The 277,775-nt window shown below is 47.8% G+C and overlaps 13 protein-coding genes across 53 annotated transcripts in view; 6 read left to right on the top strand and 7 right to left on the bottom strand.

Annotated features, from left to right (window-relative positions):
* The window catches only part of MVK (mevalonate kinase), a 14,287-nt gene extending 10,381 nt beyond the window's left edge, over positions 1-3,906 (bottom strand). Inside the window, exons 1-4 of one of the 3 annotated variants that reach the window (XM_037382402.1) lie at positions 3,763-3,906; positions 3,515-3,662; positions 2,364-2,511; positions 933-1,088 (exon numbers count right to left, since the gene is read on the bottom strand). In XM_037382402.1, coding sequence (XP_037238299.1) covers positions 933-1,088; positions 2,364-2,511; positions 3,515-3,662; positions 3,763-3,840 — 530 coding nt within the window. In that variant the 5' untranslated portion in view covers positions 3,841-3,906. The remainder of the gene's footprint in view (positions 1-932; positions 1,089-2,363; positions 2,512-3,514; positions 3,663-3,762) is intronic. The other 2 variants (XM_037381572.1, XM_037383211.1) reach the window with 2 other exon arrangements.
* On the top strand, positions 3,900-8,828 carry MMAB (metabolism of cobalamin associated B). Of its 2 annotated transcripts, none has more exons than XM_037389165.1 (9): positions 3,900-4,021; positions 4,279-4,355; positions 4,468-4,561; positions 4,915-4,972; positions 5,844-5,916; positions 6,296-6,393; positions 6,721-6,785; positions 7,803-7,862; positions 8,255-8,828. In XM_037389165.1, exons 1-9 carry the CDS (start codon positions 3,915-3,917, stop codon positions 8,340-8,342), a joined length of 720 nt encoding a protein of 239 aa, XP_037245062.1. In that variant the 5' UTR covers positions 3,900-3,914; the 3' UTR covers positions 8,343-8,828. The 2 variants fall into 2 exon arrangements, with proteins under 2 accessions (XP_037245062.1, XP_037245902.1); XM_037390005.1 differs by lacking the exon at positions 3,900-4,021 and adding an exon at positions 4,105-4,200.
* Positions 8,829-13,959: 5,131 nt separating this feature from the next.
* UBE3B (ubiquitin protein ligase E3B) lies at positions 13,960-38,804 on the bottom strand. Of its 12 annotated transcripts, none has more exons than XM_037377843.1 (29): positions 38,691-38,804; positions 37,695-37,778; positions 36,987-37,156; positions 36,774-36,894; positions 35,382-35,441; positions 34,889-34,993; positions 34,692-34,788; positions 34,092-34,177; positions 33,345-33,427; positions 32,311-32,416; positions 31,534-31,654; positions 30,723-30,900; positions 30,147-30,316; positions 28,392-28,559; positions 27,398-27,569; positions 26,514-26,632; positions 25,758-25,872; positions 25,255-25,354; positions 24,540-24,659; positions 24,024-24,200; positions 23,821-23,931; positions 23,086-23,223; positions 22,591-22,656; positions 20,140-20,198; positions 18,345-18,527; positions 17,812-17,923; positions 17,354-17,446; positions 16,806-16,869; positions 13,960-14,770 (listed from the first exon to the last, which is right to left on the bottom strand). In XM_037377843.1, the coding sequence occupies exons 3-29, from the start codon at positions 37,145-37,147 to the stop codon at positions 14,706-14,708; spliced, it is 3,150 nt and encodes a 1,049-aa protein (XP_037233740.1). In that variant the 5' UTR covers positions 37,148-37,156; positions 37,695-37,778; positions 38,691-38,804; the 3' UTR covers positions 13,960-14,705. The 12 variants fall into 12 exon arrangements, with proteins under 12 accessions (XP_037233740.1, XP_037259792.1, XP_037231230.1 ...); XM_037403895.1 differs by adding an exon at positions 37,864-38,019 and having other exon boundaries at positions 13,960-16,869; positions 38,691-38,795; XM_037375333.1 differs by adding an exon at positions 37,864-37,966 and having other exon boundaries at positions 13,960-16,869; positions 38,691-38,777.
* An 89-nt stretch (positions 38,805-38,893) lies between these two features.
* KCTD10 (potassium channel tetramerization domain containing 10) lies at positions 38,894-52,529 on the top strand. Of its 5 annotated transcripts, none has more exons than XM_037386220.1 (7): positions 38,894-38,986; positions 40,606-40,819; positions 45,316-45,485; positions 46,314-46,403; positions 47,096-47,148; positions 47,870-48,065; positions 48,657-52,529. In XM_037386220.1, exons 1-7 carry the CDS (start codon positions 38,984-38,986, stop codon positions 48,873-48,875), a joined length of 945 nt encoding a protein of 314 aa, XP_037242117.1. In that variant the 5' UTR covers positions 38,894-38,983; the 3' UTR covers positions 48,876-52,529. The 5 variants fall into 5 exon arrangements, with proteins under 5 accessions (XP_037242117.1, XP_037242960.1, XP_037243756.1 ...); XM_037387063.1 differs by having other exon boundaries at positions 38,906-38,986; positions 46,317-46,403; XM_037387859.1 differs by lacking the exon at positions 38,894-38,986 and adding an exon at positions 39,943-40,060.
* Positions 49,637-76,749, bottom strand: MYO1H (myosin IH). Its single transcript, XM_037391215.1, has 31 exons — positions 76,597-76,749; positions 75,490-75,605; positions 74,326-74,524; positions 73,731-73,811; positions 73,102-73,281; positions 71,962-72,060; positions 71,519-71,632; positions 70,826-70,897; positions 70,135-70,254; positions 69,716-69,783; positions 69,269-69,374; positions 68,641-68,721; positions 66,715-66,806; positions 65,102-65,196; positions 64,820-64,866; positions 64,508-64,588; positions 63,945-64,050; positions 63,565-63,682; positions 63,159-63,272; positions 62,164-62,240; positions 61,536-61,604; positions 60,804-60,888; positions 60,080-60,239; positions 59,130-59,213; positions 58,598-58,691; positions 57,733-57,788; positions 57,104-57,239; positions 56,291-56,358; positions 55,771-55,868; positions 54,688-54,787; positions 49,637-53,749 (listed from the first exon to the last, which is right to left on the bottom strand). Exons 1-31 carry the CDS (start codon positions 76,720-76,722, stop codon positions 53,726-53,728), a joined length of 3,066 nt encoding a protein of 1,021 aa, XP_037247112.1. The 5' UTR covers positions 76,723-76,749; the 3' UTR covers positions 49,637-53,725.
* A 36,015-nt stretch (positions 76,750-112,764) lies between these two features.
* FOXN4 (forkhead box N4) lies at positions 112,765-129,583 on the top strand. Its single transcript, XM_037375693.1, has 9 exons — positions 112,765-112,918; positions 123,300-123,463; positions 124,356-124,471; positions 124,569-124,682; positions 124,835-124,962; positions 125,353-125,449; positions 125,537-125,744; positions 126,767-127,150; positions 127,753-129,583. The coding sequence occupies exons 1-9, from the start codon at positions 112,836-112,838 to the stop codon at positions 128,001-128,003; spliced, it is 1,545 nt and encodes a 514-aa protein (XP_037231590.1). The 5' UTR covers positions 112,765-112,835; the 3' UTR covers positions 128,004-129,583.
* A 790-nt stretch (positions 129,584-130,373) lies between these two features.
* Positions 130,374-152,895, bottom strand: ACACB (acetyl-CoA carboxylase beta). The gene is given in 51 exon segments (XM_037375683.1): positions 130,374-131,719; positions 131,849-131,985; positions 132,648-132,818; positions 133,071-133,225; positions 133,902-134,014; positions 134,471-134,648; positions 134,971-135,106; positions 135,345-135,441; positions 135,633-135,729; positions 135,890-136,010; positions 136,094-136,237; positions 136,762-136,872; positions 137,089-137,209; positions 137,377-137,474; positions 137,818-138,087; positions 138,282-138,404; positions 138,779-138,934; positions 139,441-139,644; positions 140,214-140,369; positions 140,470-140,685; positions 140,763-140,842; positions 141,225-141,285; positions 141,464-141,571; positions 141,663-141,762; positions 142,214-142,296; positions 142,523-142,732; positions 142,842-142,931; positions 143,306-143,419; positions 143,508-143,621; positions 144,018-144,142; positions 144,223-144,311; positions 144,398-144,498; positions 144,878-145,066; positions 145,170-145,316; positions 145,879-146,013; positions 146,166-146,316; positions 146,394-146,539; positions 147,066-147,147; positions 147,759-147,862; positions 147,946-148,096; positions 148,554-148,717; positions 148,939-149,100; positions 149,355-149,525; positions 149,783-149,992; positions 150,178-150,288; positions 150,561-150,670; positions 150,975-151,073; positions 151,547-151,628; positions 151,807-151,916; positions 152,168-152,306; positions 152,770-152,895. Coding segments are annotated over 51 exon segments (6,795 nt in total). The 3' UTR covers positions 130,374-131,592.
* A 5,647-nt stretch (positions 152,896-158,542) lies between these two features.
* On the bottom strand, positions 158,543-162,664 carry UNG (uracil DNA glycosylase). Of its 2 annotated transcripts, XM_037375688.1 has the most exons (7): positions 162,506-162,664; positions 161,730-161,930; positions 161,553-161,648; positions 160,286-160,383; positions 159,780-159,868; positions 159,351-159,529; positions 158,543-158,838 (listed from the first exon to the last, which is right to left on the bottom strand). In XM_037375688.1, exons 1-7 carry the CDS (start codon positions 162,593-162,595, stop codon positions 158,698-158,700), a joined length of 894 nt encoding a protein of 297 aa, XP_037231585.1. In that variant the 5' UTR covers positions 162,596-162,664; the 3' UTR covers positions 158,543-158,697. The 2 variants fall into 2 exon arrangements, with proteins under 2 accessions (XP_037231585.1, XP_037231584.1); XM_037375687.1 differs by lacking the exon at positions 162,506-162,664 and having other exon boundaries at positions 161,730-162,320.
* A 109-nt stretch (positions 162,665-162,773) lies between these two features.
* ALKBH2 (alkB homolog 2, alpha-ketoglutarate dependent dioxygenase) lies at positions 162,774-164,463 on the top strand. 4 transcript variants are annotated; one of them, XM_037375689.1, is made up of 3 exons: positions 162,774-163,066; positions 163,627-163,825; positions 163,969-164,463. In XM_037375689.1, exons 1-3 carry the CDS (start codon positions 162,859-162,861, stop codon positions 164,276-164,278), a joined length of 717 nt encoding a protein of 238 aa, XP_037231586.1. In that variant the 5' UTR covers positions 162,774-162,858; the 3' UTR covers positions 164,279-164,463. The 4 variants fall into 4 exon arrangements, with proteins under 4 accessions (XP_037231586.1, XP_037231587.1, XP_037231589.1 ...); XM_037375690.1 differs by having other exon boundaries at positions 163,627-163,682; positions 163,969-164,081; XM_037375692.1 differs by lacking the exon at positions 163,969-164,463 and having other exon boundaries at positions 163,627-163,653; positions 163,743-163,807.
* A 1,183-nt stretch (positions 164,464-165,646) lies between these two features.
* On the bottom strand, positions 165,647-179,226 carry USP30 (ubiquitin specific peptidase 30). Of its 3 annotated transcripts, none has more exons than XM_037375684.1 (13): positions 179,103-179,226; positions 178,723-178,832; positions 177,657-177,839; positions 176,330-176,433; positions 175,408-175,506; positions 174,673-174,715; positions 174,334-174,428; positions 173,564-173,623; positions 172,352-172,438; positions 171,657-171,737; positions 170,457-170,676; positions 169,664-169,772; positions 165,647-168,564 (listed from the first exon to the last, which is right to left on the bottom strand). In XM_037375684.1, exons 1-13 carry the CDS (start codon positions 179,171-179,173, stop codon positions 168,300-168,302), a joined length of 1,527 nt encoding a protein of 508 aa, XP_037231581.1. In that variant the 5' UTR covers positions 179,174-179,226; the 3' UTR covers positions 165,647-168,299. The 3 variants fall into 3 exon arrangements, with proteins under 3 accessions (XP_037231581.1, XP_037231582.1, XP_037231583.1); XM_037375685.1 differs by lacking the exon at positions 179,103-179,226 and adding an exon at positions 178,916-179,092; XM_037375686.1 differs by lacking the exon at positions 171,657-171,737.
* A 107-nt stretch (positions 179,227-179,333) lies between these two features.
* Positions 179,334-208,299, top strand: LOC119142548 (SV2 related protein). Of its 6 annotated transcripts, none has more exons than XM_037375676.1 (17): positions 179,335-179,789; positions 181,518-181,639; positions 186,490-186,650; positions 188,234-188,319; positions 189,364-189,462; positions 191,535-191,606; positions 191,829-191,953; positions 194,632-194,695; positions 195,934-196,059; positions 197,108-197,236; positions 198,598-198,671; positions 199,000-199,076; positions 200,192-200,299; positions 201,883-201,994; positions 203,261-203,342; positions 203,574-203,663; positions 204,342-208,299. In XM_037375676.1, exons 4-17 carry the CDS (start codon positions 188,242-188,244, stop codon positions 204,546-204,548), a joined length of 1,443 nt encoding a protein of 480 aa, XP_037231573.1. In that variant the 5' UTR covers positions 179,335-179,789; positions 181,518-181,639; positions 186,490-186,650; positions 188,234-188,241; the 3' UTR covers positions 204,549-208,299. The 6 variants fall into 6 exon arrangements, with proteins under 6 accessions (XP_037231572.1, XP_037231573.1, XP_037231571.1 ...); XM_037375674.1 differs by having other exon boundaries at positions 181,518-182,366; XM_037375675.1 differs by lacking the exon at positions 181,518-181,639 and having other exon boundaries at positions 179,334-179,789.
* A 1,472-nt stretch (positions 208,300-209,771) lies between these two features.
* On the bottom strand, positions 209,772-223,919 carry DAO (D-amino acid oxidase). Of its 4 annotated transcripts, none has more exons than XM_037375679.1 (12): positions 223,676-223,918; positions 221,919-222,165; positions 220,285-220,490; positions 220,028-220,142; positions 219,586-219,662; positions 219,058-219,123; positions 218,222-218,276; positions 217,624-217,728; positions 216,981-217,063; positions 214,967-215,084; positions 214,149-214,247; positions 209,772-212,622 (listed from the first exon to the last, which is right to left on the bottom strand). In XM_037375679.1, the coding sequence occupies exons 3-12, from the start codon at positions 220,476-220,478 to the stop codon at positions 212,491-212,493; spliced, it is 1,044 nt and encodes a 347-aa protein (XP_037231576.1). In that variant the 5' UTR covers positions 220,479-220,490; positions 221,919-222,165; positions 223,676-223,918; the 3' UTR covers positions 209,772-212,490. The 4 variants fall into 4 exon arrangements, with proteins under 4 accessions (XP_037231576.1, XP_037231575.1, XP_037231579.1 ...); XM_037375678.1 differs by having other exon boundaries at positions 223,685-223,918; XM_037375680.1 differs by lacking the exon at positions 209,772-212,622 and adding an exon at positions 212,630-213,408 and having other exon boundaries at positions 223,685-223,919.
* Positions 223,920-224,021: 102 nt separating this feature from the next.
* SSH1 (slingshot protein phosphatase 1) lies at positions 224,022-261,489 on the top strand. Of its 9 annotated transcripts, none has more exons than XR_005102315.1 (16): positions 224,022-224,149; positions 229,145-229,185; positions 245,216-245,319; positions 247,219-247,283; positions 248,070-248,191; positions 250,257-250,325; positions 250,700-250,765; positions 252,070-252,264; positions 252,493-252,586; positions 254,011-254,139; positions 255,504-255,550; positions 256,912-257,058; positions 257,749-257,949; positions 258,896-259,526; positions 259,614-259,793; positions 259,999-260,115. XR_005102315.1 is itself a non-coding variant. In XM_037375664.1 (15 exons), the coding sequence occupies exons 1-15, from the start codon at positions 224,084-224,086 to the stop codon at positions 261,271-261,273; spliced, it is 3,252 nt and encodes a 1,083-aa protein (XP_037231561.1). In that variant the 5' UTR covers positions 224,024-224,083; the 3' UTR covers positions 261,274-261,489. The 9 variants fall into 9 exon arrangements, 7 of the variants coding, with proteins under 7 accessions (XP_037231561.1, XP_037231566.1, XP_037231562.1 ...); XR_005102316.1 differs by having other exon boundaries at positions 259,609-259,793; XM_037375664.1 differs by lacking the exon at positions 259,614-259,793 and having other exon boundaries at positions 224,024-224,149; positions 259,999-261,489.
* The last annotated feature ends 16,286 nt before the right edge of the window (positions 261,490-277,775 follow it).

The following is a 277,775-nucleotide window of genomic DNA, read 5'->3' as shown; positions in this document are numbered from 1 at the left end:
TTTATTTCTCGTGCTGTGTGACTATTTGGGAGATTTGCCTGAGCAGGGTGTACAAACTGCTCCACTCCAAGAACGTGTTTCTGGGTCAGGCTGCAAAACTGGGTTTTGCAGCAGAACAGAGCTACTCCCTCTTGCTGTCTCACTTTTAGACCCCCACAAAAACCACAGAAGCCAACCATAAAAGGTTGCACCTGGCACGAAGCACACAATAGAGGGTTCTGCTGCTCCAGCTGTGATACGCATCTTTAAGCAGAGCCTACTTAGACACAGCAGAGCAAACCAGTTTTTCAAGACTGAACTCCACGGGAAAGCAACCCAATGGCAGGAGGAAAGAAACTCCCTTTCACCAGCCACTGATAAAGGGGAAGCTCAGGCAGGAGATCAGCAGGAAATGTACCACACGCAGAAAAAAAAATCATCATGAAAATGCACAAACCCCAGAAAGGATCAACTCCTTGAGTACTCAAAGCAAAAACTGGAAGATGCTCAGGGACAGAGAGGAAATAGAGGTTAAAAAAAATGCCACATCAGAGTATGTGTGGGTTTTTTGCTTGGCAAAATAAAGCGCTTTTTTTTTTAAAAAAAAAGTATATCTGTCTTACACTAGACAAGTGAAAGGGTGGAAGTTTTATGAAGTCTCTGCATCCAGTTGCTTTTACCAGGAGAAGCAAATTGTAAACACATGATTCACAGGTCAGAGCCCTGCGACAGGGCACGTCTCTGCTGCTGGGAACACACGGCAGCGATAGGAGAGGAAAGGAAAGGAGCTGGGCTCAGAGGGCCGCTGCTGCGGCCACAGCCCAGGAGTCGGCTAGAGAGATCAAGAGAGGTGCCAGCACCAGAATTTCTGCAGCTAGAAGGAAAGACAGAGAGCACAGCAGAGCCGCCGCAGGCCATGCAATCAAAGCAGGAACACTTCCTCAGTGCATTACCTGGCTGTGGACTCTCCCTCCTTCAGAGGGCACGAGATGGCTCCGCACACTGTCAGCAGGGCCGCTGCCAAGCAAACAGCATAGGCGGCACTTGAACCCAGCCCAGCTCCCGTGGGCAGCTCAGACCACACCAGTATGTCCACGCTCGGAACATCTCTGAAACAAAAACATACAGGATCTAACACAACGACCTTGAATTCCGTCTTGAGACAACATTTCAAAGGCAAAAGATGCCAATTAGGACTGATCGCAGGAAAAGCTAGCCAAAAACTGGCAACATCAGCACATGCATACGCATCGCATCGGAGGCACACGGGCTTCACGAGTGCTCAGTTAGCACAGCTGAGTAGCCTTGCTAAGCTATTGTACTAGAACAAAGCCTTGCTGAATTGGATCTATGATTAGCACAGCTTGTCAAGCTGCTAGCAGGGGCACTTAGTAACCAAATACTTGAGCAGCACCATAAAGAGACCCTTCAAAGATTGTTGTAAACACGATTTTAAATGTATTTCTAAATGAAGCATAAATATCCCAAATCCATAATTGCAGTTACATCCCACTGGAGCGACAAGCTGATGGGGAAGATTAAAGACGCACATATCTGTGCCCACGTGCCCCTTTTCTCCACCGAATGCATCTGGGTTGTGTTACAGACCCCAGTATCAAACCCAGGACCTTTTCACTGGCTGGTGAGTGACACTGACTACGAACTGATGTTTTTGGAGCAGGTTGATGACAGCCCCAGTGCTATCACCAAGCAACTCAGAGACTGCAAAGCAAAACACAATGCAGCTACACATGGTAATTCTTTAACCTTTGATTTCTTTGCTATGAATATTGAAATCAGGTTCTACTTGGTTTTAAATAGCAAGCAGCGCTGTATCCGACATCGCCCCAAGCACCTGTCCAGTAACTTCCACTGGTATCATCAACAGTATTGGTCAAGTTTAGAAACTGGAACAGCTCTGAGCTGCGTTTACCCCAAGTTCTCCTATTTTTAGGGAGATTCAGCCCACAGGAGCAATCAGACTTAGCTCAGACAATGAATTCACAGCTCATTTCTGCAGCAGTTTTCCTAACCTGAGCCAGGATGAAATGAGCTGTCTGCTGGAGGGAGGGATGTCTGTGCCTGCTTCTGTTGACTGTGCAGGAACAACAGGATGAACTGCTTCAACTTAAGCACCTCAAAGCCAGATGCCTAAATGAGAGCAGATGATTCCCAGCCCGCCTCCTTGGGGCACCCCAGCCACCAAACAGCTCAGCTCTGAAGAGTGTCTTCTGAGGCACTCAGAACCTAAATAAAGTGAGATTCCTTGTAATTTCTTATTTTGCCTCAAAGATTTCATTTCTTCCTGTGACCTTGTAGAAGCAATTAATGGTGAACAACACTCGAGATAACATATTTATTTTGGGGCAGGAAGATAGCCTTACCCATACTTAGCCGAAATAGCCAGGCACATATAAAGAAAGGCAAGAGTAGCAAGGCTCTCGGGAGCTGAGGCTCCAGCAGCGATTCCAGCAAACTCTTTCAGTGTATCCAGCTGTTCTATGCTGGGGGACTTAGATTCATCAAAGTCAGCTATGGAAGCAAGCAGGGAAAAATTTAACACTTAGAAACCAGGAAACTGTTAAACTTGAAAGTAGTATATAGAAGAACAACATCTCCTGTTACAGTGGGCAGAAACAGACTGAGCCAATTTCAGATTTCACCTACAAACCTTCTACCTAAGGATTCATGATAAAATAAAAGCAAAATCTCCACCAGTCACTCCGAAAACCCAGTGTTTCTACGTTTCACACCTAAGTTGTATTATAGCAACTGCCTCCTTGCCTACACTTCCCAGTGCACCCATCCATCACCAGAAGGGATATTCTGCTGTGTTTCACACAAGTCTGGACTCCAAATGGCCAGGAGCAGGCAGAGCATAAGAGAACTTTTGGTCAGTGCCGAGAGAGGTTACCAATGCTCCGACTCAGCAGACTTTGTTCTGTCTTCTGCTAAGGAAACGGTGCTCATGAGGACCACGAGTTAATGCCAGCTGCTCTGGAGGGAAACAGCACAACCACCAGTCAGGGACCGCACCCAGCATAAGATGCTGCAAAAGTTCCAGTGAGGGCTGGCAAAGGGGCAGGAAAACAGGCCCTGTATCCCTGCCTTCCCCAAGAGCTCTCAACTCAGACCAGATTTGGTAATACACCTGGATGTGGTCCCCGGCTGGCTCCTGTATGTATTACAGCACTGCCTGAGCCACAGCAGTACTAGAACAAGCCCTTAGGAACCTGAACCAGGAGGACACAGCCAGGGCAAGGGCCACTCTCGGGTCCCAGAGCATCAGGCAGGTCACAAGAGGCACAGGGAGGGAGCGTGCGTGCCTGAGCCGGCAGCGTGCAGGGACTCAGTAGTGAAACACACACTGCGCGTGGTCAGAGAGAAGGCCCAGCGACGCTCTGCAGGGGCAACAACCAACGCTGCGGGGTTCCAGCGGGGCACCCATAGGGGCCCCAGCGCAGCCAGAGGGCACCGAGCAGGCCCGGGAGCCCCACAGACACAGGGGCAGCGGCTTCCTCCTCTCAGCGCTTGCCTGCAAACCCCCTCCGCAGGGCCTGCAGGCGGGGGGTCTCCCAGCTCCTCACGACGCCGACGCCGGGCAGGCGGACGCGGACCCGGCCCTCACCGCAGGGCCGCAGGCGGAGGAAGGTCCTCAGGTCCAGCGCCACGGCCAAGGCCACCTACGGACAAGGAGGAGCGGCGTCAGGGGAGCTGAGGGGAGCCGAGCCGGAGCCAGGGGAGCCGGGCCGGAGCCCCGGGAGCCGGCGGCAGGCTCCTTACCTTGCCGTGCACCACGGCGTGCTCCCCATGGAGGATCACCTTCCCCGGGGCCGACAGCAGCAGGCTCCGCTCCCACATCGCCCGCAAAGCCGCCGCCACCGCCGCCTCAGCCGCCTAACTCCAACCACGCGGACTGACAGCCCCGCTCGCCAATGGGAGCCGCGCTCTGCCCCACCCTCCTTACCCTCGAACCAATAGTCGGGATCCTTGCGAGGGCGGGACATCGGAAAGGCCAATGGCAAGGCGGCGGTGCGGAGTGGTGCGGCGCTGGGGTGACAGCGAGCGGGGGCGAAGGGAGGGACGGCGGCCGCCGAGGGTCAGGGGGCGGCGGCGGCGGCGGCTACGGCGGCCGGGAGGGATGTTGCGGCGGGCGGCAGGCGGGGGGCTGCGGGGGCTGCTGGCGGCGGGGCGGCGGTGGCAGCACAGCGGGGCGGGCAGGTAGGTGAGCGCCGGGATGGGCCGGGGGCCCGGCGGGGGAGGGCCCGGTGCTTCCTCTCACGACCTGTGCCCCCACAGCCCCGACGGCGACCCCCCCGCCCGCGGCCCCCGCAGCGACCGGGCCCCGAAGATCTACACGAGGACGGGAGACGCAGGTAGCGCCCGGGGGCGGCGAGGGGGGGACCTCGGGCAGAAGCCCGGCCCGACCCCAGTGGCTCCGCTGGCCGGTCCTGGCCTCTGAGCGCCGCCCCCGGGCCCTTCCCAAAGGCTTCTCCAGCACCTTCACCGGCGAGCGGAGGCCGAAGGGCGACCAGATCTTCGAGGCCCTGGGAGCCACGGATGAGCTGAGCTCGGCCATCGGGTAACCCCCTGTCCCCGCAGCCCGGCCCGCCGTGGAGGCCCAGCCGTGGCCTGCCGTGCTCTGCGGGAGCCCTGGCCCCGGGCAGGCCGCACCGCTCTCCCCCCTCCCCGTGCCCAAGGGCCTGGGGACACACCCCAGCCCCCTGCTGCGGGGGGTCTTGGGGCAGCACCTCTGTTCAGAACCGCGCTCCCAGCACCCATCAGGATACGCTGTGCCCGGGTTTCTCTGGAGGGTGGCACTGACAGCCAGGAGTGGCCAAATTTCCTTAGGAAAAACACATATACAGTCATGGTCATTTTTTTAATTTTCAGCTAACTCTTCTTTTCTTTTTTTTTTTTTTTTTTTTAACATAGGCTTGCTGGTGAATTTAGTAGTGAAAAGGGCCACACGTTTGTTGAGCAGCTTCACAAAGTGAGTATTAATGATAATCCTCACCCACTGTAGTCACATCTGTGCTATTGAAATGTATTCTTAAACTCTTTAACATTTAGACACAATGTTCCCGCTGACACGCAGGAATTTAATAAATTTAGTATTGAAAGAAATATTTAAGACTCTGACCCTTGATTGCACTCTTAAATAAATTTCTTTAACCAAGAAGTAAACTGGTAGAACAGGTAATTAGTTTGGGGCAGACAAACGTATCACTAGGTTTATTCAGACCTGTTACTATACATGGTTATGGACACAAGTCTTGTCCCATAGCCTCAGATTTGAAGTCGGGGCAAAGTAACCACGTGGGCACGAAGGCGGGTGATGTGTTCCACTGTGGCAGTCTGTGAATTTTGGTAATTAGCTGTGCTGTGCACAAGAAAGCAGAAGGAGCTATAATCAGAGATTTTAAAAAGCTTTACCAGACAGTCTCTTTAAGTATCCCAGACTATGGAGAGATGCCCATTTTGGAAGTGGATGTGACATCAAGCCAGTGCTGTCTGCAGCTGTTTGTCACTGCTTTTCTTCCAGAGGTTACTGGTTTGGTGTCCTACCAGCAAAGGGATTATGTGAGCACTCCCCAGCCTGCTTTCTGCAAAGTCAGCCAGGGTGGTTTAATGTGCCAGTGAAAACAAGTACATGTGCTAATCTGGCTTCTCATAAAGCAATTAGGGAGCACTTATCTGATCCCCCCTGCCAGCAGGCTGGGGGATGATGAACAACAAGGGTAGGATCTTCTTTAATCAGCACAACCAGCTGTCGCCTCCCAGATCTTACTGCAGTTCTACCGGAGCATCAAAGGCTGGTTAATGAAAGCGCTTCTTATTTTTGTCCTGATTGCCACATCTAGGTCCAGTGTATGCTGCAGGATGTGGGCTCCAACATCGCGACACCTCTCTCCTCAGCCAGAGGGGCTCATTTAAGTAAGCCCCACAGTATCTTTCCTGGGATAACGTTTCTTGAATCACAGCTATCTTTCTAGACTGGCAATGGGGAGGTTGTTCCAGTATGTGGTAGGTAGAGCTACCCGAGGGCTGCTCCGCAGTGCGTGTCTGGGTGCTGAATGAAGTCACGCACGGCCCCACAGGCTGCTGCGTTCCTGTGACTCAAGCGATACAAGCTGGTCTGAGGTGCTGCCCCAACACTGACACCCATCCTCAGCTGCTGAATGGGGAGCCAGCCCTGCTGTAGCAGGAGGATTTTTTGGGGATGCTTCCTTAGGGCTTACTGATCCAAGAAATATGACAGCAGACCAAATCACTTCTGCATTTCTTTTAGTTGATTCCTCTTTTCCCTCTGTAGAACGAACGTATTTTAGTGAGAAGCCGGTTCTGGAGCTGGAGCAGTGGATTGACAGTTACTCTGAGCAGCTTCCTCCACTCAGAGCTTTCATCTTGCCAGTAGGTACTGCTTATGCCTTTTGCTGACTAGGGAAGGCTCTCTTTGTTGGGGTGAATCTGCTCTACCACTTGCTGTGGGAAAACAGGTTCTGAGACCGTTATTTGCATGGACAAACAGCAAAAGAAAAACAGAGAGAAGGACCCGGTTGAGTTAAATTTCCCCATCCTACTGCATTCAGATACCTCTTCCCAGTTGCCTAGCCGTAAGACAGGGCTCAGTTGTACGCCTGTGTGAGATGTGATAAGCTTTGCTGCAGTTACACAATAAGGTGGATGGCTGTATCTGTTGTTAGCAGACATTGATGCGCTGTTTCATTGTTGTTTCAGTCAGGAGGTAAAAGCAGTGCTGCTCTCCATTTTTCCCGAGCTGTCTGCCGCAGAGCTGAAAGGTGGTGAGTGTTGGCTGTAGTGTAACAGAATAAAATTGATAAAAGGTGATCAGAATGCTGCAATGATAGCAAGTTGTTGCAGTCAGAGCAATCAACCGTAGCTGTATTGCACTCAGCTAGAGCTCGAGTTGAGCTTTGTATGTTTGTATTAGCCAAATTCCAGGAGTGCAGTCAGCAAAAAGCAAGTCTCTCTTCCCTCCCCTGAACTGGGTCATTCCAGCTAAGAACTTCAGAAAGAACAGACAGGTTTACACTGAGATGCATCTACGTGTTCAGCTCCTATCTGGTTTGCTAAATGTATTTTGTAGGCTGGCACACATGGAAGCTGGGGCACTGGCAGGGAAGCTTGTAGTGGCTTAAGATGTTACTGCCCACACCTACCTTGTCTCACTTCTCTGTTGGAGATGAAAACTCCCCTGGTAAGGTCCATAGAAGCCAACTCTTGCCTGCTCGTTATGTAAATCACTTCCACGGAAAGTCTCTTGTCTTAGCCTGAACCTGCTCATCAGCAGTTCTAAGTTGCTGGGGATTCTTTACTGCAGCTGCTGATGTGCAGGAAGATGTTTTTGTGGATGTGCTCTGCTGTGAGAATCGCTACTCTGACAAGATACACTGGAGCAGCATGATCTTAAAAAAAACTAATCACAGTCAGTGTTTTCTTGTCAAAAGAAAGCTAGAAAGAGCTGTATACCAGTCAGGAGGCAAGGAACAGCTCTGTGCCCTCAACAAAAGGGTCCCTGTTTACCTGCAGAAAAGGACCATTATCCTGCAAACTACTCCTATTGTTGAGTGATACCCACTAATGAGTATCCTTTAGAGGAGGGGAGCCATTACAAAAATTAGTTGCATCATTTAGCCACCGCACATTCCCCTTGGGGAAGTAAACAGCGTTCACACCTGCTGTGGAGAGTTAGAATGGGGACTTCAGGTGAGGTTGCGGTGTGAAGGTTGGTGCTCCAGTGCATCGCAGTCCTTTGTGCATTCAAGAACTACAAAGCTAAAATTTTTTTCTTTTTCTAGCGTGGTTCCTTTAGTACAAGCAGGAGAAGCAGATCCAAACGTGGCCAAATATTTAAACAGGTAAAAAAAAACCAACCCAAATCCCAAAGCCTTGCTCTATACTACTGAAGCGTGCCTCATGTTGTTCCCTTAGTCTTGGGATAAAGTGGTGGGGTTTTACTTCTCAAGAAGCTTCCCTTCTAGAGTAAGATGTTTGAAGTTTCAACAAGCAGCTTGTTGAGAAGTATTCTTGCAAGGCCTGTATGTTTGCAGGCACTGCTGCAGGGCTGAGGGAGTAGTCAGCTTTCTTAACGAGGGCCATTTTGGAAATCTTTTTTCGCGTGGTCTCTGCCTTCCTTCACCTGCAGTTCTTGTGCTGTACTCAGAGTGATTTGCTGTGTAGTTGTGCATTGCTGGATACGAACACACGTGGTGTGAGAAGCGGTTTCATTGCTTTTTCCCTTGGTTTCCAGACTGAGCGACTATCTCTTCGTTTTGGCGCGTTACGCTGCAATGAAGGAAGGGAAGGAAGAGAAAATATATATAAAGCCTGAACCGTAACTGGGAGCTGGGATGTTTCTTTCCTTGATCATGGGAAGCTAAATCCAGCAGTCTGCTTTCCCCCATCAAGGAAGGGAAAGAAGGCAAGCCTGGACTGGAAATGTGAGCTGCCAAGAACTTCCAGCTTAAATAACTAGGACCTTGTTCATAACTACTGTGAGGGACACAGCTCTTCTGTTCACTGGGCCTTGTCCTAATGCCTTTGTACGACACTGCAGTGATGGCATCAGAGTTAGCTTGCCCTGGGTTGGAGTTGAGGCAGGAGACTTCAAAGAACTACAGCTGATTTTCGAGCGATGTCTTCGTTTCCCTAGGCAGTGGCAGGTGCTGTGGAAAAGCTTTGACAGGACTCTGAGGAATGAAGAAGAGAAAACAATCGGCTTCTCTTTGTAAGTCATAATGCTCATATGGAACAGCAACTGGGTAGAGATTCAGGAACTCTGTCCACAAGCTTTGAAATAATAAATGTGATTTACTTGTACCAAAGGGCCCTTAACTGTCATACTTTAATACTGAGCCCAGCGTGCTTTTCTTTTTTAAGTTGCTTTCAATCCATCAGCTCTGGCTGAAGCTGAGCTGGGTAGATTTACAGGAATGCACTAGGAATTCTTTGGCTCTGGCTGCCTCTCTTTACACATGTGAAGAATGTCTGTGCTGACAATCCAGTGCGTCCTCTGCCAGGAACTGAGGCTCACACAGGATCGAGGGATTAAAGGAGGAAGGGCCAAATCATACAGGTCGTGTCAAGCTCAGTTTAGATAGCTGGGGCTAACTCCACACCCCTTTGAACGCACAGGTTTGGTCACAGCATCCCCCTCTGGATGCAGGTACCAGCTGATGGAGTAGAGCCCTCGTTTAGTTTGAGTATCTATCTACTAGGGGTGACTCAAGCCACTGAATTTGCAGATAAAGGGGCTGTGAGGAGTAGCAGGGGCTTGGTGCCTCCTCAGCTGACAGCTAGAGGTGGAAGAGAGAGGCTGGCACCCAAAGGGGCTCGTATCACACATGTTAGCAGCCACATTGACCTCGGGAGTGTCACTGTCACGGAGTCCTCAACAGGGTAGACTAGAGCACGTCCTAGAGCTTAGAGAATCTGGCTGCAATTGTCACGATGGCAGAATGCAGAGCTTCAGCAGAGCAGGCAGAAGACATCCTCTGTTCCAGCTTCCTGATGGACCGAAGAGTGCCAAAAAACCATATTCTCTATGTAAACAAGTGCGGTACAGCCAGCTGAATGAGTTAACACCTTGCTACCCACGCTGCCTAGAGAACACAGACATTTACAGTTTTACAGGCAGGTCCAAGCCACTTCCAGCTTGGAAATGTGCTTGGGAAGAATACGTATCAGACGGGGTCGTTTAAGTCTTCCCTGTGTATGGAGGAGCATCGTGGCAACCCGTGGGCTGTGAGGTGATCCACACGCATCAAGAGCGCTTGGCCTGCTCTGAGGGTGCCAATTTTAGTGGTGAGAGCTTTTAAGCCAGTCATGCAGCTTGCTCTGTTCAATTAGTTAAGTAGAAACAACCTGAAACTTGCTTCCCGAAAAAAGTCTCTGGCTTTTGTGTTAACTTTTTAATCAGATTGGGGTCAGAGTGAAGAATGCCCAGCACTAATAGATACCGCTGTCTCATTACTCACCCTTTTTTTTTTTTTTAAAAAACAGATATTTCATGCCTATTGTTAATGCACATTTTTCACAGAGTAATTTTCCAAGCCTTAGCCTGTAACACATCCCAATGACAAATGCTCTTGATTTGGACTGTACCGTCAGCTGCAATGTCACATCAGACATTTTCTCAATGCCTGCTCCAGACAGGCCATCCAGTTTTATGATAGCTCTGTCTCAGTGATCACTATTGAACCTTAGGAATCTAGAGGCTTTTCAAGTTTAATTGAATAAAATTCTTTGCAATATAAATTCTTCATGAATGCTATATAAATCAGCTCCGGGATGGATTTATAGTATTTTCTTCTTTTCCAGCTGGGGGGAAGAAATCTCACTACTGTTTTGGGACCAAAGCTAGTATTGTTTTGATTGCAAAGAGAAATAAATTTAGCTACTACACTTAAACATGATATAGAGATTAAATTTATTAGGGTGCACTCAGCTTCCAGCTCCCTCCTGTTCCGTTTCTACCCAAAGACATCTGTGCAATTGTTTTTGTGGGGCTGAAACGGAGGGAGGCTGGTGTCTGGGGTGACCCTGTTGTTTCAGTTAAGCAGGCACAGTGGGCCAGGGCTTGAATTTAGGAGCGAGCAGAGCTCAGGCTGAGCGTGGTCCCAGCCCCACGCGCTGCTGCAGCTCAGCAGAGCTCTGCAGGGGCCATGCTCAGCCCTTAGAGGGGTCACAGCGCGCAGTGTTTGTCCTCTGCTTCACCACCTTGTCGTACAGTGCTCGGCAGTGTAAAAGGGACCTTTCTGTCCTGAATCCTGTCCCCGCGGTACGCAGGGGAGCTGCTTGCCATTAAGCTGCAGCAAGGCTTGGATCCTCGGGCCCCAGCGCACCCTCTGCACTGGGCTGGGAGCAGAGGCCAGGGGTGTGGGGACACTGAGGCTGAAGCAGGGACCTTGTTCACCAGTTCAGTGAAGAAGTTCCAGCGTGGCCAAGCTGGCATCTCCTACCGATCACGGAGCAGCGTGCAGTAATGCGTGAGAGCCTGGTGAGACAGCAGGAGCGAAATGTCTCTGAAATGAAATACAGGCTTTAAAACAAATAAAGCTCCGTTGCTCTGGGTTTGTTTTTCCAAGTCCTTTGTCCCCACCCAGCAAATCTAGCCATACAGCATAGGGATTCCAGTGCCTGCACCTCATTAATATAATGGGAGGAAGGCAGATGCTTTGTCCATACTGACCGTATGCAGAGCCCAGATACATTCCTGCCTAGCAGGGTTCCTTATTTATGATTACGTTGGAGCTGCCAGCACAGACATATGTTGCTAAGGGTCGTTTATTCTTGTTTGTAAAATATATGGCTGCTCCTAGCTTACACACTGTCAAAACTGGAAGAACTGGCCCCAAAATCTCTTGCTGCATGATTGGATCAGACGCCTGTACATCTGTTAACGCTGTAGGAGCTGTAAAATGAAATAAGTTTCACTATAACTCAAGCACCTCTATTACCGCCACGATGTGTAAGCAGCAGAACTGGCTGCTGCTCTTGCAGAAATGACACAAACATACATTTTGCCAAGTCATATGTAAATTCATACGAGGCAGCATTTCCTCTGCTAATGCACAGAAGGAAGGACTCGCACGTGTGTGCCCCCACCTTGACAAGATGCGTTGGCCCCACAGCATGGGGCTTGGCGTGTTTTGGGGTGCACAGCCCCAGCAATGGGGAGCCAGCAGCAGCCCTGAGCTCCTCCCTTCAAGCTGGAGGACCAGAAGGGACTACATCTGCCATCAGGCCATGTCCTCTGCAGTCGCACACTCCTGAAATACCCATTTTGCCTGGAAGTGGTCAAAGGAAAAACCTCCCCACCCAAACAGCTTGTGCTACAGCAGGACCTGGCTAGAAGCGGGCACCTCAAGGTGCCCAGAGCTACTGTGCCTGCATCAGACAGAAGCAGGGCTTGTTTGCATTGAGAATCAGCCCGGTTGCATCAAGGAAAGGGCTGTCTCGGTCCCTCAGTTCCACCTCTGCTGCAGCCTGGCAGAAAGTGCCCACCTCTGTGCCCCGTCCGTGCAGGGCATGCACGGACAGGCAGTGTGCCATAGCTAGTGCTCAAACCATGCCAGGGTGAAGCTGCAGAGGGGTCAGTATCGAAGAATTTGACCTTAGAAACAGCCACAAAAGCGTGTTTCTGAACAACCAGTGAAGTACCACTAACGCAGGAGGCAGTGGTGCCAAGCCAGTGCCACACAGGTCTGACCACTCCATCACCTGCGCAGGTTGCTGACGTGCTGCAGGAGCTGCTGCATGCCTCAGTAAACGTGAGCAAACACAAAAATAAGCCACAGGAATACCTTATCTCCTCCTGCTCAGGGATGTGGAGACCAGAGCTCGGCACACCCTCCTCCCTCTCCACCTGAACCTGCAATCAGCTGTGGCATGAAGCGCCGGCCGAGAGGTTGTACAAACCCGTGTGATCCAACAGAAGGAATACCAGTCTGGCATGAGTTGGGGGCTTGGGACAGTCTGGAGGAGCAGAAGAGGAGCAGCATGAAGAGCTACATGCTCCCCAAACACACCTGTGCCTACCTGCATGGCAGCCCCAACGGCTGGGACCCCCCAGCATCACTCCCTGCCGGCATCGCCACTGAGGGAGCACCAGCCTCCAGCGATGCTTCCCAGCTCCGTGCCCAGTGTGTGTCTGGTCCCAGCACCACGGCCATGGTCACACTTCGCCTTCAGCCAGCCCCACAGTGTGTGCAGAGCCAGCCCTGGCAAGACGGTGTGGCGCTGGCCCGCCAGGCAGAAGCAGGCATTTTGCAGGCCTGGCTGTTTGCTGCCAGCTTTCTGCCTTGGCAGCATCTGCTGTGGGGTTTCTTTTTGCTGTTTCTGACGGCGCCATATGCCTCAGTGTCAAAACAATGGCGCTTGCACACTGACTGGGAGCCCTCTCCCTCGCTCTCCCCGAGCTCCCTCTCCCTAGCAAAGCCCGGGCACCCATGGGGTGGCCCTGAGCACCATGGTCCCAGGGCGAGCGCAGCACCATCAGCGCTGCCACACACCAAACCTGAACTTGGGGGGAAGCTGGAGCAGCTGGCACAGCTCCTCACTCCTCCAAGGATGCTTACAGAGCCCGGCAAGGGGAGGAACACCATGCCTACGTTGGTATTAACAACAAACCCCATGTTGGCTCCAGTGGCTGGTCCTTAGGGCAGCTTCTACAATACAGTATTATGAAAAATAATAATAAAAAAAATATTACAAAGCACAGCCTTGCCCCACAACCTCCCATCTCCCTAAGCCTCCCCAAGCCAAAAAGCTTAAGATTCCTCGGTGTGAAGATGCAGAGTTGGCCCCGCTGGCCACCCAAGCCCAGCTCCAGTGGTTGCAGCAGAGCCTGGGGGCAGCCAGCTTTGCCACCACCCCCCAGTTCTGCCTGCAGCAGAGCTCCTGGAGAAGAGCACTCACCACACAGAGCTTCTGTGCTGCACCCAGACACATGCTGCTCTGCTCTCCTTTGCTTGGCTTTCCAGCCTGCTTCCCTCTCCACTCTTCCCATCACTGGGGGTAGAGCACCACTACCCCCAGTGCCTGCCCTGAGCCAGGCTCACCACCCGCTGCGCCCAAGGAGCACCGATATTCTTGTGCATATACCAACAACCAAAGGCACAGCAACCTGGAAGTCCAAGTAGCAACTCCCCAAGCATATTCCAAGATGCAAGAAGAAAACCTTCGAAGAACTCTGCCAGGTCCCTTCAGGCTCAGAGACACTCACAGTGCCTGAAGGAGCTCGCCTCTCAGGGACAACCGGGCACAGGCACCAGGAACCAGCCTGGCCAAAGGGATTTCCCAAGGGACCAGCCCCCTCCATCCCCTGTGTTGCAGCCTCCTGGCAGAGGTACCGGTACCCCAAAGCTCTGCTTTTCCCTCTGCTGCACGCTCTGAGCAGAAGCATTACATCCAGCAATTTCCCTGCCCCTTGGGAAAGGAAGAAGAGACATCCAATCATCTTACTCATACCAGGTTTATTTTTTCCTTTTCCCTGCATTTCTAATACAAGGGATGTAACCAAGGTCTCCACAGCAGCAAGTCTTCTATAGAAAAAATAGTCATTAATCTCCCATGGCAAACCCATCCCTGCCCTACAAAGAACACCCGTGCAGAATACAGCAGTGCAGGCAGGGACCGATACACGTTCACAGCCTTCTGCTCAGGTAAAAATGTATTAAAGCCTCCCAGTCATACAGAAATCAGCTACTCAAGAGAAATTGCTGCACACACAGCCACCAGGGCGTTTATAGACAATCACGTTTTATACGCTAGCTACAAAATTGGATGTAGTGTCTCGTAGTGCAATATTTCCCGGTTTGGAGGGACCTAGCTAAGTCTGCATTAAGATCTTTTCTAGGAATTGTACTCCTGAGGAATGAAGGAAAAAAAGGGGAGCAAAGATTTTATTTTGCTGCGTTCAACAATTCGCTTCATAGAACAATCATTGTGCTCTATTTAGACACACTGTATTTCCCTAGAAGAAAAAATGAGATTGTGTGCGATATTTTAAACTATGACTGGTACAAGTCAGTGCCTAAACCTCTCCACTACACAGTCACCAACTGGTTAATGCTGAAATGTTCTAGGTAAAAAAAGAAATTAAAAAATTTAGTATCATTAATTTCTCTAGACTCATAGTCCAGCATCTTGGATCCTCTGAATGCAGATATTCCCATCCTCACTAACACTTCTGATCAGTATTACTGAGTTGACACAGAAAAAGGATCCTGACATTGCTTTCCAGATGCATTTCCAGGCTTTGGTTCTAAAAAAAAAAAAACAAGGGTTACTTCTCTGAAAACCAGCTGAAGCAAGACAGAAGAGAAAAAGGAAGCAAAGGCCATCTCTGTACTCTTGGCTGAATGGTGCCAAATATTTTCTGGTCTGTTTGAAATGTGCAATGTATCGTGGAGAGGGTCTAAGAGCCCAGGGAGCCTTCTCTCCATGGAGACCTGTGCTTGCTGAGCACACCTGGGGATGTGAATCCCCAGGAGACGGACTGAGGCAAGCCAGAGGATGAGGTAGGGTACGGCAGCCTTGCACTCGAGCAGCTGCTGCGAGCTGACTTGTGCAGCAAGGCTCTGCAGCCAACCTGCCCGTACGGCACAGAGGGGCCAGGGCGCAGGGTCGCCACTGCCATGTCACGTAAGGAAGGGAAGTCCAGGGGAGATACTAGCAGCCTCTGCGGGAGCTTGTTTTATTAGTGAGCAGCAACAGAGCAAGGGGAGGAGATGCCCGGTTTTTAATCCTCTCCCGAACAGGAGAACATGCATGGCTTTCCTCTGTGCCAGAAACCCAGCAGGGACAGGAGAGGACAGCAGGGTCTCCTCTCACCTGGGCTGAGGCAGGACCTGCAGCAGCACAAGGGAGCAAGGCTGGGAAGCTGCAGAGACACTTTGCAAATCATGCTCTGGACTTCGTTAGAAATAGCAGGAAGGGTCCACACCTTCCCAACACACACATGTGCACCTCCCCCGCCCTTGCCTTTCGGAACAACCTGAAAAAGCTGCCTGCTACAGGCAAACATCAGCTGTTAAAAATATAAGGCTGGAGACAAAGCGACCAAAATAAATAGTTTGGCAACAAAGCAAATGCGGCTGTTACACAGAGGCCAAGTCCTGGTTTGAAACAGCACATCTCCCTAACAAAAGGGCCTGCAAGCAAAGTGAAAATTCTATCCAAGTAAGAGGAATTTTGCCAGCAGAGGTTTCCAGAGGCTCTCAGCAGGTCGACACATTCCCCTTCCAGAGATCACAGGGGGCACCTGCCCCACTTGAGCACTGTGCTGGGGGGTGAGGGCTGCTTGAGCTCTGCGCCAGCTCCTGTCCTCTGAAAACTAAATAAAATTAAACCTTTTCCGCTCCTGAGAAAAATCAGTCAACCACCCCTTTCGTCCAAAGCACAGGCCCTGGCAAGAGCTTGGCAGAAGCACAGTTGGCTCAGCACACTGACCTCCATGCCTGCTGCTCGAGCTCTTAACCTACAGCACTCTGAAACCTTCCTGAGAATGGCGGGGTCCATCTGCTTCCATTTAACCTGCTGCTTCTCAAGACTGGGCAAGTGGTTTATTCTCTGAGACAAATGCCAAGGCCTTGCAGAGAGCAAGGGCATCAGGAAGCCCCTGCGTGGTACCTGTCCTGAGTGAACGGTGCCCATTTCATGGCACATCCAACACCGCAGCCTCGTGCTCGTCTCCTCGTGGGCTCCGTCATCTTTCTGCCTTTGTGCAGCTTTCCCACAGACTGACTTCTACCCAGTAATAAACTGAACCATCTCCTGGGAAAGGAAAAAAACCACTCCCACAGCAGCAGCTGCCCAGGCTGCACAGCCTGCTGGGGGGTATTACGGTCACTAATCTGACTGGCACTTTTAATGTTCCTTTTATGCTCCCCTGGGGTTTGCTTTTTAAAGACGATTTACGTGGGTGTCAAGTGAAGTGTATTGGGTCAGGCCCATCACCTCCTTCATCCTGGAGCAGTGCCCAAGAGCCAGCCCTGTCTAGCCCAGCAGCTCTTCCCTGTAAGCCTCTATTATCAGCTGCATCTCTCCAGCCCTCGAGTGAGCAGTCACCTCCCGTGGAGCCAATCCACCCTCTGTGCACGAAGGCTTCCACCTCCAGCAGCAGTCAGCAGCTCTGAGAGCCCCCCATTGCGGAGTCCAGGGCCATGGCAACTAGGACAGCTCGAAACCAGTGTTCATGCTGATGGCGTAGCGCAGCTTCTCCCGCAGGATGCTCTTCTTGCTGTAGTTGGGAAGCTTGAGGAGGTTGAAACACGTAGAGGAGGTTGGGAGACGCCCACCTGGCTCTTTCTTGCGGATTGTGAAGAAGCCCCGTAGCACACTGCCCAGCGTGTCACCGGTGTCCTGGAAAAGGGCAGAAACACATCAGTTCTGCACTTCTCTGCTGTGCTGCTTCCAAGCGGGGTGCCTACACACAGGGCAGAGGCGCTAACACAAAACCCGTCTGCTGGGAACAGGGAGAGTCCAAACCTCCAAGCCCTGTCCCCCACGACAGCTAGAAAGGAGCTCCTCTTGTAACTGCAACCACCATTACCCCGGCAGGGCCCCTTTCCAGGGTGCACAGGGAACAGGGTAGGGGGAACGGGATGCAGGGAGGTCCCCCAGAAAACCCCACAACCCTGGAGACGGGCAAAAAGAGCCCAAGTGCTGCTGTGTGTGGGCTTGTAGGTGTGGCCATATGCATTACGATAAGGTTGTTTTCACCTTGCCCTGTAAAGCATCTGTCTTTATGCCTTAAGAGGTTCCTGGTCAGACAGAGATGAGGAATCTGGCCAGGGAAGGAGGCCTGGCAGGGGATGCATAAGACATGAGCAAGCAGGGTGCCTACCTGATCGTCAGAGACCTCCACGCAGCGGATGGAAAAAGGAGGCTTGAGGTAGGCAAAGCCCAAAAGCGGAGGCCTGGAGCAGCTGGTAACAAACTGAAAGAGTGACGGACAGTGAAAGACAGCAGCAGTGAGAGCAGCCTGGCTATATGAGACATGCAACTAACACAGTCACAGCAGACAGCTGCTCGGACTGGCATTTGAGTACCCCCCAGTGCAATACTCCTGAGCTTTCGTGCACAGCTCTGCCAGCCTTTGAAAGCCGCCACCTATGCAAGCCTATTCACGGGGACACAAGAGCGTTTCTAGGAACTCTGCTTCCAGGGCTGCCCCTCCGCTGAGAAGCAGGGTGCAGACTTTGAGGTGCCAAGCATTCTGATACTCTGTTAGTGCAGAAAGCACTCAGCTAAGTGGCCCAACCCCCCCAGATCGTAAAGCTGGGCTGAAACGACTGCATTTACCTTGAGAAACATGGCTCTCTCCTCAGGGCTGAAGTCATTAGCTAGGATGTCCCACAGCCAGATGATGACCCGGTGACTCCCGTGGAAGCCCCCATAGTACACCGTGTGTTTTCTGGGGAGAGAAATGTTGCAGCAGGCTTGTGTCCCACTGCAGCAGGAGGGTCACAGCTGCCAGCTGCCCAGCGCTGGAAGGATCAATACCTGCCATGAGTCGGGGTTCACTGCTACAGCAGACACTGCCAGTACTGAGCCCCTGCCAGTACTTACTGGGCACTCGATTAAAGGGAAGGGCAGAGAGAAATTCTGCTCTTAGGAACCAGTGGAAGAAAGGGCCCTTCCCTTTCGTTAGTACTCTGTCCAAGTTAGCTTTAAGGAGCATGTTCTTCAGCTCCATTCGTCTGCTCCTCAGTTTTCAATTAGGAGGAGCAGAAAGTTGTGAAAAAGTCAGTCTCCTGCAAACCTTCAAATAGCTCTGCAATAAAACGGCTTGGTTTGCTGAGCGAGGAGACCAGCAGACCAAGTTGCTCACTTACTTTAAGTCCTCAAGGTCAATCTCAGCGTTGTCACCGGAGATCAGCCGCTGCAACTCTGGTGCAGAAAACATACGAATCCATTCAGGCTTAATGATCGACCTGAATCCACTGATAAGCGCTGCTGTCTGACTCTTGATCTGCGTGTGCATCCGGAAGTGAGCCATGAGATGGATGTAGCTGATCCTGCGCGTGACAGGGAAGACAAGACGGCAGTGAGGGAGCTGGAACAGCAGGGGATACCCACCTCATCGGTGCAGGAACAAGGTTGGTGACCTGTCTCTTCACCCCAAAATGGACTAGCACTGCCTGGAGATTCATTATACTTTCCCTTCCAGGGCCCTGTAAGAAGAGTTGTTCTGCGAGGCTGTGCCCCCACCCGCCACCCCTGGGACTGCCTGCTCATTTCTTAGAGTTGCTTCTCAACCCAGGGACTAGCTGGTTAATGATCACTTCATCAACCTTGCCCAGACAGCAACTCAGAGGGGCGCATGCATCCAACTCCTCTTTAAAGGATGACATCCCCATTCAAGGCACTCCTCTAGGTTTGAAAAAAACCCAACTGTCTGGGCTCTGACACCACCTGCACTGAAACCCGTGGCTGCAGAATCGATACACTGAATCAACATGCCAAAAAACACTTAGGAGATTTCCACCTTCCTCCCAGGAGTATGGAAGAGGTGCACTGTTTATCAGAGGGAGGCACCATCAGGCTTCCTCTTCGCACCAACAGTCAAAACAACCCAGCTTGCTGATTCTTTCTTCATCAGCTCCTAGGCAGACACCACCACGATCACACTGACTGGGTTTTCAGCTAGGTCACCTCGCTCCGCCATTAATAGACAGGACTCTTTCTAGACTGCTCCCTCCCAACTACCAATTTGTGTGCACATCTGCACAAAAGCTTCAAAGTTTCTGCTGTAAGCGAGTGGAGCAACATGCAGGACTTTCAACTTTCTCCCTGAGCTGCCTTCTGACAAGCCAGAGAAAGATCCTTTCAAATGCAAACTCCCTGGTCAGAGCTCAGGAAGGGAAAAGACTGGGAACATCAGATTGCAGAGCACGACTAACAAAGACAAATCCTCAGGTAGGATCCAGCTTTCACTTGCCATTAAAGAGAACAACCCCCAGATTATCAGTTCAAACACACATCTGCTTAATAGATAAGATATTTTATCCTGCTTTTATGATCACTGAAGGGTATAGAGAAGAAAAAAAAATATGAAGGGAACAAAAAGGTGGGTTTGGTTTTCAGGCTGTGGAGTTGACATTTACGATAACTATCTAAAAGCTGGTTATCTGTGAAAATAGCTACAGGGCTCAGTGTCTCCTCTGATTTCCTGCGTCTAAAGTACGACTGTCGACTACATTTGAATTCACCACTGTCTCTTCTGAAGAACAGTGCTTTATACAACTGCCACATGTTATCATTCTGAGAAGATCTGTCTGCTCCAAGGTGTCTTTGAGCATCTGTGCCCTCTATGTTCACGACTGTGTGCCTGAATTGCTTTGAATCCATCTGTCTGTATCTATCACCATCATTAAATCCTGCAGAATCTCACAGACTGTGTGCCTTTGACCTCAGAAGCGCTGTTTCAAGAAGTAAATTGTCAATTTTTATTTTGCAAATCAAATTTAATACAATTTCTGCCGATGAACTGTAACCAGTAAATTCTATTAAGATATTTATGTGCTCCTTCTACTCCAGTCTATCTCAATTCATTCCAGATGCAAGCCCAAGGAACTGGAATAAAGTATTTTGCAGTGGTGACCTTAAAAATCTAATTGCTATACTTACTTATTTTCATTGGTAACAGGAATGGTCTTCCCTCCAGGAACAAGTTCATGGCAAACAAGCTGAGGGAAGAAATGATTGTATTGCTAATTACTGCCTGGAACCACAATGGAAAGAAATGCCATGCTAAGCTGTTACCTCCCCATAAAACATTTATTTTTACAATAAAACAGTAGGATTTAAAATTTAAGTAATAATCCTGCTTCTGCCTTGAACCAGTTTCACTTAACTATTAACATAGTAATTGAACAGTAGGGAACTCTGACTCTCCCACCAGTGGAGCCAGCCCCTCTTCAAGGAAGCCTCCTCTCTAGTCTGATCCATCACTGCTGAACTGCACACAAATCAATTCGAAGAGCCTTGGGGGACTGTCACAATCCCAGGATCCAGAGGCTGAACAAGCTCAGAGCCTTCACGTAGCTCAGTGTAACAGTGCAATCCAAAGCTGTCTGCTCCACAGGTCTCATCGGGGGCCACCGGAGTGACAGAGCTCCCTGGAGTTCACTGTCCCTCAAGCTGGGCACTCAAGGCGTGAAGCAGAGAGCACTCAAAAAGTGAGACAGATGAGAAGTATCTCCTCCCTGCCCTGCCAAGGCCTGGTGCTGAGCTGACAGCGCTGCTCTGAGAGAGCGGCAGGCACCCTCTAGGTGTTTGCCACGGCAGAAGAGTCACGACTCCTCTTGCACCAATGCTACGAGGCAGAAAGTCATCACTTGTGAAGAGTGGGCTCTGCGCTCCAGTTTTCAGGTGACTTCCAAGGTCAGAAGGGAGCCCAGCACAGGGAATGAGCTCAGCTCCCCATGCCCAAACAGAGCTGTACCTTGCAGGGACACACAAGTTCATTCAGGAACCACAGGGTTACCCCACCTGGCCGCTTCGGCATGGCCAAAGCACAAGACAGACCTGGTTTGTTTGGAAGCTTTGCATGCTGCTGCCTTCAATGTCTTACTGCTGGGCTGCTTCCTACCTTTATTTTTCAGGTGGAAAAACCCCTCAAAGCTGAAATTTCAGCAACCTTGAGGCAGCAACGAGGTGTTCAGTTCAGCCCACTGTGCAGCAGATGCAGCCTCTCACTCATTCAAAGCAGGGCTGGATCAGTACTCAGCTGTCTTCCCATCCACCCTCGCAGCTTGGCGGGTGCATTTACACTGCTATCGCTGCTATCAGACATATGCAAGCTAGGCCCAAACTAGCCATTTTAGGAATAAGAAACTGCAGCATGCAAAGCTCTCAAGGACAAGCTGCCCCAGATAAACACTCTGTGACTTAGTGGTCTCGGAGCTCTGAGCCACTGGATCTACACTGCTAACAGTGCCCGGGCTTAGCACTAGCTGGAATCTCCCCACAGAATTTGCAGCAGCAACAGAGAGGGAAGGCATTTTTATCTTATCTATCCATATTTTCCAGCTATGCACACATAGCATCACAGAACCCAGGGCTCAAGTGCAACCAAGTACCTTCAAGCCTTCATAAGGGACTGACAAACAGCCTTTTCCTCTCAAGGCCAAGAGACCTCCTGACACACTTCAAGTTTCTCTGACAGAAACTGCTACGTTTGAAGAAAAGGAATTCCTCCCCACTCACACAGATTCTTCTTTTTAAAAAAAGAGGGAAACCAGTTATGCAGGGAAAGCAGAGAACAATGTTTCTCAACTAGAAAGGAAAAAAAACTGGCAATAGAAAAATTAAGGGTCAAGAAGGCAACCTTTTTCTGCGGAAAAAGCTGTTCTCTGCCCACAGCTAAATATTGAATGAAGTTAGAGAATCCTATGGCTGAGTTCAGAGAACCTCTGAAGCTGAGCCAGCCTTTCAGTGCGGGCTTTTTTTTTTTTTTGGTAAAATGAGAGCAGAGCTAAGTCCTGACCACAATCAAACACAAGGTCATTTACTATTCAGTCCCCTCAGGATTCTTGTTCAGATGGGCTACACAGAGCATCCACCTGACATACTCAGAAACACAAGTAACAGAGTCAAAAGCACTCCATGCAGCATGAGCTTGGACAGACTGCCTGACTTTCAGATGCAAAAGACCAGGTCTCAGAAAGCTCAGCAGAGAATAAATAGCTGTCTTCTGCTGGCAAGTCAGACTGCAGGTGTATTTCTCTGCTCAAAGGACGCTAATAAAAGCTACAGCACCTCTGCTCAGGAGTCAAATCTAGTTCTGCTGCCAATTGCTAATATTCACAGGCTGCCACTTCTGGCACCACAGCAGTGGGCAATGATCCTCAGGATCCCTCCCAGTGCTTCAAAGGCTCTTCCTGGTAGCATCAGCCCGACAAGCAAGGCAGATACTCCCATGGCAGAGCAGCTACGCTCTATCCAGGAGAAACAGGGACTGCCTGAGCCAGGGCTGTGGACTCTGTCAGTGCCCAGAATTCTGCTCGCCACCACCAAGCACGAAGAGGGTGTTTGGAACAAAGCAGATATAAGATCCAACACTGAATGAAAACCCACCTGACCCATCACATCTTCATCGTAGGACAACGTTAAGCCCAAGTCACTGATATCACCATCATACCGCTAGAGGAACAGAGAAAGGGAAAGAAGGTCAGTGTTCAGCAGCAGGAACAGCAGTTCTGTATTTCTGTATTACTCTAAGTAATTACTGTAAGTACACTAAGTGATCCTCAGCAGGCACCAGGCACCAAAGCATAACAAATACATGACTTGCTCTAGGTTAATGGGGAGCCTGCACAAGAACTGAGGCTAAAACTTGAGATTTCCCCGATTCCCAGTTCTCAGGTTTACACCTTCAGACTCCTTTCTCATCCCTGCTTGCCCCAGTAAAAACAGAGGATGGCCACCTCTCGACTTCCTTCAGAAAACCCAGTTACTTTCAAGGAGTTTTTAAAGATGATCGGTACCCCAAAGGCATTTGCAAATCTAGTATTTCTAGCAGCAACCAGTGATAAGGGAGTTGAACAACAATAAGAAAAGTAATGCTCAAACCTTAATTGAAGTGAGATTTTTATAGAACTCTGAGTCCAAGGAGGGAAGTTCATCTACGGAGCTGTAGAAGACACTGTGGTGGTGCCCAAGTAGCTGACTCAAAAAGAAGGAAGCAAACGGTACATCCACAACTATTCCCTACAGACAACAAAAATGCATAGGTCAGGTCCCACCGCATACTTGTTATGTGCAGCATCTTTAGTTACCTACGAGGCCTGCAGGCAGATTACATGTTGTGGAACAAGTGCAAAGATGCAAGACATCGAAATCAGCTAAGAAAACCACATCCTTTAAAAACTGATTAATTAGTGGAGCAGGTGCAAAAAGACACCAGGGGAAACTGCATGTTTCCTTTGAAAGAACTACCTTACATGGAGAGTGTCATTCCCTCCTCCATTTAGCCACATGTCCCTTCGTGTAAGGTATCAACAAATGGATACTTGTTAAGGGGGTGACACCAAAATAACTATCCCAGCTAGTGTCCCTAGCACTGAGAAAAATAATCACAGTATATGCCAAGTTTTACTGCCAAGATTATTTTTAATACATGCCAGAAGAAGTGCCAGGCTGCTCCACCATCAGTATCTTTATACAAATAATTTTTTGAAACTCACCTCTTCAGTAATACCTCTGCAAGCATCTGGCTCTCAAAGGCAAGGGGCACCATCACAGAACTGCATCTGAATAGTACTGTACCAACAGTGACAACTGCCTAATATGATGCTTTTGGCTCACCTCATATACAGCCTTCCCAAGCATCTTCCCTACAAACTCGAAGAGCTGTAGGTAGTTCTCATGAATGTAGGATGTTGGGGATGGATACAGCCTCTCATCACCACTGGTTGTCTGCACACAAAGAGAGATAACAGCACAGTGAGCCAGTCTGTTTCTGTCTGCAATGGGTCATCACGGTCAGCATCTGCAGCCCTGTGTCATACCTTGAACAAGTTGAGGGCAGGGTCAAACACTTTTTTAATTATCTCTTCCAGAAACTCTTTGAAAACACCATCTTGGTCAATACCAGCCTCATCAACTCCCAGATCATTCACAAACTTCACTCTGATCACTCCTTTCATGGCATTCTGGGAAAGCTGCCGTAGCTGTTCATATCCATCCTGCACAGACCAGAAGAGCCAGAGGACAATCACACAGAGAGACATATAGAACATCCATGCAGGCATGCAGCAGAGACAGGAGACTGAAATCTGCATTAGTCATTGAATTTTGTCTTCAAAAAGACCAGCATTTTCGTAGCCAAACCTCCAGGTTTGGAGCAGTCTGAACTGAACTAAGGTCCAGCATTTTCCTGTAACATGACTTCATACAAAAGCAGACAGAACTGACACTGGGTCCCTCAACACCCACAGAGAAGGTAGAAACGTATTCACACCCCATACTCTTATCAGGCCAAGTTACTGGCTTGCTGGTTGGCTTCTGCAAGCCAGGTCACTCACCTCCAGCATACGTGAGCGGCGGATAGTGATGTGTGTCACATGAGGTGATGCGGAGCTAGTTTCAACCAGCCCAAGCTTCTCCTTCTCCTTTGTAACCATGTTTCGGAAAAGCAGCACCCTCTTAAAAAAAAAAACCAAACAAATATAAAAGCCTTCACCTACAAGGATCCTTATCCTCCAGTGCAGCGGGGCTGCCAGATGCTCCTGACACACACCCAGAACTAGCTCCTGGCTGTCCTGTTCCCATGTAGCCCCAATAATGTCACGGCCACCTACTCATTAGAAATAGTGGGATCTACCACCTTGTTCACCAGTGGATTTGGGAAATCCTTGAAGCTCTGCTTTGGGAGGGACAGGGTATTGACCATACTGAAAACAAAAGCACCTTTCCTATCACCACATAAAAATCTGTCATTTCTGCAGATTTGCTACCTGCAAAAAGACACTCTTCTTTTTTCTCCAAAGCCATGTCACGCACTGCAGGATGACTCTATGCAGCTGCCCACACAAAATAAGCTCTTTCTCAGTGAGAGAAACCAAGACAGTTTAGAGGAAATATACTGGGGAGAGTGGAGGTGAAGGAGAGGACTTCTGTTCAACTGGCACTTCAATCACAAGCTCTGTCACAAAATGCTCAAGATGCATGTCCCTTCCATCCCATGCCACCCAGGTCACTGGCTTTTCAGCCCCCACCCTCTGCCCCTGTCCCACTCACGTTCTTGTGGGGAATGACGTGTGGGATGTACTGCAGGAGCAGCTGGGCTCGTTTCCTGTCCTTGTCCAGCTCCTGGAAGAGCACGCTGGGTTTGAGGTCCCTTTACAAAGAAAGGCACAGATTCAGAGATCCCTGAGAAATGCCCAAGTGTAGTAAATAGCTGGGGGTAGTAGAGAGAAGAAACTTGTAATGATTTCAAAAACAATTCAGGTGCTCAGGTGGATGCATCTAAGGCGGCCAGAAACACTCGAGCTGTTAGGTGCTGAGTCAATTTTCAAAGCACCACCCTCCATGAGCAGCAGCTAACCCTTACATCAGAGAAGAGAAGCACAATAGGAGAGGTATCCTTAAACGCAAACACAGGGATCTGTTCTCACCTTGATCTCAGGGGTAGGATAAGAGTCACGCAGTTTAAAGTAAGGTATCCCAAACCCTAAGGGGAGCTGGTGCACTGGGACAAGCACACAGCTACACACGATCCTTGCCTTGAGCTGGATACTTACTTGCGTAACCAGTGATCCTCGGGAGCAAAACGCCTGCGGCAGTCCCTTTCATACAAGACCATGAGCCAGCCATGGACAGAATGAAACAGCTCCAGGGTCTCCCCTCTGGCATTCTCTGAACAAAAGGAACAAAGCAGCAATGTCCAGGCACCCTAGGTAACAGGAGTGTCCAAGAGCAACACGTTGATCATCTGTCTCACACTAATAAGGCAGGTGTATTTCTCCTAATCTCCACTGCCTTCAGAGGGAAGGAAGAGATTTTGTGCCTCCCAGAAGACAGACAGCGTCGTCTTTGATCAAAGTGAAAAAAACCTCTTAGCCACATCAAAGCCATCACAACAGAAATGGACTATCTCATCTAATTATGAGAACTGAGTTGCACCCAAATTATACCAGCATACAGATCAACACTAGACGTCTAGAGACTCTAGCAAGTCTGCTCTGCTTTGTCAAAACACTATATTATTCTTATCCAATACATGGCCCAGTCATGCTAAACTTAAGTCTTTGGCAAAAAACAACATGCCCATCATGTCTGTTACACAAATTCTTACTGGAAATAGAAAAGTGTGCTGTATGCGGTGCCAAGCATGACAGTAGCATCTGGACACCAAAAGACTGGGACATATTCTCATGCCATACCACGTAATATGTTTTTTTGTGCAAAGTAATAATTAGCAGAAGCTTCACATTCCAAAATTAATGTAATTTGTTGTTCTGAGGTTAACATCAGCTCAAGCTACTAAAAGCACTTACCTACAATTCCATCCCAGATCATCTTAAATACAAAAGAATTCAGAAAAGATGAGATGGTAACAAGCTCTTCCAGTTTGAATGAAATCTGCTCTTCATAGACTTCTATGTCATCAAGAATCCTATCAGAGAAAACAAATGCAAATGTGCAAGTGTAAATTTAATTCCCTTTTGAAATTTTCATAAAGGCGCATCATCCTTTAGCAGTAGCTCTTATTTCTATGACAACTGACACCCATGAGGACCTGAAGTCATAAACAACTAAACCTTATTTATTGATTTTGATTGATATCTGATCCTAACAGAAGACAGTATGAAAGCTCCAAGACACAAGCACAGCCAGTATTTTGTAGTTAAAAGGAACTATGTACTCATCCCCAGGAAAACTTTATCATTCAAGCTAAGAAAACTGTCTCTACTGACCAGCAAGGGTAATTTTCCACCCCCTTCACATCCTTTGTGTTGTGTGAGTCTGAGCGAGACAGCAAAGGGCTTTTAAACAGAAGCACATAAGCTGGGGAGCTTTTTTGCAGCAGTATTATAACATTTTTCTTCAAAGCTTATCCGGACTCAAAGTGTTTACTTTGGACTGACACAATCGTTGCCCGTAGGCAGGAGAAGAAACGTTTCTTTCCTCTCCCTAGCCAGTGCTGTAACATTTTCTTACCAGTTCAGCCAGCTGTATATTCCTGAAGCAGCACATGATTGAAGGGGAAAGTCCTTTTGAAGTCTTTTATTTCTCAGGACTATCCAAAAAGCTTGCTGCTTTACTCTGCCTAGCTATCGTTGTGCAAAGGCAGCAATACCTTAACTATTCCTCTTGAAACTTAAGGAATGCAACAGCTTCACGGTACAAATCTAGACAGCACCCTCTGCTTGCTACCTACGTGATAAGGTGGCGGGAGCAGTCACAGAAGAGCATCAACATGGCCAGCAGCCTCTTGGATTCCTCTGTGTCATTATTCAAGCACTCCAAGAAGAGTTTTAACCCACCCTGTGGTCCCAGCTCACAGATAAAAGCCCATAATTTGGGCAACAGATCATCCAGGTAAGTGAGGCCTAGCAATGGAAAAATACAAAGCACACTCAGTAAAGCTTGCTCTGCCTGCTCATTCACGCAGGGTTAGAGAGACGAACATGACTTGGAGCCGAAAGATCCCTTTGCAAAGCAACACCTCACTTGAAGGGAAGTTAAGCGTCGCATTTGGCTCCCGAGCCTGTCTGCATTAAACAGGAGATGTATAATCACCAGGAAAGCAGAACAAAGCTTTTAACGAGACATTAACTGTTTGCACATCTGAAGCTCTTTCCCACTAATTATTTTGCAGCTTTAGAAAAGAATTAATTCCCACGATCCAATCACCATTACAGCCATCTTAAGAGATGAGAACACAAAGAACAGGGTTGTACCTGTGGTCACCATTATAGCCACAAACAAAACACCCGAGGCTCTGGACTCATTTCTCTGCTCTAGCCACCAGACCAAAACAGTGCTTATCTCCTCCTCCATCCATTCCTAAGACAGGTAATTTGTTCTTGAGACGTATGAAAGCACTCAGTGTTTCCACCACATAAAGATTAATATTGCTAGGCTTCTCAAAAACACTGACTCAGTCTTAAGTTTGATACAGAGTAAGCAAGGTTTCATTATAGGAAAACTTGCTTCAATTTGTATTCTGGAGAGTTAATGCTTGATAAAGAAGTGATGAATGTTATTGATCAGATGTACAATTCAGGATGGAACAAGCCTTCCACCCAGCTAGTCAATAAACTGTTGTCAGTAATAAAACTACCAACAAGTCAACAGAATTTAATAAGAAAAATCTATTTTTCCCCCCCTCCACATTTCAAGTGATTGGAAAAGTGCAGATGTGTCCTGACCTGTGAGTATCTGCAGGCGGATCTGCGTGAGCGTTGTGAGCGTGGTTTGGTACAGCACACAGATACTGCACACCTTCTGCACTTCTGCCGAGTCCACTCGCTTGCCTCCGACAGGCTTGAGAATGTTGCGGACAGATGCAGACTTCTGGAAAGCTCTCTTGAAAAGATCTGGTGACAGAGAAGCACAGAAGAAGTGCTATTCAAAACCATTTCTTATGCTCAGCCACTCAGCAGCCTTGCAATAAAGTGGATTTTAGCAGACTGGGTCACTCCACAGACAGGAGGTTTTGGTGGACTTTTCTCAGCACAGCGCACAGCTGCTACCAATGCAAAAGCATACTGCAGTGGGGGTCTTAGCCTAGAAACTTCACCAAAACTTGCCATCAAATTTGCCAATGACACCGACCTCTGTGGTGCAGTCAACACACCAGAGGGAAGGGGTGACATCCAGAGAAAGCTCAGCAGGCCTGAGAGCTGGGCCCATGCAAAACTCACGAAGTCCAACAAGGCCAAGTGCAAAGTCCTGCACGTGGCTCAGGGCAATCCCAAACACAAATCCAGGCTTGGCAGGGAATGGATTGACAGTATCCCTGAGGATAAGGACTTGGGGGGGGGGGGGGGGCTGGTTGACAAGAAGCTCAACACGACCTGGCACTGTGTGTCTGCAGCCCAGAAAGCCAACCAAATCCTGGGTTGCTGCAAAAGCATGGCCATAAGTTTGAGGGAGGGGATTGTCCCCCTCTGCTCCGCTCTCGTGAGACCCCACCTGCAGGACTGCATCTAGCTCTAGGGCCAACAACATAAGAAGGATGTGGACCTATTAGAGGCCAGAGGAGGCCATGAAGATGATCTGAGGGTTGGAGCACCTCTCCTACGAGGACAGGCTGAGAGAGTTGGGGTTGTTCAGCCTGGTGAAGAGAGGGCTCCGGGGAGACCTCAGAGCACCTTCCAGTACCTAAAGGGGCTGCCAAGAAAGCTAGAGAATGGCTTTTTACAGGGTGTGTAGCGACAGGACAAGGGGGAATGGCTTTATACTGGAAGAAGGCAGATTTAGATCAGATATAAGGAAGAAATTCTTTACTGTGAGGGTGGTGGGACACTGGTACAGGGTGCCCAGAGAAGCTGTGGGTGCCCCATCCCTGGCAGTGCTCAAGGCCACCCTGGATGGAGCTTGGAGCAACCTGGGCTGGTGGAAGGTGTCCCTGCCCATGGCAGGGCGTTGGAGTGAGATGGTCTTTAAGGTCCCTTCCAACCCAAACCATTCTAGGAATCTATGATTCTAACTGCAATAAGTAATGACCACAGGATCTAGTGCTACAAGCAGCAGCTAGAAAATAGCCAGATTACAACTATCTTATTCCAAATGCTCTTCTGCAGAATCACCATGCACCACAGGCCCAGGAGCCAGCTTCACCTTGCTTTTCACCTGTGAAGCTGGTCTCCCATCTTGCCTTGGGAAGTACTAAGTTATGCAGTAAGCACTTCAGCTACTTGAGAAACAATAAAAAGATCTGCTAAAATAAGCAAGTATTTTCAAAGCACAAAAGTAAGAGACTTGCCCCAGGTCACAGAGACATCCTGAGCAGGAATTACAAATAGGAGAGATCATATCCCCACCTAAGCAGCAGCAGCCGCTGCAAGTAATTACTCAAAGCTTTTAGCATAAGTGGAAAAGTCAAAGCCCTGTGACTCTCAGAGAGACAAAGACACACGTGCACGCACACACACAAAATAAAGCAACCCTCCAGAACTGACTCTTCATAGGAAGGCTGTTCTGTGGGGAAACTGGCTGTGTTGGCAGCTGAGCTATTTCCTGATTCTCCAGCAATTTCTTGCTGAGCACATCACTGAAGAGGATGCGGATCATATGGACTCCCCAGAGATGCTGCAGTTGCTTTGTCAGCAGAGGCATGGACTCATTCAATCTGAAAGACAAGTCAGAGAGACATGTTAGAAGGCAGGCTGGAATAAAACACCAGACAGTGATACTTCAGTGCATCTAGCTCACAGTCAAAAATGGGAGTATGCACCCATCATACAGCTGGTCCTCACAGAAGAGATGACACACAGGTTCTACATCAGGTGTAGCAGCATGGCCACTATTTACCAGTCTAATTATACTAAATTAATTTCCTCATGTAATAGTCTGTATATGAATGTAACAGTTTATGCTGTATAGATATAACCTGAAATACCCAAGAAGTTTTTCTGAATAGAATCATGCTGTTCATCTCAAAACCTAAGATACACTGCAGCATTTAAAAAAAAAAAAAAAGAAAAAGAAAAACAAGAGGCTTAATCATCTGTCACCATAAGGTCCTCCTCACTTACCCATAATCCACAGTCTGTGAAAACCAGCCCAGAACAGGATGCCAGTGGGTGAGGTTGGATTTCTTTTGTGAAACGTACTTCTGGCAGTAGGAGAGCATGTGAATGAGCACACCCACAAAATGAGCTGTCTCCTCCTCAAGAACTTTATCATTCAAGGAGCCCAAGTACACAAGATTACCTGGTAGAATGACCAGCACAGCAAGACTTAAAAGAGGAACAGATGCTGCAGGACAGTGGTTACAGACATAATAGATTAAATAACTCACACTCTTTTTCAAATCCAGGAGAGGATTTCTGTGAAGAATGACTATTAGAGCTACCCTGCAGCAGCCATTTCCAGCACACACCAACCACTAAAGTGGCATGTCATTCTGGCTGCCTTCTCATCTGTACCTCACCAACACCTTCTACAAAGTACTATAAGCTACAGATGATCCATGGTTATTCCAGTGTTCCAACTGTTCCTCTTGTTACTTTTACAGAAACGTGAACTTAATATTTTAGTAGCATGTCTATTTAGGGATGTTAGATTCAAGTCTGCTACGCTACGAGACTTTGAGTCCAAGTGAAAAGCTAGTGGAGATAATACTTCACAGTTTAGGCTTGATGACATGTATGCAAGAGCAAGTCTTTCCATTTGCAAGGGCCTTAAACCATGTATGCAATATCCCAAAATACATCTCAGTTATTATTTAGAAATACCTAAATAGGGATAAAAGAATTATGATATGGAGGCAGCTTGGACCCATGGAGAGAGATCTGACTTAAGACTCTCAAGCACAGCAAAAAAAAAAGTGTTACAGGCACTCACCTAACAAACAAAGAGTGTGACTTCCTTCTAAGCACACGCAGACATCTCGGCATTGTGCTTCACGACTTAGAAATAGGATGAACTTGCGGAAAAGATCATGAGATTCTATCACTGCCAGACGCTGAAAAACAGAATTTAACTGCCTGTGAGGCTGAGAAGCACCACACAGAACAACCACGCCTGATCTGCTTTCAGCAGTTTGGACTATCTTTTCTTCCTAAATAAAGCAGCAAGCTGAGACTGCTGCGCTGAAGAGAACAAGTGTTTGACATGAAGCTGTTCCAGGAAATAAAAAACCTTGCAGGTGAATAGGCCATGAGCTGCAGACAGACCTTTGCAATTGCCTGTCTGCAACAACACAGAACGTCCATTTGGCACAAAACTTGCCTGTCTGTATCAAGCTACACAGAGGAGCAGTCACATTAAATTGGATTAGTGGACAGCCTACTAATTAGCATCACAGATCCTCTGCCACACAACAGACCGATTTTTGCTTTTGTTCTGTCTATGGTTACAGAAATGAAAGAACAATAACATGCAAAAATATTTTATTTGTTTATTTTAGGGCAGTTCAGCCCATCATCCCACTGGTGTTAATAACTTCTGTGGTATTAGAAAGCCAGAGTATCTGGAGGATGTAAGGATCAAATGCTTCCACAACAGAGAGTTGAAACTGGCAGAGAGAGAAATGCCAACACTCCGTTCCAAGAGCTGATAAAATGGAATAACAAGGGGCCTTATGTGTGATATCCTGTGGACTTTTGGGTACTCACTTACCTCAGGTGTTAGAGTAGTAAGATGAGTCATTATAGCAGGCACAGACATAATGTGGATCAGAAACGACCTCAACAGATTGTCCGAAAACTGTGCGGCAATCACAGGGCTACAGAGAGACAGATACTTCAGTGCAAGTAATCTGACCTAGCAAAGTAAGATGCAGTCTTTAATCGAGCCGTTCAGAACTGGTTGCTGATTCTACCCTCATCAAGGGGCATCACTGGAAAAAGAACATTCACTTACGCTTCTGTTATCACAGCAAGTTCACAAAATTGCTTAGCACTCAAAGGAATACACAGCACATCCGTACCACCCAGAGCACTCTAAGGGTTACACAGTTCATCTAAGTTCCCCTTCTCCTTGCTGCTGTAAAATCAGTAATTAAATAGTTTTCCTTAAGAAATTAGGCAATGCATTCAAGGACATCCACTGCTACTCTACTGAATGTCACAACTTCACCATCCCAGCAGTGACACTACAGAAGAGAAGTGGCACACAATTAACCACTGAAGTCTTAACAGAATGCTCATTTGTGGCTGCAGATTTCCAAAGTGAAAGAGACATCAGCTCTGCAAAGATAAGGTCAGGACAATGGCATACTTCTCTTATTTTTAAGAGAACAGACTGAACCATCAGAAAGACCAGCAACCAGCTCTTGTTTCAGGGACCAACTTTGCCCCTGCAAACTGAGTAACAGGTCCAGCTGCATCAGCAGTTCATTGTGAAGAGGCACAACCATACTTACTTAGGGAACGCCAGTCCCTTCTGATGGCTCAACAGAAAGACATATCGATCTCGTACTCTGAACTGAATTGCACTCCAAAGTCTAGGCTCATACGAATACTAATTACTGACTTGAGAGCATTCTGATCTGAAAAAGGATGGCAGGAAAGCGAGCTATTTGCCTAAAGCAGCTTCTTTCACCAACGATACCCTTAATGGCACAAAGAGACTGGCAGAATGAGAAGCCTTCAAAAAACACAATAAATACAACTTTGGCTGCCTATCATCCCAAGCAGCTCTGGCTGCCTTACCGCAATGCAAGAGAGAAGATGGCAGTTAAAGAGCCTTTGGACAAGGAAGGTCTGGATCTTGCCAAGCCATTAGTTAGCAAAATCTGGAATAAAAAAAAAGAAAAAACAAGACCTCCTGCAGTACTCAAAGAATTACGATTACTCTTGAAAGACGTTAAGTTTATTTTCAGAGCAGAGAAAAAGAATGCCAAAGCAACCTAAAAACAAGTTACTACAAGTAATTTGGCAGAACCAGAAGGGCTTCAGGTTAATAATGGCATAACAGAGAAACTGCAATCAAATCAGACATTCTGCAATACTTACTTCTCTAGGACCTGTACCCAGAGGGTTCCCAGGCCTTTTAAAATTAACAGGCAAGGCTCATAGCTGCCAGTAATATAATTCTCATTTAAAAGAATAAGAAAAATTACATCAGTTCCTTTCCCCAACAGAACAGTAAACAAACCAAATCCATACAAATATGTCAGTAACAGAGTTTGGAAGAAATAGTCAAGACTCTTTCCTGCCCATCTCATTATGGGATGGTTAAGTAGGATTTAGATCCAGCAGTAGCGACAAAAAGGAGACTGTGTATTTGGTCTTAGGTGGGGAGACTCTGCTTTATTGCCTTGAAGAAAAGTATGACCATACACAAATCACCAGTGTTCCACAACCAGGTTCTACCTGACACACCACCACAGAGATCATAAAAGCTTCCTCAGAACAGGGACCACAGCACAGACATAACTGTATCGGCCTAAGACTGACCTGCAGCACAGAATAAAATCCCTTCTGATTTAGATGTCCCATGATGTTTGCACAGATGTGGTTCATGGCAGGCCTCAGGGTTTCACCTTCCGGGTTAAAACACTGATGTTACTAAAACAGCATCACAGCTTCACTCTTCGCTTCCTTACACACTATAAAACAGTTTATCAGTTCATAAGCCCTTCCTGCACAAAGTCCTCGCCCTTATATGCAAAACCACCATTTTAGCAGCATTTAACGTCAAGTCTTGTTTAAGGTACGAGTCTCATTTCCTTACGATGCTCGTCTACCTTCTCTATGTGTATTTCCTACAAAACCCCAGAGCTAAAAGCGTATTCCATTACCCTCTGAACACTTCTTGTGTGTGGGATTTTGAAGCATTAGAAGAATGTTGTAACAACTGTTGCTGTTCCAAGGGAAATAGCTCGTCTAATCTCAGCGGAATCCTTGTTGCCCATTCTATGCTTTGTGCAAGCACAGAAACATAGTGAACCTTTGTGGCAAGCGTGGGGAGAAGACAAGGTGCAGAAACAGCATTCCATGGATTTTAATAGCAAGTCCTGAATCAGTGGCTTAAAGTATTAAATTGGATGCACCAACCTTTTCCCCGAAGGATTTTCCACGTAGAAGTGTCTGTGAAGGTGACAAGCATTGTGAGGTGCAAATTGACCAGTCTGGAGTCTTGTAGGATGTCAGGCTGTGATATCAAACACCAGTGTTAATAAATAAATTAGCTTTGTGCCAAACTACAGAACTGTAAATGCAGGGAGACAAAAGACCAAGAAAACATTCCTTACCTTAAGCTGCTTGAGAAATTCACAGCAAAACCACAAAATGTCTTTGATCTGTTTGATCCATAAGAGCGTAAGATCCTTGGAGAGTGCCAGTGACACATACCACACCTGAGGAAGGCAGGATACAAACAGGAGCAGCATTAGCATTTGTGCTACAGATTGGCAGAACACATTACCGGAAGTTTTTGACAAAACAACCTCCCCAGTGTCCTACTGAACCCAGCAGTTATTTCTCTCCCCAGAATTATTCACTGGTCAAAGCATACCACCCACCACAGAAAGAAGTTGCCCTTTAACTCCTATAGCTGTACACAAAGTAAAAATATTAGAGGAATACTAAAGAACTTGTCCAAACTTCCACCGTGGAGTATCAGCAGTGTTCAGGGGCTTTTGAAAGCTAAAAATTCAAATATCGCCAACCTAAATCCCCGCACATAGAATTGAAAAAAATAAAATAACCCTCCCACCCCCAAACAAAAAAACACATCCTGCTGACCTTGGGCTCATTCTCAACATCCATACTATTAAGAATACAACGGCACAGCTTTTCAAATCTCTGGGAAAAATAAAGAAAAAAAGAAAAAAAGAAAAAAAAGGTGGCATTAGTTCTAACTCCAGGAAGGGCTATTCCGGAAAAGCACTAGGAACAGCTCAGCAGAGGGAGCAAAATATCTCAACAACAAATGCTCCAAACACATTCTCTACAGACAGTGCCGATGGCTCCTTCCCCGAGAGTGCACCTACACATCAGGCTACAGCTGTGCAGAAGAGTCTCCTTCTTGAACAGAGTTTTCATCAACAAGAAGAATTTCTGCCTTCCCTGCTGAACTGCCTCCCTCAATAGCATGGGCTGAAGCCAGGAAAAGCATCTTCCTGTTAGGGTTCAGCTCGAACAGCTTAAAGCTAATGAGTGCAGTGGTGTGCTTCAAATTCCTGACCATGACGGCTCTCAGCAGAACTCAGTGATCGCATCCACAACTCCTTAATTATTCTTTCAGTCCAGTTGTATTCGCCACATGCCTGCAAGTTATAAAGCCATTCTGAGCTACAGAATTGGCTTCTGTGGTTATGCTGAGAGCAGTGTCCAGAAATAGAGTGGAATCGAGCACAGTCTAGTCCTCTGCCCAGCAAAGGACTGACTCGCTGCGGGAAGGGGAAGAGGAAGTAGAACAGATGTATTTCAGCAATGCACCCAATTACTCTAATGCTTCGAACGGATGCCAGGCACTTGAGAAGTTTATATGTAATAATCACCTTTTTTTTTTTTTTTGATGCTGTACATACAGAATACTGCATTTGCAGCACTTGCACCATCATCAACAGGAGTTCAAGGAACAGAGATTAATAAAAACGAAAAAGTCACCCACCACTGCTGCAATTTTAAATACAGCCTTTCATTTTCTAATTGTTTTCCTTACAATTAGCCCCGAGTTTCCTGGGGCAAATATCATCATCCATAGACACTACAGCAAAGGGCTTCACTCTGAAACCACACATTCAGGGCACGGTCAGAAAAGCAGCTGCAATACAAACAGCCTGCATGCTACACTGTGCCAGAACAGCTCTTTGTGAGTCTGCCACAATGTACCTGCCTGGGGAACCGAGGCAGCTGACAAAATCTGCTCAGTTACTGAAGTTGGCACGGTCACCAGGAAAAGCATTCATTAAACTACACCCTGAATATGGAACTGCTACTAAAAAATTCAAGGGTTCTTCTATTTCATTCCTACAGGCAGATCTCTCCAAGGACTAGGAGACAGAGATCACATTTCTGAAGCCAAAATTTATCACAGGAACCTACATGATCACTAGATACCTAATTAAACATATTTAACATGCCTAAATATGTCCTCAGAAGAAGAAAAGCACGTCAGAGTAGCAACCTTACCTCTTTGTCCTCTTTATGATTAAATACAAACAGCAGTTTCCTAGCAATTCTGAAGATAGAAAGAGCACTTCTTTTACTTGAACCAGATTCATTTGCCCCAAAGAAATCCTCTACTTCTCTCCTACCAAAGTGGGAAAAACAAGTACTGGTAGTTAAAAATCAAGCACACCTCTCCAGATAAGAGCAAAGCACAGCAGGTAGCATTTCACACACCTTATCTCCCTCTGCAGGCGGCATCGACAGAGAAATCTCCTGATCAAAGCTTGGATCTGGACTGCAGCACGCTCCCTCTCCTTCAGCTCCCTCCGCTCCTCCCGAGCCTGCCGTGCTTTGTCAAGGAACTGGGCTTTGGAGGACTGGCTCGCACTGAACATTTTTATAACCTACCAAAAGACCAACTTAAGGAAACAAAGAATCGTTGCAGGAAACACCTGGAAAACTAGGAGCACAGTGGACAAAACACACAGGCAAGCGTAATTCTTTATATTACTTCTGAACCAACTACTGCATCCAAGATTTAAGTAGGGGAAGTGGAATACCCGAAAACATAGGAAGAAGCGTGTGTAAAATACAGCCTAGGCAAAGGCAAAGTTACTTGTCAATGGGACCACAATAAGAACACACAAATACCGATACCATTTCAGCAAAGCTCACAACCTAATATGGGCAGATTTTAAGAGAAAAAAATATCAAAAAAATCAGTGTGTTGTCATTGTGTTCCACTCCTTGTACTCCAACTCCCCTTTCCAGTCTTCATTATTTTCATTTTCTTGTTTACAGATAACATACGAGAACAATTCTATAGGCAAGGATACAAGGGAAAGGGCACAAGGGATGCTCGGAAGCTAATATATTGCCACTTAACAAGACAAAATGCAGAGAGTCAACAAAAGCTTTATAAATACTTGACAACGAACTTACCTGAGGGAGTTACTTCTTCAAAAGAAGCATATGATAATCATTTATACACAAACATGATCCTCATCCACTGGCTTTGGGCAGCTCCTGCACAGATAAGCACATTACCTACAGATGATTTGAGGATTTAGTCTTTACCTCTGCAGTTCTAAGCCGTTTTGGTAAGACTTACCTCTCACTATACCCTCAAGAAAATGTTAAATCAGAAAAGCTTCAGGCAAGGACAAGTGGTACCATCGCTCAGTTGTGATCACTGGCACAGGTAGCTCCTCACACTTCAGAGTGGAGAAGAAATAATTTGATAGGTGCCAAATACAGATATTAAGGCCTGTAGGCACAGGACAAGGGGTAATGGTTTTAAACTAAAAAAGAGGGCAGATTTAGATTAGATATTAGGAAGAAATACTTTACTGTGAGGGTGGTGGGACACTGACACAGGCTGCCCAGAGCAGCTGTGGGTGCCCCATCCCTGGAGGTGCTCAAGGCCAGGCTGCATGGGGCTGGGAGCAACCTGGGCTGGTGGAAGGTGTCCTTGCCCGTGGCAGGGGGGTGGAACTAGATGAGCTTTAAGGTCCCCTCCCACCCATTCTATGATTCTCTGGAAAGCAAAGGCCAGCCTCAAGCATGCCAGGGACCTCAACACCGCCAAGACCTGAGCAGCTGCCACCCCAGAGCGAGTGTTTCCCACCTCCCCAGAGAGCAGGACCCATGAGCCACCCCCACAGCGCCAGAACCGGCCTCCAACACTTCAGGACCTGTCGCAGCTGGTAGCAAAGCGGCCACCAGAGCCCCCCCTCGGCCCCACACGCCCACCCCACAGCCCTCGCAGGCCCAAAGCGCCTGCCGCGCAGCCCCCCCCGCCGGGCCCCAGGCGCCTGCCCCCTCTCCCCACAGCCCCCTCACCCTCGGACCGAGGCATGGCCGGGCCCGGCAGCCCCGGCGCAGCTCCGCCGCCCGCCAGCCCGAGGCCCGCAGCCCCGTTGCCCGGCAGCCTCGTACCCCGTGTCCGCGCTCAGGGTCCGGCCGGCAACCCGCGCTGCCGCTGCCGTTCCGCCCGACAGCTCCACTCGGCTCGGCACAGCCCGAACAGCCGCCTCAGGGCCCGCTGCTGCCTGGCCGGGCCGCGCTGCACTCCCCCTCCGCGCTGGGCCCGGCCCGGGGAGGCCGAGCGGGACAGCGGAAGGGTTTGGCAGCGCACCCGGGCGGGGGCGGAAGTGACGCCAGCGGGACGGAAGTTCCCCCCGCCCCGGCGCTCCCGCTCGCTTGGTCCGTGGGGCTGCGCGGCACCGTTCATGGTGAGGGGGGGCCGGGGCGCTGGGGGGGGCCTGGCCCGTGGGGCTGGGGGGTCTGAGGGAGGCTGTGGGTAGCGGGGGCCTCGGGTGGGGGCCTTCGCGGGGAGCGGCGCGGGAGGGGGCGCCGGCCTTGTGCGGGGTGAGGTGAGGGAGGAGGTGGGGATGCGGCCCTCGGCGCGGGGTGCACGGGGAGGGGGGCCGGGGCGGGCTTTGGGGGCGTTCGGTCCCCGGAGGCGAGGTACTGGGAAGGGGGCGGAGGTTGCGGGGTGTGGGGGTGGTCCAGCCCCCAGGGTGGGGTGCTGAGGGAGCGGGGGGCAGGCACAGGGCTCCTGGGAGGGATTAGGCTCCCAGAAGTCGGGGTGCCAACGGTCTGGTTCTGATGTGGGGATGGTCTGGTCCTTAGCCAGAGGCCGGCATGTTGTGGAGAGGGCAGGTCAGGGGGGCTCGGGGTGCAGCCCCGGGGGGTGCCTTGGGGGTGGCAGGGTGCGGCCTGGTGCGCCGGGTCATACTGCAGGGCAGGACCCTGCTCTGGGACCCCGGGCTGGGCTCCGGGCCTGGCGGTGGGGTGTTTGGCTGCTGGAGGGATCCAGAGTGTGGAGCTGAGGCTGAGACTGGTGCCTTTGCCCTCCGGAGAGCCCAGGGCCGGCTCCGTGGCAGAGGGCATGGTCCTCTGTGGCCATCTCTGCCTGATCCGCTGCCTCACCTTCTGAAACACAATGTGGACACGTAACTACAGCTCTGTTCAGATTTGCCATATGATAGTTCTGCTTTTCATGACAAGTGGAGCAAAAATCATTCAGTACAGGAGTCGGCCAGCGTTGTCTGGAAGTTGTAGGACTTGGGTCTGCCTGGATGGCAGAGCGATAATCATCCCGTCCTGTCACGTTTTGAGGCAAAACAGTTAACTGCAGAGATGCAGCTTGATTAAGGATTTGTTAGCTGCTCTCAGAGCATTTGCGGTGCTAAGCTTATATGTTCCTGTTACAGCGTGTGACCTTGTTAGCTGACTAATTAGGAGTTAGCTGACCAAATAGGAGTACGACTGGAGTCCACTTTGTCTGGGGACTGCGAGCAGAGGTAGTAGGGAATGTTAGACATTGGGGTTTGGTGTGCTGAGAAATGTGGGAGGGCAGGGAAGAGAGTGGGAAGTTTGTGTGTGCTCTCTGTAGAGCCTCATATGCTTTAAGGAAAAAAAAAAAAGCCTTAAGAAAATCTGTGGATAGTCTTCATTTTAACACGCAGGAATCATCTGCTCAAGCTCTGCGTATTGGGAATTGCCCAATTGCATACCAGATTACTGATGAAGTAAGAGCTTAAGCTTTAGAAGTTGTGAAAGAAATGAATGCAGTTTTGGTGGGAAAGTATTGGGTTTTGCAGTGTAAAAATACTGCTCAGCATTCACAGGGTTCTTTGCTGGTCTGGGTAGTTTATGTCACTGACAGAAAGAAGACACACTTAAACATCTAAAAGATTTGAGAACTTTACAAAGAGGCACAGAGGAGCCAAGGCTGGTAATGCCCAGCACATCTATGACTACTTCTGTGTAAAATAACCAATGGTAACACGAAGTGGGGTGTCATGCAGTGGAACTGCAAGTCTAACTGGTAATTCCTTGCTTTCAGGAAGAGATGTCGGGAGAAAGTGTGGTGAGCTCAGCAGTGCCGGCGGCTGCAACTCGCACAACCTCCTTCAAAGGGACGAGTCCGAGCTCCAAGTATGTCAAGCTGAACATCGGCGGTGCTCTCTACTACACCACCATGCAGACCCTGACCAAGCAGGACACCATGCTCAAGGCCATGTTCAGCGGCCGAATGGAAGTCCTCACGGATAGTGAAGGTAAGGGGCTGTTCCCCATGTCCCTTGCACTGGCTTCCTTTTCAGTGGAAATAGGGCAGAAGGGCTTGGAGAAAAATGTTAGAGAGCAGAGAGTGGCACCTGTATATATTTCTACATCTTATTAGTGTTAAAACTCATAGCTTGTACAGCTGAGAAAAGATGTGGAACAGAAGGCACATATGACTTCAACAGTTGAGTAAACAACAAAAAGGACAGTAAGGACTCCTAAGGCTTCCCATCCAGATAGCACGGGGGATCTTTTTCTTTTGAAATAGTAACACTAAAGCTCTAGAGCATATGGAAAATGGTCGGGCTAGTGATTGAGAAACTATGAGTCAGGACTTGCGTATTTACTTTGAAACTCAGAAGTCAGTTCCCTCATCTTGTTTTCTTACTTTAAGTATAAAATTTGCCCTGAACATAGGGGAAGGGTTTATGAGGTAAAAGCTGATATTTTGAAATGAAACTCTTTTCTTGTAAGAATGTTGATTGTTAGCTTCACTAAAACAGAACCAGTTGCAAAAATTTCAGAAAGTTTGCTATAGTATTACAATAAAAGGAGAGAATGAGTAAATAGGTCTCTCCACATTATTTAAAAATGTGTCTGGAAAGAAGGAATGTGCATTATGTCAAACTACAGTCTTCTAAAGGAGCAGCTCAAATACTTCCCTACCAGATACGTTGATTTTATCTTCTGCTGACATTCTATAAAACATTGTGATTAAATTAATAACATAGCTAAAAGGTGTTTGCGGTAACTACAGCTGGTAGCATAGTTTTGTATCGGCGCTCTCATTTGTGGGAGTGTCACTGAGTTTAATTGGAAGCACAGTTTTCTATATGCACTGACGTTTTGCCCATAACTGTTTTATGGACTTGGGTATCCTGTCTTTAACAAGAGCTATTGCATCGCTGAGCCTAGAGGTACAAAACACCTTTTTTGGGACTGGTTAATTATTTTAAAATTTCCTTTGAACTTGCTGAAAGCATAGGAAATGTTGTATGTGGTTAGATGACTTGGACTTAGTTTTGAGTGCTTTAGAATACTCCGTGTTTAGAGGTCATGTGGAACAAGTGATGAATTTAGTAGGGCTTTTGTGGTAAGCTTTCTTGAGATAGGAGGAGGTGGATCTGGAAGAAAAAAATGTAACAAACACAACTTAATGATCTGAATATTCCTCTTTTAGCTACAAGTCCTTATATTTAAGCTGGAAAAGAAAGAGCTGCATTGTTCCAGGTGTTATACCATGCCTTTTTAAAGTTTCAGCTGCTGGAAAGCAGTAACATTGGCACTTTGGTTTGTGGGCTCCCTCGCAGGGATCTCTGCAGGTTGCATAAAAAAGCCAGCCTGTGGGTAAAATTGCAAAAAACCCCAAAACCATCAAATGGGAATCGGCACCCTTACTGGGAAGACTGGAGGGGTGTTCTAGTGGAAAGGTTTTGAACCAGTTCATTGACCTCTCCCCTTAACTTCAGGCGACTCCAGAAGTATCCTTCTGTCTCGCCCTAAAGCTGCTGTGTGTTTCACAATTGGAAATTCCAGATTAATTTTGGAAGCCCACCCTGGTGTGGTCTCGGGGCTTCCTCTGGGCATCCTGGGCAGGTACCGCAGCAGGGCTGGTATATCGCGTTCCTAAGGCTGAATCCATGTCAGCGCAGGTACGTTTTGCTGGAGAGCAGCTGGCAATATTACAGCAAATACAAGGCTAACTGGAGTTTAATCTGCTAAAATATCATGCTTGAGACATAAAATCACTAGTTTATTTTGCTGTGAATCCCACAGTGTCTGTGTGGGATTGTTCCGTTTAGCTGGTTTGTGTTTTAATAGGAATTCGATACTTCCTGTATGTTGTAACTGAGACACTCCCATTGCAGTAGCTCTTGCTTTATCTCCCCTTGCCTGGTGTGATGCTGGAAACTAGGACAATAGCATTATAGCTGTTAAAGGAAACTCTTTTTATCTGAAATTCTTCAAAATACTGCTAACTGGTCACACCCAAAATCTGGCACAAAACAAAGTGTTTCTTAGGAAAAGCCGCCAGACTTGAAGAGAAATTGGAAGGAGTAAAGTTTTTAAACAGTCTGTGGAATGTGTCACATGGGGTCCTCCTCTTTGTTTAGATGCATTCTTCTGACCCCAGCACCGGTCTCCCCAGCTCTTTCTCAAAGCTTAACAATTACGACATGCTGCTAGTTGGGCCGCAGGAGAACAGACTGGATGGAGTTCTCTGGTGGTGGGTGGCAGATGATTATTTTCAGCTTAGAGATTGTTCATGAACTGTAGCAAATCAGCATGTTTTGAAAGTGTTATTTTTATGTTAATGAGGAGATAGAAGGATGTGAGTTTTCCAGGTGCATCTGTTTCCAATTTTCTTTTCTGCAGTCTTTTCTGATATTTTTTTTTTCACCCCCTCACTCCCCACTGCTGTTAACCAGTTGATGGGGATGCATGTTTTTCATTCAGCTGCTAGTAAGACTGTTGAGCATCAGGCACTCTTCAGTGTCAGGCTACTGTTTCATCTGTCAAAGCTTGGTCAGAAAATGTAGTCTGCTTTAGTTTTGAGTGTTTGCGTGCTGTCCCTGAGATTTCTTGTAAAACAAAAGATTAGTTTCCTAGAAGTCAGATGTGTGTACATGCAGTTCCTGGGTTAGGTATTCCTGTCTCAGTAAATGGACCACGGGACATCTTTGTAACACTGCAATTAAAAAATAGCTTGAAAAGTCTATAGCTGGAACTCACTTCATAGGCTCTGCGCAGCCGTGACTGAGTGGCAGCAGGGTCGCTTTCCTGTGAGTCATCTCACTTTGGCTGTACACTTGGCTGCTTGGTTAAAACAGGAGGTTTTTTGAAAGCTGTTTTAGCAGTCACTTGTATTTTGCAATGCTGCTTGAAATATTTTCTCATCCCTCCCTTCCATGTGAAAACGAGCAATTCTGCTTTGGTTTCGCCATCTGTAAACAGAAAGTTGCAGCAGATTTTTACAGCCTACAGAGGGAATCACAGCAGCCATAATAACAAAGAAGTTTGGGGATCATAATTCTGCTCTCAGCCTGCCCTTTACTGCCTTACATCTTGGTGTAGTCTAGTAAACTCTGTCAAAGGCTGCATTTGTGGAATATGGATGTCCTTGGTTATTACAGTGTCTTGTGCTCCCTCTTCTCTTGAAAATGGGAGATCTTGCTTTACATACCTCTGCATTGACAAATGGGCTGTTTTCCGCTCTGGGTGGATAGGTATGCTGTATTCATTAGCTTGGGTCAGGTCTTTCGTTCTTTGATTTCTCTGTCTCTAGTGCTCCTGCCTCCAGCTTTCTAGTTTGTTATTACACTCTGTAAAATTACAATTGCGAGCACATGTTGTGTTTCATGTAGACAGGAGGGTAATGAGAGAGATAGAAAGCCTGTAGTGAACTGCTGGAGAGTGTCTCAGTTTTCCACGGAACAGCATGAAAGGGCTGTGTTCACTTTCCAAATTAAACCAAATGTTCAGACTTTAGTAGTAATTCCATTCATGCAGAACATACAGGGTCTGCTTTAACCTACTTTCCTTATTTGTCCAAAATATGACTCCTTCCCCACAAGCGTTTCCTTGCTGCATTCCTGAGCTGCAGCCTGTAAGAGTGGCCATCTGTTCATTTATGGAAACTCAAACCTCAGCATCGCTAGCATTTCTCAGGGTCCAGCCTGATTTCAGGCAACAGACTGGCAGCAAGAGGTGAAGCGTGGATCCTTTCATCGCCAGCTAACTGGAAAGCATTTTGGTTTTAGCTCTGTTTTCTTTTCTTCACACCGTTGTCAGTACATAGTCGTTGCTGGTGAGCTCCAGGGCAGGGGGCTGTACATTACTTTCTGCTTACGCATGCTGTTGCTTCATGCCTTTCAGCAGTTTAAGACATTATGCGAGTAACCACTTTGTTCTACCACATTAATGCACTTTGGGAATATACGGACTGAAACGGTGTTTGCCATGACACTGCCAAGTCTGTGCTGCCTTTCTCTTGCTGTGACCTTTTTGCACAATTGCTGGATCACATTGGTCCCCACATTGTGTTCAAGTACAGCAACCTTGAGATGTTCAAGTCTGGTTGGCTTTAGTAAACTGGCTGTAAGAAACAGCTACAGGTGTATGTAACAGGGCCCTAAGACAGAAGGCAAGAAAATAACTTATCAGGACACAGAGTAGAGGGAGAACCGAGCTGGCTGGCTTGAGAATGACAAGTAGTCATTCCTCTGTTGCAGTTAATCATTTGTCAGTAACTGGGGAGCTGTGAGAAACAAGTGAGCTTCCTGCCGTACTCCCTTATACTCTGCGCTTGAAACATAGGAGGTGATAAATTCCCTGTGCTTTCTGCTGCTCTGCTCACCAGCTCAAGCAAGGAACTGGAGTTCGTCTCTCTTAGCAGGAACCTGCTTGGTACCACAGTCCCAGGGTGGTGTCAAGGCCTTTTCCACATTTGCCTCTGCTTCTTCTGTACTCTGGTCTTCCCTGTCCCTAGGTTGGATCCTGATTGACCGCTGTGGAAAACATTTTGGGACAATACTGAACTACCTGCGTGATGGGGCTGTGCCGCTCCCCGAGAGCCGCAGGGAGATAGAAGAGCTGTTGGCTGAAGCAAAGTACTACCTTGTCCAGGGGCTGGTGGACGAGTGCCAGGCAGCCTTGCAGGTAGGTCACAGTGCTAAGGAGCAGTCAGGTTAATTACTCTGGCTGCAATGACAGGTCAAGAAGAGGCGCGACTGTTGTGGGTGGGAAGCAGCATCTGGGCAGAGCAAGATTTTCTGATGGTCTCCACTTGGTGCCTTTTTGAGGCTGGGATGGAATTGAAATACTTGCTGTCATTGATCTGGAGTCTGGTCACAGCCAGGAAAACATGCTGAGTCGTTCTCAACATTTAGTGCTACCTTGTTACAGTGAGGGATAAACAGTTGCTTGGTTTCCCTCTGCTGACTCCTGGGAGTGCGCAAGGAGCTGCAACCTGGCTGCTCTGCACTTTCTTCACTTTCATCAGGGTCTTACGTGGTGAAATAGTATGTCATCAGTGTGAGCTCTGAGACAGAAGTTAGTTCTTCCCACATCAACCAAAATGGGGTAGGTCCTTTTGCCAGACCAGAGCAGCTTCTTGTATCCACAGGTTGCTGGGAGTCCAGTTTTGTTCTTCATTTTCCTCTGAGGTGCTCATCTTAGGTTTGAAGCCACTGTTACTGGTGTCCTGTCTGGAGTGAAGCCACATTCCAGATCCTGCCATTTAGATAGGTACCTAACATTCAGTCCCTGTGTTTGCAGAGTGGTAGAGAGCAGAAATGAACATCTCAGGTGGTCCCAGAGGAATGCTGCCTGGTACCTGGAGTGCCAGCCTGGTTCAGAGCATGGAGCAGTAATGGCCACTCAGTGCACACTGAACTCTTCAGCATAGATTACGCAGGATCTTCCCAGTTGCTGTGAGTGTGCCCTAAGGTCTACTTACATTCAGCTGCTGTTTGATTCTTGTTTCAGCAGAACAAAGATGCATATGAACCGTTCTGCAAGGTACCAGTCATCACATCTTCCAAAGAAGAGCAAAAACTTATAGCCACTTCTAACAAGGTAACAGAGGCCGGGCTGTGACGTGGCTTGGGCGGGTGCTGGCCTGCTGCCCAGGGCTTGCATGGGACCTTGACCAAGTATTAATGGTCTTTAGCTTTCAGCGATGGGCTTACCATGAAATACATGCCCTGCAACTGGTGAGCTACAAAGCAGTGTAAATCTACAGCAGACTAAACATTTCTTCCGAATTAAAAGCCAGTTGTTGCTCAGGCTGGGCCTGGCCGTGTATTTCTCCATGTAAGGTTTTCAAATAGAGGGTGTAGGCAGCAGCAGGCTGATAGAGCAGATCCTCAGGGCTGTTAGATCTTCCATGTATTTTGTTCACTCTGATTATTAATGACAGATGCTTTCTTTAGCTAATCAGTGAGTCCTGCTTCTGGAAGCTTGCTTGCTGTGACAGGTAGAGGGGAGAATGCTGGTAATAATGATTAGTCCTGGCAAAAAGGCAGGGGGTGGGTGAGAATAGATGATGATCTAGTCACAGGCAGGGTCAGAGGAGATTGCAGCCCCATTGCTAACCCATGCACCACAGTTTTGTAGCAACAACAGACAGAAACAACAAAATCCTGCTAGGCTTGGGCCTGGTGGTGTCGTGTCATGTTGCAGTTTCTCTGCTGTGGTGTCTTGGACTGAGCTGAGATTCCAGCCCTTACTATACTTCCTGTAACTGATACGCGGTTTGTTTTTTACAGCCAGCAGTGAAGCTGCTATATAACAGAAGCAACAACAAATATTCCTACACTAGGTAAGTGACTTCAGCTGGAGTTCTTTGAAGCTTTTTCATAGCCTAAAATCCATGGTAAGAATTTGCTTTTTCTTTGCTCAGAATCAGTGACAGATTGGTGTTGGCATGTACTCAGTTTTTTTCCCAATTAATTTCAAACTTTAGTCAGAAAGCCTACTGTCATCAATGGAGGGCTAAGCATGTGCTATTTCTGTGCCAGAGGAGTTCCTGTAATACTGAAGTGCAGCTGGCAGAGGCTCCTGGCCAACTGCTAGCTTTCATTCCCTATGGGCTAGGGCACATCAGTTGAAGATAGGAAGCCTTCCTTGGTGCAGTGTTCTCAATAAGTGGTCTGGGACCTTGTCCTCCCTTCCTTATGTCTATGTATATGTTTCATGACATAATGCTATTTCCATCCAGCTGGTGCTGAGCTTGACCTTAGGAATGGTTTTATTTGGGTGATAGCATTTTGTACACAAATGCAATGGCCTTGGACAGTATTATTCACAATACTGTTGATGTATTACTGCTTCTTCAGCAGCAGGTTTTCCTCCTTGTACTAGTCAAATGAATTATCCACTGCAGACCTGGATAACAACCGTAAACACTGCTTTGGTAGAGACACAGTAAGTCAAAGGAAGCTGCACGTATGGGTCTGTAAATACTCAGTGCCTGAACCCCCCTTCTGCTGTGTGTGCTGTCTTAATTACCCTAATGTGACTGCTGCCTCCATCTCTCACAGCAACTCTGACGACAACATGCTGAAGAACATTGAGCTATTTGATAAGCTTTCCTTGAGGTTTAATGGGAGAGTGCTCTTTATAAAAGATGTGATTGGAGATGAGATCTGCTGCTGGTCTTTTTACGGGCAGGGGCGGAAGATTGCCGAAGTCTGTTGCACTTCCATTGTTTACGCTACTGAGAAAAAACAGACAAAGGTAGGAGTAAACCCCTGAATGCTTCCAGCAACAGGCCCAGCTGCTGGCAGACCGGCATCCTGACATCTGTTCCGTTTTGAACACTTCTTTCATTGTTTAGCATCTCTGTGGAATAATCAATGCCATTCAAAGTGGGGCTCATCCTGTGGGTTCGTTAGGGCGGGGGCTGCTTGGCTGTGGCACTTAACATAGGGCAATTGTGGTATTTCATAATGCAAGTTCAGTCCAATTCTTTATCTTTAGACAAACTTGTGCCTTTAACAGCGTTTGGTTTACATCCCTGTGTAAAGACAGATCTTGGTGAGCAGTGGGGTGCCTTCCCTGTGCCACCTTTCCTTCTCCAGGAGAAATCTGAGCCTGCCCTGTGGGCAGGCCAGCTCAGAAAAAAAAAGCCACCCTGGTTGCTGGGTCTCAAAAGCGGAAAGCAAATAATAGAGCAGAAACGATTGTGCTATAAAGGATTTTTATGGCTAGAGTGCAATTAAAAAAATTTAAAAATTGGAAAGGTATCAAGAATTAAAAATGAGGTAACCTGGTGCCTGCAGTGACTGGCAGTAGGCAAGAGTGACCTTCTCTTTCTTGGGTGGGCAGGTGGAGTTCCCAGAAGCCCGCATTTACGAGGAGACACTGAACATTCTGCTGTACGAGTCCCAGGATGGGAGAGGACCTGACAACGCACTCTTGGAAGCCACAGGAGGGGCAGCTGGCCGCTCCCATCACTTAGATGAAGATGAGGAGCGAGAGCGCATCGAACGTGTGCGGAGAATTCATATTAAACGTCCAGATGACAGGGCCCATCTGCATCAGTGAGCCGAGCGACAGCCGCAGAGTCACAGCTCTGCTTGGAAGGTGCTGCCCTTCGTCTGACCCATTACCTGCAGCAGAGGACCAGGCGGTTTAACTTCTGTTCAGCAAAGTCTGTAAATTACGTTTTGTAACAAACTAGATTATTTGGGGTATTTAAATGCAGTAGTTCTAGGACAAGAATAAATAAGGTTACTGGGCATATGATAGATAATGTAAGGACCTATTGAGCATCTGGAGAAATGCCCTGAATTTTTAGCACTCTCGTTTTTGGTATTTTGTGGCTAGGGAGGAAGAGGGCTGGCTTCCTTTGGCTTTAGTAATTATCCTGCACTTTAAAAACAAAACAAAAAACAAACAAACAAAAAGGTCAGTCAGCCATATACCTTCCCTCCGGGCACTCCTTGACCCTGACTCCTCCTAGGCGTTCAGGCGTGGGAGAAATGCGTTGATCTAACCACACCAGCGCTATGCAGAGCTGCCTTTCTCCCAGGCCTGTAGGTGGTAGAGTTGGTAGCTCAGGGTTGCCTTGGTGTGACTCCTGGAAGGACAAATGACACATGCTGACTGGATTCCTGTAGTGCTGGGAGGCAGAGGGAGCCCTCTTGAAGCGGTGGGAGGGAGCTGGGGGAGCTGCGTGGGCTTGGCTGGCTGTGGCTCCCTGCAGCTTTTGGGACCTGCTCTGCAAAGAGTTCAGCGGAGCTTCTACAGCAGTGGACTGTGGAGACCCACCCCTGCTTTATCCATACAGTTCGAGGGTGGAAGACGTTAAAATTCCTCCAAAAGGAGGATCAGGAGTAAATTGTACGCGATTGCTTTTCCTTAGGGTGGTGTTGCTACCCGGTAGCTCTCAGAACTTCTGCCTGACCCTGGATCTCAGCTGGGGAGTTTATTTCCATCAGATCACAGGTCAGTAAGCTGTGTTTTCTTTACTACAGGTAAAGCAGTAGTCATAACGGGTTCAAACACTCTGTGCCAGCCTAGCCTAGGTAGGAGGCCAGCAGCCGTAGTTCAGTTCTGTAACTGATACAGGAGCATCGTCTTGCTTTGAGCAAGGGCAGTGTGAGTACCATGGGGAAGAGGAGTAGACAGTGGCCCAGAGGCAGTTATTCCTTGCTTGACTCTATCCTGAGTGTATTCCAAGTCTTTTCAGAAATGGCAGCTGTGTGTGAAAGGACAGAGCTAAAATGTTGTGTAGAGAAGACCTCTGTAGTCTAGTTTTGTAAGAGTAGTTTTCTATTATAAATGAATATTTTATCTACCTCCTCATCTCTTGTTGCCTGTTGTGGAGTCAAGTAACAATTATAGTGGAAGATGGTGTGTTATTCAATAGGACTGGATGCTAAAGGATAATGAGCAGAGCCACAGGTGTAATGGTTAATGTAACAAATACTGAGAGGGAGAGAAACCCGACGTAGGAAGTCTTAAACTTGCAGTCAGGCTGGCACCTTGGCAGACACCACAGAGTACTTTGGCCTATTCTAGCAGGTTTTTGACCTTTCATCCGGAATATCTGGCCTTAATGACTGGACATCTGACACAGAGCAGCTGCTCTGTGTTCCTGGTCCTCAGTGAGGTGGTTTTTTGCTTTTGCTCAACTTCCTGCTGCAAGGATTCCTTCTCCTGGCTCAGGGCTGCTAATGGCATGTTAACATTTTAAAAACCAAAGGTGTTGCCAGCATCACCAGCTTTGTGACTCCGATGCTTCTATTTCAAATAGCAGTTACATCCCAAACTACATTTAGCTTGTTTGTAAGGCTAAAATAAAGCATTGTTGGTTCAGTGTTGCAATTTTAGATCATCAAGTAAAGCTAAAAAGATTTCAAAGTTAGGCTGAGGTAATCTTTCTAGTAACCAAAGACTTATTCTAAGTTACAGACTGCTGCTGTCTGTGGCAGATTTGGTTGTTGTACCTGTCTCCTCCACTCATTCTTCTTCAGCTACTGATTTCTAAGAGCTCAACAGTGAACAGTTATGCTGTAGTTCAGCAGCCTCGGCTATGCCCTGACAGGTGTGGGCTTCTGTTTTAAGCTGTGCTTAAACATGTTTGTGAGAAGCCCGTAGTGCAGATTGTTGCGAAGGTCCCAGTGCCTCTCCCTTCTTACCTTCCTGATGCGATAAGCTGGGGAGTGTGGACAGAAAGCCCTCTGAATTGCTCTGCTGCTGCAGCACAGTGTACTTTGACACTTTTGGCACGTTACTGGGCTGTTTTATGGGTTTCTGAGCATCTGTAGCAGACCTGCTGCCCTTGAAAAGGGGTCTGGGCTCCGTGCTACAGCAAAGCCATTTGAGCTTCCATCTCTCAGCGGCCCTGCTGTGCTGCTGCCAGGCGTCAGGTGAAAGGAAACACCAGCCGATTGCTGTAGAACAGGTCAATAGTCCTGCAGCAAACCCTGCTCGCTTCGTTAACGCTAGAGAGCTGGCTCTGTCCTGTGAGAGAGGAGGGACAGGCCACCTCCGTCCTCAGCTGTGCTGAGCTCCCCGCTTTCCCCGTACAGTGCAGGGGAGACTCCAGCAACCCAGCACTGGCTGCTCAAAATCCAGTCACGTCCTGTGGTGCAGGTGCAGGAGCAGGTTCAGCTCCGGGAGGTGACACGTGTTGACACCAGTGCTAAGCACCTGACAGATCGCATCTATGTGATTAACTTCTCTGTAAATAGATTCTTAACTGGCTTCAGGATTTCCTCTTTCAGGTTTTGCAAACTAAGTTCTTAAAAACCAGGGGATGATTATTTTTAATCTTCGTACAGCGGTTTATATAGCTATTGATTTAGTAAGTCACTCCAGGAGAGTTTTGAGTAAGTTTCAGTTTTGTTACTGCATTTATAGGCAGACTCTGCCTTAACACACTCCTGACTTAACCCTCTGCGTGCTGTAGTTGTGTAGTAAAGTTGTACTGCTGTTGTATTAAATGTCCTTTACCTACTGGCCACTTGTCCTTGGTCTGTGGAGAGACTTTGTTAATGCCATTGCACAAATGCTCTCAGCTCTCGAGCCTTTTTATGGTAAGTGGTTTTGCCTCTACAGCTTCCAGGTGAAGGTGGGGTTACAGGGCAGCTGTCCTGGTCACAAGCAGCTCTTTAGATTATCTGGTACTGTCTTGCATTAACGGGGAGTGCAGACCTGTCCAGTTCCCTTCTCTGGCACCCCACGACAAACACTAACAGTGACAGTACAGCAGAGCAGAGCTGACTAAAAATCTTACTCGTGGAAGTGGTTTTGTCCATCAGCATAATGTACAAAAGCTGGACTAAAAATCTGCAGCTTGTAATACAGTTAGGGCTGTGTGGGGGAGGCAAGAGTGACCACCCACCCCTGGCGTAAAGGTGTTTTAACAGGTCAGGGTGTTTACTTCTGCCTGGATGAGTACAGTTGTGGCACCAAAGCAGCTACTCTTGTATTTACACAAGGCAGGCTTTGGATCCTACCCCAGGCTCCACCTTAGAGCAAAGGGTAGGTAGAACCTTTCAGTCTTAATGGAGTCGTTCCATTTCATGGACAATAGCAGCAAATTCATCTGTGTTCTGTACAATCATTCCCTCCCACTTTATAATCATGCACAAAAAAAAGCTTAAGCTGGATTTCAGTGTACGGTTGGTGTTTGCAATATGTACTTTTTTAAAAAAAATGTAACACAATAAATTAGATATTTCATATTTACATGCGAGCCATTTTATTACTTGTTTCGAAGCATGCTGTCCTCGTGGTCCATGGAGCTGGAAGGAACTTTTAGGAAGAAGTACCAGGCATCATCCCTTACCTCCCTGGGTGTTAAGTTTTACCTCCTGGCACTGCTCACGGCAGAGGCACCGGGGTCTGGCTCGGGGGCCTCTGTAGACCCCAGGATTTAAAGGCAGCAAGTCAAGGATCAAGTCTAGGATTCAGCCTAGCCCGAAGCAAGCTGCAGCAGGAGCTACAAACGTTTGCCTCAACATGAGGCAGCAGAGTAAGTGCTGTGAACAGTGTCCAGGCAGGAGGCAGCAGAGAATGCCGGCCTTCCCCCCCTGCCCTCCCAGCTGCAGGGGGAACAGCAGTGCCTACCACACTCCTGAGTGAGCAGCCTCAGCTCTGTGGACAGGGATGAAGGTTCAGCAGCAGGAAACCGGCTTCTTCTGAACCAGACTGCACCAAGCCAGCACATCCCTCTTTTTAAGAGGAGGCGGTTTGGTCCTCTTTTATGGTTTTGCTTCCACTGCATTGTAGCTGCTGCACAGGGATAACCAGGACAGTGTTACTCAAAAAGCAAAAAGATCTCTGCCCATGTCAGAGCAGACAAAGCAGCTTACTGAGATTTCCAGGTGAGCAGCTTCATATGCTGATACACCGACAAAAATACCAGCACCAGCTACGTTTAACCATCTCCACATGCTGAAGGACGAGCTGCTGGTTTTAAAGGCTTTGCCAGTCTGCCCGAGGGAAAAGGTGGGTTTAGACCAGAGTTAGCTTCATTGATCAGCACTTGATGCAGGTCTGGTGAGTTGTGACTCAAAGTACAGCTAGAGAAGCCTTTTTGCTTCTATCTTAATCCTTCCTGACTGGCCAGAGCTCTCAGCTTTTAATTTAAACCAGAGATGGACATTTTAAGTGTGGAACCAACTTCTGGTATAAGCATTTCCCTGTGACTGTGTAACAAGCATCTATGCTCACTGGAACGTTACAGCAACAAAGTGGAATTTATTTAGCTATAGTTGAATAGTTTTAAACTATTAAAAAAGAGCCTAAAAGATGCAAGCAAACTCTCAAATCACAGCAGCCCTATGGCATCAGATTCCAGGGGAGATGAGTACTGGTCTCATCCTGCAGGCTCCTTTCTGTTCCTAGCCAAGACACTGACCAGGAACAGGAACTGTTTCTCATCAAAACATTGCCTGGGTTGACACCTGGTATGAGAAAAGGAAGGAGTCGTTAAATCATTAAAACAATAAGTGTTACGTCCTTGAGGTGTCCTGTTTGTGAGAAAAGAGGTTGTGGTGTTTCTGTTTTAAAAATTGGCATTGGAAGACCACTCCCTCCATCTTGGGACTGCAAGGACAGCTAACCAGTGCCCTGAGGGTGTTACATCTTGGCGTGTAATTCTTCTTGGAGCTGTCAGCTAACTACCAAACGTGGTAAGGTAACTAGTGAAGCAGCAAGACCCACATCTTTCCTTGTTCCTCCAGCTACACTGGCTATTTGCTGCCTTGCAGCTGCAAGCTGGTGGAGGCAGGTTTAGCACACCTCCCTGCCTGACCACGAGCAAGGGCAGAAGCAGAGCTTCCCTCTTTCCCAGAGCTACGTATGGAGCCAGAATTCATTCCCCCTTCAGTGGCAGTTCTGCCCAGACTGCCACCGGCTGCGGTGGATCCTTCCTTCTCAGATAACCTGCTTGGGTGACAAGGAATGCTTTCCACCCTCCAACCCATTTCAGAAATAACTTGGTTGAGGGAGGCAACAAGAGGTGGCAAACTTCACCTGAGTCCTCATTTTGCGGGTGCACATGGAATTTGGGCTCAAGCTAGATCCTCTAAATGACCAAGCCAGGAGAAAGCCTTGCTCCCTCTCCCCATGCTAACTTGGGAGAGCAAGTAGCGGTAACAATTCACGTGCAGGGTACGGGAGCTGCAACTCCCAACACAGCGGTGACCATCTATTATGCATTCTTTTAGGTAGGTCGATATTGATGGGGTAGTTCTGTCACACACCTCTGCTCTGTAAGGGGAATCAAGTCCTCTGAACTCCTAAAGAGCCCTTGCTAGAACTTAGCTGTGCTCTCTGCGGGGGCTGAGCATCAAAAGGAGAAAGCACAAGTCGTATTCCCGGGGCTTAGATGAGGTCTTACCACAGTTAGTTGTCCATTTTTGGCTTTGAAGACCTGAGGCTCCTGCCCGACGGTAAACACCATTGTCCCTTCCTTCCCAGAGCCAATTCGGAACTGAAGACTGCAAATACAGAATGACTTGTTAGATGCTTTCCTCACAATAGGCTTTACTTTAAGCCCCCTTTATTTCTGTTCCCTTGGCAAATCTCGTTGGATTAGAAGATCAGAGCCCTCCAGCTTGGGTAAATTTCCTAAACAATTGCATTATACCACACAAAACCAGAAGGGTTTGATGAATGGAGCATGCCTGCATTTGAATTTTCCTGGCACAATTAAGCACTAGAAGATAAGCAGATCTGACCTGGAGAAAACCACTGAACATACAGAATCTAATTACAATTGAAATGCAAAGGCCAGAGAGAAAAGCTGGAGCAGAAGTCCAGCTTTCATATGCCAGTTTCAATTCACGCAGAGATTTGAAAGACAGCCTGCATCCACCTGCCATTAGCTCGGTGGCATGGCTGAGAAGGTTCCTGTGCTCAGCAATCACATTTCAGGACCTTCTCAGTCTTTTAGGGAGAGGAGCATTTATCCTGAAGTGACCCACAGGCTCAGCCCAGCAGGCTTTCCTCAGAGCTGGTGCTAATGAGATCGGTTGTGAAACCACTAAACCCACAACCTCACGCCTAGGTCACAACAGCAGAAGCCGGGGGGGGCGGGGGGGGGGGGGGGGAAGTGTTTTTAAAATACAGTCACCTATTAACAAGGCCAGGGTTTAGGCAGATGGATCATGAGCAGCACACCTAGCAAGGTGCAACTGCAGCCGTCACGGAAGCAAGCTTCATCAGCGCAGAAAAAAGGGTGTAATGATTTTTAATATATTTTCTTCTTCCAGCACATCTCCCATCTCACTTCCCTGTGCCTATGAAAGGGAGCCTTGAAAACACCCATGCTGTTGCAGTAGACCTGATCAGCTTAGGGCACTGCCTGTTGGGGTGATGTTAATAGTTTTGACCCAAGTAGTCCAGGCCTAACTGTTTTTGAAGCGGGTTCTTCCATGAAATCCAGCCCGCGCAGTTCCACCCATTCCACTTCCTTCCTTACCTTCCCTGCACAACTTTCACGAGGTTTTGCTTATTGGCCAGCATGCAGAGCTTAGTGACCGTCTCAAAGATATGCTCACACTGAAGTATCACATCTCCCTGAAAACAAAAACAAAAGAAAAAAAAAAAAAGGCATAAAGTGACATGGCATCACCCCAGCACGTAAAAGCCACGCAGCCATTGTGCAGAGAAACTCCTTTCTGATGCCAGAGCAGTGACTGCTGTGCAGAGGTGACTGCCAACAACACAGTGATGACTACCACAACGTACAAGTTTGGTTTGTTAAGCATCCTTTCTAGGGACTATTTAGGATTCATAGCAACTTCGACTCTTCTAAAAAAAAAAAAAAATTCGAAGCTTTCATGGTGAGAGACAGCAAGAACGTAAAATATTAATTCTGTAATCAGCTAGACAACACCATTAATTGTGTAATCCCAGCATTTCGTAGGGAGACAGAAACATCAGCTACAAGACCTGCCTGCTGACCACAAGCTTGCAGTAGCTACATTACAATTTTCTACCTTCTGCTTGTTGTCCTCAGGAACATGAATGACCACAATCCCATCGCTCAGGTTACTGGTGGAAATACCTTCAAAAGAAATCCAAGAATTAGAGGGAAAACTACCAAAGCCAGTTCCACACCACCACCATTGCCTTCCCAGCACGAGGGTGCTGTTCCTGCAGGAACAGCCTGCAGCCCTGACTTGTTTGTGGAAGGATGCCACGTCCCTGAAGGAGGGCTCTGTACCTTATTAAGTGTGAAAAAACCGGCAACCCACTAGCTTAGAGCCAAATGCAAAGCTGCTACTTTGAAGAACTGATCTAAAGTTGTCAAAATACCTTCTGAAATCCATTTTTCTGACATCCACTTGTCCATAACGCATTTGCAGCACTGGTTATTTAAACACAGTGCATCGGTTGTTCGCTCCATACCTTTCTGTGCTACCTTTGTTTTGGTAAGGGAGGAGGCAGAAAGCGTGTGTTCTATCCCTGGACAGTTCAGACAACGGCAGGATTAAAAAATACCTACAAAATGGGGTAGGCAAGGTGGGATGTTTTTTATTGTTTTGTTTTTTCCTCCCCTCTATTTCAGCATAAAGGGATGTCTTCCTGCATTTAAGCATTTGGAAGAGCTGTGTCCTCGTACTCATAATTTATACTTCAAGGAACCGCATGCTGGCACACAGACCTTCTATCCATCCCCCAGGAAAAAAAGCGTTCTCAGACAGATCATTGCTTCAAGTATCTTGGAAAAACCAAGTTCCAGAAGTTTGTCTTTCCACTTCCAGGGTCACTGGCAGGAAGGGAAATCCCACACCGACTTCCACCGTTACCTTTCAGAGTGGCGTAGTCAATTTTCTGCTTGATCTTGGCCATTTCTACCACGTAGGCTGAGGACTGGGTCAGAACAAGTAACCGGTCTCGCGCTTTGAACCCGTTCCTGTCGTATTTTATCACGGGGGTCACATACTGAAAACAACGAGTTGGTATCAGCATCTCCCACTCCCGCAGGATCCTGTGCTGGAAGCAGCTCAGCGGGGAGCAGACCGTACCACAGAGCTGTGGATCCCAGCTGCTGCCAACCTCTGCTTATAACCATCTGGTTTCTTTATATTTGGAAATTCAGATGGTATAATCCTGCTCTGAGAAAGACGGTTTACCTGTGCCCTCTATGCCATAACCCTGGGAAGTGCAGTGCACACACCCGCACTTCTGCCCGTTACAGCCCAAATAGGCTTAGCGATGCTTGCAAAGCTTTTGATACAAGCAATCTTCAATTATTTTTGTCCAGGTGCAATTTGAGACTTGTGTCCAATTTAAAAGCGAGGAAGTCCTCTATGCTGCTCTTCAGTCTGCCCTGCCCCGGCAGCACGGCTGCAGGACAGCCTCAGGCATCACGGATCGTGGGTGATCGAGCGAAGCTGGTTCCAGAGCGGCTGAGCTCCCCCTGTCCTTCCCTTACCTTTATCATCTCACCGTGGATGAGCTGCAGTACTTTGGGGTTTATCTCATTCTCTTCTGAAGAGCAAACCAGAAAGAGAAACTGAGTGCAGGTGACAGACAGCTGCCACCCCCACCAGCAAACCACCACAGCTGCGCGGTCTTCATCCCGTCAGTCCCCATGGTACACTCCCTTCTAAACAAGGGGTGTTCACTTCCAGCTCCTCCTAAACCCATTCCAACCATTTTTCCTGCCTATAATTCACACTGGCAGTTACTGGCTGATCTTGGTTCGGGCCCCGGCACAGAAGGATTTGTGCCGAGAACCAGGGAGAGCATTTTTCCTTCTGCGCCAGGCTCCAGCTGAAGCTCTCCAGGACCTTCCAACAACGACCCCAGCACCTCACCCACACACCACCGCACCCTGCCCAGTCACCCAGCTCCCTCGCCCTGCCAACACACTGCCAGGGCTCCCTTCTCACGTCTTTTATGTGCTTAACACCGACCACATGGATTCCTAAGATTCCCATCTCTCCAACCCTTAGGACTGGATCCTGTCACCCCCGCTCAGCCTCCCTGCTCCATCCAGCACAGCAAGGCTGGGTCCGGACCCATCCCACCCGTGCCTGGATTTATGGCTCTGTCCCAAGGGGAATGCCAGGCACCCCCAGTTTAGGAACAGTCTGGCAGACTGATGGCCACATTTAGCATCACTAGACACGACCCAGGAAGGGCACCCCAGTGGCAGGGCCCAGGCTGGGTCTGACAGAGGCGATGCTGCCTCGGTCAGATGGGAATTTCTCTTGGAAACTTGAGTCCATTTGTCAAACGGACTTTTCCTGAGCAAGGAGCATGTGGCCGAGTCCTTCAGGGCTTTGTGTACTTACTGAGCCGGGTCTCCATGAAAGGCTGGTTGATGCTCTGCTGGTAGCCCTCCTTCTTCCCTCTGAAAACGGCGCTTGCTACCACTTTTTGCTGCAACTGTTGCAAGAAGGAACAGCCTTTACACTCCTGGAGTTTCCCCACCAGTAACACCAGCTGCTGTAACACAGGCACCGTTACTGCCACCACCATCCCTTCGCCCGCACAGCATCTCCCTGGCTTCTTCCGACAGATTTAGGGTTATCGCTGTGTTACACCAACTAATGGGGTAGTAGAGACTGAGCAGCCCTACAGATTTTTCTTATTTCTAATTACACAAAACGCTGTTTTCATGCCATAAGGTTCAGACCCACGTGTCTGTAGGAGAGCTGCGTATTGCAAGCGCCGCTGGCTCTGGGCTGTGGAGTGTTTGCTCAGCGAGAGGAGCAGCGGTGTGTCAGAAGGTGCTGTCTGTGTTTTGGACAGTTCACAGACAGCAGATCTCACATGTGCACAGCGTGGTTTAACTCGAACATTTGCATTCCACGTGTGAGTTACCTGCACTTTCCTCTCGGCACTAACACCTCGGCAGTATTTCCTCACTAGGTTCCTCACGCAGATTTTCTGTAGCATCTCAGATGTCTACATTAAAAAAAATAAAAAAAAATAACAAAGTTGTGCCAACAGCTCCTGCTGCAGTCCTGACAAATACATGCCCAGTGCAAGCTGTTCTTAACATCTAGTTACAAGTCCATCCGAGCTCCCCCAGCCCCACCTTCCAAAGAGCTTTGCTACCAGGGGAGGATCAATGCCCAGCAGCAGCTGAAGGACACAGCACACAGAGCAGCTGCGTCATCGCTAGAGTTGCAAACCCCATCCGTCACCCCCAGACCAGACCGCTGGGCTGCACACACAGCACACCATCAGCATTGCTCTTCCCCTTACCTTCCCCCTGAGCTTCCCAATGTCCTGGGCCACCTCACCCACCGAGCACTGGCCACAGCCAGTGTGGGAGCGAGCTGCTCCAGTCCTGAGCCAGGCTATGGGCAGAATCAAAGGGGCTGTAACAAACGACAGCAGCTCTTCCTAAACGAGGGTTCTGCTGGCAGCAGTTTGAGTTTGGCCAATTCATGCACTGAAGCTACTTGCCCCACCAAAGAGGATGAAAGGCAGCAGGTCTGCCTGGGCTGCAAGCTTCAAACATCGGGGGATTAATTTGGGCTTTAATTGGGCTCATGAGTTCAATTTTCTGTCAGCGCATCATCTTTTCTATTGCTAAAAAGCACAGAGCTCCCTCCTTCCCCTTGGAAAAAAGCAGTGGGTTCCTCCCACCCCCATCCTCCCCCAAACACCGGGATCTCAGGATCTTCCAAAAGCTCTGCCATTGTGCCCGAACAGAGGACAAGCCAGCAGGGGATCACTTCTTTTTTCCAAGATGAAGCGTGCACGCAGGTGACCACAGAACAGAGGTCTTCTTCACCTCTCCTGAAGCCTGCAGCAGCACTCACCTCTTCCAGGATGGACGGAGGTTGGAGCCAGCTCTTGTCCAAGACATTTTTTGGAATGTGATCTCTGAGCTTCATCAAATACTTGTACTGCACAAGCCGCACAAATCTGATGTTTTCTGGGCAAAGGGGTTTCTTCCGATTGATGAAGCCGTTTATGAACCTACAAAAAAAAAAATAATATCCGGACCAGAACTTCCATGTTACCTTCAGAAATCAAGGCACAGAAGGCACTGGACAGGCTAAGGATCATTAACCTAGGTACACCCTCCCCTGGGTTACAGCAAGGGAAATCTCAAGCTTTAGAATATTATAAACATTAACACTTTTTTCCAGGTTCTGTTGGCCAAAATACAGAGTTGGAAAAGAAGTGCGCTGCTCTACATGTGATGCAGTATTCCAGAGCTGGGTTTAAGGGAGCAGAGAGTGAGGACCACCTATACGAGAAGGGACAGGCATGCAAAGATCGGTTTGGTGATCCTCTGTGCCAATCTAAATTAGCAGAGTGACAGAAATTTGTGCTGTTCAGAGAACTCACGATGAGGTGACAGGAATTTCTGATCAACCCCGTCTGACAGCTGCCCTCCTAACTGCAAGGAGGGCTTAGAAATGGGTGTGAAGAAGATGGTTTCGACTCACCGTACTGCCAGTACTCTGGACTCATTGTCCAGAGACCACCACTGCGCTGTGACCCACCACCCACAACCCTCCCCACAGTGATAATTACTGCCTGATTATCCGAACTGCCCACGTTCTCCTCTTGGCCTCCTTCCGTGCCAGCACTCCTCGCCAACAAGCCTCCAGCTTGATAGCTGCAAGAATTAATCAGGTCCTTGTATTAGCGCCAGAGGTCCCGTGCCATATGATCCTTTACATTCACGTAGCAGAAGTTGTAACTGGCTCTTCTGCAGAGCTTCCCATCAGCTGATCTTGACAGTAAGAAGTTTAGAACATTTTCTTTGCCGTCATAACAGGTTGATCCAGTACCACAAAGCTCAGCACCAAGGCAGCGCCAGACCTTGTTATCACTCAGCCTCCTGCTGTCCCCCACGCACAGCAAGCAGCCCATCGCAGAAAGCTGGCCCGGGAGCCTGGAGCAATTTATATCCACTGCAATAAGAGGGTCTGTTCCCCCAGCAGCCCACGAACAATTCCTGGGTGCCCCAGTCCGTGCCCAGATGCACAGCAGAGGGTGCTGCCGCTGCGCAGAGCTGCTCCCGCAGCCCACACCTGGGTGAGGCCAAGAGCAGCGCGTGGTATGAGGAGCTAAACAGCACTAGAGACCTCGGTGAATGCTCTTCATGCAACCCTCACCTGCACCTCACCCCAACACCCACAGCCCTGCCGGCAAGCTGCGAGCGCTACCTGCAGCAGCATGGATATGTGACCTTCCCAAGCTGCAACACCTACTGGAAAGTATAGCCCTAGGAAGAGAATTCCTCGATTCCAGAGCCCATACCTGCTCCTCTCTTCTTCACATACTCTCTTTTCCCAAGGCATCCTTTATATTTGGCTTGTAGTCTTGAAACTGGCAAAAAGAAAAGGAAAAAAAAAAAAAGAAAATAAAAAAGGCAGAGATATTGCTCACATCTGTAGGATGATGGCATTCAGGAGCTGTGTTCCCAGCCATCAGACACCACGTGCCAAGGCACAGGAGGGGCTGCATCACCACCGAGGAACAAAGGTGCCAGAACACCAACAGGACAAAATATCACCTGCGTAGGTACACGTGCCCTGAGGCAGCCCCCTGCATTTATGCATTTCAAGCAGGTACAAAAGGTAACAGAAGGGTGAGACAGGTGGTAGCCCGATCCCAAGGGAAAGGTACTTGGCGCATCTAGGCACAGACCAACAGCCACTATCAGGACCGAGGAGCTCTAAAGGAGGTATGTGTCCAGGGCTCAAGCAATAAAGCTAGGGATTTCTCCCCACCCTGGAAAAAGAGCTGTTTTCCTTGGGCTGCCCAGACCCCAGGACAGGGGTCTCTGCTCTCACCGCAGTGCATCTGCTACGTGACCCTGGAGCCCAGGAACACAGTTCGCCAGGCTCTGCTTCTTATATACAGATAAAGGGAACCGAAACCATACCCAACACGTGCTTTCTGAATTCAAATGCATCTTCAGTAGCAAACAGAGTCTTTGGGAAACGAATGAATATTTTGGTTCTGAAAAAGAGACCATGAACAGCTTATTTGCAGCAAGCCATCGTTCCAGCTGCCCTAACGCGGCTCAGAGTCCTCCAGCTAGCTGTGACGTTAACAAGCTACACCTCCTTCCACCGCCAGATCCTCCTTTGGCTGGCTGGCACATGCTGAAAGGGTGCAGAGGGCTTGGCAAAGGGTGGCAGGGAGAGGGAAGGAAGCAAACCACCAGTTACTGCACAAGGTCCCCAGTGCCCTGGAAGAACTCGAATTCTCCATGCTGGGATTCCTGCGCGTTTCCCCAGGAGCTGTGAAGCTCAGGATAAGCAGCCAAACCCCAGTGAAAATAAGTTTCCCTGTCTTAGCCATAGGTTGAAGGTGACATTAGGGAGCCCTGCCTTGCCCCATGCCTTAGCAGGGACATCAAGGTTGCAAGTCATTGCAAATATCAGTTAAAAAACCCCAACCACCACGCCTAAGACAGAGAAGGTGCCTTGGGTTGCCCAAGCAAACGGGAAGACCTGGAGCTGAAGCAAAGCAGCCCATCTCCCCGACTCCCCTAACCCGGAGGGGCTGAAGAAAATAGGTTGGATTCAAGCTTCCATGGAAATAAAAAGGTAAAAATAAAAAGGAAATTTACGCAGCTGGGCTTTTTTGTGTCTCCTTGCTCCTGTGTGTGGTATAGCTTTGGGGGGAGGTTACTTTGGCCTGTTTTAAGGAAGTCACTAATCCAAAGCCATCAGGTTGGCAGACCCAGGCAGGTCCACCCCCTTCCCATGGCCAAGCAAGAGCCGAGCTAAAGGCACCGGTTCACACCACTATGCCTTGCAGCTCTCCGAGAAGCACTGCATGGTGGCTTGCAGTCACAGACAGGACAGAAGATCAAATATAGCAAGCACCACGCAGCTGAGCAGAGATGACAGCCAGAAAAAGGAAGTTTACCTTCCTAATTTGTATTCCTCAGGCTTGTAGCCAATATGCTTGATGAGCCTCTCCACACCCTCAGCTGCTGGCCCATGCCAATGGGGCCAGGTAGCCGGACAGAGGGATTTATATCTGAAAGATGAGCAAGACATCAGCACAAATGACTGACTTTGAGGAACCCCTTCCTGAAACTCTCCCTGCCAGATTCCTGCTGCTTTATTCAAGGCAGGAGATGCCAAGCAGACCAAAAGGGATACAGACGAAAGACACACACAAAGGTCACCTTTGGTGCAGAAGAGTGTCTGCTGACACCTCCACATTCTCCTGCTGCTGGAACTTGACATTTAAACAAACCTTGCCCTGAAGCCAGCCCTCGTGGGAGGCCAGGTCTACCTGGCTAGAGGGGTAAAATAGTTCCACTTACCTTTGCAAGAAGAGTTCGTACTTCCGCCGGTACGCAAAGCCAGCTCGTCGCACCCGCAAGTGTTCCATCAGACCCAGGTATTTCACTTGATGTCGGATCAGATAATCATCAAACTTCCCTGTAGGGAAAACACATCCACCAGTAAATACTGTCTGTGGAAGCTCACTCACTTGCCTGTGTATTGGGACAAATAAGGAAGGAATCAAGTCCACAATTACCCAGGGTGATGACTTTGCTGCTAGCTTAAATAAGATTTTTAAAAAAATATATAAATATATATATATACACACACATACATACACACACATATATATGCTGTACCTAGCTACAAGCTAAAGTCTCCCTCGCTTCTCAACTGCATCCTCAGCCCAATGCCTTACCAGGCTCCTTGTTGTCGTTGGGTTTAATGCATCGGATGTAAGACGGCTCCTTGGACATCAGGATTTCTATAAGACTCATCAGACTGTTCTTGAACTGGGTTGCAACCTAGGACAACACCGAAAGAACTTTCTCAGCTTTGGAACCCATCACCGCAGTAATCGAAATCAATTCATTCCTTGCGCTCCCTCCAAACACTCTAAGAGAAAGGCTGACGTATGCATTAGTAGCACAAAGCTTTGGAAGCCTAGTTGATCATACGTTACCCAGAATACTTGAACCCCTGCCATGCAGCAGTACACGCAAGGCAGCCCGTCAGTAAGTACCTACTGCTGGATGCTCGGCACAGGGCTCCTTGGAGAAGGATGCATGAATAACAATGCGAAGGTATGGCACGTTGCTAGCTGCTGGCTCAGCAACATCACTGTTTAACTACCAGGAAGCCAGCAGGGGTGTAACACCAGCAAAAACAGCACTGAGTTCAGGACCAGGGAAGGATCACGGTTAAATCGAGACTTGGGAAGTTGAGTTTATGTTCAAAGTTAAGACTAAAGATGCAGCTCACGGTCTCTGGTCGCCTCCTGTTGTCTAGCTCCGAGAGCAAAAAGCAGTCTCTCATGATGGCATTTTTAGAGTTGCACAGCACCTGGAAAAGGAGAAATGAAAAGCTGCCGGATTTAGCAGCCACACGATCCCTACTGTGATGCTTCCAATTCTGAGCAGCACAGCTGTGAGGACGTGCACATGGGCGCCCAAAGAACCGCGCTAAGGAGAAACATACACTCTTGTTTGCTACAGAGATTAAAGAAGTCTTCTGCAAAACATTTCTGCTTCAAGCAAGGTAACTTGAGAGAACAGCAGCCTTTTCCATTCTTACCTCTTTCAGGTTTCTGTACAGTAGATCATTATTCTTCTCCAGAAATCCTGAAGAAAAAAAAAAAAAAGAAGAAGAAAAAAAAAGATTAATTCTTTTGGAGACTACACAAAACCGGGATGTTTATATCCTCAGAAGTCCCACTACATGCACGTTTATGAGTTCCAAGAAACGGTACCTTCAGAGGGCAGATATTTTGTAATTCATCTTCCCATCAGGTTATCACCTACCACATCGGCTTAAACGTCCAGGTAACTTCCCGGCTGGCGCTTCGCTTGCACTCACCCACAGCACAGTAAGTGACTTCTCCTGCGTAGTGAAGGAGGCGGAAATCCACCCAGTCAATGGATTTCCGTGTTTTCTGGTCTGCAAGCTTGCGACTGCAGGGGGGGAAAAACACACTAAGAAAAAGCAGCAAAAAGGCTTCCAAGGGGAAAAAGGGGAAAAAGGGCTTCCAAGGGGAAAAAGGGGAAAAAGGGCTTCCAAGGGGAAAAGGGGGAAAAAGGGCTTCCAAGGGGAAAAGGGGGAAAAAGGGCTTCCAAGGGGAAAAGGGGGAAAAGGAGAAAGAAAAAGACCTTCTAGAAAGTCACCTGCACAAAAAGCAGCTGGAAGCCTAATGTTTTCTCCTATTGATGCAGCTCTGACTGTACGGTTACAGCCCATAATCGAACCATCACCCATCTGTCCACTCTGAGCAGCCAGCAGCAGAGGATGGGAGTCAGCTACCCCAAACTGCAACCTATCCATTGCCATTTGGCAACCATCACCCTTTCCAGAAGTATTAAGAATTCTTCCCCTAACATTCATTTAAATACATTCTCATTGCCTACGTGAGGAAAAGATCACCAGCTTCCTAAATTTTGAAGGGAAACGGGGAGGGGAAGGATTTTTTGGAGATGTTTTGCCTTAGAGCAAGAACTCATGTGCAAAGGAGGAATCAAAATTTCCAAGAACAGTAGGAATATTTTAGAAAGCAAGGGCTCCTGGGGAAAAAGAAGGAAAAAAAGAAAGAGCAACTTAACAGTTTAAGTTTCAGCTTTGTAAGCAGTTGTAACACCAGAGTCGTGTGTCACAACAGCACATTAGTACATCAAAGTTCCCTTCCAAGAGCATCACCGAGTACAGATCCCCTTTAAGTAGCTCTCACACTTCTATTTAAAGCTTTTAATCAGGCAGCGCAGCATTAAGGCACATTGCGGTGACAAGGAACTTGGCTACAAATTTCCTACTTGGCTGTGATGAACTCGAGATGTAAAAACGGTGACAATCCGGCAGCGTGACTCTGAACTGATGGCTCGTCAAAGCCTTTCCTCAGGCTCCTGCTGGGACCTGCCAGCGTGTTCATATGCCACCAAACCAGGTCAGCAAATGCCACACGCTGAGTATTAACCAAAACGCTGCTCATCTGGGAGACTCCAGCAGGAGCATGTTTCCTTCCTCTTCGTAGTCAAAGCTCACACCTATCAAGATGGACTTAAATATTTATGTCCCCCTCACAGCTTAGGGCATTAGGCTCCTTTTCATGAGCTCTTCAGCTTTCCCTGGAGTCAATGGGGGACAAAGCCACCTATGGCCAAAGCCACCTAACATTCATGGGTTAAAATCACAGGCCCAAGTCATCTAATATTTAGTTCCTAATTTTAGTGTGGAGTGAAGCCAGACTCAAAGATCAGCATCACACTGCTAAAGAGACAGGAATCCCCTCCCCCCATCACCACCACCTCCCCAGTACCCCAGGTCCTACTCTACCAGCGTAGCGCATCACAGTGTTAGACAGCCGATGGGCTGCTGGGTTTTCTTTGGCAAAAAGCAACGGTTGTTCCCTCCCCAGTACTCTGTTACAGGTAAGAGGTGGGAAGAGTTTCCTCTGCGATAGGATACAGAGTGTAAATGCATACGTCACGAAGTGGGGATGATCTCCTACTTTCTCTTCCAGCTTTTCCAAGAAGCTCAAGTCGGTTGCTTCACCAGGTCGTAAGCATTCTTCATCCTGGAACAGCAGACGCTAGGTCAAACACTGCTCTGGACAGGCTGCTCCCTCCTCACTAACATTTGGTACAACTTTGTTACACAGAACCAAGGAGCTCGGTTACAATTTAAGACAAGTTCTATTTTTACACAAGCCATTTCCTAGGTAAATCTAGAGCGGTGTTTATCCGTTTTCAGTAGAACTGCCTGGACACATCAAGTTAAGTCAAATCTGGCTTTTTCTTTTAAAAATGGCAATGTCCTGCCTCATCCTTTATTATTTGTAGTTCATTTAAGCCAAACCAGTGAGAAAGATGACATCATTAGACACCAGAATCCAGAAGGACCCAAAGGACTCTCAGTCTGGATGAATTTGGATGTAATTGCAGAGTTGGAGGGGAAAGACAAGCTTACAGAATATTTTTTTCTGACCCAAGAAACACCACTCCTTCTGCTCGCCCGATTGTACTACGTGTAGAAAAGCCCTGCTTGAGAGAGCAGCCCATTGCAACGTGAAGCTAATGCTGAGCTTCAGCAGCACCTTTTCTGGATATTACTGATCCTTTGCCTCCTGTACCGAGGTGATAAAAATATTCAGCCTTGTGGACACGTCAGAGATGGTGGCAAGGGACAATTCAAGTTAACTACAAGTCTCTACAGGAAGATTATTTCTTAATTAGGGTTGGCATTCAAGGAAGCATCATCTCAGCAGCCAGCTCATGTCCTCAGCCCCATCCCCATGGAACCGCACACTTAACTGGAGCAAAAAGCTCAGCATTGCAGGACACGCTCCTGGTTAAAGGCTCTGGAGGGAGCTGCCTTCAGCCTCTCCCACATCTCCCACCATCCCTAAGAAGGCACAAAGAGGATCTCTTCTGACCAAGTGTTTTAGGAGCAGTAACAACCAAAGGGCAAGGAAGCAAGAGGAAGGCGTGCGGCTCCAGAGGAGATAGGTGGCTCCCAGGGTTCTTTCCTAGCTGGGCCCTTCTGCAGCGTCCGACATCCAGGCTAGTGAGTCATGGGAGCAGATAGACGGGATGAATTGTCCTCTTTCATCTTCACCAGCATGTGGACATCAAGGACATCAAGGCTACAGAGAAGCATCCCGGCGTTCCGCAGCCTCCCTAACGGTACTGGGAAGAAGCCTGGCTCCCATGGCTGGTGTTGGCCACAGCCAGCTAGGTGACTGCAGGTACCTTCTTGCCCTTCCATGCCTCAGAGGCTCCAGGCAGTAAGTGGAGACAACAGTCAAGCTCTGCCTTCCTGAGCACTCGGAGTCTCAGCGGAGGCAGCACACAGCCTTTAAAACCCACAGCTTGCCAGCAAACAGATCTTCTGCATTAATCTGGGTCTTTGTTTACTGTTGCGACGGAAGGAAGACACAGTCACTCAATATGAGTGATCAGCAGACTTCGTTTATTGTCTCTTACAGTCACCTTTTATGCCTTCTTATAATTAGCTCATACATATTACAAAAGTTAAGCTCATTATTGGTTAGTTGCCTAAATACCAAGCCCGCCCCTAGTTTCTCTTCTGTAGTTTTCTGTTCCCACCTGCAACACTCTTTTCCCACCGAAATCTTCCTGTTATTGTGTAACAAGAACAGCCAAAGACACTGTATTTTTGCTTTACTTCAGATAAGCTGAGAGCGATGTGCATTTTTGTCCAGCCAGCTGGACTATGTCTATGTGACCCTTTTCAGCTAGCCAGTTATCCACAGTTTACAAGGTCTGTTTGCTCACATTCTGAATAATGTGGACCCATCACGTAATTAGAGGTAAAAAATATGATTATGGACCATTACAGTAGGGCATAGGCAAGCGTTTTAATTTAACTAGCACAAACTCTGCTCTTACCAGAATGGAGATTATTCCTTTGTGTTTCTGCTCAACCAAGTCGCAGATGATCTTGTTGTTAAAATATGGAATGGGTTCCCACTGGAAAAGGGAAGAAAGGAAGAACAACTTTAGAGGAAGGTCTTTTCTTTGCAGTTTTTATGTTTTTATGTTCTTTGGAGCCAGGCTCCAATCCCACTAAAGATCAGCTTGGTGAATTGGGACCAGCTGAGCTGCTGGGGAAAACGTGACAGCACAGTGATCCATCCCACACTACAGCCTTCCCACTTCCAGCGGCACAGACCATCCTTTTATTCTCTACATGAACACACTCCATCTTCCAGTGCCCGACACTGTTGTACTTCTTCATTTCTACAGGGACACTGTCACTGGGGTCCTTCTGAGTGTTGGGGAAAGCTCTACTCCTTTCTTAAAAGATGAAAATTAAGTCCAGGCTAAATTAAACTGCAGAAGGGTTACACAACAAGACCCGTGGCTGTTCACATGGGAAGTATAAGACAATGCAAACCAAAAGCAAATAAAAAAAAAAAAAAAAAAAGCAAGCAGGACGCCTTCTTCATTGAAGACCAAAAGGATCCTGCGTAATGGTAGTTCAAAGAGAAAAGGGAAGGGGAAAATAGTAAGTTACCTCTATTCCTTCCACTTCATATTCCTCCTGCTCTGCTTTTAAGGTCATCTCAATCAACAGCTGCTGGAGCTTCTCATTGCAGTAATTAATGCAGAACTGCTCAAAGCTTCAGAGTGGTTAAACAAGCATTAGTTTTCATCTATTTCATGGACTGTTCTACTTCTCCCACCACTACCTGGTGTCTTGAAGCCAAACAACCCATTCCCAGACAGATCAAACCCATACATTCCCCCCACGCTGCTGTACCAACAGCTCAAATCCAGGCAAGAAGTCCAAGCTAAAGCTTTCCCCGAGGGCTCAGCTAAGCCGGCACACTTGGATTTTGCCGTCACCCGTAGCTTGCCTTGCTGGGATAAGAGTACACCCAAGAAGCCATGTAGAACTTCAGCACATGCCCCCGCCTAGCATGAGGGCAGGTCACCCCCAAGCCTCAGGGACAGCTGTTACCTGTTTGTGTCCAGCACTTCAAACCCATAGATATCCAGCAGGCCAATAACTGTTTTCCGAGTTGAATCCTGTTGAAGACACCATTGCTCTGTAACTGCTGCTTCAGCTGATGCTTCTGCCCTGCACATTTCATGTCATTTTCTTCACCTACATTCTCAACTTTCCCTTTGAGAGCTTCGTGTTGCATGCCAACGCAGTGGCCACTTTAAAGCTGGTAATGAACTGCTAAAACTAATTAACATACCACCTTCCACACCTAACTAAACAGTTTTCTAGCCCGGTGCTGCAGGGTGCCCCTCCGTAAATGATCAAGCACGCCAGATATTTGGTGAGGAGCGCTGTAGGACCTCGCTGGAGAAACTCAGCTCAGCCTGTTGGGAGCACTCTGCATCTAGGAGGACACTCAACAAGAGACCAACCTTGTTGGCTAGAGAGCCGTTAATTTTGTTGACTAGCCAAGTGAAAGTTCGTCCATAAATCGCTTTCGCTACAGCATCCCGAGCGTAGAATGCCAGATCCACGTTCAACGGGCTTAGGACCTAAAAATAAAGATACGCCAGAGATGATAAATGTTATAGATGATCAGAACAAACTTCTCCAAAGCCAGTTCACGTTTGTGGCTTGGAGAACCAGCCATATGGTCGTATGTCAGCGCTCAGCCTATGCGAACCGAAGCCACCTACAGCCTGACTCCCCATCAGAGTTGCTCCAGCCTGGTGTATCACTACACGCCAGCAGTGCTGGGGTACTATGTTTTGTAGACTACTAATTTAGACAAGAATTTAGAAAAGAACAGTTTTTACCAGGGCTTCCCGCTGTTTATCCAGCCCAGTTTCCCAGGAAGCACCCTAGGGTCCAAACAAAAGGAAATTGTTTGGCTCAAACAAATTTGACTCCCAAACTGTTTGGGAGTAAAACTCTTAATACTGGGAGTATGTTTAATGCCTCCGGCTAGAAGAGGAAGGCGATAACGGAGGGGGAGACAGACAGAGCAATCTGTTTTTACTGGAACACAGCTAAGAACAGAGCTCCTCATCTGGCACCATTGCTAGCTGGGGCGGGGCGGGGAAGGGTCCCAGCTTCCTGGGGTCACACAGGACTGCTCCGTACCTCTTCGGATCTGGCTTCAATCTTGCGATGGGTGAGAGCTTCCTGCAGAATGGACAAGTGCGCGCCCAGCAGCTATAGAAAAAAATAAATATTTGCACTCAAGAGCATGGCTGGGAGGAAACTGTTTAAATCAGCAGTGTTGCATGGTCAGTAGGGCATAACCCCCCAGTCCCTTCCCAGTTATACTCATCTTTGAGCAGCAATAAGGAAGTTTCAGGGAGATGTGCTACAGAGAAGAGGGGCCCTACAAGTCCGAACAATTTATAACACAAGCTGGGTATTTATATAGCAACCTTTCTGCTTTTGGGAACAGAAGTTTTTGTCCTTAAGAGAAAAACACAGTGCAGAGGAATGAAGCTGGGTTAATTAGAATTGATAAAATACAGCTGTGGGTTGGCTTCAGGGGCAGCGGGTTGGCTGATGTAGATAAGGTGCAGCTGTGGCTGGTTCTGTTAAGTGGTTGAGAGCCAGTGAAGAGAGAGCAGCCGAGGAAGAAGCAAGAGGAGAGAGAATGCATGCTCTGGATGAGGTGAGATGAGAAGGCAGCAGAGGGAGTGGCATGAAGAGTGTGGTGGTATGAGATGGTAAAAGACCTTGTTGCAGCTTGATAGTTTGGAGAGTGCTGTGACAACACAGAAAGATTAAGGTTCCTTCACAGAGCTTGTGGCGCTGCCGTTATCTCAGATAAGATACCTTTGAAATCCATTTGATCTGCGTGCCGTCACGAATGATGGCATGTCCATTGCTATCTTCTTCAAACTGAATGTTCCCAAGGTGCAAGACACTAGCAACAATTCCAAAGAGGTGCTAGTAATGAGAAATAGACCATTAGCAAGGGTTCCCACAGCTCTGGGGGGTGATACTAATCTTTCCTACGTGGGCTAATAAACAGAATATTGGCTAGGCTGAGGGAGGGGAGTCAGGCGACCTGCTGCAGAGACCTGCTGTCATCAACTGCCGTCGTGCTGGACCAAGCGGGAGAGATCATCACCCACCCCTCAATCCCCCCCAAATGATGTCCTATTCCATCCTTAATGGCTCTCCCAAGTAAGTCTGCTTCCATCACTTTGAAGGAAAGACAGCAGCGCACTCCTTAAATTCACTTTGGCAGGCTCAGTCCCTTTTCATGTGCATACCTCTATATCTTTTTCAGTGAAGTCAATGATAGAAAAAGCTTTGCGGACTATTTTCCAGTCATTCTTGTCATTAATAGAAAACACTTTGGCACATCGACCCTATACAGCAAAACAAAGATTAATTAGCACAATGGATTGGCAAAGCAATTTTATTATCAGCAAGAGATAGCATACTACTGGGCATACTGCTTTCATTTCCAGTTTCTTCATCCTGTATAGATGCAGCCTGCAAGTAGCTAGCAAGTTTATTTCACTGCTGCTCATCCTGAAAGTGGCTCATTTGATCAGATCTTTTGGCTTATATTTAAAACTTAAATGATTTAAAGCGCCGAGCTTGGATGGTGGTTACCATAAGTGCCTAAGTCCCGTGAAGAGCTTGAGCTTGCAGCCTTCTGCCCGAGAATTCTTCACTACCAAGGAAGAAAGGAAACAGCAGTACCATGAAGCGAGCTGTATACTGCACAACCATACCTATGGACCTCTATAGTATAGGGTCCATAAATGCCATGAAACTCATTTTATAGCAGGTTCTGACACAGGAGCCTTAGAAGAGATGCCTTTATCCACAGTGTAACTTGCAGAGAGTACTCTGCTGTTCAGTAGCTCAGACCACTCTTCTCAATGAATCAAAAAGTGTCTCGACCACACTAGGGGGACCCAGGGTCATCAAATGGTTTGGTGAAACCTGCCTAAGAGTGTTTACATTCTCACAGCAGCAGTACCTATGGCAGCAGTAAGCTCTTCTGCACACACAGAAGCTGGGGAATTCACCAGGATTCTTGCTCGTGGCGTAAGTGTCTTTTTAAAAATACCGATGGCTTTGCTGTCACTGGGTCGTGTTGCCCAAAAGCTTGTTTCTGCCCCCACAACTATTATCAGCTGATCCATTAAGTTATGTTATCCCTTATAAGCCACTTCTCACGTGCAACCTTAGGCCATCCCAGCTAGAACTGTTCCTGCTACAAAAGTGCGCAGGGTAGAACGGAGTATGACAGCCCCAGGGGAAATATCCTGTAAGTTTTGCTGTAACAAAGTTTGCTTAACAGCTCGGCAGCGCACTCAGCACATGAGGAAAGCTGCTTTTCACATCCCTACAATTCTAGATGTAAGATGCAGCGAGAGGGACAAACTGGCACTCACCTGGATGAGATACGCGTACTTCTGGGGGTTGCGCTCCAGCCCAAGCCAGCAAAGAAGATCCTTGTCTCCACCCTCTAATAACTGGTAGAAAATATGGAAATTCCTTTCTCCGTGGTTTTGGTGGACAACCCTGGATTTCTCAATTAGGTAACTGAGGATGTGCCCTCCTACTGGAGCTCCCTGCCAGAACAAAGCAGCCCGATATACCGACACCGCCAAAAGAGATAAACAACATCACTGTGATGGCTGATTCCTTACACCTAGGAACAAGCAGCAGCATCAGGAGAAACGTGTTTCCGCCGTTATTTACCAGCCATCTTTTGTTTAAGGGTTAGTATCCCATAACAGGACAAGCTGCACCTAAAGAGCTTGCTGTTGTCCTTCTGGTGCAGCTTGTGCTTTACAACAATCTACATTAGCTTTCCACAGAGCGCTGATAGCATTGCCAGTAATGTAGGAAGCTTTCAGGATGTATAACTAGTCACCTTACTTGCAAAATGCAAGGCCTGTAAAAATAGGGTCAGAAATCTGCAGTGTAAGTTTTAATAAATCCTGTGCTGCCTGGTAAGCGTCCAAGAGGTTCACTGATACAGCTTGTTTTAATAGCGGTCCATTAAGTTTGTTCTCACCTTAAAATCAAATTGGATATCCATGTATTTCCCAAATCGGCTTGAGTTGTCATTACGCAGAGTTTTTGCATTTCCAAAAGCCTACGGATAAACAGATAGATTAAGTCACATCTCATCTTACCCAGATCGTGGGTGGCCAGGCAGGACAAAATCCCAGTAACAAAGATTCACTGCGTCAGCTGAGTCCTACTCCTGAATTTAGTGGGATTAAAGAAACACAGAGCAATGTATTCCCCTACCTTTAACGTGGAATTCAGCTAAACAGATTATCGCCCTTTCTTATATGGCCTATAACTGAAGCCACGAGGAGCTGTTGTACGGTGTACAGTTTTCTTGTACTCCCAGGTTTCAGCTAGCCTCCACCCCAAACCCCAAGTTTACATTTCTAAATATTAAGTGTTATTAAGTCTCAAGCATTCTTTTGGAGGCTGGGCTGCCAAGAGGCCAAATGGATGTTATTTACATTACACATGCCCATGCAAACACATGGAAAACAGGATCACAGGTGTGGGTGTGTGGGCTTGCACGAAAGCCTTGTGCAGCGATGCCAGTGACGCCAACTCTTTTGCGTTTTTTACCTGTATTTAGGTTTTACCTCGAGAACAGGATTGGAGAGTAGCAGGCGATCACGGACGATCTGCAGCTGCTCCGTAGTTGGACAAGTTACTGCGTAGTACTGCAAGATCTTCTTGGATGCTTCGGTCTTCCCGGCTCCACTCTCCCCAGAGATGAGGATGAAATGGTTGTTGTACTCGCTGCACATCACCCGGTAGGCGTTGTCAGCTATGGCATAGCTGAGCAAGGATCACAAGGAGCGTTCAGAGGAGAAGCATCCGTTAGAAATGGCAACGGGAGGCAGAGTACCAAAGGTTTTTCAGAAGTACTTACTCCTCATCTAACATTACAAGCGTCAGACACGATGGGAAAGCAGAGCTCGAAGTGTCTGACTCAAGGTCTCACAGAAAAAAAAAACAGTCTGTGTTTGAGGGGCAAACGGGGCTTGTTCTTTTTCCCCCACTGTTGCTAAGGTCTTACACGGGCTGCATGTATGTATTCCTGGGGAATACGGTTTGTACACAGCAGGGATCTATACACACACTGGCTCCTCTTCCAAAGCAGAGGAGCTAGCTTTGCTTCCAGCAAAGAGAAGATCTCCACTTCTCCTGATGGAGACAGAAACAAAGACCACTGTTCTTTTATGCCGCTTCAGGAAGGGAACAAAAAAAAAAGAAATCAGAAAAAAACTATTTGGCAAACTAACCAGCAACTTCCCACCATCAAAAATAATTCCAGCTCAGAGTTGGGAAGTTCAAGTTTCTTTTCCTCCGGGGAAGTCCCAGTGGAGGCTGAGTACCAGCACGCTGCTGGTCCTTTGGTTGCCTGCACAGAAACGGGGCCTCAGAGGACAAGGCAAGATGACCAGAGTGTTTTGGACAACTGAAGGGAGAGATGCTGACCGACTGGCACATGGACACGGTCAGGCAGTGCCCCGACTAGACCATGTGCAATGAGGAGGACACCCTGAGCACTAGCCTGCATGGTTATCTTCAAGACAACTCTTCCCCTACCGTTTCCCCAACATCACTTCTGCAGTCCCTTTTATTCTCCCAGACAAACACATCCTTACCTGCAGGAAGAGAAGAATATCAACACTCACCCAACCCAGTGACTATGGGTACACAACCTCGCTGCTAGTACACAGCATTACAGAGAAAAGCCGATTTATTAACATCAACTGAATCCTATGGGTTCTACTTACAGATGTGGTGGCAGTTCAAAAAAGTTTACCCCTCGATAAAGCTGCATCTGCGTCACTGTGTAGATATCCAGCTCTTTGTAAGGGTTGACAGATACAAGGAGAGTACCAATGTATGTCTGCAGGGAGAAAGAATGCATACAGGTGGGAAATCTGCTCCATCAATGGCTCCCAAAAGAGGAGTCAAGCACTCGAAGCACTTTTTTTTTTTTTGCAAGAAAACTGAAAAGGATGGCGCAGAGTTTGTTATGAGAGAAGGAAAGGGGAAAAAACCCAAAAGCAAATAAAACCCACAAAAAAGCCCCTTCCACAGGCTTCGCTATTTCAAAACTGACACCAAACTTCTCCAAATATCTACCTAATTAAGAGTAGAGCAGAACAATGACAGCCAGCTTAAAGCCTGACATTTTATAGACAAGGTTTTGATAATCATGACGCTTATGGGATTTTTTTCCCCTGCTTAAATTAAAGTTAACATAATAACGCATTTACTATCGCAGCTCTGTGTCACCACATCTTTGGAAGTGACGGATAGGTAATGCTCTGAAGAAAAGCCAAACGGGGTGTCCCACAGACAGCAGCTCAGCACAGAAAACTCCTTGACCGTGAAAGATGAACAAATAACTTATTTTAGCACATGTTCCCTTTCCCCTGATTTGTACACATCTTCAGCACATCCAAATGCCCTGTTCACCTTCTTTTCAATTCTTTCCCCGAGTGCTATGTGAGGATCGGCCCTCATCTGGCAAAGCATGTATTTGGATACCACTTGCCGTAAGCCAACGTACAACCCCCAGGGCTGCTGAAAAAAAGGAGACACGACTACAAAGCCTCCTTCGTTTGCACCAGCGCTTCTCAGACCAGCCAGGTGTCACATCCAGTGCTGCCGTGCCTTCAAGGACAGCCTTTCACTTTCCCATTCCCTTACTCTTTACTGCAAGTCTGAAACTGCGTAAGGTAACTCAGAGCAAGCCCAGGCTGTTACTTTCATTAGCTAAAGCAGACAAACTACTGCTGGGTGACAGCTCTGCTGGGTCCTGCTAACACCTGGCAGGGTCTGTTGTTAGGTACAGACACATGTGCACAGCTCTTCTTTCCAGAAGAACTTACGTAGATGAGGTTCTCCTGGTACCGCTTGCGCAGGTTGCTGAGGAAAGCGGCCTCGCTGGTGTGGGAGTCCAGGAGCACAAAGTCCTGCACCCCGACCCTGTCCCGGGCTATCAGAGCCCCTTCCATGTTGGCGTCAGCGTTATCTTCCACTTCTTCTTTCTACAAGACAAAAGGTGTAGGATAGAATTAGGAGAGAGCAGGCAAGGACCCTAAGGGCCAGCCAAGTCCTTCCCCACATCACGATGACCCCAGGGCCACATCAACCTCACAGGGCTAACGCCAAGGGATTATTATCCAACTGTTCTTAACACCTTGCCCAAAGGTGGCCGTTCCGTACCACGCGAGCCTGCGCTCCTGCTCCGCCACCGTCGAGACATCTGAGGCTCACGACTGCGGTCCGAGAGGAAGAGCAAGGTTTGCAGGCAGCCCTCGCTAACAGGGCAGCTGTGGGAGGCAAACCTGGCAGCCAAGATGCCGTCGCAATCTGGGATGCTTCACCGACCCAGTCTCGATAAAGCACTCGCCAGCACAAAGTTGGAAGTTAACAGTGGAAGATACCAGACAAGCAGTTTCTACACCACCTGCACCTACTTTATACAGATAAAACTAGAAAAACGGAGACTCTCTGGAAAAGGCTGCATTGGACTTGACCTTTTCTTTTTTTTGGGGGGGGGGGGGGGGCGAAACTAAATAATTAATGCTACAATACTATTCTGCACAAGACTGCTTCATTATTCCTCCACTTCTGATTCTCTATCGTGGGAATTGACTTTATATTGAAAATATTCACTACTGAGGATCAAGCTCTTGTTTCCCAGGCTGTAAGAATACATTTTTTAATTCTTTTATATATATATATATAAGAAAATATATATAGATAAACTTTTTACTTGATGAAACCAAGCTGATAATTCCATGCTAGCAAACAAACAGGATATTCTATAGTAGTAAGTGTGCCATAGTGGTGTTTTCAGGGTTTCTTTGGTTTTTGGAAGACACCACAATCCCACAGTTCAGAGAAAAATTCCTACCCTAATGCATAAAACACTTCCCCTGTGACAGGAATGGAGGCAATACATTTTGAGCAGCTTACCTTGCAAGGTTCCCAGGCTTTGCAAGTTGGGGGAAGGCAGCTGGCGGCGCAGCTACTGGCCGAACACACACAGCGGCTCCCCGCTCAGACTCAGGGATGTGCACGGCAGCCCAGCACCTTTGTTATTCTCATACCGCCCTTCGTGACATTGGCTTTTTTAAATTTTGCTGCTCCACTGCTCAAGAAGATTGTGTGATTGTGTGTAAGATCTTGAACAAGCATTAAAAAGACAGTGATGGCCCATTTATGCAGTGCCACATCACTTCGCCCCCTCTATTTTTTTTTTTTAAATTTTATTTATTTATCTGTTTTAAAGCAGAAGCTTTACAAATAATAGGCTCAATGTAAAATGTTTCTGCTAAGCTTTGGCAAACCCTGACTCCGGAGGTAAGCTTTTGGGATGAGCCTGCACAGCCCTGGTGGAAAATAACAGCACTTTGGACACTAAGGCTTGGTGGATTTTGAAGCAGGGTTTCACTAAAACAAGGAGCAAAAGACCCGACTGCACAATATTCTTTAGGAACGAGGGAAGCTCAGGACAGTCAGATTTTAAACAGGAATTTTAATGTTAGTCTCATTTTTAGTCCTTATGTTCATCTGTTTACCACACTGGAACAGTGATTTGAGCTTGGAGATTTACATCCAGCAGTAACGTTACCACAACACTCCAGAGAGAAAGATATTCGGAAAGCACCTTATTTAAATCCTATCATAGCTTAAACATAGATAAATCATACCTGCAACTAACTTCACATGCGGGTAACTGCCTTTTTTTGCCTTTTACATCCACTGCCTCCAGCTGACGGCATTACCCACCCTGGGTTGGTGATATTCCTCCTTTCTCCTGAGCCGTGGCATAACACGAATGTGATCGCTTCTTTCTTCTGCCAGAAAGATAGCTGCTTTTTTTCCTTTAACATTAATAACACTTTTTTTTTCCCCCCCCCTCCTCTGCACATGGCTTATCTTATCCATTTGTTGTGTTTGTCCTTAGATCAGGTTCCATCAGTTTGGAGGACAGTATAAAGGATGCCTTAGCTTCTCAAACCAATACCTGTACTGCCCCTGATACCTATGTAGTGAGGAACATGGGGGGGAACGAAAAGAGTTAAAATAAAATATCTCCCTTTCATTGTCCTATTAAACATTTAATTTGATTCTACAGACTTCATGAACCTAACAGATTTCCAAACCACTAGTCATGCCCATTCCTACTTGCCTCTAAACCAAGTAGCCCGTGCAGTGCTTGCTAGTGCTGGTGTTCCCACATCACCAGTCACCCCAGCAGTCGTGACATCCCCCAGAAAGATTATTATAGCTTTGCAAATTCATGGGAAATCTTGACAGAACTGCTTTTCAGAGGGTAGCATGATGTGGGATAATAGTAATCATTTCAGTCTCCCTGTCCTAGACTCATACAGATGACAAAACATCCAGTCATACCTGGGTTTGGATGGAGCAGAGTTGCCATGGCAATATCTAAATCACAAATCTATTCTGCAAACGTTTTTAGCAATCTTGTAACTTCACTGTATTGCAAAGGAGACAAATGGGCAGCTATAGAGCAAATTGCCAGAGTAATCATTTTTATTAAGTGTCTATCCCATCCAAATAATATTCCATATTATTTGGCAGCCCAATTACAGATTTTTTGTTACCAAATGATAGGTGGTTTTTTCCTCTAAAACCACTTTATCTGCTCCGCATAAGTCGCGGCGAGGTTAATATTTTTATCTAACACAAACAAATATACATTTCATAAACAAAATGCCAGAGTTTAGAGGTAGAAATTTGTTATTTCTTTTGCCCTGATAGTTTCTTCACCATTTAGCACGGAAATTGTGTCTTAATCGTCTTGACTTTCTTGATCTGGCTACAAGGGCAGCTAAGCTTGGAGCCCAGTCAGGCGGACCCACTGGGCTGGGGGGGCACACAGCCTTCTTACAGCCTGACCAAGCTGGACAAACGTCTATCAGACTTAGTAGAGCGGGTGTTTGTTAGCTCCAGGTCAAGAAGAGAAGGAATTTACCCTCACCCGAGACCAGTAAAGCCATGCATCTCTCAAATCAAGCACTTTCAGGCTGCAATAAATCAGTATCCTGCAACAAAGAATTAAAAGCAATCCAATCTATGAAGCCAGGGCTGTTGAATGAGTTCTCAACCTCAAGCACATCTTACCAGGTAAGAAATATCTTTGAATTTCCTTGCAAAATCATTTTTAAAGCAGCAGCAGCAGCAGCAGCTTTGGCCTGGCTGCAGGAATATGAGCACCCATCAGACCCTCTGCCCCATGCATGGTCAGCGCTTCCCCCCAGCAAGCCAAGGCACCTAGTGCTTGGCGATAGCAGCCTTGGGTACCACACCACTATCAGCACACCGAAGCCATCACATCCTGAACTTGACCCGTCTAGACATCCCTGCAACACCATGTGCACACGTGTCCCACTGCCACGTGTTCACGTGCCGTACGGGAGGAGCAGCCTCCTCTGGAGCATCCCGGACCACTTCATTTAGAGCTTACAGCATACAAAGCCTCCTGTCTTTCTCGACTGTTGGGTTTTTTTCCAGCTGTCAGTTATTCCAAGTTATTTTTGACAGTCTGAGTAAGAAATCACTTGATTTTTCTCCCAGAGCAAAGCAGATTTTTGGCAGAATCATTATCGGCGAAGTGATTATGTGGGCAGCTTCACTTGCTAAATACACACGTAGTATTAACCAAAATAATAACATCCCACAGCCCACCTTGCTCTGGAAATCCTGGACCAGGCTAAAGAAAGAATTTAAACTGAAAACTTTAAATTGAGGTTGACCTAAGGCAGTACAGAACTGAAACCATATCACAGCCTGAACTATTCCCCCCAAAACACCCTCCCTGCCCCCCCCCCCCACCCCCCAACAGCTGATGGTCATTTCTCGCACTCTGGTTTGGTCATGGCATAGTGGCTGCCTGAGAGTAGAGTTTGTTATTTCACTAGAAAGGAAGTCTATAAACTTGAGGTGGATTTGTTCTCCCAAGAAACCACTCAGGATAAGCTGGACAGGAGACTCGTACCTTCTCTCCAAGCTGAGAAGCATGAAAGAAAAAGCCTGAAACCCCCGTGGCCACCTACCCCATCAGGTTCCCTTAACCCAGTTCTCTCACTCATATGTTAATGCGTAAGTGACACTGTCCCCCATCAGACAAAAATCCCGAACTCTTTTCTGGGCTACTTTGTGCTCAGATTTTTCTCCGTATTTTGCTGTTGCTGAAGTCAGGCAATTTTATTATCACAGCACCATTCCCCAACCTGTCCCCCACCCCTCTTCTGGAAGTTTACTGGAAGTTTTGTGCTTACCTGGCATCACCACCAGTAAGACACCTGCCCCAGGACTCATCAGTGCGCATTACCCCAGCAAGACACTGCTCTTTTTAAAGGATTATTTTCCTTTCCTCATCACTTAAGAGTCAGGAGATTCCTTTCTTGCCTACTGAGATGCAAGCGCTATCAGAAAATCTCCCCCTCGCTACAATGAGGGCTTTTTCTTTTCCCACAGGGATTTGTCTATCAACATGGAAACTACAAGGAGCTATGTCGGATCACAACACAAATTCATGAGATGTGCAGTTCTTGAAAAAGGGCTCAAATAAGGTCAGAAGCAACAGGCTCGCTTCTTTAACAAAGTCTGTACCAGCCTGTAACAAGCAAGATCTGGCAAGGAACAGTTAGAAAATAATAATAATAAAAAAAAAGACACTTTGCAAAATTACTTATCTTCACCAGAGGCTCAGGACTTCATTTTCCAACAGGCTGCAGAGTTTATTGTGATGTTTCGTGGGTTTAACACAATAGAACAGCAGAGATTAACGTACTGGGGAAGAGGAAGACCGGTTATGATGCCACTGCTATTTTGGAAGCACTGGAAAAACCCAACCCAACCCATGCTACACATGCGAACGTGAAGAGATGACAGCTTCAGGTGGGCACAACCTTTCCAGGAGCCCCTTCCCCACCCAGCCAGGGAAGCACCCTCACCTGCAGCGCAATGCCACACAAGCCACCAGATTTACTGGGGCCACCAATTCCCACCGTAACAGCAGCAAAAAAAAAAAAAAAAAAATCTTCTCAGGGATCCTCCACATCCCCCCTCAAACCATCCCAAGGTGTGCCAGAGATGCTGGATTTCCTCAGCACCCCCCTACAAACTCCGAAGTGGGTTTATTTCAGACATGTCCCCCCTGCTTTACCTGCTCCCCCCGCCGCAGCGTGCCATCTCCTGTCAGCTCCTCCAGCTCATGTTCCTTCCATGAAGAGTGAACAGGGCTGGAGTTAAGCCCCCCTGACACCCAGTAGCGTGTGTCTGGCCTCCCTCCTGGGGCAGGGATGTGGGATCCTGACATCCTCCTCCTTTAATGAATGATCGAACAGGCTGTCAGCGCTCAGGCTGTGACGAGGTTTGCGCTGATGGCACCGCTGGGTGGGATTTGAAGATCTCACCGCAAGGCTGGAGTTAGAAGATGAAGTGATGGACTCTAACCTTTCCCATTCGAGCAAATCCAGGCACAAAATATGTCACCCCCTTGCCACAGCTCCCGGCTGGGCTTCCCACTAGAGGTCACTGCAAAACCCATTTTAATGTGCAGTCGCCACGATTATCCCTGTTTTCATACGCAACAGGCAGTTTCTCCCTCCAAAGATGACTTCTCAGGCTGGACTCAGCTTGCTGCCAACATCCCCCTTTCTCCTCCTCTGCCCAGCTGTCACAGACAATAACAACAAATATTTTTGCCCATGGTTGCTTCTCTGCGTAAACAGTTGTCAACAGATGACACCCCCTCCGCCTGGGTAGCAGGTGAGCCACAGGCAAGTGACCTCTCTGTCCTGTTCAACCATCCTTCGGATGATGCTTTCCAGCATCCTTCAAATCTTTCCTGGAAGGAGCTCCCTCTTAAGAGGCTCTACACCCAAATCCAACCTCACTGAGTAATGAGGGTGTCCTAAAGGGACTCGTAGTGGGACCAAGGTCTACAGAAGTGGAAGAGCCCTTCCTGCACCACAAGATCTCCTCGCCTGGTCTTGCAGCAAGATTTAGAAATTAGATCCCTTACTTCATGGCTCAATGTCATCGATGAAGAAAGACAAACAGCAGGACCCAGGGAGCCAAGTTGGGCCAAGGCATCTCTGTCTTGTCCTCAGCTAATAAACACTGATTACGAACGAGAACATTCAAAGCTTAAAATAAACCCTGCTCAATAATGTATGTGTTTATAGAGAGGCAGAAAGAAAAGCCTGTTTAACAGACAGTTTATTTAGAACCGTCCATTTCCCAGCAGAATCAGGTTTTGGTAATGCAAAGGTAGTTCTTACCAACAGGAACACACTTGTTTTATGATCTCTGCCAAAAAAGCTTCCCATTTGCACCCCCTCCAAAACCCAGAGCCTTATCTAGCACTGGGCACTGCGACCCTAAAGCACAGTTCAGTCTATTTGTTCAGCTTTGTCCCCAGCTGGCATCCTTGGAAATCTGCTGCGATACCAAACTTTTACGACCTTTTTGCCTGTTCTTCTGTTGTTACTCCCCCGAGACGTAAGGAAATCGAGTTCGTGCCACGGGAATGTGGTGCAGTGAGCAGGCATCTCTGGAGCCACCCGATTTAAAATAGACACAAGAGTCTTGGGTTTGCCCAGGACAGACGAGCTTGGAGCAACGCTGCTGATACAGATTTCTTTCGAAACGTCAGAGCTCTGTTTTGGCAATAGTCCTTTGCTGCAAGAGGCAGCACTCCTTGACCCAGTCCTGCACCCCTTGTGCGCAACAGGAATTTGCTCATTAAGAGTCCTGCAAAGTGGATGGCAGCACTGCAAGGATTACAGCAAGGAAACCCCTTGGGCTCTGCCCCACCTTCCTGCACCTAAAGGTCTCCAGAGAAGCTGGCCAAAAGGGCAGCGACAGTGCTTGACCGTAAAAAAAGTGGCAGAGAGCGAGCGAGCTGTTCTGTAAGAGCCTGCTTGGCGAGGTCAGCAGGAGAGCACGGACAGGTCGCAGCACCCACGTCTCCGGCAGTGACCTCAAGGTCAAGATTACAGCATGCCGTAGGGCTGCTGGAAGGGGGCTACAGGCAGCTGCCTGCATGGTGTCTGCTCCAGGAGAAGCCAGGACCCCATCCCTTCATCCTCAAAGAGAATCCACACCATCCCACAGCTCTCTGCTTGGCAATAGGATGCGGAGCAATACATCACCACCCAAGAATAACAGTGAGCCCAGGGCGACAGGGAAACGCTGTCCTCCTCCTGTGGAAACTTTGGCGTGGCTCGTAAGAATTAATCTGTTCAGGGTAATTTGCAGATAAATGAGAACCGCACCATAAACCAGATTAAAGCAGACTAGATCTCCACCAAGTGGCCAAGTTACGGTCATCCCATTGCAGCAAAGCCAACAAAAAGATGAGATGATTTTTAGATATTTCAACGACCCCTATAACTCTGGAAACCTCTTTCCCATTCATAACAAAACTGCCACACTATACATCGTGCTTGCAAAGGCAGCGGCAGCACCGTAGGAAAGGGACATCTCGGGTCTGTAACAAGGAACTTGGTGGAGATCTAGTTCCACTTTCCAAGGCAAGAGAATTCATAAACACAGCTATACCGCGGAAAAATCTACACATTGTAACCTAATTTCTTTTCAAAAGAATACAGAATAAGAGGGTTTTAAGGTTAATCAAGAGCCTAGGGAAACGCCAACAGTTCTTAAGGCTTCTTGTCTGTCTCCAGGGCATAGTCTGCTATAGACTTGTTAAAGGGTGACTGTCTGTCTTTCTCAATAGAGGAGAGGTCGAGGTGAACCACTTCACTTTCATAAATCAAAAGAAAGAAAAAAAAAGTGAGAAAATCTCCCGAGTTCAAACATTTCTTTAAAACCCAAACTTTAAATACTAAATGGGCTTCATGGCTGCCATTTTGAAAAACATTAGTTTGCCAAAGGACCCTTTTGATTTCTATTTGAAATGCAAGCGCTCACAGATAATCCATTGAGAATCAAACCCCCACAAAAGGCTTCCTGAAACAATCACGGCGCTGGTGAAGGACAACATTTTTGTGCCCAAAATAAAACATTTTAATGCGCTACAATCCATTACACATATATTCCTCCATTTCCTTTCAGTAATTATTCATTAGAAAACATTTAACGTCACTGCAGATTTCACACTGGGCAGTCTGCACACAAAGGAGAAGAGTTGGCCCATTTATAAGGGGCTGAGGCCGCCTTTTCTCATCCGAGAAACTCCAAGGCGGTGGGGGCTGCCGGACACAACGGGCAGGCTAAATTGTGCGGTTAACGGTCAAAGCCCCCCTGCCTACTTTGACACTCATTTAAAGATGACGGGGAACAATAGAGATTTGTTCTTAGCAACTCTTTCTTGTTACGCGGGGTCTACATCGGCCGCGCCGGGTGGTTCAAGGCTTGAAACCGGTGCTGACGTTTGGTTCCACCTGCCATCGCTCACCCTGCTCGCTCCTCTCCCCCACTTCCCCTTTCCCCACTTTAACACAACGAGACAGGTAAAGAATTTAATTAAAAAGAGTCCCATTCAGCACGTCAGCTTTAATAAAACAATTGCCTGTCAGGTTAATGCGAGCAGCTCAAAATTTGGGGTTAGTGCCAGCAAGCCTGCTCTTCTGGACCAGGTTAGTGCAAACAGCCCTTCTCGCCCCAAAACACCGCGGTTCACCTCTGGGATTCCCGTTCGCACCAGCGCTGTCACCAGGCACCTGACCTAAAGGGTAAAACATTCCTCTATAACCTTTTAATTAACAACCGCTAGGCGAGATCCTTGGGTTTTATCAGCCCGCTTTGCAGGCGGCAGGGATGCTGCCCGAAACGCTGCTCTTGCCCTCGCGCCCCAGACGCGCTGGCTTGATGAGCAGGGAAAGCAACAGCAATCCCACCTCCCTCGGGAAATTTAAGACCATGGAAAAATCCAGCTACAAATCCTGTCAGGGCAGAACACAGACACTCAACTGCCCTCCCTCTCAGTCACTGCTTTTTAGGTATAAATGCCAGAGTTTTCTCCAGCACTGATGTGCTTAGATTTACTGCTGCTGCTGGACCAGAGGCAGCTCTTTAATAAATCCTGAATCTTTATTAATTGCAGAACAGGACACCTTATTAGAAAGCATAAATTGTAGATGAGCTCCTTTAAATGTATTCCCTAGCTAATAAGAGCACAGGATTTCCAGCTGGAAAGCTAACATCCAGAGTTAAAGCTTCTGGAAATAAGGGAGAGCTGATTTATTCAACTTTGAGGAAGGAGAAGGACAGTCCTGGAGTATCTGACAGCCCATACGTTACAGGGAGAGCAGCATCAAATGACACTAAGCTCATGCATTCAAAACTCTTGCAGATGAACAGGAAGAGCCACTTTGCCACAATGCCTTCTGCGTTGGCCGGAGCACGGCTCAGACCGGGATTTTTCTCCAATAACTACAGAGAACACACAACAGGACAAGGCCAGCCCTGAAAAATCCTCAAAGCAAGCCCTCCAACCAAGCTACAGAGAAGATGCAACAGGTATTTCCTCTGTCTGGATTAGGTCACAGTCCCTCTGTATTTACAGTTACTGCTTGTTTGGTCTCAGTCAGGACTTGGGCTGCTCAAAGCAAACAAATAATTATTCCCTTCTTGGCATAAGAACGGGAGACAGGGGAACCTCTCCAGCCGTGTGGCATTCCGAGCAGGAGGTCCAGCCCTCCAGCCAGGTTGCAGAGATGTCTCAAACCCTGGCCTTTGCCATTGGAACACAGGGGTTTTCACAATCACAAATCTTCATTCTTATGCTAGAATCCCAGATAGAAAAAAAAACCCCCAACAAAAAAAACCCAGCAAAAACTCATGACCCCTAGTGCACTGCTGAGTTTTACTGAAACACAACTGAGCATATAAGACAGTCAGTCAGAAGAAAGAACTAGAGGAAAATTGTACCCAAACACGCACTTCTGGACACAGCAAGAAGGGCACAGATAAAGTAAGTATTGCTATCACATCCCCTGTAGCAGTGTTCCAACACAAACCCCAATGAGAAAATCCTTTGGGTGTCAGAAAACAAAGAGAAGCTGGCCTGTGTCATCACTCCTCTCAAGGGAGGTGACAAGTCAGAGTCAAAACTGAAAGCAGACAAGATGAATGACGCCTGGGATGACAAATTGTTTTCCAAAACAAGATTACAACTCAAGTTCTCACAGCAAAAGCCCGTCCTTATCTTTGCACAAGAGCCCCCCTCCCCCCCAAAAAAAAATAATCAGGGGCTACTTTGATAACTAACAACTATGAAACTTGCAGAGGCTGCAAGGCAAGGTCTAATTCACATGAATTACAGCCAAGGTCACCCAAACGCTCACGTTAATTTAGAGCATGCACTTACTCTGGGCCTGGCTCGTCAGGCTTGAAGTAGCATCAGATGCCAAGACTGCAGTTTTGGATGCAGGTAGGAGGAACTCAGAGGGCACATCTCAAGAGGCTGCAAGCACTGACTCATTGCCTAGTTGCAAATTTACTGGCAAGTGTAATATTTCAACAAAGCCTGGAGAGGCAGGCACAAAGAGTGGGGAACATTCTTGGGAGCAAATAGCAAACCTCCCTCAGATCGATCCAGAAAACATCTTTATCAGACCTTGTCGACTTGTTACAGCAATGGGGACAGGGAAGATGGAAAAGGAAGGAGCACAAAGGAGTACAGTGATTCCTCTTACAGCGTCTAAGTTATTTTTCACGCCATAGCAAGTATAAAAGGTGGTGGTGGGGATCTCCAGCATCCTGCGTGCAGCAGGACCAACCCATCAGGGTCGCCCGATAAAAGTTCTTATAAACAGTAATTCTGTTCCTGTTTTTTAAATAAAGATCAAGGGTCCTCAAGCAGTCATATACAAGTTACCAGGCATTCTGGTGCACGTGTCGCAAACTCCTTTCTCCACTGATCATAAAATAAATTCCTTTCTTCTCTAAGCAGGTGAAAGCCAGCTCCTTCCCTCCTCCTTCAGTCACACCATTCCCTCCAGAACACCCCAGAAACTGTTCTACCTCTCTTCCTTTGAAAGGGAAGAAAACCACTGCTGCCTACACAGCGCAAGCCAGGTACCAGTTCACTAAGACAGTTATCCTCCCTCATTTAGCCAGAAATTCTCATTTTAAAGCACACACAAGCATAAAACCTTACAATAAGCTCTGAACTTATCCCTGCTTCCTCCACATCATTAAAAAAAAAAAAATAGCCTAAAACAAGCCAAGCAGGAAAGAGAAAAAACAAATTCCCTCCCCAAACACAAAACTACCCACCCTCAAAAAATATATGATCTTCAAAAAATATATGATATATTGCCACAGCAGAGCAGGCTGGAGGCAGAGGCGACTCAGCTGTTTGCCCTTATGGTTAAAAGGCTACGGAATGGCTGGCAGGGGGAAACACAATCATCTGAAACAGGGAACGCCTGTTCAAATAGGAAAAACAGGTGAGCAAAGAGGCATGTTTTAAAGAAGCAACAAAACACTAATCACTTTTGAGACTTCATCCTTAACAAAACAACCACTGTGGTACAATTGCTATAAAATCTTGTTATTTTTCCTCACCTAGGAAAGAAGAAAGGCAGTTTTGGTTTACTCTACTGGCAGTATTTATAAATGAAGCATGATGTTTTCTGTATGAAATTATTTTATTTGTGTTTAACAAGGATAAAAGAAAATATACAGAAATGTATATTCTGCTACAAGCACATTTTTGTGCACAATGCTTGAATTTTTAAACAATAATCCCTCTCCAAATAGTTTAGGTAACTGCTGTCAAAAGTTAGATGGTAACATAGCTGCAGGCTAACAAATATAAGACCGAATTTTCAGCAGATGCCTTTGTATTTTACTACAGCATATTAGGAGATGACACAAAATTCTTGAATTTAGGTGCACGTTTGAATCAGAAACCATTACTTGTTAAAGTACACGTTCTTCATCTCAAAAATTACACCTGTCTCAAATGAGCAACTTTTAAAGAGTTTCATACAAAGGCATAAGTAGCTTTATACATTATTTATCTTGTATTTTATACTGAGAGCTGCATGTTATTTGGGGAAGTAGAAATAACTACAGTGATTTAGAAGTAAATGCTTTACATCTAAAAAAATAAAACAGAGGGGGGCTTGGAGGAAAAAAATGTGTTGCCTTTATGAACCCGTGAGTCTTTCCTGTAAGAACTCTTCTCACAGAGGACTATTTACAGCGAATGAAAATTATCCTGGCAATCAACCCAGCTATTTCCTTGCTGCTAGGTGCTGAGCAAAGAGAGGAAAGGGAAGAAAAGCCACAGACGTGGGGAGAGAGGAGAAGCCAGGAGCCGTTCCTGCATTGCACCTGCAGCCATCGGTCTGTTCATGTTCAGGGCCCCGTGCAGCACAGAAAACGATGACGATTATCGCAGCAGCGAGCGCGCTCGGCCCCTTTGCTGTCCTTCTGTCTGGTGTCATTCATACAGTAAATAACTAGATAGGGAGTCCTGTCTAAGGGTACAAATAAAGGCCGTGCCAAACCCAAGCCATATGTAAGTTGCTGTTTGCTTCTCAGCAGCTCAAGTTGTAGAGAATGTTTTCTTTGTTTCGCCTTTCATTATGTTTGTAAAATCTCCGTTTCCATGGCAGGTGGCCATGTCCCGCCCCTGCTCCCCAAAAAGCCCCGCGGTGCCCCAGCCCAGCGCCCATTCATTCCCTCCAAAGAGGAAAGCAGGCTTGATTTCAAATTGGAGAAATTCCTCTACACCTTGCAGCTCCTTTGCAAATCCAGCATTCAATCCTTAGCAAACAGGAGGATGTTGCTCCTGTCCCCGGCAGATTACAGCCAGTTAATATCCTGTTCTGGGAACAAGGAGCCGGTGGCGTGCCAAGAGGGCTTGGGGACACCCGCGCACTGTCACAACACGAGGGCTCTGGAGCTGGTGAAACATGGGGTGGGGATAAACAATGGCTACTGCCCGAGGAATTACCCACGGATCCTGTTAGGATTACTGTGCTGATTTTATGGTCTTTAAAGCTGACCTTCCAAAGGATAAAATGAGAAGAAGGAGCAGGGTAATGCTGCTTTGGATTTTTTGAAATGAGAAATGCAGGTCCTGCCTGTTTTTTCCGGGAAGGATGAATAAAGAAGGAGCAGGTTTAACATCAGCAGGGCCAAAGAAGCTGCACGGTGTTACCTGACAAAAGCAAATGAGTTTTCCTTTGGACATTTTTTTTTTTTTCCTGATAACTGTAATTTATGTCAAATATCTATCACATAGTACAACAGTGGGATGGAAAACTTTCACAGCAAAGTTGCAAAAGCCCCCAGCTACCAAAAGCTGTTAATAAGTCTGGATCTGTCAAACAAATAGATATTAAAAGGGAAAGATAGGAATTAGGGTTTTTTTAAATAATTGAATAAAAAAAAATCTTTCTTTTTTCCCCAAGGAAGAAATCTTTCCAAGCTTCCTGCAACTATTATTAAAAAGAAATTCCTTCATTCCTATATCAGTTTAAAGCCTCAGCAGCAAGGTACCTAGCACATCCCATGGACTATCCTTAGATTTATGCTGAAGTTTGGATCACTGAACAGGGGGGCTCTGCTGTCTCTGATTCAGCTAGACCATGCACTATTGAGCAGCAGCACTGAAAAGCACATGCAAAGTAAAAAAACCTTTCAGTGTTGCAACAAGCAAAATTCCCCATAGATTTAAAGGGATCGTTGTGCAGCCAGACACCCACATCACCTCCGAGTTCAGCAGTCAGTACTTCAAGTCACTAAAATAGATCCCTTTGTCTCCCTCGCTGGTACTATGACACATTGAGGCAAACCCACTATTACTTCCTTTCACTCTGTGATATCACCAGACATAAGATGTGGAAGGAATTAATTATGGCTAATTAAAAATTAAATCCTCTCTTGCCTTTGGTCACTGTATTTCTCTCTCTAACGCAGCATATGCAGCTCAAACACTCTATTACATTCTGCATCTGTCACCTTCTGTTTGGGAATTCTTTGCTTACTTCTCTTTGGCTTCAGCATCAAGCTCTGTCATTTGGTCTTCACAGTGCCAGCTGCAGAGCTCCGGCCTGGCTCCTACCTCTGCTCCCTCTGCTCCGTGCCGCCGCCGCTGCCGCTGCTCACAGCTGACCACCTTTGCTTCGGCTCCTCTCCCCAGCAACTCAGTGTCACTCCTTACTTCAAGCCCCCCCCAGCCTGCAAGGGCCTCCCTCTCCTTCTATGCCAAGCTGACTCTCTCCAACGCAATCACTTGATGCAGCAGCTCCCTGCGAAGCTTTTCGACCATGGTTCCTCCGATGATACCACCTCTGCCGCACAGCTGACCTTCACACCATGCATCGTGCATGTGAACTCTCTTGTCCCTCCCAAACACCGACAACAATCTTCCGGGGGGAAGAGAAGAAAAGCAGGCACAAAGGAAGCTTTTTCCCTTTGAGCAGGTCTCGACACCCTGATGCTCAATAAATAAATGGAAGATTATCCAAGTTATTTTGCAGCAAGTGCAATGTTTGCCAAGCAGATCACAAGAATTTCACCATGTCATGCGTTGGCTTACGAGTCAGCTCTGGACCAAGAAATGCCAAGGTTACCTGGATGTCTGTCCTACAAAAACCATCACCAGGTTTCATAATGAGATTTGTCAGAGATTGCCGGAGGCAGAGTGCTGCACCAAGACTATGAGCGTGGTCCAAACAGGCCAGCTTCAGAACTTCCTAAGCATTTAGAAGGACTAAACAGGACTATTTAAGAGAACAGACTGTGTTAGTGATGCAGTACTGCTACAGAGGTCTTACAGAACTTTCCCTGGAAGTTTTGCTACAGTCTATGGCAAGAGAAAGTCATCATCAGACGTCAAGAAACCTGCACCTTAACTGCAAGAGCTGTTATAAAACTTTGCATTTTAGGATCTTGTTGGAAAAAAGTAGCTGGTTTCATCCTGGAGTTCCATCTGTCATCTCTTCTGTCAAGACTTCATTAGCATGCAAGTGAGATGTCACACCAGTCACAGCTTCCAAGAAATTTCTTTGTTGAAGTCCGCTAAATTAAAATAGCCAGCAGAGATGGAAAGTGAACATTTCTGAGTGGATAAAAGGATAAAAGTCGTTCTTACTGCTGAAGGCATATTGTCCAAGCTAAACACAACACACACTTTTGCACCATGAAGTTTTTGAAATGAGTCTAGATATTTGTGACTGAACTACATCAGTTGCGTACTTTATAAAAATATTATTATTTCAAAATCATTTTACCATCATCTAGCCTATGGAAATGCACTACTCAAATATTTACTAATGCAGTTAATAGAAATGTCATATGGAAGTACATCTCTACCTAGCTGCTAATACTTCTATCACTATAGCCACTAATAATTAAAGTTACCTGGGTATCCATCTTGAATGCTGTTAAAAGTCAGCTGTTAAAAATTATTCCAGCTAAACCATTCAAAAGGTGCTTTGAACTTGTTTAAGGTCCTTCGTAACACTGTGCAGCTAGCTAGGAAACTACATTCTCACCCGAATAAAGTAGCATAAATAATTTACTGTGTAAGTCAGGGACTTTGTCCTATGGTACTTGCATACACTTAGTGGCCACTTTTCCAAGATAAGAACTAGAAACTGTATCTTCCTTGAGATTACGTTGCAGGCACCAGTGATCTTTGATGAGTCGGTATAAGCATTATACGATAATTACAAACTACCGAACTAAGGGCGTGCATCCATCTGCTGTATTAAAACGACCCCTGGAGTCATCCCAACCCAGGACCATGCCAGTGTTGCAGACCGGGTGGTGGGTGCTCATCTGCTTGTTCGGAAACCAGAATGTTAGAGGCTGTAGGAGCTGACTTGAGCTGGAAGCTTTGAGGTTAATAATGTATATTCTCTTGGTTATAGTATCTCTCTTCCCAGGCTGAGGCTAAGACGTGCTTAAAAATTAAAAGTGCAGATATCCTACAAAGGAGGAACAGACGCTAAGACTACACATTAATCTTTAATGTGATTCCAACTCACATACTAAATTTTACCAACTTCCCTGCATCGCTGCAGCCTCCGCGATCTCTCCACCTCACTGTGCAATGTGGTGTTACTGTGCTAGGGCACAGGTGTGGGTGCAGACTAACCCTAACGAAAACAGAATCAAAACAGTGTTACAATGATTGAGTACTCAACTCTCACATTCACATATTGTATTCTCCCTTTTGCTCCTACAGGATCCTGACGTGTTGTAACCAGATCTGAGGAGAGGCAGTCCTGCCTCTGCCGGCATCCTCACACTCAGTCCCACGCACATTAGCTGATGAAAAATTAGACCTTGAGCTTCAAGCGATTTCTACAGCTGCTTAAATAAAGAGAAAGACAGAGAAAACATTTATGAAATTCTTTCAAGATTTATCTAGCAATGTGTTCCCCGTCACATATTGTGTGGCGCACATAAAATGCGTGTGCATATTTATGTAGGTGTCTCTGACCCACAAGAAAGCAGCAGAGTGCGTAGCTATGCAGAATGAAGAGCAATGAGTACTTACATCAGAGAAATGAGCAGCAGCAAAGGTGCAGGCTAACAGCCCCATAGACTAATTTCCGTCACTTCTGTGTATGCTTCGTAGAAAATGCTGATAAAACACGGCAAAGCCACTCAGTTTAGATCTTGGGCACCTTCCAGAAAAGGAGAGGAAAAAAAATAAATAATGACACATAATACATAGATGAAAAGCTAATAACTGTGTATTATTGACCTCAGGGCAGAAACGCTGAAGAAAATTTATTAGTTTATGTGGGGCTAGCCATCAGAGTGAAGCTGAGTGTATGACTGAGTGTTAGATGGAAAAACAAAGCATGCTCATGGTCAAACTCTCAGAAGCACTGTAGTGATCCCTCGCAATCGCTTGTTTCGCTGATAAAAGCTTTTATGCCCATCCTTATCTGAAAGTCACTGTCTTTACACTGACAAGGCACTATATTTTCAGTAAACTGGCCTGGCCTATTTGATGTACTATGGTGCCGTTACTTGGACCACCAACAAAAGCACTGGTGCTCTTTCAGGCAGCTACAACTTCGAAGTTGCCACCAGATAAAATACCGAACAGATCTTTTCATGCTATCCCTTCTCAGCAGGGAATGCTGAGGAATTGTTTCACACAGAGTAGAAAAAAACCAAGCATGGAATTGACAGAAGGAAACAATATTCTTCGCTGACAAGTGCAAACTGACAAATTTTGGTACTTGTAGTCAAGGTGCTATGATGGGCAGACATGAATGGAGCTCTTCAAACAGTCTTTGCAACTCAGGCTTGAGAATTTAACCCAGGATCCTGCTTTACTCCAGCACCCACGTTGCTAAAAACAGAGATGAGAATACTGCATTGCAGTCCCATCTGCACAACAAAGCGGTTAAGTTCATTTCACAGATACGTCTCACCCAGGAAATCATTTTAATGTGTCCTGCTCTTCCCTGGACATACTGCAAGTACAGCACTCGGCTACCTGGCCTAATTGCAGAAGGAATATTTTAGCAGTTGGAAGTGGCTTCATTCCGCAGTACCTTTGTGTAGACAGATCACCTTCAGCGATTATTTATTTCAGGAGTTCAGATTCCTGCCTTCCTGTGACATGATGAATGACTTTTAAGTAACATAATATCTGGTTTCCTCCTCTTTCACACACCCATTTCATTGCCAGTTGTCTTCAGTGACCAGATCTGAAAGGATTGTTTGCAGTCAAAAGGGAAAGAGATTCTTTACCACATGCCCAGCCTCCTCTTGTTCATATTTAATTGAATTCTTGTTTGTGTTAAAATGGTTATCAATTATTCACCCCTGTACTCACTAATTCCAAACATCATAAGTAATAAATAGGACTGCTCTGTTAAAAATTCCAGCATAATTTCTTTTCCTTTTTAATCTGTTCTCCATGTAACTGCAAGCTAGCCAGTGAATTATACGGGGGTTTCCTGTATATATTATTTAAAGAAGAAAGCAGCCTAGCAGGCAAGGTACAATAGTGGTGCTGTGTCAGGAGGTAGCATGGGGTAGATCCATCAGCTTACGACCTGAGTCTCTCCCATCACTGCTGGGGCTGGTGATGGCTAAACAGCACTGAGAAAAAAAGTTCTCTCCTTTCAAACCAGCAGCTCAGACCTCTCTTTCAGCCTCAGTTTTAACATTTGAAAAGAGTATTTTTTGACTAGCTAAATTAAATCCTTGACATCTTTTGTTTATAACCCGCATTCTTTCTCAAGCCAGTTGAGAGGAAACAAACAAAGCAGACAAAAAGGAAAAAAAAAAACCACACAAAAACCCAGAGGGAACAGGAGATAATTTGATCCTGGTAAAATACAGCAAACCCACAACCTGCTCTCTGTGAGGCTCTCCAAACCACACCGCACTTCTGTAAGAGTACAGTCACACAAGATCAAATATTTCAAGATGCAAAGACCCTTCCCCTGTCATCGGAAGGTCTGAGTACACTACTTGCACGATGCATCTAAAGCCCAAGCAGCAACCTCAGCACTGCTGAGCAGGAGATGTGCCATCTATACATGACTGCTCAACAGAGCCGGAGCAGTCCCTCCGACAGTCAGCATGTCTTAAGCTTTAAAACCCTGCTGAAAAGAGACTGTTACAAACAGAAGCTTTTTTTTTCTTACCATTCTTTAATATCAATCCAGCATAGCCATAAGAACCCCTGAACCTTATGTAGCAATAGGGTGGTGGTGTAGAAGCCACGGAATCGTGCACATATCCCATTAAAACGTTAATCTCCACAAGGCAAATGAGAAATCACACAAATGTGATACATTCTACTGAACGATTTACTGAATGCCTCAGTTTTCCCACCTGTAAAATGGGACTTGTTTTACATTTGGCTTTTTACTGGCATCACTCTGAATGGTATCTGGAACAGGAAAATCCGCCTTTCCATGGCCTCGGTCTCAACTGGTATTCCAGAAAAAAAATCACCCTGGAAAAAATAATGTCTGATACAATATTGTCTATACCTTTTTCATTGTGCCATGCAATACAATAAACCCTTGCTTTTCTCACTTACTTCTTTTTAAAAAGAACATAGCTTTCTGTTTGAACTTGAAATTGGGAGGAATCTCATAGGACAAGGATTTAAAGCTTCACCCTAAACTGGAAAGCATTCAGACAGAAACTTAGCGAGCAAGCAATGTTGTCACTTGACTGGAGTACTGGAACATACAGAAGTTAATCACTACAACAAATATGGAAGTAATATTTTTGTTAACTTTGTTCTTCTGCTAACAATAGACGGAGTGACACGTGAAGCATTTTAGCTCTGTAGCTGAACGGGGTCATTATGTTCCCAGAGAAGGTGTCTCTCATCCCTGGAAGCTTTCTGCCAGCTCCATGCATGTCAGCTCCGGAGCCAGCAGCTCCAGTGTGAACTGCTGTGTGCAACCTCCCCAGCCTGGCACCTGCAGAAGGGCTCAGCAGGCAAGACATAGCTTTGTCGTGACAGAACCAAAACTAGGTGGCTTAAACAGACCAGCAAGATTCAATTTTCAAATACGTTCTGATAATAACTGGGAATGATAAAGCCATTTATTGCGATTTAATAAATGAATCTGTAATTTGCCCATCTAGGGAGCTTAAGCCTGCACAGAAAGAGGACTGATAGGGTAGGTCAGGATTTGTGACACCTGGATGCAGCTCTCTGCTTGGCCATAAGCCTCTGGTGTGAATTTACCCAGAAAATGCTTACTGCACACAGGATAACACCGTGCAAAGTAAGTGTGTGTATAAGGAACCTAGGAACTAGCCTGCTTTTCAGGATCAAGCCACTACCTCATCTCAATCTTTCTATAGCATTGAACTTTATCACATAAATCCACCCTCAAAGCTCCACATCTGTAAAACATGGCTAACAATACTTCCTCTCCCTTGCACGGTTACTGTGAATATTCAGACACAAATGGTTCTGCGGTGCCCAAATGCTAACGTACAATGCCATTAAAAATCCCAAACATAGATACATGGTTTCTAGGAGCATGGAAAGCTGTAGTAAATCTATTTCAATCTCACTTCTCATGCAGGTCACTAAATCTGTGCCTATAATATTAGGAGTGTGCTGGCTAACTGGCCACAAGCTATACAAAAGCCTTTTCTCTCCAAGTTCAATCAAAAGGACAACAGCATATGACAGACCCCTTGTATCTTTTGGTATTTTAGCCTGTCACAGCAGGGACCTCCTGCAGTGCTAGGAAAAGAGGGGTTTTCTGCTGGCCAAGCTAAAGCTAACAAAAATACCTAATGAGTAGAAGAGCCGAGAAGCTCATGCATTTAGCTATGTCTAAAGTAGCATGTGCATACTGAATGTGGGCATGAAAAATTAATTCCAGAGGTGCTATCAGGTATACCTTCAAGTGACTAGTTGGACTAAAAAAAAATAAAATCCTGTTTTTGGTAACTATTTTTACTTCAATTAAAAATATTTGGGGGAGAAATTATACCATTCCCCCAAACCCTCTTTTTCTCTAGAACAAGGGAAAAGAAATTCTGCCCTACAATCACTGACTTGTGTCCTGCAAGCTTCTGGTCTAACTCTTCACTTCCTCTCTCTAGCAATGGTTTCTCTCCCTGATAGTCACCATCCCTCTCAGCCATACTGCAGTTTCCCACCTGTCTGAACTACTCCCCCACCAGCTCCCCATCACTGACCCCACTGAATTTGCCAGGGTGGAAGATGGGGTTGTTTCAGGAGCTCTGTGCACTGTGGCTGCACCTCTGGAGAAGGATGCAGTGAGTTAGAGAAGTTAGAGAACTGAACATGCTGGAAACGCATATGAGGGTGATGGGCATCACGACACACCATACGCTGGGGTTTGGGAATGCAGTGTGGGGCACTGGAGCAGAAGAGCCTTCCCTGGAGAGCTGCAGATGGGAGAAGTGTGTGACAGTATGTCACACCAAATTTACCCAAGATTCCTATTAGACTTTCAGGATGGAAAATATTCCCTAATGTTGCTCTAAAACACAGAGTGCATCCCTGCAAATTAATAACTTGGAAAATAATTTAAAATGTCAAATGGTATCTACCAGTTGAAAGTGATAGTCACTCCCCGTAGGAAGAATGAAGGTATGACAGACCTTTCATCTGTGATGGTACCTTTGTCCCAAAAAAAAGCAATGCAGAGGGAAAAAGCCAGAGATTCAGTCCAGTATAACAGACAAGAAAATACTCATCCAGACGTTACTTTATGCTGCAGGTGTAACATGCTTCAGAAGAACCTTTAGAGGTAGCTACGAGAAGTAAGGCATAACTGACTTTTAGTCTGGAAAGGATGTCTATACCCAGGCCAAGGAAAGCAGTTAGAAAGGTACAGTGACCATAGAAACATTGGGTAATCCTTGTTCTTTTCCTTCAGGACAGTCCTAGCCTATAGGCTTGATGACATATAATTTCCATGATTAAGTATCTGTTAATTAAACACACAATATGTAATTACTAAATGCAAGCCGTTTGAGCTCTTAAGGCATCTAGAGTTCCTGCTGTTCCAAACAGAAGGATACTCATCTTGGATTCCTAAACACACATTTGTGAAAAAATGTCCAGTCTGATTACGTGTGTCACATCTCACTGGAGATGTGGCGTAGTTTTATTTATTTGACCTTCAAGCAAAGCTGAAGAGGGAGCTGCAACGAATGCAAATATATTATAGGAAATGTCCTTGGAAAGAAGTATCTGTTAACCTTACCTGTGCAAAGGGAAACCTGCATCTGAAAATCCAATATTTAATCAAAGCCTTCTGTAATTAGGAAACTTGGTTCCATCATCTTTAATCCAAAGAGGAGTATCGTTGATGGATTACCTGCTTCGATAACTCTGGCAAAGCTAAAGATTCAATAAAAATTGGCTTTGCCTTGCAGCCCACTGCTGACTCACTATATGCTGCAAAGAAAGAACACAGAGAATGATTTTACAAATTCTTCTGTGGCTGAAGGCTACTAGAGTAAGGGTGGCAAGATCGGCTCCTCCATCAGCATGGATTGGTATGGTCTTTCCCAATGAAAATTCAGTGCATGGTCTTTTATACTACTTAGAGCAACACGCACCTGTGTAACAGGATGGTTCAATTCCTTCCATATTCAGGGGCATCATTACAGAAAGGCACCAGCTGACAGTGACAAAAATGTTCACTTCATGACAGAAAAAAGGCCAGATGCTTTGCTACAAAGCAGTGAAAATGCCCTTGTTGAGGGATCCACAGGTACCTTCATCTTTAAATTCTGAATAAAACCTCCACTCAGGAGTTTTGGGAAAACTTTCAGGAGTTTCTTTTATTTGCATGACTGCAAATCTGTTTAAAACTATCTTAACTAGTGCATGTGAATCCATCACAGACACGCTGAGCTTATTAGAGAATAAAGAATTGTTCGTCCCCACCTTATGCCTACATTACAATTTTCAGTATAAAAGTGTATGTAGTGAAAAGGTTCAACAGGTGCATGATCAGGTCAGATTCTAATTAATGTATGTGTCATCGCGCAATAGGCAAGTTCTAAATAATGCAGAGCTCAAAGCACTAAAACTATGTAAAAGCAAAGCCTGGAAACAAAAACTGTTGTTTCATTAAACTTAAAATACAATTTGACTCTGTCATACCAATGTATATGAGCTATCTGCATTAAATTGTGTTTAATTTAACTCTGGAACTATAGGGCCCAATTAAAAATAATGAGGCCTGTCTCCAACTGTCAGGCTCAATTAGAGATAATGGGAACTGATAGCTCCTGGAATAGATTCATTTTTGTCTGATAGACGAACTGGGGCAGGGGTCTTGGCAGGGGTCATTGGAATAGACCTGGCAACAAAACGTGGGTCATTCAAGCTTAAGGAGTCTTAAGGAACCTAGTTATTAAATAAGGAAGTAGGAAGTAAATCAAATCCAAAAGCACATGAATAACCCCAACAGATTCTTTTTTCTGTTACATCCCCATATATTGGAATTCATCTAACGATTAAACTGCCCATTCTAAACCAACAAAATATATAAAACGCATAAAGGTTAAACCTATCTGACAAGACAAAAGAAAAACTAGAAATATATGTGCCCAACTTCATATTCCAGTACCAATTTTCAGGAGTTTAGCAGGATCAGTATTTTTCTCTAGGTAATGCCCCAATGACTGTAGCAAAATTGCTGTGCTTTTATTTTACATAAGCGTTATAAAAAACAAATCCAGGAAAGATAATGTGAATGTATTAAGAAAACCTTGCTGTCTCGATAGGAGTTCCATCAGATGAGCAGATTACTTCCTATTCAGCCTCAGCAATAAAAATAGGAAAAATCTGTCAGCTTTTGCTAAGCGCTTTCAAAAATGTAATCACACAGTCAAATTCAGAAACGCACCCGAGACCAATGAAACCGTTTGTCCTTGAAGAAACATGAATGGGCAATACAGCGCTTGACAACTTTTAGGTGCTAGACAGTAGCTGTCATTTTAGATGAGCAATTAATCTTGAACCGAGAGGGAGATGGGGAGGCCCTGTTGACTGTTTATTCAGCTAGAATGACAGTCAGTGTCTGTTAGCACCACTTGGACACTGCCTGGAATCGGGAACCTCTCCCAGGCAAAGCTTGCCTGTGCATCTATTGTCAACAGCAATGACTCTGAAGTTCGTGTTGGGCAATCCTGACGCGCCGTGCCTTGGCTCGCCTTTTGTTTCTCTGCGAAGACACTTTTTTAATCTAATGATATCTTTCTCAATGTCTAACGATGCTCGTGCAACGTGCCGCCAATGGCATTTTATCCTCCGCTCCCCTCCCCCCTTACATGTACAGGCCTGCAAAGCCATGCTTTGCATTTTAAATCGGTTCTCTGCGACTTCTGAGGCAAGAAAGAACAGTTGAGCATGTGAGCTTCTCCCCAGCGTGTCTTACTCTGAAAGAATGTGCAGGTTTATAATTCGACCTGTCGTTTTTCCTCATACTTCCCTTCTTGTACACAAAGAACCTCACAAGAGGACTCTCTCTGGCCACAGCAGAACAACACAAACATGTCATTGATAAAATACAACGTAGGGTTACTGGCAATACAAAGGACTAATGTTATTCCCTTCCTCCAGTGTCTTCCCTTGGCTGAAAGCACTAAGAGCTGGTCACCCCAGGCTCAGGGTGACAACCTGCTTGACTCGACCCTACCTCTGTTCACTACTCAATGGCTGTACTTAGACGGGAATCCACACAGGCAGGAACATCTTTGGAGCCTGAGCCACGACTATCTCTGTATCTGCGTAACACCCAGAACAGGGCACACATTTCAATTTCAGTCCTTAGAAATGATACAGTTTTAAGAAAACGAATAGAAAAAGTGTCTATTTCCTCTAGTCTGAAGTATATCCGGCTCACGGCATGCACCACTTGGGAAAAGAGAAGCACTGAGGTTTTGGAGAATTTTTGTTACTTGTAGCAGGTGTTACTTGTGCTCAGTAGAAAACCTGCTCTTAGGAAGCACAGCTGTGTGTCTCTGACGGGACTTCAGGAATGAGGACAAGTGTAAGGATATGTGTACAAATCCATATTTTACGTGAACTGTCAACTGTGGAAGATACCTAAGAACTTACAGAAGGATCTCTGTGGCCTTGTGCTCATACACCTGTATACAAACATATATACATCTGTGTGTATATATATATACACAGACGCATAAATATGTGTACTTTAACCCCCCAAAAGCATTACTGAATATATTAATTGTTGCACCCTTCAGCTGGAAGAATCAAATGTTTTGCTGACTTCATTCTCACTTGACCCTTATGACTTTGGTCGATGCCAAGAGGTATATTCTGTGAAATTTTCATAACCCTCTGTCTTGATCTCATCCTGTGAGTCTTGTAGGCATGTAGCACCTTTGAAAGACAAATGTAAGCATGATGAAAAACTCTACAATGCAATTAACTTCCTTATGTCAGAAATGTGAAGTGGATTCGCATATTAAGACATGGTTGAATTAAATTCACAACTTTGAAGGGATTTCAAGACATTCATAACACAAAGATGCTGCATTTCCTAGACAACTGATCCGCAAAAGGCTGCTTACAGTTCCATTTTTGCAACTTCCCGAAGCCAGAGCCTATTTTTCTGAACTGTGACCGTCAGGATTTGTGGAACTGGGCCAACTTGAATTAATATAATTACATCTTTTTCTGTGAGGAAATGTAAATGTTTTCCTTCATTGCAACAGAAAATGGTGATACTTTTGCATTTCTACAGCCTCTTCCATCAAAGTATCTGAAAGTTGTATAAAAACTGATGAATGAAGCCCTAGCACAGTAATAGAAAGGGTCATTATTTGTTTTACAGAAGAATTACCCAAGGCACAGATAACCCCATCTGTTTAGCAGAACTAACATAATTATTCATTTCAGCAGTTAATTACAAATAGTAAATTTTTGAGGAATTGAAGTTTACTTGTTCAGTGTCACGCAGTAAATTCTGTTGTTTCTAGTGTTGCTGTTTCTAATTTGTGTGTCTAGCTCAATTCAGAGCTTGGTATTCAGCAGTACTTGCAACATTCTGAAAAAAATGAGTTACTAACTTACATCCAGTATTCAGAACTATATATATACTTCAGAAAACATGGAAATCTGTACTATGCAAGGCCATACACATGGTCTATGGTAGCGCTAGCAAAAGAGAGATTATTTTCCAACCACCGTTTTAGACCCACAACAAGTATTCCATACGCTTTGCGATGTTACTTGCAACCGTTTAAATAAGAATTTTACAACTGTTTCCAGCTATATTTTTGCTCTTTATCCAACAGCTCCTTTCCTTTCCCACTAGCCAGCTTCCTGCAGCTCTGCAGAGCTCCCTGCGCAGCAGGATCCGGCAGGAGGCGTGCAGCACGGTAGCCTGAAGCCAGCAACAGGGGATGGATGTTGCGGGATGGGAGCAGGCAGCGCAGGCTGAGGAGAGCCTGCTCCCCTGAGCTGCTGTACCCCGGAGACCAGGGCATGACTGTAGTGCAAATTCTTCAAAATTGCTTTTTCTATACAGAAGATAAAAACCGTGAGAAAGAATGAATTATCCAATTCCCTCTGCTGCTCAAAAATGACCCTCTGCTATACATACTCGGAGGGAATAAGAAGCAGCCTTGGCATCAGTTCTCACTATTCAAGGGAAACAGTGAAAAAATGAAAAAGATGATGAGAAAAGGCACTTGGACTAGATTTCTTTTTTTTTAAATCATAGCTTGAAAGGAAGATAATGAAACCCTACTATTACACACTAAAAGACACACTGTAAACACTGTGAAATTGATTAGTTTTTAGGGAACACTGAAATGTAAATATCTTTCAGCTTAAAGAAGTCATTCTTTTTGCTACATTCCTACGTTAATGGGTAAAATATGACACTATATATTCTAATCAGAGCCCCATGTAATGAACTGAACTACTTCAGACAATAGTGCACACTATGATGAATAAATGCTTAACCAAAGATATAGATGTGCATTCAAAACAATGCTTCAGCATACCCTCCTGATTACTTCCTATGCTAAAATTTTAAGTTTGGAGCATTACATAGCATCAACTGAAGTGTTTCAAACTGTACTATAGACAGTTACAATCAGGGAGCAACAACCTTGGCAACACTTGTGAAAGTGCCAATGCTGTGACAAAATGACAAAAACCAGGAAAATCAGATGTAATGTAGGAACTCCATGTTCACACGACACTGAACTGTTTTCATCTCACCTGAGGGCACAGTGCCATAATGCAGAATTGTCTGGAATTTTAAATCAGATAACTTAGCTTCACAGAAGGATACATGGCATTCAGAGTCATGCGTAGGGAAGCACTGAAATAATCCGCACAACTGGCAACCAGTAAAGATGAGAACGAATACATCAAACTCTGACTCGCCAAGTCAGCCAGGGATAACATTCTGATGCTAAGAAAAAAACGCCACGCTTCTCCATGCAGCTTGCAAAATGGTGCTACAATCCTGTGTTTATAAAGCACTGAAGTAAAAGCAAAGCCAAATGCCAAGTGCTAGATTTCAGTTTCCACGTATCAAAGCCTACATAGAAGGTAATTTTACTTATGGCTAGTTCTGCCTCTCTCATGAAACCAGAGATTCTTTTGACTTCAATGGCCAGGACTAGACCTTTGGTTTCTTTTCAGTTTCACAATAAAATCAGCTCACTGTAGCTTGACGGTGTAATCTTTCTTAAAGGGCTCAGAATGGGTACGCCTGACTTTCTTCAGCAAGTGCATCCCCTGAATCAATTTCTATTGCTCCAAAGAATGCCCTTAATTTGGAATAAAAAGTGAGATGTTGCTATCACTTAAATCTGAAGACTGTCACCGCTAGAATAATCAGGCGTTTATCTTACACTGCCATTTGAAGAGAATTCGAAATACAAAGAAACTCAGCAGGCAGTTGATTAATTCCCCCTGGCCCCATCTCAAAAAAAGAAAAAAAAAAGAAAAAAAAAAAGAAGAAACTTATGGAAGGAAGAGAAAGAGACACATAATCCATCTTGAAGATACCAGAGATTTTCTTTTTTTTCCTGTTGAGCAGTTCTGGTTTTGAACAGGCTATACTGGAGCGTATCGTAGCACTGGGGCACTTCCCATCATTCAGTTGGTCACCTATGTACTGTAGCAGAAACTGCCAAACAATCGGTTTATTCTCTTGTGATAGTAACCCAGGAAACAAATCTATGATGACACTGTTACATGCATTCGTGAACTTAGTGGCCTTGTAGGTCACTGGACAAATCTCTCTAAACTGAACTGTTGACAGTTCTTTGCAGGGTTCCCCACAGGAAACTGAAGGTTAATTGACCATTCTTTCAAACCATGAAATGCTTTTGAAAATGTTAGTTTTAAGTCCCGTAGCCTAAAATCTGATGAAACAGCGTGTCTGTACTGTGGTGTCTTCTAATTACTGAAATGAAGAATTTTGGTCAGGGAAGGTGCAGAAATGGTTTAATTAAGATTTCTGTGTCATGTAAACATGAAACAACACTCATCTAAACTGTGATTATTGTTTAGAACAGAGATGCTGAGGTAGCAGGATACCTGCTAGAAAAGCTGTTCATAAAAGAACAGACTACTTGATTATGTTAATTTGATGATGGCCTTATTAAGAGAAGGGATCTTAATTTTTTGGTCTTAGATCCTTAGAAAAATATGTACATGCTTATCTTCACTCCTGAGGATAGTCTCACTGATTTCAAAGGAATTACTACAGCATTGGTTGCTGCAGCACACTTCCACCTGTAAAGTTACAGTTGGGCAAACACTTGCATACTTCAAACCAGAGATCCCAGAAAACACACAAAGTTCTTGAATGACTGGCAGGAAAGTAGATTTGCTTTTATGAGGTACGATACATAAGTAAAAGCAGTTACATATACACCTAGGATTTACAGAAGCTAGGAAGGAAATGGAAATCGACCGTTCCGTCACAGATCATCAAAGTCCTTTATCATATGGCATTTGGGCTTTACACATTTAGAGTACTACCCTGATATCCTAAGGGTGTTATTTTTATATTTGAGATAAAATGCATCGGTGCATATGCTGAAAATATTGCAGAAATAGAAACCAAGAAAAAAATTGTGTATTTGTTATTAACGTTTTTCTTCAGAATCCTTGAAGAATACTCTACTTGAGTTTTTCTAGTCATGGTTAATAAGCCTAATGTGATCAAGGAGATTTGAGTTCTGCAAAATTCTGAACTAGACTTTGGCCTTTCTCTAGCTGTTGCCTTGTCACTGCATTTCTATGTAAGAAAGGGCAGTTAAAACATGGCCAGATTGTGATCTTCAGAGGATGCCTGTCTCTCTGTACGGCTCAGCATATAACATATGGGGCAAACTTAATTCTACTCTGCCAAGGTTAGACACTACAGCAGCCTTGCTGGGAAGCAAGGTGGACAAGACTGGGATCTCTCTGATGCTAATCAGTTATGCTGCAGGTGTCCATCACTGCGTGAAGCAACTGATTTAGTCTTTCAAAGGCTGAAGATTCAACTGTGCCTCCCAATTGTGGCAACGAATAGCCCCTCAGAGACAAATTTTCCAAAGTACTTATGCAGTCAATGTTCATTGCTTCTAGCACAAAAAGTTTTATATTTACTCAATGCTGGAAGCAGGTAGCTGTAAAATTTTCCTTTTTTCTTCTTTCCTAACTTTTCATCTACAAAGGGGAAAAGTTTATGTGAACATAGGTATAGGTAAAAGCATTCATTGTCATTATCTGTACAACACAATCCATGGAGATTAGCTGAAAACAATCAGGAATATTATTTTCAGAAAAGCTCTTTACTATGGTGAACAAATAGGTGAGACCTACACACAATTCCCTGCAGTGTTCTTCAGCTGTAAATAAACTGCAGTCTACAAAAGAGCAATAAAGAGATCAAAACTAACAATTTTGTCTGCAGTGAGCTCAGTTGCTGAATTAGTCTCTTTCAATGACAAACCAGATTGTAAATGGTAGCAATAGTCAGCAGCATATTGATTTCCTTCTATATTTGAAAAAAAAAATTAAATTTAAACTATACATTTTATCCCCAAAATGCAAAATAAAAGTGTTAATACTATGTTTACATAATACAAGGATTTGTTCTAACTTTACTGTCTAAATTTAGGACATAAAAAATACAAGATGACAATAAGTTTTTATTCCAACATTTTACACCTACATATTCCAAGAAGGGAATATTACCGTCTGCACATGCTGATACTAATTGTTGTACATGGCACAATACCTACAGACAACAGAGTGGGTCACAGAAGCAGTTTTAGCTTCAGTCCCAATTTTTCTTGTTTCTACACGCCTGTGTTAGGCACTGTACTTCTGAAAGTAACTATTTTGCTGGAGGCTAAGTGAAAATACACTAAAACTACATTTCTCAGAAATCACTTTCTTGTTAATGAAATTTTGAGGGTTAAAATCTGCTAACAGCCTGTGATAAGAGCAATTATGTTGGACATTTGAAGTGGTGGAAAACATGCCAGCCAACCAGAATACCTCGTCAGAACACTTGCTTCATAATATTGTATATAATAACCATTGCACTGCACAATTACACTATCTATAAACTACATTTTGCCCCAAAATAGACATGTATCAAGGCAAAATATTCTTGCAATCCACTCACAAAGATAAAACTGTGCTACGCTTAGGTTTAAGTGGCTAAATTATAAACAGATTGTCAGGCTTTGTGTGTCCTAGTGATTCTGCCAGCTCTTAAAGTGCATATAATAATGGCTCTGCATTATTTCTGTTACAGGGGCATTTAGAAGCCCCAGACACATTTTTACGGGCACTCTACAAATGTACAGTGGTGAGGTGGTTTCAGGCTCAGAGGAAATTATATATCAAATGCATAGTTTGCTTTTTTTGAGTTATCTTAAGGCACATATAAGTATAATGAGAACAGTTGAGGTAAACAGAGTGACTACCCCCAACTAATTTTTTTTTCTAAACTTCAGGATTATTCAGTAACACCGCATTCTAAAAACTACATCTTAACCCAAAGAAAAATTAAGCTGGGATACCAGAAAAGCAGCTTCTCCTTCTGACAACCCACCTTACCCTGATGAACCCAGACACACTGTGACGGACTACACAGCATGATGGATTTTGTTCCAAAGTATTAACAATTTTACCTTAAAATCAGTGAGTAGGTCAGATGGTAGTTTTAACTACATGGCTATACAGGGCAGCAATATCAACTTCCTGAAGTTAAAATTCTCACAGGCCAGACTACCAGCACTTCACACAGATTTTCACTGCTGAACAGAGAACAACAGGCATTAGTTTTAGTAACAAGGGCAGTGACAGAAGCTGCCAAACTCCTTCAAAAGGAATCACCATTTGTTTGTTGCCTAAAGATGCAACAAAACAAAACAACAACAAAGAGATTAAGAAGAGCAGTAATTGCCTTAAAAAGTAAAAATGAGATCCTAAAGGGAGTAAAAAGCAGCTTTCCCTTTGTTTGTGACACATATGAAACTTTTTAACAGTAAAGGCATTTTAAATTGTAGCTTTTTCTGAACAAGCCAGGCACTAGGACCTCCAGTGTATTTTCCTTACCTTAGCTGTGAGGAAGGCCTTTTTTGTCCGTTACATCCATGCATGTAATCAGTGATTGTGCCTTTTGTAAAACTCAGATTCACCATCTGTATGCTCCCAAGTGGCTAGACGAGTGCTAAAACCCCATCCCTATGGGATTAATCTGCAATTTCACACTAAATGATTTTTAAGTATAACTTGTTACGATACAGTATGCTAAAATAAAAAAACGGTCAGCGTTTTTGCATTGTAATAAAAGAAGAAAGCTTGTAAAGTTTCCTGTATTTAAAATGGGCTGTACAGAATCCACTTGCACATTAGTTTCATTCAGATATGAATGCACACATCTCAGGAAAAGAACCTTTGGGTAATTGAAATAGCTGCTTTTTCTCTCTGAGGGAAAGAATACAAACACAAACTTAGAATCTGTGCACTAGTAGAGGAGTGAAGTATAACATACTTCCTACCTTGTTCAGGGACCGAGAATCTGCATGATGAAGTTGCAGTTTAAAGTGTACATCGAATATTTCACTTTTGTACTGAGGGGAATGGAGGGATGAATTGTAAAGGCACGGGGTAAATAAAGGAGGAGCTAAAGAATCCACTCTTTCACATAAAACAAAGCTGGCTTGAAGTGTGCAAGGAAATTATTCCTTTTTATGAAGCACTAACCGCTTTTAGAAGCATCCCATTTCACTAAACAGAGGGCACTGATCTTAATTCACATCTATATTTTCTCCACACATCTTAGATGCTCAGCCGAAGAAGGATGAAAACTCACCAGAAAACATGGCAAGTGAGGAGTAAGAAGATCGAGGGTGAGGACATGTTAATGTCCTTTTACAATAAAGTTCATGAGTAAACATGCAGCTGCTTTTCAGCCATGCTGGGTTCAACATGGAAACCATGAGTCCCAGTCCAAATTGGTCTGAGGTGGGAGAAACACTTTGATTTTACAGCCTGACTAGATGGAACATAGAAGTCATCAAAGTCTTCACAGAGTTCTCATAAATCCCTGCTTTTGTGGGTTTCTCAACTCTTCTTGACTTCTTTTTTTTCTTTCTTTTCTCCTAAAGCACACTTGGAAGCATGGAAAATAAAACAAACTTGCTTTATGATGACCTCAGCTGGTAGCAAAATGAATTCAGTTCACCATCCAAAGGAATCTACTACAGTTTAAATGATAGCCTACAGACATTCAAGATAATTTCAGGAGAAATTCACATGCAAGAAAATACATACAAAGCAAATCTCTCTTTTGCCTCTGTTTTATTGCATTATTTATTTGCTACAAACTACTTACTCCAAAGAAAGGAAGAATTTAATTGCTGAACATTACAATACTTTAAAGGCTACATGTGATTTTACATGCCACCAAAATAAATTAGACAGAAATTGAATAAATAGAAATACCTAATACACTTTTCTCTGCTAATATTCTCTGCGAAAATAACTTCAGTTGTGCCAGGTGAACTTGCCCTACTCCTTAACTTAGTCTAGACTGTAAATGAAGGCAGCAATTGTCCATGTCCAGCTCTCTCATTTTAAATCACATAAAGGAACACAGCTGACATATTTAAGAAAACAATACACGCCGATATTCTTTTTCATGCTACTCTCTTGGACAGCTTAATGTCTCCAGTGTAACATTAACAGGTGAGAAAACACCCAAAACAAAGAAAAAATGGCTACAATCTCTCTAAATCAAATCATCAATTTACTATTTACCTGCATTCAAACTTCCAGCTGATATAACACAGAACAGTCAAAGAATTTCTGAAAAAAATATATATGGAAGTAACAGCAAAACCATGCACAGTAATGTCTAAGGCCAGCTGCTTATTGAGGAAACTCTGTTTTTAATACTGATAATGTTCAGTGGTTTAGCTGGTAACTGGCAGACTCCACCACCTGCTCTGCTTAACAGTCACAAAAATCCCAGCCTGCAAATATTCATGTGCATGTTTTCCAAGGAGTAACATGTGCCACCGCTACAGAGTCATGGAGTAATTTAGGTTGCAAGGGACCTCCAGAGGTCTCTGCTCAAAGCAAGGCCAAAGCAGGTGGATTTGCACAGAGCTTTGTCCAGTCAAATTCTGAGTATCTCCAAGGGCAGATACTCGCCATCCCTCTGTGCCCGGTGCAACGCTGGAATTCCCTCATTGTGAAAACTTTCTTTGTAATATTTAACCAGAACTTTCCTTGTTGCAACTTGCTATGTACACTTCTCAGTGTTTGGAGAATTAAGCTCTTTATCCCTTCACATTTCAGTTTAAGCTCCCCTAGTGAGCAAGACGGGTATAAGCCACCCTTCTACTCCTTACCTGTTATAATCTGGCCCTTCCAAGCAGGAGGTATGCAAATCACCTGAAGGAGAGAAACAAATCTGTGCACTGAATGTATTGCTACAAGGAAACCAGTCAAGCGAAAAGTTCAACACAATGGCTTTAGCAGATTCCAAGAAAGCCTCAAAGGAATGGCATGTTTTATCTTTACCCCTCCTGCAAATATTAAGCTACAGGAATGCATTTAAAAAGGAGGGTGTTTTTAAGTTACAAATAGATAACGACTATAAGATGACCTTGTAGTAAGTTACAAAAATGGTACAACTATCACTGTAATTAAGGGAACACTTGCAACTGCGCAAACTCCGTGCCTTAGGCTTTAGCAGTACTGTGACTTTTTCTTTTATTGTGCTTTTTGGTTCTACAGATGTGCCTGGTATAGGCCTTGATGCTGAGAAGCATTGATTACTCTCCATTTCTATTAGCAGTAATCAACAGAGAGAGATGTGATGCTCGTCAAAGTGAACAGATTCTCATTAAGAGCAGAAGAAAAGATCTCCTGCGTCCTCACATTTTGTTCCCTCTACACCATGTGGTAAAACACCAAGCACCAGGAAATAAATTTCTCAGGAGTCTTTTGGGTTTTCATTCTGCAAGTGTATTTAAAGCATTTCCAGATTTATGCTTTGCTATGGAGAGCCCAAACGACCCAGTTTCATGGCTGATTTCAGACGGCTTTCATGTGAAGGCCACCCTTCATGACAAGTAAGGCTGGTACCTGGTTTGATGATGGGTAAAATCCGTCCTCAGGAAAAATCCGGCCTCAAAGAGCCGGCAAGTCCAGGCTGATAGTTTCTGGGACAGATGCTGGCTGACACGGGGCCTGACCGCGGTTCCATCCCCATCTCTCTGGCACTCTGAGGTAATGCCACCTGAACCTTTACCGTCTGACCTCACTACGCGGAGGAGTGCACCGCACTGAAAAAGCCTCTGGAGAAAGAGGACATGAAAGTATGGCTGTCAGAACGACTTCTTCTGTTTCCTGTTTATTTTTCGTGTGTTAACTCGGGTAAATAAAGGCACCCACGTCTGCCAGGCTCCCTGCACCCCCAGCGCCCCGGGAGCCCCATGGCTGCCCCGCCAGGCAGGGAGCCCGCTGCCCTCCGCCCCGCGGCGGGGCAGGCCCCTCTCGCCCCCGGGTGCAGGCGAGCTCCGCCATGGGGACGGGGCCCCGCTCCCCGCCCGCCAAGCCGTTGCTCCCCGCCGGAGGCCAGCGCCCCGCGCCGCGGCCCCTCAGCGCCCAGGAGGCGGCGGGGCGGGCGGGACGGCGCCTTCCCGCCTCGGCCGAAAGCGGCCCCGACTCCCAGCCCGCCGCCGGGCCCGCCTGAGGGAGGGCGGCCGGCCGCTCCCGGGCACCTTCCCGCGGAGAGGCGGGGAGCGGGAGGCCGGGGCCCGGCGGCGGGGAAGGCGGGCGGGGAGAGGCGGCCCCAGCGCTGCCTCCACACCCCTTCCCGCCGCGGCCCGGCGGACACCGGCGCAGGCTCCCTCCGAGGCGCGGCCCCAGCTCCGGCGGGGCCGCCCCGCTCCCCTCACACATCTACTCCCCCCTCCCGCTCAAACCGCCGGTGCCTGTGGTGGGTGGGTCCCCCTTCCTCCTCCCTCTGGAAAGTTGCAAGAAGTTGTGGTGTTGTGTTTTTTTTTTTAATTTGATTTTTTTTTTTTGGCCTTTTTCTTCTCCACCCCCCTGGCCAGCCGGCTCGCCCTCCTCACAGCCCGGTCCCGCGGGGCGGCCCTGGGGGGGCGCGGGGGGCGCGCAGCGCTGCGGCGGCTGCCGGGAAACGCGGCGCTCCGCGGCCCTGCCCCGGCCCTGACCCTGCGGGCGGCCCCCGGCCGCGCATGCTCCAGGCTGGACAGCTCCTGAGAGGGAAATTTAAAAACGGGCTGGAGCCCGGCCCCGCCGCCGACTCGCCGCGGCTCCCAGCCGCCGCCGCCGCCGGCTCCGTCCCCCCCTCAGGGCCAGCGCCGGTCCCGTGTCCGTCCCCATCCCCCCCCCGCCCCCCGCTCATCCCGTCCCCCAGGCCCTCAGAGGGAGACCCCGCAGCCGCGGAGCTCCGGCCGGGCCCCCCGGCGCCGCCAGGTTTGTGGAAGGAGCCGGGAGGTGCGGGCAGGCCGGGGTGCGGGGCGGCGGGATCCTCCTGCGTTACCGGGCGGCCGGCGCCAAGGGCCCGGCAGCGCCTGAGGAGGCTGGGCGGGCGGCGGGGCTCGGCTCCCCGGGCTCGCCGCTCCCCCGGGCCGCGGCCGCACAGCCGCTCCAACGCCCCGGCGCTCCGCGGGGCTCCGGGGGCAGCTTACGGGCAGCCCCGGGACGGGAGCGCTGCCGGGGGCTGGGAGCCTCCGGGCACCCACCGCCCCCTGACCCCCCGCCGTGCTCGCAGCCGGGGGATGCACCCTCTATCAGGCGCAAGGTTCCCATCCCGAGCCTGAGATTTTGGGGTTTGGGGTGGGTTGGTTTGTTGGGGGGTTTTGGTTTTTTTTTTAGTTGTTTTGTTGTTTGGGGTTTTTTGCGGCCCCTGAAATATTTCACTGCATTGCCTCGCCCAAATAAAACCAGCGCGGCTGGAGGTAAAGGTAATGTAAACCGGGCTTTACTTCCCTCTAATCCTGGGTTTCAGATGGGATTTCGGTGCCTCCCGCCCGCTGCTGAAGTGCTGGATAGCTACTGCTGCCTGAACTGCTGCTCTCTGTTCTCTTCTCTTTTGCCAAGGAGATGATAGAAAGTGATATCCCGTCCATAATGTCAGGAATCATTAGGAATTCAGGGCAAAATCACCACCCTTCACAGGAGTACAGGTGAGGCATTTATCCGTTTCAAAAATACGCGCTGCACTGTCACAGCCTGCTAACTGATGTTGTTTTCTCATTGCTTCACAAAAAAACCCCAACCCTTAGCATATAGAAATCAAGTTTGTTTGTTTGTTAAAGTTAGATGCATTATTTCTCCACTCTAAATTAGATTTCCAAGCTGGTGAACAGTTACAATGCATTACTTATCCAGAAGCATTCCCATTTAAAGTATTTTGGTACTAAACTGCGTTTGATAAATGCACCTTCAAAGCCTTGGGCTGACCTTCCAGTAAACTCTCTCTACTGTACAAGCGTTGCCAGAGAAGGATGTTCCTATTAAATAACAATTATTTAAAAGTTCCCTTTCAGGTCACATTTTGCATTGTTATGAAGCAGTCATGGAGAGACTGAATCAAGTGCAATAGACACTAGAAGAGCTTTTCATTAAAATGAGTACTTATGTAGTACTCCAAAGCACTGGCATGTCAAAGGGCTTCTAATAGCAGTGGGAACAAACCTGGGTTTGTCAACAGCCTTTGATAATTTACCTATGTACCACTGCGCATCCCTTTATCGTTTCAAAGAATTGTTAGAAGTCACGGGATAGCTCTGCATGAATTACAGTGCACTGGGTTAAGTTAGGTTACATCTTGTCACATGATGCAAAGTTCCAAGAAATACAGAATAGCAGAACACGATCCAGTTCTCACAGTAAAAAACAAATCAATAAATAATTACTTTTGTGTTTTAAAATGAGGAGTGAGAGACGATCGCCTTCCTCCCAGCCTGAGGGTGTTCTCACCCATTTCTATGGGTAAACATGGTCTGCCGCAGGTATTCTTCTATCAGCCTCTCTCTATTCAAAATGCAAACACTGCGCTGCAGCCTCTTGCAGCTCAACAAGTGATTTGTTATACTCTCTGAAGGCACTGTGGAAAAAGGTTTGTGGAGCTCTATTTTGCTGTTTACTGAAGCACTGTTTGCTCTAGGCTTTTTTTGTTGGCTATGTAAATATTTGTAAATAAATTAATGAAGGGTGTGTATGAGAGAGACATCTGGGTACTTATATTTCAGCCTGTATCTTCAGTACTCTGAAGAACATACCACCTTAACAAAGACCCTTTTTATGGAGGGAACTATTCTTTAACTCATAGCTGCAGAAAAAAACCCCACTCCTTTTGGGGGGAGAAAGGTAGGATTTATCTTACTGCCAGTAAAGGAATTGTAAAAGATTCTTCTTTTATTCAGGAGTCAGCTGCTTTTAAAAACTACTTTCAGTTCCCTACTAAACATTTTGAACTCAAAGAACCCAGTTCTCTAAAGTTTTTAACCCACTTGCAATTTCTTTAATGCAGCTTTAAAATGAATTATTTGACCTCATTTAATAGTGGAAAATTCTGATAAAAATGCATAAAATCTGAACTGCACCATAAATGCAGAGCAGTATTTGTCCTACTTCATGAGAAAACACTTTGGATTATGTAAAAGAAAATCTTTTAGACTGAATGATTTTAAGAAAAGAATAGACCTGTCAAATTCTATCAGCTCTGTTTACTCTCCTGCTGTCACCACAGTCCGAGACTGGAACCCACAGTCCCGAGTTCTCCATGGGGGAGCATCAAGGCTCCACAAAATGGGGAATGGCCTCCAATTAGTGAGTGGGAGGCCGGGGCTGCGCTGAGAATACTCTTCTGTCTCACTTGGAATCTTTCAATGGGACAGTTGGACTTGGAGGAGACCAGGCTTTCCTGTGAGTGTGCAGGAGGAAACATTGAAAAGGGAGGGGAGTGTGTGGGCGTGTAAGCAGGGGATCAAATCAGCAAATACCGATAAGTTTTCATGCAGCTTATGCTTACAGTGTGTAACTATGGGATTTTTATTTTTTTTTTAAATGGACGAGGGGAAAAAATCCCTGATTTTTAGCAGATCTTTGAATTCTGTGGATCTGAAGCATCTATAGTACATTTTATGTAGCACATAAAGCAGTGATAAGGACAAGACTGCTATGCAAAGTCCAGGGACTATTTGCGCCATAGTAAAATGATTTTAGAAATATATCTCTTCCACCAATGCGGCTGTGGGATATAAACCACCATGCTGTCCAGGAATGATTAAGGGCCATCCTATCTCCTCCGATGCCTGTGTTTTTTATGGTGCTGCCACTGCCTGGCTACCAATACAAAGTAATACTTCATATTAGCAGATGCCTGTCTTAGCTTCCCAGACAAAATACTTTTACCTTCAATATTTTCATAATTGTAGTAGAAAAATATTTCTAATGATTTGATTTTAGGTTTCAGTGAATAAAAGTAGGGAGTTGTAACACACTGGGATTTTTCAACCTTTAACGCTTTATTCTTGTTAATTGTAATTAATAATCTAAAATTATGTTTTACTGTAAATATTTTGACATTTAAATCAAAGCAATAGGCAGACTACAAGTTTATTATGCAGTGGCCTGCTTATGGTAATTTCAGCACAAAGCTATGTAAATTATAGGAACCAATGCAAAGGCTACTAAATTAGCGGAGAGCTCCCATGGTCTTCAGTGGACTTGGAGCTGGTCTCAGAGTAAAAAGGTTCTTCAGCTCATGAATGCTGTGATCTTCAAGCGATATTTTTAGCTGAAGCCTGCAATCTATCCTTTTGCCGTCTAGTTTGAGCCAGTGCAAGAGAAGTAAAAGATTTACTGTGATGTACATGTAAGTGTAGAATGAGATTTAATATGCAGAGCTTGAGCAACAGAAACCCCAGGGGCGCAATGCAAGGCCAAGGTGGGCCTGGGCTAAGACTGCAAAAACATTTATAGACCTTTAAGTTCTCTCCCAAAGAAGGCTCAATATTGTCTTAATTCAACATTCTTGGTTTTCAGATGTACCAGCATGCTGATTTTTCTCAGGGACTATCCCATTCCCAAACTAGGTACAGTTATGTGTGGTTTGTTACATATTATATAATAGATCATGACATAAACCCCAGGCCATTATAAGGGAGACAAGGAGTAACTTGCTGTGGATTATTTGGCATATGTGAGAATCCAAATTTAAGGAAGCACCTAATCAGTTTAGGTAACAATGTGGCATCTATATTCTAAAAGAAATAACTAAAATCTATAATTCTATTTGAAGAAATAACATTACTTAAGATGTAAAGCTAACCCTGATCAACATGATACATTAACTTCATGTTTTGCAGCTCATTAGTTTCTGTAAGGACCATGTTTCTGCTTCTTTATATTACTATGCTTTTCCAGTTGACAGAAGCCTTATGTAGTATTTTGAAGACCTTGCAATGAATTTCCTATACATGTTAATCAGGAATTAAGTTTTAAATAGATATCTTTTTGATCAAAAGGTGTTACTCAGTCGTTAATTGTTCAACATATTAGTAGACTATATCCTCCTCCACCCCATTTTAATTGTCCCTTTGGTTCTTTAAAAAATGGGTCTATATTCATTAGCTCATTAGATAGTCTGATTAATTTTTTTCTGTAATAATTGCTTTATGTTAGCATAAAATCATATTGAGACACATAGACACGCAACTGCTGTATTCCATGCATTCTGGACATGACTGCATTATAGTGGTGAAAAAGGTGGAAAGTCTCTATCTTTATGATACACGGTACATTTTAGCTCCCTAAGTGGTACTCTCATATCTGGTTTTGCACTTTGGTTTCTGGAGAGCAAGCTACATCTCACAACTCCTGGCTGTCACCACTGGGGATGGATGGAGTCTGGGAGTTTGCATGAAGGACATTTCTGCAGACAAAAGGTTACAAATGCATAACTAACGAAACCGTAATTGTTCCTGAAGAAAATGTCAGTGTCCATTCCCTTGACACCATGTGTGTCTGACAGGGAGTGAGATAATGACTCAATGTGTCGGAGGAATTTCATCACAGTAGTTGCTTCATTCTTTCAAAAAAATGTGAGAAACCTCCTAGGAATCAGTCAAACTCAGGCCACTGTGGATTGATTTAAGTGGATTAGCTCAACTCTTTCCTATGCAGTTCCTGAAATGTGCTAATCGGAATTAATAAAAAATTGTGGCCCTTGCTCCTCAAATTGTCTTGCAGTTGCAGGCAGAGATGGGAAGGGCTGGTTTGTTCCCAGGCAATATCTTGCAGGCTTCCCAGGCTCGGCTGCCTCCAGAGAAACCAGAACGGAGTTCGTATCTTACCTCATGAATGGTGCTTGACACACACACACACACACCCCCTTCAAAACAAGGAAACAGAAAAGGAGTTTGTACTTTCTCAGTATCCCTGTGAGATCTCAGTGGCTCATGGCACACCACTCTTACTTTTTAAAGCACCTGTTCTAAAAATCTCTTACGTGTGGAAAGCAGAATTGCTGCATGACTGCAGCAGCAAGTAATGCAATTGAGACAGGTTCTTACAACAGTGCAAAACCAAGAGTAGTATATTTTATAATCCCTTTACACTGGAGTAAATAACTACACAACATCCCAGGCAGGTAGATCAGTTCAGTGCTAACAAACAGCAGCTGAAGCAATGTTAAAGGGAAAAAACAGCTTTCCAGGTAGACAATGCTCCTGGCATTAATATAAAACATTCCTGTAGTGCCTGGTAGCTCAACACATTTTTTGTATTGAGGAGAAGTTATTTTGACATTAGTCACAGGTTTTGGTTTTGGTTGGTGGGTTGATTTTTTGAACAAAACAGATTGCAGAGGCAGATACTGGCTGTGTTTGGCAAATCCACACCTAGGGATGGTTATGTGGGTAAAGCACAGCAGGAAGCAAGTGGCTGGGGGTAGAGTGCTGACATCGCTGCTAACTTCCTCTTAGGCTTAAGCAAATCATGTAGGTCACTTGTAATTCAGTTTCCCTTCATCCCGTACCAAAATGATGTAATGAAGGGTTGTGAAACTCAGAGCTGAAATGTATAAAAGTCTCCAGGAGCACATCTATAGCCTGTTCTATTAGTGCTAAGTACCTTTACAGAAGGTTTTTGGAGAATCATCTTCATTCTGAGCCATGGTGTAAGAAAAGGAGAACAGCAACACCTGACAGGGTAATCATATTATTTGCTTTTTCCTCACTGGTTTTTGTTCCTATAATCCAAAGTTTCTTGAGCTGTAGCTGAGGAGGGACTCTCTGGTTGTACCTGGAAAGCTGCCTAATTGCTGTTCTTATTTCCAGAAATTACTTGAAGAATTTGAAGGCAGGGAGGAGAAAGGCAGGCTGGTGGCTTGGGACCGGGTGGGTGGTTTGCCTTCAAGAGGCAGAGAGGAATTGCAGACCAAAAGCAGCAGTGAGAGCTGCTGGCTGAAGCAGGAGAGGAGCAGAAACAGGGAGGAGAGAGGCAAGTGGTTGTGATTGTGGAAACCAGAACCTAGTGCAGGGAAAAGCACCTGCAAGGGTGGAAGATGGGAAGCGAAGTGTATAGAGGGAAGGAACAGAGCAGAGGGAGTGAGGAGCAATAGGAGGTGGTGAAGCTGACTCCTTCAATAAAACAGAGAATCCTTCTCACCATGGAGACAGCTAAAGAATCACAAAACATAAATATTTTCCTTGTGTTGTTTTACATATGAGAAACCACTGCATTTTTTTCTGAGGACATCACGTAACCTCAGACAAAAGAAAACAGTTTCTCATCACCACTTCAAGAAGAGGTTTTCTTACCACTCCTCCTGTTCAATTGTCACTCATGCCAGATAAACCATTGCAAACAACCAAGAATCTGCCACCCCTGATTGCTCCTACTTGTTGAACAGTTGTATTACCTAAGCATAGGCAAAAAGCTCAGATGTCAGTGGTGGCAATGATAATAAAAACTGTCCCTTGGGTGAGAGACGTCTTAGAACTGGTTGCAGTTTAATATGCCAAACGCAACCGCAGTGTTTTGGACAGAGGCAATGATGAGTTGCCACCACATGCTAAGCCCTTCGAGAGAACCTGTAGCATTAGATTCACCCTACAGCATCAACCAGTTTGGGTGCTTTGTGTCTTTTAGGGATGGACTCCAGAGAAAACAAACAGAGTTCTCTGAAGTGTGAGTGGTGCAATACGGAGAGAAATCTGTAATTCTACACACTGTATCCTAAACCGAAACACCCAGTTATTGGCTAATCTATTTGCAGATAAAATATCTTCAGGTATGCCTGTCGTTGGTGAGCTCTCCTTTAATCTTAACAGACTTATCTGGAGGACTATTCTATGATGCCGTTGAGGAGATGGTCCCTGTAGTCTCCAGACAAGTTTACCATACCACGGCATTTGCCAATGTAGAAGTGGATAGTTCACCTTGACAGCGGTTTCTGCACTGCCTTAGATCCAGCTCATTAGAACAGCTCAGTGTGAGGAAAGATGGTAAAGTTTGATCTGTGAATATAGATTCAAATTCAACTCTAATGTTCGTTGCAGATTCCCACAAGGTTATGCCAAGAATGAATTTAATTCCGTCTAGCTAGCTGTCGTGCCAGCAGGATGTACTTGATGGGGGGGAAAAAACCAGAGCTCTCTTTAGGTCCATCTGACTGATGATTTTACACTGCTGACAAGCTCTGGTGAGCTTTGTCAGATGCGCAACCTGCATTGGAGTCCAGTTTCTCCTCCAGTGGCTGCAGGAAGGTCTGGAGCTCAGTATCAGGAGATCTGGAAAAGAATTTCATTCCAAGGAGCATTTTTTCTGAATCTGGAAAAGTAATCTTTGTGCAGGTGGGCTGGTGGCAAAAATCTATTGCCCTGATGAGATAGGTGTTTCGGGCAGTGCATGATAGATCAGATAGCAAAGACTAACGCTACCACTGAGCATTTCTGTATCATACTTATCATAGCTCTCAGGGCATTTTCCACAGGAGGCCAGCATCCTCTGATACCTAAAGGAGAGCTGGGACTTAAATCCTCAACATGATGTGGATTCTTGCTAAGGCAGGTGCCTTTCTAGGATAGAAACACATGGAAACAGAAGGGTGTTTTCCTGCAGAGATTTAGAAGGAGAGGGGTAAGACCAGAGTTCCATAATTTCACCACACCTTTAAAAAATGATACCATGTTTGCAACGCATTTGGTTGGTGTGACTGTAACCTTTTCTTCATAGGGGTTTAGTAGTTCAGCGTATATACCAGACAGCCCTGGGGAATGTGCAGCTGGGGACAGTTTCAGTAGTGTGCATTAATTACAGCATACCACTATTTATCTCATTTACATGCATTGAAAGGAAATGGCTGCTTTTACTACAGTGCCCCATTGTGCCAGGGGCTGTGAACACCCATCTAAAGACAGGATCTCTGACTCCTGAAGTTTACCCTCAAACGTGAGGCCAAAAGGGTGGTGGAGGGGAACAGAATCAAAGTACACATAACATTACAATATGTACTTATATATTTGTAGTTGTCTTGGCACAGGCAATTTTTCAGGTCAGAAAGATTGAACTCTATGAGATTAAAACATTAGGTATTACTGTGCGCATAGCTCTCTTTTCAGAGGCAGTTAGATTAGCATTTTTTCACTAAAAGCAGGACACACATTGAGCCTGTGTATTGTGAGATAAGCTGGTTTTATGCTGCAGAAGACATCTGGGCATTTCAAACACCTCAGTCAGACAGCGATGGGCATACTTTAAGCAGTTTCACCTTTTTTAAGACACATGAAATTTTAACATTAGTTTTAAAGGCAACCTGCAGAATAATTCTTAAATGTGAAATACTGTATTCTGATGAAATATACTTTTTTCCCCCATTATTAATGAAAGCAGTTATTCTGACAACTAACAAATCCATTTAAAAAAATGTGTAAGGGAACAGCCAGAGGGGATTTTAAGAGCTGTAAACTGAAATTCAAACAGCCATGCCATGCTAGGATGGGGAAGGGAAGGAAGCATCTTTGCCTTGGAAACAGAGCTGGCCCCCACACTGGTCTAGTTATTATGTATTATTGCATCTTTGTACCTGTTTAAAATAGAGCCTAATGACTCTTAGACCAACTTAAGAGTTCAGTCACCTTCCGTGCCCCCATTTGGATCTGCAGCATTTGTGTGAGAGGGACCACATCACGAGGCTGCGGAGAGGGGTACGCTGCCTGATGCTAACTGGCAAGGAGCAGAGTTGTAGTGCAAGCTTCTGACGGCATCTGAGTGTGCCCAGGGCATCGCCAGGCATCCCCACACCTAGGAGAAGCACCAGGATGCATGCATCTAGAGTGAGTGCGAAGCAGAGACCTTGGTTTCCCCAAAAAGCTAAAGCTGGGAAGTCTGCTGAGCACCACCACGACTGCCGCGGTCCTCCAGTGCGGAGATGCTCGTCCCACGCGGAGCAGCGGCGAGGGCATGTGGCGGATTCATTGCCTGACAGGAGGCGTGTGCAGTGGGTGCTGACCCTCACCGCCCATCTGACCCCGTTATTTGTTGAAGGAGCTGACTTGTCTGGAAGGACTGGCAGGGACCTGGGGTGCCAGATGGCATGTGGATGTGTGTTGTGTGTCGGCTGTCATTCAGCCAGATTAATGTGAAGTTTGTAAAAAGGAGGAGGGGGGGAAAAACAATTAAGCAAGAATCCCAAAAACAATCGGGGCCACGTGCCACCGGGCAGCAGTCGTTGGCGGCACAATGGGTTATCGGCTTCCCATGAATGGGCCCAACTGTTGCAAACGACATGAGCCTGCCCAGTTTTCAAATCATTTAATGCCCTTGTTTACTTCCAATCCAGCCAATCTGCAGGCCGGGAGAGCCGTCACCTGATAGTCTTTTTATGTATTTAAGTCCCAGGCCTCACAAAATAACTGAACAGCGGTAACCATGGCAATGCTAATTATTGCACTATAACTACAGTAGGAGAAAGAAAACAGGGTAGGCTGGGGGAGAGATTTGAAGATGTTTTTTTGGCCAGGATTTGAGCTTTTGGCTTCTGGTCATGAGTAGGGGTTTTTTGCTTCCTTTTCTTCTTTTCAAAATCTTTTTACAAACAAATAAATTACATTCTGCTTTAACGATCTCCCACAAAATAGTTTAGGGAACTTTGATACGGGTTTCTGGTAATCATGAATAGAAGAGCTGAAAGCTCCTAGGCAGCCAGGCCCTAGAGTTCTGCCTTGTTCTTTTAAGCTGATTTAGAATCGTGTTAAACATAAAAGATGCTTCAGCAAGAGACCAGATTTATTTAAGGCTTCTGCGTTGTCATTTGGCAACAAACGTACGTTAGTACCACACAGCTGGCTTTAAGACATCTATAAGAGAGCTCTTTAAAGCCTTTGTTTTGAGAGCAAAATCAACTACATCCAACTAAACTGTGTTCTTCTGAAAGAGAAATATGTTTTCCTGGATCTGAATCCCTTTGGGTTTACCCCAGGTATCTAACAATAACTTCCTGATGTGTTCTCATTATTGTTTACTCCTCAAGATACCCATGACTTCTGTAATACTGTTTAACATAAGCAAAAGCAGTTAAACCCTTCATTTGCAATAGCTCTTTTACTGACTTTAACGGGAGTTTTGACCACACAGGGATTTTTGAGTACTGTAAATATATGCCAATATTTCAGTTTTGTACCACGCACTTTATCAGAAGCAAAACAAAACAGGTGGGATGAAGCATGTGTCAAAAATGGAGCTTTAAACCAAAAGCAGCCTGTCATCGTTACACCTCGGGTTTGTTGCTGAAGGCAGGCTGGGTGTTCTTGTGCATTCAGTCACTAGGTTTTCATTCTGATCCTTTCGTATGTCAAAAACCACCCAAAAAATTGTTTTGTATGCTTCATGGTTCCTTGTTAAGTATCAATAACTTCATGTATCTGAATGGAAGAGATCACCAGGTCATTCTGTAAAGTTTTGCTCATGCAGCAGCTCGCCGCTGATCTGTCCCCACCGACAGGACACAGTGGCTGGGAAAAACCCTCTCCGCAGGTGCTCAATCCAGCAGCATACATGGGTCCTTGAACAGCTAGGCACAGAAACTCCTTCTGAGGCTGGCTGGTCACTGAATTTCAAGGTTAATGCAAAATTAGGTTAAATTCAGCTTAAATGAGGTTAGAATCAGGTTAAAAGTCCTGATGGGTTTCTTCTACATCAAGGCCAAACACGCGCATGTTTCTGACACATGTGAAAATAATGTATCAGCTTTGCGTTTTTTCCTAGGCAGTTTCTCTTCTGGGTTCTCATGCCTTCTTCCCCTACAAATACTGCACAATAAGTTTTCTTAACCAAAATGTTTCAAACTGTAGGAAGGAACATGTGGTTAGGTAAAGGGCAACAGCAACCGGCCAGCTGTGAAACCAAAGGTCGCATCTGAATTCTGCAAACGGAATCCCAGCCTGGTGCATTTTCCCCGCTGATCTACGTGAGCTTTGGCATCCCAGTCATCTCCCCTTACTGGGGACAGTGTAGCAGCATCTCCGCTCTCTGCTAACCTTTCATGCTATTTTGCAGACTCTTAGCTTCTGACCCCTCCCAGCTGAGTGAAGATGACCTCCCCAGTGACTTACAGTCCTTGTCGTGGCTGACATCTGTTGATGTGCCTCGGTTACAACAGATGGCCAGTGGAAGAATGGATTTTAGCCTTGGTGCCCAGAATGCAATGCTACAACAGACAGGTAAACTGTCAGGATGTTAAATAACAGCTCTTTAAGCGGCAGCACAACATTATGCCTCCTTTCTTCCCCACCCCCACCCCCCCTCTCCCGCAGGCTAGCTTTCCTAATAGTAGATTCTTTTTAAGTGCATTACATTTTGCTTCCTGTCAGAAGACCTGGAGCCTGTTGTCTTCTGATAAGGACATTACTGATACATTTCCTTCATTTCAAGAGGCAGAGAGCCCTAGCAGCGACAACAGAGATCTTAGGAGCCGATTGGCATTTCTGCTCAGTGTAGTTGCTGGTGCCTTGTTGCATGAACTTGGGCCAAGGTATTTAAGACTTGCACTTCAGAGGTTTTCAACAGCTTTGAAATTAGGTAATTAGTCTTTCTTGTTTGTTTCAACATTGATAAAAGTAAGAGTACCTTATTTACCCCATAGCTGTTTGCTTCATACAGACTTACAGCATATGTTCGTTGAACGCCTTTCCTTTGTGTGAACATCCTTTAAGTAAACACACGTGTTCCCTAAGGCATTCTGCTGAGCGAGCTCAGCATATCATCTTGCTTGCTTTAGAGCAGAAATCTTTCTGGAGTACAGATAGTGCTGAATATGTTTTCTTTCTTTTTTTTTTTCTTTTGTAAGATACTGTGTCTGTAACACCACTGTGGACTGTTAAACAGCTGACATCTTTCATTCCCTACATAACAAGTTTTAGAAGCAGCTGATGTCATCTTTGCAGTTTGTGAAATACTCTTGGTTCTTTTGGGATGGAAAGCCACGGAGAGGTGTGATTATCCACTCCAGAGCTTAGCTGTGTTCAACTGCATCTATTAAAAATAAATGCCAGCTCTCTCTTCTGAAGTGTGCTTTCATGCAAACATTCATTGCCTTTGCTTTCTCCGAAATAGGTCCTGTGGCAAGCAATATGCGCTCGACAGGAGCACCTGGAGCGATGATTCATGTCCAGGCCAGCCTGCCACAGGGAATCCTGGGTCTGAATTCTATTTCAACACACGGAGCAAATGTAAGAGCAGGCCTTGATGGCTTATTATTGCAACACTTCTTAGGAAAAGATGTTGGTAATTTCAAGGCTGACACATCTGTTGTCTTTATCTCAGCAGATGAGCCAGTATGCTGTGGGTGGGCAGCCGTCCCCCAGTTTACAAACACAGCAACAACTCTTTCCTCCTCCTCATTCACAGCAAGTGTTTGCCCTAGCACAGAACACACAACAGGTACTGTTACTTGCTTGTTGTCTGTGTCTTGAAGTACCTGCTAAGATCACATCTAGAACTCTTTTAAAAGGAAAACAGTAAAATATCCCTAAACCTACATACCCATGGAAATTCTGCATCCAACATTTTCCTTCTTTTCCATCTGCATACAGTGTAACCCGGCAGCAATTTACAACACACCCTATGGGACTCAGCCACCCTATTCTCAGCCACGCCTGGCTCCTCACTCTGCCCAAGAACTGCATCCAAAGCATTACCCCAAGCCGATCTATTCCTATAGGTGAGTAGAGACCAGAAGAACGTGTTGCCTACAGCCTGTGTTGGGATGACTGCAACACCGTAGGTGTGGTAGCACGAGAGTGTGTGATCCTTTCAAAGAGAACAAAAATCCCATCATCAGTCCAGGAGTTCTGTGGAAGCTGTTTCTGAGGGGTAGCAGGAATGAACAAGCAAACTGGTTCCTGGACAGCAGCATAAAGGTAGAGTAATAGCACAGAGGAGTAAAATCTGCAGGATCACAAGGGTGACTTCTGAGCACCTGAGAACATTAATCCCATGATCAGCCAGCTGTTTGTATGTTAAGAGGTGGGTCAGAGGTTGCTAGAGCAGAACAAGGCATGATGGCTAAGTATATGCAATCTGTTATTTCCTGTATTTCTCTGTCCTGTAGTTGTTTGATTGCAATGGCGCTGAAGAACAGCAGAACAGGCAGTCTCCCAGTGAGTGAGATCTACAGCTTCATGAAGGAGCACTTCCCCTACTTCAAGGTAGGCACACACCTGAAGGGTGGAAGTAGAACATCACAAATACTTTGTTCATGGCTTATTTCACTGACATCCTCCTGCATCTTTCAGACAGCTCCTGATGGCTGGAAGAACTCTGTGCGCCACAACCTGTCTCTGAATAAGTGTTTTGAGAAGGTGGAGAACAAGATGAGTGGCACTTCTCGCAAAGGGTGCCTGTGGGCTCTCAATCCTGCCAAGATTGACAAGATGGAAGAGGAGATGCAGAAGTGGAAGCGGAAGGATTTAGCTGCTATTCACAGGAGCATGGCTAACCCAGGTAGGGCTTATGTTACACTTTTGCTATGCGTGTGAGAAGCAAGGCGGGGGGAAAGGCTTTTTGACCAGGAATGCATGAATCTTAAGAAATAAGGTATATGTTGGAACAGAGCTGGCCGGTGCACAGCTCTCGCGCCTTGCAACAGCTGCCTCCTCTGAGCTGCTCGGCTGAAATACCCCATGCTCTGCACTGAATGAGGTCATTGCTGCTGGCTCCGAGGTTGTGTGACAGGGTGATACACGGCAGCAGGAGGAGGTCACTGAACTGACAGCTGGTTTTGGAGACCCTTAGTGCAAATCGGTCCCCAGCTTCAACATGTTTGGGTTTTTTTCTCCCATGATAACCTATCTAGCATATCTGAGCCCTTCTGAGGAGTTATGCTGCCTCTGGTGTTAGTATTCATAGAGTCACATTTTAGCAATTTTTTGCCTGTTTTTCTGCAAAACTCTCCCTTTACTAAGGCTTTGTCATTCCTATTTATGAAGACACATGGGTTTTTTTCAGGAGCTTAATACTGGAAAAACCAAGTAGACTTTTTAGCTGCAAAGTCTGTAACATACAATCAACAACAAATTACGTTCTCCTTTGCTTAAAAACAAAAGTGCAGTTGCAACTGTCAGCAGTCTCTTGTGCGCATCTTATTTGAGATACAAGCAGAAGTCAGAGTATCCCTATGAGCAGGAGACCTACTGAGGATGCTTAGTCCTGCATCTGTGGGTCAGCTGCCATCAGCAGTGACTTAATTGCTCTGTGAAGTCTCATGCAATTGTTTCTTTAGCTCTAAGGGAGTCGAGAAGGGTACAAGCTAAGGGTAGGGAAGTAGGTGGCATTTCCTTGCTCTCTGCACAGTCAAAACCTGCCTTCTGCGCTGCATCTCGTCACAGTGACAGACACTACCTGTTCAGTTTTATTGCAAAAGTGTGTGGCTGTGCTCACTTGTGAAATGCTTTGGCCAGGCCCTGCTTGAACAAATGGGTTAAACTGTCTCTTTTCTTCCTTGGGAATGGGTATCACTTGTGCAGAGGAGCTAGACAAGCTGATCACTGACAGACCTGAGAACTGCAGGCGGCCCAGCAAACAGGCAGAGTCGGAGATCTCCACCCTGAACCACATGGCAGCAGCCCAAGGCCGAATCTCCATCTCCCAGCTGCAGCCTCAGCCGATCATGACGCTCTCGCTGCAGTCCATCCCCCTGCATCACCAGATTCAGACCCAGGCTCGCATCGCCCCAGACTCACCAGCACCTGCACAAACACCTCCTCTCCACACTCTGCCTGACATGAGCCACAGCCCTCTTCCCCACCATCCCATGGGACGCGCGCCTCCGGACTTCCTGAACATGACAACAGACATGAACACAGAGGTGGATGCCCTTGACCCAAGCATTATGGATTTTGCATTGCAAGGTATGGGAGAAGGAAGCTCGGGTAGGGGAGGGCTTGATTTATGTGGTTACGTAGTCACTGAATATATAACCAGGGTCTTCAGCACGATGCTCTGGGCTGTAACCGAGCTAAAAACTTGTACTGGGTGCTGGCCTCTGCAGCGTGACTTCCCTGGCCTGCCCCGTGCTAGATGGGAGAGCAAACTGCCTTCGTGGCTCAAGCACAGGCACTGCAGTAAATGTAAGATGTAAGGGAAGTCTAGCTAGCTGGATTTGGGACACCACATCCCTCTGCCGTGGGAAACCACAGCTCTACTCGTGCTTTAGTTTTCCCCTTCTGTGAAAGGAAAACTTCCCCGGCTTACAGCAATGCCAAGCGTGGCCCCTGGGTTTCTGGTTAACACATGGTAGGTAGATGCTGCCTGAAAAGGTCTGGAGTCCTGCTGGGACCAGAGGATTCGGGGGAGCGGACACACTGACTGCCTTTGCACTAGAAATGGTACCACCTGCAAGCAGCGCTTGTCCTAAGCAGTGGGTAAAGCCCTTTAGTTACTGACTGACCCCTACAGACGGTGCCCGGGTGGGTTGGATGTGTTGCTGTGACCAGAATTTAATCTTTTAAAGGTAATTTATGGGAGGAAATGAAAGACGACAGCTTCAGCCTTGATACCCTGGGTGCCTTCAGCAACTCTCCGCTCCACCTCTCAGACTGTGACCTGGGCACCCCCGGCCTCACCCCTGTCTCCAGTGGCAGTGATCACTCCTTCTCAGACTTGCAGGTCACCGGCCTTTATACCACCTACACGACACTGGACAACGTAGCGGCAGCTCAGTACATGAACTCCCAGGGCAACAAACCCATCGCTCTGCTCTGAGTTTTGCACCGTTCCATGGACCTCTGACTCAGGGGCCAGTTTCTCCCAGCCATTAAAATCCAACCTGAAAGCAATACCAGAGCTCCTCCTGCAGATGCTTGGAACGTGTTGGCTCTACTGGGACAGAGCATGTGATGCCAAAAGAAATCGAACTGTTACCAGCAGAATCACTTTCACCTGTGGCAAGACCGAGGAAGGGGCACGGACATTTGTGTTGCAGGACTCGTGAGCTCTCAAGAAGGACCTGGAAGGTATCAGTCAGCAAGAACTTTCCTAGAATGTAACTAAGCTAAAAAATAGTCCATTTAATCAACACTGTGATCTGGACACCTACACAGAAGGCAACGCAAATCAATAGGCTGGTCAGCACCAAGTTGGAGTCCAAAATGGTTGATCATGTACCATGTATATCCTTTTTTCTTAAATTACCAAATAACTATTGCCATTGAACAAAGACCACACACAGTTTCTAGAGACACTTGCACCACTAACAGTTTTCCAACGTAACCCTTGTTAATTTATTGTTATGAGGTAGGAAAAAAGGAGGAAAAATACTAAAAGTGAAAATATCAAACCCATAGCAGACAACTGTTCTATCTAGGTTTAAAAAACAAAGTCCTTACCCCATGAAGGAAGTGGTACTACTGAATTATTAAACTGATTGCTGGCTAGAAGATTTTAGGAATTATGCCGATCTTTAGGTTTTTTTAAAAAAAATATTAGATTTGTTTATAGTCTTGTGTATTGTGCTTCTGTCTATTCTTGTGCTAGGCAGTATTACTATTTGTAAATTTATTTATATTTATTGTTATGAAGATAAAAGAAATTATGTAAGCTGAGCACTGTTCAATTTTTTGAAATGCTGCAGTAACCTGTTTTACATCCACTAAATTATTCATAATCAAAAATGCAACAATGTTAATCACTGTTGTTACACTACATTTCTTTTAAATAAGCACTTTTGATACTGTGAAACTCATGTTTTTTTAAAAAAAATTCAGAGACCAAATATTGTAACTGTACCATACCAAGTCAGAGTAGTCTTTCTTACCTAATTAACCAAGTAATATTGATTCTAATGTAGTTTTTTTACATTTTCATACCCTGCTTTAGACTTGGTAACATATGTTGCAAAAAACGTGATGAAACATCTGAAGAGATCAAAAGCAAACTGGATGTCGGAACTTAGTATTTAGTCTACTTCCACCTCTGTGACCACGTGGTAATATTTATATCTCATGTTTTGTCTGTTCCTGTGCATTAAGAGCATTTCCCAGTCTCAGTTCCCAGTACTGTATCCAGGTGCTCGCGGGCTCCTCTCTCCCACACTGCTCCTTGTACTAAAAGCCCAGAGGGGGCAGGATGCTGGAGCCACCTCAGCACGGCACCTTCTTGCTTGAAAATTGCTGTTGTGAACATCAGGAGCTAGAAAATACCTGTGCCTGCATCTTCCCCAGCGCATACGTCCACAGCAACCTCTTCCAAAAGGGCACAATGCTCCACGTCATAATTTATTGTTCAAGAACAAATGTGATTAATGATCATTTGCTGTGACTGGCATAATCTACTGTGTCCTCATTTTTTTAAATAAATATTTCTTAGCACTAAGCCTGGGTCATTCTAGATGTGCTGCGTTATAACCACCCTGGCCTCAGGTGAGCCCCTGCCGCACGGCACGCTGCAGCTCAGCCTTAAACAGTAATTCCAAGGCATCTGCTGCCGAAAACCCAACCCAGCGAGGAAATAGTCTCACACGACTTACGGACGGTGACAAACGGACAAAGCTCCGACACGTCTGACTCCAGCTGTGGTGGCCGAGGTGCTGAGGAGCAGGTTCTTCTCCTGAATCTAAGACTTGTGTGTTTACCCGCCACCACTAACAGAAAAGCATCTCATCCACACACAAACCATTTGTAGTGCCCATCTGCAGATGGAAACCAGGGCTGATGTCTAAAAGAGCAGCTTCCCCCAGGCATCACTGCCTTTAACAGTCATAACACTATGTCCAAGACCAGGGTTTGTCCCTGGCTCAAATCCTCCAGGAGAGTCAGAGTTTGCAGATATTTACAGTACAAACTCTTTCTCTCTGCGGTCACCCTGCTCCTGAAAATCTTTGCAGCTCAACGCGTGAAGGAGCCCTGCGTTAGGGCAGGCATGGGCAGGAGGGATGCTAGGAGCTGCCCTGCACCAAGGCACTCGCGGTGCTGCAGGGAGGGGGCTGCATGGCAGCAGAGGCACCGTCCCCTTCTCGGACCCGCTGCGTTATACAAAGATAAAAGGCAAGAGAGGTCAGGAGAACTTCCTTCGGAACGGTGCTCACTTTATTGGTGGTGGTTTGGCTCCTGTACGGCAAGCATCAGCACCCCCTTCCCTCACAACGTGCAGTGACACCTTGCAAACCAGAAAGCATCTCCTAACACCCTTTCCACCCCCATCCCCAGGACAGGGAGACATCCCCCACGGACCCTGGTGAGACCCCCCAGCCCAGGCATAACCAAGGAGGTGTCCAACACCTCCACACCGCGGCAATACCAGCACTGCACTTGCACCAGGTGTCCCACCTTCCATCGCCAGCCTGCCTCCCCCTTTGCCAGCCAAAGCCAAGCCTGTGCCGGTGAAATGATGCACTGGCACGGCCAGAGGCACTGGAAAACACATAAATTGTCCCTCCATGACCCAAGCTGATTAAAGACCACCTGAGAAGCAAGGTACAGGTCTGAGCAGACAGTTCACCCTGGCTCCTGTGCTTCAGCAGAGGAGCCAGGTTGCTGGGGCAGGAGCACCTAGAGCCGTGTTCCCCTCCTTTCTGTTCTCTGCAGGCTGAAAGCACCCAGAGGAGTGGTGGCAGAAGCCAGAAAGGACATGAGACAGGCAAGAGGAACAGTTGGGTCAGTCAAACCATGGTGGGTCCATTGATGTTCTTGCTTCAACAGCTCCCAGCACGGTCACTGATGTCTTTTCTGGACCACCAGCTACTCATAGTGACATCTACAGATTGTTCCCCAACAAGGGGAAGGATGAGGCAAATTGCTTCTCACAGTTCCTGAGTTTCTTATAAAACATCGCTTTGGGACTGCTTCTGAAGAAGGGTTTACATTTCCTTGTGCCAGTGCCTGCTCAGCCTCAACACGGCCATAGGGACACCTCCTCCCTCATCCTGCTCGCCTGTGGTGCCTCGGCCAGTTCGTACTTCCAGCTCCGTCCCGTCTCATGAGATACATCTGACACTGGTGCCTGCTTTAAAGGCTAAGACCAGGGCTTGTGATTAAAACACATCAAAAGATTTTAGATTCTGTTTAAAACCAACTTCTGCACCACGTCCAGACTCCAGACTTGGGTCAGGACAAGTTTTTCTGCCAAGCTGCCCCTCTGACAAACAGCCCCAGTGCCAGAGGGAACTTTGCACGGATGGCAACACCATCTTCACAGCTTAAAATACAAACACCGGCACTCTTATTTAGGCACACGGGTAAGAGTTGAAGGCATCAGTTCAATGGCTGAGGAACCAGGTGGGGAGATGAGGTCTGGCCTGTGAGTAGAAGCATGTCCTGCTCCACGGCGATTGCCCTGCACGCCGCTGGCCACCAGCTCAAGGAGGGCTGTCATTATCCACTGTCGACAGGAGATGGGCAACCTGGGCCTTCTGCGCACGGGTGATGTGCTGGGCTGTCTGGATGACGCAGTCCATGGCCACCTCGGGGTTGGCTTGGATCAAACTGCAAGGCAGACAGGATAACGTGGCTACCTTGGAGGCTGAAGCAAGAGCCGCCTCACCTCCACCATCTGCTGTCCCCAACCTGGGGGACCGCATCACCACGCGCATCCCAGCTCCCACAGACGCTCACCTCCGGATGTGCTTGAGCACGTAGTCCCGCTTCAGGTACTTGATGTTCTCCCAGATGGCCGACCGGGTGCCATCATTCTCTTGCATGTGCTTCTCCAGCCACTCCACCACCACCTGGTTGTTGTCCCAGAGGTAGCCCTAGGGAGAGCAGCACCGTGGGCAGGGGGTCCTGCTGCTTGCACGGCCTGAGCCCCCCCCACTTTCTGCTGTAATATCAGGCTTTTTCCTCCCATGACAGAACCAGGCAATGGGATATTTCTTCTCAGTCCTGCATATATGGCACAGCACGGCATGGCCCGCTCCCCCACTCCCATGTCACAGCCACTGGGTAAAAAATTCAGTCTAGTAATTGAAACGCAGGAAACCTTCATGGACTGTTTAAAATGCAAAAAGTTAAGGCAAAACATGTTTCCTTTGCATGCCCTCGCTTCCCAGCTCAGCAAGCACAGGACTGACATGGCAATGTGTGTGTCACGGCAACTGCATTTGAGAGTAGCGCCGATGCAAAGGCCCCAAGTCTCTCTTCTGCCCTGGAAAGCCCTACCTGATGGTAGAAAATGTTTATTTGGGAGCCACCTTGCTACCACTGAGCACCAGCACCCGACTGAAGTCACCCGATTTGAAGAGACAGCCCCAGCCTCAGGGCTGCTTGGCCACCCAGCCTGGCATGGGCTGCAGAATGGCAATTCCCATTGCACGTTTAGACCCTCCAGGGGGGCACAGCCAACGGGAGAGCAAGGTGACAGCCCTCGAGACCCCCTGGCTGCAGGGATGCCTCAGGAAGCTGGGATTGGGGGTACCTTGGTGGCTCCTTCTGTCTCCATGAACCAGCGCCGTAGCATGGACTGAATGTGGATGTGGCTCAGCTCGCTGTTTGCCTTCAAGACCTCCGCCCTCACCACCTCCTCCAGCAGCAGCCGTCGCAGCCGCCAGTAGAGGAAGGTGCGGGCGTTCTTCCACTCCAGGATATCCTGCAGAAATGGGGGCAGAGCCTGGGCTCGTCTTTACAGAAAGAAGACAACCTGATGTGCAGTGACTGCTCCCCCACCACTCACACTGGTGGGTTTGAAGGCAGCTCTGCTGGGCTGAGAGCAGCACCCAGGGCAGGAACGGCACACGGAGCTGCAGCCCAGACCCCCAGGAAGGGACTTTGCCTCCCACCTTCATGCTGCCACTGCAGAACTCCCTGTGCCAAGCCCCTTCCCACCGACGCCCTGGCTCACCGTGATGACACCTTTCTCCTGCATGCGGCCCGGGGTGTCGTGCAGGTCAGCGAAGTGCACAGCCACCTGGTAGTAGATGGGTAGGAGGAGCTCCTCCCGGGCCTTGAGCTGCTGCTCCAGCTCCCTGCGCTGCGCCTCGGACAGCTCGGGGGTCCCTGTGGGACATGCCATGCTGAGCAGCTCACCCACCACCCCTGTGTTGGGACCCGCAGGCCACCATGGGGTCAGGGCTCCTTTCTGTGCTCCTACCTCTGCCACCTGCACCAGGGGACGGGGCACCCAGCGTCATGTCCCTTTGCTGTGGCACATTTACACCCCTCCCCAGAGCCCAGCCACAGAAGGCCATGGCCACGGAGGGGCTGCGCCATGCTGGGTGTCTGCCGCCAGAGAGGTGGGAGGTGGCATTTGCAAGGACTTTGTGGGACCGTGCTTTAGCAGGGTGGAGGGGCATGGGGGCAAGGACCTCTCAACACAGCCCCATCACTCGCTGCAGGCAGGAGCTGAGAGACCAGCGCATTAAAGGCAGCCTCTGAGCACTCTGTAGTGACGGTGTGCTGTCTCACTAGGTACTGATTCAGCACGGCCATCACCATCCTTCACCTCAAAACTCCATGGGAGGACTGTCCAGCACCATTTATGGAGCTCCCAGGAGATACAGGTGTTTGAAAGTACCACCACATCCTCTTGGCAGGCTCCACCATCAGAAAAGGCATAAAGAATTTCCACAGAGGACCGTTAAAGGATTTCCCGATGGTTGCCACCATGGTGTCTGAGCCTCACATTTTAACTTATTTCTACCAGTGCCCACAAGCCAGAACATCATTCCCTTACCCAGCTGTTCAACGAGCTTGCCATAGACCGTATCAATCCTTCTCATGGTCTTTACCAAATCTTTCTTTCTGAACTTGATCTCCACTGTTCCTCCAGGCTCCAAAATTCCTCCCCTGGAAGGAAAGTTTGCTAAAGCAGGGACTGGTCTGCAGGTGAGAATAAATCCTGCGACAAGAGGCCCAGGCAACTCTTTCTTCTAAGACTTAGGGAGACCTAAAAGGGTTTCGTTTCCAGTCTGGAATTCTTGTCTATCTTCTCACTCCTTACAGCTTGCTCCAATGTGCATTAGTTCAGGTTAGAGAAAAGACCTCCTGGCCCCCAGAACCATGGTTTACTCTTCTTTGCTGGACACAGGAGGATTATCCCCAAGGAGATACCGGCCATACTGCTCTCTAAGAGCCCTTGGAACTTTTAGCTGATGTCTTTGACTAACTAAAGGGTAAAAAATACACATCTCGAGCAACCAGGAGGTCCCCGCCAGCAGGACTATGACTCTGCAGACCCATGCACTGGCTCACATTTCTCCGCACACGGGCTGTGGAGGATGCACACGTGTTTTGGGTGCTGACCTGCTCTCCTTGTCTGCGTAGAGCTCCACATACAGGGGGTTGATGGTGGAGTCGATGACCACCCAGGAGCCTCCCCGCAGCTCCGCATGCGGTGGGATGTAGACCAGGACAGGTTGCTTAAAATCCCGGAGGCTATCGACAATGAAGGCGCCGAACTTCAGCATTTGGTTGTACATGTCTGAAAGCCAAAGGGACTCAGCGGCTGGGTGCCCTGCCTGCCATGGGCCAGGTTATTGCCCCTTGCCTCCTCCTAGCTGCCCGAAGCCACCTCCTCCATTGGAGAGTCCAAAAAAGCATCCCAAAACCAGCCCAGCAGGAAGGCACCGAGCCCTGGGACCTGGGTCCTGGCCATGCCCCATCACCTCCCCAGCCTGATCCCACATCCTGGAGTGGTGTGGGCAGGACCCTGGTGGGCTGGGTCATCCCAGGACCCTGTGGGGTGGCAGGAGTGCTGGCAGTATGTCACAGCACGGCGATCTGGGCATTCCAAGCAGAGGTACCTTTCATGCCGCTGGAGAAGCCTCGCCAGTTGGCGAAGATCATCAGCGGGAGATGCTCCCGGTTGAAGTCCCGAATGGCCTGGGCTGTTTTAAAAGCAGAATCTGGAAACCAGACCTGCCCTGCCTGCTGGACTATCTGGAAAAACAAGTGAGCAGCAGCGCTGAAACGCGCACCGGTGATTCCCGGCACACTGTGCTGGCAGGTTGGCAGCACACAGTGTGAAAGAGCTGAAAGAGAACAAACCGACTGAGCACCCTTCACCCCACCAGTCTTTCAGGAAAACCAAGACACGTCAGAGGATTACGCTAAGCTTTCTCCCTGCTCTGCCCTCCTCCTGGCTGCCGCTTGGCCACACTAGGGTCTCCCCACGCACCTTTGCCTCTGACTCTGGGTTGGCGGGGTCCGCAGGTATCGTCACCTCCACGGTGCGGGTCTCAACGGCGATGACACCCACAGGGAGACCTCCCAGCCTGCAGCAAGGCAGGGTGGTCTCAGGAGAGGCCAGATCCCCTCCATGCTGCACCCCAGCCCCACCAGAAAGGTGTTCCCCCTCCACCATCCCAAAAGCAGTGCCACAGCCAGGGCTCGAGTGGAGTGCGTGTGGCCAGGCTCCCCGTGTCACCCTCTGCCCTGGGGCTCCATCCCCTGCTCCTGGCAGTACCTTGCTCTGCCGACCACAACTGTCTGAGCCCACGGCCTCATGATCTCCAGAAAGCTGCCCTGGTCGAAGAAGCCACTCTGCCAGGTCCCCTTGAGAGCTGCACAGCACAGGAAAAAGCAGAGCGGCACAACAGTGAGCACCGGAGGGCTCCCTCTGCACCAACCCACAACAAAAAGCACCTTCTGCACCAGGATCACGGGGGTTTGCACCCACATTTGGGAGCATTGCTGCAGAGGTCTTGGGTTGCCCTCGCTTACTTGGATGGGGTCTCCCTGCCAGCATCCACCTGGGATCGTAGGGGACTTTAGAAGGGAAAAAATCAATTTCTCTGTCAATGGGGTCACTTATGGCAGTGATGGGCACCGGGCTCTGGTTATCCTGCAAGGCAGAGCCCCGAAGGGGAGGTCACCAGCCAGGTATGGGCTAACACCCCACACAGCAAACCTGCAGCATCCTCCTACCTTGGGCATGTACGAAAGCCACTGCAGGATGGTGTAGACCCCCTCAAAGTCATCTGGGACAGTGACATGGGAAACACCGTTATTGTGCATGATCTGCACACCTCCCAGCTGGTTATTGGATGTATAAACTTCACGTCCCAACACCTAGGCAGAATTGTTAACAGAAACGCAGATCAGTCTCTGCTAACACAGGAGCTGCTCCTTGCTCTGTTAGGTCAAACCTCTGTACAGGCACGTTCTCTCTGGTTTGAGGCTGAATTTCCACCTCTGTCTACCAGGCAGAGGCATCCTGCTTTAGATAAGTGCATCGGTTTAGCTAAGTAGGTTTCAGATCAGCTCAACCCAGTGTGATTTTGCCCAGAGATGGGTCCTGCCCCAGGGACCAGAGCCAAACAGTCCCCATGGCAGCTCTGCCATGCCACCCCCACCCCAGGAGCAATGCGCCTTGAACTAGCCCCTAAAGCAATACCAAACAGCTGCGGGGTGGCATTCTGCCACTTCTCGGTGAGACAAGCACAGTTGCAGCTCCCCTGCAGCTCCTCCAGACAGGTCCCATGAGGTGATGCGCAGGGAACTGCCACCTCTTCCCATGGAACCAGGAAGGAGCCCACGCAGGCGGTGGCGTGAGGGACAGTGCCGCGGGAGGACACGCAGCCGAAGCACGGTACCTTATTGAGGGCTGTGACACCAGTGAGGATGATGTGGGAGTTCTCCACCTGGATGACACGCTGGCCCAGCCTCACCAGGTACGCGCCAATCCCGATGGCACGACAGGTCACCTGGGCACACACACAAGGAGACATGGGGTTAGCAGAGGGGGAAAGGGCTGCAGCAGAGCCCACGAGCACCAGGAGAATGATGCTCTGCAGGGGTTTGCACACTCAGATTGCACCAAGTCACTTGTTGCATCCTGTTATTTATTCCCCCCAGGGCGACCTTAAAAGCAAGTAGGAGAGAGGGGAGGAGCGGAGCAAGGGAAAGGCCCGCAGCTGTACCATGCTGATGGTCACTATTTCGTCGTAAGCGCGAGAGGACTCCCCAGCGATGGTACCGGCCGCTCTCAGGTTTTCCACCCCAAATCCATTGTCCTTCCCAATGATGTCCAGGAGGACATACCTGTGGGGAAAGCAGAGCCATGGTGGTGTGGGCAGGACAGAGGGAAGCACTGACTTGCATAATGAGTCCAGCAGGATGCTGAGCCAGGATGTGAGAGCTGCATCCTGGTGGGATGAAGGGCAGGGCTTGAGGTGGCTCTGCGTGCCCCCCGGGATAGTGGAGCTCACCTGGACTCGCCTCCTTCCTCCACATGCTCACAGTGCACCGAGTTCGTGGTGCTGATCCTCGTGTAGTCCTGGGGAGTCAGGTACAGGTACTTGAATCCCTGAAAATAAAGAGGAGGAGGATGAGTTGCAGAACACCCGCCCCACCGTGCACACACTCGGTGGGACATGGCCCCTCTCCAAACCCCACCCAAACCCACCCCAGGCATCAACAGCAGCTCAGGGGCCAGGGCTGGACACAACAGCCACACCAGCACTGGCACCTTTATCTCCACCCTGCTGGGAAGAGCCGAGGGAACCATCCCTGTGGCACAGGGGGCAGGTCTGGGCTCACGCCCCCGCACTGATCCCACAGTTTTATGCCCAAGTTCAGCTCTGGTCCTTCCTTGCCCAGATAAGTCCTTGTTGTTTTCTGTGACAGCAGGAGGAGAGGTGCCCACACACCTTGTAGGGGTCCTCAGGGTCCACCCAGGCCACCTGGAACATGTGTTTTATCTCGTCGGCAAAGCCGATGCGGGCGCCGCTGTTGGCGGCAATGTAGATGCGGGGGATGCCTTCGGACCGTGCCAGCTCGGAGGCCCGCAGGAAGACCAGGTCCTCCTCCGGCCCGAAGGAGCCGATCTTGTGCGTGATGTCGTTGCAGATAAGCACGATGTCCCGGCCTTTCGGATACTCAGGGGTCTTCAGCTTCATTTTGAAAGCAACCATCCCCACCTACCCCAAAACAGCACAAAGTCACAGGGCAGGCTCTTCCAGAGCAATGGGGTCTGGGCTTCAGGCTGTATTTACCAACAGACAAAACGCTTGCTTGAGGAGCATCTCCCAGGCTTTAAACACAACCGCTCCCGCCTGCCGCAGCACAGCTTTCCCCCCCCGCTTCTCCCCATTCCCAAATCATCCCCCGATACCTCGTTCCCTCCAGGGACCCTGTTCATCTGCACAAGCTGCCCCTGCGAGTCCAGCACCAGCTCAGTGTACGTCAGGATGTCCTTGGGGTACAGCTCCGAGGAGCCCCACAGCTTGAAAAGAGCCTGCAGAGACATCGTGCACAGGACGAGCTGAAAGCACGAGGCTATCACCGGGCACAGACACACACTCCTGCAGCAGGCTGGGGCTTGGGGGGAACAAAACGTGGTGTCAGAGCCCCCACCCTGCTGCAGATCTCCTTGCATGGGGCTTTCTGGTCACGTTATCCATGAGCGCAACTACAGCAGTTTGCAAGAGCTAGGAATCAGTTTAGAAATACTTCATCTAACCAAAAATGTTGGGGCTTGAGCTCTTTTCTTTTTCTCATTTGCCAGCTCAGGGGAGAGGAGCCTTTTCCCCAGATGGGAATACCTGGGGAGGGTGAGGAAGGAAAGCAAATTCAATAATTTGGAGCCTCTTTCTGCTCAGCCAGACTCACCTGCCTGATCATCTCTGGGAAGTCATACACGTAGGTGGTGCCCAAGGACTGCGCCTGGAACCGTTTGGCCTGCAGCAGGTCCTTGGTGACGTACGGGGTGTTGATGAGCATCCCGTGCTGCAGCCCTTGCTTGTCCCCATACGACTGGAACATGATCTGGAGAGAAGGGCAGAGTGTTGGCTGCCTTCCCTGGCGGGGAGGGAATGCTGTGCTGTGGTGCAAGAGCCCCACAGGGCTGGAGCGCTGCTGAGCTTTCCCTGGCCAAGTTGCTCACGGCTGTGGTTCTACTTGATCCAACATGATTTTCCACCCCACTCTTTGCTGTTGAGGGGACAGAGTGCAACACTGCTGTGCTGCAAGTACCAGTAGTACCCTAACGCTGACCCTCACCTCCCAGCACTAGAACTGCACACCAGCAACACCTCGAGGAGCCCACCTGGATGGAGCTCAGCACCATTTTGGAGCAAAGCATCACTCCAAGGAGCCCAGCTAGCTGCAGCACGAAGGGGAGTGAAAAAGGGACAGTCCTGGGAATGCTGCTGCACAGTTCTGGGGGCTCTGGGACAGGTCAGCAGTAGGAGTTTTGCAGAAGCCACCCCACAGTTTCTGGTGGGTGGTGGTGGTTGGGTTCGTGCTTGCAGCCACTGCCTGTGGTTACTCACACTGCCAGTGCTGGAGTCCCTCACTTCCTTGTAGAGGCTGATGTCCAGGTAGTAGCCGGACTCGTTGGTCAGGAAGAGGCGGATGGGGATGGCGGTGGCAGTGGGCGTCAGGCGGATGTTGATCTTCACCTCAGCCTGCAGGACACGCAGCTTCCAGAGGCGGCTGCCGTAGCGCATCACCATGGACCGCACCGACTCCTCGATCTGAGCATGGGACGGCAAAGAGATGGGTCTGTAGCCCAGGGGACAACCCTGTCCTTGAGACGCAACGCCAAGGCTGGAGCAGCCCCATTGCATCTCAGCCTCAAACAGCCATTTCAGATTTGCTTTGGGCAAGCCCCTTCCCTCTCTCCATCTCTCCATCCATGGAGGCTCGTGCTGCTATCCAGCCTCTCCACTGGTGGAAGGGAAAGACAGCGCCCCATATCCTCCTGAACGGACACAGCCCCACTCCTTCAGACTTCCTGCTGCCCAGGGAAGAGCCTGTGTCTCACCCATGTGCCCTCCAGTGACCTGCCTGCTTGTCCCAGTCTGTACAAAGAGCCCTGAACATTGCGAAGTGTGACATCTCAGCACCTCCCTGGCAAACAGCCTGCAGCTGCAGGAGCCTCTGGGGCTGCTGAATCCATCCCCCATCCAGGATCAGGTGAGCAGTGGATAGGACCAGGTCTGACAGCGAGCATGGGGGGTGACCGCCCATCCATACAGTGGTACTGAGCACAAGGGATGATGCAGCCTCCATCCCCAGATCAGCAACACACTGACAAACACACCTTGGAGGGGTCCATGATGACTGTCGGGACAAAGTTGAGGAAGATGTGGTTGCAGTCGGTGCGGACAGCGGTTTTGTTGAAGGCCACCTCCAGCTCATCCATCGCTTCCAGGAGCAGCCGCTCACCCTCATTCTGCAGGTACTCGAAGGACGCCTCCTGCAGCACACCGGGCAGCTCAGAGGCAGCCAGAGCACCCCCTGCCCCCGACACGCACCCACCGCTGCCCGCACAGCCGGGGGACCCGCCACTGCCTTGCCTTGGTGATGAGGTCCGAGTGGCGCACGATGGCGCGGATGAAGAAGCGGTAGTCGGTGGTCTCGGCGCCTGCCTGCACTTTGGCAGCCCCCAGGTAGAGATGCATCTTGTGGTTGGCGCAGGGAATGGCCGTCAGGTCAAAGTTGCGCATGCGGCTCAGCTCCAGCTGGAAGGCGAGTGCCGGCTCCAGGTGCCGGTAGATACGGTCCTCTGCAAACTGGGGTGGCACGGAGGGGTGAGCCAGGCATCCCTCAGCCAGCACCGGCCAGGCTCCACGCTCACTGCAGCTCTTACCTCGTCCCTGGCTCGGAATGTGAAAAACTTCGGGAATTCTCTCTAGAGCAAAGCAGAGGGAGAACACAAAGCGAATAATCCTGGCATGCAGAAGATTATTCCAATTTTCACTGAACTCGTTACAAAAAATTTAAAAAAAAAAAAAAAAAAAAAGCCTTGCAGGCTTCCTCCTCCCCCAAAGGGAAAAGAGCTGGGAACAATCGATGCTTTTTAAAGGCAGGTTAAAGCTGTGGTGCAGCCATGCAAGAACCACATGTTACCGGAGGCATTAGCAGCATAAAGGCTAATACAGAAGATAAATCACTCATTGAATCCCTCATTAATTAATTCCCAGCTCCTGATGCACAGTAGGTACATCCATCACTCAGTGCTATGTCTATAAGGTACTTATAGATATTTCTAGGTGTTTTAGGGAAGCACAACGTGTCTAAAGTCACTGCCTGGCGGCAGCTCAGTCTGCACTTACCTGCTGGGCAATGAGAAACGTGATTCTCCGGAGACCACAGTCAACAAGGACATTTTTCTATGTGGAAACAGAAGACTCCACCAGTCATGAAGGTTTAAACATCTCCACTAAGGGAGCAAACAAAACCCAAGCCGGTGCCACAGGGTGCAGCGTTTTGGGGAGCACTGCGGGGGATGAGGCAGTGGTTTGGGGTTGGCAGGATCTGCCAAAAGGGGTTCTGGCCCCAGTGACAGACCTTGGACTGGGCAAAGGCTCTGAAGATGGGCACCAGCTTCTCATCTTCCATGCAGTCAGCCCAACGGAGCGCAATGTTGAGGATGTGGATTGGCTCCTCACGGACGTTCTGGCAACAAAACCCTCTAGTCAACCCTGACCACTAGCATCACTGCCATCCTGGCACCACCTGGGGGGGTCAGCAACGGCATCATGCCCACCTTGGTGTCCTCCTCTTCATAGATGGTGGCTCGCGCCTCACTGAAGAGCACGCTCTCTGAAGGCGGGTCGGCGAAGCAAGAGATCACTTCATTGAAGTTCCTGCCCAAACGGTGGGGATGAGGTGACAAGTCAGAGCATCATGCCCACCCCCTGCCCGAGGGCGACAACACCAGGGACCTGCTGAGGCAGAGACGCAGGAACCAGTGCAGTGGGCTGGGGGCATGCACCGGCTCAGCTGGGCTCCACCAGCCCATGGCAAAGCCACAGCCCATGAAACGCAGCTCTGAGTGCTGTTAATAAGCAGAGATACTTAACCTGTGCCAGGCAAGCTTCCCCCAGGCTCCACATGTCCCCAGAGCACATGTTGTGTTCCCACCAGGTGCCTGTCATACTGAAAATACCCAGTCCCAACCTCTGGCTGTGGGAGGAACGGGAGCTGCCCCCAGCACCGGCCAGCTGCGGCTCTTCCCCACGGTTTTGCTCTCTAACGACTGCAGCAGCCCCCAAAAGGCACACGCACGACCAGCCAGGTGTGTTCCTACACCCCCACCTTGTGAAATCCTCAAATCTGTCGAAGGCCACCATAGCTCCCATCCGCTGGCTCGGGGGACAAAAGCCACTGTCCATGAAGAGCTCGGTGCTGTGCCGGTCCAGGTCAGGGTTAGAGATGCTGATGGGGATGGACATCCTGCGCAGGGGAGCAAGGCAGCCATCACCCTCCACCAAGGGGTGGAGGCAGCGCTCTTGAGTCCGACAGGGACCACCCAGGTCCCACATGGGACCCTAACGAGGAGAGGGCTCATCCTGCTCCACCGGCAAAGGGAGAGCACGGCAGGCAGTTCCCACTGAGGGTCCCCACGTTTTGCATGGGGGAGATGATACAAACCAAATAGCTTTGCAAAAAGGACCGTGTCCAAGGGAGCGGGCCAGGCGTGCAGGGGCCCCCGTACCTGTTTGGGTGGGAGGAGGGCAGCATGAACTGGAACTCCACCAGGCAGGTGCCATCCGAGAGCTGCCGGTGCTGCAGGCTGTTCAGCTCGTAGGCGATGTACCCACGCCGCACGTACACCTGGGAGGGGGGTGGCAGGAGGTACCGCCGTGCCCCCGTTCCCACTGCACGCATCCAGGCCCCCCCACAGAGCTTGTGTGCCCCCCATGGGCCCCCCCAAAGCCCTCACCTCCAGCGCTGCCATGCGCACCACCTGGTTGCTGTGGTAGAAGAAGGCAGGAAGAACATCGAAGATGGTGGTTTCTGAAAGGATCAGTTTCTGGGGGAAGAAAGCAAAATTTAGGGCAAGGATGAAGTGGGACCCCTTTGCCCCATGGCAGGATTGGGGAGGCATGTTCCAGAGAGGTCCCTCCATGTGGGGCTGTACAGGAGCGCAGTGCCATGGAACACCCAGCCCACCACAGGGACACTGCCAGAACCAGACATGGACCCACATGTCAGTCCCCCACCAAATGGGGTGAAAAGCAGGGAATGGGGGCTGGCTGCAATAGGGTGCACACGCTCTTCTGCCTCACACAGGCACCGACACTGCAGCAGGGCTTTGATTGCTTTTTTGGCTATTTTTAAGGCCGAGCTGCTTGCAGCTAGACCTGACCAAAGCCACCCTTCATGGAAAAACACGCAATTCCCAACCTTCAGGTTCTCAGGGCAGTACTCGTGTCCGTACATGTTGATAGCAGAAAGGAAAATGGACTCTACTTGGTTGTGCCGCAGCTCGTAGGAGGGCAGGTGAGAGGCGATGAGCACCTGCATGAGAAGAGACAGCTGGGAGCATGGGGGACAGGGACAAGGATGGGGACAGGGATGGGGACGACACAGCGCAGCACTTGCTGACCTGCCGGGCTCTCAGTGCCACTTTGGAGTGCTCGGTCTTGCTGAGCTGTGTCAGCTCGTGGAGGATGGCCATCAGCTCATCCGTCAGCGTGGAGTCATGGCCACACAGCTGGTCCTGCAATGCACACACCACCACAGCTCGGCTCGGGCCCCTTGCTGCGGGATGGCTTCATTCTGCACCCCCAGCCCCGCACGGGCAGCAGGGACAAGAGCCAAGGCACTAAAATAGGCAAAATGTTGCTCTTTGAATCAGGCACAGCAATGCAGCACTACAGAGGGGAGATAAAGTCCTGCTAACAAGGCAGGAATGGACACTTGAATGCAAAACCCAATCCCTGGGGATGCTTTAAACAGAGGAGCAGAAAAGTGGTTTCTCAGGTGTCTGCCCCCTTTCAAGGGGAAAGCACAGATGTGACAGCCACCCACAGCCATGTCCCATCCCACAGCGAGGCAGAAGTTGCGTTTCCCCCACCATCAGCCCTTACTTCTGGTGTCTCAGGGCTGTACTCACAATTAACATGGTCACCAACAGGTTCTTCTTTGCCACCTGGGCATGAGAGAAGATGCTTTCCAGCACGGGGGTCATGTCAGGTTTGCACTGCTCCCGCAGGCTGATGACACACTTGTCATAGTGAGCTGTAGGGCAGAGCATGGTGAGCCCTGCAGACTCCCCCAAGAGCCTCACAGACCCCAGTGGGGAGCCCCCGAGCCCTCACCATGCTGGAACTGTGTCTCCACTTGCAGGTAGCGCCGTAGCAAGTCCAGCACCACTGCCTTCATGTAGCCACGGATGCCGCTGCGGTACCTGGGGAGCAGCAAGCCCAGCGTGCCACAAGGATGTGGTGGCAAGAGGGGGACCGGGGGGGGGTCACAGGCGGTGCGGGGGCTCACCTCTGCACCAGCTGCACCAAGCTCTGCGTGTTCATGAAGAAGACCTCCCGCTCAGCCTTCCTCTGCAGCGTAGCCGCATGGGTGTCCAGCACGTTGGCGATCTGCAGGGAGAGGGCACAGGGCGCAGAGCAGCTCGGGGCTAGCATGGCCACAGGGCTGCCAGCTCCCTGGCGTGTGTGGGGACAGGGCTGCTGCATTTTGTTTGGGGTTCCCCCCCGCAAGAGAAAAATGCGAAGCAACCAATAAATATGGAAACAGAAATATGAAACGCAAATATAAAACCCAGGTATATAAAAATATTTAAAAAAGCATAAAAATGCAAGCGTAAAAACGCAAGCATAAACCCACAAATGTTTCCCTCACTCATTTAATTTTTTATATATCTCTTGGTAGGACAAACACAGGCAGACACTCCTAACTAGCCCCAGCCAAAAAAGAACTGAAGGCCGAGCCGGGGCGCGCATCCCCCGTGCCGCTTACCTGCTGGCTGGGGAAGCGGCAGAGCACGGAGGTGATGTTGCTGGCGTACTGCGCCATCACCTTCCGGATCGACTTCTCCACCGAGAGGGGGATTCTTCCCGAGATGCTTGTCATGATCTCCTGCAGCTCCAAGAGGGGCAGGGAGGGATCCCGCAGGGTATTCATCAGCTGTGTCACCCACTCCTTCACCTGCCGGGAGCAGAAGCTGGTGCTGCCCGTGCCCACCGGTGCACTGCCCGTCTCGCCACCGTGGCAAACACGAGCCAAGGGAGCCGGACACCCAGGCACCCACCTTGGTGCTGAAGTAGGGCTCGGGCAGGCAGTACCCGTTCATGATGTTGGTGAGATTGTCTAACACATTGCGGAGAACCTGGTGCTGCTTCTCACCTGTGATGGGGAGGGTCTGCTGGGCCGGGAGCCCCCCCATGAATGGCTGTGCCTGGAGAGAGCATGAGAGGTGGGTTGGCCCAGGTCCTTGCCAATGTGGGACAGAGCCCCCCCAAGAGCTGTGGCTGTCCCAGAGAAACCTGCACAACCCCTCCAGCGTCTGCTTTGGGTTAGATATAGGGGAAGCACCTAACGTACAGCTTCATGTCCCTGCCAGTGCCCCATAATGAAAACAATGTAGAAAAATTGGAGATGCCGAGTGTTACAGACACACTGCAGACACGTGCGAGCCTCTGCGCGCTGAGTAAGCACTCACGGGCTGCTCACGCAGAGCAATGCTGCGGCACACGGAGCAGCCACTCCAGCACAGCTGGCTGGGGGACTGTCCTGGTTTGGCTGGGATGGAGCTAATTTTCTTCTTAAACCATGACAGGGATGCGGCATGGCCATGTAGGTGCCACCCTGTGCCAGCACGGGGACACAGCCCTGCTGATGCCCCAGTGGGGGCAGCTCCTCTGTTTTGTCCCCCAGCGAGCATCCTCGGTGTCCTGTGGGATGCTCCTCGGGAGGGGACAGGAGGGAACAACAGGCTGGCTGGCCCCCAGCGGACTCACAGTCTTTACTTTGGTGGGATCGTCCAGCTCGAGCCGGGCTATGACGCAACCCACTTCCAGCTGCGCACCTGGCCGCTTGACATAGTGCACCCGCCCGGCCTCCTCCACCATCAGCGTCATGATGATTTTCATCACCTGGGTGAGGATGAGTGAAACTGTCACCAAGACAGGAGCTCCCACCTGCTGCAGAGCACCTTGAGCATCACGGTAGCATTGGTGGGTTTCATCTTTGCTGTCCACCAGGATCGCGGGAACCGAGCTCCTGCAGGCTCTTCTGCAAAACTCACCTCAATCTCCGCAAAAACATTCCCCTCGGCCACGTGGCCACCATCTTCCACTGTGTACTGCAGCAGCTTCCCCGCAGAGGGTGAGCGCAGCACTGTTGGGTCCTTCTCCTTCTCGAAGTCACACGTTTTGTTGCCGATGGTGATCCGATATCTTAAGGAGAGGGAAAGGTCTCGCCAGCCAGCTGTCGGGCAGTGGGGAGAGCCGGTTGGGACCCAGCAAGGAGGTACCTGTCAATCTCCTCCTTCATGTAGGTGGTGTAGCTGTTGCTGTCGTAGGAGAGCAGCAGCCCGCCGTCGTTCAGCCGGTGCACATCTATCTCTATGTGGGTGCTGTTCATGATGATCACGTATGTCGTCAGGGACTGGCGAGCAACCTGCGGGGGGCAGCCGGGGAGAACTCGCAGTGCAACCCCCAAACACATGTGCCACGGCTTTTCTGGGGGCTGGGAGGAATGGTGGGGGGGTGAGGAGCATCTCTGCACGTTTGGTGCACGGGCCAGTGCAGGAGCAGCATGCTGCCATGGGATGGAGTTGTGCCGGGGAGGGCAGGAGGCAGCAACCTCAGGCTGCACCGAAGAGCTGGTTCAACTCGCAGCCCGGAGGCGGCTTAACTCACGGCTCACCTGCTGCTTTCATTATGAGTAGGGAGTTTTTGCAGGAAGGTCAGCTAACTGGGTTTAAACGCAAGAATAAAGGTCCTTTTTGAAATTCAAGGCAGCAGGGTGTAAGAAATTGTCTGCCTAGTTAAAATGAGGTTATTAACCTCATGTTTTATGTTGCACATTTTTAAAGGACAACCTCATATTTATGGCACCTTTCTCCTTCAGGACAAGAGCACACATCCCTGTCCCCGTGAGAAGCACTGCAACTGGTTTGGAAGGAGCGTGGCCCAGCCCTCACCTGGAGAATGTACTTCACACCTTCATAGATGAGCTCCACATCGACGATGTTCAGCAAGGAGGCTGCCGGCAGCACCTGCCCCCTGAAACACAGCAGACGGCTCAGGGCACCCCAAGTCCTGCTGGTCTGGCGCGCCGGCGAGGAGCCAAATGTGCCAGATGTCAGCGGTGCTGCTGGCATCGCGCCGCGTGGGCTCTGAGCTGACCGTCGGAGGACGCGAAGGTGACCGAAGGGGAAAAAGCATCTGCTTTAAATGACCCACGTGAGCACCTTATAAAAATGCATCTGGAAGCAGGCCAGCCACTGGCAAAGCATGCTCCGATAAGGGTGCAGGAGAGAGCCCCAGGTGTCCTCCAAGGCTGGAGGAATAACCTTGACATTCAAGTGCAAAAACAAAAGCAAGCTGCGTTCAGCCAAGCCGCTTTCCCTTGAAAGCTGTTTTCCCAACCACGTAAAACTTTTTCCCTCCTCCCGATAAAGCAATAGCTGAGAAGCCGGAGCTGTGAGTCACGGCAGATATTCCTGTATTTCGGCTGCCACAGCCCTACAGCCTCCACATTTGCAAAGATTTTGCAGGAAAAGCGGCAAGGACGATGGCCCAGGGAGAGCAACACTCTGCTCTCCATGCTTGCTGTCTTTTAGGACGTGCACTGCCTGTGCCCCCCATGCTCCCCGCACGGCCAAGCCCCGCACCTCTCCAGCGAGTGCAAGAAGTCAGTCATGCACGTCCTGAAGGCAGCATCCGCCACGTTCAGGGCGCCGCAGACGACACCCAGCATCGTGTCTGGCTTCTCTGCCTGGGCGGGGGGGGAAAATAACAGGGTTTGGGTCTTACACCAAGGAAAGGAGCAGTGACCTCGGAGGGGCCCGTCTGCCCTACCTGCACTTTCTCGGCGATCAGATGGTCCAGCCAGCTGGTGTCTATCTCGTTGTTCTGGAAGCTCTCTGTCTCCAGCAGCTTAATCAGATACTCCACTGTGGTGCGGAAATCCCCACGGATAGACAGCTCTTTCAGGGCGACCACCATGTTCCTTTGGGGGAGCAAAACCCTCCGCTAACAACCAACGAGGATACGCTTGGCTTTCAGCAGAGGAACCCGGGGAGCCACAGGGACCAGGGTGGTGAGCACCCAAGCCCTGGGCATCCGCATGCCTGGATGAAACAGCCCTACAGTCAGTGCTGACTTAATAAAACACTTAAATACCCCAAACAGACTCGTTACACGTTGCTCAATTACTGAATGAACATTGCTGCTCACTGGCGCTAAGCACCTGCTCAGCAGATCACTACAATGTGTCCTTCAGGATGAGGTGGATGAACTGGGTGGTAACACCACCGCAGCATGGAAACTGGCTTTGGCCAGTGTCCGCAGCACAACCAAGGGCACTGTTCTGGTCCTGTCCGATAAAAGCCACTTCTCCCAGCTCATGCACCAACTGCCAGCCTTCCCAGGGACACCTGCTCTCCACCCCATCCCACCACACTCACGAGATGGCCTCCTCCCGGTTCTCTCCCCACGAGAAGCAGTGCCCAAACTGGGAATCAGCAAATTCGTGGAGCCCTCCGGCCGCTGCCACACTGAAGTACCCCCAGACGTTCTTACTGCTGCGAAAGTTCAGCTCCTGCACCGTCCCCGAGCTGGGCTTGAAACCCTGGGTGAAGACAGAGCAGAAGACGTGGAGCAACCAGGCTTGAGACTCACGCAGCGTAAACAGGGGACCCCGTGCTGGCTGTGCACATGGATCTCATCGATCCAGTGGGTTCAATACCCACAATGTCCGACTGTAGAGAGGACCGTGCCCAGTGCAACGCCACAAGTCGCAGGGTCCCCACGTGCGGGGCCGGTGCACAAGAGCCTGTCCTGCTGGCTCACCTCCTCAGGGTTCTCGCTGGTGATCCGGGCGGCGATGACGTGACCCCTGGGCACGGGGGCGTTGGTGGGGCTGCAGAAGCAGATGGGCGTTTCACCCCAGGGGCTCTCCCCGTACAGCACCCGGATGTCTTTTATCCTGTGCAAGGGGATGCCCATTGCAATCTGCATGAGAAACGAGGAGGGCTTTAGCTGCCGGAGCAAGACTTGAGCATCGAAATTACGGGAGAAATCACTAGATGGTCTGAAGGTAGAGTGAGGGGAAGAAGCACCATGCTGCAGGCAGCTGCTCCCAGGCAAGGTAGGGATGCTGTACTGCTTCCACCTGCACCCCACAGCCTCCTGCCCAGCACCTCTCCCTAAATTACAAAACTGCTTCATCTAATACAGCTCAAAGCCACCCATGTGCACTCAGGTACCTGCAGCTGGGCAGCAGGAAGGTTCACATCTGCGATCATCTCTGTGCAAGGGTGCTCCACTTGCAGGCGTGGGTTCAGCTCGAGGAAGTAGAAGATCCCGTCCTCACCGTAGAGGTACTCAACGGTGCCCGTGCTCACGTAGCCCACCATCTGGGCCAGGCGGATCGCACACTGCAGGACAGGGTGGAACCGCCGCGGGGAGTAACGACCCCCTGTTCACCACAGCAGGGTCGGGGTGTCCCGAGCAAAGCATCCTTGCATGGACCCAAGGGAACAAGCAGGGCTGGGGCTCCCTGCTCAGCTCGGGGGGTCCCTCCTTTCCTTAGCAGCTTCAGGTGCCAAAACCCACAACAAACCCAACAAAGACCAGAGGACCAGACCATGTTCTGACTAAAACCTCGTGCTGCCCTAAGACCAGGGCCACCCACCTGCTCCATCACCTCGATGACGGAGGGTGCCGCGATGGTGACGGGTGCCTCCTCGATGATCTTCTGGTGCCTGCGCTGGATGGAGCAGTCACGGCCGAAGAGGGAGATGGCGTTGCCATACCCATCTGCCAGCACCTGCACCTCCAGGTGCCGTGCGCGCTCTGCCAGCTTCATCAGGAAGATGGCAGATCCAGGCGCCTCTGCCTGCACCTGTAGCGAGGAAAAGGGTCGTGTTCTGGTATCACCCCCCCAAAATTCACTCCAGGATGGAGGCAGGACCTGTGGTGAGCCCAGGTGGGGAGCACGAGATGCCCGCAGTGGGAGCAGGACCCTGCTGTGTGCCCCTAGAGGGGACAGGGCTGGGGAGGGGGCTGGGGGGTCCCGGCACCTCTCACCTGCCGAAAGCAGGTGCCAAACTCCTCCACTGCCTCCACTTTTCGGATGCCTTTGCCCCCGCCACCTTCTGCTGCCTTGATCATCAGAGGGTAGCCGATCCTCTTGGCCACCTGAGGCGGGTCAAGGACTGCAGTGACCAAAGTGCTTTGGACCCCAACCCATCACCCTGACAGTCCACCCTGCCCCATCCCCATGCGCTGCTGAGCAGGATTGCCCTGGATTGCCCCGGGCCACACATCCATGCAGAGGGACAAACTGCTACTGAAACTGCCTTGCATCACTGTCATGTGTGCTGGGAAGCCAAAAGGACCATGGCACGCAGGTTCTGAGGAGAAATGATGGTGGACAAGAGACAACCAGCTGCCCACGGACTCAGCTTTACCTCCAAACCTTCCTCCACATCCTTCACACAGCCCTGTCTGTACGTCTCGAGGGGGATGCTGATCATCTGCTGATGCTTCTGGTCCTCCTCGGACCACTGGGCCACCAGACCTGCAGGCGCGGTCAGGGCTATGGTCACTGCTGGGGTGGCATGGCTGGTGTGGCACGCTGGCTGTGCCCAGGGAGTGGGGACCCCAAGATGGCACATGCCATTTCCCCCGTTTCCATGCACCACACCCCCAAAAAACCCTCTGCCTGAGCCAGAGCTGGTCGGCTGCTGTGGGCTCCCCAGTAACTGCAGCCAGCTGGGCTGGGGACCCCAGCCCTGGTGCTTGCTTTGGAGGAGAAGGAGAGGCAGGGAGGAGAGAAACGGGGGAACAGGAGGGGTGTGCGGGGCTGGGGAGGAGGCACTTACCACTCCCGCTCCACGGCAGTGTGGGGATCTGGACCGTCTGAGCCACAATGGTGGAGGCGACTTTGTCCCCCAGTGCCGACATGGCATGGCTGGGGGGTCCTTCAGACAGAGAGGGAGGGGATGAGCTGAGCCAGCCTGACCAGCCAGCCCAGCCCCATTGCACAGATGCTGCAGAAAGCTGCTCCCCACCAAGCCAGCACCATCAGCCCTTCTGCAAAGAGTGGGAGCATGGGAAACCTCCCGAAATTCACTGCCCATTTCAGGATGGAGCTCGACCCTTCTCCAAGGGGAGCCCAGGCTGTCCCCTGGCTGGGAAGCCCACAAGGTCTGTTCCCACCCAACGTTCCTCCATGAATGCTGCATCAGCATTAGAGGGAAACCCCAGAAAATAGCAGGATTCCCGGGACAGCTCCAGGAAACCAGCATGGGCACTGTCACACCGCAGGGTGGACGTGCCAGACCCATGAAACGGGCATTGCCCAGTGCAGCATCCCTGCGGAGTGAGCACGCGTGCACACACTAGCCCGATGCCCACTGCTCCCTCCGGCAGAGGGAAGGCGGCGAGACCTTACCTAGGAAAGCTATCCCATTTTTCTGCAGCAGCTCCGGCAGCTTGGGGTTTTCCGAGGCATGTCCCCAGCCAGCCCACACCGCCTGGCACAGGAGAAGGAGCAGTGCGAGCCGTTACCTCCCTGCACGGGCATCCTCCTGCTGGCGGCAGCGTCATGCCCAGCTCCTCCGCACGGAGGGACGTCACCCCATTTCTGCGCGCCCCTCTGCCCTAGCAGCTTCCCCCAGCAAAGAGGCAGGAAGCCCTGGGAGTGGCTGCTACCTGGACTGGGATCCGTTTGGAAATGTCCACAATCAGCTCGACATTGGCGTAGTTGTTGTTGTTGGCTCCCCCGGGGACGGGCACATAGTGATCTGCCATCTTGATGTACTCTGCAAGACAGCACATGCTGGTGGTGGGAGCAAGCCCCCCAACCTGCACCCCACTTGCATCCCATCCCCAAATCCGCTGTCCAAGGGTAGCTGGAGAGGGGGGATCATTTTACTCCTGGATCTGGCTGCACAGGAGGAAAGCGTGTGACCCCACGCTGTGCAGAGCCCCCTACATCCCAGGTGGCATCCACGCTGCCCCAGCTCAGCCCCAGGGTGCAGAACTTCCCTCGTTGGGATTTTTTAGGAATTACCTGCATTAGCCTTGAGGTCTTCGGGGGTGACCATGACCACGAACCGAATCGCACGCTCATTTCGGAACATCTCGTAGGCCCACCGGCGGATGGAGCGCATGCACTTGACGGCAGCGATGCCATTGTTGGCGATGAGGACCTGGGGGGATGGGGGTGCAGGGTGTCAGGATGAAACCTCTCCTTGCTGCTGGGATGCCAGGCTGGGCATATGGCCCCAAGGGATGGCAGCGGATGGTGCAGGCAGCGAGCAGAGCAGGGCAGCTGTGTTAACTTGGGTGCTTCGCAACAGTCGGTCGTACGTGCCGATGGAGCAGGAGGCTCCTTAAGAGCAGCTTTGATGCCTGGCACTGGGGCTAACGAAGGACAGAACTTCAGCCTTCATTTTCATCTGCCATGCAAAGCTGCTGCAAGCAGCTGCCGTGCCAGGGCAGTGTTGGGGGGTTTCCCTCTCCCAGCCCATCAGGGTGGGTGAAGCTGGGGGACAAACAGCTCTGGGTTGCCATTGGTCCAAGCCTGGTGGGCATGGGAGACTTCGGCCACGCTTGAGGATGCTGCTGTGAAAAGGGATGACCCACCCCCCCAGCGAAGGCAAGGGGAAAGACCTTCTCAATGACGCAGTTGCCCCCGAAGCGGGTGACGAACTCTGCCGGCGAGGCGACGGTGAAGTCCCGTTGCAGGTCCATCTTCCTGTGCTCGCGGCCCCTCTTCGCCAGGTGCAGCCCCGACATGCTAGGCCTGCAGCGGGGTGCAACAGCCATCAGCGAGCCCATGGCCACACCACCAAACCTTCGCCAGGTGCCACGGGTGCTGCTGCTGGCTCAGGCTTCCCTGGGGGGGTCAGATCGGCAGGGAGCCCTGCAGCAGTGGGCACTGGCGACCAGACTGCGCCCCCTCCATCCGCCCTTTCTTCCAAGGAAAGCAATAAACCCCCTCCCCCTGGTGGCATGTAGGGAATGTTGGGGTTCACCTCGCTACCGGCTCCCTGTCACGCACGGGGATCTCTCCAGGGACATTTAACACTCACTGCAACGCCGCAGAGGAAAACTAGCTTTGGCTGACTTATACAGGGCAAGCAATTTGGGGTGAACAGAGCGTAGTTTGCAATTAAAACACACACACACACCAGGGGCTGTGAGTCCATGTGGATTCAAACACCATGACAAGCAGATTAGCAGCCACGAGGGCTGGACTGAGACCCCACCGCACCGGGCAAAACCCCCAGGGTTTGCATTTGAGGGAGCAGAGAGCTGCTAAGGGTTTTTTGGAAGTATGTTTGTGTACAGAATGCTGCTACCACCGCAGCACAACCATGCCTGCTTCTGCACTGCTCCCAGCCTGGCTGTGGCTGGAAACGTGCCACGCTTTGCTCCGTGGCGTGAGGAACGGGGAAGCTCTCCCAGGGGGCTGAAACACAGCACAGAGCACAGACCCTCCCTCCCACTGCCAGGGATGTTATATGCACAAATGCCCCTCTGCAGCAGCCAAGGTCTGCTGCAAAGCCCCCCCAGCTCCCAGTTCGCACCCCATTGCAGCGCTCTATCTATCCCCCACATTCCCGGCCGGCGGACGCCCGGAGCAGCCCAGCTGGGTGGGGTGTGTGGCAGGAAAAACAACGGGTACCCGGGATGGCACGGAGCATCCTCCCCTGGTGTCCACGCAAGGCAAGCGGAATCGCTGCCTCCAAACCCCACACCAGGTCTCCGAGGGGTGCAGCTGGAGGTGCCGCTACACGACCAGACCACCCTGGCTGTGTGAGGGTCACCGAAGGGGGAGTGAAGAGCAGGCAGCGCTCTACCAGAAACCTTGCAAAGAGCCTGAGAAACCTTGCAAAGACCCTGACGCACCGCTCCCGGCAGCTGCCTTGGGAATTGGCTCTCGCACAGCCTGCAGCCACAGCAGCCGCAGCTCCTCGCCGGATCAGACCCCATCCTGCCCATGCTGCCTGCTCCACACCCCCAAACCGCCTCCCCACACCGCTGGCCGCACTCACCCCTACCATGGTTTTCCACTGAAGGTATTTCCATGCTCTCCAGAGTCTATTCCTTGTTTCACAGCCCATCGTGCATCCCCAGCTGGCCGGGCCAGCCCCTCTGCAGGGCTCCAGCCCCGGCAGCTCTATAAGGCAGCCCCCGCGCCTCCCACCCCCTGGCACGCCAACCTGGCGCAGGAGGCTCTGGCACCGCCAGCACCGCGTCGCGGGCAGGATGGGACCTCCCCAGCAGTCAGACACGTGCCTTCCTGCGGCTCTGAAGCAACTTTCTATTTTAATCAGCGGGTTCACATGCCCCCTCGTAACTCAGCCAGACTTTGAATTGTTGATTGTTATTCCATGGGTAGGCTATAAACACGCAAAGAAGGACCAGCCCCCCTGCCCCAGAACGAGCAGATATCGCACGAGTAGCACTTGGCACATTTATTTTAAGGGAAAATGTGTTGAACACCCCTGGGATGTTGGGAAATGTCCCTATCTCTCCATGCACTCAGGGTATTTTCCAAGTGGCTGGAGCACTGCGGTGCTTGGTTTATCGCGCTGCGGCTCATACCTCTGCCGCTCGGCAGCTCTGCTGGGGCCGGCTGTGCTTCCCACCCGGAGCCCCAGATCCCACCACAAACCTGGTGCCAGCACACCCATCCCATCCGGCAAACCACATCGGACACATCTCCAGCAGGACTCAGGCAGTGACACTGGGAATCTGCCGTGTCAAAGCACTGACGAGCAGCAGCGATACCCCATGGGCAGCGCTGTGCGTGGGACCACGCAAAACCCCAGCGAGGCAAGGAGACACCGGCGGGCTGCCAAGTTTTACAACACGTCCCCACAGCCAAAGGTCTGTTATTTTTAACGGGGAGCAGAGCAGCCAGGAGGAGCTGGGCAGCAGCGCTTTGTTTCCAGTTATTTATCATGGCCGTCAGCTGTGCTGGAGTGGGAAGCTGGGTAAAAGTCAGTGCAAAGCTGCCCACGGAACAAAGCTCATCCACGTTTCACCAACTCCTCGCAAAACCACCAAAGAGCTGCTTTTCCGCCTTGAATAATTTAGCTGCAGTAGTTGCAAGGGCAGAGGAAGGGCAGGAATGGCACAGGAGCACCCCACATACCCCAGTCCTGGGATGCTGTGCTTCCCCATATGCAATACTGGGAGCATGTTAGCATCCCTCCCTAGCAGCAGGACCCGATCCTTATGGGATCCAGGACAACATTTGCACACACAACTGCACATACACGCGCGAGTGCACCTGGAGGTGCCCTGTCAAAAGGCTCAGCCCAGCCTGCAGGTTTACATACACCCCGTGCAATGCCCCCAGCAATGCTCACGCACAGAACAGACAGCTGGAAGGACAGTGGGTGCAGGGAAAACACCAGCAACACCCGCCGCTGTCCGTCCATGCGCTCACCACCTCAGCTGACCCCAACATTGTCTCGCCACGCAAGAAAATCCCTGCTTCCCGCTGCACCCTTGCCCATCAACCACAGCTGTGGCCTTTCCCAGCACCAGGAGATGGTGCAGGGACAGAGAAAAGCAGCAAAAGAAGAGAGGAAGCTGTGAGAAAATGGGAGCGATTGGGCAATTTGGCCACAGCACTGGGGATTGTGTTTGAAGCAATGCCACGCACAGTAAAAGCACTTTCCACTCCGTTCTCGGACATCCGAAATTGCTGGAAGAGGGCAACCTCTGGACCTTGCTGCGCTCGTGCACGTGGCATTGCTGTCATGCAGAAAGCTCGGGGTGTCTGCTCTTCCCGGGGTGCTGCCATTAACCTTCGCATAAGGGCTTTCCATGCAGCACCAAGTCAAAGAGGGCAGGATGCGGGCATCATTTGGAGCTCCGAGGAGCACCCACACATGCACATGCACCCCAATTTTAGCAACGGGGTCCCTAAAGAAATGCACCCACAAAAAGCATCTGCCCACCCCAAACAGGGCATCTTCACACCACCCAAACCTACGCATCGTACCTCATGCCAGCAGCGGGCTCTGGCAGCGTGGTCGTGGCGGGGGGCTCAGTGTTAGTGCCCCCTGCCCCAGTCAAGCTGCTGCGCCGTTTGCCCGCCCTGAAGGTTGTGGCTACCAGCTCATCTTCCGAGGAGTTGTCATCAAAGGAGCCCAGCACGAATTTGGCCAGGGCCGGCCGGCGGAGCGCAGCAGGGTTGTACACAGCGATCCGCTCCTGCTCGCCCACCGCAGCCTTGCTGGCCCGCGGCGGCGGGTTGGGGGCCAGGGGGCTCGGCCGCGTCGGCGGCTTGGCTGTGGTAGAAGCCACCGGCTGCTCCATCAGGGTCTTCTCCAGCTTCTCCTCCTCACCAAGCTGAAGGTTGGACATTTTGGCCCAGACGAGCAGCACCGACAGCAGCAGGAGCAGGGCAGCCGGCAGCAGTCACCTGCCCTGCGGGGAGGCATGGAGACCCTCTGTCACAGAGGACCCAGGGCTTTCCAACAGCCAGAGTTATAGCAGCAGCCCCCCAAAACACCAACACCCCCTTCCCCATTGCTCCCCACACTGCAGCCCCCCCCCCGCCCCCGATGCCAAGCCAGACCCTCCCGGTTCAGCTCGCTCAGAGCTATTTTTACTCCCCATAACAGGCACAGCTATGGCAAGAGGAATGCCGGGGGGGGCGGCACAGCAATGCTCCACCTTCACCTGGCATAGAGAGGGGGCTGAAATGCCCCCCCACTCACTCACAGCATCCTAAGGATGGTTGTGAAGCTGCCCCACCAACCCACCCCCTCGCAGAGAGGGGTGGTCCTTAAACCCCAAATCTCTACCAGCTGTCAAAGGTAGGGATGGTCCTGAGCCCCTCCATGCCCCCCTCAACCCCTTCCTGGGGGGCAACGGGCCACTCACCATGGGTGCTGAGCCCCGCGGGCCCCGCTCCGTGCCGGCAGGGACACACAGCCGTGCTGTGACTCCGGGTCACACCGTCCACGCTGTGCCAAAAGCCCAGGAGCAAGGGCTGTGCTGTGGGGCGAACGTGTGTCACGGCCCCCGGCGCCCCCCAAGTCCCCTGGTCACATTACAGTTGCGTTCTCACACGTGATGGTAACGTCAAGCAGAAATATTTCCCTGTTAATGAGCCTGGAACAACCTCTGCTGGAGGGGAGGGGGGGCCGGGGCACAGCCAGCTGGGACACCCGATCCTTGGGGGACAAAGGTGCCCTGGCCCCGTGCCTGGCCACAGGGGGACAAGGAAAAGGACAAGCTGCAGCAGCTTTGCCTCCCCAGGGAGGACACCCCCCCCCAGCCAGCCCCTGCCTCTCCAGGGAGGACAGCCCCCCCAGCCAGCCCCCACCTCCCCACTTTGCTCCTACCAAGGTAAGATCACACCACTACATAAAGTAATTTTTATTTTTTTTAAAAAAAAAACAAACAAACCGGGGAGAAAAAAAAACACAAACCAACCAACCAAACCTAAACAAACAAATACAAGCAGCCACAGAAAGTGTAAGTTTCACTTGTACTAGTGTTACCTATCAGAGGAAAATACCAATAAAAGGTTTACAAGTTATAAAAACTGACGTAATTTCCAAGCAAGCAAGGCACTTCACTTCCATTAAAGGAATTACAGAAGTCAAAGATAAGACTGTAAACCCAGAAGCACAAAGTCCAACCTCACCTTCATCCTGGAAGTCCCAACAACTATTTTCAACAGTGGCTGGAAACCTCAATTCTCTCCTATGAAGGCAAAGCACAAAACTCTAAGATCTTAAAAGATCTTAAATAATTTGCAACCCTCAGCCCATCAATTGGCAGATTTTGACAAACGCACCTTCCCTGCTGCCATCAGCAGGTTTGTGGTCATCAAAGCTCACCTGTCATCTAAGCAATTAACACACCCAGTAAGAACCTATAAAACTTCCGGTTTTCCTCTCTAAATACCAACAAAAAGCTCAGAGCACGACCAGCGCCTCAGTCACGGTCTCCTCTCTGATGCTGGGGGTGGGAGGATTTACCTTGAACCCTTGAGAGTATAGTCTTTGCAGTCCCAAGAGGTCGTATTTCTAATAAATCTCAATCTGTAGCAAAAAGCTAAAACCAAAAGCATCTCAAAAGCATCTGCCTTTTCTCTCATGCAGCCAGCTCCACAGCCCCCAAATATGAAACCTGGATTGGCACAGTAGGAGGTGAAGAAGGGGGAGGAGGCACAGCAGGGTATTTACAAAAGCTGAACAGCTTCACCTGTAAGAACCGACATCCCTTCAAGAGCCTGAAAAGATATTCTCATTACAACAACTAACACAAATTAATATAAAACAACTCTGGCAAGTTGCTGGTGTTTTGGGGTGGTTTTTTTGGGTTTTTTTTTTTTTTTTTGCTTTCCTTCAAACTAGGCAGAGACATTGTCCATCTAACAGTCCGATATGCTCTTCAAAAAACATTCAAAAAAACCCAGCAACTATGAAAGTTTGGCCATTTGTCCCTTAATCAACATCCAAAGAGTAATCCTCAGGTCAGCAGAAGTCATTCAGAAACAAGACAACCCCTGAAACGGGGGCTGTTTCCAACCAGTAGACCCCAGCAGGTCCCACGCGCTGCTCAGAGCGCTCTCCAGTCGATGGGCTTCTTGCCAGATTTCTTGAGCAATTCATTTGTCTTTGAGAAATGCCGACAGCCAAAAAACCCTCTGTTGACCGAGAGGGGCGAGGGATGAACCGTCTGCAGGATGTGGTGGCGTTTCTGTAAGGCATTAGAGGAAACTGCTCGTTAGATTTGCATGCTCTTATCTCCCCCGACAAGGCTGGCTGCTTCTGCCCTGTCCAAGCAGGTGTGATTTCCTCCCTACACCTCCTCAGCTACCAGCCTGAGGACCCAGAGAACTGGCCTTGAGGACCGAGACTTTTGTCCCACCGAGCAGAGGAGGATGGACTACGTAAAGCAGCAGTAACACCCTGGCCATTTTTCAACTGCTGTAATCCTAACAGCAAGTTTTATACTTATTCACGAGCCTTTTCCTGGAAAAACAGTTCTGTCCTCAGCTGGATGCTTTTCTGACGACAGAAGGTTACACTTGCTCCACTTTTGTTGCTTAAGTCTGGCAAAGGCTAAGCTGGAACAGAAGGGCAACTAAATTTGACAGCAGAGTTCAAGCAGGAAGAAAACCCCAATTCTGTAAGGGAAGTGCCCTCTAGTGTCGACCCAATTGGAGAAAAAAAATAATTAGCAAGAGGGAAGAGAGAGATAACCCGTACCCTGTCAATGGAGCTGCCTTTCTTCTGGGCGTAGGCTCCCCACAGCATGAAGACAACCCCATGCAAGTTCTTGTTGAGCCAGGACACCACCACATCCGTGAACTGCTCCCAGCCTCGCTCCTTGTGGGAGGTGGCCTGATGAGCTCGCACCGTGAGGACAGCGTTGAGTAGGAGCACCCCTGGCAAACAAAGCAGATACACCAAGGATGAAACAAAATCAAAAAGAAAAGTATTAACTGGCTTTTTTTTTTCCTGCCTCCCATGAAAAATGATTAATTACATTTTCATTCTAAGGCACCCCTAGGCAACGGGCACTCAGAATTGATTTTCTCTGTCACAGGTGGACTGTTTCCAACCACTGGCTTGTTTTCTAGATCGGCTTTCTTACCACCTACACCAGCCACATCACTAGAGCATGTATTAACTCACCTTGCTTGGCCCAGCCAGTTAGATCACCGTGACCAGGATGAGTGAAGTCCTCAATATCCGTAGATAGTTCTTTGTAAATATTTTCTAAACTGCAACCAAAAACCATCAGGAGATTTTTTAACATGCACATTTAAAGATAAAAGCAAACAGCATCACTTACTGCTCTTACACTAGGCAAGCAGAGTATTGATTTTAATCTTAAATAATTTTAAGATAATAAAGCCATCTGTAGAAGCAGGGCAGCTTTGTGTGTCCGGCTAGAAGCTTAATGAGAAGGTCTCAGCACACCTGAAAATGCAAATTTACATCCAGCATGCTCTTCAGAAGATCAACAAACTACACAAAACTATCTATGCTTTTACAGAGATGTTTTTTCTAGGTAATGCACAACTCTAAAATAGTTGTGACACATGTTGTATCAATTATCTGGCTCACAGGCATGACTGACACAGAACTGCAAATGATTTGCAGACAGGAGGGATTTTGCAAATAGTGTGCTGTCATACCTGGGGGGAGGTGGAACGGGCTTCTGGACACTGAAACAGAGCCCATGAGCTTGCTTCGGTCCATGATATGGATCTTGTCCCAAAATGACCACCTTTACCTGAAGAGCAGACCTTTGTTAGCACTGAATTATAATCGATGTAATTCCCAAGAAAGGGGGGGGGGGGGGGGGGAAGGAAGTCTTGTAGAGTGAGCTTCATCCTAAATCAAACACACAGACGAAAAAATCCCAGAACCCCAGAAATTGAAGCAAAGTCACTGACATCCCATCATAAACAAGTTAAAGAACATAGTCCCAACCGAACACTAAGGATTCACATCACCACAGCTTTGCTGCTATGATTATGAAGCTGTTTTGAGTGCAGAAGACCAACATTTTCCATGAGCCACAATAAAACACCTTGTTAAGGCATTTTCCAAGTCTATTTCCTCATGGTTTAGTTTTATTACGCCACACTTGCTGCGGTACTTTTGACATAGCTTATTAGCATTAGGGTTATTTTAAACACTGTAAATATTTTTTTAATTACAGATCAATTAAAAAAACCAAAAGATGCAAGAGATCTGAAAGCACTACGTTAACTTGGCAACACTGAAAATAAGGTCAAAAGTCCAACTAACATTTTAAAGGCAATTTGGTGGTGAGCAAGGGCAATAAACCAATGAAACCTTGTTTCAGCATCAGAGATGAAAGAGGAGCCAGGATTTACAAGTTACATGAAAGAAACAACAGCTTTCACATGTGGGAGAGGAGGATAGAGAATGTCTCAAGAGATGTATGAGAGGAGTACGGAGAATGTCTGACCATTACTGATGGGAGATAAGAGAGGAGGACAGAGAATGCCTGAAGAGAGATACATGAGAGGAGAATGGAGAATGTCTGACCTGGCAGGAGATGAGAGAACTGATGGGTATTGTGAACGAAATTAAGATAAACATGGTTATCTAATATCAAAAAGGTGTCTGCATGCTTGTAGTGATATATAGCTATGTAACTGCATGAATGGTTTCTGCCCTGAGCCTGGTGGTACATACAGCTGGAATTTGTATCTGGGCTCAGAGGCATAAATATGAGCTTCTCTGTACAACAGAGTGTCTCTGGTTGCACCACAACCGGAGTTCGTGCTTTCATACACCACATCCCATGGGATTGAAGCTTTAAGAGACCAAACACTGAAGGAATGTGTCTGTGCACCCAGCCTGGCACGCTCCCCCCCTTCGCAGCAGGGGGACCCACCCAGCTCCGCTAGAACCTGCAGCTCTACTCACATCCCTGATGTCACACATCTGCGTCCAGGTGAAGACTTGCTCAGGGGGCGGGTAGACCGTGTAGCGTTTTCTCTCTTCTGCTACAAACGCCATCAGCTGTGGAGGAAGAGCAAGGGGTCAGCCCAGGCACGGCAGGGCATGGTGGCCGCACAGCCCCCCCTCTCCCCGCCTTCTCACCTCCACGAAGTAGGGCTTGGAGAACTCCCCGGCCAGCTGCCTCCGCCAGCTCTCCCCGAAGCCCGGGGGCACGTTCCGCTCGGCCAGCCGCTGCAATGCCGCCTCCTTGTTCTTGCGGATGCGCTCCTGCTGCTCCGGGCTCAGCGGCGAGGCCCCGCCCGCCCCATCCCCCGCCGCCTTCGCCTTCTTCGCGGCGCTCACCTGGTAATGGCGAAAGAGGAGGCGGCTGCCGAGCGGGAGCGGGGCAGAGCGGAGCGGGCACAGGCACGGCCGCAGGCCCAGCAGCAGGAGCTGAGCGGCCACCATGCTGCCGCCACGCACCGCCCTCCGCAGGGCGGCTCCAGCACGACCGCGCCGCACGCGGCTATTTCGCGGCAAAACAGCGCTACGCCCGTCCCCATTGGCCGCCAATCTCCGCGGGTCCCGCCCACAAGCCAAACTCCGGCTCTCAATTGGCCAAGGCGAAGGAGCCCGCTCCTCCCTATTGACTTGCCGCCGCTAGCGAGGAAGAGCTCTACCTAGCAACCGTGACGACGCGGCGGTTCTCAGCGCCCATTGGGCAGGCCAGTCAGGCGTGCCAGCAGCGCGGGGTTTTTGGAAGCGGCCGCACGGTACGCGCCCCCCCCCCCGCTAAAGCCCGCCGGCCCTCCCCAGCCCCTCAGCCCCAGCCGCCACCAGCCTCCCCCCTCACAGCCGCCACCAGGCTCCAGGCCACGCTCCTCGCCTCCCGCTCCCTGCCCCAGGGCCGCCGGCGACCCCAGCTCCCCGCCCGCTACCTCAGCGTCGCCGGCCGGCTCCGGAGAGCGGCCGCGCTTCTTGGCCGGCGCGGCGCTGAAGAAGCAGTGCAGCGTCTTCTGCCCGATCATGGCAGCGGCGCGGGCGAGGGGCAGCGGCAAGTCCCGCGCGGGTGGGATGAGGCGATTTGGCGCCAAAAGCGCGCGCTTGCGTGAGGGGCGGGGCCTGCCGGAGGGCGGAGCGGCGCGGCACTCCGCATGCGCGTTCGCCTCACGGCGCGCCCCCACCCCCCCCATTTTATTTTTTCCCGCGGCCTCTGAGGCGTCGCTGGCTCTTTCAGGGTCGGCAGGCCTTGCTGTCGGGGGAGGGGGTGACGCCGCTCTCGTGGCCTCCGATGGACCGATACGTGGTCAAACGCCCTCCCGGGGAGGTGGGGGACGGTGGCGGGAAGAGGCCCCGGGCAGAGCGGCCCGCCGCGGGGCAGCCCCCCTGGCAGGAGATCCGCGCCGAGGGCCTGAGCTGTGATTACCGGCTCCTCTTCGGCAAGGCCGAGGCTGATGCGCTTTTCCAACAGCTGGAGGAGGAGGTGGAGTACTTCCAAGGTAAAGGCCGTCGGGGGAGCCGATCCCCAGTGTGTCCCCCCTCCAGGCCAAGCCCCCCAGCCATTGCCCTGGGCTGGGTGGAGCTGCCTGGTGACTGGGAGGGTGCTGCGGGCTGCTGGTGTTTGCAGAATGTGGCCCTAAGAAGGGAGGAAAAAGCCCAGGTCTGAGCCTGCAGGGTTGCTCTGGCTTAGCTTGAAGCATTTGTCAAGTGGTTTCGTTCACGTTTTAAGAGAAGACCCCAGGGTAATCCTGGAGCGGTGACGGGACTTGGTTGGTGGATGTCATGTATGAGATCTGCCCAGTCAAATTAAATCAAGAAGAGAATATGAAGGTGCTAGTCCTGTTCGTCCCATTCGAGGGAATTCAGTGTCAAACTTGAGTGTCAAAGGCTTTGCTGGGACAGAAACACCTGAAGACCAATGGCAGCTTTTGGGTTGCCATAAGCATCATTTTTCTTGTCCCACTGGAGATTCACAGAAGCTCCAAATCAGGGGGAATGTTGGAATGTGCAGAGGTAATACAGAGTTGGGTTTGATCCTTCTCCTTTCTTGTTTAAACAGGTGAAATGACAAAATTGCATGTGTTTGGTAAATGGCACAACATTCCAAGGAAGCAGGTAACCTATGGAGACCCTGACTTAACATACACTTACTCAGGCGTTACCTTCTCTCCTAAGCCGTGGATCCCAGTTCTCAACCGTATCAGAGACCGCATCACTTCGAACACAGGACATACTTTTAATTTTGTTCTTATTAACAGGTACGTCTCATTTCCAATGGCATCAAGCAACTTAGTGTTCAAATGAAAGAGTCGCTTTTGCAGCACTGTTGGCAGGTCACTGAGAGGTCGGTTGACATTTAATTGGGTTGGTAGAAGAACTAACTAATTTGTTCTGTGCACAGATATAAAGATGGTGGAGACCACATAGGCGAACATCGAGATGATGAGAGAGAACTGGTTCCACGCAGTCCTATTGCATCCGTGTCTTTTGGAGCTTGCAGAGACTTTGTTTTCAGGCACTGTGATTCCCGAGGGAAAAATGCAACGCGCCACATTAAGCCCATCAAACTGCAGCTGGCCCATGGTAGCCTGCTGATGATGAAGTACCCCACCAATGTGTACTGGTACCACAGCCTGCCCACCCGCAAGAGCGTGCTTGCCCCAAGAATCAACCTCACATTTCGGAAAGTGATGACTACAGGCAAGAAGTGAATATTCAGCAATCAAGCGCCAGATCTTTTGGCTCTGAAAATCAAAGATGTAACTGTCAATTTCTCTTTCAAACAGTCGTTGGTGATCCAAGGTACCAGATGAGCAAATTAAACCAAGGGAGGCAATAGTGTACTCAGTAACTTGCTAATAAAGACTGCGACTACTGATCGTAACTGCCAAAAATACTTTCTCTCTGAAATGTTGCTGTAGTCCTGCTGTTAAGTATTTTTGATGAGTAACAGCCTTGCTTTGTTCAGGAGCAAGTTCTCAACTGATCTTAATCTAGCCAGTTCTCAAAAAAGATCAAAATACTCTATATCCTTGAGATACCAGCAAAACAGTTGATAAATACTATAAAGCTTATGATGTAATCATTTAAAGCCTGTACTGGTCGACAGGTGACACTTTCTTGTACACTCTGTCAGTGAGCTACAGTTTGCTTGTTTTTTAAAAGTAAAATACAAATGAAAATGAGGAGTGCCCGGATATGAATATAGTCAGTGCAGCATGGCTGGCTGCATGTTTTACAGTCACAATGACTTTTCTCTGCATATGTTCCTCTGCTTATGTGCGAGACTGGGTTCTTCCAGTCAGTAGCATGGTGGTGCAAGAGGAAGCAAGGTGCTACTGCACAGGGAGAGGTCTTCACATCCTTTGTACAGAAACCAGGCAGCATAAAACGACCTTTTGGGGAAAGACTGGGTTGCACCATTTAGATGGAAAACACAGTGTGAAAGGCTGTAATTTCTGAGACCATCCGTTTTTCTAAATAATTATCCCTAGGGATTCCATTCTGACTACCTGAAAGCCATCACCTTTCATGCTTACAGTGAATTCTGCTGAAATGAGGAAAGACTGTCCAAAGTCACCAACAGGTCTTGCAGAATCAAGGAAAGGTAAGTACAGAGAATGTGAACTGATCTCTGTGTAGCCAGGCTACAAGCATCTGAATTAGTGATAGGCTCTATCCTTCAGTGGTAGGTCTGTTAGGGCTATGGAATTAAGGTTTGTTTAGACAATGTGGAGTTGGTACTTCCCTCCCCTCTGCCACTACTAGAAAATGCTGTTATGTAGCACAAAGAGCTCCTGCATGAATGCTTCTTATGCAGATAATGTAACATGCTGCTTCTGTCTCATATACCAAATGCAGTTTGGCTTATAGCTTGGTCTTTGTTTCAAGACATTACCACACGTGAGCAGCTACCTTTTTCTAGTAAGTTTGTTCATTTATTGCTACTGTACAGTTACAAAAATACCCTGAAGTGAAAATGCAACTTCAAACAGCAGTGCAGTGGTTTGACTAGAATTTCATACCTTTTTAAATAATGCACAAAAGACGAGAATAATCCAAACACAGAGATGTCATCCTGGCGGTCTTATGGTTTTTAACCCTTCACATTTTATTGATACTTTCTCCACCATGGAAGCCTATGAGTAACAAGTGACAGTGTTTGATGAGCCTCACATGCCTGCACAGAGCCAAATGACTTTGAAAGGTGAGGGCTGGGTGGCAAACATCTGCAGAGGTCTTGGATGCTCACAGGAGGCTGGGAGGATCTAGCACAGCTCAGGACCAGGACAGAAGTGCTGATACTTGCTCCCTTCCTCACACTGAGGGCTAAGCCAAGACAATCTACTCCTTCCTAACAGTGAAGGCTAGAACAAATGCTGACTACACCCCCCCTCATTTTTACAGCCCTTGAGGAAGCTTTCAGTGTAAATCTGCAGCTGAGTGAAACTGAGCAATTTATCAGTGTCGTACAGCGACTGCACTTCCCTTCTCATCAAACCAGCCCCTACTGGAAAACAGCTCAACACAAAAGAAAAATACATCGAACGTGCAAGCTTGCAGTAATATGCGGCTTTATGTCCCTGTTACAAGCTGATAAATTTAAGACTTGGTCCACCATGTGTGTATGTTCTGACCCAGCTCCAGCATTACTGCTTTCTAAAGTGACCTGTTCAGATGAACACCTCAAAAATTCAGTTAAAAACTCTAAACAGATCCTGTTGAGAACAGGTATTGCAGAATATACACTGTTGGCAGTGGAAATGGTTTGGAGTTCTGAGGTACAAATGGTAGATTTGCTGGAACAAGTACTTTGCACGATATTGGGTTGTCTTTTTCTTAGATGACACCCAGCAGTGCTTTACAGAGCTCCTGCTGCACACCTGTGCTGCCCAGAATGGAGGGCTTTCATCTTCGGCAAGGCCATTAGGTCTTAGTTCAACGGCCAGGGCATCTTTTGCATTTTGAATCTTTCTAGGTTTTTTTGTTTGTTTGTTTTTCTTGTTGTTTTTCCATAACTTAAAATAGAAAGGTTAAAACCATGCTACTGCTAGCCTAGCAGAGAGGGGGAGACTTCTCAGGAGCTAGTAGGTTAGTGGATTTATAAAGACTATTTTACATACTACGAGTATTACTTGGAGCAGGAACTGTGATCCATACTCTGGACTGAGGAGTTGTGTAATTTTGCATATATATCCATCACCGCTCCTATTTTGGCTGGTTTTGAGCCTCCCATTAAGGAACTCTGAACACCTATGAGCTTTGGGCAGCAATATAAATACATGAGGTACAAAGTTGCCCTAAAAACCCCTATTAATACGGCTGTTATCATTTGAAAACTCCGTTGCTGTTTTACACAGAAAAAGCTTGTCTGATGAATTACACTCTACTCCTCCAAGCTTACAAGGATAGAAAAGAGCTAAAAATAGCCTACATACTTTATTCCTGGTAATTTAAAAGCAGTCAAAAGAATGATTTTTGCTGCTTCTCCCACCAGCACTTTGTTTGGAATTTATTATTTTTTTTTTACACAAACAATCTAGAGCAGCAAAGTACACCTTACTTCTATTTATGTGGCAATCAGTATCTAATGCACTGACACCAGCCTTTCCAGACTGCTGTACTATTTTGCAAGGCAGGTGCCCACCAGTCCCGATCACGTATACTGTTCACTTAATGAGGATGCTTGGGGTTGCTACATCTCAGCTCACGATCACCACCGGTACAAGCTCTAAAGCTCAACTGCAAGCCAGACAGCATGTATCTGAATGGTTGGTGAGAAATGGCAGTTTTCAGCATTAAAACAGGACGGGCAAGTCGAGAACACCAATTACAGTAGCCTTGAAATCACAGCATTAAAAGTTGTAGTCGATACTACAAGCAACCATATTCAACAGTTTCATAGTGACTAAGGAAATTATAATACTGATTGCTAGCAAATGTCTTTTGATTTCAGTTATATTCCAAAGATACCGAGCAATAAATCAGGGCCTCAGCTCTTCATAGATTAAAAAAAAAAAAATTACCTTTTCTCCTGGAAAAAAGAAACTGCACTTTGAATCAGAAGAAATACTTCTATGATGTATAAGGAACTAAAATATTAGGAAAATTATGTGAATAGGGAAGTCTTTTTTTGGATCGTGCATGTTATGCAGAGATGCCTTACTTCATTTATTAGCTGGGATACCAAGAGAAATCTGATTCCATTTTGTAGTTCATCCCGTTATCTTGAGACATTTACCAGAATGCAACAAACACGCAGTGGACTCAGACAATGGTAATGTAGGTATTCAAATAAGCTCAAGGCACTTTGTTTCTTAAATTCATTGCCTTTGATAACAGTAGCTTCCCATCAACTGCTTCTGGGGCTCTCCTGTTCAGAAACATCTGCAGTGAAAGGTACAGGATTAAGCATCTCTCTGAAAATTCACATAGGTGTCAGAATATGGAATACAGCCTTGGGAAGTCTGTTTCAGAGCTGTGATGTTGACAAAACTATCACCTAACAGAATAAATGCTCCTCTAATACAGATAGACTTTGGACTGCACGATGTTAGCAGGCCAACTTTGGGTAGCGTAATGTTGGTACGAAACACCACTCCCAGCAGGAGCCAGCCATTGCCATAGAGGGGAAGGTTAAAGGGCTCATGGTGGGTTATTTGCATAACAGACAGGAGGTGCAGCGTAGATCTCATTAAAGGAATTTTGTCAGTTTTTGTCCTTCTCTCTGAATCACTCTTCAGCCCTCAACTCCACGCTTTGGTGCTGTACCCTCGAGTGAACACGCTCATAAAAAAGCAAGTAAGCGCTAGAAGAAAGGACTTCCTGCAAACTAGCTTTGCGAACGGTGTCATCTGAAATCCATAGCCACTGACTGCTGACAGAGAGTGGGTTCTTAGGAGAAGGTGGAGAGCGGCGATAAGTCACAAAGTGTCCAGAATGCATGTCTCCGTGATGAACTACAACTGCCATCAGACGGTAAAGGTACACGGGGGAACTGAAGGACAAAGGAGAAAAAGGAAAGGGTCAGCAGCCCTCATGGATTGCACACATACCAGAAGCAGCCCCAGTTGCTTTGTCTTCAGTTGCAATTTCTTTTTCGAGCAAATAGATGGCTCCATAAGACAGTCACTGTCTCACAATTACTTTTCTGTATACCAGGTCTTTGCTGCAGTGCTGCCTTAATCTATTATTGAGAAAACCAAACCATTTATTTTAAAAGTTTATGCTGCAGAGAGCTACTACATTTTGTACAGCTTAACCACCTTTAGTTTTGCAATAGCGTTTTCCATCAAACCTACCAATGTGTCGGTATGTAGTTCTTAAAGCACTGTTACTGGAACGAAAAGCTATTCTAAAATAATATGCTTTTAACTGGAAAGAGGTGAAATGGCAGCAGGTAACCCACAGGTAACAACAGATGCACTTTCAAGGACTTGCTCTACAACTGTCTTTGTAACAAACATCTGGCACAAACCGCTTCCAGGCTTCGTATTTCACACAGTGACTGTGGGAATTGTCTTCCCCACTGGGAAAATACGCAGTGGCAGGTAGAAGTGGTACAGAACTAACTATATGTTGGTCACCAGCACAAAAGTAAGTGGATGTTCTCAAAGGCCAAGAAAAGAGATTATCAGGAGAAGCATCAAGGCTGATTTATGAAGTAGAATTGTGGCAGCTGCAACTTATATCAAACTTGTTAAATGTAACGTTTGAAAAACAATCTGTCAGAGATCTATGGATTTCTTTCAATAGTTTTCACTTCAAAATAAGAGGAAAAAAATCAAATGAAGGAGTAGAGCAAAACATCAAGAATAAGATTATGGCTATTCAGAAGGATTATTTACTGCACCATGAACCAGGGAAAGGAGATTTTGAGTTTTGCTTGTAATATGCTCTACTCCCTTTTCTAGGAGAGAAATGCAGCCGAAGATAACCACTAAAAATCATCCAAGAAAAAAAGCAAAAAAATTCTGCACAGGAGCTAGGATGGATGTTGAATTCTGTGACTGTGCAGCCTCATAATGCAGACAGAATAAAGAAAGACATAATCTGAAGGGATGGAAATTAAGATGGGGTACAAATTTCTAACTTACCTGCATTCAGGGAATGCAGCAAGTGGAAAAGTTCCCAAGGACATTAAAAATGAGGAGGAGGAGGCACCATTCATAAAGAGCGTTTTAGTACTAGGTGGCTGTTCTGCATCTGTAAGAGAAAGTAGACATTCAGTATTTTAACTTAAATGTGACTATTAGTATTGTTAATAACGGTGCTTCTGTTCCTGTAGTACCTTTCATCACAGAATAAGAAGGTCTTTTCCTTATTTTAATTCATTACGTATCACAGTCCTTTAAGAGATGCAGAGCATAATAGCCAAAGCCAGCGGAAATTGCTTTTACATGACACAAATATGAAAATGATCATGTTCACAAAATCCCAACTAAACAGTATATTCAGCTGCCTAAATGACAGACCTACTACAGCTAGATTTTCTAATTGTTTTTTAAGAAGTCACCATTCCCAGCACTCTTTCTATGCTTGTCCGGAAGCCTTAAGAGATCACTAACAAGATAATCACTAGGACTTACAGAGTTCATCCCTTCATCCCCTTTGGACATAAAACATGAGTATTCTATGCTGTCTGGGATTTTTTTTTGTTTGTTTGTAAGTCTGTTTTGGGTATTTTGTAATATTTAGTAGGATCAAATTATCAAAACTGAACTATGAACTTGGAACAGGGTATCTTAATGCTTGCTGGGAAAGGGATTTCTACCTGTCCTCTTTGCACAGATTCAAATCAAAACTCCTTTTGCGTTCATTTTGCAGATTAGAATGTTTTATTACTGAAATGTTGTAATATCAGATAGATTTTATTTTCAAAATAAATACCTGAAGGTTTTACTGCTATCCCATCCTTTGTTCCTGGCGCTGTCTCTTCAGAGCTTTTCTGATTCAGCTCATTCTGTCTTGATTTATGAACAGGAATGCGGTATTTGTAGATGTCCATGATCAGGAACTCATTGAACTGTACATGTTCGTGACGTTTCAGAGGAGTGCCTTGGTTTGACCAGCTCAGTCTTTGCAGGTGGATACACAAACACTGAGGGAGCTTCAGCAATATTCCATAGAAAAGGAAAATCAAAATACATTTTCAGCGAGAAAAAACAGCTGTTCAAGTTGAAAGCATACTAATGGCACTGGTAAGTCTACTTACATGCTACTATAGCTGCGTGTAAGTTTACTGGCAGTAGTATCCCTAAGACATGACACTAACAACTCTCTCGAGATTTCTGATAACACCACTACTGTTCACTCATGGGGCAGTAGGGTAGATAGCTAATGTTTTCTCCAAATGGAAGAAAAGTCAATAAAAATACAGGTGAGCTTTTTAGGAACACACATGTCAACCTCATCTAGCTTGTTGATCTGAGAGGTAGAAATGGAGATTGGAATTTGTTGGACTGTGTTGTTGTAAGATATTTGCTAATACTTGGTAAGTAATGGCTTTGCACAGTGAGAGTGCCCGGGGAAAAAAGGTCAAGTAGTTATAAACACCTGGTATTCAAAGTCATGCCAGGGTTAACCTCTATCAATAAGTACATAGTATTATTATTAATGGCACCTGAGGCTCTTAATTACTGACCAGTGCCCTGCTGTGCTCTGCATTATATGATTACAGAGCAAAAAATAAGAAGAGCTTCTCACATAAATCACACCTGATGTTTAACACCATATCCACTTGTTTAAACTAGCTGTATTTAGAACGTTTTAAATTTCTTTGAAATGTGCAGTTGCTAAAGATGCTACAAACACTGTATATGCCAGACCTATGAACTTCCACTGAGCCAAACTCAGGTTTAAGTGTTTTGCTGAGTATCAGTAGAATACTCGTTCTTTAAGCTATAGTTTGATGTTTTGCTGAATTTGAGGCCTCAATGCCTACAAATATTTGACAAACAAGCTTACTCTTTAAAGTAAAACACTGAAGTAGTTTAATAGCAAGAAGTGGACATCAAGCAAAGAGATCAAAGAAAGAAATTACTGTATAATAGGATTTAAAAATAGATTTGGAGGGGCAGCTTGCCTCACCTTTCCTAACTTTAATTGCTTAACAAATGTTGTTCTCTGGTTTTCTATGCTCTGTCCATTCAGAGTCCCTTCTGCCTGAATCTGAAATCAGAGGGAAAAAAATAAAGCCATTTGGTTACCTGGTGTATCAGATTAGACAAAATAGTGCAGCTCTGCACACTGCAGACAAAAGCAACTGTCTTACCTGGAACTATGCTCAGTACATTAATTACACCTACAGTTTTCTAGGAACTTTCCTAAAAATTGTTGCCCTATCCTAATGAATCAGAATGCTAAAGCAAAAATCATGCAGAAACAAGCATTTACAGAACAAGCCCAGTCTCCAGGTTTATGTGTAGTCACATACCATTTCTGTTGGTTTTCAAACAAGCTACTTTGGCTCTGTGCCATCATCAAATTACAGGTAACTTAAATGCTGTTTAAAATACCAGAGCAAAAAAAAATATCCCAGATGTTATCTAAATAATACATTTTATTCTGTAATTACCGGGTATTTAAGTTTTGTAATAGTAGTGATAAATAAAGGTTCAAAATATTCTCTTAAGAACTCCCATTTTAAATGTAAGAAATCCCAGGCAGGCTAGAGGCTTTCCTGCAGTCACAATGAAAGGAGCAGAAAACTGTCTGTAGACAGTAGAATTCTGTCAGCAAGCTTAAAACTGACCTAGAAGGTTATATACATTAAAATTACATACTTTAGTGCAGTTGTCACACACAACATCCTTTACAGATTCAGAGGAGATGAAATGATGGAGGCAGTGGTCCAGCGTCATAGGACGACCCTTAGTACGAAAAACCAGAATTATTTACACTAATTTTAGGGTGTACACCACTTAATTTTGTGAAAGGATTTTTCATAGTTTCTGCCATAGAAACTACAGAATTGCAGACTTATTTTTTGATAAAACTGACTAAATGGCTTTGAGTATAGAACACTGATAATGTAATTAACTATGGGGATTCTTCTTTAGCCTGGATTAAACACAGAAAACATTGCAGCCTGTAGGTAAGAATAATAGCTGACTCCCTGTGTCATTCCTTTAGTGGAGTTTTAAACTACAGATTCCTGACCCTGTTACTATTTTTCTCTGAAGTTCCAGCACTTCATGAGTCATTTTATGCATGCTGACCCTCTACATAGGCGAAATACTGCATTTAATTGAATGTAGGCACTCCTTCCTATTCTTCTTTGCAGACTGTACTACATACTGCCAAGTATGAAGGGCATAATCTTCAATGATGGTACAAAATAAAACACAAAAGAGTAGAAGATGTGTCCAAATCCCAATCCTAAATGTTCAGGAGCATATTCTGTTGTTAGGAGACAGAGTTTCCCTGAGTGCAAGTCTTGCTAGCTGTCTGGAAAGGCAAATCACTAGCAGACATTAAGTGACAAACCATTTAGTTGAAAAATGTCCTGCACGTTTTGCCCCCAAAACTGACAGTATTTTGTCATTTGAAGTTTTTCAGAGAGCCAAAAAGAAATTGAGACAATTCCCAGTTGAAATAACTTGATCCAAAAGCCTGTATTGGGTAACTTGTGTACTGTCACCACAGAGACAAGAGCTCCTGGAGGTCACCTTCCCAGACTGCCAGAAACAGCCCTCAGGATATGATGTGGTCTGTTCAAATTACACAGAAAGGACCAAATACTACACCAGGAGAAACAGGAAGTTCTATGAGTGTCAGCAAAGTCATGCTTGTTTTACTAATTGGTAATTTGCACCAACATATTAGTGATAAGGTACTGTATTAGCACTGCAGGACCATTTATAAAAAGGCAAAAAAAAATGAGCTATAGCTACTCATTTACACTTAGGCTGTAGCATCTTCAAAAGGGACTAATGAAGAGAAAGCCACGATGATAAGGCAACACGCAGACTGGCTGGATCACGCATCATACATACCCACACAGCTGCTGGGATGCTCAGGGAGAGACTGTCAAAGGTATCATACCTCACAGGACTCTGCAAGAGAATATTTCATGTCTCCAGCAAGCTAAAATTTGTAACAGTCCCAAACACGCCCCCCAGCCTCACACAAGATGAGCATATGCTCTCTGCTGTCCACAATTATCTGGTGGAATAAGGTCAAAACCACCTGCTCTCCCCAACCCTAGGTACAAGGTGCTACTTAGCCTCTTTCTGCTGAAGCTGCCCCTGCCCACTTAAATTTGTCTGCAAGGTTTGGGAAAATAAAAGTACTAAACATACTCTTATGGTTTGATCTACAAATGAGATTGACTTTCTGTATTTTTTTCTTTATCCAGGTTATCTTCACCTCCTTACTCCAGATAACTAGACCACAACTTAATTTGGCTGCACATGTGCAATCTCAGTACTGCGTGCTGAATGAATAGCTAGTCCTAAAAAGCTACCCACGTGAGTGGATTTTCAGTATATGATAGCTGTGGTACTGAATACTAAATATAGTAAGACAGCTATTATTCTGTCTGGTTAGACAGCTGTTATCCCCACAAAGTGGATCATGCATCAGTGTATTTAGCGATACATTCTTGTTCGTCACAAACGCCATAAAAAGTACCTGAAAAAGTAACAGTCTAAGCTGTCAGTCAGTCCTGCAGACCTTTGGAGCTTAAACCATGTCAAAAACAAGGGATGATATTTTCAGATTGTGCTCTGAGTGTCAGACATTCTTTTTCTTGTCTATGTGTTACCTGGTGTTCACAGTGTTTGCAAACCATGTTGCTGGTCAGCCTTCCGTGAAAAGGATGCTGAGATTTCCAGTGACTTGACACAGGGGGAAGAGACCCTGAAACACAAAAGTTTCAACTTTTATTTTCAATACATCTGTGTATTGATTATAATTCCACATTTTTGGCCCACAGTAACAAAAGTAACTGCTCTAAGGCACGTTCTGTCCCAATAACAAATAATCAATGGGGTTTTTTTTACAGCTGAAGAGATGCACTTCAGTCCAATACAGACAAAGATCAATTAATAAACAAAGCGACTACACTATGAATATCCATATTTCAGAATGGAAAAAAGCATACCTCTTGTTCTGCAGCTTATTTGCTTTTGGGTTATTTCTGGCTGCTACAGAGGAAGATAAAAGGTTTCATTAACTCTACCTTAGAAACCATGAAGTATTAAATATGTTCTTATTTCATCTCTACTATGCTTTTCCGATATTAGAAAAACTGTGGGAGTTTTAGCGTCTCTTTATATTTGAGGAAGGCCAAAAAACCTGGTATGCAACAGATTTATAATTGACAAAAAGAACACTTCTAATGAAATGAATCATTAATCTCTAGAATTCTCTGCCTCAGACTACTAAAGTAAAAGCCTAAGAGATTTTATAAACCTTTTGTATATATTTTAGACAAAAAAAGATGAGAAACTTTCCATCTACATTAAGTGTGGCACTAAACCGGAGGATAAGATAAATTTCATCTCCATGTGGACTATTCTATTAATGTCTATTTTGCAGTTTTCAAACCTCTTTCATGTGTCAGCTCTCACAGATAAGAGTAACTGCTTAGATGGACTAATGCAAAAGCCCTCATAAAGGTGGGATCACTGTAAGGTCAAATACATTCACTCATGAAAAACATTTTTTAACCTTTAGACTGCCTGACCTATTAATTTATATCAGAGTACTAAAGAACAGCTTCATAAACATAATGAAAACATCTCCAGGTTTTAAACACTTTATACTTGACACACTTAGGAATCTAGGCAGGCTATGGAAACCTCTGATAATGAAGTAACATCGGTAAAGAAGTTACCTCCAGAGAATGCACATCAAACAGGTGTGTCACACGTGGCTGACGATCCCGTTCGTCTTCTAATGAAGAAGTAAGGACATGAAATAGTTCATGAGCATCCTGTCAAATAGAGGCATAAGACTTAGAGGAAGCAAAAGCAAATAACGTCCAAATATACACCGGTACACATATGACTATGTCGTTGTAATAGGAAATGAAAGGAAACATTATTGCTTAGAGCTCACCTTATGTATTAATAGTAATAATTTGTGCATCTGCTGCAGTTTTCCCAAAAAGCTTTCTCTACGAAGCTGAACTTTGCAACAGCACACATTATTGAAAATATTCTGGGCCATATAAACTCACAAGAAACTAAAATACTTGGAGAAGAAAAGAATATTGATTTCAGTAAAAGCCTAATTGAAATCTACGCTGTTTGCTTTGGCCTTGAAATATAAAAGATAGAGTCATATCTTCCGAGTGAGATAACAGAGTTCATTGACCAGCCACACTTAGGGGCTGAAAATACTAAAAACAAGAATTAGAAATCTTGTATGTTACATGTAACTGAATTTGGAAACGTTAGCAGAGTCCACCCCTCCAAGCAGAGCGGCACGTTAGCACAGACCCATTATCTACAGCAAAGTTCGGGCTGTATCTGTGCTGGTTTAATACTACTGGCTCCACTGTACCAAATCTGAAGGTAATTAAGTATGAGGTTTTGAAGCAGCCAGGGTTTCCATGACAAATATCTAAGCAAACTGAAAACACCATTCATCAGTCACATGGTTCTTTTCCTTCACATTTGAAAGCAAACTTTTTGCTACAGCGAAGATTCAGTTTTGACCCTCAGGGCTATTAGTACCACAGCTTCACTTTTCTGTTATTCCGTATCTAAGCACTACGTATGTATCAGGCAGTCTAACTTGAATTCTGTAATCACCTGTTCTTCAAATGATGAGATCTGCCACCTGTACATTCTTAAAACTTCTAGCAGGCAGCTTGCATCCAGGACATCATCTTCTGTTACCTCTTGACAGGATAAAGCTAAAGACATTGCATTTAAAAATGTCAGAAAGAGAAAGAGCCACAATGAACAGTTAGAACACAAATCTGTTTATTTTAGACTGGATGTTACTTAAGCATCATATAATCGATTACAGTGGAGTTATTCTTGATTAAGATACCATCAAGCTAGTATGTATTAATTATGGTTCTTGTCTGACTCAGGCTGACTGCATATATTCTCCTCATCTCATACATAAAGTGAAAGGTTTCTCAACTGATACAAAGAGAATAAATAATATAAACACTGTCTGGAAAGATGACTTTTTACTGGTGCATTGGGTAAAAGTTGGTACTTTGCATGTCACAGAAACCCCAGTATTAATGCCCCATCATCCTTACACCAGCTAAATGTACATGCTTAAGGGGCACAATTTTAAAATGAACAACATCCTGAGACAGGAGAACTTCCAGTGGATTCCCTTTAAAACAAAGCCCTGTGAGAGCCAACAGATTGCTTAAACATTTTGAGTGCCTAAATAGGATGTAACAGATACATGAATTTAGCACAGAGGCAAATCTGAAACCAGTTACCAAGTCGGGCTTAGAGGCTTTAACATTTTTATCCAAGAGCACAGAAGATAATCTCATTCAATAGTCCATATTTTTGGTAAAATAGTAAGCTTGGGAAAAAAGACGTTATTTTATAATGCATTCTTCTTTTATACAGAATTCTGACTGCCCATTTAATTATAATATTTTCCTTTTTCTTCAATTATACTGAGTCTGTATTCATACTGTTTTAACCATTAATACTCTGTGATGAGCAAATACATTAAAGCCTGTGGCAATGGCTTCTGTAACCACATTTTCAGCACCTCTGTTGCCAGATCTGTTCAACCTGCTGGCAAACAGCTTCTTTGGAGCAATGTGTGCAATGCCGGGGGGCGGCTTCTTGCTCACCAGGCGAGTCAAACAAAACCTGAAACCTTTCAGCTGTTGGCCAAGAAACAAACGGCTCTGGGAACACATGCAGTTGGGCCCTGCGTTGCTCAGGCTCGGTACAGTAACTTACTATCTTTTGGATCTCTACCCCTCTGTGAAAGTCGGTTGAACTTGGCCAATGAGTTCAAAGTTAGTAGAGGGAATTTTTTTCATACAAGACCACATGAGCTTCCTTGCTTCAGGAAAGGAGGCTAGAAACGATAACATTTATACTAAATATTTTCTTCTTAGTTTAGCGCAACACAAAAACATTGAAGTACCTCTGAGGAGACGCAGCAAAGTGACCGATAAGTATTGATGCTCAGTGGCCTGGTTCTGGTCCGTCTTGTATTGTGCTGTAAATTCCTCCAGCCACTTGATGAAAGACGGACAGGAAGATAAGCCTTGCAGCAAAGAGTTCATGAAACAGGTGTTTCCTAAGTTAAGAAGGCCAGGTACAAGCCCTAGAAATAGACGAGTAAGAGTTTACACCATGAAGTCTAGGAAAACCTTACTATTTTTCAGTAGCAAGCGTTATGTTAGGTATTAAGATTGAATTATCTCAGTTTACTTGGTACTTGCACCCAATGAAAACTAGAAGACCCTGGTACGTACAACAGCATACTATAAAGTGTTTATATACACGGTGGCCTTCAAGACTTATACCGCTGTAAAATCTTTTTTACATTTTCATTGGAAAATAATCTTTTTTTTTTCCTGACAGGGATGGATTTCTGTCAATACTTCGGTTCCGGATTATCTGCAAGTTAACGTATCAAACTGCAAAACTCTTAGTGATGATATTAAGCGTTGGAGCCCCTTATTGTGCAAGTTTACCGGAGCCCCTGCGGTCACTGCAGCACAGCTGCACGCCTCGGCTCGCTTGGGTGAAGCCTCCTGGGTTGCCCAGGATTAAGCAGCAGGATTTCTGTATGGCTCTGCTTGGCAAGAGCCCTTCACTCCTCTCGTGCGAAATAAGAACATGTTTATTTCTGCATTCCAAAGTGCAAAATAAAGCGCATTACCTGCAGCAGTTCAGCAATGAAGTTATGCCAAGCTACAAAAATATGTCTGTTTTTGTCACAATTTTAGAAAAACGTCGATGGATACAATTAATACATTATGCAAGTCACAAAAATCCTTTGTTCAAGACACGTTTTTCTAAAACTTTGTTAGATTTCTAAGCAGGACAGCGACCAAAATTTTATCTTCAGTAAGAGGAAAATAGCGTACAGAAGCTAATCATGAAAAATAATTAACAGGCGGGTTTCTGACATGCAGGAGAGGCAGGAAAGGCCCAGAAAAATTAACTTTAAGGGGTGTTTTGCCGGGCTGGGGCCCCCCTACCTCTCCTGCGCCGCTTCCTCTCGGTGATGGGACCCCACAGCACGTACATCCCCGCCGCCACCGCGGCCGCCAACCCCCCGAGCACGCCCCAGTTCTTCATCACTTTGTACCTGAAACGGGAAAAAAAAAGAAAAGAAAAAACCAAAAAATCCCCACCAAACCAACCGCTCCCCTCCCCGCGGGGAGTCGCTACCTCAGGTTGCGGGGAGGCGGGTCAGGGGCACGGGGGTGGGGCGGGGGCGGCCGGCGGTAACGTGTGTGTCCGTCCCTGTGTGTCCCCCCCCCCCGGTATCGCTCCCGGTGCCCGGGCTGGGGAAGGGCCAGGCCTCGGCCGCTGGCCGCCCCCCGCCCCCGTGCCCCCGGCCCCCCGCCCCGCTGACCTGGCAGCCGCGCCGGCCCGCAGCAAGCGCCGCACCGCCCCGTCCGGCTCCGCAGCGCGGCCGGGCAGCATGGCCCCGCCGGAACCGGGGCCGCGCCGGAACCCGCGCCCCGCCGGAACCGGGGCTCCCACGGGCGGGCGGCCCGGCGGGCGCCGGAAGTGGCGCGGGGCCGCCCCTAGCGACGGGCAGCGGCGGGGCCTGCGCCGGGGGAGCTCGGAGCTGGGGAGGGGGGGACACGTAGATCCCTCAGGGAGGTCAGGTTGGGGGGCGGGTTTGCCCCCATCCCCAGGGGCTGGCCCGGAGGAGCGCTGGGCTCGCCGAGCGTTTAAAAGACAGGGCGGCCGGGGGTGGGCCCGGCAGTGCGGGCCGGCAGGCGGGCTCGGGGGTCTTAAAGGCCTTTTCCAACCAAAACGACCCCGTGAAACCATCCACACCACCCCCCGCAAAAAAGGGCAGCCCTCCCCGCCGCGGCTGCCCCGGCCTGCCGGGCTGCCCCTGCCCCTGGGGGAGGACTCCCTCTGCCCCCCGCCGAGCGCCCTTAGCTTTTGGGTTTAACTGATGCGCTTTGGGGTCGCTGAGGCGTTTCAGGACGCGCCGGGGAGCCCTTGCAGGCAGAATGACTGACACATGCAGCTTTTGAGAGCACCTGGAGATGGCAGCTGCTGATCGTGTCTGTGGGCCTGGCAGGTAACAGTCTCCCTCTTTACACCTCCCCAGATTAATCCCAACAGCCTTTATTAGCAAATTTACTGCTGCATCCCGGGTGTCTTTCTGCCCAAGTCCCCGTTTGCCTGGCGGTGCTCCACCTGTGCTGTGCCAGAAGGCTGTTTGCAAGAGAGCAGCCGGGAGAGTAAGGGACTAGATGGCAAGAGGCTGAGAGAAACGGGAGTGACAGACAGAAGGAGGATGTGAAGAAATAATGTCGTCCTGACAGCAACATACCATTCTCATAGCTGTCACACACTTAAATACAGGAGACGGGAGACAAAAGAATGTGCTTAGAGGACCAAATCTCACACCCTTAACTTGCTGGAAAATTGGATCTTACTTAGTCAAAAAGTAACACGGCTGCTGTATTCTAAAAAGAAAGTCATTGCTTACGCAATGAACATATAAGCTAAAACTCTGCTTGAAAAATGCCGTTTTCCAGCAAGTTTGGGGGAGAAGCAACCTAGAGTCTCTGTGAACTCATGTTTTGTGGATAAATCCCATTCTGGAACTCCATCAGGCTGCTCTGCTGAGACTGCTCTGATAAAGGCCCGCAGTGACTGCTATCCTCTGGAAGTCTGGGTTCTGTAGCTCCTCCCACTGTACTGACTTTTTCTACAGGATTTTACCCAGTCAAACAGACCAGACTTCTTGGATCATGTGAAGCATTGAACTATGGTATCTTTAACCCACATTTTCTGAAAAGGAAACGTAAATCTTGGCCACCAGGAAGGTGCTGGTAGACCAGTTCTATCTACTGAGACCTTTCATTTTTCAGTTGCTGTGGGCCAGAGTGCCTTTCATTCCAAATAAACTGCCTGGATCCTTTATGGTAACAAATACCTGGAACAATGCCATTCTTCAGCCCAAACAAGTCACCACCCAATTCAAAGACAAGTAAAAGGGTGCACAACTGAAGAGTCATGTTGTTTATGGAAATCTGTGTGTCTGCGAAGGATAGGCAGAAAATGGCAAGAGAGGTGAGAAAGAACAGAGCAGGGGAAGAGAGCAAACACATGTGCAAAACCTATTCTCTGAAAAAGCCTTGTTGTTAATGTTTATGAGAATACATTACAGAACAGAACATGCATGCATTTAATACAGTTAAAATTGGTTCTTATCATGCTTTTAGGGTATTACTCAGTTGCCTAAGCACAGGCATCTCGATCCATGTGAGAGAGCCCTAAGGTGCCTAGGATATCCTCATGGTCCCATGCGATCCACAGCTGGAGGCCACCAGAGATAGACTAAAATGGAGCTGATATCTATGTGTAGGCATCTGGATTCCACTCCTAGACACAAATACTTCATTAAGAAATTATCCTTGCTATTTTTAAGGAAACTGAAACCCTAGCTAGGCCAGCTGCAAGTTCTTTCTTATAAATACTAAAACCTGTAAAGATTTTCGATATTTAGTGTCACAAACTGAATCTGTGTGGTGGCTGAACAAGTCCCATTCACAAACTGAAGCATGTTTGGTATGTCATAGCTAAGCCCAAGCCTCTTGCAACATCTGTTGTTCATTCCCTGACCTGAATTTGTACAACTTGACTCTTCTTCCTCACTGTAGTGCTTTCACCTGTCTTTGGTGTTGTCCTGTTGATTTCAGGCCCTTTCTCCAATTTGTGAAATTTATTTCAAATTTTAATCACGCCAAATGTCTCCTAGTCATCCTCCTAGCATATATTTCCCCGTTTTCTCCTGCAGACCTCTCTCCATGAAGGATTTTACGTAAATGCAGGCATTTACACGCACAAATAAACTGTCTTCCAACAGAAGGAGAAGGCCTGCAGGAATGAATGTGCCAGGGTGACATCGTATCTTTTCAGGTGCTTTTCAGGTGCGTAACTGAGATTTTTACAAACTAATCTCATTCTGCATCTGAGGAGCACGCGCTTGGAATCCCTATCAGGTCGCTTGAGATCGCATACAGGAACTGTCTGTGGGCTCCTGAAGTGTTCGCTTTAACAATGTAATTTTCTGTGAAGTGCTGACAACATTGAAATCATAGAATCATTCAGGCTGGAAAAGACCTTTAAGATCATCAAGCCCAGCACTGCCAAGTCCCGTCGCCCTCTGGGCCAGTGTCATGCTCCCCAGAAGACCCTTTGCTGTCCTCCGGGGAGCGGATGCATCCAAACCAGCATGGTTCAGTTTTCCTTGTGGACTTCTCCATCCTGCCCACTTGCCTGAAATCCTCCCTGGGGCTGCACCCTGCCGAGGTCGCCAGGCTGGGATCCCGAGGGGACGAGGACCGGCGGTGACAGGGGAGCTGAGCACCAGCCCTGGCCAGGCTGGCAGGCAGCCCCCCTAGAGCAGCGACAGCGAGGGGAGGGAGCCCTGGCCGCCGGACCGCGGCCGCCCCGCCGCTTCTGCCCGCCCTGCCGTGCCGTGCCGAGCCCAGCCGTTCCCGTGCCGCTCGGTGCGGGCTGTCCAGCCGCCCGCCCCTGCCTCCCCGCAGCCCCAGCCATCCCCGCCATGCGAGAGCGATGAGAGCAGCTCCTGCAGACGCAGCCTGGCAATGGAGGATGATTTATTCCAGCTGAGACAGCTGCCGTGAGTAGCACCGATAGGGGAGCGGGGATGCGCAGGATTTCTCCTCCACGGGCTGCAGGGATATTGTGAATCCTGGTGATTTTTAAGGGAATTGTTTCTAGGAAGTGTCTTGGGCCCCGGGAAGCAGGCCATTTTCCTTGTATAGCTGCCTGGGTTCAGCATCCTGGGGGCATGCAGGCACCCATTTGTTATATAAATTCACTCAGTTGTTATTTTTTGCATGAACTTGGTGGTGGTAGAAATAAGGAGGGGTGGAATAAAACTGTGCGAGTGCGGAAAGATTTTTTGAGAGGAAACATTACTATTGCAAGGTGGATTGCATCTGTAAATAACGTTGTGCTAGGGAAGGCATCTTCCTCGGCTTCCTCCTTCATGCCGCGAACCGAGTGCAGATCAGAACCTTTTTTCGCAAAGGTGTGTTTGCGGTGAGTATCATCGATATTTGCTAACTGTATGTTTTGGAGAAGCAGACGTTGCTGCACAAGGAAAATGCTGTTATTTGTGAGGAACTCTTTGCTGTTGGGATGTGGTTGCTGGATCTGTGCAAAAAAGGTGATAAAAGCATTGCTGCCTTTTGACACTGGTATTTCCTTTCCTTTTCATTAATGTAAAATGTTTCCTTTAAAAACAAGGGCATTTCTTCTAATGCTCCATTATCAGGTGCTTTGAAGCATATTCCTATTTATAAATCATTGGCTCTGCAAGGCAGGGAATAAATGCTTAAAGTTGATCTTAAATATTAATGAGCTCATGTCAATGACAGAGCAAACTGTCCCATAACATTTCTAATAAGTTGGGAGAATGGCTACGAGCTCCAGCTATTTTCAAATACTTAATTTGGATGCATTCAGCTTGTCAGTAAAAAGAATAAGACGTGATTTCATTACGCCATTTTTCCTATTTTATTTTTTTTAAAAAATAAACCCAAAACACAGAAAAATGTTCTAAAGTACCTTTCAGTGTCTGTGTAATTAGATGTATTTGGTGGTGTGAGATCTTGCAAACGAATGCAGCTCTCAGATGTCTCAGCTGTGAAGAATTTTGCAAGAATGGAACAGTAAATATCACTGTGTGCTTTTTTCTTCATTGTGTCAATTTGTTTCATAGGTTCCTAAGTGATAAACACTTTTTTTTTTTTTTTTTTAATTTCCTGTGATGAGGACTGTGGCCAGGTAGCTCAGTTTGCCATTGAAGTATTTACAATTTTCAGATCAGTCACTGCTTTTATATAGCATCTGGAACCATTATCTCCAAAATGATCAGTTCTGAAAGTCTACTTCAACAAATATACAAAGAAACAGTAGTACAGGGGATTTGTGATGAGGTACTTCAAGGTCAGTAAGGATTTTATTGGCATGTTTATTTTGCCTTTGGCTTACTAGGGCACTGAAGAGTTCCTAGCATAGGTTGTATGAATGTTTTTTAGTCATAATCCCTTTAGACCTGAAATCTGGGGAAAAGGTGTCCATATACTTCAATGAACTTTGCACCTGGCTTTGAGACTGCTGAAGTTACAGTTATAGTCTTCCTTTAAAAAGGTACAAATATAAAAGTTTACTTCCTGTATAGTTAAACCAGGTGCTTGTAAAACTTTTGCAAAGAAGATATGAATGGTACTTTGATATTAGTTGTTGCCCTTGGTAATAAAAATGTTATTTCATGGGCGTAAAAATGTAGTTGTTTGCTGAGAGTATGTATTTTGTAGGTCATATGAGGATTATCTCTTTAGTGATAATTTTAATTATTATAGTGACAATTAAAAAAACAAGTAATAATTACTTGTGGTTATTCTGTAGGGTCAGCAAAAGAAAATTCAAACTGAGGTACTTGCACTGAAGTTAAAAAAACCAATAAGATTAAGAGAATTTAAAACTGAATTTCTCAATGGAACTTAATAGAAACCTGAATTCAGGCAAGTTTCATTGTTTGTTTCCTATAGCTATAGAATGAAGGATCCTCTGCATACCCTAAATCAGAATGAGATAAACCCTAGTTTCACTGCAGTCCATGCACTTTTCTTGTGCATTTCCAAGAGGCCTGGGGATTTGTTTAGTGTTCTTACGTTTAAGATCTTCAAATATTATCTTGGACAAGAAAATTTGTGACTGCTGTTTGTCTGCCAAGGCATAAAGGCCATAGAAAAGCTTTCAGCTTCCCGCTGCAGATGAGAGCATTACTAAAGTAGTACAAGGACTGTTTGCTCCGTACAGATCATGGAATGCCCTGTTTAGCTGAAAAAAATCATCCCAAAACATTTCAACAGTCTGCAAAGCAGGCTGTCCTAAAGATGAGTGATAACCCCACAAAACGGTCACAGTGCTTCTCTCTCTCTCCGGGTCACTGCCAGAATATCACTAGTGGATATGTGCAATTCCCCAGATGGGATGTGGTCAGGGAGATAGTATGTATGCCAGGACTGAGAGGGAAAAGGAAATAATTAATGTTTAGTAGCCCTCTGCTTTGCATTTCTACCACAGTGAAGTCCTAAGCTGGACTGAATGGCTGGTTGGGGCCCGAACTTCTCTCTTTGTAAAACAACCCATGGGTGACTGAGACCTTCATTCCTCTATCCTTTTGTCCACCATTGGACCAAAATCACTTCACAGGAGCTTTGTAGATTGCCCATCTTTGCTCTTGTATTAGGTATTGATTGTGTCATCAGCACTTGTAAGAGAAAATCAGAGTTGAGGTCTTGCTAGATGCGAAAAGTCTTTCAGATCACCTTTAGAAATGTCATACACGCATGTCAGTTTGCTGCAGCTGCAGTTGGCAAGGATGCTGAGAGTTTAGTTTTGCTGACCCTTAAACCAAAGGATAAACTGAAGTTCAAGAGGCTGTCTGCTAATCTATGTTGTAGAATTGAAGTGTTCAGTTACTGGAAGTCAGAAGAGGTAGTAGCAAGATGAATCTATTCCCAAAAAACTATTTCACTGAAGTCCAAGGAATTGTCAGTTGCCCAGGTGAAAAAGTTACACTTATGTTGCAGGTAAAGTGAAGGAAGCTCGAGGAATCTGTTACATTAATATGGTAGATCTGTTCCAAAATCGTTGTTTGGTCACAGGAAACTTAATTGATGGAAAATGGACCTCCTTTATATACGTGAAGCGCTGCACAAAATCACTCGATCCAAAACATGAAAGTTGTGTTGATTTAGCGAAGTTATGTTTTCACATCTTACTGTCTCCGTGGCCTTGCTGCAGAGAACAGGTGATTTTCTCTCAGCTGGTGCCAGAAATGATATAAAATACAGGCAGCTGTGAGGGTGACACTCACATGACAATCACCATCTCGTATGCCAGGGCTGTAATTGGCAAGCAGGTAAACTCTTCAGTCTTGACTTGGACTTAACGAAAAAAGAAGTATTCTTTGATTCATGTTCTTATTCTGCCCCACCTCATTACCTAAGAGGTTCAAAAAATGCACAGATGAACCAAGTATTGGAAATCAACTAGTTTCTTAAAATACAGGTATTCAATTAATTACATAATATTAAATGCTTTAGTTTAAGATAGGAGATTAAAGCAATCATACTTAGGGTCACAGAGTCGTCATGATGGAAAAAAGTCAATGTGCTGAATTATCTTACAAGTCGTGCCACACTATGTAATGTTTAAAAATCTGACAAATTTCAGGAGTTCCGCTTCTAAGAAACAAATCACTCTTAGGAAAACAATGTGGAAAATTTAATTTGGTCTCTTCCTACAAGGGTAAAGCAACTGAAATTCAATTACGCAACTTTGTCTAATTTGCAGTAAAAGCCTAGGCACACAAAACACGGGTATCATTAAATATGTATCATTTCATTGTATTTTTATAACCTGTATGTTTTTATAACTTTATAGTTAGCACCGTAACATCCTTTTTGTAGAAAAGTGGTGACTATATCGCATAACAATGTACTCTGTGGTTTTTTCCCAGGCCAGTAGCAACCCCCAGGATACCCAGACCTAAGAACAGATATAAATAAAAGTCACATCATTCTCTGTGAATGTGGAATGGAGACAGGAGGGTGGGGAGAAACCTGGCTGCTCTTTGACCAAAGAGGGCTTCAAGACTAAACCAAACACGGCTTCGACCTGGAAGAGACCCACCAAAGTATTAATCCTTGTTTTTGCATTCTTAGGGTGGTCAAGTTTCGCCGCACTGGGGAAAGTTCAAGGTCAGATGAGGATGTCATTTCAGGAGAACACGAAATTCAGATTGAGGGTGTTCGGACAGAGCTAGAGCCTATTGAGCTAGAGGATGGAGCTGCAGTGCCAAAAGAATTTGCCAACCCAACTGATGGTGAGTAGGCTTCTTGTTTTCCTGTAGGGAGAAAGGTGTGGCTTCCTCATTTCAGTCCCGTTGCAACCAGGCTGAATACATTGGGTTTAGGGAAATGAAAGATCCCCGGATAAAAGAAGGAAACAATCACACAGGCAAATTATGTTACACCTGAAAGTCATGATTTACTTACCTTGTTCTCTGAGGGACGCTTTATGTGTTTGTTTTTATATCACCAGTAACAGACCCTTTTAAGGACTGGTGTATCCAGTTGTCACCGCCTATTTCATACAGTAGGTTTGACTTAGTTTCCTTTAGAACTGATCAGTGCTCCTAAAGCAGGGCTGAGTTTGCTGGAGCAGTTACACATGGCTCACCTTCAAGGCTGAGCATGAAGCCTCTGCAGTGTTCCCGTCTCCTTCTTGCCTAGAGGACAAGAGGGACAAAGTGAATGTACCTCCCAGCCTCTGCTTTCTGCCTAGCAGAGAAGTGCTGGCTGCCCTGAAGGCAACACCAATTTAGAAGATATGAGAAGGGTTGTTTTTCTCTTAGCACAAGGCATGCTACAATTTTATAGGATGACTATTTTCCCAGGGACTTATTTATTAACATATTGATGCAATAGGAAGCTGGAATAGCATGGAGTGAGCTCAGGGAGTTTCTCAAAAGACTCAGTGCATCAGTGCAAGCCTGCAGATATATGTAGAATTCCAGCTGGCACATTGCCCAAAAAAGTGCAAGTGATGGAACAGCCCAATATGCTGAGCTTCAGTGCCATCACACCAAATGCCTGGGTTAAAGTCACAAACTGAGGTCTTATGACATCTCTGTTTCACTTTGTCAGGTAGATTTTGTTTGATTTGCTTTTTGTCTTTTGCTTCGTGAGGATGTCCAACTTGCAGCTGGGTAAAGCCTTTCTGTGGCGAATATACTTTTTAATCTGCTGAAACTGTTGAAACTTTGAGATCAAATTGATTCAAACAACTTGAATATCACCATGTGTTTTTCTGATATATTCTGTTTTGCGCTGAGCGAAAGAATTTGAGATATCTGAGCTTCTTCAGATGGAACAAAATAATGAGGTCATGACAATGTGTGGGAAACAAGATCCATCAGCATTTTTAACAAGAGGATGTTTTAAGATATGTCATGGACAAATTCTTGGTTCAAATAATTACAGCTTGACTCTCCATGCAATAAAATATTCTTCTGTAGTTTCCATCACTTGCGTAGTATTGCAGTGTGCTGTTGAACAGCTCATAGACTTCTCACCAGAGGAAGCTCCAATTCAGTGGCTGGTGGATTCGCTCCCAGGGGTGACAGGCTGAACGTGTTCTGGAGTCATTGGTGCTACACTGATTCACTTCTATGTGAATAAAATGTTCTAGGAATATTTCAAATTATTTTGGCTTTAGCACAATTCCTGAAGAAGATAGAGATTTTCCTGAGCGAGAACTGTATAAAAGCTAAGTAGATCTCTGTTATATATTTTAGATCTCAGTAGATTACCTGTTAAAGAATGGCTTTCACAGAAAGAAAATGCTGTCTCAAGGGGTGGCTCTTACTAGGAAAAGAATACACTTCTGCACTATCTTTCTTTCTAGATACTTTCATGGTGGAAGATGCGGTGGAAGCCATTGGATTTGGAAAGTTCCAGTGGAAGCTCTCTGTTATTACTGGATTAGCATGGGCAAGTAATTTTTATCAAGGTCAATTGCATGAACATCAGTTAGTGAATCTCAGTGATTTCAAATAATGTAGCCATTCTCTGTAGACAAAAAGTCTCCAAACAGATAGCTCTGCAATAAAGAAAGAATTTTACTTGAAATTCTAAAATGACAGCTGGAGTAAGGGTAAAGAATAACCGATTGATTTCTCTGTCTCTGAAGTTCCTATAAATCAGGGTTTGAAAAATCATTTTGAATCTCTACTTCGAATGAAAAAGGTGTGAAGCTATTCCCACAGAAGCAGATCTCAGTTTTCGTTCAGTGATTTTACCACATTCATCCCATTAGCTACAATCTCTGTTTTCTGTATTAGTATTATTGTAATCTTAGTTTCAGGTGAACAGCAACCCAGTACTTCTAGCTTTAACCTTCATGTCAAGAACAGAAAGACAAGCTTTGTTTTCACTTTTCTTCTATTTCTGAAGCACTATATGTTGCATCTGTTGATATTTGGAGCCTGTATTTACTAGCTGTTGTCTGTATACGAGCTTACAATCTGCCATGGTTTAGAGACTAAGTCAGTAGTGGAATTCGGTCTGCAGACGCTCTGTCAATACATTTGATACAAATGCAGAAGCAGTGTATAAGGGAGAAAGGGAGTAAGTTATGAGGTAATAAACAGTTCTGACAAAATTTGTGTGTAAAGGAGTTAAAAGCTCATCCCTGTAATAAGCAACATGAAAGTGAATGGACCTGGATGACTGACCAGACAGGCCTTCTCGAAAACACCCACCAATAACTTTTGATTTGGCTCTTTGAATCCTCTTTGCCAGTGTTATTAAACATTACAACAATGAGAAATTAGTTTAAAAATGCACCTGTTGCTTTTTTTCTCTCCGCTGTATACATCCACTGCAACTTGCAAACATGACTGTTTTGTTTCACCTACAGAGTGGGAACGGCACAGAGCAGAAACAAGGTTAATTGCAAGAAGGCATATTATTGACTGCTATGTTCGTCTAATTTTCAGGCAGTTACTTATTTTTGTTTCTTTTTTATCCTTCTAGATGGCAGATGCTATGGAAATGATGATTTTAAGTATCCTAGCTCCTCAGCTTCATTGTGAGTGGCGATTACCAAGCTGGCAGGTTGCATTGCTCACATCGGTAGGAAAAATAATTGACAGCTCCTGTATTCTGTAAGGTTTTTCCATTCACTTGTTAATCAGATGTTATGCTTTATATCCCCGAGTTAAATCTGTCCGTGGCCTTTGCAGATTGCCTTTGGCTCAGAAGAATATAGCAGTCTTTTTTAAAAGCCAGAGCTTGAAGAAATGAAGCTCAGTGAGAACTGAGGAAATTTTGCAAGTTTCAGGTTCACAGTTTCATGTAGTTTCCAGGAAAATGTATTCATTGACTCGGGCTTATCCTAAAATTCAAACCATTTGATTAACTGAAAAAAAAAAGGATTGGTAAATCTTGGCTATCTTTCTTGAAAATCTTTCCCACTGCATTTAAGCTCGCTTGTACATCAACAGACGGGAAGCCGTGAGAGAGAGCAAGCAGTCACTTTTTGAGGTAGATTATCCAGTGATATTTGCGAGCAGAGCTCTTACAATACCACCTCTAAGCCTGGTGCTTTGATGTTGGAAACATGCAATGCCTTCAGGGTTAAGAAAACTAGTTTTGGGACTCATCTCTCAGGGTATGCCACTGTTGTACGTCATGCACTTTAATTCCTACATTTCTTTTTCCTTTAGCTTTTGATGCTGTTTGTGGTGTTGTCTAAATTGGTCAAAATGCTCAGTAGATTTAAATCAGTTAAGGGCACGTCCTTTCCCATACCTGAATGCAGCCAGCCCAGCTGAAAGAGGGTCTTGTTCCTTCTTTCAGCTCAGCGCAGTTTTATTCTTGGTGAGCAACATCAGAAGGAGAAGGGGTCAGTGACCATGAGACAAAAGCTTTGACAAACAGAACTGCTCTTACCCCGCTTATTGCTTGAGTACGCACTTCTTTCTAAGACAAAATTCCTGTGGTTTAATGTGCTGCTGTGGGAAACACGCTTGGGTTTTGCTGTTACCTTTGCTGGGCAGGTTTTCATTTCTCTCTCTGTCCACAGAATAAACTATGCTTTTTGGTGTCACCTCTGAAAAGGGTAGCATTTCTTTTCTTTGACACCTCAGTCTTCTTTCAGACTTTTCTAGAGTTGTAAGAGCTGATTTTAACTCCGTTCAAATCTGAGGCAGCCTGCTGAGAATGGCAGTAGGAGGCTGGAGGGGAGCTGGCTGAGAGGTACCATCAGCACCAGCACCAGGGCTCCTGCAACAACTGTCCTGCAGATCTCGAGCAACATGGGCCAGCTTTTATTCATGAATATGTTCATTGGAACTGGAGAACTCAGCATCTTTCAGGGCTGGACTCACAATGTGTACAATACTAGAGTGCACGTTCTAGTGCCAGGCTGGTTTGTCACCAGATGGATCTTCTAATTGCAAAGCTGACTTGAGGAGTACCTAGTTGCTTCCCCTCTCCAACGCAGGCACTTGCTCATGTCTCCACTTGCCTGTCCCCTCAGTAATGCTAGTGAAACTCTCAGTGGGGCCTTGCTGTGAAGCAGATGAAAGATTATTTTGTGGGTTATGAAAACCCTTCAGCAAAAAAAAAAAAAACCAACAACTCAGAAACAAGACAGTGATTTCCATTTAGAAGCAGATTGTGCTCTCCAGTCATTTCTTATAATGAATTTTCTTCCATTTATCAAAAGCTCAAAAATATTCAGCACTGGTCTGATTCAGTAGTTCACAAATAAGCAGGTAGGATAAGGGTGAGGTGATGACAGGTAGCCTGGTAGAGATTCGATTTATGTATGTTGTATTTAGATTCCTGACCTTGACAAAAGCAAGGCAGCTACTGAAAAAGGGCCCACTGCTGGAAGAAGCTGAGGGACCTTGGCTTGAACTATCTGCTGATGCTCGTCCCCATTCCTGGGCAACAGCAAATTGACTTTCAAGTCAATGGAAGTGAGATTAGTGACTTTTGAAGAATCCCACTATATGAATAATTATCTTTAATAGTCTCTACTGCAGAAGAGTTATACCTGGAACACCTGGACATTTTGCACTATTGTTAGAGCTGAAATTTTCCAGTTTCACTGTGAAGTTCCGTTCTTTTTGCTGTCACACAGAAATGTTCTCTTGTCTTGTTGTTAAGGGGAAGGTTTTTTTTCTGGTGTTTCGTAGGTGGTGTTTGTGGGAATGATGTCCAGCTCCACCCTCTGGGGAAACATTTCAGACCAGTACGGGAGAAAAACAGTAAGTGTTCAGCTCCTACTAGAGTACATTCTAATATTTTTACAGTGTGTATGTTTCAGCGCACGATGTTCACAAATGTCACAGTCAACATGTATGAAGCAGAGTTAAGCAGGGCCAGAAGTGACTGCCATGAAAGAAAAGGAATTTGAAGCTCTACTTCACATTTTGTTAATTTTTGTTAGGGCAGAAACTCTTTTCTTCATGCTTGTCTGTTACATACAGGGCCTAAAGATCAGCGTGTTATGGACGCTCTATTATGGGATCCTCAGCGGTTTTGCACCAGTGTATAGCTGGATCTTGGTGCTGAGGGGCCTGGTGGGCTTTGGGATTGGAGGAGTGCCTCAGTCGTAAGTAAATATTCGCAAGTCCAAATTTTCTCTTTTCTATTTATTTTTTTTTTAAATGCTTATGTCAGATTGAAGACATGCCTCTGTTCAGTTGTCCCAATCCCATTTTTTCCTAAGTATTTTGGAACTAATATATTAAACTCTCAGAAAGCTTTGAAGATACCTAATACATCACTGAGGTGCATCAGATTTACAATGACTTTTGTGTGAACAAGCTGAGTTCCTAAACGTAATAAGTTATATGCCTCGAGTCCTTTTAAGCTTCTCTCATCCCTTCAGGTAAACCATGGGGAAAATGAGAGGCCCAAAGAGCCCACCCAGCAGCGGGTAAAACACGACAGGCAGCGTTTTGTAGCTGTGCCTAAACATGGCATTGCTGGATTGTGTTGGCAGAGTCCCTAAGGGACAACACGGTTTTCTTGCAAGAGACATCGTGAACTAAACACGAGCATTTAGGGGTAGAGCTGAGCCCTGACTCCTCATTGTAAGAGTGCACATTATTATTCAGCCAGAGCCTAAACTTTCACATCTGAACCTGAATTGGAATTCCAAAACCGCATAGCCCAGACCTGGAGTACTGGAGATATCTTGATGGCTCAGACACATTTCTAATAAGGTAGTGTCAGGTTATTTCTCTATTACTCTGTCATTCCATCCACTGAAGAGGAGGATCTCTAAATTTTGCACCTGGAATAAATAACTGCTCTAAGCTTTTAATTATAAATGTAAAGGGAAAAGAATAGCCATTCTCTCTCTGTGTAGTTTTTTATCCTTATTAATAATTGATATATTGCCCCATGGAAGTGCTATTTTGGAGTATCAGGGTCCAGCTTTGATTGATGGCTCAGAGAATTCTTCGCAAGGCAAGTCAATATCCTGTCTTTTCTATTGCCATTCCCAGATAAAAGATTCAGAGCTGAGTTGAAACATCATGGTATTATTAATTTTCTTTTACTGCTCTCCTGCCCCCCTTTAGAAGCTGCACAAAAGCGTAACGTGTATGTAAAACAGGCAAGTCCTTAGCCTGCTGGGTACTGAGCAATGGCGAGGCCATTTCTGCCATGCAATTCCAACTGAGCACAACTGGAATGATGCAGGAGAGCAGCAAAGACAAAGCGTCAGAATTAATAATGCCTTGTACGGCAAACACATATTAGTGATGTTCCACAGAGCCCCGGTGGAGCAGCCACAGCACAGGTAGTGCCATTTTCCACAGGGGCAGATAATGCACAAAGGCTACGTGACTTAATGAGAGGCAAAGAAGAGCCGGTTACAGAACTCAGAGTGGATTCCATTGCTGCTGAGTCTGTTTCTTGTTCTAACTATAATAATGATGCCTTTGACAGTGGAGTAAATATGGATGAAGCAGGAAAAGTAGCTCCTTTCTGATAGCCTATGCAACTTTGGATGTGAGTGGCTGAATTTCAATGGAACGACATGAGTATCTTTATAATTGTATATTCTATATGAGAGAGATATTTTAATAAAAAGTGCTATTAAGAAGAATGCATCCGGCAATAATAAATTAACAGATTATAGCAGATATCCCTCTACCTATACGTACGTAGGAGCTGCACCTGAGAAGCGGTAGCCTCCTCTGGGAATTTTCTGTGAGATATTATCTAACACTGAGTATACTATTCATTCCCAGTGCCAACATCCAGACTTGCAAAGATACAGAGTATTCTCTTTAAGAAAATAGTTCCGTACAGCATTAATCAGCTCCTGTTTTCTGCTGCAATATATAGAGGACTGCTCTACATTTCATTATGTGATTTTACTTCCTTCTCCTCTTAATCACTGATTTAACACAATACTGTGTGCAACTTTGATGAACTGAGTTCTGGGAAGATACTCAGAGATCAATCCACCGTTTGTCAAATTGGTAGGAGTTTTGTCACAAACATCAAAGAAAGCCTAAGGAGTTTAGAGGCAGAAACAGGATGAGTCAATGGAATGCAAACAGAGGAGGGGCAAAGAACAACAAGTCTTACCAGACAGTTTGAAGAAGGCAAGAGAGCCTTGACTGGCTGCTGGCCTTTGCGTTCATCCTCAGGAAATACTCACAGAGAAGCTGTACCATTACTTTTTGGCACAGTCATGAAACAAAGACTGCAGAGTTAGATGATTTCTTTTTGAATCCCCACAATAAAAGAATGCAAATTATTTTATACCAGATCAGACCTTGAAAGTATTCACCTCTTGGAGAATTGAAAGCTGGCAGAGTAGACTGATGTGAAATTCTCTGAGCTGGTTGTAAAGCCCTGAAGGAATACTTTACCCAGCAAGAGTTTGCGTTGAATGCTGATGGACCACACTGAAAATAACAGGCATGATGCCTGTCCCGGACCAGAGCAGGGTTGCAAAAACTTAAGCATCAAGAGCTGCTACATTTAGCTAACAACTCTAGGGTTACAGGATCACATGAACAGAACAAATTCTGTCCTCCGTTGCAATGGTGAACTAAAGGGGTTTTGTTCTGATGTAGAAAGGGGAGTCTGAACCAGTGTCCGCAGTCTTGCTGACTCTGTGGGCTAGGGAGGGCTTTGCTTTACTACTGTGGGTTTAGCAATTTTAATAAAAGGCAAAAAAAAAGTTTGAACCTCTCTCATTGTGCTAACATGGCATTTTTCTCAGTGTGCTAACATGACGTTTTTCTCAATGTTCACTCTTTACAGGGTAACCTTATATGCTGAATTCCTTCCAATGAAAGCCAGAGCAAAATGCATTTTATTAATAGAGGTGAGCAGTGTAGCTGTGCTTACTGGTCCCTAGAGGGGCAAATTCTGCTGTTGGTTACATCTATTCAGTCCTGCTGACTAGAAATCTCACACATAGCTGCAGTCAAATCCCAGTTGTCCAAGTTAGCGTGGAGCTGATGTTACCCCCCGACACTAGTACTAGCTGGGGTCCAAAAGCAGCATAAAGCATTCACATAATGTTCCACAATTTTTGTTGACTCTGCCTTTTTGCAAATTAACTTGCATCCAGTGCTTCGTAAGTTACTGCTGTTAGCACAAGGGCAGGGGGCCATTTGGGTGTCTCCTAATTTCATGGTGAAATCAATCAACTACTCAGTAATGGGTAGAGGAGAAGTGACTGTTCAGGGCTAAATTCAACTCCCCGTATGCCATCCAAATGTATCAAAGTCACAGAGAACATAATTTTGCCCTATAAATTCTTTAAGGCAAAATGTGCAGCCCTTTTAAGGGATGGTTGAAGTGTCAGAGAAGGGTACTATGACTTGTCTTTATCAGTCAATTTGGAAGGAGCATCCTTGTGGAAGACCTCACCAAACTGAAACAGGTACCTGCTGGCTAGTCCTACATTCCGGTGATTAATCTTTTGTGAATAGAGTTCAGTAGATGAATTACTCCTTTCTGTGTCATTTTTGTTCTGCCACAGTTTGACTGCCTCTGAGCAACCCTGGGTCAGAAATACGTTCTGAGTGTTAAGTAATGAGCTAAGGGGATTAGTAATCTAAGGGAAAATAATCTTGCATGGGTAGGATATGCAAGAGGACACCAGCTTTGTTTTTTGCTAAGAAGGTAACAATTCCTTTTTTCATCTACAGGCCAAACTCTGTGGCTTTGGTAGCTCGGTTTCGGTAAGGAAAACAAATACCATAAATCTCACGGTGGTAGCTGGGAATAATACTCATAGTCAGGTACATGAATAGTCATTTTATTTAACAGACACCATGCGATGAGTTCATTCCTTCTGAGAAGCTACCTACGGTTAAACAGGAGTGTCTAGAGAATGAGAGGTTTTCAGAAGTGAACATTTTCGCTTCTGCAGCATTTCAACGAATCCCCTTAAATTGTCTGGGTTCTGTTGCTGTACAGCGGTGCGTGTTGGAAATGTCTCTGGCATTTCTCTCTCCAGCTGTCCCTAGAGAGCACGTCGTGGAACGTTACAAAGAAGGAGGCCTTCAGAGTGCTCTCGTTCTCATTTGTGACTGTTTCTTTTCCCTTTGGCAGGTCTTTTGGGCCATTGGGACTGTGTTTGAAGTCCTTCTAGCAGTGTTGGTGATGCCCACTCTTGGCTGGCGGTGGCTTCTCATTCTTTCTGCCCTCCCGCTTTTGCTCTTCGCTGTCCTGTGTTTTGTAGGTATTCCTTCAAAGATGAATGTATGTTCCATCCATCTAACGCTTCTCTACCTGTTTCTGTAACCTGGTGGAAGGCAACTGTGAGACTTTTGAGCTCTCTGTCGTGTCTACTTTGAAATAGTTGAAATAATGACAAAAATGCTGTTGTTTCAACAGGTTGCTAGTAAAAACATTCCAGCGAGGGCTGTGTTTATGTGACTGTAATTGCTGGAGGACAATGCTGGGCTGGAATTTTGTGAAACCAAATGAGGCCTGGAAACCTCTCCAATTTAGTGACTCTTTCAACTAAGCTCAGTGGAATCAACATTTTATTAAAAGCTGTTGCCATTTCCCTGATTGCTCTTTAGATTTTGAAATTATTTTGTCAAAATCCTAACTTTTATAATTACTGTCCGCTTAAAAAATCCACCCAAATCAGGGGTAAAAGCTGCACAGTGCAGGTCAGATTCGGAAATAAGATGTGTATGAATTAAACCTGAGCTTCAGTGCACTATTAGGCAACATATTTGCCAACCCCTCAGTCTTCTCAAAGGTACATGTCCTTGTCAGATTGTTTAGCAGCTCTTACTTTTCCTTGACACTGACATTGTTTTTCAGAAATAACTCCAGTTATACAGGTGCTAACATGCTTGTTTTTAAAAGGAGCTTAAAAATGCAGATTTTGGGATGCCTAGAGCATCTCGTTATCTGCCCTGGGTGCTTTGCTTTTCTTACTGAGAAGGTATAATGTAAAGAACCTGCAAAAATACCTAACAGTTCTCGTGAATAAAAGGAAGGTAATAGAAAGGAAGGGTTGTAGACTGGAGTTCTGACTTTATGGTGAAAGTGGGGTTTTGCAGTTTCTTAAAGCCTAATGAGCAGTTTGACATTGGGCAGAAAGATGGTTCTTTGAATTCTTAAAGATTAGTCGGTAATCCTTTCTTACGTGAGTGGTCTGCTGGAGGCACTGAGATTTCCCACTCTAAACCCACAGAGAAAACCCCCAGTTTGTTTATTGCTGGTTTTTTTGACATCGTTCTGCATGTGATCTGCTTTGCTCTCTTAGTGGCTGCCAGAAAGTGCCAGGTATGATGTATTATCTGGAAATCAAGAAAAAGCAATTGCCACTTTAAAGCGGATAGCAACGGAAAATGGAGCTCCAATGCCTTTGGGAAAATTAATTATTTCCAGACAGGTATGTACCGGTAACAGGCACATTAATAACATGGGATACAATGCAACTGTGCTACATTCATATGCATTTTTAAATAGCAAATCATCAATGTTAAGTTTAATTTTAATGTCTTGATCAGTAATAAATTAAAAAAGAGAGATAATCATATATGCCTCTTTCACAGTGAGGAAGAGTTAGTTTCTTGGGTTCATTTACATGAAAATCGTGGAAGCGAAAAGGACTTTTAAAGTGGGCATTAATATTACTCCAAGACCCAATTATTAAAGAAAATCAAACCTTGAGGCTACCAAAGAACTCGGATCAGAACTCCCAGGTCTGAAGTTATGAGGCAAGATAGAATTTGACTTTTTAGCTGTACTTCAGTTTTAATCTAATCCTGATTTTCTGGAGTGGGAAAGCTACAAGTTCCTATTCAGTCCTAGTGCGTAGAGTAATTCAGGCAGTAACTTCTGAGCTCTGTATCACTTTATTAATTGCCTTGGATTTTTTTTTTCATTTCAGCATTATATAGCAAACTTTTCAGCACCCCTATCAACATATAAAGCAGCTCTGCACTTGCAGAACAAAGAGCAGACAGTTATCAGAAAAGAAAATTACAAAGTCAGCCAGCAAGGAAGGACAGCAGAGGGAGACCTGTAGATTTGAACAAGAGGAAAATTGTAAAGCTAGGCAGGAGCCCGTTTGTAATGGCAGCGTCTTACTAATTGGAGATGGAGGCTTGATTTTCTAAGGTCTGGATCAGTGAGGATTTGAGCTCTTGCACGTTTCACAAAGGCTTGGTTCTGTCGTGGTGATTTTGATGGGCTGTGCGGGAGTGCGCTCCCAGTTGTGGCTGGTGGGGTTTCAAGTTTGCAAGGTGGGGTGGGAAAGTACTTTCCCTTCACCACAAGGGTATGGGCTGAGCCCTCCACTGTCTCTGGCTCTAAGAACCAGTCAGTTTAAAAGGGGGCTGCTTGCAGGAGGGCTGCTTGTGGCTCCTCGGTACCTTAGCCTAGCTCAGAAGCCCTGAGGGGCTGCTCTGGTTTGCAGGAGCTGGCTGTGGGCCACCTGAATCATATGCCACCTGTGGACTGGCAAAGTTCTGCTCTACCTCTTTGCAGCCCCACCTGGTTCTGACAGATCCTGGCCTTCCTTGTGGAGGTTTTGATAACATCATGCTCCTAGAGAATTCCCCTTGGCAGAGGAATTCTTTACTTGGATCCCAGCTCCAGTGTGGATCCTACAGTCTGAAGATCCCTCGGCTGAAACCAAACACTCATGCCAAGATAAAATACATAATACAGTGTCCCTTGCCACGCTGCATCCTCCAGTTCAGGACCAGTGAGTACCCTGACCATCCGACTTCTGCTTGTTTCCAACAGGAGGACCGAGGAAAAATGAGGGACCTTTTTACCCCCCATTTTAGATGGACCACCTTGTTACTCTGGTTTATATGGTAAGAGAAAATATAAATGGCTCCGTGCCAGTACAATTCTAAGTGGTTTTTAATGGAGGTATTTTACGGTATCGCTAAACCATAGAAACTTCCTCCTTAAAAAAACCCAAACAACAACACACCAACCTGTATTGATTTGTAATTTATTAAACCACCTGATCGCTAGCATTCTCAGTCTAATTGCCCTTTCATTTTCTAAATGCTGATAGGAAATAGCTTTGAGGTAGCACTTAGTGGAAGTCCTTACACGGTGGGTTCAATTTTGATTCATGTTGTTTACTATAGGTTTGACCAGCTGAGACTTCCTCTCTCATTTTCTTCCTTCCAGGTTTTCCAATGCTTTTTCATATTATGGGTTAGTTTTATTAACTACGGAGTTCTTCCAAGCAGGAGACGTCTGCAGCCGTGAGTACTAGTCCATTTTTTCTTTTTAAATATACCCTGTTTAGTGGTGGAATATCTTTTATTAGATCACTTTCTGCTGTTAGTCTGGAAAGGACTGTGGCTGTCAGCCTGAATTTTAAGGCATCCCCTTAAAGGGTTCCTTATTTTAAACATTTTTGATAGATATTCCTTGTCTCCTGCACAATGCAGAGAGGTCCTGCAGTGTCTCTGAGCCCAAAATGTAAACAGCAAGACAACCTTCAAGGGAGACCTGTTAGAAAAAGTATCTGTTCTTCCTGAGAAAAAAAGTGATTTAGTAAAGGTAAGTTTCCAGATTTGACGGGCCTAATTAGTTCTGAGATAGAGATAACTGCTGCTGCTGTTGAGCTCCCAGGTTCTCAAGATGTGAAGACCTGATGAGAAAAAAGATAATGGTGGGAAACCATTGCCCTTTTTGTTGCAGATTTTTGTGTGAAAAGGGAAGAAGAAAAGTGCTTTGACCACACTGAGAAGAAGTTTGAAAAGTCTGATTCCCCAGGGGAGGCATGATTGTATCCAGAACACTTGTCATTAGTGAAAACTGTCTGATAGTAGGAAAATTATAGAAAGAAGATGGGTAGTACTGGGGGAAGACACAGATCCCAAGCTTGTACAACAGTGTATTAGCTATTTGAGAGGGAGGTCTGACTCTGGTTAGCCTCCACAAAGGAGCATGCATCCTTTAAAAATACTTGTTTTTACAAAGACATGGTATTATTCAGTCTTCTCAAAGTAGCATGAAGTGTTAGTATCCCAATTTATGTAGGGAGAGACTGAATAATTGATGTTAATTCTGTTCACTGTCACGAGTCCTGGACTGAAAAATAGCTAAGCCTGTACAGCTGATAAGTGTAAGCTTTCATTCTGATAGAGGTGGTTGCAGAGTTGCCACAAATAAGATTATAAACCATTCGGTTTCAACTCTGTCTTCCAGGTAGAACATACCTGCTGTGCAGCAAAGTCTTTTCAGTACATCCCTTCTATCAGTTTCAGCAGCAAGAGTGATAAAGACACAGCAGGAGTAAGGGAAGGTAAGCAGAGAAGAGATTACTTAAAATATATTAAATGTTTGGGTTTTTTTCTTTTTCCTCCCACAGTATCCAGTAGAAGGAAAGAAGTTAAAGCAAAATGCAGCCTGACCTGTGAGTATCTGACAGAGGAAGACTACACTGACCTGCTCTGGACAACCCTGTCAGAATTCCCTGGTAAGTGGCAGTAAGAATCCCCAGTTCTTCACTACCAGTGGCTCAGTGTGATTGGAATGGGCTCTGGTACAAGCAGTGAAATCACGGCATCACAGAACCGTTTAGGTTGGAAAAGACCTTTAAGAGCATCAAGTCCAACCATTAACCTCCTGTCTGGCCTGATGCCAATGTATTTCCCGCAGCACTGGAGCTCCTTGCTTGGACAACTTGATATATGCAGTACACAAAGTAGCTGTAGCTCTCTTCACTGCCTGTGTGATCACTACAGATAAAATCACTAGTAATTGCTTTGGGAAGCTATAACGGTCCATCTGACTATGGATTCTATCCAAGCAACATATTAGGCATTCAGAGGAAGAGTAACAATTAAATCAAAGGGGCAGAATCACTTGAACTTTTATCCATAAATGACTTTCCAGAACTATTTTAAAAGGAGCGTGGGTATAGTGAATCAATGGAGAGCTTGCTCCCTGAAGCTCTGTGTCCAGTCACGATTTTCAGTCAATTTTAGTGGGTTTCAATGAACAGTCTGACATAGGACAAGCAAGATGGTGTGTGATAGGCGTTGTTTCTTCAGATGTAGAAGGTGATCCCTCAGATCAGATGTAGAAGGTGATAATGTGTTTGAAATAATGCTGTGAGGCAGTGATGGGGTTATTTTCACTGTTCTAGATTATAGAGTCAGGGGCAAATGCTCAAAGAGAAGCCATTTAATCGGTGACAAGTTGTAAGTCTATGACTGATAAATATGCATAGTCACTACCTGGTACAAGGGGTGTCCTGCATAACCGTCATTCCGGGAAGGATGTCAGTGGATGGTGGACAGAAAAGGGTGTGTACTCTTGGACTGGTGCTATAGCTGGAAGGATTGGTTTGATCCCAACATGTAGCAAGATAGGAGTAAGAAATTTAAACAGGGATACCTCTGAATATGACACTGACAACTCTGGTGCTTGGATAATCCCCACACATGCTCTACGCCAGCTTTTAAAATGATCTGTAAAAGTTGCGTAAGAGAGGATGCTTAACATTGTGAGATTTGCAGAGCTTGATCTCTTCCCTTTATCAACGAGCAGGTGAGAAATAATTTGATGGGAGCATATAAATAACACAATGGAAAGAAAATACCAAGTTCTAAGAGCCCTTAAAAGTAGCAGTACGGAGATTAGCAGGGAACAATGGTCAGAAGTTGAAGAAAAGATATTCCAATGAGACATAAGGCAGTCATTTTTAGCATTCACATTGGTAACCACTGCAATAATCAGTGGGAAACATGTCAGAGGGGGTTGCTCATTCCTGCGTCAGCGTGTAGCCCCTGAGTGTGTGGATGTGTGGACCAGTGGGGATGCCGAACATGGAGCAAGCCTCACCAGCTGGGACGCAGGGCTTCTGGTTTCAGGTGGCACCAGTGGCTAGGGCAATGCATTCTCCACCACTGCCTGGTGCCTCTGCCAGCAAAATATTCTAAAGAGAGGGAGAGACAGAGGGAACAAAATGTCACATCTAAATAACCCAGCCTGTGTTAAAAGCTGCAGCCTCTGCCTTTGCTCAATTGCCAACTATCAACTTGTTTCCTTCTACAGGTGTGTTGGTAACGCTATGGATTATTGATCGGATAGGTCGCAAGAAAACCATGGCCCTGTCCTTTTTTGTCTTCTCATTTTGCAGTCTTCTGCTGTTTCTCTGCGTTGGAAGGTAAGCGAAGCATGGTCAGCAACTGGTATGTCTGATTCATCCCTGTTCTCCCTTGATTACGGCAGGAGAACTGGAAGTGGTGGTTTGAAAAGCCATGAGATGGTCGTGCTCATCTGGAGAAAGAATTAAGGATGGTGCTAGGTTTCCTCACCAGAATTTGGACATTAAAAGAAGCAGGAGAGGAGAAATCTTTCACTGTAATCTTGCAGACAGAGCAAGCCAAAGGGGAAAATAAGAGCTTATGTCTGAGCAGGAGGTAACCACTGGGTGATTGTTAAATCAGATCTGATGTCCTGAGCCTTGCTAGCTGGTACTGCTCTCTGCCATTCATGACCTATGTTTCCCCAGGCTGACTGTAATTACAGTAATTACCAGGGCAGTGCTTCGCAGCCAAGCCTCTGCCTCCCGTTCAGCAGCTCTGACTGCTTCACTTGTGGGCTCTCGGTGGTCTAAGTGCTGTGACACAATTATGTGAGAAGCAATAGCCACAGACTGGTCCAACCTCCAAGTTGTACGCAGCATGGCTGGTGGAGCTTGACGCTGGCATTGCGGATCCACGGGGCCTGACTTTCAGAAGAGCTTGGGTTCGCGTTTTTGTATTGTTCGGTGTCTGTCCTTCAGGCAGATTTTCCAACGAACAACTCAGTTGGAAGCTTTGCCCTTGAATCTTAATGGTACCAGATTTCCAGCTGTGCTCTGAGAGTTTGCCTCTGGCTGCATCTGGCCTTCGTGCCACATGCACGTGACAATATCTGTGCCTTGGGGCTGACAGAGAAGGAAGTTAACTAATAGCCAGAGGAGAGCTCGCTGAATTGAAACCTTCTCAGGCACTGTACAAAACCTTATAGTAGTACAGAAACCTCATAATAAGAAACCTTACAAAGTTGCAAATATCCAGGTGGCAGGTAGGTTCGTGTCTCTCTCTGCACTCTCATTTCCTTCTCGTGTGCCATTTTTTTATTCGCACCATTTGTAATGTGGAATATATTTTTCTTATTTAGACAAACTTAGGCATTTGCTGCTTATTTCAATAGGCCACAGCTGTCAGTTAGAATGAATACACTTAGAAAACTGATGTGATTGTGGGAATGCAGATTGTTTGGCATCATTGTTATATTAAAGGTCCAGGAAAAATACAAAGGGTTCATTAAAAAACAAAAGCAATCATTCTAACAAATTTAGCATTTTTATTGCACTTGCCTCCAAGTTAAACAAACAGATTGTACAGAACAGTCCCAAACACTGCTCTCCTTTTTATTCTCACAGAAATGTTCTTACTGTGCTGCTCTTCATTGCAAGAGCTTTTATTTCAGGAGGATTTCAGGCTGCTTATGTTTACACTCCTGAGGTAAGGAGATTGTTTTTGTAACAAGACTGTTTACGGGGACTGAGAACATGGTGGGAAATTCATTTTTATGACCTCGTCACAATGGACCTTACCCCAGATACGAGTCGATGATTTTCTTGTCATTGTCTAACAGAACTTGCTGTAGTACCACTTATTAATTTCCATTGATTTAGGAGACTGGAGGGGAGAGAACTCGGCAGCACCGTTAATGGGCTGATGCTTTGTTGGCAGGTTTATCCGACAGCCACGCGTGCGTTGGGCCTGGGAACGTGCAGTGGAATGGCGAGAGTGGGAGCCCTCATAACCCCCTTCATTGCCCAGGTAAAACCCTTCTCCTCCTGAGAGTGCCGGTGCAGGAAGGTGGTGAAGGACCTGCAGTTCTGCTGGAAGGGCCAAACCAAGGGCAATCTGTGCGCCATGTATGGAAGGAGGGTTCTTGTCGCCTGTTCCTTGAGGGGAATTCAGGCTCGTCTCTGAATTTATCCCTTGCTCCATACATTGGGGGATAAATAACCAAGAAGTGGGCTGCTGGCTGGATGTAAGGACACCTTGGCAGCCACCACCTGGAGGTGGGATCTGTGGGAGGCAGGGAGTTCCTGTGCGTGACGCAATGCCGCCTGTCTCTTGAAATGCCAGGCTGAGGTCCTGGTGGATACAAACCTTCAGGATATGTGGAAAGAGCTAGACAGGGAGGTTGGGGGAGCCAGGCTCCACAGGGACAGGGCTCAAAAGGCTGTGTCAGAAGCAGTGGCTGGGTAGAAAACTTGTGACTTGCTTAAGTCCTGTCTAATGCATAAGGGCAGCAGCACCTCAAGGCATGTGTAGTCCAGACTGTTTAATAGCTACGTGTAGTTGTTGAGGAATGAAAGTATGCACATTGCATATTAAACATTTTTTCCAATACTGTAATTAAAATTTCTACTACTACCTTGGTATCTCTATTTCTTTCTGCGATAAGGCCCAGGGGTACGATTTTGTATTTTCTGCCTTTTTCTGCAGGTGATGTTGGAATCTTCGGTCTATTTAACACTGGTGGTATACAGTGGATGTTGCCTGCTGGCTGCTGTGGCTTCCTGCTTCTTGCCCATCGAAACAAAAGGTCGTGGCTTACAGGAGTCCAGCCACAGGGAATGGGGACAGGAGATGGTTGGGAGAGGATCTCATTCCCCAGGGGTCACCAGGTCAAACTCTGGATCACAGGAATGATGGGACATGAAAACCTGAAAGAATGAATGGTACGAGCAAGATCTCTTTCACAAAAAATCCGACCCTGAAGCATAGAAAGCCGACCATACTGCCACTGCCAATGTCACCTGTCAAACTGCAGGAACTTTTGGTTTGAACCTAAGCAAGTTGTGTCTCTGCTGCTCTTTGCTCACACTCATAAAAACTTTACTTCTGTATTGAGAGGCATTTGAATATCATTTGAAGTTTAGCAGGAAGGGTTTTTTCTTAAGTCTGTTGTGCTTGCATGGTCAGCTATTCAGCTTAAAATGTCCCGTGTCAAGCAAATAGCTAACTGAATGCAACTCAGTATGCTGTAATTAAAACAATGTACTCTTGATGCCTAAAAACAAAAGATTAATATTTATTGTGTACCTGGCATAGCACACGGTGGATTCCATACACTACAGAATAGGTTTTATGAATTAGATGCCTGCCTTGCACTTTTTAGCCATCAACAACAACAAAATGTGATAACGACAAACCAACCAATGCTTTCTACTTCCCTTGCTTATGGGTTCTGTTCCTTGAGAATTAACAGACACTGATTGCTTGGAAACTCTCTTCTGAATGTTTCTCCCACCAAAGGCAGGTAGTTTGAGTCGGTGAGGAGCGATGTGTGTTGCAGAGATGGAAACTTATACACGAAATGTAAATCCTCCTGGTTTGGAGCAGAGTTTGACTTCTCTAACATTGCCAGAAACATTGAGCACTCTGTCTGTTGCTTGGTGAAGACTGCTTCAGCTGTACTGGTGTCTCTTTGTGTGTGGAGATGCACGCTGTGGTTTTCTGCATGGGTCCAGGTATGTTTCTGCTCAGTTTGCCTATGTTCTCATGGTGGTGTAGCCAAAACCTTTGCTAAAAATGCCTCGGTCTGAACAGCTGCGTGGAGCAGTTTGGATGGAGCTGCTTTCAAGTGTCTCCCAACAGAAGCTGGCCTCCTGACAGCTGGGCAGAACTTTTCGATAGCTGCTGATTGTACATTGACTGTAACGTCAAGCTGGTGACAAAGGAATGTAGCTGGCATCGTATCCTAAACGGACACAAATCATGGGAAGAGCCACACTGCGGTCATCCTTGGGCGAGGAACTTCGCTCCTTCAGATGTAGCTCCTGGAGGCTGATGATCCTGCTCTTGTCAGAGACTGTAGCAGAGTTCAGCTGAGGGTAAGTTTGCCCTGTTTGTCAGAAATGTGTCGCTGCGCAGGAGGTCGGCTTGCAGAGGCTGTGGATGTGCAGCGAGGAATTGCGTAAGGAAGCCGAGAACGTGTCTCATCCCTGTCTCAGTTTATTTTCAGGATTCCTGACTCCGGAACACACAACCAAATGTAAGTGAGATGGACTAAATGCTCATCACTAGGCTGTGGGAAGCAATACGTTTTTATAGTATGTGTGGTCAATTGTCTCACGTACACATAGGTAAGCACGCAACAATTTTTTGCACAGTAGAATATTTGAAGTATTCTGGGAGCCAGGCCCCTTTTCTGAGGGGCAAGAATAGGTCACTGAGTCCGTGTTTGGGTGCAATGCAAATGAACACCGTTGGGGTTCAGCTTTCACTTAGGGTTTTAGGGCACTGGAGTGCAGTATAATGCTCCAAGGCACGTTGGCCTGTTTGTTTATTTTTTTGGAAATTTGAAGGAAAACCAGAAGCGGATAATTCCTTAAGGAAAGGGAGGAAACTCAGGCTAATAAAAAAAAGGCCAAAGAGGTTATTGATACTCTGTGGGGGTATTTTCTGTTGAGAAAAGTTTGACAGGGCACCAAAAGGTCTGTCCATTCATTTACCACTCGATGGTGACCGCAACGAGAGACTCCAGGAGCGATTGGTCCAACCAGACAAACTTCCCTTTCCACGGGAAGGCGAAAACGTTCAGCTCACAGGGATCCCCCTTTAGATGTGGCTGATGCCACAGAAACACCCAGCCTGTTCCAGTGGCCCTTACTGCGTGCTGGTTTGGTTATCCCTGTCTCTGCTGTCTCTCTGTCCTGTGTGCTCAGTCTCCAGCCAGCTCGTGTTCCAGTCACTCCCCAGTAAACGGACAGAGCTCTCACGGCACTGACCGGTGCCGATAATTTGTTTTCCCCTCGTTCTGTCAGGCTGTACTTGGGTGAGTCTCCCTAATGCCCTGGTGCAGCTGGGGCGGCCGAGTGCTGCCTCCAAGGATAGATGGGCTTGTTTGCCTGGGACCATCCCTCCGGTGTGCGAGAGGTGGGCAGGGCGCTGGCAGCGAGGGAGCAGTTCCAGGTGGGTGTAAATCAGGTATCAGACCACACGTGTGACCAGCCAGCTAGAAAACCTGCTCTACCTTGGCGTTAATACGGACTGTTCACCCTTTGATGACGGTTCTGGCTACCGTCCTCTTCCTCCTGCTGGTGAAGGCACTTGAGAGCCGTGCCAGTCCGCCCCGATGGGGTCACATCCATCCCTTAGGTGTGCACCCCAAACTGGGGGGCCTCTAGGAGAATTCACCGGGGTGTAAGCCTGCATTAGAGGTGGGAAAGAATAAAAAGTGCAGGACATCCGTGGCCTGAAGGAATGCCACCTTGCAGCCTAGCTGCTAAGTTTGTCTGTTATTAAGCGCCTTTAGCTAAAATTCTGTTTTTCCAGCGTTAATGCTGGCATATCACTTCATTTTGTTGAGTCAATATTCAACAGTTTTAAAGGACTGCATTGCAGTGGCCTTCGAAATGTGCATTCCGAGAGTTTTAGGTGAAGTATATTTGTCCTAAATTTGCACATATGTATACTTCAGATAAAATATTCCCCAGGTAAAAATTTTTAGGTAATGCAAAACCTTTTGATGCTGTTGAGTAGTTCAGTTTTAACCTGTGACATTTACAGTATTAAAAAAAAAAATTTGAAGGCATTTTTTGCTTTTTATGAATTCTGCCTTGAAAATGTCTTTAAGGATCTAAATGCCAAGATTGTTCCTGCCAAGACATCTTCATCCTCTAGGTCTTTGATTTAGAGACAGCGATGCCTAACGCATGATCCAAAGTCTGGGAGAATCTCCCACAGATGTTCGTGGGCTTTGGATCAGCCGAACAGAGCCCGGCAGGTAGGAGCCCACCTCAGCTGACCCCACCTCACCGAAATCAGTAGGAGCCTTTTGGGCACTGAAGAAACAAAACTGAAGTTCAGGTTTGGCAGGTCCTTGCAAATTCTTAATAATGGAAGGGCATTTGAGATTGTCGCCTGAAAAACTGAAGAACGTTTGCGTTGATACACGTTAGCCTATAAATAATCACAAGTCATATTTTGTTAATATGGCAACACCATTGATGTATATAATAAGCTTCCAAAGATTGTTTTACACACTGTCAAGTATTTTTCACTGATGAAGGAATTAATATAGCTAGTTCATTTAAAACAATAAAGTGAGGTAATTTTGAATTAAAATTGAGAGCAAACAGAATTGTGGGATTCAGAGATTTGCTAACTGTCCAATGTATTAATGTGCAAAGCTGTTGTGGGAAAAATAATTCTCCAAGTGTGCTTTGATGGAATGATTTATTATTCCTAAATGCTTGCCGAAAGAACATTGAATGTTTTCCTGTGTTTGAATGTACAGTTTCTAAGCTGGATACATTTTAATGTTTAAAAACTTTGTGTATATCAAGCTTGTTGTAAAATACTCTTTTTGTTCCTATGTTACTGATGCAACATTGGATAGTTTAATTCCACACTAGATATTTTATGTTAAACAAATAAATAGTTTTTTCAGTAAAAATGCTTTTGGCTGTTCTGTCAGACTTTTATGAAGGGTTGGTAACTTTACCATTTTTTTGTCTTGATGCTCAGAGATTTGAGACACATGCTGCTCTGTGGACTCTGCTGGATACGCAAGGGCTCAGCACTTTGCAGCTCTGACTCATTTTGTGTGTGTTTTGTGCATTTGGACATAAAGAAAAGTCACAGGATGCATTATAAGTAACCTCATAGATAACTGCAGCTATTATTTTTTTTTTTAATTATCTTCAGATCTTTAGTTACTTTTTGCATTTAATTCAGTTTGGACGGTAAAAACCAGTCAGTTTTGCTTCTTGCCTGTGGGTAATTTCTAGCAATGCCTTTAATGCTGCAGTCTGTGATTGTAGATTGCAAAGGCATGTTGGGAGGAGGCGGCTCAGCATGTGTCTGGACTTCGGGGCAGGGAGGGTCCCCTCTATTTATTTGCTTTTTAATGTAAACTTTTCTTCTACCTGTCTTGTTTTTATAAAATATAATTAAGTGCATAACCCTGACTGTATTCCTCTACCCTTTAAACGATATTCTTATTTTGATGTCCAGCCATTTACAAACATAAGGTTGTTCAAGTCTGAGTCAAAATGACTAACGATCTGCAAATACTTTGCATGCTAATACAGTGTGTTCTCGTCTCAGTGTGCATTAATCTTCCTTCTCACAGCTTGTGCAGCCTTCGACAGTCCTCTGGGATGGAGAGTCTTATTTCTGGGAATGGAAATAGTTGCTAACTGCGGAAGGGTTTGTATCACGGAAGCAATACTTAGGGAGAATATTCATTCTTCTGTGTTTTCTGTGAACTTTTTGGCATCCTCAGGCATTTCTAAAGCTCATTCTGTTTTTCAAAATGCCAGAGCTGCTGTTTGCTTACAGAGGATAACTTTACTGATACTTGATGTATTTCCAGCTTTGTTCTGTGTCACAGGCGACCGTTGTTGAGAACTGCGAGTTGGTAAAATGTGCTGATGCTGGCCGCTGGCGACGGCGTTTTGTGCTTGTCAGGAAAGTATGTGCAGTAGCTGTGCAGACACCCCACCGACTCCTACCTTACCCTTGCTGCAGAAGGGAACTCCAATCTCACGGCTCTCCTGGCCCACAGTGTTTCATCGGCAGCTGCCAACAGTGTAAAATACCTTCCCTGTCGCTCTGGTCTCCAAACAGAGCGACCAGCCGAGCGACATGAGAAAATCCCAAATGTTTCCGTCTGGGAGTGTGAGTTCTTCACAGTCCAGGGGCTAGCAGCAACACCACGCAGGCAACCGCGTGATTTCACACAGTAGGTGTTTCAGGTTCATTTGTCTACTCGGGATCTAGAATGATGGCTCTTCCTCCTGCAGGATGAAATGTTCAGGGAAAATGTGTGGGGAAACACGGAATAATGATCTACTGGGATGCTGCTATGGAATTAGCATTTGAGGCCCTATCCATGCTATCAGGGAGAAAGCATCACACACGAGATAGTTGGATACTACCTTTATTGTGCGCACATACTAAATTGTGGCCTTTTAAAAAATCAGGAAAGTTAGACTGCAAATAGAATTACACATTAATCATTTTTGTTTGTTTTCTCAGAGGCCGTGTAAGATCGCAGGACAGCTGCTCCTGTAGGCTCCACGATCAGAAGAACCAACTGCTTATTGTAATCTCTACAATGACTTGCTCCACCCCTGCTCATCGGCGTAGCTCTTCTGCGATCGGGTGAGTGGGTTTGATTTACAGCAGTGCAAATGGGAGAAGAATATGGGCCTTCATCTGTGGAATAAGTGAAATCGAGCGGGTGCTATTCCACTGAACAGCTTCTGCTGAAGCGCTATCACAGACCATTGGGTTTAGCATTAATCAATGGTCAATCTTCTGCTATTGTTTTCTTTTTTTCTATCTTTTCCTTGATTACACCTATTTGGATGTGGCTGCTGATGGATCAGGTGAGCTGCCAGATCTAGCGGGAAACCCTTCCGACAGAGAGACTGGACATGACCGGGGCTCCTCATGTTCCACCTTTGTGTTTTTAAGCACACTGGTGCCTCAGCTGCCAGGCACACCGCACATCCATGCTCCGCTTCCCTAACCTGTGCCATAGCTCCAGAGCCGCTAACAGAGCTTCCCTTTGCCACTGCTGCACAGGGCAGTGATGATGTTCTGCAATCGAGTGACAAGTGGAAAGCACGCATGACTGCAGCATTCCTAGGATGCTGTACACTTTGCAAGGATGTGAGGAGCACTGATGTGTTGGGCCAGAATTGCAGTCAGAGGAACGTCAGCACCTGCTCTTGTCGGTGCCTCCGACAGCCTTGGACTCGGGTGCGGCATCAATGAGAATTCCCGTGCTGCAGCCTTGAGAATTCCAGGGCCACAGGGATGAGAATTCCCATGCCACAGCGATGAGAATTCCCGTGCCACGCCACTTCGTCAGCGCTGCAGGTGTCCGAGCGGAGGCGAACACAACCCCCCTGCCCCTTCCCAAAAGCAAGGAAGGGAAGGGACACAGCAGCAGCCACCAGGAAATACTGGCCCTTACGGTGAGAGGAACCATTGCTGCTTTTGTTAAAGGGCAGACAATGAGCAGATGCACTCAGCAAAGCACGTCAGAGCTTTCTGATGGCCCAGGGTGTGTAAGCTGGAGAAGTACACAACACCGACACAGGGTGCAATGGAAAGTGAGGTCGCTGGAAGGTGTCCCAGGGCCACGGTGGTGCTGGCACAGTAACCTCTGCAGCACTGCTGGAAATGAGGCCAGGCTCGCCCGTGCCCGCAAGGCTGCAGATCTCACATGCACGGACCATCTCCAGTGGCACCGAGTGCTCATCACTTCCCACAAAGCCTTCACCAGTTTCTCTTTTCCTTGGTGAAACTGAAGCAGCGTGTCGGGAGACAAGTCCTTCGGCAGGGAGCAACTCTGGTGCCAGGCTGTGGCCAGGAAAACATGGGCTTTTCGTGGGACTTGTTTAAAGCCGGGTGCCCAGGAGGCAGAGGGAGCCCAGCTGGCCTGCAGCATCGCTCACTCACTGGGCGCAGCTGCCTGGTCCATCCCAAACCGGGCTGACGAGCTATTTTTGGCACATGAAGTCAGAGGGAGAGAGAAGCTGCATCACAGATGAGTAAGAAACAGTTGGCTTCTCTGCAGAGGAGAGCGAGCCAGGCCCCGTCTGCGGGACTCGGGACAACCGGCTAGCCTTCGGGTTTGAGGCTAATGCTTCTTCACCATTCAGTACCTTGGCTGCGATGCTTTTTAGAGTGGGAAAGACACATGGCATGGGAAGATCGGCCAAACCGTACCTTCAGAACAGTGCACGGGGTCCTCAGCAGCGTCACTGAACAGCCCCAATGTCATACCCTCCCGGGAGCCGTCCCCAGCTCCATCGGGAGGCACAACCTGCCCCGAGCCAGCTCCTCTCCCAGTGCTGCTGCCCCAGCTGCGTCTCACGCCTGGAGGAAATGAGAAACTGAAGGGCCCGTGGGAGTTTTAGGGACGAGAGCAGCTATTTTGTGTATGGTCTCTGCTATATATAGAGTCTGGCAAGTACCCGGGGCTGGAACATGTTGCTTTTGTTGCTGAAAACATCACTTGGAAAGCCCATTTTAGGCAAGCGCTGCTGCCTGTTGCCAGATACACTAACCAGGTGCCGTAGGCTCATGCTTTGTCTTGGAATGAATGTAAGAAAAGCTATTGTAACTGAAGCACGTGCTTGTAGAGCTGTTGTTACTTCTCTGGGAGCTTCTTCCTACTAAGGAGCTTTTGCCTCCTGGGGGAAGCTTGCAAATCTAATTACATGCCGGGTGTCGGAGCAGTCAGTGAAGACCTCAGGTGGCACTGGCTCAGTTTCAGATCCTGTCCCATCATGCGGATGAACTGCAGGACTGTCAAGATTTCAGATGAACCCTGCCTGCCCTTTGCAGACTGATCCCCGGGACAGAAGTGCACTTTGCCACAGATAATTAGTCCATATTTTAAAGCGCTTCCTTTAGGTAGGTCATGCAGGGCCGGGGTGGAGGCAACTCAGCCGTCTGGCAAACGGCAGCAACAGAAGTGGCTGCAACCTGGAACTGAGACACTGCGAACCAGCGTTGGAGCTGGCGGGAGGGTTGAACAGCCCACGTGTATCAGTGTGTTATTCGCATCTTTCTGCTGTGATTTCTAAGCTACTGCTGTCACAAGAATCCCGGGTGAGCAGGCAACTCACAAGCGGGGCTGTGGTGGGCCGGCCACCTTCTTCTCCTGGAGGATGCTCCCAAAGAGCCTGGCTGCTGCCATGGCACAGCCCCAGTGGATGGTGATCCCGAACCCGCCGTGGCCATAGTTGTGTATCACCTATGGGAGAAGAGGAGGGATCGGTGCTGAGAAAGCTGTGCTGGAGCCCTGGGGCTAAGGGCAGCGAGGAGCCACAATAGTGGCTGGGAATGCCATTAGTGTCTTTAGATTGACCCTTCCATCTGGGAGCTCCCAGTGCACAGCTGGGGGATCTCTGCTCCTTCCCTTCCTCCAAAAGCTGCTGGAGAGGCAGGAGAAACTCTGCATGGTTCAGTGGCATCCCAAGCATCGTCTGCACCCGCTGCTCCGGCCACCCCGAAATGCAGCAGTGGGGCTTGCAGCCGTGTGCCTCAGAGCACATCACGTTACATCCTACCTAGTGTTTGTTCCTACCAAAGTAAATTACTTTGCTTCAGCAGGAGCCTGACTCATCGCTGGGATCAATAGCTACACCTCTCCTGTGCCAAGGCAGCGTAGATCTGGCGTGCTGATAAAGGAACAGAGCGATCCAGAAATTAATTCAAATACAGCATTACTTTGAACTGTGCTCCGGAGTTTGCCTAAATACACCGATTCCTTTCCAAGACTCTCCAGCTAAAAAATTGAATATATTTTCATTACATTTAGTTACATTTTACAGTCGTCATCCCCTTTGGAGCTTTAATCTCTTCTTCTAAGCTGTACATCTAAGAGACACATGCACGCACTCGAATCAAGGATTCCCTCTGCAGGTCTGCTGATGAGCAGTCAGGCGACAGCACGGAGGAGTAATGTGGTCCTACGTGAAAAGGTGCTGTGCTGAGGGTCCAAGAACAGATGGCACACTGCAACTCGGGCATCTTTTCTCTAAAAGATATATTAGCCATGCAAGGCTATTTAAAGAGCTATTGCCCTGGAGAAGTTTGAGCCTAGACCCCCAGCTTTACTTGCACAGAGGCAGCTGAATTTTTCAGAGCCCCGCAGCGGGTACAGCCCCAGCAGTGTCCCTCTGTGCCTTCACCACATTTCATTTCATGCTGCTGCTGAGCTTCAAACTGGAAGAAATCTCAAGTCCGATCTTTTGCACCAACAATCTGGTGTCAGTGCTGGAGGCCCTGAGCATTTTATTAAAAACTGCGTATTGGGTTTGATTAAATGGAGTCATGAAGTTCACAGGCACAAGGGACTCTGTACCTTATGGGCTGCTGGCAGAAAACCACACTACTTTAAATGCTGACACCAAAATGTGGTTTGCATGTGCCTCGTGTGGTCCTGGGAGCAGCGCAGCCCATGCCAGACTTTTTCTCCCATATGGGTTTTTCGGTGTCTGTGAAGAACTAAGCTCCAGCTGCAGGTTTATCCCTTGGCAGGAGCACTCCTTGCCCCCTCTCCCCACAAAATCCATCAGACCTGGCTATCTTTGACATTTATCTCTGACACTGGGTTGAAACTGAGAGGGGAGACAGAGCGAGGACCGATGAACGCGGGGCAGTGCAGCTGCGGGCTGAAGAGCACCAGCGTTAGCTGGATGTGGGTGTTGCAAGTGCCTAATGCACAATTAGCGTGGTGGTTAATGACACTCGGCATCTGGGGGCTGTGCACGGTACCTCTGCCTGGAAATGGCCATGGCGGAGGGTCTCCCGCTCCAAGCGAACGAAGGGGCGTGCTGGTCTCAAGCCGCTCCACTCCTCTACGATCTTTGCTTTCTGAAAGCAAAAGCACATCAGCTCCTGCGCGGCGTTTCTCTGGATGACAGCAGCCAGATCCCTCGGCACTAAGCGGTCCGTGAGGCGAGGGCTCCCGCAATGAGCAGGGACGGAGGCTCCCCTGTCCCTGCTGCTGCTCCAAGGGGCGACGGGGCAGAGCAATTGCAGATGGCAGCCTGCACGTCGCCAGCCTGCAGCAGAGCCGGCAGGGCAAAGTGCTGTGCCAAAAGCCCACACGTTCCTTGTAACCCAGGGTGCAACCGCCGTGGCAGGAGGGGATACAAACCAGCCTTGCCACACGCCAGCCTTTCTATAACGCAGCAGAAGGTGGCGGGAGGGGGCTGGGGCCGGATGCCCTCCCAAAACTTTTGCTCTGATTTTTTACCAGCTATATGAGTAATTACGTTTTCCTACAAACCTTGTCTCAAAAGCAATGCCAGCCCCAGTCCCTGCCTGTCCATCAGCCAGGTGTACTGAGCCCGAGATGTGCGTGATGAACGTGGCCAGGCACCAACATGATGCTGTGCCACCCCGTGATTTACCCTCTCACAAAGCGCCATGTGCTGCCGGGGGACACACAGGAGGCCCAAAAATTCAGGTTTTTGTGGTTTGTCCCCAGCGCCCATCCCTGCAGCCTCAGCTGCACCCCAGCACCCGGACTCTCCGTACCCCTTCCCTCCCTACTTCCCGGCGGTGGGCCTTGGGTCGGGGTCTCCCACCTGGAGAGCGGGAAGCAGCCTGCAGCAGTTCTCCCAGATAGTTTTGTGATCCTGGGTGCTGTTTTCTTCATTCCAGTTGCCGTGCTGATAGATCCCTCCCAAGACCGTGAACTCACTCCTGCACCAAGACCCAAAAGAGATAAATGGTGGTGAGTGTCCCCAGCCATCCCTTGCTGGACCACCACACCGAGGGACTCTGTGTGGGGGATGTATGGATCCTGCTACGCCCAGAGCCTGTAAAATATTCCTGCCGGACGAACTCTCACACGGAGCAGGCGGGAGTGGTGCCTGCATGTCTGCTCATCAGCAAGTCATTCATCAAATACTATCAGCACTCAAAAGGCCCTTGCCTGGGCAAACCAAACAGCTCATTTCATCTTCTATCAAACAGGTCTGCTCCTGCTTGGCTAGGGAAGAGGGCTGGAAGGAACAGGATGCCTCCAGTGGGGAACACAAATAAACATATTTCTGCTGCAGCTGCTCCAAAATTCCTGCAGGTTAACAGAGGACAATGGCAGGTTACGGCTTGGGGGGAGCTGGGGGTGTCTGTACCTGCTGGACCCTTCTAAAACCTTGCTTGAGCCCTGGGAAGCACAAAACCACAAAGGCTGAAGGGTGGGGCGTGCAGGAGGGGAGCCCCCGGGGCTGAGCACTCCAGCATGGAAGAGATGCCCTCTAATGCTCCCCTTGAGAGCCAGCCTGGTGCCCAGCTATGACAGCTCCAGCTAAAACAAACACAGGGAAAAGAATTCAGATGTGGCTGGGACTGTGATCAGAAATCGCTTGGAATATTTTGCTTGGGGGCTGTGAGCATTCAAAGTTATTTACATAATGGCTGATTGCCTAATTCTGAAATATCAGCACAATAGGGAATGCCAGAAATGCAGCATTCAAGCTCAAGCTTAAAAAGCCCTCTCCATGGGCAAAGCCGGGTAGATAGCTGCTCTCAGGAGGAAGCAGAGGTGGGATAAACAGCAGGTGTATTTATTTATTCTGCAGTTATTCTCCCCGAGTACAGGCATACACTGCCGTCTCAAATAATAGATCCCAATTCCCCTAAGAAAGTTGCCGGTGGGAAGCAGGTGGAAAGCGCAAGATAAGTGCTGGAAGCTGGGCTCTGCCCGGGAACAGCCACTGCCACTCGCTAAGCTCTGGAGATGGTGCTTTTGGGGCCAGGATCTCATTTTAGCCCTCCTCATCCCTATGGGGACACAGAAATAAGGTCTTCCCCTGGGATTCCTCCTTGGTTTTTGCAGGGAGCTCTGCATGGGTGCTAAACTGAATGGGACGCTCCCAGGAGACGTCTCACCAACAGCTGCAGGCACAGCTCAGGGTACCAGTGAGGGGAAGGCTGAGCTTTTTAGGATAGGCTTTTATTAAAGTAAAAAAGGATTCCTGCCACTGGTTTTAATGGGAGGATGGATCAGAAGTGCCTTTCCCCACAATGAGCTGTTGTACAGCAGTTCTGTCAACACCATTGATAAAAAAAAGATGGGTACAAATGTGAAAACACGAGATCTCCCCTGAAATATTTGCCCTACTGTCAACGTTTGGCTCTTTTGAGGACCTGATTTTGTTTTGGTGGGATAGGATCAGGGACACTGAAGCCACGTGGTGCTGCCTGATCTGAGAGCCCAGGACCAGCCCAGCCCCACCGCACATCCGAGTGCCGAGCTGGGGTCTGCGCAAGGAGGTCACTGCCCCAGGAGTGGGAGCTCCCTCGCTTTCCCTGCCTGCCCGCGTGCTCCTGCTCTCCTCCCTGAGAGAGATAGGCTGCTTGTAATAAATGTCCATGGTCTTGTTGGTGGTTCCTAATGGTCTCCAGTCATTAGCTTCTTTCCCTAATGGCTCCGAGCTATGGAGGTGCTCAGTCCTACTGAGCATCGTCAGGCCAGGTGTGAACGCAGGCTGGGCTACTGCAGGGCAGGCAGCAGCAGGGAGCCGTGGCCAAGCCAGTGCTGACAGCAGAGCATCACTAAGGCCAGCCAGCCCCTGCCCACCTGCTGTCACCTACCCCGGTATGACGTACGGTGAGTTGTAGATACCAGATTTGATGTCATGAGTGATGATGAAATGCTTCACCCATGGGGCCAGGACCTGGGAGACAAAGGGGAGAGGGTCAAGGGGAGGTGGAGAGCAAGGTTCCTGGCTCAGGGAGGCAGCAGGAGGGATGTGGGCAGGCTGACGAGCGCAGACACCAGGGTCTGTATGTGGTACCCTCCCTTCTGCTCAGGCTCTGTACACCACAGCGCTGCTGCCATGGGAAGACAGGGAGGTGGGAGGGCAGGTGGACAAGTGGAGGAGCTTCCTACCTGGCATCAGTCTGTGTTTCCCCACATAATTATCTTCTTCTCCCAAGGATTTTATGTCTTTTTATTATTAGCATTATGCTTCTGGCCTCCCCCCGCCTTCACCCAGAAAAGAAATGGGGTGGTGACCCAGGACGTCCCCACAGCTGAACGAGGAATGAGATTCAGGTTTTCTGCTCTGGCCTCCACACATGAGGGTTTTACACAACCAATGTTTTCCGGGAACTGGGACCTGATCCTGGTGTGGGTCCAGCCCATAAGCCCTCGATTCAGCCCAGAGGGCTCACGGTTAACAAGTGGCTCCTCCAGCAAAAAGAGTGGGGGACGTAAGCCCTGCACCCTCCTCACCTTTATGACCTGTCCACGGCCAGGTTGTAGCTCCGGGTCGGGCTGCAGCTCCCCGGCACGCACCCCAGTGCAGTTTATTACAACATCCACGCCCTGGGCAAACATCTAATGAGAGACAGACGTGGCGCGGTGAGCGGCGCACACAGCGATGCGACCCACGGGGGGCACAAGACTCCTGCATCGAAGCCAAGCCCAGAACTCGGTCCAACGGTCTGGTAATGAATAAACCATAAGGGCCGGATCCAGGGCACAGCTCCCCCAGCACAGCTCCCGCTGAGACCCCATGTGTGCAGGCAAGGAGAGTGTTTGCAGTTCAAGGGGAAGACGGACCGTTGATTCTTGGCTGCGTCCTCACTCAGTGCTGGCCAAACACACTACCCTGTCCCCTCTCAGCCATCCCTTGATGCCCAGAAGTCTTTATCTTGCCTGGTAGAATTTGTCTCCTAGATCTTGGCGTAGTCTTGCCGCTGCCCCTGGCCCATCACTTATGCCAAGGGACGTGCCAGAGCAGCATGTGCCTGCTGGATGCTGCTTCTCCATGCCAGAATGGGGCTGTGCCCGCTGCCCTGCTCTGCCCCGGCTCGATATCACCACTCACCTCCTGGAAAGATTCAACCTTCTTATGGAAAAACTTCACTCCTCTCTGCGTTAATCTGGGAAGAACAAGTTCATTTGTTACCAGCAAATGAAAAGCAAATGTACCATTCAAATTAGCACCTGTAATTGATACCCAGAGAAGGTACAGCTTGTTGCTCCTTGTTATAAAAGACCTTGTCCATGGTCTTTTTGGTGGTTCCTAATGGTCTCCAGTCATTAGCTTCTTTCGCTATGGCCCTGAGCTACGGAGGGTGCTCAGTCCTGCTAAGCCCTGCATCAGAGCCCAGGTCTTCTGCTGTGGGTAGGGCACCCACTCCACCTTACCAGTAACAAGAACAAAACCAAGCCCCACATATTCCCACAGTTAGAAGCACTCAGATGCACAAAATACACTCCCGGGCTAACAAAGCGGGGAGCCTGTTACCCCCCTGGAGCAATGAGTAGGAATTCCAGACCCTTCTCCCTGCCTCCCAGGGATGCATCCCTGCCTCCCCTCTCCTTCGGCTCATCCTGCTGTGCCCCTGCGCTGCTGCGGGGCACAGGTTGCTGAGAGCAGGGGAGGATGCTCAGGTCCCCTGTGGGTGCTGTCCCACGGAAGCCACCAGCACCAGCATCTTCAAGCTGATTAGGTCAGAAGTGCAGCAGGACACGAGGTGGCCGCCTCAAATCAGTGCCACCTAAACTCAGCCACCAACCTGGCCTGAGAAAAGGATCCAGGGCAACACCTGATGTGCAGGATGAAAATCCACACCTGCCTCCCATGTCCTGCTGGCTGCAGGACTCGGAAGGAGCGGTGGCTCTCCTGCACCCCCAGTGCCATGGCAGCTCTGCACTCACCTGTTGGTGAGCCATGGCAGATAGCTCCTGCACTCCAGCATCAGCGCTGTGTTGAACCAGCCGTAGCTGAAACCAGACGAGGAGAGGAAGGATAGGACCTGCCTAAGGACCATAAGGAACCCCCAGCAGCTTTGCACAACAGCCGCTTCCTGCCCTGGTGCTGCCGACGGCCGCTGCAGCTCTGGGACCCCAACTCCCCCTTGCAAAACATGTGCATGTTTTTTTCTCCTCTGTTTACAGCACAACACACCTTCTGCTGATTTTCTTCCCCCAGTTTGACAATATTTGGTGAAGTAAGAGCAGAGCTGGAATGGTTTCCATGCTGGGCTGCTCCTTTTTTGCCTTGTTTGAGGCGTTCCCTACTTATTTTAAGGGAAGCAGCTGTAACGAAGCGAGGCCACTTCTGCACCTGCAGTTTCTTGCCCTCACCACCCCTTGACAGGGAAGCATCTGGGACCGTTCACCCATACCTGTCCTGCCGGGGGGGAAGGACATCAGTGCCTCTCTGGAAAACAGACTGGAAAATACCTGTAACCAGGGAAGAGTTCAAGCTCTTTTGCTGTCAAGTTCCTGAATCCCAGGACAATGTTCTTCCAAGATGGGTCCTGCAATAGGGAAAAAGGTCCGAGCTCATCAATGAACCCGAATTGCAATCAATCCCTATCGTGGGACAGAAGCTGGGGGGGTACACAGCCCACCCCGAGGAGCACGGGCAGTCATGCAGCTGCAGCACACCATGGCCAGCAAAGCTCTGCCAGCTCCCACCCGCCCAGGGCTCAGCCCTTCCTTCATACCAGTACAGCATCAGGGGCACAGAAAACACCGTGTCCCGGGCAAACTGTCACAAGACAAACTTGGAAGGATTCAGAAACATTCAGAGCATCATCTGGGAAAAAGTACAACCCTGCCCGCCCCCGGGCAGCCTCCGAGCTGGAGCCCTTCCCAGCCCTGGCTGTGACTTGCTCCTTACCGGCACCGGCTGTGTAAACAGGTTGTAGCCAGAAATTAAGAAAAGTCCCATTTCCTTCGCTGCCGGTGAGCCCAGGTGCCTGAGGAGGTGATCGAACGTCTCCTTACTCCAGAGCCTGCAATGAACACGGGGGAGCGGTGGCTCTGCCAGCCCTATGGAGCTGTGCCTGGGCAGCTCAGCCCCCCATGCGCTGATGGGCATGGCGGGGCAGACACGGCACTAGCATCCTCCTCCTCCTCCTCCTCCTCCTCACTTACGTCTCCTGCAAGTTGCCATGGTCACTCAGGTAGGGCTGCCACAAGCCAGCTGCCCCATCGCTGGTGGTGTGGGGTGTGTAGCGGTCTGCGTAGACCTCCATCTCCAGGGAGGGCACCAGGCTGTGGTACTGCTCGTGGATGCACAGGGCAGTGGACAGGCCGATCACCCCAGCCCCGATGACGGCCACACGCATGGCTCCGGCTCTCTGCAGCGAGGGAAACACCTGAAGGGCAGCACTGGGGCTGGGGTGCCGCTTGGACAAGCTGGGGCTTCCCAGGAGGGAGGGCATCTGCTCCTGCAGGACCCCACCTGGCCCTGGCTCTGCTGCTGGAGCAGAGATGGCTCAGGGAAGGGGCTGAGCTGCTCTTGGTGCATTAGTGTGCATTTCTTGTACAGCCTCCCAAGTCCTCTTCAGCACCTGCCTGCACTGGCCAGGCACTGAAATCGCAGATGCAGGGGGTGCAGCTTGCCACGGGACGTTACTCCATTGCTCACAGCCCTTGTGCTCGGGGCCGCATCCCTGGCTCTACCCTTGGGTGTGCTGTAGCTGCTGGCAAACAGCAAAGTTGCAGCTCAGCTGCCCATGGCCGTTCTCCTCTGCTTGGCAGAGAGAGTTGTGGTTGCTTTGTGTCCTGCAGCAGCTCAGGACAGGGTGCCACAGCCATCAGCATCCTCTTCTCCCTCCCATCAGCCAGCATGATGAGGGCGAGCAGCCGGGGAGAGGTGGGAGCACCCACCCGCTCACACCGTCTCCCATGGGATGTCGTGAGCCCTCCATGCCCAGCAACCCAGCCCTGCTCTGGGGAGTTCCTAATTCTCCCCAGCCCCTGGCACGGGCTGGAGACACAAGAAATGGGCAGGGATAAAAGAAATGGGAAACAGCAGGTGTTTTCCAGGGAGCAATGCCAGGTGCAATAAATGCAAGGATGGTTCCTCACGCTGCTGTTGCCCTCGGGGCTGCCTGCACTTGAGGGTGGCTGTGCCACCACCCCAAATCCTCCCCAGCACCAGCTGGGAGAACCGCTGTTTGCCAATATCAGCTGCGAAGAGGGTCTGCAGCCCCCTTTGGTCTCCTGACTCTTCCCTCTTGACAGAGCTTTCCTGCCTTGCAGCCTGGAAAAAGCCCTTTGGTCACCACCTGGGCAGAGCGCAGCCAAGGACTGATTCGAGGAAGGGCTGGGGTTACAACAGTGTGGGTCATGTCGGCCTGGGTCACACCCCTGAATGCTCCGCTGCCAGCATGTGGGTAGGGGGAGGGATGCCAGCAGCATGCCAGACCTGGCTCTGGGCAGCATGAGTAAATTCTAGCCCATAGTTTTATTTGGACAACGTGACGCGCAGCATCTCTGCTGCGAAAGGCAGCCCGCAGCGGGACTGACATTTGCTGGAATGGAGGGATGAGTCATCGGGATGGCAAAGCACCGACAGCAGCAGGAGAGCCGCACTGCTTCCCATCTGCTGTGGTTTTATAACCCACAGGCGGCAGGAGCTGGGGCTGCACGCTCTACCTGCAGCCGGGGGGGGGGAGGGACGGGACGGGACTCGCCCCAGGCTGCCCCTGCAGCACCGACCAAGGAGGTATCCGCCTCGCCACTCAATAAATCATGGGAACACACATTTTCCACCAGCTTACCTGCAGAGTGTGTGGTCCTTGGGGTAGTCACCGCGGTTTTCAGAGACTTCAACAGAGTCACCTTCTCAGGGCAGCTTGTTTACAGCCCAGCAAACTGCCCACAGTGCAAGGTCTAAGTGCCAAGGGCAGCGGGATGACAGCCCGCCCCCGGGCAGCGGGGCCAAAGTCTTTGCTCCAGACCCAGGGAGGTGGAGTCCCCCGCACCAGACCCCGTGTGTTGCTGGCAGCCGGCCCAGGAGTTGCTCCTCTGAAAGGAAAACAGGGTCACCACCGTCTGTGGCAAAATGCCATCATTGACACTTGTCACCATGGTGACTGCTGGCTGCCCCGATGGGTCCTGGTGGATGGAGAGATGCGGATGGGACTCCCCAGCCACCGGATTCCTGTGGGATCTGGAAAAACCAAATGCCGAGGTCTTGGTTTTTGTGTCGTAAGAGAGAAATGGCATTGCTTCCCCTCCGCTAGACCCCAGGAGCCATGCTGCCCAGCTTCCCCCTCTCAGGGGCCAGATGGCTTCGTTTCTCTTTTCTAAGCTGCCTCTCCCTTCACAAAACCCACAACTTTGGGCTCTGGGCTGAAAAGCCAGGTTTCTGTCAGTGCAGATACCATTAGCAGTGGCAGAGGCAGCCCTGGAAGCACACATGGTGTTTGGGCAGAGTTGCTACAATTAAAGATTTTACTATGCCTCAAGGTTTTATAAAGGAGGTAATAAGGATAAAAGAAATGGGAACTAATCTCCTGCACAGGTTGCAGACATGTCTCTGGAGTCTTGGGCCCTGGGTTTCAGCCACGCAGCACAACCCACCGCAGGTGACAGGAATCCAGTCTCACAAAAGGCAGAGGAAAGGCATGGGCAGGCGTACGCTGGCCTGAGCAGAAGGATGCTTTGCCCCGAGAGGTCAACGAGGATGGCCTGGGAGGGTGAAGTCTGCAGGCTCACAGGGCTTCAGCACCTGGTACCTTTAATGCTTTTGGTAGCGGAGCACCACTCGCACACATTTCGGATCCCCAGCATCCCTGCGGGGGCTGCCATCCTGCCTCCCACCACCTGGCAGGAGCAGCACCACCCGCGGGTGACAACCTTATCCAGGCTGCCGAAGGCAGCAGCTGGCGAAGCCATGGGATCCCGCTTCGCTTCGGATGCCGTGAAAGAGAAGGCTCATCTGTCACCTGTGCGGCCTCACGACCGCATCCTCCCAGGGATGCTGCCAGGAGAAACCTCCTGGGGCAGGTGGTGTCCAAGCCCCGGGCACCCACCCCCTCGGACCCCAGGGTGCTTGGCACAGCTCCTCTTTGGAAACACAGAATCACTCCGGTGGGGAAAGACCTTTAAGATCATTGAGTCCAACCGTTAACCCCGCACTGCCAAGTCCATCACTCAACCACGTCCCTGCGCGCTGCATCCGTGTGGTTTTCAAACACTCCCAGGGACGGTGACTCCATCACTCCCCTGGGCAGCCCGTGCCAGTGCTTGACCAGCCTTTGGGTGGAGAAATTTTCCCTGAAATCCAGTGTAAACCTCTCCTGGTGCAGCTTGAGGCTGTTTCTTCGTCCTGTCACTTGTTACCTGGGAGAAGAGCCCGGTCCCCCTGCCCACAGCCCCCCTGGCAGCTGGAGAGCGACCAGCCCCCCCAGCCCCTTTCCCCCAGGCTAAGCCCCCCCAGTGCCCCCCACCAGCGTGGGGAGGGACGGAGGGGGAAAGGCACCCACGGCCTGAATTATTAAGGGCTTTACATACAACCAGCAAAGCCTCTTACACTAATTACCCCATTACTCGTCTGCCTCTTGCTTTCGGCACCGCTGACCCCTCGCACTTTCTTCGCTCCGCTCCGAAGGGGGCTCCCGCCGGCCGCCCCCGCCGCCCTCCGGGGGCCGTCAGGGGGATGCTCAGACCCACCGGCACCTTTCGGGGCGCTGCCCCGCTCCCCGTGCCGAGGCTCAGCCCCCCCCGCCGGGGTGCTGGGCCCCGTCAGCCCGGGGATCGCCCGCCGAGCGCGGCCCGGCCCCGGGGAAGCACCGCCCCGGCCCGCCCCGGGGCCGCCCCCGCCGCCGCAGCGCCTGGCTCCTCCCCGCGGCGCGGCGGCCGGGCGGGCTGCGCAGCCGCCGGGGCGGTGGAGGCGGCCGGTGCCCCGCCGCCGCTGCCGCTGTAGCCGGGCCCCGCCGCCATGGCGCTGGTCACGCTGCAGCGCTCGCCGACCCCCAGCGCCGCCTCCTCGGCCAGCACCAGCGAGGTGAGCCGGGCCGGGCCGTGCCGTGCCGCGGGGGGACGGGGAGCGGGGCGGGACGCGACTCCTCAGCGCCGCGGCTGGGCCCCGCGCGTCGGCCGCGGCCCCCGGCCCCGTGGCCCTGGCCCCTCACAGCCGCCCCCAGCCCCTGGCTGCATCTCCTCACGGCCCGCGGCCCCATGGCCCTGGCCTCTCACAGCCCCCTGTAGCCCCCAGCCCCTGGCTGCCATCTCCTCACGGCCCCCTGTAGCCCCCAGCCCCTGGCTGCCATCTCCTCACGGCCCCATGGCCTTGGCCCCTCACAGCCTGCACAGCTTCTGGCTCCATCCCCTCACAGCCCCCCAGTATCCCCCAGACTCAGGTTCCAGCCCCTCACAGCCCCAGCCCCTCGCAGCCCCCTGGCCCCCCATATCCCCCAGACCCTGGCTTCAGCCCCTCACAGGCTCAGGCCCCTTGCAGTCCCCAGCCCCACGGTCTCCCAGCCTACCATAGCTGCTTGCCCGCTGCCTTCATCCCCTCACAGCCCCCATGGCCCTGCCCCCCGCCCAGCCCCAGCTCAGCCCTGCACTGCCCCTTCCCCTTGCAGCCCCCCATGCTGCCCAGCGCTGCTGTGCCTCAGCCCCTGGCCTTTCGATGCTGTAGGCTGCGTCAGGCCTAGGACTGTCCAGCGTCTCCCCGCTCTGCCCCGCGGCACGCTGGCCGTGCCCCCCTCAGCCCCCCTCCGTCCCTCACCCCGCATTAGCTTGGGCTAGCTGAACCCCAGGCAGCCTGCTTCGCTCTTCTCTGCCAGGTAAATCCCCGGGCAGCGCGCTGGGCCTGTCATCAGGGAGTGGCTGTGCTTGCTGGCCCCATCTGTTCTCCTTCCCTGACACCCCACAGCAGCCACCGCCTCCTGCCCCAGGGGTGCTCTGCTTCACCCCCTGCGCTACCCCTCTGTCCCCACGCTGCAATGGCTCTGCCTTCCCCTTCCCCATGCCTGCTGCAGCTTCTGCCCCACGGGGAGCTCACGCCAGCCCTTCCCTGAGGCAGCTGTGGTGGGTTGCCTGCTGCCAGAGCAGCTCCTGTCCCACTCCACCCCATACCTGTGCGACGTCCCCATGCTGCTCTGTCTGCTGCCACTCCTTGCTGCAACGCAGCCTTCTCCTTCCCTCCCAGCTCTGCTGCTCCGGGATCGGGTACGCGCTGCTCAACCCGCTGCCCCTGTAATGCTGTGCTCCGCGCAGCCCTGCCCTGCTGGGACAGGCACCCTGTGCATCACAGCTCTGCCATGTGCCCCCTTGGCTCTTGTACCCCAAAAATGCCTTCTCCTGCCTCTGCTCAGCCTTGAGCTTCTGTCTTCCCTCACTGCAGCTCCCACATGCTATCCAAACACAGGTGCACCCTCCAGTTTGTTGTTCTTCTTTCACATGGATCCCTTTTTTCCTCTTAACCCATCTCCTTTATGACCCTCAAAGACCACCTGGTGTGTGTTTCTCTGCATATCCTTCCTGTGTGTCTCTCCCCCCCACCTCTTTCCTTTGATGCTCACTGCCCTTGGCTTCGCTCTGTCCCTGCTCCCACCAGGTAAACAATCCTATTTGTCACCTGTCAGGTCCCTGTGACTCCCCCGATTAGCTGGTGTGACAGGGGAAGGCAGGAGGGTGACAGTGCCACAAAGCTCACAGGTTCTCCCTCACCTGGAGGGGCTGCAGGGGTCCCCTTTGCATGGCCCTCGCTGGAGATGTGTCATCCCTTCTTTCCGCCGACTGTTATGCCATACTCATGTGGTTTGGGCTCCTGAGGCTGCAGGGACCCAGTGTTTGGACCATGCTGCGTTCATTGAGAAACATGAAGACAGGGCCTCTGCTTTTCTAAGGATTTTTTCAGAGGGAATTTTGTTGGGTTCTGGTTCAGGCAGAGTCTTAAATGAGACCTAGTGGCCACCTGATCTACACAGATGTAAAGGAGCGGTAACCCTGTTGCAGGCAGTGGGATTAGACTGGGTTTCACTGGTGCAGGTGGGAGAGGAGTCAAAGCAGCATGCTTCTCACCTTGCCATGTGCATTGCGTTAGGCATTGCATTGTGTAGGAGCTCTGTGGTGGTTGTTAGTTTTGCAGTGCGGTGACCATATGATTCTCCCTTTCCCTCTTGAAAACACTACCCCAGACTTGCCGCCTAGTGTTGTCAGTGGCAGGGCACTCCCGCCGCAGCATCCATGGCTCAGGAGTACTTTGGTGGCTCCCAGAAGAAGACATTGGCTCCTGTTCGGTTTGTTTGGTCCCTTCTGGCGTGAAATACCACAAAACTATAAAATGTCCTTTTCTAAATTCAGCGTGTTACTTTTACAAGGTTAATTTCAAAGAAAAAATCCTATCAGAAAGTGCCAGCCTACTCCATGATCTTTAATGATCTTTCTTGCAAGGAAAATCAGGACTCTTTGGGGCTTTTAGTTTGTGTGAATAATTACCGGATTTTTTAAATGGAAAATGATGGCCATACGTCCTTGCTAATTGTGAGTACACTGCTGCAGCCTCTCTTCACTCATGAGCCTAAAGGAATTTATAAAATGGTTGCTGCTGCCTGCAAGAGGCTTGCTGCTATGTTAATGTAGCGTGCTGTGAATTCTTAGGAGGAGAGAGTAGTTCATACACACTTGCAAACTTGCACGCGTGTGTTGGCTCTGCTGCCATCTCCCTTCCACACCACCGCCAGCTCCGTGTCAGCTCCTTCAGCCTGGCCGCACTCGGCACAGTCCTCAGGGAGGGGTGAGGCTGTGGCTGGTGGGGGTCTGGCCCCAGCGCAGTGTCCGTGCTGTGGTGGGATCCGCGGTGCTCGTGACCAGCGGCAGGCCCGTGGCATCACGTGTGGTGCACCATAAAACCTGCCAGCTTGGAGGGATGCTCTGACCAAAACAAGGCAGAAGAACTCAGCGTGGTGGATGGCATCTTTGCTATCTGCCACACTGACTGCTTCTGCCTTGTTTTGGTTTTACTGGAGCTTTGTAATAGAAAATAGAGGGAGAGTTGACTTTGAAAGCAAGTCAGCTTCTGCAAAAGATGAGCCTGCAGCAGATGCAGGGCCGGCTTTGCTGCTGAGCTTCACCTGACGATGTTCAAGACTTCACAGTCGCATTTGTTTAAAAAGAAAAAAAGTTTTTCTCCCTCTTGTTGCTACGTGACAGACCCAAACAAACAGGAGGGTGACCTTACAAAGGCCAAAAAGCTGACAGCCCTTCCCAGGGCTGGGGGGATCTGCTGGTGGGGGGCACTGGAGCTCGCGGTGTTCCCAGGGCTCTGCTGGCTGCCCCGGCCAGGCTGGGTCTGCACTGCCACTGCATACTGTAAACAGACTAAAAATAGCAGTGGTATGCTTCTCACCATCAGCTGCAGTCATTTTGGATGGGCTTTGTGTATCTCTTTTCCTCCAAATGGCTATATTTCTAATATCCGGCCCGTGCGGTTGCGTTTGGGGTTGGTTTTATTCCTGGCTTTACTTGGTTCTTACAGATTGTAAACAGAGCAGCTGCTGTGTGCTTTAGCCTCCTGAGTCTTAACTCGAGCTTGGGGGGAACAACCCAGGTCCTCCAGGCACACAGAACTTCAGGCTTGAATGTTTTAAGTGAAACTGTTTGCTTATTTGCCAGGCTGGATGGGGCTTTGAGCAACCTGGGCTGGTGGAAGGTGTCCCTGCCTGTGGCTGGGGGTTGGAACTAGATGGTCTTTAAGGGCCCTTCCAACCCAAACCATGCTGGGATTTTATGGTTTTTAACTTCTACAAAACCAGCCAGAAACAAGTAACCCTTACAGTGGCCCTTATTTGATGCGGGTTTTAAGCGATGTTGTAGTAAATAAAGAATATGTTCCCTGAGCGTTAGTGCTGATGGGGCGTCATTTCTTAAAGGCTTGTGTCCCTTGTCTGGTGTCCAGTGTGTTGCAAGTTTGAAGGTTTTGCTGTTGCGGGGTGATTTGTAAGGTCCCTGCTTTGCTTCTTGGATCCAAACCATCTTCCCAGTGCAAACTGGCCCATTCTCTTCCGTCTACTTTTGCAGGACCAAAGGAGGAGAATTATCTTTGAGGTTTTTTTGTTGATTTTTTTTTTCCAGCTCTGGATGCAATTAGCCCCAACTCTGTTTTTCTTTAATACAGAATTTTGTCCAGAAGCTAGTAGAGAAGTTGAAGAGGGTAGGTGGAAAGCACAGCTATGTGAAAATGTTTCTTGCTGAAAGTAGGCTTAAGTCACAAGCATGCTTCTGTTTTAAGGAGAGTGAATGAAATGTAAAGGCCAGTATTGTCACCTGAGCAGCCAGACTTGCTTCCAGGGGGACTTCCCACTAATGCCCAGTGAAAAAGTGGCTGGTTTAATACATGCTTGTCATGTATTTATCAGGAAAGCAGCAGATGTAGGACTTGTTGATGAGGTGGGCGTCATCCCAGCCTTGGGACGCATCATCTGCCAGCATCCAGCTAGAGGTGGCCTTGCTGGCAAGGTGGCAGCACAGAGTGGGCAGAGGGGCCTTGCCGGTGTGTGCCGGGTTGGGGTTCAGGTGCTGGAGGCTGGGACAGTCCCAGCTGGGCAGTTTGGAGGGCGCTCGTGCTGTCACTGCACACCCTGAATTACAGCCTTAATTTGTGCCCTGCTCTTCGTTAGCAGCCTTTTGCTCGGGACAGGTTCTGCCCTCACGTGTGTGCTCAGTGGGAGTGATGTGTGTGCATTCTTGGTGACGTTGAGGTTGGCGATCTTCAAACCGATCTGTGCTCTAGGACCAGCTTGCAGGATTAGGACCTAAGAGCTTTAAAATCCCCGTGAGCCCCTTTGTCACCCGGCACTGGGTGCTGATGGCATGTATGGGCAGGGAGTCTCATTTATTCCTGGCACTGGAAAGAAAAAACTCTACAGAAAACAATGACCCCAAACCTGTTATTGCAGGGATGGTTTTAAAAAGCAGGGGGATATTTTTTAAAGTTGTAGTATGGAAACAACCAGCGTGTAACTTTTTTTGTATCCTTCTTTTCTCCCCTCAGCTGGAGGTTGGCAGTGATGAAGAGCGTAAATTAAATGTAAGGTAAGCAGAGCTATTTGGCTCTAAACATTGTTTCCACTGTTGTTAATTGTCTGCCGTGTATCTGAGTCCTGATCCCGCACAGGACTCCAGCCTCGAGCATGTATGCTTGCCTGGAGGGGATCGCATGGTCTGCAGAGAGCTAAACACTGGGGATGCTCTTTCCCTGATCGGTTTAGTTTTGAGATGAGTGTTCAGTGAACTGAAAGCATAAAAGAAGGTTTGTGGGTTTTTTTCCTGGTGGGAAGAAACTGGAAAATTGCTCGTCAGCTCTGACCACAGCCCTTACCATTATCACAGCATCTCTGTCTGCTGCTGCTCTCTGAGGTTGAGGCTCTGGGTTGGGAAGGGGGTGTGCTCCTAGGGTTGGGTAGGAGAGAGCTCTGCTCATTCCTGGGTATTAACCATCAGAAATTTGACTCCTTTGATACTGGGGTTGTGTAGAGCTGCTTTCTTCATGTGAGGAGGAGGAATGGGAGATCCTGCTGGAGAAGAGAAAGGCTTCTCTTGCTGATGCGCAGAGATCAGAAGTAGTAATGATCCAGCTAGTTTGGTGGGACTGGCCTAATGGGCCTCTGAGTAATTATGTGGATTGTTCACTCTAAACCCAGCTGCTGCAGACAGCTCTTACCCTCTAACCTGTAAACCACAATTCGAGAGATATAGTGTGAAAACACAACGGTGGTTGGCAGGCTTGGTCTCTTCTTGTTACTACTTCCTCGTTTAATTATCCTGGTTTCAGGTAAAAGCAAAGCCACTCATCTGCTGCTTGGAGTCTGATCTTGTTGTCCATCCTGTTTTATGCTTTGAGACCAACTGTTGCGCAGATAGAAAACTGAGACACTGGTGGCAGTGGGTTTTCTGTCACAGTCTGATGGACTGAGTTGATGTCTGGTTAATCTTGTGGTTTTGGGAGTAGCAAGTGGATATTAGGGTATAGATCGTCTTTACCCTGCAAGTGAAGTTGGAGAGCAGAAAAGCAAAGCTGCTACTTCACAGACATAGAAAGTGTCAGGCCTTGCCATGTTGGTGTCCTGGAGGTGACTTGTCGTGGCTGAAGCCCATCTGGGAAGCCCAGTGTTTGGTGGCTGTCCTGCGTGGATGCACATGGGTCGTAAGTGTTGTACGTTTGGTTGCTGTGTGGTCTCCTGTGTAAAGGCATTTAATGGCAGTCTGCGATGTTCTTATTTTCTAGAGAATGCATTTTGTATTGGTTAAAGCAAAATTCAAGATTCCTGGTTCTGCTCCCAGCTTGGTTGTGGCCTTACTGTACAACTGGAGGCTGAAGCAGGAACCTGCTTAAGTCATGAATAGCAACACATCCTTAATTCTTATGCTTTTTCCCGTGTTGTATTAAATAGTAACGCTTAACTGAGCAGTATGATAGCTGCCTCTTTTGTGTACATGGTTCTTGTGCTGAAAGAAGAAATACAACTTTATCCCTCAAATGAACTCAGGGACAGTGTACATGTAAATGGTTGGGACATCATTGGTTTTGTGGCTACCTTTGATCTGCCTGGTCTTTTTGCAAACCAGGCATGTGCATCCGTCACTGACCGGAGCAAAGGTGGGGGTAGATGTAGTGGAAATGGGCTTAAAGGTTGATACTTTTCTACTGGCTGTTGAAAAATACTGCGGCACTGACTTTAGAAACAGAGATCCCAAGAGCTTCCTCTGTCCTTCAGTCTCTTGGGGCTGCTCTTCCGTATATGATTTTCAGGATAAGAATCTGGTAATTAAATCATTATATAGACCTCAAGAATAGGATGACTCTTGTGCAGCTGTACTTAGGGGGAAACACTGCCAAGGACTGAAGAAAATGTGTGGCCCTAGTGTGGACACAGCAGAGATGATAAATGAAACTGCTCTGGTGGGGAGGTGGGTAGATCCTGCCCCCTTCTTGCCGGCAGCTGCTCCGGATCAATTTGCTGAGACTTTACCCGGTGCCCATGGGGTGGCAGAATTGTTCAACTTCATTGTGCTCCTCCAACAGCTGAGTTCAGGTCTCCTCTGAAAAAAAATGCAGGAATGGGCTATGGTGATATTTGTGAATCTTTTAATCCTAGTCTAGCCTTGGTGGAGACTTAGGTGACAGCTGTGCTTTGTCACATGTGCCCTGAGTGCAGGGGTCGGCGGTCCAGCGCCTGACTTTGCAGACCTCAAAGATCCTGATGGTTAGAAAAAGGAAAAGTTGTTGGAAACAAAACCCCATCTTGCTGCCAGCTCAAACTGTGTTTCATCGACACAGGGTGAATGTGCTATTACACATTTATGATGTTACTTACTTGTCCGCTTGCTGTACAGATTATTTTCATTCATTCCAAAAAATTCCAGGATTTTCATTTGAGACTGCATAGTTGAGTTAACCAGCTGCATGTCTTGCTCCTCTCTGGTCTAAGAGCAGCAGACCTTCCTTATGGTTTCTGTCATTCCAAAATGCTTTGCTTCCTGTTTTGTCCCTGAAACAGCTTCTACCCTAACATAGACAGAGGGGGGGATGTGTTCTAGGTTCAGCTTTTCTTTCGAAGATACTGTTGCTCTCTGAATTTTCTTAAATATTAGTGTGCTTTAAAGTCCCCCTTTTCTCACTTTCCAAAAAAATTGCAGATAAGGTAACATCCACACTAGTTCCAGCAGACAGTCGGGAGTCTGTTTTGCTCCCCGGTGGGTAAAGATTCATAGCAGAAGAAAAAGTAAGAGCACAGGCTCAGATCTAACAGCCCAGTTGGCCTTGGTGTAGCTGGTGCAGAAAAAAGCTTCATGTCTCGTTCTCTGCATTGTTTATGTTTACCAAAATCTTCCTTCCTGAATGCCGATCAGCCATGGGCTGTGGTGGCTTGATCCCTTTTTCCCCTGATGATGCAGTGCACCCACAGAACCTTGAGACTTCTCACCCAAATGTTAATAAAACTGCTGGCACGCTTACGTCAAGTCCGTGGGAGTATGCTCTAGCTTAGAGTTAAGCACAGCCTTAAGTTTTGCAAGATGGGGGTCCACTGAGTTCAACATAAGCCTTGTGTGCACAGTGCCTGCCACCTTATCACAGAGCCATGTTACGCTCTTTTAGCTCAGAGCAACGTCAGAGAAGATGATACCGAGTGTGGGGGAGATGCAGAGCAGAGCTGAGCTCTTTTCAAGCCGACTGCTCTGGGAGAATGGGGTATCTGCAACTTTTCCGACCCTGATTTTTGCTGCAATCCGATTGACTTTCATCACTGACCGTTGGTTGGCTCTCCAGCGCCAAGTCAAAGGAGATGTTGTACAAAGCCAGTCATGTTAAGTGTTTGCTGTTTCTCGGATGCAGTTGGCAAATGCAGCAAGATAATCACTGGCTTTAATTACAAACACAAGTAAGTTTGTTTAGCCAGTCATTCCGTAATCTCTGCCATTATTTGCCTTCCAATTGCAGTCTGAATGCGCTCAGAAACGGGGCTGGGTGAGTGTTTTTGGGCACCTTCTGCGGGGAGATGGAGGTTGAACTGCTGTGGGAGGGCCTGGGAGTTAGTTGTCTCCAGCCTCTGATCAAGCCTGTAGATCGTTGTGGAAAGAACTGTTCTTGTTTGGCATCGCTAAACCCAGTTTAAGAGCTGGCCAGAGCAGCTATGGGAGGTAGAGGTTTTCAGGGTTGGGCTTGTATACATTTGTGGAGACTTTTAATGACATACGCTGCTCTGCCGCCTCTGCGTGCTGCATGGCCACTGCTGAGTGGGGAGACCCTGTGCTGAGAGCACTGCCTGGAGCATCCAGTGTCCTGCTGGACAGAGAAGTTGCAGAGGAAGAACAGGAGCCTGGGGGTCTTCCTCTCTTTGCTGATGTTATCCTGAGTGCGTCACCACTTCACTTAATGTTCCTGAGCCCCTTTCTCCCATCTGCAGCCTGGTAGATGACTGTTGGCTCCTCTTTTGAAACACTCAGAGTAAACTACTAGCTCTGCTTGGTTTTATTCAGCATTAAAACCTTTCAGCTCGGAGTTGTATGGCTTTTGACCTCTGAGGAACCTACTGCTGTTTGTGATGGGTGAAAGGCACATCCCCCTTGCTTTCCATCTCACTTGCCTTTGTGTTTTGCATGACTACCTGCTTGGGAACAAACGTGCTCCACCACATTGGTTTGATAACCAGCTCTACAGTTTCTTTAGTTACTGCTTTTTTTGTTGTAGTTTAACAAAGTAAAGTAATTTTCTGTTTTGAAGGTAGTGGAGTTACACTGGGCATTGGTTTGACTCGGGTTTGCATTTGCTGCAGGAATTAGGTGGAGCCCTCGGGCTGATGAAAACTGCAGCTCGGTGGTCAACAAGAGGAGTAATTGCTGCAGACAAACTCTTTACAGGGCATCGTTAGGTTTAGATTGGATATTAGGACAAATTTCTTACCCAAAAGAGTTGTCAAGCATTGGAACAGGCTGCCAAGAGAAGTGGCGGAGTCACCATCCCTGGGGGTATTTAAAAGACTTGTAGATGTGATCCTTAGGGACATGGTTTAGCGATGGACTTGGCAGTGTGAGGTTAACGGTTGGACTCGATGTTCTTAAAGGTCTGTTGCAACCTAAACCATTCTAAGATTCTATGGTCATCCTGGCTGGCACATGCCAGAGGACTCATAATAAGGGGACTGTTTGGTTAAAATCACTGTAATAAACCAGATTGCCTTGCTGGTGCTGCAGCTGGCTTCTTCAGGATGGAAACTCCAAGGACAAATGGAACTCCAGCCTGCTGCTCTGGCTCTGTGCAGCCACGTGTTCGCTCTGCACAGCTTTTCTTCCGCGCTGTGCTGAGTGCCACCAGAGCTGGGGACGTTTATAGATTATACTTTGTTGTATGTTCTGTTTTAATGCACCAAAAATCATATATTAACACCTTGATCGTTAAGTTTTTTAGGGATTTATGAGCATGTTTTCCTGGAGGCAGCACTGAGTGAATGGCTTGTGTCCGCAGCTTTGGGTGCTGTGTTTGTGATACTGGAAAGGTGCGTGGGGCTGGGGGTGTGCTGGGGCAGCTGCCTGGAGGATTTATTTGTGGGGACAGCAGCTCATTGCACACTTGACAAGTCCTGCTCACTGGAGTATTTATTGTCTCCCAGTTACTTGGTGGGAGATCTTGGGGCAGAAGTTGCTGACTTTATTAACTGTTCAAAACAGGACGCTGAATCACATCCTGGCAAGGCTGCGGCATCCTGCCTTAGCGTGCTCCATACAATGGGGAGACAAATTCACAGGCTCGTGACCCTCGGTAACTTTCTGGCCTGTAGGTGTGGCCATGGAAGCTGATGAAGATATAATTAGGCCTTTACATTTTGTGGTGGGTTGTATGGGGATGTTCAAAGACCATGGAGCTGAGGAAGCATGCACTTACTTGACACTTGTTTAAGATCTGGCCTTTCCAGGAAACTGTTGCTGACTTGAAGTTGAGCAATGTGAGGAGTTTACTTGGGTGTAGGTAGAATAACAGCAGGAGGCCTGCCAGTTTGAAGATGTGGTGATCAGACTTTTTTCAGAATTGTATATAAATATCTTTTTTTTTTTCTTTCTTTCTTTCTCTTTTTTTCCCCATTCCCATGAAACCTCAGCAGTTTGGCAAAACCCAAAACTGGCCCTGTTATCAAAGGTACTGGCTTTGGACTGAACTTTTTTTCTTTTTTTTTCTTTCTGTAGAAGACCAGTGTGGTTACTGTTTATTTAGGTATTAGAGCTGGGTCAAAAAAATATTTTGGTTCTAAATGCCTCTTGATTTTTTAAATACCTTAATCTTTGATAATCTGTTGCCAAGATCTGTGAGTCAGGGATTTCTCATATAAATCAGAGCTGTGGTCTGCCTGACAAGTGCTCTTGAGATGTTTTTGGAGTACATGAAATGGACAGAACACCTTCATAGGCATGGCTTTACTTTTAATGAAGAGAGTGTTGAGTTTTTTATTTCCCAAACATTTACACATCCTTCTGCAGCATTTGAATCCCTGGTGTAGAATCACTTCACTGCTACACAAAAAAAATCAGAAAGCAAAATAAGCCAAAAATAAGCCCAGGCTCAAATGGATTAGGATGCAGACTGCATCTGTTAGCTGTTTTAGGTCCTACATCCTTCTCGGATCAGAAGGACTTTTCACTGCAGGGCTTGCCTTCCCTCTCTGGAAGTTTTAGGGCTGCAGTCCAGGCAGAAGCCAAAGGTGTTGAGCTTTTGCATCACAGACAGATCTGCATCAGCTCTCTGTAACGTAAGGTATGAATGTCCATGACCAGAGTGTGAACTGGCAGTGGTTAATGGCTTTGCCAGAGCTGCTTGTGTGTGTAGACATCTTCCCCTTGCAGCCAGTACAAAGGTTTCTCTTTTGCCACTAGAGATGTAGTTTTCTCCGCATCTTTCCCAGGGCAGGAGCAGGATCACAAACCCATCTGTGGAGCAGCCGCTGTGCTGTGTGTCATACCCACCTCAGCCGGTCCTCACCGTTGGTATGTCAAAGCATTGCCCATCGCACCAAACTCTCCCCTGAGACCTGGTACTGATGTAACATTTGTTGTAGGACCCGGAGTTTGTGCCTGACGCTGATCTCACTAGCACAGAGGTCCTGTGCAGAGGGACTCGCCATACTGACAAACCTGCCAAAATCACACCACCCCACCTCTCTTGAAGAAATTCTTGCTGCAAGAATTGCTAGTGAAGGCAGCTGTTGGGGGATCTGTGGTGGTGTGCTGCTGACCGCTGGGTAGAAAACCTCTGGGGTTTAGCACCAGGGGCCAAGGCATTTAGAAATGCAGGGAACGGGACAAAATGTCCCTTTCAGATTCTCCAGAAAGCTGCCAGGTTGCTTGTTTGCCCTGTCTGTCGTCCAAACGGTCATGTTCAACACTGGCATCCCTGCAGAGACCGCTGCCTGTGGGGCTGCTCACAGCATGCCTGTGTGTGGGCATCTCCCTCCCAGCCCTGCAAAACTTTTTATGCTACAGATGCCTGCCGCTTTCTGCAACACTGATTCTGCTTGTAAAAGATAGGTTTGGAGTGGAGGGGAAAAAGAAGGATGATTCTGATATTTTTACTAACTTTTTTCTGTCTTGAGCTGGCTTTGCCCCTGGTTGGCAGTCTCCTAATTTCTGGGGTGCTGGCTTGGGGGAGCTGGGAAGGCAGGCTGCAGTCTAGCTAAATACTAGGGAGGTGTCAGGATTGAGCTAAAACTTTTCTCACTCTGCTTTTATACCGCGTGATCCATCTAGATTTATTTATTTTATTTTTACGCCTTACCAATGTGTCAAGTACTCCTTGGGCTCTACTGCCTTTTTTGGAGTCATTCTGAAACCCAGCAGCTAAGCTATTTTTTGGGTTGCTGCGCTACCACTGCCTGTAGCGTTCTCAGTTGTGCTTCCTATGCTGTTGTCTGTGTCCTGGCTGACCTTCACGCATGCTGCTTGGAAGCTGCTTGCTTAATCCTTGAAACTATTATTCACCTTCCTTTTCTTTTCCAGTGGCGCCATTGGAGAGTTTCCACTTGTTTCTCTGGCCTGTCTCGGAGAGACACCACTGAGTGGGTGAAGTGGGGTGACTTAATAAAATAGTTTAAAGGATTAAAACGATGAGTTGATGGGAGGAATGCAGGAGGATCAGCCGATGCGCCGACAGCTCAGCAGGGGAGGAGGACAGGAGCAGGATTGGCTCCTGCCTGGGGGTGTGGGCAGGAGGCTCTTGATGTACCCTCCATGCCAGGAGCCTGGGGGCTGGCATCATCCCACCTCTCCTTTGGCCTGGACCACGGCTCCGGGACACCTCCCCGGCACTCCCAGGCTTGTGGTCTGTCCTCCTCCCTACCTGTGGTCATGGAACAGCTATGGCAATAACATGGCAACACCGCCACCCAAAAAAGTGACTTGTAGGAAAACACAAGGTGTCTTTTGAGTCTTTCGGTGTGGGGGAAGAAGGGAGCCAGTGTTTTGGGAATAGCCAGCTTCCCACAGACCACCAGGATGCTGTGTGGCAGAGGATGCACTGGGCTGGAAACCTATGTTGTTGCTAAGGCTGGGACCTCTGTATATACCTCTCACCCTTCCCTGTGCCAGCTGATGCCTTCCCTAGCCTTGCTTTTTGAGTCCGTGAGTCTAGGCACACGTGAGCCGCTCTGTGTAGCGGCGTGGAGAAGCATTACTCAGCCCTTGCTGCAGGGTGGGCGGTCACGGGACTGCTGCAAGGGGCTGGGGTCCATCCGCAGGCGCACGCTGGGGACATGGATGCTGGGAGTCTCTGTAGGGTTAATACTCCTCTTCTGAGAGTGAGGGAAGGGTTTCTTTGTAGCAGTTGAATGGGCAGTCCTGCAGGCTGAGGTTTGGGGAGGATCTGGCCCTGGTCTCCTGAGACAGTGGCTATCACAAAAATGACATCATGTTTCAGTGGGAATCTCAGAAATGTGCGTTGCGATTCAAACTGTTCCAAGCACATCACATAGCTGGATGATGCTGTGATCAGCCTCATGCCTTTTTGAACTCTGTGTTTAATGGGATGAGCAAAAAGGATTTCTTTTTCCTTGTGAAACCATCTCTTATTTTATTTGGCTTTTCACCATCCAAGTGCTAGGGATTCCTAGAATTTTCTCTTTCCTGGTTGTTTGGGAGCCGTTCTGCTAACTTATTTTGCACAAGTCTGCTGGAATGGGGAACGATCCTGTTAATTTTTTTGCTTCCCTCTTCCTGCCCTTTCTCTCCACCCAAGCTGCTCCTGTGTTGCCTGCAGGCACAGCCCGGGTCGTGCTCAGCCCTCCGAGCTGTGTGCCACCCCAGCGTGGGGTACACACACGGCTGACCGCGTTTGGCTCTCTGCAGAGCTGGGGTGATGGCTGCTAGAGCCTGACGAGTCGCTCACCCGGTGCGCAGGAGTGACTGGAGGCACATCATCAGCAGTCTATTTATATTAGGAAATTAGCTTTTGTGGGCTTCATGATTGATTTCATTTTTTTCTTTTTCCTCTTTGTGCTCGAGGAGCATTTGTATCTGGTGCTGTGAATGGCCTGCAGTGTCTCAAACCCTTCTTAGCATTCTTGAGCTGTGGATGTAGCCCACGCCTTTCAGCTGAACAATACATCCTCAGACTCCCCTTTTGTTGTTGCACTGCTAAAAACACGAGAGCGAAGCCTGCCGGGTCTTCCTGCCTGCCCAACTGTCTCACTCCCCTTTGAAATAGCTGGGGAGATGCTTGCCCTGCAGGGAGGCATTACAGGGCACCCCTGCTGCCCCCCCAGCGAGGGCTGCTGCCTGGCCTCCTTGCAGGCAACTTCTTGCCATTGCATGATGGTGCCATGGCTGCGTCTGAGGAAGGGGGGAATGTGCTTTCTGTGTCTGAAGGAACAACAGACGTTTTGAATTTCTTCTTGAGGTGACTTAATCTTTAGCTCAGGAAATCTGAGAATGATGAATTTCTAGCCCATCAAAGCCACAGCGTAACATAGCTACGGGTATGGAAGGAGCCTTCCTGCCTTGCATTTTTGTGCTAAAATATATTTCAGAAGACAAATGTTTCTAAAAGTTGCCCTGAAGGTAGCTGCAGAGATTTCGGCAAGGTAGAACACCTCAAACCAAGTGATGCTGGCAGCTCTCGCCGACTTCAGCAGGTGTGTTGGGCACCTGCAGTTCTGATCGCAGGTCAGTTTATCAGTGTGTCACAAAGCCTACACATGTATGCAATAGCACTTTGTTTTAAAACAGCATCACACGTGTTGCAGCTGGGTCTTTCCCGGTCCTGCTGCACGGGGAGCATTCTGCTCGTCCCTCGGCGTGGCAGCATGTCACACTAAGCAGGGCTGTTGTGGCCATACTCTCAGCTATATTTGTAAAGGCGATTCCTTTGTTTCATTTAATCTCTTTGTGGCACTGGACTCTGCGTGACTGGTGTGTGACACACAGAAAAGGGCCTTTGGAAACACACAAAGTACTTCTTAAAAAAAAGGCATGAGAAATGACTCGCTGCTGCTGTTAAAACTCCCATTTCTGTTTCTCAGGTTGTACAGTAGCATGCGAGCAAGTAGCTTTGAAGTTCATTTTTTCCCTGGCGCTGTTTTGTGTTGCTCAGACCCCTTCTGAAGGCCCCTTTCTTGGTCAGGAAGTGTTATCTGATGTGCCTTCTATCAAGCCAAAGCAAGCAGTCAGTGTGCTTTAATTGTCAGCTTGGCCTGGGAAGCAGGGGCTGTGCAGCTGCTGCCTTATCTTCCTGCTATTTCTCTCCCCGCATCTTCGTTTCTATTTGATGTGCTCGTTTCCAGTTTACATTGCTATTTCGGTATGACTGTGTGACAGCCCTCTGGCTCGCTGCAGCGGTGCCCTGTCTTAAAAACCACCGTCTGGCACATGGAGGGCCTGGCTGGGATGCGGGAGCATCCCAGGGGACTGTCTCGATCCCTGGGCTGCTGCACCGCAGCAGAGAGGTATACCAGGGAGGACCCTTCCAGGGGCTGTGCTTTGTGTTCTTGCTGAATTGCCTTGAGGTGGCTGGGCTTTTTCCCGAGTGAGCAGAAAACGGGGGAAGAAAAGGGGAAAAAAAAAATAAATCAGTTCTCCTTATCAAAGGGGCTGTGGAAAAGGGAAGGGTGTTTAATTTTGTGGAGCTTGGGAGGCCTGTTTTTCCCTTACCTTATCAGTTTGGAAACATTTGGAGCAGAAGATGTCATAAAACCCAAGGAACTGGGAGGTACTACCATGTTCACGCCTTCGTAAAATTGCGACCGATTTTGAGAGAAGCAATTATTGCCCTTTTTTAGCCGAAAATGTGTGCTCCCCTGGGCATGGGGAGAAGTCTGTCTGCAGTGTGTAGGAAGGGGGTGCTCTGGCTCAGCCCGGATGCATAGATGACCTTCTCTACCCCTGCACCACATGTATGTTTTGTTCCATTAATGAAGGGGGAATTAAGAAACTTAATTTGACAGAGATTTAGTGCCCAGAGAGCATGATGGTGGCCCTGTGCCTGGGCAAGGCTTCATTGCAGAGCTTTTCTGGAACATGGAGCTCTGCACCCAGCCGCACAAACATGTGACAGGTCAACAATGTGAGAGTTGCTGAAGATGAAAGTTTAAACAGGAACAGAGGAAAGTTTCAGGTGGGAGCAGATATCTTGAAAGGACATCTGGAATGTTATCTCTTTGGGAGAGAAGGGTATAACTTCGGTGGAACAGCCAGGCAGAGGTGAGCACCAAATGTTAGTTGAAGCAAGCTTTGAGACCCATCAGGAGCTGTAGACAAGCAGATCTGAACAAACACTTGCACTAAATGGGCTTCTTGGTTGTGATCAGCAGCAAACACAAAGACAAGTTCATTACGGCTCCAGAAATACCGAGGGTAGTTGGCGGTGTGGTGATAAGTCAGGCTCCTTAGGCATCCCTGCACTGAGTGATCCTGTGGCAGTTCTGGAAGCAGCAGGGATACTCAGCCAGACACGAACTGATGTTTCTGTGTTCTGCCCCTTTTAGCTAGATACTATTTTTTAATTCTTAAACTAGCAAGAAGCTGCTGAATCAACCCCAGGCTTGGCTGTGTCTTCCCAGGGAAAGTGGTTTTCTCTTCCCTAACTTCTGTGTATGGATATTTATTTTGAGATTAGTTATGTAACTATAAGATATATTAATAGAGTGTTTTCTTTTATCCTGCAAGATGATTACGTCTTATGTGAGATTTCCCATTAAAACAGGAAACTTGTATACCCGAGGCGTACAAGGTTTCTTCCTGGGACACACCACAGCTTAAGCTGTGATGACAAAGCAAGCTGCTTAGGGAAAATTGTTCTGCAACTGGCAGCTGGCTTCCAGCTCGCTCTGTCCAGTAACAGGAGCAGCTCCGTCTCTTGTTCCAAAACCCAGTATTTTTAACAGATTGCTTATTGGCATTTGTGGACCCGGGGGGTGGCATTTTGTAACGATTAAAAGCGCTGCCTATTGTGTTCTTAAGCAACTTGAAATGTAATTGATGTGTGTTGCAGCCGTGCTCCTCTGGAGCTTTCCCAAAGGGGAAGAAATATTTCCTTTTCAAGTTGAACAGCATGGAGCCAACGGATGGAGCAAGGGACAGTGAAGCAAGAGACGCTGGAGCCTGCTCTCAGCAGTGCCGGGGCCACGAAACACCCTCTCCTTGCCAGCCCCTGGGTGCCATCCCTCTGGGTGCAGAAAGACCCCTGCTTTACAGACAGCAAAGCACCGTAGCTGGCTGTACCCTCCTGCTGACACCCTTGGCATTTCCCAGATGCTTGTAAGCCTAGGGGTTTTACCTCCCTTGGGGAGTTAATGCCGTTAATTTGATAAGCTGAGGTTATGGAGTGGAAGGAGGACTGCTCTGCAGCTGTGCTGGAGCAGGACTGACAAAACTCATGGGCTCTGTCTGCATTTATTGGATAGCCTGAAGTGACTCCTGTAAAGCAGAAGTGCTGGTCAGGATTCCTGGAAGGGCATCCAGGGGATGGGTGGTATCTGTGGTGCATGCCAGTCAGGCTGGGTGAAAACTGAACAGAAAGCTGCTTCTCCCCCTGGTTGGGCTGGTGGCACTGGTGAAACGCGAGCGTGTCGTTATGGTTTATGCCTAGACAAAGAATTAGTTGGGTGTCTGTAAGAAACAAGTCTTCAGTGAATTTGATTATAGCAGGCTGCTAACAAATAAATACCAAGCCACCTGAAAGACTTTCTTGTTCAGTAGGAGCTCAGCAACTCATGAGTCACTCTGAAATTCAAGCTGTACAGTAAGTGAAGAAGCATTTTAATTTGACAGCTAATGCCTTTGTCATATTTATATTACAGTGGTGGCATGCAGTGTTTTAATTGTAAAGGCATTAGTCAATCCGATGCTTTTTTATCTAGTCCTGTCCCAGGGAATACGGACTTTGTACAGCGAGGGGCTGCTTCGTTTGTGGTTGCTGATAGGCGTTGTGTTGCCTTCAGAGCATGCGGGAGGAAGCAAACAAACAAACAAGTCTGGAGGAGGGAAATGATTAGACGAGCCTCAGCTGGTTTTTTCCCCTCTTGAATGGCCCCCTTTCATCAGGATATGTTAGGACAAGTGCTTTTTCAAGCCAGGATATCAGTGGAAGACACAGTGTTCTGTATAAGTCATCCAGTTCCCGGGTAGCATCAACAGACGCGATTTCTCTGCTCCGCACAGAATATACGGTCAACCTTTTCTTTTCCTCCTTTTCTTTTCTTTTTTTTTTTTTTAAATGGGTTTAGAAGCAAAAGGATGTGAGTTTTACAGCTAGTTATGAATCTTCTCAAATTTACTGACTTCTGTCTGACTCTTGGGCCAGCACAATGCTTCTGCTGTTCAAAGAAAACCAGTCCAAATTAGTATGTATAAGCCACTCGTTTTTATGCTGCTAACAAATGCTGCTTACTAGGGCATTTATCACTGCTGCTGAGGGTCAAAAGTTGGGGATGTTCTTTAATGACAGGATTTTTCTGTTCTTTAGCAGATTTTTAAAAAAAAAAAAAGTTTGGAGTTTTTGTTTACTGGAACTGCAGGATTTAAAAGGGTTTTTTAAAACTGGGTTGGAATATCATGCCTTGCCTTTTCCTCGCTTGTATTTTGTTAGCTGTCTTTTAGAGCAGTTGTATGAAGCGACTGAGAGCAAAGAGTGTTCCTAGAGCGGAGATAAGGGACGGTGTTGGGTAACGTTGCTGTTTCAGTATGGTGTAAAATATGAGCTTTTGCAAAGAGCTTGGATGTGTTAGCTCTGTACGGTAGCGTGCTGGTCGTATGGAAGTGGGAGCTGATGTGGGGATTGGGGAGCACGGGTAGTGCTGGGGAGGTACGGGCAGTCAGACCCACAGCAGGCTGCTGTGTGAGGTTAGTGTGTAGTTTAGGAGACAAACATTTAAACTAAAAAAGAAATCCTGCTTTCAACAGGTTCTTTGGCTTTGCTTTCCAGTTTATTTCCATGCAGATGAATAGATGGTGGCAAAAAAATTGCTATGAGGGTTGTCCTTTTCCTGCCATCACTTTCTGCTCCTGCAGTGCAGCTTTCTCATTTGCCTGCAACTGGGAATATTCTGCTTTACTGTAAAAGGTTTCCTGGCTGCAAGAGAGAACATCAGGTGAGATGAACTGTCAGAGCAGGAGTTACTGATGCCTTTGAGAAGGAGCTCTGTCTCTTCCAAGGTTTTTCCTGCTGTAGAAATCCCAGTCAGTACTTTATTAGGGATAAAAGAATCTCCTTTGGGATATTTTTTTCACTTTCGCAAAGAAATATTTCCCAAAACTCTTGGGACAGGAATGCTGTTAATTACATCCTCGTGTGTTATCTAACCATTCCCTTCCTCTTGCTGAAAAAAACCAGACGAGTGTGTGTGAAGCTGGTATCTAGCTGATTATCCTATACATTGTGTTGGTGTCACTGCTTTTGTGCAACTTCTGGCCTTTTTTAATGCTTTCCTGTGAGATCTGGTGCGCGAAGGAAACAAGACTCTTCCTGGCTTACTTATGGAATAAACCAAATTCCTGTTTGCAGAAGTTCTTGCTGCTAGTGTGTGTGCCGGGCAGAGCAAAACTGGTGTTTCGGATCACAAGCAAACTGCGTGGCTCCTGTTCAGACACAGCTTGCTAGTGAAGTGAGTGGTGAGTGCAAGAATGCTGTGGGAGTGCAAATGGAGAAAAGCTTGTTTTAATTTGAGTGCAGTTGTCCTGCTGGCATTTTATTGATCTGATATATGACTTGTGGAGCCTGGAACTTGGGCAAAAATTCTAGTTTGGTTTTTAAAAGCAGCTGAAATTCCAAACCTGATTCAGATTTTTCTGGGAATTTTGCACCTTGAAGGTTGAGTTGAAAAATGAGGAAGTTTTGCCTGGGAACCTTGGCTGAGTTCACAGAGAAAGGAAAAGCTGAACTTGCCGCAAAAGCCAAAAAGAAGTTAAATTTGTGTCTCTTCACAAAAACACTTAAGGTAGAACAGAGCATTAGTTAGTGCTCACTTCTGCCCAAAGGCAAAGACTTCAGATAAAGTACAGAATAGGTAAGTGCTGAGAGTAGTAACTCCTGTGGGATCATTTTCAGTAGCATAAGTAACTCCTGTGTAGCACAATCTCATAATGGAGCATTTATATTTAGTAGATAGCAGACAGTAATTAATGACGATCTATGTTTGGAAGTGTAGGCCAGCAGAAAATTGGGCTTTGTAACAAGGAATGTCTCTTGTGATGTTTTGAAGTGTAGGAAATGCAGTGTAAGCAGTTACTGTGGCAACTAAAAGGTAGCTTAGTAGATGTTGATTTTCAGCCTTGTGGGAAATGCTAACTTTACCACTTATGTCCAAGTCTATTTCTAAAATGCTCGCGAGTGTGTTGTGGTACTATGTAATTAGGCTTGTGCTGGTGCTTACTGTAACTACTGATTTTGTTCAGCCTTCTCTTTAGTTACGTTCTGGGGACTGTGTCATTCACCTCTGTGGAAATATCGTTATGTATTTGCACATACACATACTGTGACCTGCTTTCTTATCAGTAGTATTTTCCAGGGCGGCTGTATCTAGCCAGAGCAAAGCAAAATCTTTAACTATTGTCGGTTGTTTTTTCCCCTGAGGTTTCAGCGCAGTTTCCTTTCTCTTGTGATGTACAGGTTTCATCTACCCTCCCTTCCTCTTTAAGTCTACAGACAATTTATGGTAGCATGTTCTTGGTTTTGCATTCCAAAGAAATCTCGAGAACTGAAATTAGTAGGAACTGATTGACTCGGAACCTGATCTTCAATCATTTTACAGGTCTAAACCTGTAAAAAGCCTTACCCTCCACTGTTTGTAAGTTGCAGAATTTGATTATCAAGTGATAAAGTCATTTCCAGCCTGTGACAGCTCAGGCAAGTACCTCCTGCAGTGGCCAAGTAATAAAATGTTGGTGGGAAATGACACATGAATTATCCATGAATAATCCTGGAGCCATGCCGTGCAAGTAGCAGGATTAAACTTTGGGAGCAGCTTCTCATGGCAAAATCCTACTACGTTTTAGCGAGGGGAAGCCCGCCCTTCCCTAGGCATACAGACCTGAGCACGCATTTTGCTGATATTTCCTTTCAGTTGATTTCCTCTTATCATTTGTTTTCCAGCCTAAGCGAGAGCTTTTTCATGGTGAAAGGTGCAGCCCTTTTCTTACAACAAGGAAACAGCTCCCAGGGCCAGCGAAGTCTACAGCATCCTCACAAACATGCAGGTAGTGGATTAAGTCATCTCCTGAAATTCATTTTCCTGCTTGCTTTGCTGCTCATCCCGTCCTCGTGGACAGGCTAATAGCACGCACGGGTGGGCGGGTGACTCCTCTTATTGTCATAGTGGGCCTTGTACAACCTGCTGAGTAAAATCAGGTTTTCAGCCCACTTGATTCAGATGAGAACATGTGATTATGGAGACTTTGTTTAAATTTTTGTCGTTGTCTCAGAACCGTAGCTGGAGTAGAAGCTTATTCTCTGCAGACATGATGGTGTTCAGTATGTCATTCTCTAGGCAGGGTAGCCTGCTGAGCCAGAAGGTCTGTGCTGAATATGTACCCCTGTTTTCCACAGCTGCAGAAGAAGAAATGTCACTTGTGCTTCAGGGATTTGATCTTTGTCTTTCCCTTTGGCCTGTGGGGAGGAAAATTGGATAGGCTGAGTCACAGGGCTCTAACACATCTTCTGTAGTTATTAAGGTCCTGCTTCAGCACATTTCTCTGAGTGCTCTCTCAGCCTCCAATAATCATAGAATCACAGAGTGGTTTGGGTTGGAGAGGACCTTAAAGATCATCTAGTTCCAGCCCCTCTGCTGTGGGCAGGGACACCTTTCACTGGACCAGGTAATAATAACCTGAAGCTTGGGACTTTTGGTGCGGCTGGCAGCATTTGTTCTTTTGAAACTTCCTGTTGCTGGGGTTTTTTGCTGTTGCCGGTAGGAGTGAGGAACATCTTAGCAGGATTTGGGTCCCCTCCAGTGTGCCAAACTGGTGGGAAGAAATGGCAGGAAGTTGTACGGTGAACGTACGTAAGGATGGATAAGCAGATAGGGGGGTCGGAAATGTGGATTCTACTTACCCAGTGTTTTTATGCCTTCTGTCTTTGATGGTTTTGGAATAAGTGATTACTGGGAAAGAAGTAAGATCATTGGGGCATTTTGAGAGCAGGAGCATGTGGGAAAGGCACAGTGTGATACTGTGCGTCTGCTGCTTAGTAAACACTCCAAGCACAAAGAGGGTGTTTGAATGCCAAGCTTGGCTTTGTGTTTTTTTAATTGTCAGCAATTTCATATACCCAGCAAACATCCTACGGAAGGAATTTTATCTTGTATGGAAAGTTATGAGTGCATTACTGAGTTATTAGATGTGAACTTGTTTTGTTTTCTTACGGATTCCTTGTTCATTTCACCAAGCAGAAATGTACCCACTGCTCTAGAGCAGAGGGGACTTGTCGCATGAGCAGCACTTTGAGATAGAAGGGAATCCATCACCCAAAGTGGGCCATTGTGCAGCCTTTCCTCCTCAGAAGTTTCTCATGTTCAGATATACCCTCCATCAGGCCAGTGGGGCTGGTCCCACAGCGCTATGTGTGCAGCACTTTGAGATAGAAGGGAATCCATCACCCAAAGTGGGCCATTGTGCAGCCTTTCCTCCTCAGAAGTTTCTCATGTTCAGATATACCCTCCATCAGGCCAGTGGGGCTGGTCCCACAGCGCTATGTGTGTTTCACAAGTCAAAGTTGGTTTTTTTTTTTCTCCTTTGTCCCCTTTTTAATCAAGAGTTGTTCCTCCTGCCTCTTCCTCCCCTGTCCTCAGTGCCCTTATCTTTCTGTCTTCCCCAAAATTCTGCAACAGAAGGGTATCATCATTTGTGCCAGTCACAGGTGGTCTCAATATATCTGTTAGCTTCCAAATACTGTGAGGTCAAGTTCTCACACAGCCAGATAATGCTCATCCAAGAAGCTCACCTCTGTCACTATTCACTGGGACAGCAGGGTTAATTGGCCTCCCTTAAATGTTATTTTTTGACTTGGAAACATCCAGTTTCATTAAAGGTCAAGATCTGCTGATTCTTACTGCAGCAAGCAAGAGACCCTTTCTGATTATTTCTCTGCTTTCTCTGCAGGTGATTTGCCCCAGCACCTCCAGGTGATGATCAACCTCCTTCGCTGTGAGGATAGGATCAAACTGGTAAGAAAAGATGCATTTTCCTGCTCTCCTTTCTGTTGAAGGCATTTGAAACAGACCTGTAGAGGTTCATGAAAAGCATTGACAAATCCTAGGTTTCAGAGTCAGCTTAACTCTGTGCTGGTTGCCAGCCCTACCACGTTTTCTTGTCCACTCCTTTTGCCCCAGTTCTTACATCCAGGTAATGACTTGGGTCAGGAAACTGATCTGTCTGAAGCGTGTTTGTTTTGTTAAATTTAATTTTCCAGTCAGTGGACAAACGCCGCTACAGGAGAAGGCAAGAGCTTGCTGATGCTAGTGGACACTCTTAAGTCAGTCTTGAAATTGCACAAAGGGGGCTGGGCTTTCTTTTAAAGAAATCTGCAGAGGATATAAAAGTCACTGCAGAAAAGTGTGTATGTCATTTATCCCCTTCAGCATGACTAGCATATTTCAGTGAAGGCTTGTGAGTGCAAGTATCCTCTGAGCCTGCTTCTGTTTTCAGTTCAGTGCCTGACCAATGTTTTTTACCAGCTTTCTAGTTGAACCTCTTTGGAGCAAATCTTCAGGTTACGTTTTGTAGTATTTCTCTGAACTGAGGCAGATAGTCTAGGCTAATCTTCTCCCCACCTGATGCCAAGTCAAACTGGCAGCTAGCCCTGCTGGAAAATGGACAGTCTCTCCCTGTTCTTTTATACTGCAGTTAAATAAAGGTTTTGGGCACAATTACACCTTAAAAAAATGTTAGGCAGCAATGGAAGTAATAATTATCCAAAAGCTAGTTTGTTGAGCTTGATGACATTTTTCTAGGCTGTCCGTTTGGAAAGTGTGTGGACAGACAGAGTCCGGTACATGGTGGTTGTATACAGCAGTGGACGACAGGACACAGAAGAGAATATTTTGCTGGGTGTGGATTTCTCCAGCAAGGAGAGGTATGTCTAAGGCGAGGCTGGGCTCTCTGGAAAGCCTGTCAACTCCAAACTGTCCCCAAGCAGCTGGTTTACACACATCTGCAAATTCTAGCAAGGGAAAGGACATGTTGAGTTTTCTGACCAGTTTTTGTTCCAGAAAGCTTTCAGTCTCCTTGGGCTCTCTGTGCAGTTGTGAGCAAGGCGTTCACGTGTAATCCTTCTCTAAGGCTGTGGCATTTACTTCCTCTGTGGTAGTCTGCTGTCTGCTCACTACAAAACACTCTTGCAGACACATTTGCAAAACTGGAACTTATTCTGTCCACTAGACTTCAAGTCTGTTGATGGTAGGATGCAATGGAGCTGGTTTTTGTTTACTTACAAGATAATATCAAAAAACAATACTGCAAAAGGACCTCCCAAACCAACAAACCAATGTGTCAGTAATGAGCTGTTTCTTTTGTTTAACTGATAAGAGCACTTAATATTTTGGAAGGCAAATGTAATATTTTATTATCGCAGACCCTCTCCCGTGATTTCAGTTCTAGGTGAGTAAACCAAGGCAGAAAAGCCCTTGGCTGAGACACAGGGCTGATTCGGCAGAGCTGGAGTTAGAAGTCAGAGCTTCCAGACTGTTGTTTCTGTTCTCCAGTGATTTATCAGGCTGCCGTGTTGTGCTGGTGCAGCTGGAAAACCTTAGAGGTTGTTTCCATTGCTGTAAGTGGAAGTGGGGAGCTTCTGCACTGCAGTGAGACCTGTAGGGAAACTCCTAGCCATGCCTCCCTGCTGTGATTATTGTCACTGGCTTTGCTGCCTCTTGTATCTGCTGTTAAATTACTGCCGTTAGTGTTATGGAGGAAATTCCAATGTAGCATTTCCTTATGGCACACTTAGTGTGCAGCAGCAGTGAATGCAATGTCATCTTCAAATCTGAAACAACATTGCAATAATTTGCTTCGGGTGATTATTGATGTGAGACGAGGAAGGATGGAGAAGTTATGACAAATCCATCCTAACTGTAAGGTTAGCTGCCATTTCAATTACTGTCTCCCCTGAAAGCCAAAGGTTTTGTTAATTAAGGGTAAGTCTCATGCATGAAGAAGTCACTTGGCATTAGCAACTTCATTGAGTGACTCCATGGCTCTGTGTTGGGGCTGGTGTCACTGCTGAGCTGTAAGTGTTCTGACTGCTGACAGTTTGACTTGTCAGGCACTTTTGTGGGTTTTAGTCCTTTTACATGTGTTTAATAAAAACCATTTTTTTTCTTGCAAAGCTCTAAAGTGCACATTGTCCACATGTGTGTTCAAACTGGCCTGTCAAATCCTTTGATCCTCTGTAGAAAGCGGCTGAAGGCTTAAAAAAGAAAGGAAATAATGAAACAAAACCAGAGATCTTTGCTAACTGGCTGTTGCTGTATGCATCCCAATTTCCTTTAAAACTTTAATATCTCAGTAGCTTAATTATTTACTACTTGAAAGTTGCTGGTCCCTATTAGAGTACAGTTTTCTTGCCTCTCTGAAATGAAAGTGTTCTTTTGGGTAAACTCATAAAATCCATTTTTGTCTTTTCTACCAGCCAGAGTGATGAAGTGAAAATCGAACACGCAGTCCTTTGAAAGGCCCCTTGGGTCCCCTTTGGAAAGGGCAGGCAGCTGCTCTGCCACCTACCAAGGCTCACGTTCTGCCTCGCTTTAGTGAGCTGAATCTGCAGCCAGATCACTGTGACCTGCTTTTATGTCCTGTTAGGGAACTGCCTTGCACTGAGCTTATGAGGTTGAGAGAGCAGGAAAGATTATGGGGCAAATACTGCAGTGCTTTCTGACAGGTTCTGGAGCAGGAGAGAGGAGTTCTGATTCTTGCTTCTCTGATGTTTCTCCAGCCCTGTGGAGCAATTGGCATGCTAATATCAGAGTAGACCTTTAGACTTCACAGGCCGGTCTCCTGTGCATTTGATGGCCTAAGATATTACTAGGAATTACTAGAGCAAGTCTTGAGGATTTTAAAAATTAAAGAGTATTAATAATTTAGATTATTGGCATGACTGCATTGTGGCCTATATTTAACAGCCTGTATAACAATCTCTCTTCCAGTAAAAGCTGCACTATAGGAATGGTTCTTCGTCTGTGGAGTGATACTAAAATCCATCTTGACGGTGATGGGTAAGAAACCACATTAAAAGGATAAATGTGAATGTCCTTCCCTGCTTGGGGGGCTGCTGTGGGAGAGCTTCTCTGTCACCTTGCAAATTAAGTTCCAATTTCAGATTCATGGCTGCAGTCATTCAGGCAGTGAGTTTTTGTCTTGCTGCTCTCAAACTGCTTTGGTACCCAGCGAATGTGCTCTGAAATACCACTCGAGGGGTGGAGTTCCCATTCCTGGCAGTCTATAACATTGGAAAACTGGTGGTAGAAATTCTCATCCCTGATTCTTTTTGATTGTGAGTGCCCCTATAGCTGCCTTGCAGTAGCTGTGTATGGAGTGCAACCTGAAGAGCAGTTTCTGACTGGTGTGTTTTTTCCCCTCTCTCTGTTAGCGGCTTCAGCGTGAGCACCGCAGGGAGAATGCACATCTTCAAGCCAGTGTCGGTGCAAGCCATGTGGTACGTGTGTTAATGAGCTTTATTGAGGAAGACTGTCGTTTCTGTGAGTAAATGAAAAACAAATCCACAAACTGCATTTTAGCATTCTCCATAATTTGTATTTAGTGAGGTGCAGCAGAGAGGCTGCTTCCCTGTGTCAGCAGGTAGCACTGTCAGGCGACTGTGGGAATACTGATCTAAAAACAGGATCTTCTGCTTCTGTTCAGAGCAGTATGTGCCCTTCAGAATAAGGGAAGTGGTACTAGTGAGATGAATAAATATGAAAGACCAACTTGAATTCATCAGGCTGCAAACCCAGTCTTTCCTCTCTGCATGTTTTTGTAAGTGGCTGAAGGAGGAGTCTCGGGACCCGTTGCCAATCTGATGGCATTCCCCGTGTTCTGCCTCGTTACTGGGGCCAGGCTGGGATTCCTGCTGCACAGAAACTTTCTGTGCTGCCCTGGGTGCCTGTTCACCTTTCAGCTCCTGTCACCCCTCCCATGTGCAGGGATTCCAAAACACTGAAGCAGAGGTGGCTGAATCAGCAGCAGCTGTGCCAGCAGATTCCTTCTTGAAGAGGCTGCTACCCAGCCTCGCACAGAAGAAATGCATCGCTTTTGGCCTGGGCAGTTTGCTGGCTCCTGTTGGAGCCTTGAGAGATCCCTGTCCTTGCGGCATCTGATAGGGAAAAGATACAGCTGTAGAGAAGGATGTCGTGCAAGCGATGATTTGGTACAAAACCAAATGAAACTCTTGTTCTTGTCACTTTTGAACTCGGCCCCTCCTGTTGGCAGCCTTAGATGTGGTTAATGTATTCAGTACAATGACATCTTCAGAGTAGAGCCTTAAAAAAAGGAGAGAAAAAAAATGAGGAGGGAAGGAAGGAAAAAGTAATGTTAGAATTTGCAAAAACAAATGACCCAATCTGGGCCTTGTCCCTGGAGGATGTCAGGGGCCAAGAATGCTGGTAAATATGCATTTGACTCCTTGCTGAAGGTGGTTTGAAGATTGTCCATGTTCTTTATTTTTCTTTGGTCTGGCTTTACAAGTTAGCTAATGATTAGATCCCAGAGTGACTTGTGCCTTGTGCTTGCCTGTTAATCAGCAGAAGATTTCAGCCTCTGCCTTGGACTGGCTGTTGAGAAAGCCTCCAAGGTGCAGTTTGTGTCCTCTTTGAACTCTGATACAATAAATCTCCTGCTCCCAGAAAAGCAAATTGCAACAAACAATGCTAAAAACCTTTTTTCTCTGTGAAAAACTCTCAGATCCTGCTCTGCCTGTTCCTGCTGCTCACATCTGCACAAATTTGTTCTCCAAACTTGCAGGTCTGCTTTACAGATCCTTCATAAAGCCTGTGAAGTTGCAAGAAGGTATAACTACTTCCCAGGTGGGGTGGCCTTGGTCTGGGCCACATACTATGAAAGCTGCATCAGCTCTGACCAGAGCTGCATCAATGAGTGGAATGCGATGCAAGACCTGGAGTCCACCCGCCCCGACTCTCCAGCCCTGTTTGTTGACAAGTCAGTTCTGAATTTTATTAAATAAGTTGGCTTGGCTCATGAGAGAAATCTCCCCTTCTCCCATTTCTTCCTGCGGTGGTTCATTTCCTTTCTTTTCATAAATGTCTTCAAATGCTTTTCTTCTGTTATTCTCATAAAAATTGCTTTTAATACAAGTCCTCTGTGCTGTGCAAGTTGCGCTGTATGTTTACTGCCAGCTTGGAGACATCCTCTCCTTTTCCTTTTCAGGCCAACTGAAAGAGAACGAACAGAACGCCTCATTAAAGCCAAACTCCGGAGCATCATGATGAGCAAAGACCTGGAAAATGTGACTTCTAAGGAGGTAAATAGAAAAATTCCCGCTCTTATTTTTCCTGCTAGACTCCTTTTCCAGGGAGTGCTGCAGTGATGAAGAGACACCATATGACTGACTAGGTGTCATTGGCTTTTGAGTGTGTATTTCCAGCTGTTCCGTAAAGGCTCTGCTCTTTGGCTTTGCTGTACTTCTGTTTCCCCTGTGGGGAATATCAGCATCAGAGTGCGTTTTTCAAGACCTTAGTAACAAGTATGTGGCTTTCAAGCATATAGTGCCTGGTTCTTTGCCAGCAAAGTGGCCTTGAAGGTGATGCCTGTGTTACGGTTGGTTGTAGCACATGTAGGCACGTCCCAGCAGTGAATTTGCAGATGCTTGTTCCTCAGTGCATCCCTGTGAATTACACAAGCAAAGGCAGCACTCTCAAAAGATGTGGTTGATGGCTTGAGGCCATGTAGCTGGGTCAGATGAGCGTCCTAATCTTCACTTGCTCGTGAACAATGCAGAGCAAAGTATGTGCCTTCCTTTCTCCTGTTGGCTTCATTTTAAGGTTTTATTTTCTTTGTTCCTGAACGAACGTCAGAGGGGCTTGCAGCTGACATTTTGCTGCTGAGGTTATGGATGGAAAATCACAAGTCAAGGCTAAAGCTAGTTTGGATCCATCCCCCAGGCTGGTGTAAATATGTCCAGCCGCAGTGCAGACATACTCAGAGCAAATGGAAATAGTTCTTTTTTGGGTTGAGTTTTTGTTTGTTTTTCAAGGGAGGCTGTTAACATGCAGGGTTTTCCTTCCTAAAGCTTAGCACTGAAGGCTTCGGATACACTCTTGTGTAACAGCAGCGTTACAAATTGTAGGCGTAAGCTGAGAACTCGTCTGTCTGTGTGCGTGTTCTTAACTCTGCAAAGCAGTCAAGATGCTTTGATTTTGCTGCAGCCATTTTCCATGGTGGGTTAGACAAAGTTGTGCTGCTTTGCACTGCACCTTCCTGAAGCTGAGGTGCATTGAGAGGACTATATCTGTGCCTGGGCTTTGAAAATAAGAGCGTACTGGAAATCTCTCTCCACCAGCACAGCTGCCATTATTCACTCCTTTCTTCTAATGGCTTTCACATTTTTTTGTTAGCTGCTCTCCAAGGTCTTGTTTTTTATCTCTCAAATTATTTTTAAGAAGCAGGTACCCCAAAAATACATATCTCTCTTTTTTTTCTTTTTTTTCTTTTTTTTTTTTTTTCTTTCTCAGATTTTATCTGAAGTTTTATTTACAGATCTTCAGTTTGAGGGCCTGGGATACTTGGAGAGATGCCACGAAGTGAGATTCCTTGTCTCCAAAAGGTCAAATCCCTCTTGCTGTTTTTAATGAAGTACGGAAAAAGTGTTTTGCAAAGGAGTGCCAGCAAATGTTTCTGTTGAACAGACACGATTCTAGGTGGCATCTTTTGTTTTCTGTTCTGCAGATACGAAATGAGCTGGAGAAACACATGAATTGCAACTTGAAGGAATTCAAGGAATTTATAGACAATGAAATGCTGCTTATCCTGGGTCAGATGGACAAACCGTCTCTGATTTTTGATCATTTATATCTGGTAAGCTGCTGTGTTAGGAGCTCCAGAATAGCAGGAGGCTCAGTGGGAGTGATTTGACAAGTCAGTGGGCTTAGAGGAAGCTGGACTTGGTGTCAAGGCTGACAGAGGTACAGCCCACTATCCTGCCCTTTGTGCAGACTTTACTCCAGGATCCATATTCCTTGTAAAAGCCCACAGTAGTGAAGCCCTTTTTTCTAGCTGTGTTCTTGTTTCTGCGACTTGATAACAATGTTTTTTTCCTGGCAGGTTGATCCTGTTTCAGGACATACCATGGCATAGCTCAAGTCCTCTCTATTTCTAGCAGTGGAGATTTTCTATGACAGACAAAGGGTCTAGCTGTGGGTGCTGCCCCGCGTGACAGCCCTTTGCTCTTTGATTAGGGTCACTGTATCGTTTTTCTTGATTGAGCCCATGAAGTTCTGTAGGCTTGGCCAGAACTATGTAAAGAATAAGGCCAAAGGTGATGTGCTGTTCCAGCTTGTGCAGAAGCGAACGGGGTGTGTTCTGTCGAATCTTTTGCCACTAGATGGTACTCCAAGCAAAACCAGGCACTGCCAGCTGGAACAAAGACTTGCTTGAGATGTGCCCGTTATGCTTGGGTCTTTTTTTGTTGTTGTTCTGGAGAGAGTCAGAGGAAGTGCTCGTCTTTGAGGGCAAAACCTGTTTTCTAAACCCGTTTTAGCTTCCTGGTTTGCAGGTATGGGGGCGGATCCAAGGTGTAAACACCCCCATAGTTTTCAGGACTTGCCTCACTTCTTGTGTATTAGCGATCCTAGTCATGCCACACGTAGAATCACAGAATAGTTTGGATCAAAAGGGAGCTTAAAGCTCATCCAGTTCCAACCCCCAGCCACAGGCAGGGACACCTTCCACCAGCCCAGGTTGCTCCCAGCCCCATCCAGCCCGGCCTTGGGCACTGCCAGGGATGGGGCACCCACAGCTGCGCTGGGCAGCCTGTGCCAGTGTCCCACCACCCTCACAGTGAAGAATTTCTTCCGAATATCTACCCTTCTTTAGTTTAATAGTTTTCTTTCCCTAGACTACTTATCTCTGTGTTTAAAAATCCTGAGCAGCCAGAGGCAGTGCTTTGGGATGGGCTCCGTCACATGCTGGCCTAGAACTAACTCCTTAGGTGAGGATGTAATGCCCTTGTCCTTCAGGAGGTCCGTGCCTGTTCAGGACAGGGCATCCCTGTGCTGAGCTGCGGTGCTGGCTGCCCTGGTGCCCTATTCCTGTTTCAGGGGCTATTACCAGTATTTCAGTTAGCAGCTAAGGAAGATGGCTGAGGCTAGGGGATTGCAGAACCTTGGGAAAAAGGGATGCTCTCGAGCTCCCTTGAAATGTGTGTTTTGTGGCTGTTGCAGGGGTCCGAGTGGAATGCATCCAACCTTGAGGAGCTGCAGGGCTCGGGGTGAGTACTGCATCTTGCAAGCACCAGCCTTAGACTCTGAAACCTCCAGTCTGTTGCCTTCAACTTACATTCAGGTCTCTTGAGATGACATAGGACGTTTGTAGACTGTAGGGATGAGTTTGGGCCCATTCCCAGCAGTGTGGATAACTCACCATTGGGACCTTGGTCGAGAAATCTTTCCTACCTCATTTCCGTCAATAACGCATAGAGTGAAAATAACAGAACTTCTTGTTCGTGAAGTGCATCAAGATCTCTGAAACCCCCACAATGTGTAGCAGCCGAGCGTGAAATGGCCATACGTATTGTTATGTCAGGTGTGAATTCCTGCAGGCTGCAGAAGAGCAAATACTACAGCGCTAAGCTTAGGAAAAAACTCTATCTAAATGGAGCAGAACTTCCTGTGGATGAGCAATCTCCATCTCACCTGCCCAGACAGGCAGCTGCAGGGCTGTCTTTCACCACGCTCTCATCACCACACCACTTCTTGGCTTGATTTACTTTCACGCTTTTTGGACGAGTGAGAATTTTGAATATAAATATTTGCTGCTTGCCCAAGGCATACACCAACCTTGATGTGAGAAACTGAAAAACATTGCTCAACAGCATGACTGAAAATGTTTAATTTGGAGTCCTTGGGAACAGATGTCTGAACATCTTTGAACAAGTAAATCAAACAGTACGTTACTACTTCTGATCTAGGGGGAAGGCAGCTTGACATGCAGTGTCTAAAAGTCAAAGCTGGACAAATTCTGAAACAAATATCCTGTGTCCTTGATTTGTCTGAATGATAGGAGATAATAAATCAACATGGGCATTCATTCTCTCCGGGTACATTGTAATCCCTGCTGTAATATTTGGCAGGAATCAAGAGGTTCCATGTGACTCTTATTTCATATTTTTGGTTGGAAAGAAGAGAAAAGGATGGTTTTGCATTTAAAGCCGGCAGCTGAAAATTGTGATTCCTGGGTTCTGTTCCCAGCTCTTGACTAAACAAATCACTTGCAGCCGAGGCACTTTTCTTCTTTTAGCATCCCAGAAACTGTGTATGGCATACAGCGAGGAGTTTTCATTAGTTTACAAGCCTCGGCAGATGGGATAAAATAAACTTCTCCCTCCTGTGCCCAGGGTCTTTTGATGCTTTGAGCGGGATACACTGGTGGCGAGAGACTGGTGAATGGACAAGCCCTGCACGTCACACGTGTGACCTGTGTCACCGGGTGTCCCAGGGGTTCGGGATTAGGGCTGTAGATAAAATCCTGCAGCTCGTGTTGTGTCGGATTTCATGGACTTCACAATGTGCGCCAGCTCCTCTTTCATGATCGTGGCAGTTCAAGTCTATTTTTCCTTTTTCTTCTCCACAGCATTGACTACATTTTGAATGTGACCAGGGAAATTGATAATTTTTTCCCTGGTTTGTTTGCCTATCACAACATCCGAGTATATGATGAAGAGACAACAGACCTCCTGGCTCACTGGAATGAGGCGTACCACTTTATAAATAAGGCCAAGTAAGTGGGCTGGGAGACGTGGCGTAGTGAGAGAACGCGTCCAGGCTGGGGGGTCTGACACCGTGCCCTGCGGATTCAATCCAGCGTGGAGCTGAGCCCTCCCCGAGGCCACACCGCCACGGAAAGCAGCAACAGGGCTTCCGTGTTACGGCTTTTGCCAGGAGTTTTCTGTGTCCCTGGAACTTCCCTTACCTTGTCTCTTCCTGTGCTGGCATTAACCTGTTCCTAGCCTGTGGTACTTTTTATTATTATTATTATTTTGTTTTGTTTCCAAAAGGAAGCGAGGACATTTCCTCTTCTCAGGAAGTTCTGGAAGTACTCCAGCACGTCTGTGTTGGACCAGCCCCAACTGTCTCTGCAGGCAAGAGATGGTGACAGAGCCCATCAAATTCTGCTGGGCTTTTCCACTCGGGTTGTTCCTGCTTATCCCTGTATGCAAAGGCAAGCAGACAGGGGGCTTCGTGGTGGTCTCTGAAACAGCGGCATGATTGAAGCTGCCCTTCTCTGACTCCAGACTTTTCCAGAGAGAGGTTCTTCTCATGGTCTAATTAACCTGAAACGTTTCTCGCCTCCTGAGCCACGGTGTTAGGGTGGTCAGGAGGACAATGTACCGTCCCTCCACCATGTAAAATGGTAACAGATACCATAACCAGAAAGATGAGACATATTTTCCTGTTTGTCTTTCTGCAGGAAGAATCACTCCAAGTGCCTGGTGCACTGCAAAATGGGTGTGAGCCGGTCCGCATCAACTGTTATAGCTTATGCCATGAAGGAATTTGGCTGGTCACTGGAAAAGGCCTATAATTACGTCAAGCAAAAACGCAGCATTGCAAGACCGAATGCAGGCTTCATGAGACAGCTTTTGGAATATGAAGGCATTTTAGACGCCAGGTAAGGTGACAGGATGAATAATGGAAGGGAGACATGCAGGAAGTAAAGCAGCTAACTGTAGGCAGCCGCTTGGGTTTTTGTATCATACAATATTAATCAGTCTCCGTAGGTGTGGGGAGCTCTGTTCAGGCAATAGGTTTTTCTGTTGATGTCTTGCACACACGCGTGTTAGGCTCAAAGACACTGGCAGAGCGTGCATGGCGCTGTAGTCTGCAGGGTCCTCTTTAGAAGGGCAGATGCAGAAGCCTGAGCTAATTCTGTTTTTCTAAGCCTTTTCTATGCCAGGCCTCCCTGGATGGAAATTAGCTGTCTTCTAGGGAGATCTGGTCCGATTTAATTCAGCGAGGGTTTCTCTGCGTTTGGGAAGCATGTTGGTATTTCTCAGCAGCCAGTACTGTTCAGCAAAACATTGTTTGTGTTTTATGAGGCAGAACTGAGCTCAGGCAGTGTTGGACGCAAATCATTTGCAGTTCTGGGTGACCATGCCAATCACAAGTCTTTGTCATTGCAGGCACTGTAGTATCTAATAAGGGTTTCTGCATGCTCCGCTTGGCCCCTGTTCTACTGGGCAAGAGGAAGAGAATTTTTCATTCTAGTTCAGCAGGAACCGTGCCATGAGACGTGCAGAGATTTTGGTTCAGCGTGTTTTGCTCTGATGGGGGGCTCTGTGCCCCTCTGCCCTGAGGGACGACTCCTGAGGGCTTTTCCCGTCACGGGTGCAGTACAGGGCACTGCTGTGAGTCTGCTGGGCCAAAAGATACTCAGGAGTGGGCAGGCAGGAGGGACAAAACCCCGGTGCTAAAGATGGCTTTGTCCAGGTGGGACCTCAGGGCTGGACCCAGCCGTCAGCTCTTCAGTTCCGGGTTGTGGGGAGGGAGGGACGTTCCTGGAACTGAGCATCCTGGAGTTCAGCGATAGTCACTTACGTCTTTGTCTTTTCCCCCAGCAAGCAGCGCCACAATAAGCTGTGGAAGCAGCAGGCAGAGAGCAACCTGCCCCAGCACACAGATGGCACCACGGGGTCGGGTGACTTCTTACTCGAGAGCTTAGACATCGACCTAGAAAACCGCCTGGCTGACCTGGACATGCCTTCCCAGTCAGCGTACCTGGACAACCGAGCCGGCACAGAAGTGTCTGTGGGGTTTAATTACTGCTTCCGTCGCCTGTCGGACACGCTGCTGGAGAACAAGATTCCCAGTGACAGGGAGGGCTTTTTCCAAGTGGAGGAGCTGGAGCGGGATGCGCTTGCGGAGCGCACTGCCTCGCTGGTGGGACAGCCTCTGTCTGCACCTTCAGAGGGAAGGCTGCTGGAGACAACAAAAGCCCTGGAGACAGCAGAGCCGCTGGCAGAGCTAAGCAGTTTCTGCGAGAAGCAGGCAAAGAAGAAACTGGACTTCAGCCCCCTCAAGGGAAGGATAGTGCTGGGCCATGGGGACCCAGGGGAGGACCGTGTCAGGGAGGAAAACCCAATGGAGAAGTGGAAGCGGCGTTTGTCCATGCACAAGGAGGAGAGCAGGCTTAATAGAGAGAACTTGAACAACAACAACAGCAAAAGGAGTTGCCCAGAGGATTTTGAGGTGCGTATGGAGTTGAAACGTAGGTGGGTGATTAGCATGGCTGACTCTACTGCAAGTGAAACTGCTCTTCTCATCTTCATAGCACAGTTTCATTTGACTTGGATAAAGCCTTGCATTCCATGATGAGCTGCTTCCTTTTCGAAGTGCTTCTGAACATGGCTTTGCTTGCCCAAGCTATGGATTTAGATGCCAGAGAGAGAGCGCGCACATGTGAGCGCCCTGTAAACTGCTTTGGGCAGCTTGCTTGCATGACCGTCACTTGAAACGGTAGGTATTCTTCCGTTGAAGATACTGTCTGCTGAGAAAGTACGTGGCTTTTGTTCCTGCTGCAGGGCCTCAAGAGAAGTGGAAATGGGCTTTGTTTCAAATCTGCTTGGCTATAAATGTCTCTTGCGGTCTGTGCCTCTCACCCTGCTGGTTGGCGATGTCCTGTTCTGTGCACGTTTATCTGTACCTGTTTTCTTTTTTGCAGCACGATGCCGTATTTGGGATCCTCAGTAAGGTCAAGCCTTCCTACCAGTCTTGCGCTGACTGCATGTATTCCTCGGCCGGTTTGTCTCCCGACTCCTTTGGGGAGCAGTGCGAAAAGCTGAACGCCAGCACAGCGCGTCGCAGCACCACGATCTGCACGCAACCGGCCCTCCTCTCCCACATCAATTCCAACTTGGCGGACCACCTGCCCAGCAAGGCGCACTCAGAGGAAGCAATTAGAACTAAAAATAATGAGGCTCCGCTTCCTCTGTCGGCAGGAACTGGTACTTTGGAGGCTGGTGCTTGTAAATCACTTGATCAACACTGCAGCATTTTGGAGAAAGGCAAAGATGCACCAAAAAACCCAGTCAAAACTCTGCTGCCCAGGAGAAACTCACACTGTGACAAGGGCCTCCTTAATGCAGAAGTGGTAAGAGAAGAGTCTCTAGCCAGAAAAGACAGCAGAGCTACCAAGGATCTGAAGTACTTGTTCAGCAAAGACTTGGAAAAGCCAAGTGCAAACAGTTACTTGATGCAGCATCAGGAGTCTCTTATTCAGCTGCAGAAAGCAGGCTTGGTTAGGAAGCATACCAAAGAGCTGGAGCGGCTGAAAAGCCTGCCCTCCGACGCCTCGTCGCTGCTCAGAGAGAGCCCCCTGAGCAGAGTGGACTCGAGCATCGTGGAGGAAAGCGAGGATTTGATTTCGCATCACGGCCTCGTACCTCTTCTGGGACCAGCAGCGCTGATAACCGAAGGTGCAGCAAACAACGTGGAGAAGTTGGAGGTGAAATGCGTCTTAGAGGGGTTCCCTCAGAAAACCTCCACCCCTGTCATGTGTCGTTTGGAGCACACGAGCAGTTTCACCAAGGACTTCCTGAAGACCATCTGCTACACCCCCTCCTCCTCCCGGAGCTCCAACCTGACGCGGAGCTCCAGCAGTGACAGTATCCACAGCGTGCGGGGCAAGCCCGGCCTGGTGAAGCAGCGAACTCAGGAAATTGAGACCAGGTTGCGGCTGGCTGGCTTGACTGTGTCTTCTCCTCTGAAAAGGTCCAATTCTCTCGCCAAGCTAGGATGTCTTAACTTGTCTTCTGAGGACTTATCAAGTGACATGGATGTATCGACCATAACGGACTCAAAAGAGGCCGTTTCAATCGAGTCTTCCATGCTCTGTGAGCCACAATCCACGCTGAGGAGTGCAGATGTCACCTCCAAACTGGCAGCGAAGCCAGTGGTTGGAAACTTGAAGAACATGCTTTGGATGGGCAAAAGCTGATGCCTTCGGGGGGGGGGGGGGGGGCGGGTAGGGGAGTGGATTTTTACCACATTTATTCATTGCACCGATGCAGTTTTACCATCTGACTCGCAGTAGTTCATCTGATGCCACCTTTTCTTCCCCTCCTTGTACTCTGAGCAGGGAGAAAAAACCCATAATGGGTCATGATGAATGGCATAAGGGAAAATAAAATGTATTGCATGGCTTAGAAGAGGATTTTGTGTGTGAATTGCCTGTTGTCCTGCAGGTTGCTATTTCTAGTACTGTTTGCCAAGTATAATAATGTGTTATTGTGTGTGTATATAGATAGATAGATATTTGTATCTATTTATCTATATATAAAATGCTGAAATAGGCTGTTTTCAAAGACTCAACAAAATAGTCGCGACTTTTTTTTTTTTACAGAACAAACACAAGTCTCTAGTTAAAACAGGGCACTTGTGGAAAAATCCTTAAAATGGTGACATGAACACTACCTCTGTTCTTGCTGACTTTTAGTCTTGGTTGGTTGGTTTGTTTGTTTTTTAAAAAGGCTTTTCCCACAATACTTAACTGTTGTTTGAAGGTATTCCCTTCATGTTAACCGTAAAGGCCTGGAGGAGGATGGAGACAGAGGCTTTCCTGCACCGAGTGACCTAGCTGTGAAGTGAAGGAGTATCGAGCTGTGTTCGTGTTGACGGTGTGACCTGGCGTTCGTGTCTTTGCTGCGTGACCGGGTGAATAGTCATAGTCTCGTGTTGGTGCTGGAGTGACACCCAGACTGTGTCGCTGTCGCAGGCTTACGCTCCCGTGGAGAGGCGTTGTGTTCTTTGGGTGTTGTTGCTGTTGTTGTGGTTTGTAATGTCCCAGTACTAATGACAAACCTGGCCAGTAAGTGACCGTGGACCCCCGTGAAGCTTTGTGTAATGCTGTGTCAGTGTCGTGGATCCTGTGTTGGGGACTTGCCTTCATCAGGATGTTGGTGACATGCTGTGCCAGCCAGGTGGCTGAGCAGGGATGGCTCTGCTGGTGTCCCAAGCATCTGAAATCCCAGGAGGGCTATAGGTGAACTTGTGTCTTTTTTTTTCTGATTGTTGCTGCTGGGTTTGGTAGAATGGCTTCTGCGTCCTTGGTTTGCCAGCAGCCTGGGGAGCTGCTGACGAAGTCCAGCAGGTTATTTATGCCGGGTGTCAGGAGGCTGGGTGGCCCCGGAGCAGGGAGCCCAGCTGTACGTGTGCCAGCCCTCTGCCAGGGGTGACAAGAGCGTAAATCCTGCTCTCGGAGGAGTGCATCCATCAAGGTGAGCAGTGAAATGGAGATATGGGCTCACTCCAAAGAGAGAGGGATGTTGGGGGTGTGGGCGAAATCTCCTTTCGGAGGAAGGAGGGAGGAAGCCGGGCTGCCCGTGCTGTCCCTCAGGCTCCCGTGGCGCTGCACGCTCCACAGCGATTGTAGCCAAGGAACCGTGTCACTTCCCGCACCTGAGGCTGGCTCTTGGGGACCAGTAGTACCGTGTGCTCATCCTTTTGCTGTCGTGCTGTGGGAAATGCTTGAAATGCAGCAGTTCACCGATGCTCTGTGAAATGCTCATTTTCCTTAGAATATTTTGGGCAGCCAGCCAGGTCAAGAACCGCTGTGTGCAAGACCTGGCCAAGTCATCAGGGAAGAGCTCAAGGAGCCCGTAGGGGACGTGCTCCAAACCTTGGTGCCCTCCGAGTCCCGTCTGAAACTCTGCTGGCTGCTTGTGCCTTTGGGGTGATGTTTTGCAGCAGGCTTGGGGGGTCAGAGCAGGTTTCAGAGGTCAGCGATGGCAGGCGGCTGGATGTGCTCGTTCCACAGCCAGGCTGTGAGTGCAGGCTCTCCCACGTCTTAATCTCCATTGAAAGCCACTTAAAAATCCCCTCTGATGTGGGGAGGGAGAGCTGGGCTGCAGCAGTCGTTCTGAGTCCATATTAATCAAAAATCCACTGTCTTGAGAAAGGGAGCCCTGTGTTTTACTGTCCTAAATGCCCAGAGTTTACTTTTTTTCCCTTTTCACATTTATATATGAAGAGCGAGGAACTATAGGGACCGGCAATCAGTAAATAAATGTCCCTCCTTAAAGACTCTTTAAATTTAATGTACATTTTTAGCTTAAGACACGCTTCCTGCTTTATCCATGAAAGCTGGTTTGAAGCAAAAGCTGTTGTGTGAGGGAACCCTGGAAAATCTGCCCAAGTCTTGGCTTTTTAGGGCTGAGGGAACGCTGGGTGACCTTCAGAGTAGGACCAAAGTACCCCCTGCCCAACATCGGTGTACCATGGGTGCACGCACACATCCAGACCTCTACTGTGATGAATTCCCTGTATTTGTATCATCTTCACTGACCTTCCCTACACCCAGATGCTGATTTAGGAAAAGGAGTAGGCCGTGGGGGCACGCATGATGCTTGGAGCAGCCACCTGGGGGTCCTTTGTGCCTCCTGCACTCGGGTTTGAACATCAGCCTGGGCTGGCCAGGGCTGTTTGCAGGGTTATTTTTCTCCACTGTGTGTTACACTGGCACCTGTCTCAGCGCTGCGGGCGCTTCCCATTGCTGCATGGCCCGGGTCAGATTTGAATAAATTCAGAAAAATTCTGTTAACTGATGCAAGCGAACTTCTCTATTTCCTTCCTGCTTTCTTGAGTGCCTGCCAAGTTACGCTGCGTACAAACCACTGCTTTTCCCGGGGCGTAGCTCAGCACTGACCGCCTTCCCCCTGCCTGCTGCTTGGACTCAACTCTCGCTGGACCAACCCCGCTGCTTCACTCATCAGGCTCCGTCGCCGCGTTGTCGCGACGCTGTTGGTCGGGATAGAGGCAGAGTTTAGTGGGAGCCAGTCTCGAAGCCAACACACACTAGTGTGCCATTTCGGAGGGGTTTATAGCCAAACTGATGACGCTTGCAGACTTCATTAGGCTTGTTGCATGAGAAGGTAGATGTTTGTCCTCTCCCACGTATTGTAACTGTTCTTTTACAATGGAGTGCCTTAATACTAGTTTACAAATACTGTGTATTTGTGCTGAGCTGTTAAACTGCTGTTTGCTGTTCTGGGTGGGTTGGTTTTTTTTTGTTTTTCGTTTTTTTGGTGCTTTTGGTGTTTCCAGTGGCAGTGAGACCGTTACTACTTCTGCATATCGACCTCCTGTCCCTGCTGAGCTCAGCGCTTCAACCACTTCCCTTCTGCTCTGTACATGGCAAAACCAAAGGGCTGTGTCGCGATGCCGCCGCGCCAGCTGCAGCTCCTGGTGGCCCCATTTATTTATCTATGCATTGCTGCAGTACCACGGGCAGGGGGTGTCTGGGGAGACCTCCCATCACCGGCCAGCTGCGCTTTTACTCAGCGGATTGCCAGGTGTGAATCCAAACCCAGTCCCATTTTGCCAGAAAAGCCCGATATGCACAAAACTGGCACCTTATTTCCAGCCCAGGCTCTGTCAGTCTGTGCAATAGCAATAGCCGTCCTGGCTGTCCTCTCTGTGACAGTGGGGGTTGGCTCGGCCGTGTCCCCCTTGCAGGTATCACCCGCACTTTGCTGGGGAGCCGGCTCCCAGCCTGGGAGGTGGAGGCTGTCCCGGTTAAACCGTGACCACAGACCCGGAGAGGAGGGGTGGGTGAGTAACGTGTAGCTGTTCCAGTGCGTTGCTGTAATTGATGATAACAGTGTTCCTTTGATTTCATGGTATTTCTTAATTCTGGTTTTATATTTAAATATGCAGTATCTTTTGTACTGTACGTGCGCGGTAGGGGATGCATAATGCACTTTTTTTTACTTTTGTTTGTAAAAATGTACTGTATATTTTATGTGCTTCTTGTGAGAAAAATAAACTTTTTTTGTTTTCCTTTTACAAATGAGCTTTGCGGAGTTTTTGGAGGTGGGGAAGGATCAGCCTGGCCGTGGGGAACAGGCCCGGAGGGGCTGGAAAGGAAAGGAGCGACCGGCATGTATCATCGGAGCAGCAGCTGCTCCTGGCTCCCGCGGTCCCCTGCCCCGTGTTATCTCTTCCCGTCTGTCCTGGCTGCGTGTCCCTTGTTTTTTGGGACCTGGCTGTTTTCTGCCAGCCCTGAAGGCCAGATGAGGAGATGCCTTTGTCCGTCTTGGTTGTGTCCTTGCAGTGCTGGACATGCTTCAGCTGCCCCACTGGGATGGCAAAGCGCTATGAAAATGCACCCAAGCCGCAACATGGGCTGGCTTACAGGGTTTTTAAGGGGGGAAAAGGGAATGCAATAGAAACACGCTTCACGCCTGGAGGCAGGAGTAGAACTGAAATCCGTAATTCTCCGCCTAGCCTCTTTTCGGCAACCCCAGGCTGGGTTTAAGGAGAAGCCGCTGGCGGTTCGGCACGTGGATGTTGGCAGCGCAGCAGCCGTGCGGGGGGAAAGCGATGCTCGGCTGAGCCCTCCCTGCACGGCCCGCGGAAGACCGCTTCTTTGGAGAGGGGCTCGGTGCTACCGCAGCAAGACGGGCTGTTGAGTTCCCACAGCCCTGTGCTGCAGCCGCCTCCGAAAAGCACATCCCCTGTGGGAAAAGAAGTTAAATCCTGGGATGCAGCTCTCCTGGCCGGAGCTGATCCTGCTGCTGTGCCACCATCCACCCGAGGTGGGACCAGCCCTTCCCGGGCATCCACCAAATTTTGCCTTTAAAGGCAAACAGTGAGCATCTGTCTCCTATGCCTGCGAGGAGTCTTGTTACTGCCTGGGATTGTTCTCGCTCCCAAAGCTGCTCCAGGGAGGAACATGTCAGTGTTTACCTTGGCAGGGTAGCAAAGCACAGGCTGGGGATGCTCTCGGGCTTTGGCACACTTGCAAATTGCCTCAAAGAGTTGCTAAAACCCCACTAGAAATAGTTGCTTTTGAGGGTTTTGGGGGGTTGGTTTGGCTCGGAGTTGGCGCCCATCAGTCAAGCGCAGCAAAGCGTGATTTACTGGCCACCCTGAGGAGCCGCAACCGGCCGGACCGGGGCAGGAACCGGCACTCGCCGCTGCCTCCATGATGCCGGCTCGCTGCCAACTGGTGCGCGGGGACCTCGGACCACAAACTCATGGGTGAATGAAATGACTCAGTTTCTCCTGCAGCCTTAGCAGGGGCTGGGTTTGATTGCGGTGGGACAGGGCTGTGGCAGCGCGCAGCGTGAGGGGCCGGGAGCATCGTCATTCCACCCCGCAGCCAAGTGTCGCCCTGGAGCTGTGTTGTGGCACGTGCTGGCTGATGTCCCTTCGTGTCACCCACACATTTCTGGGCTGCACTCGCAGCTTTACAGGAACTCGTGCATGGGAAAATAATGTGCAAATGATGGAGGAGAGAGCCCTGGGCTCCCTGGGATGGGGTTGTGGAGGGTTTCGGTCTTCTCCTTCCACCTGAGAGCATCTCTGGTGGAAACGGGGCTCTTCCCCCAGCTGCAGGACCAGGGTGCTGAGCTGACCCATCGCTGTGGGAGCAGGGTGCTGAGCTAGCCTGCTGCTGTGAGGGCAGGTCCTGCTGCGGGAGCTGCAGCATCAGGAGCTGGATCTGGCATCTGATGCTCCCCTGAGCAAGGATGGAGAACCCAGGCTGAGACGCCCCAGCGCAGAGCACTTGGCTTTGCGCCAAGGCCGCCTGAGTTGCCCAGACATGCTTCCATGATGACACGAGAAGGAAAACAGTGGGAGCGAGTGTGTGTACGTGTGTGTGTGCGTGTACGGCTTTCACACCCTGGGGGTTAACTCTCCCCAGTGCTGAGCTGCAGCAGAGCTGGGGGGCTTGTGCAGAGCCGGGAGCCCCAGAGGCTCCCACACACCAGAGCTCTGCTTTTTGGGGACAGCAGCGCTCTCGCTGTAGTGAGCTTTTGAGATCCTTGGGACAGAGCCTGTCCCTTAGCCAACACCATTTTGGGGTTGCATTTGCTGTTATAGCTCATTTAATTCACGCTTCCCTTGGCCGATGCATGAGACGACGCTCCCTCCTCACCTCTGCTTCCCAGAGATGGAGACCTCCGCGGCAGGTTCGCATCCCAGGAGTTGCATCTAAGAGTTACACGTTGAGAGAGGCACCGTGGGACGGGGCTGAAATGGCCGGAGGGTGCCCTGTGACTGCCGGTGAGTGTGCAGGTCTTTATTTTTTATCCTTGTTATGGTTAAAAGTTGGTTCTTGACAGCGCAGTTCTTGTTACGGTCGAATGTTACATCCTGTTGTGATGTTGCTATGGCAAAGCCAGGCAACATCTGGAGCAACACAAGTTCTCTCCGGCGACCATCGGAAGGTTTATTTATAACCTCGCTGGCGAAAGGAGATGCCTGAGCGCGAAACCTCCGTGGGCAGCTCATGGTGGGAGCAGCCCGGCACTGGGTGGCCCTTGGGTGGGGACCTGGGGCGGTGGGAAGATCCCCCCACCTCCCCTGCCCGGTGGAGGAGCCCACAAGCAGAACCGAGCAGGAATGATCTCCTCAAGGGCCCTCTGAGTCCGTTCTTTGACCTGATGGGAGGAGGATGGTTCCCTACCAACATCTCCCAGTTTCACGTTGGGGTTGGGTGACTGCAGGGGTGGTGATCAAATAATTGTAATGGGGGAAAAGGTGCGGTCTGGGGGGTGAGCGAGGCTGGTTTTAGCGAGCAAAGCGGTGTGCACAGAGAAGCCACAGGAAGGTTGCGAAGGGCCACTGCTGTGCTTCAACACAGCAACCCGCTGCAGCGAAGAGAAGCTGCTGCTCTGGCAGTGGGTCTCCAGCTGCCTGCAGCCCCAGGGGGATGCCTCTGCGACTATTTACACCGGCTCACGGCTGGACAGCCGTGCTGGCCTCTCAAGAGGTAGAAAAGTAAACTATTTCTCCAAGCAGAAGCCAAGAGTCAGCACTGCCGATGGGAGATGAGCTGGTTCCCGCGAGGGATGGAGGGGCAGGGGATGGGGGGGCCGAGCTGTGCTGCTGGGGGGGCTCCCTCTCTGCCCAGCCGTTGCAGACGTCCTGCAGGTTGGAGTATCCGCAGGGGCAGGTCCTCTCTCCCTGTACACACACCCGCACGTGTGTTCCGTCTTGGCAGCAGCAGCGTCTCCTGCCCCAGCCAGGGATGCTGCTACGCTGGGGAGCAGCTGAAGAGCTGGTCGGGTTTGCTCCAGCCTCAGCCCTGGCCCTGGGTGTTGCGTATTCCCTAAAAGTCTCTTCCTCTCCAGCCTGAAGGATGGGGCAGCGGTGACATTGCAGCAGCTGCTGTTTCCTTTTATGCAGACGGCTCGGGAGCAGCAGCCGTGTTGCTCCTGTGTCAGACTGTCCCCAGTGTTTGGAAAACGCAGCAGGGCAGGGCAAACCCAGTTCCAATGACCCAACTGTGCAGCTTCCATGCCAGCCCTGGGCTCTACAATCCCCACACAGGGCAAGCCAAAAAAATCAAGATGCTATTTCCAAGTTATGATGATTTGTGAGAAATTTAGAGCGTATTTGGCTTTGGCACGGGGGAACCAAGGTCAATGGCTCAAGGGGAAGAACCCCAAATTATTGATCAGGTCATTGTGCCGACGGCAAGCGTGCCAGAGTCTGGTGAGTTTATCCCATGGAGACGTGGCTTGGCTTTAAAATTCATCACTCCCAACTGCCAGCAAATCTTGCGGCAGCATTTCGCTACCTGGCGGGATGGGTGCTGTGAGGTCCCCCCCACCGCTGGTATCAGCAGGGAGCATTGCCTGCTCATCTCGGGAGCCCAGCTGCCAGCCCTGCTCCTGCTGTGGGAAGCAGTCGTGTTTGTTTTGGGCAGCCTCAGCAGGGATTTAAAACTTCCAGTGGTAACAAATGGTGTTTTGTCTCACTGCAGAGCAGCTCTGCAATGTGCATTGATAAAAACCTGTCCCTGCGAGGGGGGCTGGCCGGCTCCTGGGCTGATAAGGGCTGGGATAACCGTCATCCCTCGCTCTTTCTCCTCGGCGGTGGCTGGCACTCGCTCCTGAGCTGGCTTACAGAGCACCAGACGAGGTGGTGGCATCATGAGAGACAGTGGTCCAGGCACCAGCTCTGCTCAGAAGGCTGCAGGGGTCCCTGAGGGCTCTGGATGAAGCCCCAGCAGGATTTTCCAGCCTCCCTGAGTGTCAGCCGGCTGCCTTTAGCCTGCGGCCAGTGGGCAGGTCACTGGGGGGCTGTTTGCAAACCCCTGGGGCTGACATGGGGGTAACACAGTCCCTGCTGGGAAGCAGCACCTGGCTCCCAGTTAGGGACCAGCTAGGTGTTTTCCCACATCCTGTTTCGGGATGCTTTTCCAGCTGAGGCTCGGGCAGCCGGCACCTCGTGGACCATAAAAGGCAAAGCGCTGGGAAGAGCTGCTGGGTGGGAGCGTGGCGGCCGCTGCAATGCCAGGCATCCCAGCTGTGTATAAACGGATTAGAGCCCTCCAGCTCTCCTGCACCCCCTCCTTCCCGAGAGTTTACAGGAGCCCGTTTGGCAGAAGGATTATCCAAAGGGAGGAACTTTCCATTCGGAGCGCTGTTTAGAGAAATGCCCCGAGAGTTAATAAGGATTTTTGATATGTTACGTTTTAGAGTCTCCCGAGAGAAACTTGTTTCTGAGGCTGTTGTCGGACTTCTCTGTTCATCTCGGGTCGTCTTTTTTTATGTCGCAGCAATTCCCTTAGCCATAACGTGTTCCCGCAGATTATCCTAGCTGGTCTGTCTCTGCCCTGCATGCTCTGTGCGGGCGGCAGCATCTCTCCCTGAAACACTGGGATGCAGACCAAGGCTGCACGACGCTTCCAGGGAAGGAGCGCTGGGGGAGACGCTCTGTGTCCATCAGGCACAGGGTAGGGAGGCAGGGAAGAGCGCCAGGGGCACGGGTGCGGGTTTCCAAGCGCTCCGTGAAACCCACGGAGGAGCTGACGGAGGTGATCCTGCCCAGACGAGCTGCGGCAGACGACCTGGCAGTAAATCACTTTGGAAGCAGCGGGATCAGAGGGAAGCCAGGGAGGGTTGCAGCACGGCACCGCAGGGAGTTATTGCTGCAGCAGGTTGGGGAAAAGAGGAGAGTCCCTGAAGAAAGATGCAGATGGGCAGCAAGTCCTTCCTGCCTGTAAAGTGCTCTGGACCAGCAAATTAGAAGCTGGGGGGTGCTCTTACAGTTACTCAGGTGGGATATATTTGGGTAGGGACCAGCGTAGCATCAGCTCTGACAGCTGTTGTGTTAGGGCAGAGGCTCCTGCCCTGCTGCAGAGGATGGGCTCCATCATGCCAATGTGCATTTTCATCTCCGTTGGCCATGAGGCTAAAAAACTCCGGTTCACATGACCCAGGCACGGAGGCTTCCAAACTGCCTCCGTCTCTCCCAGTAGCGGAGGAAGGGGAAGGCGGTGCTGAAAGTCTGCCGAGACCCAAGGTGGGAAGAAATCTTGGCTGGCCAGCTTCAAAGCGTTTGGACCAGGAATTGGAGTGACCGAGCTCCTGGCCATGGAAGCCTCCACCTGGCAGTACGATGGATATTTACAGGATGACACAAGTAAGACGAGGGGGAGAGACTGTGCTACTTCCCGGGGAGCCTCTGCAGGGACGTGTGAGGATTATACTCTGCTGCAACTCGGCCGGGAGGGCCTGGGGCACAAGCTGGAGAGGGGGGACCTTCCCAACCCGGGGAGCGACACGCAAGCCCCTGCCAGGAGGTCAGAGATGAGCAGCAGCAGGCAGAGAGGGCAGCAGGGGCTGGCAGGGGACCCGTGCTTGGATGAGCACCCCGTGTGGAAAGGGTGCAGGAGAGGGGCGGAGGGAGACGCCCCGCCGAAGGTGTATGAGATGGAGGTTGGGCACAGGCAAGCGGGCACGGGCAGGATGGTGAAACCAGTGGTGTACAGACTGGAGGAGAGTGAGTACAGGCGCCTGATCGAAGAGGCAGAAGCAGAACCTGAGGAGGAATGGGAAGTGACAGAGCACAAGGTACCTGTGATGCAGGAGGGCTACCCAGGGGATGGGAAGGCAGCAAGTCCAAGCCTAAACAGACTCAACACTTTCCAAGGAGTCCTGAGGAGGCAGATAAGCCGCTCGGACTCTGAAAGCAGCGCAGAGAGCAGGCAAGTGAATAAACTGACCCTGAACTCCCCCTCGGAGAGAAACAAACCGAGTGTCCCCATCAGGTCAGATAGCTTCGAGCGAAACGCCATGCTCATGGATTACATTTTGCAAAGCAAACAGGAGGCAACAACATCTGTTTCCTACGTCCCCAGAGAAAGCAGCAAGGCAGCTGAAAGCTTCAGGCAGGCGCTGAGCTTCGCCCCCCAGCCTGACAGCACTCCGGACCTTTGCCAGAACGGCCAGACTGGTGAGGAGGATCCGGCCAGGAAGCCCAAGCCAGACAAGCAGGTAGCAAAGAGCCTCGAGAGAATGGTCTCTGCAGTTGCAAATTATGCTTCGGTGGCTAGAGACACGGAAAAGCTTTCGAGACAGAGCAGCAGCCAGCTCCTTGAGAGCAGCGAACTGCTTGGAGGTGAAGTAGATGCAGGGCTACTCGACTCACACGGCCAGCAAAAAACCCCACCGGCCCCTCCGGTCAGGTCCCACAGCAAAGAGAGCCTGGCTCTGAGTATGAGCAAGGCTGTGGCAATGACAGAGGCGCTGCTGGAGCCCCACAGCGATGCAGTGAAGCCTGCCAAGGAGCAGTGGGCAGCTGCAGGCGCGGAGCAGCTAACTGGAGGCAGGACTGCAGGAGGAGGGGGCTCGGAGGAGCGGGAGCGGAAGGGGAGGAAGAGTCAGGAGGATGAGAAAGTGCTTAAAGTTGCCGACGCAAAGAAAACCTTCGAAAAGGTCAAGGCGGCGGAGGGAAAGGCAGCGACGCCACCGCCCAGCGCTGCCAGAAAAGGTGAGGTGTGACGGCTGTGCCACGGCGGGCGGGCAGAGCCGGGGGGCTGGGGTGGACGCAGAGCACGCCACAGCCGAGGGCTGGGGGGCGAGGGGAGCCGGGGACACGGTGGGTGTGAGGCTTTTCAGAAAAATAGCTGCCTTGTAATAGCCGAGCAAACGATGGGATGCACTCAGGGCACGTTTAGCAATGATCCTAATGAGGCAGGATGGAAATCAGGCGTTGATTCACGTCTGCACTCTGCTTAGTGAAAGTACTTCTGGCAGTGCAACTGTTTGGTGAGAAAGAGATCTGGTTTTTAAGACTCCTGTATGGAAGTGAGCGTAATACCCAGTACTCCTACATGCTTTTCACGAATAGACAGAGTGCAGAAGTGCCCATGTGATGCTTTCTCCCACTGCCGTGTGGGATTTTTTGCCTCCATCTCTCTAGGCACTGGGTGAGCCAATATAATTTTATTTTAGCTATGGCATAAAAAGGAGGCATTATTTTCCCTAGGTTCTTTTTCTCCTGCACTTTGACTTGAGCTGACTAAGCCCTTCAGGAGAATGACATCCACTTGGAACCCCTCTCACTGAAAAACTGTGGATAAATGGACTTTGTTGGAGTTTTACTGGTAAAACAGTGGTTATGCAGAAACAGGGAGAGATGAGAAACGAGCGTTTGTTTGAGAGTTTGGATCCTGCAAGGATGTACCAGACCCATGCTGGTTAACTTACATCTTCTGTTTATTGACAATCTGCAGTTGTGGATTTCCTTATAAGGGAAAATAAATGTTTTAAGGCACAGGAAATCTATGCTAGCTTTGAATTGAATAGCATGTTTACTTAAAAAAAAAGGTGTGATTATCCCACGTTGCTCGGTACATTGTGCTGTCCATTACTCTCACTCACAGAAGTCACGAAACCAAGTCAGAATATGAACGTGAGTGTGTGTGTGTTAGTGATAACGAAAAGCCTACAGCAATGAAAAATAGATCTGATCCTCTCAGGAAGCGTCTGAAGGGTAAACGATGTAAAGAAATAGGGTTGTGAAATATTTGTCCCTGCAAACTATCTGCCATCTGACAGGTTTGGGCTCTGTACATGAAGCCAGGCTAGTCCTGGTATTATCAGGGTGTCTGGATCTCTGCAGTCTTCTCCACTCTCCCTCCAGTGGGAGATTTATCTGATTAAATGGTACAGCTGATGGGGCGTGTTTTCATCAGCCAGATCAGATGGAGGGATGTTTTCATCAGCAGAGGCATGCATCCTTTCCAGGGAGTAGAAGGAGCAGGTAGATGCAATGGGTGATCTTACAGGAGAAGGGGGTGAGAAGGGACTACAAGAAATCACGCTCCATCCCTAAGGCAGTACCGGCTACAGCTAAATCATTCCTGGCAGATGTTCACCTACTTGTTCTTCAGAAGAAATAGGGAGGGAGGGTCAAGACAATCTATTTCAGTGCTGAACTGTGAAAACATTGTAATAAAGAAGAGCGGGAATAGCTTCTCATTTTGCTCTATCTGTGATACAGTTTCTTTGGGTTTTTTTAAAATCTCTTTTTAAACATATCTCTTCCCAAATCTCATACTGCCTAAGTGAACATGAACAGCTTGCATATATTTACTATTACATGATTCCTTCTTATACCTCTGATTTTTCCAGCGCCTTTGGTCCAACTTGATCCTAGACAGCAGGGAGAGAAACAGAACAAGGAGGCGAAAGGATTCAGAATGGGTTGAATAATGAGGACAAGACTAGGATATGTGATAAGTGTAACATGGAGTGCTACAGGAATCACAGCACCAAACCTCACATTACTGCTCGCTGCTCGAAGCCCCTGCTCATTACGTGGTGCCTGGATGGGTTTTTTTATTCTAATCAGAATGATAGGAAGTGTCGAACTCGGGATATTCATGTTGCAAATAAAATACAGCTTGCTTTTCTCTTTTTTTTTTCTTTTTCTTTTTTTTTTTTTTTTTCTTGTGTGTGTGTGTGTGTTCTGCTTGCTTGTCTCTCTCTTCCTAGTTAATCATCTGGTAGAGATAGCAACAAAGAAAATCCCATCTGTTGCAACTAATTGCTTCGTTTTTATTTGGTGTCCCAACATTTTAATTAGGTAATGGGACTACATCCCCTTCATTGCAAATATAGGAAAAAAGAAAGAAATATATATTTCACAATCCTGTACAGTGATGGAGGACAAAAATACATGAGGATAGACTAGCTTGAAATTAATGTAGAGATTTCCTTTTGCTGTAAAAACTGTGGGCAACATGTTTCTATGCCTTTCCTATAGATGAGTTGGTAGGGATGTGTAGGACATCTGAATTACCGCATATAATATGCAGGAGAGTGTGTATATGTAGTAATAAATGTGTTTTATGAAATGTGTTGTAAATCATTAATAATGATAGCATCAATTATTAATACCCACCCCGACCTCATGTTCATTTATTATTGCTTATCAATCTCCAGCATCTTCCATCCATTCCAAGCAGCACACAAATGTGATCGCAAGAGCTCGCTCACCACAGCGGATTTTTGTTACCCTTTGGGGAGGGGGTTTGCGATCTGACTCAAATTTACTGGGTCTGGGAGTAGTGCAGGGATTCACTTGATGTCAGGCAGAAAGGTGGGGCAGGCCCAGGGATAAAGCTAAGGGGTGCTGACTCCTAACCCTCTGCTTTAATTCACATATTCCTCTTTCCTCCTTGTCCACATGCTCTGATACACCCTCGTACACTCCTCCCTTCCTGGCTGTTATTTTAAAAATCTGATTGAACATATTGCTCTCCTTATCTTTGTTCCATAATTCTACAGCTCCCCTTTCTGGCCAAGGATTGAATAAGGCCAAACCGAATGGATTTTGCTCTCCCTCTCTCTCTCCAGGCAAACACTTTGCTGGATCTGGGGAACAGCCCAGCACGGGGCAACGCTTCCCTGGGCAGAACACGTAATCCCATCCAAGAGACAGAATTGATTACCATAATCAAGAGCTGTTACGTGGTGGCTGTTAGTACAATTTTGTCTTGGCAGCCGCTCAACATTTGATGATCGTTGAAACGTCCCTTAAAAGCCAGGCTCGTAAGCAGTTTAATAAAGCTACCCTTGCCACTTGATACATGCCTAACAGACATTGAGAAAACAAGGCAGCTACAGTCGATCTAATGCTGTTCCACATATAGAAAATGGCTCAGAGTTTGGGCATTTATTCTTTTTCTTTGCCATCAGTCCAGATTTCGCTGCACAGAAAAAAAACCCAAACACTACATTCCATTAACATTAAGTGAAACATAAAAATCGCATCACCAATGTTAATGGGAGCAGCTCTTCTCCACGCTGCTGAATCTGGCCTCTTGCATCTAAATCACGAGAGCCACAGAAAAAGAAATACAAAAATATGCAACTTTCAGGTGGTAGAACCTCGTGCTTCCTGTAAAGGTATTTAAATATGATAATCAATCAAAAGGCTTCAAGAAGTAAAGAGATAAATAGTGGCCATAAATGTCCTTGAAAAATTGTATAACTTGGATGTCTGCAAACCCGAGGTCCGAAACACAAACCATCACGTCTGGCATATTTTGCGTGACTTAGACGTTAAGCTGCAAAATAACAGGACTTTAAATTGCTGATCTCTCTAAACCCTCTGTAAGCCGTTTCCCTTCATTCAGAATATATTTAGCAATGAGGATTTAAGCAAACTGAAACGTTCGAGACAAATTCATTCCTCAAGTGACTTTACCGGTGCTGCACGACTGGGTTTGCCGTCTGTCTAAGATTGCTCACAGACTCCAAGCCAAATTGTGTACTGTCAGCTGAAGGCCAGAGAAGTCATCAAAATTTCTCCTAGAAAGAAGTGCCTCAGGTGTTTGTGTCTTTCTTTACCTTTTCCAACTAATAACACCGCAGTGGCAGGGAAGGCTGTGGAGCATACTGAGCGCGTTACTTATAAGGCATGTCAGGATCATTGTCGGAACAAACCGACATGATTTATTGCAGTGATGGAGTTGATGCATATTTGCAAGTGAGCTAAATTTAGCTGCTGACATAAGTTTCAGAGGTGGAGTCTGTAGACATGGCGCTGTTTCCGTATAAAGGCTGTGAGAGAGACTGCAGCAATCGTGCATCAATGTAGCGGAGAGTAAAATATGTGGGATGGATAAAACTAGTGAAACGTACTTTTGAACAAATTCTGAATCTTTTCTGCAAAATTTAATAATTGGGCGCGTCAGTACTGATAATATAGGACAAACTTTGTGTGGTTCCTTGTAGCTGCAAGAATTTGCTACTAGGATATTTCCCTTTACAAAAATCAGATTTTGTGACATATTTTGAGAAGTTATTAGGCTTACATCACTCTGGCTGTAATTTAAGCCCTGTTTGTTGGGATGATTTTATTCAGCTGAAGATTACTGTTTACCATGGAACCAAAGAGCATGTGTAAAACCTTAGCCATTGCTTCTGTTGTTGAAGTCTTCAGCCTGAAATTTATGTAATTTCTTCATCACCTTGTACGGTGAGCTGTTGCAATCTAAATGGCTCGTTAATCCAGGTCAGGATCTGAGTGATTTCTGGAGCGCTTCCATGCAAATGTTTAAGGATACTCAACAGGTATCGTTCCCTTCTGAATCCATCCTTAGTGACTCTTCCAATGCCATCTTGAGCAAGCTGTGCTGCAGGAGTACCCATCCCTGCAGCATCTGGAGCAGGAATACCTATCCCTGCGATCTGGAGCAGGAACCCACCGCTCAGGTGGCAGTTATTGAGAGATCAGGCTGCGATCAGATTTCTCATGACAAATTTCACTCTGTATCCTCTGTGTACTCCTCTCATCATCTTAGGCGGATGCCTGGTTTCTCTTCCAAGCTGTTGAGTAGTGCTGGGTACTGCTGCCTCCACTGTTGTTTCTCAGTCTAGGGTAAAGCATCCCCTGGTACAGGATTAAAATATCGTTTCAAGCTTGCCCACTGTTTTGAGCGAGAAGGAACATATATTTTTAAGTACCATTTGATGTGCTTGTATTAGTAGGTTTTTATACATTTGTAAGCCACATGCACAGGTTTGAGACTCCTAATAATTTAGTGGCTGTGGGACTGGCAGTCAAGACACTCGGCTCTATCACTGACTCATTGTGTGACCTTCAGCAAGTCACGTACCTACGTGGAAAATATGAATCACAATCTAAACCCACCAGAATGCAGATTACCTGCAGGTCTGCTCTGAGGCTGCCAAACTGCTTTTGTTTTCTTCTTTTTTAGCATTAAAGAGATTGTTTGAGGGAGGAGGGTGGAGACTACGTGTGCTGGGCTGGCTTTCAGAAGGAAAGTATTAATTTCATGGTAATCAGCGCCATGGGCAGTGCGTGGCAGGGATGCAGGCTTGCAAGTCTAATCTTTGGGTGTATCATTTTTTATGAAGGTGTTGCTCAGTACCTGAGAGACTTCCCTGTTTGTTGAATCAGCAGTTAAACTAGTGTCAAAGTTTAACAAACATTGGATAATTTATAGCTACTGTGGGCATCTGGTATTTCCATCAGCTGTAATCGACAGACCAGGAAGACCATGACAAACGTATCTCTGTGAGGCTTTCTGCCTGTTTTAACACCCAGGTATCACTTGACAGGGTGTAGTTCACTGTCCCCTCACAGTTTCATGAGGGAAGAGGAGGGTTCTCAGCTCAGCTCAGCCGGACACGTGTATTTCTCTACATTCTGAAGGATGATAAGGGG

This window comes from Falco rusticolus, chromosome 1, assembly GCF_015220075.1.
Source record: "Falco rusticolus isolate bFalRus1 chromosome 1, bFalRus1.pri, whole genome shotgun sequence".
Taxonomy (NCBI): domain Eukaryota; kingdom Metazoa; phylum Chordata; class Aves; order Falconiformes; family Falconidae; genus Falco; species Falco rusticolus.
The sequence above is the reverse complement of the archived record's forward strand: the minus strand, read 5'-3'. Positions and strand labels throughout refer to the sequence as shown.

Excerpts from the sequence above, each read along its gene's own strand:
- MMAB (XM_037389165.1), top strand. The coding sequence starts at position 3,915 with ATGGGAGCCGCGCTCTGCCCCACCCTCCTTACCCTCGAACCAATAGTC. Across the intron at positions 4,022-4,278 it reads CAAGGCGGCGGTGCGGAGTG|CCCCGACGGCGACCCCCCCG; the intron begins GTGCGGCGCTGG and ends GTGCCCCCACAG. Across the intron at positions 4,356-4,467 it reads CACGAGGACGGGAGACGCAG|GCTTCTCCAGCACCTTCACC; the intron begins GTAGCGCCCGGG and ends CCCTTCCCAAAG.
- UBE3B (XM_037377016.1), bottom strand. The coding sequence starts at position 37,147 with ATGTTCAGTGCGAGCCAGTCCTCCAAAGCCCAGTTCCTTGACAAAGCA. Across the intron at positions 34,178-34,691 it reads GAAAATCCTTCGGGGAAAAG|GTGAAACCCTGAGGCCTGCC; the intron begins GTTGGTGCATCC and ends TTAACCCGGAAG. Across the intron at positions 24,201-24,539 it reads GCCGCTCACGTATGCTGGAG|GATGGATATGAACAGCTACG; the intron begins GTGAGTGACCTG and ends TGGTCTGTGCAG.
- KCTD10 (XM_037385362.1), top strand. The coding sequence starts at position 40,103 with ATGTGGGAGGGCAGGGAAGAGAGTGGGAAGTTTGTGTGTGCTCTCTGT. Across the intron at positions 40,820-45,315 it reads AGTCCTCACGGATAGTGAAG|GTTGGATCCTGATTGACCGC; the intron begins GTAAGGGGCTGT and ends CCCTGTCCCTAG. Across the intron at positions 45,486-46,316 it reads AGTGCCAGGCAGCCTTGCAG|AACAAAGATGCATATGAACC; the intron begins GTAGGTCACAGT and ends TTGTTTCAGCAG.
- MYO1H (XM_037391215.1), bottom strand. The coding sequence starts at position 76,722 with ATGGAAGGGGCTCTGATAGCCCGGGACAGGGTCGGGGTGCAGGACTTT. Across the intron at positions 72,061-73,101 it reads AGTACGCGTATCTCATCCAG|GGTCGATGTGCCAAAGTGTT; the intron begins GTGAGTGCCAGT and ends TTTGCTGTATAG. Across the intron at positions 63,683-63,944 it reads CAACGACAACAAGGAGCCTG|GGAAGTTTGATGATTATCTG; the intron begins GTAAGGCATTGG and ends TTTTCCCTACAG.
- FOXN4 (XM_037375693.1), top strand. The coding sequence starts at position 112,836 with ATGATAGAAAGTGATATCCCGTCCATAATGTCAGGAATCATTAGGAAT. Across the intron at positions 123,464-124,355 it reads TGCAATGCTACAACAGACAG|GTCCTGTGGCAAGCAATATG; the intron begins GTAAACTGTCAG and ends TCTCCGAAATAG. Across the intron at positions 125,450-125,536 it reads AGCACTTCCCCTACTTCAAG|ACAGCTCCTGATGGCTGGAA; the intron begins GTAGGCACACAC and ends TGCATCTTTCAG.
- UNG (XM_037375687.1), bottom strand. The coding sequence starts at position 162,035 with ATGGTGGCCGCTCAGCTCCTGCTGCTGGGCCTGCGGCCGTGCCTGTGC. Across the intron at positions 160,384-161,552 it reads AGATGTGTGACATCAGGGAT|GTAAAGGTGGTCATTTTGGG; the intron begins GTGAGTAGAGCT and ends TCTGCTCTTCAG. Across the intron at positions 159,530-159,779 it reads AACTGGCTGGGCCAAGCAAG|GGGTGCTCCTACTCAACGCT; the intron begins GTGAGTTAATAC and ends TTTGTTTGCCAG.
- ALKBH2 (XM_037375689.1), top strand. The coding sequence starts at position 162,859 with ATGGACCGATACGTGGTCAAACGCCCTCCCGGGGAGGTGGGGGACGGT. Across the intron at positions 163,067-163,626 it reads GGAGGTGGAGTACTTCCAAG|GTGAAATGACAAAATTGCAT; the intron begins GTAAAGGCCGTC and ends TTGTTTAAACAG. Across the intron at positions 163,826-163,968 it reads AATTTTGTTCTTATTAACAG|ATATAAAGATGGTGGAGACC; the intron begins GTACGTCTCATT and ends TTCTGTGCACAG.
- USP30 (XM_037375684.1), bottom strand. The coding sequence starts at position 179,173 with ATGCTGCCCGGCCGCGCTGCGGAGCCGGACGGGGCGGTGCGGCGCTTG. Across the intron at positions 172,439-173,563 it reads GCATCCCAGCAGCTGTGTGG|GGTCGTCCTATGACGCTGGA; the intron begins GTATGTATGATG and ends TTTCGTACTAAG. Across the intron at positions 169,773-170,456 it reads GATAGCAGTAAAACCTTCAG|ATGCAGAACAGCCACCTAGT; the intron begins GTATTTATTTTG and ends TTTCTCTTACAG.
- LOC119142548 (XM_037375672.1), top strand. The coding sequence starts at position 182,538 with ATGCAGGCACCCATTTGTTATATAAATTCACTCAGTTGTTATTTTTTG. Across the intron at positions 191,607-191,828 it reads ACCAGTACGGGAGAAAAACA|GGCCTAAAGATCAGCGTGTT; the intron begins GTAAGTGTTCAG and ends TGTTACATACAG. Across the intron at positions 197,237-198,597 it reads AATTAATTATTTCCAGACAG|GAGGACCGAGGAAAAATGAG; the intron begins GTATGTACCGGT and ends TGTTTCCAACAG.
- DAO (XM_037375679.1), bottom strand. The coding sequence starts at position 220,478 with ATGCGTGTGGCCGTCATCGGGGCTGGGGTGATCGGCCTGTCCACTGCC. Across the intron at positions 218,277-219,057 it reads CTGCCATGGCTCACCAACAG|ATTAACGCAGAGAGGAGTGA; the intron begins GTGAGTGCAGAG and ends TGTTCTTCCCAG. Across the intron at positions 217,064-217,623 it reads GCCGTGGACAGGTCATAAAG|GTCCTGGCCCCATGGGTGAA; the intron begins GTGAGGAGGGTG and ends TTTGTCTCCCAG.
- SSH1 (XM_037375664.1), top strand. The coding sequence starts at position 224,084 with ATGGCGCTGGTCACGCTGCAGCGCTCGCCGACCCCCAGCGCCGCCTCC. Across the intron at positions 224,150-229,144 it reads CCTCGGCCAGCACCAGCGAG|CTGGAGGTTGGCAGTGATGA; the intron begins GTGAGCCGGGCC and ends TTCTCCCCTCAG. Across the intron at positions 229,186-245,215 it reads GAGCGTAAATTAAATGTAAG|CCTAAGCGAGAGCTTTTTCA; the intron begins GTAAGCAGAGCT and ends TTTGTTTTCCAG.